Source organism: Mytilus trossulus, chromosome 7 (genome assembly GCF_036588685.1).
Source record: "Mytilus trossulus isolate FHL-02 chromosome 7, PNRI_Mtr1.1.1.hap1, whole genome shotgun sequence".
In the NCBI taxonomy this organism is placed as follows: domain Eukaryota; kingdom Metazoa; phylum Mollusca; class Bivalvia; order Mytilida; family Mytilidae; genus Mytilus; species Mytilus trossulus.
The window spans coordinates 52,593,177-52,880,981 of NC_086379.1; the positions used below are offsets into that span (position 1 = coordinate 52,593,177).

The window sequence follows — 287,805 nt, forward strand, 5'->3', positions numbered from 1 at the left end:
AGTCAAAATTAACAAATTTGTAGTGATGGTGAGTGATTTCTTTATTCAAAAGTCTTATCAATATTTACATAGATCATGAAAAACGTTGCAAAATGTAGATTTCGTATCAACTATCATCTCAACAAGTTTAGAGTCCGCCATCTTGGGCTGTGGGTAACTTAAGTTATCCACGGCCGTTTAAGCACAGTGATATTATCGTATATTTGTTGAACGTCTATAATATTAACTTCAATTAAGGGTTTTCCTAGAAGTGTCAAATGCGCTTAAGATTGTCAATGGTTTATAAAAAGAGTTCAAGTTTAGATGAACCATGTCATACAGATCTCTACAAATATCCCGTACACCAAATTAATGTGTTCCGATCCTTACAGTGCGTTAAAAACTGACAAATGTAAAAGTTATGGTTGGCCAATTAATCCGGAACATAAGGTCAAAAGTATATGAACCCTGACCGACAGCCAGACATAGACATCTTACTATCATTCAATATATCAAATACAAATGACGTCATCATGGTCATATAATTAAAATTAAAATTCAAATTCAAATTCAAATATATTTTATTGCTAATCAAAGCGCCCACAAGGAGCAGAACAATCAACATTAATTACATACAAATGATTACAAGTGATTCAATAGGATTAAGAAACAATGTTATAAAAAAAATATATATCAAGACAAGCAGAAGAATACAACAAGCACAGTGTTTAATAATATAACTAGGTTAAAAAGGGGGGTCACTGGGCATTACTATATCTATATATCATTTAAAGAAACTTTCCTATATGAGAAATTGTGATTTCATATCTAAACCACTAAAATTTTTAAACAGTTGTTTTATTTCATTTAAAAAGTTAAAACGAATATTTGAAAGTTTGTGGCACTGGAGAAAAAAATGAATTTCATCCTCAACCTCAGTACCACACAATTTACAGATACCTTCTGACACCGTCACATTTTTGTACCTTCACCTCTAAATCTTTAAATCGTGAGCACTGATACGGAATTTCGTTAAGTAATGTCTATATCTAAAATTTTCCTGCAAAAAGGTAATATTCTAAGCAAAATCTGCTTTTAAAAAAATCTATAAGTTCTAAGCTTGTTACCATATAGTGTATTGCCTCTGAAATCATTATTAAGCTCAGTTTGCCATATTAAATCATATTTTTATTGCATCTTTTTGCATAAATATTTTTTTAACTTCGTCTTTGAATTAAGTGAATAATTTTCATTGATGCTAAAGTATTTAAATGAAGTTTTGAATACTGGTATACCAGCTCTTTTTCTGCTCATCATGTAGAGATTTGAGAGGTTGAAAGCCTCTTTTAATAATAAATCATCGGATTTTTTTAAACGTATATAGTATTTAAACATATTTAATAAAACCTCCAAAAAATAGAGGATATCTGCCCAGTTCACCCATGACCGCAATTTTTGTTGCTTTTTTACTTACTCCAAGTATAAATTTACAAAAGCTTAAATGAGCCTTCTCTACTGCCAGATCTCCACATAATGTTTTGAAATAGTTATCCCCTTAAGTGTTTAGTTTGTGAAAGTTAATGTCACCCCATATTTCACTGCCATACATTAAGACTGATTTAACTGTATGGTCAAACACATGAAGTAGAGTTTTTTTATTTTTGGTTTATAACCTGAGAAACATTTTTTAGTTTTTAAAGGCCTTTAGCCCTTTATTATACATTTCATGTTGGGGATCTGTAATTTTGCCATTAATACTAAATTTGACACCCAAGTAGGGTTATTTTATGTGTTCGTTAGGGGGGTATTATTTAAATGAAATTGAGTAGAAAGAATTCTACCAGAATTTCTAAAAATCATGACTTTGTATTTAGTAATATTAACTTCCAGTCCCCAATTATTGCAATAGATCTGTAGTTTATCAAAACATTCTTGTAGACCCATAGGAGTTTCAGAAAGCAAAATTAGATCATCTGCATACATCAGACAATGAAGTTTTGTATTACTTAGTTTAACTGGAAAGCAATCTCATCAAAAATGGAATATCATTAACAAAAATATTGTACAAGATGGAATTTAAATTATCTCCCTGTCTCACTCCGACAGACATCTACACCATACACGAATTACCGTGGCGCTATAGCATACCGGTATATATCCAAAAGGCTAAACAACATAAAACAAACATTGCCGAATGATGCATGCATGATAATGAGTTCGATGTTATTTAAAACCTTGCAGAAGTCGAAAATCTACACCTAACAATTATAACAACAGACAGTTATCCTTTTTGAATTTTCCTCGGAGTTCAGTATTTTTGTGATTTTACCTATCCTAAAGCTGAACGAATCCGCGATACGGACTTGACCACAACAATGAATCTTAATCCATGAAATGAGGAAAATTCGGGGTCAGGTGAATCCTGTCTGACGGACATGTAGTTTATAGGATCCAAAATACAAAATGTGGGTATCCTATAACTCGTGATAAGTGGGTACTTCACATAACAATAAAAAGCTTCATTTTACAATCATCCAACTATTTTACATTTCATTTTCTGAAAATATTAATACTTTGAAATGCTTGAGGATGTTGACCTATCTAGCTTTTCTCAATACCAATAACAAATATTAATTATGAGATAATTGAAGAATAATTTGAACGTTTTTGTAGCATCAGACCTTTCACGATCCTTTTCACGATCTTCAAAAATGCGGTTTGTGATCTTTCACGATCCGAAAAATATTTTTTTTTGTGTAACTAGTTCTTTATTTACCAAGTTTCAGATTATGTTTATACAAAATAACTATGAGAACTATTTGATTAATTCAAATAGAATGTTCTTATTCGGATAAAAGTAGTTTTTCTAGTCGAATTTGTGAAAAAAATCATGTTTGTTTACATTTTTTATGTCATTGAAATGTCGAGAAGCAATCTGCCTTTTGTTGTTTTGTTATAACTATGTACTTTTAAAACTGGACATTCTCACCTACTGATCATAATGTTGAACCATTTTGACAGACAGGTTTTTTTTGTCGTTAATTTGTCCGTGTAATTAATTTAAATAGACTATTTATTGACCTTTCATATGTCTTCTCGATTAAATGTCTTTCAATTTTTGTATCATTTATTACAGGTTTGATAACAAAATTGTAAATACAAATTTGTTTGACATCACTCGCACGAATAATATTGATGAGGGTGTATATAGCATTTAATAAAACCATCTCACTTAATGTACATAGAAAAAAAAATGCGAGGAAATAAATTTTATAAAATTAACTATGAAAGTTTATATGTATGGAATATTAAGAATGTTCGATAAAAGCTACATAACAAAAAATGTACATATTAGCCTACAAGATCGTCCAAATCTTCCTCTTTAAATCCTTCCTTAACAGCTTCTTGTATTGCTGTCAAATTTTCAAGAGGAGGCATTACAGCTTCCACCTCTCGTTGAATTCTGGAAATTCTCTCCTCTACAGCATTTTCATACTTCTGATGCTCCTCTTTGATTTTTTTCTTTATTGCATGTTGTGCTAATTCGCATTGGTCGTGTAGACGTTGTCTTCCTAAAATTATCTTTTGCATATCATCTCCAGGATCTAATCCTATCAAATCTGCAAGTTGCGTTATCTGATCCATTAAATTTTCTCTCGATATCTCAACGTATGCTCCAGCCATTGTACTAACAACATAACTGACTCGACTTGCATGTAGTGTCTGTTCATACATATTTGCACGAAAAGCATTTGACATCAATTCTCCTTCTCCTTTCAACTCTAGGCTTACAGTAGCAGTTTGAACAAATTTCTTCAAAGATGTATTCATGCAGCATTTGATGATGTTTGATATTTCTTCAAAGAAGATAACAAGTTTTCCCCATTGCGCTCTTACTTGTGCCAATGCTCTAATTCCCTGCTGTAAAGTCTTGCGCACAGTGTCAAAGTCAATTTCTTCTAGATTTAGTGTTTTCATTGTTTTCAAGGCTTCACAGAGTCGTTCGTTTGCTTCTTCTAGTTGCTTATCAGCTGCCTCCTGCCGATCTTTGGTGTCTCTTAGGGTTTCTTTTGCAAGTTCTGTCTTAAATCGTCCGTTTTCCATAACTGAATTAACGATATTGGAATTTTCACTTTGAACAGGATTTATTCCCAGACATGGAGATTTTTCATCAAGTGGATTTCTTCCCAATCTTTTATTTGCTTTTGCAACAAGTGACATACTTTCAGTTTTTATCTCAAAAACCTTTTTTTGGAGGTCTGCTACCGTTCTGTCGGAATAAATGGCACAAGCAATGTTCTGTGCTTCAGTGCAGATTTCTGTAGCTTTCTTGCAAAGTTCAGAAATCCGGACCCCAAGTTTCCCGGAATGCTTTTCTGCCGACACGGTTGCTTGATGCCGTGATAGGGATGCTTGCAATGCTCCAATGTTCTCTTTTATTTTATTCAGATCAGGTATGTGTCCAGGTATACCAATCATGAGTGCAAGGTTTTGAATGTTTACATCTATCATAGGTACTGTTGTTAGAACGTTATACTCAGCTAGTTGTACATCATAAGGCTTTGTGATTGTTTGAATGTTTATATGTGACTGTTCATTAGTGCATCTTAAGAAATCATGTGCAATGTTAAAGGATCCTTTTCCTAGACCCCTAACCATATCCGCAGGTAGTCCAACTATGGACTTAACAGAGTCAACCATGCCCTCTGCAAAAGACAATCCCAAAAGTTGTCCGCTTCCCGGCATATCTTTAATTGCCTCGGTATATTCATCCTGAGCCTTGTTAACCTGTTTTACCATATTTTCATATCTTTTCTGTCTTTCCTTTTTGGCCTCTTCAGCACGAGTTTGCTCCAGTTCAGCTACTTGTATCAACGTTGCAGTATTATTTGCCTTTCGATCGTACACGCTTTTTGTATTCGTCGAGGCTTCTAAAAGTTCTTCTGTAAGATGCATCACAAAAAGAAACTTTTTCTCAATGTTCTCAGCCAGTTGCAAACTATCATCGGCAATTTGTTCCACATTTTTTAAGGATAATGGAAGCATTTTTTCTACTTCTTTAGGAGAACCTGCCATGAGTAGCCTTACAGAATCCTTTATATGACTATCAACGTTTCCTGACATCAAGCGTATTTGATCCATACTTGTGTGGGCTTCATTAAATGCATTCCATCCACTATTACTGACCTGTACTAAACAAGCACGGAAAGAATCAGGATATTTGATATACTGAAATCCTTCAGCTGGCATATGCTCTGTCAGTGTAAAATCTGTTTTTGTCGAAATAAGTAAAAGTTCACCAAGTATGGCTATGGCTGATGGTGCTGGGGTGAGAAACCTATCCCAGTTGGCAAACGGTGCCATCATCAGTAAACAGTCTTCCTTTTTGTCTTTTCCTTTAGATATGTTTTTTATTGCCTTTTCAGTCTTCTCAATTGCTCCTACAGATGTCATTGTCTGTAAATATAAATATATTTACGATATTTACAGTTTCATTTTTTTTCTCAAATAACATAACTTTTCCTGATATGTTCTTATTATCAAGGGTAATCAGCTTTAGTTTTGCTATACATTGACTACCAAATAAGGAAAGCATTCATTTGCATCGCAAACTATCTGGAATATGTTACAATTGTCATTTAAGATAAAGGGGTTACTCGAGATTTTTCATCCCAAATGAACAGAAATAAATCGAAGAATGATATAGAACCAATTATTGTGGTTTTATGTTCATCATTCAGTCATTTGTTTTTCATTTCCTTGTGTTATTAGTTGAAAAGGGCTTTGATGACACCAGTTTATTCGTCTGCGCCTGGATTCTAATCGTCTTTACGCTAATGGATTACTTTGACAACCCACACAAACAATATTATAATGAAAGCAACATTTAGATTTACTGTCATGGTATTTTGTGACTATGCATTTCTAAAGATATGCCTTATAACATGATTTTTCCATGAATAAGTTACTCTTTTCAACAAAAACAAAAGGGAAAGCCAATCGAAAACTATACAAACCCCCTAAAATTTGCCCATTGCATTGAAACCAAGAGTATAACAACCAAATGCAAGCAGTACAATTATATTTACGGTATATGTATGACTTCGACGACACTTTTTTTAACAATAAGATTTGTTTTACCACAGGAATATATTACCTTCAATGATTTCGTACTGTAATGTTTATTGGGTGTTAAGGTGACAAACAAGAAGAATCTTGTTTTATATATGCATATTTCATGTACAAGGAAGCGTTGTGTAGATTTAGACGTTTGGGGGGAGAGTCAGTGGTTGGGTTCATTGTTATGGGGGTGTTTGAGAGGTACTCTTGTGTTCTGTATCGGGAACATTTAGAGAACATCACTATTCATTAAATAGTGAATTCGCCCTAGAGTATATATAATAATAAAAATAAAAATAACGGTACCAATTTTAAGTGGTGAGGAATACAATTCGGGACATGTCGATGTTCTTACAGAAGGAGACTGGCTTACAATAGTGAGTACGATACATAGCTGTAAGTTTTATAGGAGGACAACTTGTACTGGGTACATGTTGGTCTAACATTGAAAGTTGGTAGAGCAGACTGTCTCACTCGGAGGACAGACTGCAATAGTCCACATTAGTTGTTAGTGACAGACTTTCCCACTCGGAGGAGAAGTTGTTCCAGCTCACACTGTCTGGTAGCGACAGACTGTTCACTAGGAGGACAAGTTGTACCAGTCCGCATTGTCTGGTAGTAACATACTGTACCCGCCCGTACTGTCGTATAGGACAGATTGTTCTATTATGAGGACAGGCTGTGTTATACTTATATGTGTGTATATATAATTGTTTTTATTGTTCGTTGTTACTTTGTATCAACAAGGAGCTACTGTATATATTGTGGTTCATTGTGAATAATATAGATAGTTATTGTTTTTGGTATTGACGTATTGTTTGTGGACAACTTGGATCCAAATATTTACTGGAACGTTCGTTTAAGATATAAACGCCTGGTTACACGTTACAGTACTCATTTAAGTACTCACTTATAAATCTTTTGCAGATGGTCCAGGAACACAGTTATCGTCCTGTGATTTTCGTTGTCCACGAATATAGCCCCAAGTGTAGACAGTGTGTTACTACGATTTGTTTGTATACCCTTTCAAATTTTTTCTGCATGTTTTATGCCTCAAAAAGAAATTACACTGTAAACAAAATCTGGATCATGAATTTTAAAGATTTGGTCCTGCTGAAAAAGGTTAAAGATTAGCATTTCGGAAGATTTGTTACGTTCAGAGGACGTGTTTTTCAACAGACTGTCTGCATTCCAATGGGAACAAACAGTGCCCCTTAACTTGCCGACTTGTTTCTTTATTATTATGAGGCTGAATTCATGCAGGAACTTCTTAGGAAGAAAGATAAGAAGTTAGTAATATCCTTTTACTCTACTTTCCGCTATATAGATGATGTTCTTTCACTAAATAAGTCAACATTTGGTGACTATGTGGAACGCATCTATCCAATTGAACTAGAGATAAAGGATACTACAGATATAGTTAAGTCGGCCTCAATTCTCTTGACTTACATCTAGAAATTAACAATTAGGGTCGGTTGAAAACAAAACGTTACTTCAAAAGGGTTGATTTCAGCTTTCCAATTGTGAACTTCCATTTCTAGGTAGCAACATTCCAGCAGCACCTGCATACGTGGTATATATTTCCCAATTGGTACGATCTTCCCGTGCTTGCATTTCCTATCATGATTTTCTTGATAGAAGTTTGCTGTGCTGCTCACAAGGAAGCTATTAAACCAAGAGTTCCAAATGGTAAAGTTGAGATCATCCCGTCGTTAATTTTACGGACCCCATCCCTAGTTGTTTGACCGTTATGGAATTACCGTTTCACAAATGATATCGGATATGTTCCTTACGTCGTAACTACAATCCCATTCCCTTTCATGAATGTGACCTACCGAATTAGACTATTTACATGATTTGTTATCACATAAGCACACGACGGGTGCCACATGTGGAGCAGGATCTGCTTACAAGAACTTGTTGATAAATATTCCGTATCAACATCACAAATAACACAAGATGGTATTGAAGTGTAATTTTGCGTACTGACGCTGGTTATCATCTTAATAACGTGTTATAATATTTTTTTTATTTGTCTTTATTAATTTTACTTTTACTGTTAAATCATTTTTTTGAGATATTCATTAGACGTGACTCTGTGCTTATGTAAACCATCATACTTTGAACGATAAAATTATGTTATTTATTATATTACTTTTACTTATGTATCTTGTCATCCTTTGAATGAAAAAATATTTTATTGATTAATACTACTTTTTCTGTTAAGTCTGTTTTTATGATATACAAATAACGTCACTCTGTACTTATGTATCCCATCATACTTTGAACCACACAATTCATTTATTTTATTATTATTACTTTTACTGTTAAGTCTGTTTTTTGTTAGATCTACTTTACGTGACTCGGCATTTATGTATGCCGTCATACTTTGAACGACAAAATTGTTTTATGTCTACATGTGCGAATTTCAAACGCGCAATTTTACACCAGTACTGAAAACCTTCCATCCTTCATGGGTAGATTTTATGTAGATAAATAAATTCGTATACGATAAGCAAAATGAGGATATTAAATTTGATGTATGCCTTTTTGTGCTTCTTCGTTACATTTGTTGTTTTTATAGTGATTAAGATGATAACACAATGTTGACTGCTGTACCCCTTTTTTTGACATTTTTACTGATTGAGTGCGTTTGTTTTGTTCACGCATCGTTGACAATGTAAAGGAATTTGATCCGACTGTCATACAAGTGAGAGGTTTATTAGCTAGCTATAAAACCAGGTCCAATCCACCATTTTCTACATAAGAAAATGCCTGTCCAAGTTAGGAATATGACAGTTGTTATCCATTCGTTTGATGTGTTTTACTTTTGTTTTTGCCATTTGATTTAGGACTTTCCTTTTTGAATTTTCCTTGGAGTTCAGTATTTTTGTGTTTTTACTTTTTACCCTTCCGGAGCACCTGAGATCACCCCTAGTTTTTGGTGGGGTTTGTGTTGTTTATTCTTTCTATGTTGTGTCATGTGTACTATTGTTTGTCTGTTTGTCTTTTTTATTTTTATCTATGACGTTGTCAGTTTGTTTTAGATTTATGAGTTTGGCTGTCCCTTTGGTATCATTCGTCCCTCTTTTTCAACACCCCCTTAACATGAAATTGTCCATATTTTGAGGTAGAGCTGATGACTTGTTCTATAATTATAATACAGTTTGTCCCAAAAGTAGTATAACACACTGTAATGATATTATTGAGAAAGCGCAGATGGGATTTTTTAATTAGTTAAAAAATTAATACACTATGAAATATATGAAATATGGTCTTGGACCCGATGAAACGCTCGGCTGGCGTTCACAATTTAAATCCTGGTGACTATGATTGTTTTGAGTTTTTTGAGAATTTTGAGTTCAGGATTTTCTACCCTAGGAAAAGATTACCTGATCTAAATTCGGCATAACTGCCTGAATTTGGGGTACCCAAAAACGTACCTATTTGCCCCTTTTTCCTTTTTTTCTTCCGAGTCGTTTGTTGACGCAAAACAATTTCAATTGTTTATTTTGCTGGTTTGAATGTTTTTAGTCAGTTGTGTTGTATGTCAGTGATGTTTTGTTGTTGATTATTTACTAATAACTTTATTGCAATTTTATGAATCAAAGTATGGTGTACGAACACAGTGATTTTACGGGATTTTTAGGTCGAATACTTCCCGGATTTAATGAAAATAAATGTTCAAGCTTCATTTTGGCACCAATGATATTTTTTGCTGTAGCAAGTGATAGATAAACTTAGTTTGAATATTTATTAGATTATTTAAGAAATAGGAGTGTAAACTGCTCCCGATAATTATATCTTCCTTATTGCTTAGAACTGCAGGTTTTAAACATTCCGAAAGATTAGTTATAAGAAAATTATCAATGATTAATTTATTTAGCCCAGGATGGGTAAAAGTTATCTACATGGCTGCTTGTAGATCTTTTTATGACAGACTTGATAAGCATATTTTCCATTATTTCACAATACTGATAACATATAAATCATGCTAAATCATTCATAAATTTGTTATTTTTTAAATCTGAATTGAGAAGACACTCCCAATGAAATAGCCACGTTTAATTCTGACCTCTAGTTATCCAGGAGGAGAGTTTTGTAGTAGATACATCTCTCTTTTAATTTTTCATCAGTCAGATTCAGACTCATCCTGTTTGAACGCTAGGGAGGTTTAATTTTTAGCAGATTCTGTTCATATTAAACATATTAGTGCACTCTTTGTATATTTCCTTAACATACTAATTTTTTGTCTGACCTTAGATTTGGCTTGCTTATTCTTAAATATGTTTTTTTTTAGTTATTAAAGACCTATTGTGTTGTGTAAATACATTTTATTAGCATAATAAATGTTTATATTATATTAGTTGTTTATTCTTTTTGAAAGTGGATTGGAAATATCTATTTGTTATTAATAAGGAAATCTCCATTCTTGTTCAGTATGAGCCAAGGTTTCGGCTTGAAGGCCGTACTTTGACCTTTAATGGTTTTCTTTTTACAAATTGAGAATTGATAGTTTTCTCATTGGCATTCATACCATATCTTCTTATAGCTATTAACCTTTTGGTGATTCATTATTGGTTTTTATCTTCTCTTACAAGGGCATTGGCTGTCAATTTCATGTTCACCGATTTGACTTATATTCTCATATTTGAAAAAAGTATAAAATATACAATTTACAAGGCATGGGGTCGATAATATGTATTATTGTTTCGTGTGTATTTTAGTCAAGATGCCATCTAATTGACTATAGAATAGACCTCCGATGATTGCCGACGGTCATAATAGCTATGTAAACATAAATATAGATACGAATAGATAGCGAAATCGTGCCATTGAAGTTTCTAGGTCTGTTTAATTTCAGAATTATTATAGGTTTAAAATATATCTTAACCATCATTTTTAACACCTGTATAAGATGAATTTGAACCAGTCAATCGAATGATGTACTTTTGCTTCTCTTTCAAAGTAAAGTGTGAACATCTACATGCATAACGTATCAATTGATGGAGCAGAGGGTATGCTATTGCTGAGAAATGGGAAATTGATATATGGGTAGTTGAAACCATCCCCTTCGACATAAATCTTAGTGTGAAGTCGTCCATCGGTGTCGATATTGAGGAAAAGATCAAGGTATGAATAAACTCATCATATATACCAGGACTGAATTTTATATACACTACAAAAGACTCATCAGTAACGATCGAATCCAAATTTTTTTTAAAAAGACAAATAAAGTACAAAGTTGAGGAGCATTGAGATCAATAATTCCTAAAAGTGTTGCCAAATACAGCTAAGGTAATTTATGCCTGAGGTAGAAAATCCTTAGTATTTCAATACATTCTAAGTTTTGTAAACAGTTAACTTATAAATATAACTCTATCAATGACAATTCATGTCAGCACACAAAAGTGCTTGTGATTCCCTCGGGGAAATAAATCTCCACCAGCAGTGCATAACATTATATGTAGTGCTCACTTCATTATATGAAGTACTCACAACATTATACACAGTGGTCCAAACATTATATGCAGTGGTCACAACATTGTATGAAGTGCTCACAACATTATATGAAGTGCTCCGACATTATATGAAGTACTCACAACATTATACGTTTTTGTTGATAAAGGTGATGATCAGTGATTGTGATGATGATGTTTGATTTATGATGAGATTGATGTTTAATGAGATGATTCCGTAAACTTAGAGTTTTTCAATCGGAAATTACCGAATACAGTCATAATTGATAGTGCCCCGCAAACAAATTGAAACAGTTATTGAAGTCGTGTTATCAAGGCAATTCAATTGAAAATTAACTACATCAGAGAAAAAAAAATAACGACGGCTAGTGTCTGCAATTGGACAGATATAATTTTATTAATTTATTGGAAGTTCATTCTGAGGAAAATATGAAACTAAGTGGTGAATGAATGAAAAAGTCAGAATGTGAATATATATGTTCAAACTCTTTTAGGTAATTTTTTAGTAGCAATAAACCAAAAAACTATGTCAATTGGACATGCTTTGATACTATATTTGCCCTTGAATTTTTACTAGATAACATTTTTGTTCGCTTTGGGGATTTCGTTTATCGTCAGGTTATCGGAATTCCAATGGGGACTAACTGTGCACCACTTATTGCGGACCTGTTTTTGTATTGCTATGAGTTACAATTTATGACAAAAATAAGCAAAGATCCATCGAAACAACATCTGATAAACAAATTTAATAATACTTTTAGATATTTGGATGATATGTTGGCTCTCAATAATGACGACTTCAGTATGTATATTAAAGAAATTTATCCCGTTGAACTTACTTTAAATAAAGCTAATGCTAACAATGACCACCGCCCTTTCGTCGATCGTAATATCTATATCACTAACAGAAAACTGAATACTAAAATTTATGATAAAAGAGATGATTTTTCATTTCCTATCGGTAATTATCCATTTTTAGATGGTGACGTTCCCTTCGCTCGTGTATGTAACAATATTTTAGATTTTAACGAGAGAAATTTATGTATTACTGAAAAATTATTACACCAGAGTTTTCGATATCACAAACTAGTCAAATCATTTACTAAATTTTATCATCGCTATAAGGACCTCATTCGTAAATATAGCTCAACATGCAGACTTTTATATACGTTCAGGTATTTCACATCCAATTTTTTATGGAAATATTCTTTATAAAGCACAAAGGTGTCAGAATTCACCTCCGAAACTAACAAACCTTTGAATAGACTTATTAAGAAGGGATATAGTTACGATACTGTTGTCAGGTCATTCAAGATTGCATATTTTGGCGTTAATATTGATTCACTTATAGGGTCTTTGCATCGGAACTCAACCCATTTATTCAAAAACAGTTATTGCCATGACACGGATTATGTTCTTCTCATATATGTTATGATGGTATGATACTAAACCCCTAACGGGAAGGAATGTGTCTGATGTTCATATGATGAAATCATAATCTTTCAGTCAGTTTAATTGAAGTCTGGAGCTGGCATGTCAGTTAACTGCTAGTAGCCTGTTGTTATTTATGTATTATTGTCATTTTGTTTATTTTCTTTGGTTACATCTTCTGACATCAGACTTGGACTTCTCTTGAACTGAATTTTAATTTGCGTATTGTTATGCGTTTACTTTTCTACATTGGCTAGGGGTATAGGGGGAGGGTTGAGATCTCACAAACATGTTTAACCCCGCCGCTTTTTTGCTTCTGTCCCAAGTCAGGAACCTCTGGCCTTTGTTAGCCTTGTATTATTTTAATTTTAGTTTCTTGTGTACAATTTGGAAATTAGTATGTCGTTCATTATCACTGAACTCACCGTGTAGAACGCCACATGTGGGGTGTCGGCAATGTTTGACACGGGGTGGCAATTTCGAAGCGAAGAAAAACTATCAAAGTAAGTTCAAGTATCAAACTTTCTTTATTTAGAATTCTTAGTACCATATAATGTACTGCACGGAAGGAACTGAAACAGAATCTATTTCCTGCAAGCAAAATCAGTCGTTTCCAGTGCTCTGTTTTCTCAAACACCTCTCCCTAGTTTTCCGAGTTGCAAATTTTGAGGTTTCATATGCAAATTTCTGAATAAACAACTACTTTAGACGACTTCCCTCTGCAACATTTATATAGAATTGAATTCCTATTATGTAATTTAACCAAATACCAGCTTCATACTTAAAATTGATTGGTTATAAAACTATTTTTTCATCAAAATATAAAGTGTCGCTCGGGGTGTCAGATTTTGCATCTCAAGGGGTAGAAGCTTTCAATAAAAAATGAATAGATTTGCATATGAATCATGTAAATCGGTCTTTTCTTGATACTTTTCAATTCAAACACATCTACTATATGACGATAACATATTAAAAACTAAAAGCATTTCATTTTGTCTGGTTTTTTTTAGACATATAAGACATGTGCTTTTGATTTCATAAATAGTAAAAAATAACTCAAAATATATTTTTTTACCGCTGGAAAATGATTTCATTTCCTTTTAAGTTACTAGCATGGTCAGAAAAAAGTCACGACTGTGGTTCAATGCATCGAATCATGGAGGGAAATCAAAGCGCAGACCTCTATATAAGATTTTGCCGAAGCCACTAACAGTCAAACTCCATCAAAGTTCATCATCATGCTCCTCCCGAAAGCGCTCGTGCAAACCGCAAAAAGTACTCACTCAAAACGAATTCTGTTACTCTCGTCAATGAAACACGCATGAAGACAACACCACTACTATTCTTAACTATTTCAAAACAGCGATTCAAAATCTTGAAAAGAATAATTTAGCTCCTCATTTCCTAACTTTTATCGAAATAGTAAATTTAATAGGTGAATCAAAGAGTAATGAACATATTACAGAAAGCTTATGTGAGCGCAGAATGGCAGACCCCCAAGACGCAGAAATAAGTTTTGCAGTTTCATGTCAAAAGATACTATTACACTTCATCGCCATGGACTTTGATACTTAGTATTCCAAAGTCTGACCTCTGTTTAAGATATATTGGTTCTAACATTGAAACATTTCATAGGGTTCCATGAGACTGACATGGTTTCTTTAATACAAGATGTCTACTGTGCTTTTATAAACATAATGTGATTGTGTTCCAAATATACTGGCACTAGAAAGAACCGAGTTGATACAAGAACGCCAATTTCCTACAAGTTCCGTTATATGAAACAATGACGCCCGTAATCCAATGATCACGAACTCAAATATCGATTGATGCCAATTGTCACCCGCCATTCCTTCAAACTTTTAAAGACCAAAATTTTGGCGGATGGCAAGCTCTTTACGGCCATTCATTGGTAGACCTAAATCTTTAAGAGCCTCATGTGCTCTTTTACACAGAAAAAGTTTCAAAAACTTGTCTATACCCAATAATTGTTTGCTTTGTATTTATTTGGTCTTCTAGTAGGATGTAAAAAAGTTTGTAGCAAGTTTTTCAAAACCTTTTAGTTGATTCCCGATACCATATTTCCGATGTTATTCTTTTTGTCATGAACCTGACCCTTTCAAAGAAAAGACGAAAAGAAATATTGTCGAACGGATATTTTTTTGCTTTTACTATTCGGATAAAAGATAGTAAATCAACAGCCATAGAAAGTTTTTTAAGATTTTGAATCGCTTTTTGAAATTGTTGAGAATAGTACTGTCACCGTCTTCAGGTCTCCTTGAAACTGTATTGTCAATCGATGATAAAGATGCCGGTGAGTGTTTCATTTGAGAGAGTTATCGATTTCGTTTCGGAGTGATTGGTTTTTATTTTGCAGCGTGCACAAGCGCTTTTGTGAGTAACCTGATGAAGAACTTTGATGCCAATGACAGAGTTTGACTGTTGGTGGCTTTGGCAAAATCTTATATGGAGATCTACTCTTATGATTTTGGTCCATGTTCCGGTGCATTGAGCCACATCAGTGACTTTTAATCTGACCATGATAGTGACTGGAAAGGAAAAGAAATTATTTTGAAGCTTCACACAAAATATTTTGAGTTATTTTTGATTATTTATGAAATCAAAAGCACAAGTCTTATATGACGTTAAAAACAGGCAAAATGAAGTACTTTCAATTTTGTATTTCTTATCATAATAAAGTAGATGTGTTTGAATTTAAAAAAGTATCAGATAAAGACCGATTTACATGATTCATATGCAAAGCTATTCATTTTTTATTAGAAGCCTCTACCCCTTGAGATGCAAAATCTGACACCCCGACACTCTATATTTTGATGAAAAACTAGTTTTATAACCAATCAATTTTAAGTATGAAGCTGGTATTTGGTTAAATTCCATAATAGGAATTCAATTCTAAATAAATGTTCCAAAGGGAAGTCGTCTAAAGTAGTTGTTTATTCAGAAATTTGCATACGAAGCCTCAAAATCTGCAACACGGAAAACTAGGGAGAGGTGTTTGAGAAAACAGAGCACTGAAAACGACTGATTTTGCTTGAAGGAAATAGATTGTGTTTCAGTTCATTCCGTGCAGTTCATTATATGGTACTAATAATTTTAAATAAAGAAAGTTTGATACTTGAACTTACTTTGATAGTTTTTCTTCGCCTTGAAATTGCCACCCCGTGTCAAACATAGCCGACACCCCGCATGTGGCGTTCTACACGGTGGAACTAGTATATATTTGTTTAGGGGCCAACTGAAGGACGCCTCCGGGTGCGGGAATTTCTCGCTACATTGAAGACCTGTTGGTGACCTTATGCTGTTGTTTTTTTTCATGGTCGGGTTGTTGTCTTTTTAACACATTCCCCATTTCCGTTTTTAATTTTTAGTTATATATTTTCATTGTAAGAAATACGCATTGCATAATGTAAGTTAATTAATGAATTAAAGTTTTAGTAAATGAAATATCGAAGGAAAATTTGTATGATATATGCCTCGAGTTTATTTTCTACTGAAGAACTTTAGCAAGGTGCCGCTTTATAGTCAGTACTCAGTTTTAAAAATCTTAATTACCTTTAAATAAAATAGTCAGCTTTCAAAAACAACTAAGTGCCATATTACCCTAGCTTATATATGTCATGATAGAGGAATTTTTTTGGCATCGATTTTCAGAATTTGGCTTATTTACATTTTTACATTTGTGAATAAGTTTCTAACAGATATGGAAAATGCAGTTTAAAGCATTTTATTTAGTTTAAACATATTTATTTATAGTGGATTGGGAAACAAGTTTTGCAACTTATTTAAATCCCTTTCCACTTTGCGGGCATTTCATTGTAGGTGTTTAACATATCTTTACATCAATTATTCCAATTGTATTACAAGTTTTTTAGCACGCCAAGCATTTTTTCTTCTAAATATGACCAGCAATGTTATATAGAGATATAAACTTTTATATGAAAAATTTACCCTTTCAAGACCCAGTTTAACATTTTCATTTATAGTTATCATCTCTTATGAAAACTGAGTTTGTGGGGGTGAATGAAACGTTTACTACGTTTGTTTGTTAGCCTGCACGGTTAATATATACAAAAAAAGATGGTAATGAAACAACTTTCCACCAGAAACCAAATGACACAGAAATTAACAACTATAGGCCACAGTACGACCTTGAACAATGAGAAAAGCCATTCCGAAAAGTCAGCTATACTATAGAAGGCCCCAAAATGATAAACGTAAAACATTCCAAACGAGAAAACTAACGGCCTAATTTATGTACAAACAAACGAACGAAAAACTAACATGTAACACATTAACAAACGACAACCACTGAAATATAGGCTACTCCTGACTTGGGACAGACTCATATATACAGAATGTGGCGGGCTTTAACATGTAAGCGGGATCCCAACCCTCCCTCTAACCTGGGACAGTGGTGTAACAGAACAAGATAAGAACGAACTATGAAAATCGGTTGAAAAAGGCTTAGCTAATCAGATGGATACAAATATAAATACATCTAACAAAAAACAGAGTGAACGTGGCCGGGTACTTGTATATCCTAACAACAAAAAGACACTATGTACTGATATGAGAGTACTTGCAGTAACTGACAGTTAGTGCAAGCCAGTAACAACTAAATAAATCATGTATCTAAGTTTTGCATTTAGGTTAAGATTGAAACAAACTGTGAGTAAAAAAGAATGATTTACTATTATTGGTTAGTAACGATTGTCCATGAAAAAAGAGCCATCTCGACCTAAATTAATTCTAGTTAAGATACATTAAGATACAAAATCTAATCAACTACAGGGTCATAGAAGAATGATATCTTTTAGATCGCACTTCTTTGATAACAATGGACCTTGAAAAAAGATTCAAATTTGTGTTAAGGTCCAGATGATAGCAACAACACAGACTCAATAGTTTACAAATACTCGTTATTATCTCAATATATAATTGTAATATACTAGTATTACTGTGAATTTTTCTCGCTGTTGTTATTGACGTTCTAATTCTTCTTACATACAAGCTTGTCTTTAGTCTGGGGATTTCTGTTATTTTTGCTAACATTTTTTTCCCCATATCCCATGTAAGGATCAATGTAAGAGGTTTAAAATTTTATATTTGGATATTTTTCGTTATCTGGAAATTTACTTTTGACGATGGGTCTTGATTGTTTCTGTGGGGAAGGAAGTGTTCGTTAATCTAAAATATGAGGGGAGTGATATTTAATATTTCTTCAACTCTGAGATAGTTTCTTAATTGCTGAAACTTCCGAAACGTACCACCGCGGAAGATTGCATCAGCACCATTTAACTTTTGGCATTATTTTGAAAATCAACAAAGGAACTAATTTCCTTGGATAAAAAGCAGGATTTATTGTCAACGAAGAAAAAATTTCTTTTGAACCAGTTCAGTGTTTAGAATAGTAAGGATTGACTTGGGATTCAAAACGTTTTACTTTAGGATGTCAGGGCGCAGAATAAATGACATTAAAGATTCTCTTAATATAATACTAAAATCGTTTTTTAAATTTGAACGCACGTATGCTGGCTCAATTTGCCCGAATAACTTTATCAATGTCACAAGTTAGGGGTAATGTCACATCATTTTCGCGATAGAAAAGAGAAACCACATGGAATACAAAATTATATATAGTGTATGAATTGTAGCTGAATTGGCGCCTAATGAGAAGCGATTATTAAATGTTTCTTTACCGATAATCATAATATATATTCAGATGCTAGTAATGTAGCTTTAGCACATACTTACAACTGTTCGTCCAATCAAATTGCTTAAATTTGTCTCCTAACTTTCATAGTACATACTTTTTCGTGTACTAAGTAACTACGCGGCATGAATGACCAAAAGGGTAAGATTTCATTGTATCGTAATCAAGATATTGAAATACAAATTGCTACTGGCTATTTTGAGAAAATGTTGTGTTCCAAATTAAACTAAATAGTTTGACAATTAATAGTTTATTAAATAAACATTGTAGTTCATAATAACTTGATTAGAGTACAATGTCATCTAAAATTGTAATCATTTATATTATCTTCCATGTTATTAATTTGTACACAAAAAAAGAGTGAACCATGAAACCTTGTGAAGGGAAATAAAAGCAACTTGATATATTTCGTCATGAATGGATTGATTATTGGTTGCTTAATGTCCAGTGACAGATATTTCATGCATGTAAAATATTCACTACACTACCTATGGGTACATACCAGGGGCAGATCCATCCATTTTTAAAGGGGTTCCAACCTAAAATAAAGGGGAGGGGGTTTAACTGTTTGTTCTTATTCAAAGCTTTAATCATCCCCCCAAAAAAAGCGTTATACACCACCCTCTTTTGGGACCTGCCACTGCAAACTATCTATATGTTTTGAAATTTATCATGCATAGTAAAACACAGCTTTATACAAATATACCAATAAACATACTTACATCAGAAACTGCAACCTTTTCATTTTGTAGTCAATATCTTACAATGATAATGTAAATGAGCTACAGCTAGTCAGTCAAAACATATCAATAGACTAATTACAGGATTACTCAAGTTTTAAATATGTGCTAAATTGAATAGTGTATAGAAAGGTATATACTATGAAAATAAGAGCTTGGGGCACAGCCCCGCGCTCTTATTTTCCTTCATAGTATATATCTTTCTATACACTAACCGACACATATTGTTGATTCGAATGGGAATACTGTTTATTGTATGTGGAATAAAAATGAGAATGCAATGAGTTCTACTATGAGTGAACTCATGTTTATTCAGTTATCGCTAATTTCGTATGAACCTGATCTGAAATGTAAAATAGTTGAATGACATACAGACAACCAAAACTGTGTAAAAATAATCAATAAAGGCAGAATAAAGTGACATTTGCAAAAAATAGTTTATGATATCTTAAGAATCTGTACAATGTCGGGATTCACGTTGTTTCCTACTTGTATACCTTGGTGTGAAAAAATAAAGCTCGTTTTATATCTTAAATGGGGTATATTGATGATTGGCAAACTTCTTTACAGTTTTTTTACTTTCATGAAGGAAATTTTGGATCTTTACACAAAAGAATTGCTTTTAATAATACAAAATTGAAAAGGTTCAACTCCAAACTTTAGAAATCAGGAAGCAGTGCTATCGACGCTTTCACTAAAAATTGGACATTGGGAAAAATGATAATCTGATTGTTCCTCCGATAAGTTTAGTTGCTAAAAGCATTGAACACCTTTATCTCTGTAGTAGAGCTGAGGGGAAATTGATCGTTATTAAAGGACAATCATGAGAGTTTTGGTCTTTGAATTATAAGTAATGATTGAAATTTGAACCTTATGTTATTGGAGTTACGCTGTACATGAGATCTATTCATTCATTATAATAAAAAAAAGTTGTATAATGTTATTATTTGTTTATTTAATTTATACATTTGCATATGATTTTAGTACATGTCGTTTGTCTCAGGAAATTATGCAACTGGATGAAGTTCTATATAATCTTGCAAAATGTCTTCCAGATTATTCTAGAGCTAATTATAGCTAAAATACAGGAATGTATCCGTTCTAATTATACTCATTGTTTCCTTTAATATTGCGCAAAGTGTTGTTTATCAAAACATGTGCGCTATCGGATATAGCTTAAATGTGTGTCGTCTAAATATTATTATTACCCACAGAATATTACATAAAATGATATTTGGTAAGTATTCAAACTTTATTGATTTATCTACTGATTTTTTTCTTATCTCGAAATGTATATGTAATGCACAATTAAGTAAAGTTTAACATGTTAAAGTTAAAACCCTCTTCCGAGAACAGACATTATTTTTCCACAATTAGTAATAAACGCACGGATACATTAATACAGTATCGATTCTTTTTATCTTTTGTACATATATTTTAAAATCTAAAAAATACAGTATAACTCACATGTGGTAACCCATGCATGCATGGTTGAACATGCTTACAAACATATATTGTGATTCTTGGACATGTATCATGGTTGAACACGGTCATAAATATTAACATATTTGGCCTGTGTACAAGAAACAATTGTGTACCCAATGGTATGTACACAGATAAGTCCTGATTATTATGATTCTCTGCAATGAATCTATTTTTTTTTTTTTGAATTGTTTTATATTTTTCTTGGTTATTTAAAAAATCGTTTATTTCAATAATTTCTGAAAATTCTTTCTGATTTTTTTTATATGTTATTTTATTTGTCTTCTATTCTGAGACAAAATGTGCTTTGTATATTGAGAAGGACATTATAGTTAAAATGTAATTAATATCAAAGTATGATGTATTTTCAATTTTGTATCCTGAAATCAGAATCAAGGCTTATAATGTCTTTTTCAATACCTAGGGATTTCACTAATTTTATTGATATTTGTGTTCATAGTCCTCCTAATTTTTTACAATGCTTACAGAAGTTGTTCTCAGTAATTTTCTACTTTTTTTAAAAGTTCATTTCTTGGCAGTATGTAGTGAATGATTTTCCGTCTAAATATTTTCAATCTATTATCAGCGAGATATTGAAATATAAAACAAAAATTTAAATGTTTCTCAAATATATTTTTCCCACATAAGAAAACCATTTGGTTTATCACAACTTTCTTTCAGTCTGAATATTTTATAGAGTTCTTTTGTGCTCATCAAGAGAGTATTTGTCCAAGGCATAATTATTATGTCATATATAACCTTATCTTTAGTTAGTTGAATCTGCAATACGAAGAATTATTTTTTTTCAAATGGTATTGCTTTTTTTTTAACATATATATTCGCCTTATCAAATTTTGTTTATATTTAAGTTTATGTAAGATGATAGTTTCAGATATATTACCCTGTTCATCAATTATATCATTAATATCAATAATGTCACTTTTTATCCAATCTACTATTTTACACATTTTTCATTAAACCGGGATATTATCGTTTCCCCACAAAACTTATTTTCTTATTTCAAGAACATTTTTTGGGATACTTTGTATTACCTCCTTCTACACTTATCCAATCTTTAATTAGTTGTTTATAAAAGTCAGGTCAATATTGTAACTTACTTTTATCAATGTCGTTTATATTTAAAAAAAACCAACATGTTCAATACAAGAAGATTTTTTCATTATTTGTTGAAATATAAGTTGGGATTAATTGTTCTGTTATCATTTCTATTCTCACTTAATTTGATAATCCAGTTGATATGCAGTAATTCTATTTAAGCATCAATGTCTGTCATCTTAAGTCCACCTTCCAAAATATCAATCGAAAGTGTCGATCTTTTTATTTTATCACTTTTGCCTTTCCAAATTCCTATGACAGTAAGGTTTCTTTTACTCCAATCAGATATATATTTTTTCACTTTTTTCCATTTGTTTTTCAAAGGTTTTTTTTTCGACACTCTTGTTAATTGTAACCAAAGTACATTTCAAGGATTTTGATAGGTGCAGTACACCAATTTATATCTTCAAAATTTTCCCGATCGTGTTTTTATTGACCAAGCCATATCTCTTCAGTTTTTGTCTCAGACCTGAGAGATTACCAAATACTTCTATTAAATTAATTGCTAGAGATTTCTTTTCCTATAGAATTCATATTTAGATCATTTGTATAACGTGAAAGGAGTAACAAGTACGTAATAAGGGATCATAAGCCTTTATCGTATACAAGAGCAAGAGCAGTACTGTTAGAGGCATTATGATAGATAAGATTAGACAAATCAAAATTTGGTTTGCATATATAATTTAAGAGCAGGTCGAGCATCTGCAGCTGCTGCTTATATTCACGATAAAATATTTAAGAAACAAGGTAGACTCTTCAGATACAACAAAAGACGGATATATACTTGAAAACATACTCGTCTCTGAGAATCTTACCTTGTAATTAGATAACGGGGTTTCTTATCTACTTTTTCGAAAGTGTACTACTCACAATGAGAACTCATTACCATAGTAATCATGTGTTGAGTTTTATTGGCTAAATAATGTATGTTCGGTTTTGCTTGGATAATAAGAACATATATACACAGTGTAGATACTATTCTGTACGCTATCCGGAAGTCGCGATTTTCGAAGCGGTAAGTTGTTCATCTGTACATTGCTTAATGATTAATTCAGATGACATCGATATTCTCAAATGGCTAAGAATTAAATTCAGTTCATTCATTATTCGTTTCTTTGCCTTAATCAAGAGATTTTCAAGTGCATCACTAAGGAATATCAGTCGGTGAACCTAAAAACAATCTTTTTACGCTCTTAGTGTACAAATTAACGTAAAAACCACACTTAATTAACTAAATGAAGTATATTTCAAGAGGTGGTAAAAGTTTCAACCAGATCTTTGAAGCCAGAAATAAGAAAACTACACTTGTCTGAATTTCTCACTGTACAATCAGTCTCGCTTGTATATTTTGAAACTGTATGATCAGTCTTTATTTCACTGTATTCTAGTGGTGATTTATAAGTTATTTACGTGTTGCTTAGATAAGAGGAAGGTTTGTTGTATATATTTAGTTTCAGAAATGTCCTCCGTTATACTTAATAGTTATCAAAAGTACCAGGATTATAATTTTAAACGCCAGACGCGCGTTTCGTCTTCATGAGACTCATCAGTGACGCTCAGATGAAAATAGTTAAAAAGCCAAACAAATACAAAGTTGAAGAGCATTGAGGACCCAAAATTCCAAAAAGATGTGCCAAATACGGCTAAGGTAATCTACTCCTGGGGTAAGAAAATCCTTAGTTTTTCGAAAAATTTTAAGTTTTGTAAACAGAAAATTTATAAAAATGACCATATAATTGATATTCATGTCAACATCAAAGTGCTGACTACTGGACTGGTGATACCCTCGGGGACGAAACGTCCACCAGCAGTGGCATTAAAATTGTACAAACACACAGATTTAATTGTTAATGCATGTATTTACACACATTCGAGGCAATACTGTAGCCTATAATTGATCACAGTTTCACTTTGTTTTGGATGTAGATGTGTCTCTTTTACACTCAGTTGTACACCACTTTGTAAAGCGGGGGTTTATAGTGATAATGAAGTCCGTCTTTCCGTTCGTCCGTTGGACCGGTACAATATGTTTCGTAAGCGCATCTCCTCATCACCCACCTGATATACATTGGGTGTTCCAGCCATTTTTAAATGGAGAGGGGGTCCAAGTCAGGGGAAAGGGGGATTCCAAATATATGTTTTCATACAAATGCATTGATAGTTTAAAAAGGTTTTCAAACCGCCGGATCCCCTTTTTTTGGATCCGTCACTGATATAACTATTAATCAATTAATCTTTCTCGGATTCCTTATCATAAATGGTAATGACTGTAATGTGCACCGTCTATGTCGAATTTTAGTAAACATATTTTATTGGGATTCTTTGATTTCTGTAAACTTACCCAAATTATATCACAAGAATTATCCCCTACGCGAAGCTTTCTTTATCCATTTTTTTGGTAATTTTAAAAGACACAAGCTTGACTTATGTTATCATCAATTGGTCAACGGCGGACCTCCGGATAGCGTACAGAATAGTATCTACACTGTGATATATATTTATTAATAGTATCGAAAGTCCTGATTGTTTTTATGTTCAACACGTGTTGGGGAGCACATGGTTTCATACCTGATTTGTTAATGAATGATTTGATTGGCTATTGTATGTCGATGCTCTTCAACTTCGTACTTTATTTGGCATTTTTAACTTTTTGGGATTCGAGCGTCACTGATGAGTCTTTTGTAGACGAAACGCGCGTCTGGAGTATATACAAAATATAAACCAGGTATCTTTGATGAGTTTATTTATTCGCAATGCAGGTACTCTGCACGTATACTTGAGGGAAAGATCGTGATTCTCGTGCAGAATCTTATTATAAATAATAGCTATTTTGATAACAAGTTATTTGATATTCTGCCTTTCTGAGTAGCATATGAATAAACTCATCATAGACAGCAGGATAAGAATACTATATTTGGACCAAACGCGCATTCCGTCTACAAAATATTCATCATTGACGCTCAAATAAAAAAAAATAAAGGCCAATTAAAGTACGAAGGTAAAGAGGTTTGGGGACCAAAAAATCTTAAACATTTGCAAAATACTGCTCAGGTATCTATTCATGAACTATAAAAGCCTAAGTATTTAACAAATTCAAGCCTTTTAAACAGCCAATCTATAATAATGATGATCATATCAATGATAATTAATGTCAACTTTAGTCGATTTACTAACTATAGGATAAAATTGTCAATTATGGTCTAACATTTTGAAAGCATGGAATGTGACATAACAGACATTAGTAAGACACATTTATCAGGTCAAGATGAAATCAATGTAACACAGGGTAAACGTGGTTTGGTTTAAACAGATCAAACATCTACCGTAATGCGCCAAAAGCGTCAGGTGGGGGTTGGTATATTGCTTAATAATTGGCTGTTGAAATACTTTAACGTATCTGTGATCGATAAAACGTTTGAGTGAATTCTTGTTGTCAAATTCGAGAACTCGTCTAAGATTCGGAATTCATATCGTATTCATGTTACTTGCCACTAGAAGATTCCTCAAGAGCGCGCGATGGTCAGAGTTTCTTAGCGCATCTTTTAACTCAAATCTCTATGCAGTTTGACTGTGAAAATATTCTAAGAGACAGGGATATTAAAGCGAGGATCGGTTCCTTATCAGAAACCTTAATAATATCCCGGAAAGAATTGCAATAGATAATAGTATTAATCAGCATGGACATGATTTCATAGATTTTCAAAACGAAGCAAAGTTTTGTGTTTTTAATGGTAGATTCGCCTAAAAGGATAATAGTTACCAAAGACCAGGATTAAAATTTAATACGCCAGACACGAGTTTCATCTACATATGATTGATCAGTGACGCTCTGATCAAAATAGTATAAAGCCAAACAAATAAAAAAAAACTCAGCTTCTATTTCACGCAAGGGAAAAGCTGTGGTTGGCTGCTTTTGTGTTCCGCATGATTCTAAGTATTTATGAGAACCTTAATGTTCTCCTAATACAGAGTATGGTTGACATTCATTATCTTCAAACGAAAGGTCACAACTACCGGACTGTTCAGTAATTACATGTGATATCATACTTATGTTTACCGATTTTGCAACCGATTGATCCTTTACTTAATCGTACTCGCTATAGACTAGAGAGGAAACCAGTCGAATTTGTCAAGTGAACTGAGACAGCCATTGTCAATATTATTGATAAATAAAACAAAAAATATTGATCAGATAGAGAGAATTAGGGCGACCAAAGAAAATAGTGATGTGATACATAGGGACTTGTGTAATGTAATTGTGACTAGAATGGACGTAAGAATACGGAAAGCAATTTCATGTGCATCGCAAAAACGCGTTAGACATACTAAACCGTACTAGAACGATCCATTAGCTGTTGACAACGGAAATTCTGTACGACAATAAGCTGATAATCTAGAAAAGTGGCGAACGAATTTTTCGACTTGTATCATAGTGGAAATAGTGAACAGTTTGACAGCGATCATTATAATCGATCAAAATGCATAAAATCATTAGAACAAAATATGAATTACACTTTTTATGAACCAAATGAATTCATTAACGGTAATATTACACGTGAAGACACCAGTGACATTGTGATATACGCTAAGAACAAATCTACCTGTGGTCATGATCACACAATGTTTTGAAGAATCCCGTGCCTCGTAACATCTTTTACAGTGGATTTTCGATACTAGTACTATTCCGTTGATCAGGCGAATGTCGATTATTTGTCATATTTTGAAAGACGCTAGATAACCTATGAATTATCAAGGTGTTAGTCTTTTTTCATGTATCAGTAAATTTTACAGCGCTTTAGTTAATAAGGGGACCCAAAACAACGACACATTAGTTGACGAACAAAATGGCTTTAGGCGAAACTGTTCGTGCGGGTACAGAGCCACGTCATATGATTCAAAGAAACACAAAACAAATCATATGGACAAAGCACACTAGCAAAAATGAAAGATAATACAAACAACACATTGACGGGATACATAAATACCGAGCCACATCATATAGATATCACCAAAAACAGTAAAAGTAATATTAATAAAGACAAATAAAAGACAATGTAACACGTTATGAAGATGATAAACCAAATCTGTACGCGGAATCTATACACCAAGACCATTATGTATTATTTGTGAGGTTAATACGGAATATTTATCAACTATCTCTCCACCCTTTTGATGTCAAATTTCTGCAGCTCCCCGAAAGGAAAATCTCAGGACGTGTACAAATATGTTGATTAATTGCTGAGATCGCAGATGGAATGCGTAAAACAAAGTGTTTCAGTGTAAGGTCAAACCGCATCTGATTTCAACTATTTTGGTATTCAGAATCACCGCAATATATATGAGCGGGCTGAAAATTTTATGCATTAATATATGAATGGGAGGTCACATTCTAGCCACACTTTTGTACGGCCCTTTTTTAACCGTAAACCGTCAAGTAATCCCTCACCCTTTAGGGTATACTTTTTGAGGAGCAGACCATAATACATCAAACAAAGCGGAAATAATAACGGCACGTACATTTTTGATAATTTACCCATAAATATTTTGTAACATTCTCCGCTCAGCAGAACAATATTTTTAGCGCCCCCTAACATTAAATCCTGGATCCGCACCTGATTTCTGGTGTTATCGTGCTTAAAACCACCCCCGTACATGAGTGGACTGAAATTGTTTTGCCTTAGTATATGAATGGGGTGAATCACATTTCAGCCGCACTTTCGTATCCATCTTTAACCGAAAGAAGTAATCTCACAACCCTTCTCGTGTTGAATTGATGTGGTTCCCCGGAAGAAAACGCTATTGACGTGTAAATATATGTTGTTCAATTGCCGAGAGCGTCAAGGGAATGTGTATCACAAAGTGTTTCAGAGTAAGGTTTCTGCTACGAAATAAAATATAATTTTGCAGGGCAGACGTGCAATGACGGAAATGATGACGGCACGAAAATTTCCGACTCGGATGTTGAAGTCGATTGTCAATGGAGCATGGGGAATAGTAATGTAAAGCATAGAACATATTAAAGGTCTTGATGTTTCTGCGAAATTGCATGCATAGAGACTGTGATCTGATATTTAGCAGTAGACCTTTAGAACATTTGAGATATGATTGACACCACTTGTTAAATATAACGGATCACAATATTTCTAAAAGGCCATTTACTGTAGAAAGAATAGAAATCAACACTTTGGAAAAATGTTGAGTCGAAAATCTTGATGATCAAGCAAAAAGTAAAATCACAAAAATACTGACCTCCGAGGAAAATTAAAAAAGGAAAGTCTCCAATCAAATGGCAAAATTATAAAGTACAAACACATCAAACGAATGTATAACAACTGTCATATTTCCGACTTGGTACAGGCATTTTTTCTTATGTATAAAATGGTGGATTGAACCTGGTTTTATAGCTAGCTAAACCTCTCACTTGTATGACAGTCGCATCAAATTCCATTATATTATCAACGATGCGTGAACAAAACAAACAGACACACTCGGTAAAATTGTCAAATATAACGGTACAGCAGTCTACATTGTGTTATCATCTTAATCACTATAAAAACAAATGTAACGAAGAAGCACAAAAAGGCATACATCAAATTTAACATCCTCATTTTGCTTATATTATACGATTTTATTTATGTAAGTAAAATCCACCCATAAAGGATGGAAGGTTTTAAGTGCTGGTGTAAAATTGCGTGTTTGAAATTCGCACAGGTAGACATAAATAATTTTGTCGTTCAAATTATGACGGGATACATAAATGGTCCGAGACCACAATTAATTCGTAGTGCATTTCTTTTAGAACATAAATGAAAATTAAAAAAATCCACCTGCGCTTTCTCAATGAAATGTTTACAGTGTAAATCGTAGACATACTAAACTGATAGATAAAAGTACTTTTGTGACAAATTATATCAAATTTATAGAAAACTTCATCGGCTCCAGCTCAAAATATGGTCAATTTTATGTTTAGGACGTCTTGAAATCTTTTGACAGCTTCCAAAGTGCTAATTGTTCAGCTAGAGCAAATCTCTACTTTCTTTTTAAATTCTGGACCCAAATTTGTTTACAGTGTAATTTCAACCCCTACTTCAAATTTGAGGCATACAACATGGAGAAATAAATTTGGAAGGGGTATGAAAAATATTGGCAAGTAACCCACTGTCAACACTAGGGACTATATTCGACGAAAATCAAGGGACGACAATTGTGGTCTCGGACCAAATACAGAGTCACGTAAAGTAGATATAACAAAAACAGACTTAATAGTAAAGAATAATAATAATAAATAAACTAAATGTGTGGTTCAAAATATGAAGGGATACATAAGTACAGAGTCACGTCAAATGTATATAACAAAAAAACAAGAATTAACAGTTAAGATTATATTAATAAATAAAATAATGTTGTCATTGAAAGCATGACAAGATACATTAGTACAGAGTCACGTAATAACATAATTTTGTCGCTCAAAGTATGATTGGATACATAAGCACAGAGTCACGTCAAATGGATATTTCAAAACACATACTTAACAGTAAAAGTCATATTAATAAAGACAAATAAAAGAATAATATAACACGTTATTAAGATGAAAAACAACGTCAGTACGCAAAATCTATACTTCAAGACCATCGTGTATTATTTGTGAAGTTGATACGGAATATGTATCAACAAGTTCTTGGTACCTTCCAATGATCATTTTAAGAAACAGGAAGAGACGTTCTTTGACATACCCCTGGTTCATCAACTTTCTGCTCAGACACTGGTGAAGTTTTACAAAGTAGGAGCTTTAAGCTCTTGAATATCGAATAAGTTGAGAAATGTATATTCCATGTGCAGTGAAGTTGGTATATTGCTTTTAAGGTGGGTGAAATTGATAATTTAAAAATTAAAATCGTCTCGTTTGTCATAGATTCTGATACTAAGATGACTGTGTATGTCAAATTCGACGCATAAGTCTAAAAATGAGGCGAAGGAAGCCGTGTCTGTTGTTTCTTTAATTTCTAGTTCTGGTGGATATATTAATGGAACCCAATCAGAAAAGTTCGGATTGTTAATGGAAAGAACATCATCAATTCATCTGAAAGTAAAATTAAATAACCTGGCTTCTTTAATCTTCTTGTTTTTGACAAGTGTCTGAAGAATCTCCGATTCAGATGAAAATAAGAAGAGGTCAGCAAAGAGAGGCGCACAGTTAGTTCCGACAATTTGTTGAAAAAGTCTACCTCCAAATTCAACAAATATGTTGTCAATAAAAAAAACTCCAGCATACTGATCACTTGTTCCTTGGGGAAGCATGTTTTACCCTTTTGTTCTCTATTAAAAAATATGCCTTATGGTATCCCAAAGTAATAAATTTATAGCGTATGCTACCATTTTTTATGATGTAAAGCATTGTGGATTATTTCTTTTAGACGGTTTTTCAATTTCACATAGGGAATGGTGTAAACAAGGTTGAAAATCAAAAGTTTTGATAGAACTAATTTCAGAAAAAAGATCGAGATTTAAAACTATCCAGGAGTTCTTTAGAGTTTTGAGAATCAACATATGGTAAATACCACTACGCGAGTAAACTGTTTCACAGTATTTCTGAAGACCCTCTTTCACTGCGGACAGAATTTTAGTCAATATAATGGACAATTCTTTAGTGGAACATGCAGATGATCCGGCAATGTACCGTTGTTTGTACGGAATTTTGTGAAGTTTAGGTATCCAATACAAACAAGGTAAGTTCTCCGATTTGTTGTTCAATGCAATGTTCATTGAAGCCATGCAGGACTAATGATTCGCCAAAATATCATCCTTATCAAATGATATGTATTTGTATGTGGGATTACCTGAGTGCTCGTTTATTCCTAATTCTTTTATCAGACACTCGTAGTAATACGATTTACATATAAAGACAATATTATTTGAAGCTTTGTCCGCAGGAGCAACAACATACTTATCTTGAAGAACTGATAGACAATTCATGTCCTCTTTTTCTCTGAAAACGGACTTTGGTCGATCATTCACATAGTTTTTCAACTTATGAATGCGACGTTTCATCAGAGACCTGATTGTTTTGATCCATTCTGACAAAGTGTCCAGTTGAACTTCTTCTCGTTTAGCCCATGCTCTGGCGTAGTCCTCAATGGAATCCATAATTATTTTGAAGTTATGGTTCCAATTGATGTGTTTTGGTTGAATAAACTTAGGACCATGAACAATCTCCTTTCGAAGATTTTCATGTTGAACTTTGTTTAGATCCCCAGTAATAACATGGCCAGAGGGGCTGTAATTGTAAGGCGAGTGGGAACATTCACATGTCAGAGGGTTTTTCATGTATTGTTCTAAATTAATGTCCTGTAATGCTTGTTTATAGTTAAATATTTTGGGTGCAATGGTTTTGGTTTAACTATATGATACAATAGGAACAAACTGATTTTGAAAATAAATAGGAATTTAAGATGTTACCTCATTGTGATGTAGAACGTTGCATGTTTCGTTCTTTATACAGATTTTTTTTTATAAGTTTTGGTATCCAGTTTAGTGACGGTTGATTTTTTTCGTTTTCTCTGATGTTAATATCAAATAAAAGAAGGACAGATTTATGATTTTGAAAATTTTATCCTTTATATGATGTCATGCAAAGAGGATCAAGCATCCACAATCTCTGGGTTCTTGTCTCTTTGACACATTCTCCATTTCCATTCTCAATTTTAGTCTTGAATGAGTAAGCAACCCTTTTTTCATAGTACACTGTAGTTTCGGAATGTGTTGATCCATACAGAAAAAGTGTCCGGCTTTGGTTCGTCTGGTTCGCGCTTTATCTATTTTATAGCATAGTCATCAAATGCATTCTTGAAAAAAATGTAGTTCGTTTTCCATTTGGTTGGCTGTGGAATTCTGTATTTGGTCCCTTGGCTATCCACTTTCATAGTGTATTGGTAACGATGCCAAGGTTGCCAATAACAGCATGACCAGCTGGACCATTATACCATTATCGTATTTTGACGATGCTCATTAGCGATCTGGAGGTTTGGATCTTACTCTCCGGATTAAAGGTCTATAAAAAACCCTTATGATTGAAAAACGATTACACAATAATTTCGTATTGTATTTCTTTTAGACAATAAATTCAAAAAAAAAATCGCATCTGTTCTCTCTCAAAAAGATTTTTACAGTGTAATGTACTACAATTTCGACAAATAATATCAAAATTATTGAAATTTCTATAAGCCCTTACTCAAAATATTGACAATTCTGTGTTGAGGGGGTGTAAATTTCAGTTTGACAGCTTGAGATGTACTAATTTTTTAATTTTTTTTTAACTGGATCAATTCACTACTTAACGTAAAGATTCAGCATCCAATTTATTTAAACATGTAATATCATCTCCTTACACAATATTCCATGCATTAAATATCAAGAAATAAATTAGGAAAGTGTATCAACAATTACAAATGTAATTCATACACTGTTCACACCAGGGACTATATTCGTAGACAATGAAAACCAAATGACGATAACTGGTCTTTGGACCAATAGACTTGTTGTAAGGGTATGAAATTACAGTTGTATCTTTATTTTGAAATAATCAGGTACAGATTTCAGGTGGTAAATGTTGCTAAAATTGAAATCATCTTAACCTTTATAAACTATTTTTTTAAATTCGTTTTTCCTCGTTTTTGGAAGTACTAGTAGTTATTACGGGTTTGAATAGTTTATGGTTAGCAATGTCCATGATTATCGAAAGAAATCTATACAAAACAGAATCAATGACAGAAGTATTTTTGGCCTCTTGAAATAGTAAAAAAAGCTTAGATAATGGAATGGAGTATAAAAAAAAGTAAAATCACAAAAATACTGAAAATCAATTCGGTAAGTCCATAATCACATGGCAAAATCAAATAACAAAACGCATAAAAAACGAATGGGCAAGAACTGTCATATTCCTGATTTTCAAATGTAGAATGTAGAAAATGGTGGTAATTTAGGTCTGATAGGGTGAATTCCTGAAGGTGTTCGAACAGACGAGAACATACTTTCACTTGTCACTTGGTGAACAGCAGGTGGTGTATAATTTTTGTAACCATGACTTCTATTTCGTGGAGCCGAATAGTTAAATAACTGTAATTTATTGACACTATTACATCTTGGACTAGGCAAAATGTCTACACCGTCAATTTTGTCCTTGCATCCATAGGGAATGGCTGTGCCTAACCCTCATATCATAAAGTCTTCTCTTTGAAGACGACATGGTGTACTAAATATGGGGTAATTGTTGAAAGATATATTTTCTCTATAATACGGACTCTCATTGAAACGATAGAATGGTTAGGCTGATTTGTTTATAGAGAAATGTGTTGTTAGTTGGATCATTAACATTAGACCAATGGTCATTTATTCTTAAATTGAGTCTATGCATCTATGTCAAGTTTCCCTGACGCAGATCACTTTACTGTTTATTTTCGATTTATAAGTTTGACTGTTCCTCTAGTATCTTTCGTCCCTCTTTTACAAAGAGCATATTAATAGTTATTAAAGGTATCAGGATTATAATTTAGTAAGCCAGACGCGCGTTTCGTCTACATAAGACTCATCAGTGACGCACATGTCAAAATATTTATATAGCCAAACAATTAAATGCCATGCACCATATTCGAAACAGTGCAATGTTAGACCTCGTGACTTTGTGTATTGTAACTTATTGTGGCAAAGTTATTCTGATAGTAGGTATCAGATATTGCTTTATTATAGGTTTTGACATTCTTTTCCTCTTAAGGTTCATCATAACAAATGGACAAATATGGCCGTATTTTTACCTCAAAAACTACTCTGTGTACAGACTTACCTGTGCTGTTTGTAAAGTTTTAATGCCTAGCATCCACTAGATATATAAAAGTTAAATGCATTTTGTGTTTAAGAAAGATAAAATCTTTCTTGGTTTTTGCTGGGCATTTTTTTTCCTTTCTTCAGAAGGTGCAAAAATAAACAAACACCTGCATTACTTTGATACTGTCCACTCACTGACTCAGATAAACTCTTTAACTCACCTATAGTTGTGAAGATACCTGGTGTCCATGTAAATTAAGGACAATGAAAACAAAACAAACCGGTTTTTTACCTGAGGGAGCATCTCATAGTTGTTCCACAACTTAGTCAATTTTCACACCTTTTGCATGAAGGAAAAAAAATGCCTATCAAAATCCAAAAGAGATTTTATCTTTCTGAAACACAAAATGGATTTAACTTTTTTATATCTAGTGGATGCTAGGCATTAAAACTTTTCATACTTTACAGGTAAGTCTGTACTCAGAGTAATTTTTGGCATGTAAATACAGCCATATTTGTCCGTTTGTTATGATGAACCTTAAATTGCTGAACACGCATATTTCATGTGTAATCAATCTCTAGCTCAGGCGTTAAATTGAAGGTCATATGAATACAAATGAAAATGCGATAGAATTATACACCTGGAAGTGAATAATTTTCATCATTGATGTTACTTTAAGCTTATTTGCACAAAATTGAACCAGACTAGCTACTAAAAGCGAAATAGTATAATATACTTTTTCACTTTTATTAATGTTTGAACAACAACAATCATATTTTAAATTTTTCATACATCTAATTCTCTTTAATTAATTTAATTTGTTTAATTGCTTATTAGTATTCGTCATCCTAAGTTTCTCATAACTTTCTTATTTAATTATAAGCTGAGTTATACTCACATTTATCTTTTCCATTACGTATCTTTTTTCTTCACTCCAAGGTTTGTTTTCATACGGTAATAACTTAGTTTTTTTTTAAATTTATTATGAATTGAAGCGTCGGTCAATATTTACGAACATTTTTGAAATTTCTATATTGGTTATACTAAGATAAATGCATTTATTGTTATCGAACTATTGTGCAACGTAAAGCCATTCCATAAGCCCAATAAATGTTTGGGTGTAAAAGCAGGGGTTTCCAGAAAGGCACTCTGTGGTTAAAAATAATTGTTATTCTAAACAATAGATCTATTCAATTTACACATGTTTCAGAAATAGAAACTATGAAGTATAACACTTGGTTCTGTAGAACAGATGAGCTCAAACGGATAATAAAATTTAGGATCAAATTCCTTCTGAAATATATTAATGACTAAAAAACAGACTTGCAAATCATTCAATCATATACAGTCATGTTTGTTACCATCCGTGTAAATCACTTTGTCAGAATTGTTTTCAACAGTTTACATGTTTATCAAATTGTCTAATTGTTTTATGTGACTTGAATGAAAACTCTATGAGAAAGGTTGCCTTAAGGTTTGTGTACCCTTCTGTAGCCATTTTTGTACGAATTTTTCAAACATCAATTTTATCAAAACTACAGATATAATGAATAATAGAGACAGGCCATTTTGAACATATACAAGGGGGAAACTTGATGCAAAGCATTATTATTTATCGTGGCATTGCATTTAATAGAAAAAGAGTAATATGAGGCGAATAAATCAAGATTTTTAAAGAAAATCCACAGCCTTTAATACAGAGATTTTTTATATAAAATTTGAAACATAGATTACTCACTTGCTTTTCTATGATGTGCTAGTGTTTATTTTTTGCAAAAAGTTCTAAACAACCTCCTGCTGAGTCATTAAAGTCGAGTCTAAAAGGTGTACTTGATTTGGTCCATATTTTTATTTGTTTTTAACCAATAACCATATTAATAAACTTGTTTTAAGGAAAACAATGCTAGCACTGCATACAATAATCCTATAGTTAGCGGTCATCAAATTGCCAAATATGATAGAACAAGGATAAAGGCTGTGGATTTTCTATAAAATTTCCATATGATTAGCATTGAAGCAACACAAGGGTACATAATCCTTAACTATGTTAAAGTAAAAACGAAAATGTACTGAGAAATAGATATGGTCGAAAACATAACAATTTTGTTTATTTACTGGAGAGCAATAATTTTTGGAAATTATAATTATTATGTCATTTTGTTGTCAACCCATATTTATTTTAGAATTAACATGTTAATTTGGATTGTTGACAAATATTTATAGAGTTATCTAAATCGATTAGATTAATTATGAGATACTCAATGAATCATACAAAAATATACATTTCAAACTGTGAGTATTATGATATCACTTATTATTCTGACAAAAATAATCAATTACAATAACATTTGCAACTGCTGAAGTATTCCAGATACTAAACTCAAACTTTATTCAATAAAATCGATAAAAAAAAATCTCTCTTTGAGGATCGTCACAAAAATGGATTAGTACATGAAACTAAATTTGAGAATAGAAAAGTGGTGCCTTATTTGCATGACTCAACAAAATTACTTCACATTCAGGGAAGAGGTTATATTTTGTGGTAAGAAAACAAATTCAAAAGTATTGGAAAAGAAATTCATAAAAAATTTAAAAACAATTTCCTCAATTTACAAAGGGATGAACAACCCGAATCCAGAATTAAATCAAAACAGATGTTGGAAAACACAGAAGGTCTCTTATCAGATACAATAACAATTGATGTTATGTACACAAGTGCTTTTGAAATAGTCTGTAGTTAAGGAAATCCCAAATTTATGTCTACACAACAAACAAATCGGTCAACATGTATGGATTGTGTCATCATGATAACAGTGAATAAATCCAAAGTCTAATTACACGAATACATGACCTCACTGAACAATGTGACAATCTAGCAGATAAAGTGACAAATTTATCTGCATTAAGTACACAGAAATCAAATTTATCTGCATTAAGTACACAGAAAATCAAATCCACAAACACCATGGAAACACAAACAATGCTAGATATAAATGTTTCAAATATAAACATCAAAATGACACAACCCATAGGGACACAAACGGAACCTGAAAATACTAGTCAGCCGATTAGAATGATTAAAGAAAGTGTGTTAAGTGTAGATAATCACACTAAGACTGAAACTTATAGTTACAGTTTTCTCTTAATCATTAAAAAACTCTTAACACACAAAAAAATAATAATTCAAAACTGATGGGACATGAACAACCTACACATGCTAGAGAAAAGTTAAGAGAAAAAAAAAACCACCAGTCAAATTAGGTAACACAAAAGAAACCCTTATAATTGGTAGTTCAATCCTACAAAGGATACGAACTCGAGGACTCACGAATAACATCGTGATAAAGGCAATTAGTGGAACTAATACAGCATACATTAGACACGAACTAGAAAATATGGATTTAAAATATTTTAAAACTTTTTCAATACAAGTAGCAAAAATACGGTGTTGGTCCTGCTCAAAATTTGGTAATAAAATGAATTAATGCTATTATTCATCTAATAAGGGCACTTTCAATGCATGTTATGCCGAACTTTTCTTTTGCAAACAATTGAACACATTTGACTGTTTACATAAATATAATGTGATAATATTGAATGTAAATGTAAAGGAATTGAAAACGATCTATACTTTTCTTCCATAAGTGCAGAAAAAAGCTTAAACTTACAAAACACTATTTTAAAGACCAAAGATATTTAAATAATAGAAGAAAAGAATAAATAAAAGAAACAAAAATTCCAAATAGTGGAAATAAAACTACAAAATGTTTTGAAGAAACATATTTTGACGTTCAGAAAAATAGCTTAAGAATTTCACATTTTAACATTAAAGGGGTCCTGTCTAAATTTGATGAGATGAAATTATTAATAAATAAAAAAATAACACACATATTATAGGAATATGGGAATTATTTCTTACATGTAACACGGAACACATTTATGTTACTATAAAGGATTTGAACTTAAACGCAACAAGTGAGAAAAGGGATGGCGTGTAATAGACCACTTTCGAGTTCATCCGTCACCGGAAAAAACTCGTCAATTATACGCGCCTTTATCATCGTCATTTGTGCGTTTAGGGGCGTCGTCACTTCCTTCCAATGTTGAGCGAGTGGTTGGAAAACTATAATTCTATATTGTACGAATTATTCGGCAAATTGAATTCTCAAAATTGACAATCAACACTGCTGTCATTAGGGAAATGTCAGTAAGTACCTACAGAGCAACCATTATTTCTAGTTTATCCTGCACAAAGACGATCACTAAGACGCTTGATGAACGTAAATAGTGCAGGGATACAGGCGAGCCCCTCTATCTGGTAAATGACGTCATAAAGGCGTGTATAATTGACGAGTTTTTGCCGGTGACGGATGAACTCGAAAGTGGTCTATTGTTCATGTGTGTAACCTTTAAAAAACAAAAGAAGAACTTACTTAGAAATAAGTTCATTGGAAAGTATATGTCTTCAGATATATTTCAAAAACTCCAAATCCCTTTTAACATGATTTATCTACAGGTCTCCTGATATGCCACAATCGTTGATTGATGAATTTGAAAAGGAAATCGAGAAGCGGATCAGGTGGTTCCGGGGGTTGGAACCCCCCTAATTTTTGGACGATCGATGCATTTGAATGGGACCATGTAGTTTACACTAACCACCCTGAAATGATAGTTGAAAAAACCGTTCCAAAAATAGCCCTTAGTGATCACTATCTAGTATGCATTACGAGGAAAATAAACCAAAAAGAGATACCAAGCTTACAACATAAGAAATTCTGTATCGATTTTTCAAAAACTTTAATGTAAACAAATTTAGGATAAGACAAATTTTGTCTAGATAGAACAAATAAGTGACATTCAATCTGCCACTGACATTTAGTATAAACTATTTCTGTCCGTTTTTAACAGACACGCACTTGTCAAGGTTAAAAGAATTTTAAAACATAAACGCCAACCGGATTGGCTTACAGATAAGGTGAAAGACGCTCAAAGAAAAGAAACTACACAAAGCAAGGTGGGTGAAGAAAATTTCCGTTATTAGCGCAATAAATGTACCAAATTAATAGAAAAATCTGTACCAAATTAATAGAAAAATCTCAACAGTTCCTTTAAAAATGTCCTATACCAAGTCAGGAATATGGCCATTGTTATATTATAGTTCGTTTCTGTGTGTGTTACTTTTTAACGTTGCGTCGTTTGTTTTCTCTTATTTTTTAGTGTAAATTCACATTGCGATAAGACGTGCTACGGTACTTGTCTATCCCAAATTCATGTATTTGGTTTTGATGTTATATTTTTTATTCTAGTGGGATTTTGTCTGATGCTCGGTCCGTTTCTGTGTGTGTTACATTTTAGTGTTATGTCGTTGTTCTCCTCTTTTATTTAATGCATTTCCCTCGGTTTTAGTTTGTTACCCCGATTTTGTTTTTTGTCCATGGATTTTTGAGTTTTGAACAGCGGTATACTGCTGTTGCCTTTATCTATTTCAAGCAAGCAATAGAAAATAGCAAAAAAAATATAAAGAAATTTGAACTTTACTCAAAGATTTAAAACCCAAAGCACAAAATTAATTCCATTTACTTTGATTTTTGACAATAAAAAATATGATAATATGCAAGATATAGTAAATCATTATAACACTCACTGTACAGCAATAGGTGATAAATATGTTACAAAAACACGCGCAACTTCAAGCAAATAAATTAAATGATTATGTTCAAGATAAAATACCCGCTGGTATTAAATTTAAGATTCAGTTTATTAAACTAGATGAAACTAAGAAATTACTTTTTAAACTAGAAACAATACCAAAAGCGACTCGACTTGTGGAAGTTGGCCCGTATTTTATCAAATTGTCATCGGAAGCTTCAGTCCCAAGTATAACGTATTTAATAAACTTAAGTATACTAGGAGGTTTTTCCCCAGAAAATCTTAAGGGACCGTTCAATATTTAACAGATGGATGCATTCTTAATATTGTTTCATTAAAAAGGTTAATGCCCATCCTTTTAAATTCTGCAAAAAAGTCCTTGCCCATCTAAAAAATTCTATAAAAAAAAGTGTTTGCCCCTCTAAAACTTAAAGACAATCAAAAAAGATTTAAGTTCTTTTTTTATATTAATGTGTGACCTTCTGCTGTTGTTTTTTATTTGGTCGGGTTGTTGTTTCTTTAACACATTCCCCATTTCCATTCTCAATTTTATATTTATGTCTGGAAATCAAAGAATAGACTTTGGTGTACAAATAAAAAAAGATAGAAATGCGCTAGTTAATACCCTATATATAGTTTGTGTGTGTATCAGAAACATACATTTGTTTTGAAAACCAGTATGAAAAAAAAAACTATAAACAAACATGTAAAGATTAAATTTTTCATGTGCAGCCTCAGATACAATATCACAATTAAATCTAAAGACTTAAGTAAAAGCATACTATATCAGCCAACCATTCCTAGAGGCTTAAGACGTCAGGCATGGGGTAATCGTAATCAGTAATCGTAATCAGCTGTAATCGATTACATTTTGCAGTGTAATCCTATGTAATCAGTAATCATGCCATTTCTGATTACAAGTAATCGTAATGTAATCGATTACATTGCCAAAAACAGGTGTAATCATGATTACTTTTAGATTTCTTTAAGATTACATTTATATGATTACTTGCTGATTACAAATTTATATATATATATATATGAAAATAGTTTTTGATAGACAAGATGAAAATAAGAAAATGTAAAGCTTGAATGAAAAATCATGAAACTAGTATTCACTATGATGGGACCTTGTTTTATGTGATGAATTGTATCATCTACATAACAAATTCGTATAACCGAGTGTTTTATTTTGTTAACAGTTTACTAAAGAAAATTGCCTATCCAATATTTAGTTGTGAGATTGTGCTCTTATGATACAAGAATATACCTTGAAAGCATTATTTTCCTTGATGGAAAACTTCTGATATTAACTCTAATTTCATATACGTTCACCAAGTATTTTATCATAAATACATTTCAAATTCAAATGCAGAAAACATTTAGTTCCAATTTGACATTGATGGTCAACATAAATATATGAGCCCACTTAATTCAAAATGGAAGTTAAAACCAGATTTCATTTATTGACAAATTGAATAAATTTTGGTCTATAAATTCATGTAAACCAATGTGCATTCTAAATTTCATTCTTTATTAACTTTGATCCTTACGGTCCATCAGTATAAACAAGTTCCTGTATAGTGTATAAATATGGCATAATATTACAAACAATATGCATAGTAAACAATTGGTGACGTCAGAAGTATTTTAAATACAAAATATCTTTTATTGCAATAAAATGGTTTTTTTTAATTAAAAGAGAAATGTATGTACTTTCCTAAGTTACAAAGCTCTTTTGTGTTTTCACCTGACTAATTCTATTAATCATTAATTAGATCAAGTATTAAAATTTTCAAACAAATAATGACAATCAACCACTTTTAACTTTATTGATATTGTTATAAAGACAATAAAATTTTAATCATGATTACTTTCAAGAAAAGTAATCTAATGTAATCGATTACTTATGAAATAGGGTGTAATTGTAATGTAATCGATTACATTTTATTAGCAAAGTAATTGTAATGTAATCGATTACATTTTAAAGTAATCGACCCCATCCCTGTTTAAAGACGTGCTAACAAAAGAGGGACCAAAGATACCAAAGGGACAGTCAAACTCGTAAATCTAAAACAAACTGACAACGCCATGGCTAAAAATGAAAAAGACAAACAGAAAAAAATAGTACACATGACACAACATAGAAAACTAAAGAATAAACAACACGAACCCCACCAAAAACTAGGGGTGATAATATTTAATAATATTCATGCAAGTCATAAAACATATGAAGAAACATTACCCATACTATCAAATGTACTTAATTTTTTATTCTCTGAAATCTGCGGCTGTTTAAAATTTGAAACAATTAAATGTATCTATTTTTATGTCTTAAATTGTTTATTAAATAGTTTAGGGTCACCACGTTTCTCCCTTTAGTGACCATAGTACATGAAGATTTGTTCAAACTGTTGTTAACAAAAATCTATTAACTAAATATCCAATTGCATACACTTCATAAAATACCCTATTAATTTAAATTAAGGGACAATAACTCTTAGATTAGTAAACATATTATCTTATGCTTAATAACCAATTATTGTCTTAATAACAGAGCATGTTTATATTTCAAGTAAACAATGTCCCTTTATCTATTCTAATTTTCAAGAAAGAAATTTTATTCTTTTTAAAGCAATTTAGGAAGACATGTTTTTGACTTTGATGCAGCTTTTTAACATATGAATTAAATCCAAAAAAAAGACAGCAGTACACCAAACAACCAAACAACCTGGCATTATGTAAGATTTGGAAATGCTCAAATTGTAGCCTTTTTTTTTTACCTATTAACTAAATCCATTAAAATGACAGCTATGAACCAAAGTACCAAACAACCTGGCATTTTGTAAGATTAATATAAAAATGAGAAAGCTTTTTTTTAAAGTGACTATTTGAAATTAGTCCAAAAAGAAAATTCAATCTTTTTAATCTTTGATTGCATCCTTAAAATTGACAGAAATCTACCGCAAAAGAAATTTCCTACACACCGATAAAATTTATAGCAAAATTTTTTAGTCCTATGAAATAAGTTCTTGTCCATCCACTATACATGTTAAAAAAAATTCTCGCCAATATTTCATAAAAAAAAGTGATTACCCCGACCCATTTTGCACCGGTCCAGCCATCTGATAAATATTGAACGGTTTCTTAATTAGCTAAAGTAAATCCAATATTTATAAATGGTGATAAACACATGCCAGAAAACTGCAGACCTATATTAATACTTCCAAAAGTATCCAAAATATTTGAAAAACTTGTCGCAAACATTTTTATCAATCTGTGTCAAAATATAAAGTATTGCATGAGGCACAATCTGGATTCTGATCTAACCACTCATGTCAGACAGCCCTTACCAAATTGATTGACACCTGCCTCAAATGTATTGATAATGGCTATGTTGTAGAAACAATCTTTCTAGAGTTAAAAAAAGGCATTTGATCTGGTTATTCAATAAAATGGTTAAATAATCGAAAACAAAAAATGTGCTCTGGTAATACAGCCTCAGAATCTAAATGCATCAAATATTGGTTTCCCCAAGGATCCATTATATGTACCCTCATGTTTGTTTTATTCATAAATGACATGACTTTAGAAGCCACTCATACAGCCATTGATTTGTTTGCTGATGATACAACACTTCATACATATAGAACAAATAAGGAAGAGATAGAAAGAAAATTAAATTACGATGCCAACACCATAAATAATGTGTGTTTGAACAATAGGATGGTTATAAATTCTTTAAAAACTACTTGTTGGTTGGAACAAATAAGAAACAGACTTTGCTAGGAAATGATATGAATATATCTATACAAGATTGCCCAATCACATCCGTTGAAACACAGAAACTTTTGGGTGTACGTTTTGACAAAACAATTGACTGGAAATTCCAACTTGATTATTTATGTAAAAACTTAAGTTTTCGTATCACACTGCTATCTAAAATTATGAAAATTTTGGATATTAGTAATAGAAAGCTGTTTTTATAAAGCTTATATTCTGCCAATATTTGAACTTTGTTGCTCAAAATGGAGAAATTGCTTTGAAGATGGATATAAAAAAAATCTTTAAAATGCTGTAAGGATTATACTTGATGCACCAATACTAACACCTAGTATAAATTTATTCAAATAATTTGCTAAAATGGTAGAATTTCAAGTCTATAATTTCATTTCATAAACTTATTCTTGTTCATAATATTCCCAACGATAAAGCACCTGATTACTTGTCCAATTGTTAACCTGCATAAAGAAATCTAAGGTCATCTGCAAATAATAATTTACCTGTTGTACGACCGAACACAAATTTAATGAAAAATCTTTCTCATTTAGCTAATCAATACTTTGGAAAAAACTACCAAAAGAAATAATATTTCGTGAAAACTTGGACACTCTTAAACTTGACTGTAAATGATTTATAACAACAGATATCTTATGATTTTGTATTTTATGTGTATATATTTGAATTAATTTTTCTCTTGTTCTACTGATAATCTAAAGATAGCATGAATATTGCTTCTACTATATAATAGGTTCAAAATTGTGGGCTATGTAATATTTTTACTGTTTGTTTTAGTGAGGGCCTCAAGGAAGATTAGTGAATGCTAATTTAGTCACTCTCTTTAAATAAAGTTATTACTTACTTTATTTACTTACTTACTTAATGAACAATGGCATGTAAGTGTGCAATATGATCGGATTAATTTTTTGCATATACCGCAAATGAATAAATTAAAAAAAAAGGTTATATGCACAGATTTAGCTGTTGGAGCTTAAATATTGTCACATATATTATGTCCTTATATTTGTTATCAAATTTTATCAAAATAATTAAAGAATTCATTATATATACATACAAACTTGGTTGAACCAACCATTTGCTTCGAAAAATTCCCGTATGAAGTCAAGAATATAACTGTTCTTTTAACTTTCTCCGTTTGTAGATAACGTTTGTTTTGTCAGTTTAAATGGACAACCCTTTTGAATTTATTTTTTTACAACATGCCAAACAACTAACAAAAGCCCATATATTTTTTTGCACCGATGTTCAACAGTGAATAATTGTTCGTTAGTTGGGGGTTCAGTGGACCTGCGTATTATGATCTCAACAAAACATTACACAGTACCCATTATAGTACAGATATTGCTTGATTGAAAATTGTCGCTATTTTTTTTAGAATTAAGGAAACTTTGTTCATTCCCGCTTGCAAAGTTCTGATCGCTTTTGCGGATTTGGCTGAACTGCAGGGACTTTTCCGATAAATCTATTCTTCAACGTTCTTTTATCAGTTGGATTTTAAAATATCTTGGTATTGATCTTCACTGAAAATACCTTGATTGTCGAAATGTGATATCTGGTGCTATAAAACCAGTATCGTAAAGTAATAACTACCACTGGGAAGATATTTTTGTTTTACACATATATTTTACAAGGCGAATGTCTCACAAGCCCATTAGCCTTTATTGCTGTACTTACATAAAAATGCGGTCATCATTTGATTGAAATTTACTTTAAAGGAGTAGGTCCGGTAAGGACCGATTTTGGTCTCAAATTTCAGTTTCATCTGACGAAAGATTTTGACAACTTTTTAAACACTTAAGTGTCTATTTCATTTGATTCAATTATTGTTTGTGAAAGATTTTAACTCTTTTAGTCATTAAAAACGATCCGATTTAAGCTAAAATAAGAAAAATCTACCAAATATGCGAAAAAATGTAACTTTTCAGATAGTTTTTGTCAAAAATGAAAGTGGCCGCATCCGTGTTTATCCTAAATCTTTATATATGTTATGTATTATCATCAAATACAACTGCCATTTCAATATTTTGGATGAACACGAATGCGGCCACTTTCGTTTTACACGGAAACCGTCTAAAATTTAACTAAAATGCTGGAATTGTGAAGATTTCATTAATTTAGCATGACTTAATGGTGCTAGTACTCAACATATGTGCATTGTATTGTCAAAAACAGCCAATATTTATGTAGCAGTACCATTTTACTATCCAATAAAACTAAAAGTTTACATTTTAACAATTTTGTAAAACTGTTATATTTTGGGGCCAAAAAGGGCTCTTACTCCTTTGTGACTTCGGAAATCATTTTAAATTAAGAAATATCTCCCTCTCTCATCCAAATATGAAATTTCCTGTCCAAAATTATCTCTACTTTGGGTGTCTTTCTAAGTTTTGTTAGTTTTTAAACATTTCTCAAAGGTAATTTTTTTATTAATATTTTGGTCTCGAACATCACAGACCATGCATCACTTGTCAAAACGCGCATATGGTGATGTAAAATGATACCGTAATTACTTCGTCTGAAACGATGTCTCCGAGGGTGAACAGTTAGTCCTCAATGGTTTGAACTAGAGTGAAAGGATACAACAGATACAGTTAAGTCGGCCTCATATCTTGACTTAAATCTAGAAATTGACAATGAGGGTCGATTGAGAACAAAACGTTCCGACAAAAGAGATGATTTCAGCTTTCCAATTGTGAACTTTCCATTTCTCAGTAGCAACATTCCAGCAGCACCTGCATACGGTGTATATATCTCCCAATTGAAACGATATTCCCGAGCTTGCATTTCCTATCATGATTTTCTTGATAGAGGACTGTTGCTCACAAGGAAGATATTAAATCAAGAGTTCCAAATGGTGAAGTTGAAATCATCTCTTGGTAAATTTTACGGACGCCATCATGAGTTGGTTGACCGTTATGTAATAACCGTTTCACAAATGATATGGGATATGTTCCTTACGTCGTAACTACAATCCCCTTCCCTTTTATGAATGTGACCTACCGAATTATACTATTTACCGGATTTGTTTTAACATAAGCAACACGACGGGTGCCACATTTCGAGCAGGATCTGCTCACCCTTCCAGAGCACCTGAAATCAATTCTAGTTTTTAGTGGGTTTCATGTTGTTTATTTTTTAGTTTTCTATGTTGTGTCATATGTACTATTGTTTGTCTGTTTGTCTTTTTCATTTTAAGCCATGGCGTTGTCAGTTTATTTTCGATTTATGAGATTGACTGTCCCTCTGGTATCTTTCGTCCCCCCTTTGACAAGACATACACTTCAAGACATGTATGTTCATGTGATATTTAGTCGTTCCCGTCAATACATTAAGATAGTAAAATCTGTTGATTTCTTTTTATTGCATAATATTGTCCACGGCCAGTTTTAAGTAAATCATGATCACTTTACATTCATGCATATAGTTTAACCATTATACTTAAAGACATTCCCCTGCGTCTTGCTGCAATATTAAAAAATTTAATAATATGAATAGTAAAGTTATGTCGATCTTGTAACTTTAAACGGAATCTATTATGCATTTTATGCTCTATAAACTAATTTTGCTTCAAATTTTTTTTCTTTCGAATTCGTTGAATTTTGTTTTGCATTTTAGAATATTGGAATACAATTTACAAAGTTTAGGAATGTGACAGTTGTTATCCACTGATTCCATAAATCAGTACAACAGATGAATTACATTAAAATAAATACACCGAACTCCAATGAAAATTAAAATCAGAAAGTCCCTCAGTCGAAGACAATTAAAAAGCTTCAAACACTCCAAACAACGTACGTAAAACGACTTATTCCTGACATGGTACAGGCAGTGTCGTATGCAGTTCATGGTTATTAGTTTATAATCAAATTAACATTCAAATCTGACTTTAACGCTGTATGAATTTAATATATTTTTTAGTTTAAACTGTCTATTGCATGTAGTTAATGAGAGATCAGAAACTTATACCAATACAGAAAATCTAAGCACCAACAAAACAAAATGATTTGTTATTGTTTGTTTTATTTATAATTGGCCCTTCTTTACCTATTTATCCGTTGAAAGTTTTCCTGACGTATTATTTGAGCACGCGGAATTTTATCCTGTAACGAAGATTATTGTAAAGACAGGTATAGCATCTCATTATTCATTGGTATTAAAGAGATAATCGTAACTGCAATTACGATTATCCCAATATGGCGACGGTAAATATAGGTAAAATCTTTACACTCGTTTTTCTTAAATGTAGCATGTTTTTGTCAATAGTTACTCAGCTGCAAGGTTTATCTATACCATAACATCATATTTGAATCATAACGGTGCACTGGAATTGTCTAAGCGCTGTGAAAATAGCCGTTGAAAAATTCGGAATGATAATCGTAACTCTATGGTATTTTTCTTCTTTGATAATCGTAATTTTCTTTATCGGATAATAGTAACAGAAACATAATAAATGTGTCTTTCAGCATTTCAATAGTATTTTATGTGTTAAAAATGTAAATGCCCAGTTTAACGATGACATTAACGCATATAAAAATAAATGAAGAAAATTACAGGTTAATATCTAGGATAAATTTACCTATATATCTCTATTTGATGAGAAAAAGGATGGATTAGCTATATCCCATATTCCAAAAGTGCAATCCTTTCAATTCATTGCTGAAAATGAAAGTCACGTATACCACAGTTTCATATGTCATATGTTTTGCCTCTTATATCACGTTTATACTAAAATTCTGTGCGAAATGAACAAAAGTTTTCGTCAATAACTTTATAACTGCATTATCGGATTTAGTGTTCATATCTCCCTTTTCCTTATAATTCAATAAATTCAGCCGTCCATATTTTTCCCTTGGACTCACTTTTTTCTATTTTATACAGATATAATATATGATTTTTGAAAATCAAATTCAAATGTTTTGATCAAATACCCATGTATTTTAGGACGTTTCTTTAAACAGTGTGGATGGTATAGGATCTAGAATAGTTACCAGGTTATTGTTACTATTGTTTATTGTCACTTTGTTTATTGTTACTTTTGTTTATTGTTACTTTTGTTTATTGTTACTTTGTTTATTGTTACTTTTGTTTATTGTTACTTTTGTTTTTTGTTTTTATTAGCCTTACCTATAGTTTTACGAAGCATTTGACAGACGAAAAAAACACACAAATATGTATATTGATAAATTGCATCAAAGGGCATAATATGTAGATCATCACAGTCGGAACTGGTTTAATTACAAAGATTTTTATAGATTTTAAAACAAATATTTTGTGCTTCAGAAAAAGGCATGAAAATTAGGTAAGGCTAATTTTTGTTTTCATTTAATAGAAAAGTACTTATTATATGGCAAGTATGCAAATACAAAAATGTTCCTTGTTTAGTACCTTCAATATTTTTCTCTACAATATCTTCCATGCATATGTATGCAGCATACTTTTTATATACCGAGTATTTATGAATTTTTAATAAGTTTGTTTCTAATTTTGCGGAATATGCGTTATTTTATTCTCAACTTTGCAGTCATTCTTTGAATAAGTATTTCTTGTAAGAAAATTTAAAGCTACATCAATTTTATTTCTTGATTTTCGGGCTTATGGCCAAACTATAAAAGAACACAAATCCATGTTTGTCAATGAACTTCTCTAGTCTTATATAGCATTAAATGTTTTAAGGATGTCAAATTATCATAATTCAAAATTAAATTTGTGTTGTTTATAGTTTATATCTGAGATACTGAAATTTCAGCGACAGTCATGAAGTAGCTAATATAAATAAGAAGATGTGGTATGTTTGCTAATGAGACAACTTTCCACAAGTGACCAACATGACTCAGAAATTAACAAATATAGGTCACCGTACGGTCTTCAACAATGAACAAAGCCCATACCGCATAGTCAGCTATAAAAGACTCATAAATGACACTGTAAAACACTTTTAAAGTTATCCCTTGTTCATCATAACTTTTAAGTTTTGATATCATCCATGAAAAATGACCGAAGTGACATGAAAACTGTAGCCACTAATTTCTCGTCAAACGGTTTTTTACGAATACTAAATGTCTTTCCTACTTCGTTATGGTATAATAGGGTATGTTCTAGAATTAAATCAGCAGTGGCTTCCCGGGGGCAGAAATAGCACATATAACCACCTGTAATAAATGAATTTTATCAATATTAACTATATTTACTATTTACTTCAGGATAAATTATTTTTTTTTTACTGTCTTAATCAGAAATCTGATGTAAGGTGACACATGCGTGTCGCCTGACAATTATTGTCATGTATCATAATTTCCATCGCTCATTCATATATTTTGTGGCATACTTAGTTCTTGGAAATTTCTGTATATTAACAAATGTCGTGTTTTCCCATTTCCAAATTTCTTGAAGCTTGTTCACCCTTCCAATTTTATGATATACTAGTATGTACATGTAGCTGTTTTCATAGGAACTATTAATTATATATGCATAAAAAGAAATGTCATAAGATGTTGGGACGTTTCGTAAATAATTCATCGCCATAATTTCATAATATGCTATCAGATATACGTTTTAGTGTCAATATCAATAAAACAGTTTCAAGTTACGATTATCTTTTTTATTTTTAAATACCATAATTACGATTATCTTTTTTCCGAGTTACGATTAATATCCCGAATTTTTCAACGGCTATTTTCACAGCGCTTAGACAATTCTAGTGCACCTTTACGATTCAAATATGATGAAATGGTATAGATAAACCTTGCAGCTGAGTAACTATTGACAAAAACATGCTACATTTAAGAAAAATGAGTGTAAAGATTTTACCTATATTTACCGTCGCCATATTGGGATAATCGTAATTGCAGTTACGATGATCTCTTTAATACCAGTGTTATTAAAGTGAAAGTCATTAGAAACAGTTGTTCAAAATTTTTTTGTTATCGAAACTATCGAATCATAAGCTACGTCCTGAATGCACGTTTTTCTTTATAATAACTATACAACGTATTGTCGACAATTAATAATTCATTTAGTGATTGTCAATCACAAGCTTGTTGATTTTCCAGTTTTTTCTAAAGTTTACAGGATTGTGACATTGTTAAACAATCTGCTTAGGGCAAGAGGAGCAGCAGTCAAATAAGTGAATTATTTGTTTAATGCGTTCCATTTGATAATGCCGGGAGAATTGTTTTATCAATTTCAGTATTATTGCAGTTTGATTCAAACAAAAGCAGACAATAAATGACGTCAAAATATGACCGATCAGCATTTTTATCATAAAAAGATATTTTAATCATTTGAAGGTCGGATATACATATTCCTCATCAGATCTTGTTAAGCAATACACTACTTTAGGGTATGGTTCAAGAGGTCAATGTTCATAAATGAACACTATTGATAAAGAATTTTTAAGGTAAATTGATAACACATTTAATGTTTTGGGCACGAATGATAAAATATTAACATTTGATTATATTCAATATGAACTACCCGTTATGTACGCACGAATTCTACATTTTGTGCGATGCGTTTGTATTTCAGGTTGATAATTTACATTAGTTATTTTATAGATTTATATATACTGTAATAAACATAGAAAAGATTCAGATGTTCCGCGAGTAAACCTTGAGTCGGGTCAAATGGGAAGAGGTGTTCCAAAGGAAGGGTAGGGTACATTTGTGTACAAAGATTTGTTCCGGACCCAGGACAAATTAATAATAGTACAAATGTGAACCAGTTATTTACTAGTATATTTTAAGTAGAATAGTTACAGATTGTTCGTTAGAGAATGCAAAGTTGTACATATTTCATATTTCATTTCATAGTTCATTGATGTCAATTTATGAATAAAATTCACTTGTTATATATTTTGTAAATGGACCATTTTCGATCCATTATCAAATTGGTAACGAACTCATTCTAAAATAGAACATGTGCACACGTTACAAATCTAAGTGATCACTAATGTTTATACAACGATACGTCACTTTTCATTAAGTCAGTATAACAAGTCGTTATATATATATATAGATAAAGGCAACAGTAGTATACTGCTGTTCAAAAGTCATAAATCGTTTGAAAGAACACAAATTCGGGTTACTAACCAAACCCGATGGAAATGCATCATCTCTCAGAGAGAAACGAAACAACGAATCAACAGAACACTGAAGTGCAACAAAAAACAAACGGCAATGCCCTATACATAGACCGAACTATTACTTATCAATATTAACCAAAGCATATGAATTGATTACGACAGTAATAACTTATCTTTAGTAATCACAACAGTTGTATATATGTGGTTGTCAAACAATTTTGATACACAAATCTATTTGTTTATTCTTTAGTCGGTGAAAAATTCTTTAATTTGAAATAGGTCTAGTCTTGCAGAAACGTTTCGAGTTTAAAAATGCATGTTCAAACATTACAATAGCTAACATATTCAATGTAAAAAAATATATATAACATAAAAAAAAAAGTAAATCTACCTGCTTGAAAACAGAATCTTATATTTTGATTTAATTGTAAATATGAAAGTCCTTACCAACTTTGGTATAACTCAGACGACTTGCTTCTGATGCTCGTTGATTCCACCAAGTTCTCAGTATAGTTATTGTGTATTTTCTCCTGTGAAGAAGAAAAAATATAACTAAGATTGAATTGTGTTGGTGTTAGTGGTAAATCTACTTTCAAGGAAATCAAAAACATCTCATTATTTGTTATATTAAAAAGAAAAGACCGGACATTGCGGTGGTTACTTTATCGTGACATTTTAAAAAATTAAAATTTTTATAAATTCCCGGTTTACAAACTTTGTTTATTTCGAAAAACTAAAGATTTTCTTATCTCAGGCATAGGCAACTATTTAAACATATTACAATAAATCAATTGTTGTACGAAAAAACGGAATAAGTTATCAAATTTCTGTTTTTACAAAAAAGATTAAGTTATAGAAAACTCTTTAATTGAGTTAGTACTGACAATTTTGATGTTTAATTTATCCCAATAGTTTTATAAGAAGTCATTACAAAGAGCAATGTCATTTTCCTCAGAGCTACAAAATGAGGATACACTTTTATCATTTTAATAAAAACAGAGGCTATAAAGAGCCTGTGTCGCTCACCTTGTTATATGTGAACAAAGGAAGCAGACAGTTCATGACAAAATTGTGTTTAGGTAATTCATGTGATTGTGATGTGTTTGTACATCTTACTTTACTGAACATTCTTGCTGCTTACAATTATCTCTATCTATGATGAACTTGTACGTGTAGTTTCAGTGGAAAATTTTATGAAATTTGTTAAAAATTGATTATCATGATTATAAAGGACAATAACTTCCTAAGGGGGTCAATTAAGCATTTTGGTCATTTTGACTTATTTTTGAGTCTTAAATTGCTGTACATTATTGCTGTTTACAGTTTATCTCCATCTATAATAATATTCAAGATAATAACCCAAAACAGCAAAATTTCCTTAAAATTACCAATTTAGGGGCAGCAACCTAACAACGAGTTGTCCGATTCATCTACAAATTTCAGGGCAGATAGATCTTGACCAGATAAACAATTTTACCCCTGTCAGATTTGCTCTAAATGCTTTGGTTTTTGAGTTATGAGCCAAAAACTGCATTTTACCCCTATGTTCTTTTTTTAGCCATAGCGGTCATCTTGGTTGGTTTGCCCGGTCACAAAACACCATTTTATAAACTAGATAGCCTAATAGTGATTCTGGCTATGTTTGGTAAAATTTGGCCCAGTAGTTTCATAATAGAAGATTTTTGTAAAAGTTAACTAAAATTTACGAAAAATGTTTAAAAATTGACTATAAAGGGCAATAACTCCTTAAGGGGTCAACTGACCATTTTGGTCATTTTGACTCATTTTTGAGTCTTAAATTGCTGTACATTATTGCTGTTTACAGTTTATCTCCATCTATAATAATATTCAAGATAATAACCCAAAACAGCAAAATTTCCTTAAAATTACCAATTTAGGGGCAGCAACCTAACAACGAGTTGTCCGATTCATCTACAAATTTCAGGGCAGATAGATCTTGACCAGATACTCAATTTTAACCCTGTCAGATTTGCTCTAAATGCTTTGGTTTTTGAGTTATGAGCCAAAAACTGCATTTTACCCCTATGTTCTTTTTTTAGCCATAGCGGTCATCTTGGTTGGTTTGCCCGGTCACAAAACACCATTTTATAAACTAGATAGCCTAATAGTGATTCTGGCTATGTTTGGTAAAATTTGGCCCAGTAGTTTCATAAAAGAAGATTTTTGAAAAAGCTAACTAAAATTTACGAAAAATGGTTAAAAGTTGACTATAAAGGGCAATAACTCCTTAAGGGGTCAACTGACCATTTTGGTCATTTGCCTAATCTTTGAGTCTTAAATTGCTGTACATTATTGCTGTTTACAGTTTATCTCCATCTATAATAATATTCAAGATAATAACCCAAAACAGCACAATTTCCTTAAAATTACCAATTTAGGGGCAGCAACCTAACAACGAGTTGTCCGATTTATCTACAAATTTCAGGGCAGATAGATCTTGACCAGATAAACAATTTTACCCCGTCCGATTTGCTCTAAATGCTTTGGTTTTTGAGTTATGAGCCAAAAACTGCATTTTACCCCTATGTTCTTTTTTTAGCCATAGCGGTCATCTTGGTTAGTTTGCCCGGTCACAAAACACCATTTTATAAACAAGATAGCCTAATAGTGATTCTGGCTATGTTTGGTAAAATTTGGCCCAGTAGTTTCAGAATAGAAGATTTTTGTAAAAGTTAACTAAAATTTACGAAAAATGGTTAAAAATTTACTATAAAGGGCAATAACTCCTTAAGGGGTCAACTGACCATTTTGGTCATGTTAACTTATTTGTAAATCTTACTTTGCTGAACATTATTGCTGTTTACAGTTTATCTCCATCTATAATAATATTCAAGATAAAAACCAAAAACAGTAAAATTTCCTTAAAATTACCAATTTAGGGACAGCGACCATACAATGGGTTGTTTGATTCATCTGAAAATTTCAGGGCAGATAGATCTTGACCTGATAAACAATTTTACTCCTTGTCAGATTTGCTCTAAATGCTTTGGTTTTTGAGTTATAAGCCAAAAACTGCATTTTACCCCTATGTTCTATTTTTAGCTGTAGCGGCCATCTTAGTTGGTTTGCCCGGTCACAAAACACAAATTTTAAACTAGATAGCCTTATAATGATTCTGACTATATTTGGTAAAATTTTGCCCAGTAGTTTCAGAGGAGAAGATTTTTGTAAAAGTAAACTAAGATTTACGTAAAATGATAAAAAAAAAAATGACTATAAAGGGCAATAACTCCTAAAGGGGTCAACTGAACATTTTGGTCATGTTGACTGATTTGTAAATCTTACTTTGCTGAACATTATTGCTGTTTACAGTTTATCTCCATCTATAATAATATTCAAGATAATAACCAAAAACAGTAAAATTTCCTTAAAATTACCAATTTAGGGGCAGCAACCCAACAATGGGTTGTCTGATTCATCTTGACCTGATAAACAATTTCACCCCATGTCAGATTTGCACTAAATGCTTCGGTTTTTGAGTTATAAGCCAAAAACTGCATTTTACCCTTATGTTCTATTTTTAACCATGGCGGCCATCTTGGTTGGTTGGCCGGGTAATAAAGCACAAATTTTAAACTAGATACATCAATGATGAGTGTGGCCAAGTTTGGTTTAATTTGGCCCAGTAGTTTCAGAGGAGAAGATTTTTGTAAAAGTTAACGACGGACGACAAACGCAGGACGACGGACGACGGACGACGGACGACGGACGACGGACGCCAAGTGATGAGAAAAGCTCACTTGGCCCTTTGGTTAAAATGATGTCAACAATGAATGAAGCAATATTTTGTTTTTTGATGGGTCCATAATCATAATTCAAATGGTTGAGGAATAGTTAATAGAGGAACCGGTGAATGTTTTGCAAATTGTTGTGTCCAACAGCATGACACATCTGGAGGTAGCAGTGACAAGGTTTGGTGTGGCATATCTACGCGCAACCGGACTAATCTCGTGATAGTCACTTTAGTCCCATCGCTAATTCTGTCGTTAACTGATTGGGACCTGGAATACATTTTAGCACGACAATGTCTCCCCCCTCCCCCCCCCCCGGCTGCTCGTGTTTCAAATGTCTACTTACAGCAGCAAAACATCGATGTGCTACCATTGCCATCAAAATGAACTTGCAGAGTTCGTTCAAGGCAACACCAGCCTATCACAAGCAATACAACAGGAGTCGAACAAAATGCCTCAAACTAAAATTTCAAAAATTGTCTTATCTATGCGACATAGGCTTCAAGCAGTAGCAGTAGCTGATGCCAATGGTGGACACACGAGATACTACCTTTTCAAACGCTAATCATCTGTTGCTTAGACCTTATTCCAAAACTGTTACTCATATTTTTATGATGGATACTTCATTGCCAGTCTTTTAAACATTTGTAATCTTTAATTTGATTGTAAAACCTATTTTGGAAAATGTGATTGTAAAATCTATTTTGGAAAATTTGATTGTAGAACCTATTTTGGAAAATTTGATAATAGGTATATTTTTATAAGTTACTCAGTCTATTATTTAGATACTTCAGCTTTCTGAACACTTTTTATTATCGTAGACCAAATGTTTATACCGATAATATTTATTGATACAAACTATAAATCCCTTGACGACTCACCATTATAGCAAAAATAACTCGAAAAATAACTGCCAGAAAATATTTTAAATACATGTAGTTAAAATTCCATATATTATATAAAGTGCGTAATTCCTCGTTTTAAGTCGCACTATAAAATCCAACATTATCATTGACTCTATTACATTTTTTTTGTTTTTGTCAAAATGTATCTTGAGACTTGTTTTATCTGAAGTCTCAGACTTTCAGATCTGTACGTAATGTCATTTTGTTGTTGGAATAAACAAGCGCCAGACAACGTCCACGTGTTGTTACCTCACCAGTCCGAAAGGGCCAAGTCAGATTTTCCCATCACTTTGCGTCCGGCGTCGGTCGTCGTCCATCGTCGTCGTCCATCGTCGTCGTCGTTAACTTTTACAAAATTCTTTTCTGAAACTACTTGGCCAAATTAAACCAAACTTGGCCACAATCATCATTAGGGTATCTAGTTAAAAAACTGTGTTCGGTGACCCGTCCAACCAACCAAGATGGCCGACATGGCTAAAATAGAACATAAGGGTAAAATGCAGTTTTTGGCTTATAATCCAAAAACCAAAACATTTAGTGCAAATCTGACAGGGAGTAGAAATGTTTATCAGGTCAAGATCTATCTGCCCTGAAATTTTCAGATCAATCCGACAACCCATTGTTAGGTTGCTGCCCCTGAATTGGTAATTTCAAGGTAATTTTGCTGTTTATAGTTATTATCATGAATATTATTATAGATAGAGATAAACTGTAAACAGCAATAATGTTCAGCAAAGTAAGATTTACAAAAAGGTCAAATGACCGAAATGGTCAGTTGATCCCTTTAGGAGTTATTGCCCTTTATAGTCAATTTTTAACTAGTTTTTGTATTTCTTAGTAATCTTTTACAAAAATTTTCTCATCTGAAACTACTGGGCCAAATTAATCCAAACTTTGCCACACACATTTTTGGGGTATCTAGTTTAAAAAATGTGTCCGGTTATCCGGCTATCCAACCAAGAAGGCCGCCATGGCTAAAAATAGAACATAGGGGTAAAATGCAGTTTTTGGCTTATAACTCAAAAACCAAAGCATTTAGAGCAAATGTGACAGGGGAAAATTGTTTGTCAGGTCATTATCTATCTGCCCAAAAAAATTTCAGATGAATCGAACAACCCGTTGTTAGGTTGCTGCCCCTGAATTGGTAAGTTCCAGGAAATTTTGCTTTTTTTGGTTATTATCTTGAATATTATTATAGATAGAGATAATGTGTAAACAGGAATAATGTTCAGCAAAGTAAGATTTACAAATAAGTCAACAGACCGAAATGGTCAATTTACCCCCTAAGGAATTATTGTCCATTATAGTAAATTTTTAACAATTTTCATAAAATTTGTAAATTTTTACTAACATTTCCACTGAAACTTCTGGGCAATGTTCATTATAGATAGAGATAATTGAAAGCAACAAAAATGTTTAACCACTTAAACACATCACCAAAACACAATTTTGTTATGAATCCATCTGCTTCCTTTATTTAATATTCACATAGACCAAGGTGAGCGACACAGGCTCTTTAGAGCCTCTAGTTGTTAGATGAATTTCTATTTGCATCCATGAGGTTAGATTTCAACTGATTTTTATAGTTCGTTCTTATGATGTACTGTTTCACAACTGTCCCATGTTAGAGGGAGGGTTTGGATCCCACAAACAAGTTAAATTTCGCCACATTCTGTATTTATGTGCCTATCTTAAGTCAAGAGCCTTCAACTCAGTGGATGTTATGTGTTACATATTTGTTTTTCGTTCATTTTTTGTACATAAATAAGGCCGTTACTTAACTCATTTAAATTGTATAACATTTGTCATTTTGTCTGTTATAGCTCATTATGCAGAATGGTCTTTGTTCAATGTTGAAGGCCGTACATGAGCTATATTGGCAATTATACCACGTCTTCATTTTTATATTTGTCTAGTTTTATCCTTGTTGGATGATAAGGAGGCTTTTTAGTTAGCAGATTATGTTGATATTAAATATAAGAGTGAACTTTAGGGTATTTTTGTACTCTTATTTTTGGCTGATATTCGTTTTGGCGGGTTAATTGTATATATTATAACAGTTCTGAATTTCTATCTTATTTATTCTTAAATTTTTTCATTGATTATAATTGAACTAGTGTGTTGTGTGAATCCGTTTCATTAGCATAATGAATGTTTTATTATCTCAGTTATTAAAACTTTTGAAAGTAATTTGGATATTTTATTTTAGAAGAATGGTAAATTACTGAGAAAGAAATTTTCTTTTTTGCTAGAGTTAACAGTTTGGCGGATTTCTTTTTCTTCTTTTTTGATTTTTTTTAAATTGCTACTAAATTTTCGTCATGCTAAGTTTGCCATGACCTTTTTTATTTGAATTTCAGTTGAGTTCTACTCACTTTCATTTACCGGTTAATTACAAAACTTTCTTCACTTCAAATTTTGTTTTCAGACGGTAAACACACATCCCTTTTTTATATATATATATATATACAACATTTTCCAAAAGACCAAAAGCGTGAAAAAGTATATTTAAACAAAACGCATTTGACTAACAGGTCGAACAACTGATGTTCTTTAACCCTGCTGACTGCCATTGACGATTGCCAAATAAAACTGATCACAAGATGTTAATATAAATTTAATACGTCACAGAAAAAAAAAATGTTTGTGGCACAACATCCTGTCCACAAGTTAACAATTTTTTTTTTCTGTGACGTATTAAATTTATATTAACATCTTGTGATCAGTTTTATTTGGCAATCGTCAATGGCAGTCAGCAGGGTTAAAGAACATCAGTTGTTCGACCTGTTAGTCAAATGCGTTTTGTTTAAATATACTTTTTCACGCTTTTTGGTCTTTTGGAAAATGTTGTTTGTGCTGTTTTTAGACCCTTCTACAACGAAATTTGTTTGACATGCACACGTATAAAAATTGCGGTTTTTATCCAACGCAGTCATAGGTTTGAACGTAGTTTTCAATTTAGACTCGTTTATATTTTTTGTTTGGGCATGTATCATATTTTCCCTCCGGTTTATATGATCCGTTCATCCTATATATTGACTCTTAAAATTCAAGAGTTAATCTAAAAATGAGGGTACTTTCTCTAAAAAATGAGGGTACTTTTTATATGGCCTTCCAAATACCGTTTCGATCCCTAACATCACTGAAGAGACATTTATTGTCGAAATCCGGATATGGTGTACTAAAGAAATATTGACACCGTATGTTTGTGGCACAACATCCTGTCCACAAGTTAACAATTTTTTTTTTCTGTGACGTATTAAATTTATATTAACATCTTGTGATCAGTTTTATTTGGCAATCGTCAATGGCAGTCAGCAGGGTTAAAGAACATCAGTTGTTCGACCTGTTAGTCAAATGCGTTTTGTTTAAATATACTTTTTCACGCTTTTGGTCTTTTGGAAAATGTTGTTTGTGCTGTTTTTAGACCCTTCTACAACGAAATTTGTTTGACATGCACACGTATAAAAATTGCGGTTTTTATCCAACGCAGTCATAGGTTTGAACGTAGTTTTCAATTTAGACTCGTTTATATATATATATATATATATATATTTTTAATTTTGAGTTGTAGCGTCGATCAATATTTAAAGTTGAGGGAACTTTTATAATGGATATTTATTAAATATTTATTTTTATCATATAATTATTTTGAATTTTACATTTGTTAGATATGCATACAATACCGGAATCTTATCCCGACCTCGTTTAAGTTAGCATACAACGATGAACGTTAAAGTAAGTACTTGTTAGTTCACACTTTATCAGTCGGAAACCAGGTTGAAATAGAACAAAAGAATAGAAGCTATTTGTTAGAGAAGGCGATAAATGCTTACTGTAATGTTTACTATAGTGACAAAAATTTTAAAAGAAAATAGAAGCAAACAAAATTACAATGTTCTTCTCAATTACGAAGTGTTTTATTTTAAAACACCATTTGCATAAGTTTTCAATTTATCTAGTACATAGTTAAGCAGAACAACTAGATATCAAGTCGACGACATGGGTATTTTTCAAGTTGGATGTAGAAAATGCATAACTTCCGATTTTTAAATTTTTGACGGAAAACATATCAATCTATTAGTTCAGTAATTTTCGTGTCTGCCCTTACATTATGTGATTCAAGAAAAATTCCAAAAATTGGGTAAAAATTGTATCGAAAAAAGAAAATCGAGTACACCTTTTTATATAAGGGCGTGTTTGAGTTGAATATTTTGTCTTGATATCGTACGAAGCAAGAATATTTCTAGCCGCGGAACCGTAGCTCATAGGTCCTTATGTTATTTATGCTTATTCTTATGCTTTTTGCGGACCATAGAAACAAAATTCACAGTACTAAAAGATGAAATATATGGGTCAAGTGAAATACCTATCTAATGAATCACAAAAACAGAGAAGGTGTGTTCTAATAGCTACTTTTTTTACTGAAAGTCCTTAAGATTCATCATAACCTTTTGGCTAAAATGGCCGTATTTACACCCAAAATTTTACTCTGAGTACAGACTAACCTATACACCTGCAACAGTTTTAAGGGATGGCAGGAACTAGATATATAAATTTTAAATGCATTTTATGTTTCAGAAAATTATAAACTTTTCTAGATTTTGCTATCCATTTTTTTTCGTTCCTGCAGAAGGTGCAAAAATTAACTAAGTAGTGAAAACGATTGAGAAGCTCCCCTCATATAATCAATGTTGTGAGTAGTATTGATTTAAATGCACAATAGATGGTCAATAGACACCTGTAAACAATAGGTGATTTAACAGGTTTAAACTGTGTAACTGAGTGGACCGTATCAAATGAAACTCGGGTGTTTGTTTATTTTGCCATCTTCTGCAGACTGGAAAAAAATGCACATCAAAATGCAGGTAAGTTTTTAATTTTCTGAAACGTAGACTTCATATAACTTTTATATATCTAGTTCCTGCCATGCCTTAAAACTTTCCTGGTTGTACCAGTTTGTCTGTACTCATAGTTATTTTTGAGGTGTAAACACGGCCATATTTTTCAATTCCTTATGATGAACCTTAACGAAAGTCTTTCAAGTTGGATGATGAAAATGCATATCTTCGAAAAAATCGATTTTTTTTATATGTGATAACTAGGGTTTATAGTCTTCAACCACTAAACAAATCTAGTCTGCCCTTCCACGAAATATTTAATTAGATTTTTTTTTAAATGTTTATGAATTTTCGAAAATTCTACCTGAAAACCGATCAGACAATCGTTTTAAGTTGAATCAATGCAGACAAGATCATTTATTGATGCTCATTAGCTAGTTGATACATTTGTCTTTTAAAATACAACTGACATATAAGGATCGCAATGGTGTAATGTGGATAAATTCATCGGTTTCCGAGAGCAAAATTGGCAGCGCGTCATCGCTACAATGGCTTCCAATTCTACGATTGTGAAAATTAACTGGCGTAATGGGGAGATAATTTTAACGAAGAAGAATCCTGACTGTTATGTATTAACTCAGCTAATAATAATATGCCAATGAAATTAAAAAGAATATTATGTGATTTATTACAAATCTGTATTCAAGAGGATACATTATTTTTTTTCCAAAGCGGAATAGTTGTTTTCACGTTTGCCTTCTTTGCTTATAAATATTTTATGATCTTTAAGAAATTCCTTTAAAAAATTTCAAACAAAATACCTTGTTTTGTTTTTTTGCTAGGAGATATAATGTTTAGAAAATCATTAATACTATAATAATTTGTCTCGTTTATCTTTTATCCATACACAATTGTTTCAAAAGAGGGACGAAAGATACCAAGGGACAGTCAAACTCATAAATCTAAAACAAACTGACAACGCCATGGCTAAACATGAAAAAGACAAACAGACAAACAATAGTACATATGACACAACATAGAAAACTAAAAAATAAACAACACGAAAAACTAGGGGTAATCTCAGGTGCTCCGGAAGGGTGTGCAGATCCTGCTCAACATGTGGCACCCGTCGTCTTGCTTATGTGATTACAAATACGGTAAATAGTCTAATTCGGTAGGTCACATTCATGAAAGGGAAGGGATTGTAGTTACGACGTAAGGAACATATCCGATATCATTTGTGAAACGGTTATTCCATAACGGTCAACCAACTCGTGATGGCGTCCGTAAAATTTACGAAGGGATGATTTCAACTTCCCCTTTTGGAACTCTTGGTTTAATATCTTCCTTGTGAGTGAGCAGTAATCCTTTATCAAGAAAATCATGATAGGAAATGCAAGCACGGGAATATCGGATCAATTGGGAGATATATACCCCTTTTCAAGTGATAGCATATTATATATCAAATCATCAAAATACATGACGTCTTCAACGACAAAATCTTAGTTTAAACCACCTTTTACTTTCAAATATTATTTTGCTATACAATAAAAGGTTTATTGCATGAATATTGGGGAATGTTGTCCCGAGTAGAATTTTATATTGCACGAGCTTGCGAGTACAATATATGTTCTACGAGGACCAATATTTTTTATAAATACGAGGATAAATACGTCATGTATTTTGATGATTTATTGCACTAGTGCAATACTGGAATTTATTGTACGCCAACGTTTGGTTACTTTATGTTGGAAATATTATATTGATATGCAATAACATATATTATTATAAGTTGCTCGAGAAATAGTTTTGTTTGATCCCACAATGAATTCAGAATTTTGCATGTCAAAAGTTTTCATAATAGTCATTCGCATGCCATCATCACACAATGGAGTTATTTTCGAAGAGAAAAGTAATTGTGTGGTTGGTAAAATGAAGTTTAGGAACTTCAATCTTAAGGGCATACGATACAGTTTTGATCCTGTATTTACAAGTTCATTAAAATTTGCATATAAGCTATTTTTTACCCGATTTAATCAAATATGTAATAAAAAATATACCTTCATGTGCTACTTTTTGAGTAAAATGAGGTCGAAATTTTGTATATTTGCTCAAAATTCAGATTTGTGGCCGTAATTTCTTTCTCGACAGAAGGACATAACTTTTTCGTTATAAAAGATAAACACAAATTGTTTTTTGTTAAATACTCGGTGATTTCTGTATTTTATAAATATCCTAATAAATATGAAATTTTGTATTCAGAAATAACTCATATTTATCAAATGTTCATGAATTGGGGAAAAAACGTCATTTTTTACTGCATGTTAATCCAAATAAAAAAAAATCTTCTATTTACAGTTTTATAAAATTTGGGTCACATAATCTCCCTGCAAAATGAAACAAAATGCCGTTTTGAAAAATAGGGGTCCATGAACTCGTTTTCAAATTAAATCAGTTTGAATGATAAAATTCAGTCGAAAAATGCATCTTTTCCCAATATGTCACAGTTTGACGTCGCGAAAATAACAAATTACGTTAGCAACGTCATCACCTTCCCTGTAACTGTATCGTATGCCCTTAACATTTTCAATTGATTGTCCTGTTTGTAGTTAAAAGTTATACCAGGATTATAATTTAGTTCGCCAGACGCGCGTTACGACTAAATAGAAGTTTCCCGATTTGCTACGGTACCAACCGTAGAACGAACTGGGAGCCGTCATTGAAGTTTTGAAATTAATCTATATATGCCCTTTATCACGATGCATGTTTCATGAATCATTATTAAACGTATTTAGATGATTTTTAGCTACAACTTGGTATAACATTCATATAGATATGTTACCTATTCATATCAAACAATTTGCGTGTACTCGATTATGCTTTCAACAAACCGTTACAAGTAACCGTTGCAACGAACGGTTGTAAATTTAGAATTATTTACCCTGAAATTGCATCAGCAAAAAGAAGCTAAACAAAAAGTACATTCATACTTTATCTTATGTTTGCCTGTAAGATTGATAAAATAGTTTTAAAAAAAAAGTTAGCAATTTTTTAAGGATAGGCTTTTAAAAAATTAATAAAAAAGGGCTATTTTGAAATACAAAATTGACCTTATTGAAAATATATAATGTTAACTGTAAATTAAAAAAAAAACCTTTACGTTACTATTGACGCTCACTAATTACATGGCGTTTTCAAATCTTTCAGTATGATATATGAACATAACAACACGACGAAGGAAGTCTGTATCAAGATGTAAAGATGAGATACGAGACTTAAGAATCAAATCTATAACCCACGAAGGGCATCATTCCACAACAATATGCACAATACCATTGGAAAAAATAAAAACAAGAACCTAAAATATTTCTATCATGATATGGACATGATCAGAGCCTCATGTGTCTGATATAACTATAACAACATATCTCATAATAATCAAATATCATTTATATATTTTGTTTCCTTTTGGATATCATATTTACACACTGAAAAAAATCATTCCTAGGCACTTAAAAGTTGGTAAATGTGAACAGCCAGCTATATGTTTATCCTTGGGTAATTCTTAACAGTTAGTACAAAAACTGTTTACTACATCAAATAATAATGTTCTCTATTCGCTATATAAAGGACAACTTACTGAAAAATGGGTCTCATCTTCAATAGATTTTAATATATGTGATAAGCATGATAGCATATAAAATCGGAGATCAACTTACTTGTTTGTAATAAATAATCAGAAGGACTTTTTTTGCATTCTATGATAGAATTTAGTATTGTAGATTTATTTTAGTTGTTCGAATTCATTATCTATAATCCAAGTCTTATATTTTTCTGAAATTCTTTAAAAATCGTCATTCACACGTATGAAATTTTTACTGACGTTAAAGGTACGAATAAGGGATCAAATAATAGATCGATAATCAGTCCCAAAACAGATCCCTTTGTTAGTCTTGTATTTTTTTTTTAAATTTTAGTTCATTTATGTTTTGGAGTATATATCGTATGACGTTAATTTTCACTGAACTAGTACACATTTTTTCGGGACCAACTGATGTCCACCTCCGAATGAGGGATTGTCTCACTGCATTTAAGACATTTTGGTGACCTTCGGATGCTACCTGCTCTTTGGTCGGGTTGTTGTCTCTTTGACATATTCCCAATTTCCATTTTAATATTTTCTCATAAAATATTCATTGGACACAAATGTCAGTTCAATTATATTTTTGTAAGTCGTTAGTTTAATCATATGAAAATTATTCTAGTCAATTACATTCATTGATTCTAGGAATGATTTTTTTCTTTGGCAACCGAATAGTGAATACTGATTAATCAAATTTTTTTTTCAATTTTACTTTCTAGAATGCATTTCTAGAAAGAAAAAAATATGACGGAAAATTCCAATTTATCGCTCAATGTGAAATCTAAGCTCCCTTGTTCTATCATTAAAAAACCTTCGGCTGCAATGATCGAAATATTATAGATTAATTGAATGATAAAACTAATTTCCAAATCATGCAAGAACTAATTATAATATGAAAACTACGCAAATTGTACACGTTAACAAATATAACCAACACCAGTATTATGTGTTTTAGAAAGTAGTCTTTAGTTATTACTATTCCAAAGTTTCACTCTGTAAGACAACAATCGTTAAGAGAAACGCAAATCTATATTTAGAATCTACAAGTCCGTGTTAACCCAGTACGTTAAAATGTCTGTTTGATTCATGCACTTGTGCATAACTAAGTTATCCCATAAATAATCATAAACAAAGAGTTCTTGAAACGTTGAAATCGTTATCAAATAAATCGTTAAGCTAGTTTTTTGGAGATACGCATTTCAATTATTTTGATTTTGTCATGATGAATAAAATAATTTCATGCTTAAAATAAAACCTTCAAACCAGCACTAACGGTTGCTTTACGTACCAACCGTACATGATAGTAGCAAATCGGGAAACCTCTAATATTAAAACTCATTACCGACTCTCATCCTCTAATATTAAGACTCATTAGCGACGGTCATATCAATAGTTATCAAAGGTACTAGAATTATAATTTAGTACGCCAGACGCGCATTTCGTCTACATAAGACTCATCAGTGACGCTCTTATCAAAATATTTATAAACCCAAACAAGTACAAAGTTGAAATGCATTCAGGATCCAAAATTCCAAAAAGGTGTTCTAAATACGGCTAAGCTAATCTATGCCTGGGAAAAGAAAATCCTTAGGTTTTCGAAAAGTTTAAAGTTTTGTAAACAGGAAATCTTTTAAAAAATGACCACATTATTAATATTCATGTCACCAAAATATTAATAAAAGATAAAGAACATTATTTGTTCTCTTTCACTTGTGCTGTTTTCTAAATTAGGCATTTTGTCCAATTTTTGAAATCCTATTGGTTCCTCGTAATATATATTAAGGAGGTAAAAAGTATAATCACAAAAATACTGAACTTATAGGAAAATCAATTCGGAAAATCCATAATCACATGGCAAAATCAAATAAAAAAAAACGCATCAAAAAAGAATGGACAAGAACTGTCATATTCCTGACTTGTTACAGGCATTTTCAAATGTAGAAAATGGTGGATTAAACCTGGTTCTATAGCGCTAACCCTCTCATTTTAATGACAGTCTTATAAAATTCCGTTATATTTACATTGATGCGTTAAATAAACAACCACAATAAATCAAATAGTCAAAATATGGGTACATAAGTCATCATCGTATAACAATTTTAAAAGGAACAATTTAACAGAACACAAAAACATCTACTTTCTACGAACACATTCATTGATTTGAGTTTCTGACGTCAGAATTTTTTTAACAAATTAGCATGGCAAGAAATTTTATCTAAAATCTAATTTTGATTATATTTTTCTTCATTATCAATTTTGTCAGTTCCGAATAAGATTTTATTGTTTATCCAGTTTTTGAAAATGACATTTTCCATTTAAATTGATACATATATTTCCCCAAATAATTTGCTGTTTAACTTGTCTATATGATAGCTAAAAAAAATTAGAGTTATATTTATCCATGATATGGTTATTTTTCAGTAAAATTATTGGTAATTATTTCTTTAATTCTTTTGATCAATCTAATATTGTTATTAGCTCTTTACTGTTTATATGATCAGCAATAATTTTACATATGAAAAATGTCGCCCCTAATTTGAAGAGATAACGTCGAAATTGTCTGCCAGCGACGTCGTGCACTTTAGCACCAATGTTGAGGTTACAAAGGGGGAACTCAATTTTTAAGGATAAATCGCGTTTATCTTGGAATCCATCACGGTGACATATATTTTTTTATTTAAGATTTGGAGGAAACATGACAAAATGTAGTTAATGCAGAAAAAGGATAAAACCTAAAAAAAAATGGAATTCAAATTTTCAGAAACATTTTATTTCCATTTTATTAAGTTTTAAAAATACTACTTTTGGCCTTGCGGTCATAAAACTTTCGAGCACGATTTTTGTACTCAGACTCACAAATCAACCAATCAAAATACTGGATTTTGTGTTTCAAGCATGGTTTGTGTGCTCCAAGCACTGAGCAAAGTTTTATGACTTCAACCCCTGGTCCACAATGTTTAGTAAGGCCTGAATAATTGTATAGTCATTCGTGTAGAGATTTATATTTTTCCTTATTGTCACTTATCACAGCTTAAGGTTGAACCCGAACTTAACAATTAACGACGAAGAATATCTGCTTCAAAAATTTCATAGCAACTTTTTTTTACAAAATTGCACGGTATTAAACACGGAGACTAGGCTCACACCGAACAGCAAGCTATAAGGGGCTCCAAAAATTACTAGTGTAAAACCTAGACTGGTTCTCTGTCCTTTATCTGTTTGGCTTTGTGATACCCGTATGTTGCAAGGGAGAGGACCAGCCTAGTGTAAAACCATTCAAACGGGAAAAACCAACGGTCTAATCTGTATAAAACGAGAAACACGTATGAACTACATAAACAAACAACAACTTCTCTACATCAGATTCCTGACTTAGACAAGGTGCAAATATTAGCATCGGGATTGAACGTTTACATAGTACCTAACCTTCTCCCTTTTTAAAACAATAGTATAACATCACAACATAAAAAGACACACTATAAAATATCAATTGGAAGGCTTAACTCAATAAAAAAAAAAACGTAAAGATATTCTCTTTTTGACTTTTGCTAGGTTTTCTCTATCAATTTCGGTTACTGTTGCAACATTAGTGGTAATTGGTAAGATTTATTATTTGACGTTTCTATGTATTGGAGCGTTTGCTTTTGTTGCGTTCTCTTGTTGTTCCTTTGTTTTTCTCTTATAGTTTCTTTGTTTCTCTCGTTTTAAGTTTGTAACCTGGATTTATTTTCTCACTCAATCGATATATGACATTTGAACACGGTATACTAGTGTTGCCTTTATTCACCTTACGCGCAAAATTAGTTTTGTATTATTCTAGTCTTTAATTATGTTTTCATATTTTTCGTATTGTCGTAAGTACATTTTTTACACTCGTTTTATTTATTGAGTCAAAATATACTTCCTATACTTTTATCGCTTCTTGTGTCCACTAAATGTTTTGACCTTTTTTGTTACAGGATTTTACATTGCTGAGCCATATCCCCTCTGTTTTATTTCGACGGGAAGGATCCGAAGGATCCGAAAATTTCGATAATTTTAAAACTCAATAAAACTTCCTGTTTTGAATTTCAAAATAGAGTGGTGTCATCTGTATGTTTGCTTAACATTATATCAAGTTGAGAATGGAAATGGGGAATATGTCAAAGATATAACAACCCGACCAAAAAGCAGACAACAGCCGAAGGCCACTTATGTGTCTTCAATACAGTATGGGTTTTATTATCTAGTTTAATTTGGTAACCCTTAAATTAATTATCCTGTCTTATTCTACGTGCTAAAAATTTAACAGAAAAAAACGTCTGTATATCAAGTATGTATCCAACTCAATAAGTATTTCTGAAAGCTTTAAAGAACAATTCATAAATTATCTTTCTAACAAGTTAAATACTTAAAAAGGACAATTATGAATAGTCTATAACATCTTGGATGTTTTTAATATTTAAAAAAGATACCTGTTTTTACATACACGTTTCAATCACTGTGAATAATATTTTGCAATACAATAGAAAAGCTTACTTGGACCTTTGGACAAGATGAGCAAACACGGATAATAAAATTTATGATCAAATTCTTTCTGAAATATCTCAATGACTAAATCGGTCTTGCAAATCTTTCAATGATATAAATGCTTGTTACCATCCGTGTAAAATCACTGTGTCAGAATTATTTTCAACAGCTTACATTTAAATCAAAATGTCTAATTCTTAAACAAACATTTAATTAATTAAGTTGGAGAATAATAGCCTTTAATTGAGTTTCCTCTGAGTTCAGTATTTTTGTGATTTTACTTTTTACTTATATAAAAGCAATGAAAACTCTATCAGAAAGTTTACCTTTACTAGGTTGTTCCTTTGTTTTCCTATCATAATTGATGTGTTTCTCCCAGTTTTAGCTTGTAACCAAGACTTGTTTTCTCTGAATTGATTTATGACTTTTGAACACTGGTATTACTGTTGCCTTTATTTATATTGAAAACGAAAATTTACTGAGATGGATATTATTGAAAATATAACAATTTTTATTTATTTACTGGAGAGAAATATTTTTTGGAAACTGTGATTATTATGTCATTTTGTTGACAACCCCAAATCAATTTTAGAATAAATATGGATAAGTATATTAAGTTTTCATACACCAAAAATACTGACAAAAAATAGTTAATGTTATATATTATATATATATATTTTAACAAATATTTCCAAATATCTTGATTTCAAAATTTTAAAAATAGTTTCTTCTAGGAATTATTTCGATTCTTATAGGACACATACTTTATTTTTTTAAATAGCGAAGCGTACGGCAATACCGTAATCATATTCGGCTGTTCCTGTTTCCACTTAATGAATTATGTACATTTCATTTGCATATTTCATAAGGTTAAAAACTAATCGTCGTGCACGGATACAGCAGATACGTGAATAATGCAAATTATGAGATAACTGTATTGTATTTTAAGCTTGGCCTTCGTAAAACGTAGATTTTGTTGTCGCAAATTGAGTCCGCTCCGCGTCGCTAGGTTAACGGATATTTGCGACAGTAGAATCAAGTTTTTGAAGACCAAGCTTAAAATACAATACAGTTATCTCATAATTTGCATTATTCACGTATGATACTTTTTTCAAACTGTAGGTTCTGATGTTCAATAAAAAAAAAATTGTGTATATATATATGAGTTGATAGTGTACGTATATATGTTTATGTATATTTGCTTGATTGTTGTTTTAATCTTCTTTTGTTTGAAATGATACTTTGGTTTCTAATTCTAATGCCACATATTAAAATAAATGTCATTTAATAAAAATTTTGGCTTAAAAATGACATAAATGAAAAAGTCCGCGAAACTGTTGCATTGTCTTTAGCATCTTAACAATGTGACGTCATGTGTTTACTCTGGATTTCAAACATGAATACTATACGTATGTTTACTTTTCGTACGCTTTAGAGTGGTTTCAATATAGACAAAAAGAAGATTTTGAGGCTCAAAATGTGAATATCTTGTTAATTTTTTGAGAAATTACATATCCCAAAAAAATCGGAATTCAAAATGGTGGCTTTCTTAGTTACGGACTGGTAGAACGTGGAATCTAACCCTCAAAATATTTATCAAAATCGAATGAAAATTATCGTTATAAACTAATTGCATTAGAATGCTCTATTGATTAATAGAAAACGCCTTGAATTTTAATTTGTATACAATTTCACAAACAGGCAGATACAGGTTATCACCATGTCAAAATAACAGTATTTTCAAGAGTATGAAATTTTTTGGAAGTATTAAACAAGTTCTTCCTTTTAACAGTTCAATCTTGGCTTTTAGTACACCCATCAATATACGAAACGCACCCAAGAATATCACAGTACATCTTCAGTAAACAAATTCAATTGACGTTTTTACTTTTGGTTCAGCATTACTATTTGTACAGAAAAGTATTTTCTGTACTAGAATTTTATTACAAAAATACTGAACTCAAAGGTATATAAAAAAAATGGTAATTCCACAAAAACTGCCTAAATCAAACGTTAGAATTCATCAACAAACGAAACAAGTTGTAACCATAGTCATATTCTGAACTTCTGAACAGATATTGAACGTAAACTGTCCAAAATTATTTTTTTAATTGAAACATGAAGATATTTTTTCGACAAACAATTTTACAAACAAAAAATTACCAAAGACATATGTTAACATCCGAATTCAAATAAAAACTTTACGAGCATTTATTTTCTATAAGTTTTCAGCCAAGAATAATTAGGATATAAGAAATATGGTGGTATGAAGATCATAAAATGATGTTTATGATGTAATAAATGAATATCATTTGTTAAAACTAAAAACAAAAATGAAAGCAAAATAAAAAAGCGATTATTATAACAATAAGTTTATTGACAAAATAGAACAATACAAAATACCGTTTTATATGATAAAACAATGGATTTGGCAAGATTCAAGTTTACAAAAGGCATCATACCAAAGTTAATTCAAGTAGCATTACAGTTTCCGTTTTTGTTTGAATGAGAAACGGAAATCACAATTTTGTCAGAAAATTAAACAAAATGCTGTATATGACAACACAAAATAGAGAATTAGAAAGCGATGCCAAAAGTTAATACCAGGGATTGAAATAATGTTAGTGGGAACTAGTAACGTATGAAATTATTTTTTTAAATTGATAAACTCTAGTAAAAATGTGTAATATGTTCATATAAATTTATGTAGATATTTATAAATATGTATATATAATCATATATTTCGAAAAATTTTACTTTTTTTTTTTAATTCTCATCCTTTACGGAAGTAACAAAAATGAAAGATACATACCTGTCAGACTCCTGCAGATTTCTGATTGTTTGCTTTTGCGCCGTCTTCATATATATATATACGCATCACCACGATTAACACAATGTCGCCTACGAGACAATATAGTTCTTTTGAAAATAATCATATGTTGCTTCTATTCTATTATGTTAAGACTGCCATCCGAAGATACACCAGGGAAAATTATGAATTATGGACAATAACTGAATAACTTTGACATATGCATGATAAAGTATTTATTCAAAAACATCACAACAAAGGCATGTTTAAACATGGTTCAAGACTTCCGGCTTATATCTGTGGTTATTTTTGTACTACGGTTTTCAGAAATGCAAATTTTCTAGATAACTTTAACTGGCAAAATTTTTGTTTTCTATAATATTGTATTACATCAATTTTATTGAAATAAAGTATAACTGGAAATTCTAATATGACGAGCTTCTTTCGCTTTGTAAACAACACTGTGATAAAATTCTCGATATATTTATACTAAGCGCACACTCAGAGATATGCATAATAATGGCTGTTACAATATACTTCCCACGTAAAAATCTACATGTATTGAAACCTATTTGCAGACCCTTTGCAGATTGTATTGATTTAAAAAGTGCAATTAAAAAAAATGTTATTCTTATTCGGATGCATAACAAAAAGCAGTAATGCATTAGAGCTCGGAGAAATCAACAAAGTAAAAATAAAATAAAATTCCGCGAAAGTCTATTATTTTTTGTGTGCATTTAAGTCTGATTTCAAAACATGACGTCATACAAATGAAACCGTTAAAGTTGAAAGTTTTCTGTTATGTGAACCATCGAAATTCGTATGATATCTTATTAAAACTGATTTTTTTTAGGTATGTTTTGTTTTGTTTTGTATTCTATTGCATTATTTGCATATTTAGTAATTTCAACAAGTCAACATGGCGGCTCCTTAGTTACGAAATGTCAACTTTGGATTTATCGGAAGCTTTCGATACAATTATGTAAATGAAAAATGGCAAATGTTGGGTTTGAGAATAAAAGAATTAAAGTTTTTTTCTTATAGCGGTTTTTCAAGAAATAACCCATGCAGGCTACGGATTTATTAAGATATTTGAGCTGTATCTAACAGGGAATAAAAAAGATAAACCACACACACACCAAACCAACCTTCGCATCAGTATTTTAATAATCGTATTTGTCCTATTAGAATCGAAATAATTCATGGAAGCCATAGATTGTTGGAAATTTGCATATGACCTTGGCCGTGATATTTGTTAATTTTATCCCTCGATAACGCTCAGATAAAAATTCAAATATAACGACCCAGGCCATGTGTAAATTTCCAACAATCTATGGCTTCCATGAATTATTTCTTAAACAGTAACTATTGAGCAATGTTTTTTTGAAAATATAATTTAAGTTTTTACCCATATGTTGCAACTGTTTCTGCTTATAGCTGTTAACTCATTTTCAACGGAGCATGCTAACATCATAGATACATGTTATTTCCATACATAAACCAGAGTATATGTTACATCTTGAGGTTAATTTGCAAATTAACTGTTTAAACTAATTATTTTCGTAATCAAAATTCTATAACAAAACACACAATTATTGTGAATAAAGCAGATATGATACCACCCTTCCCACAGATAAGCAACAATTAGCATGATTTCAAACAAGTCAGTTTTTTACCTTCCATTTCCATGTGATTTGTGTAAGTAATCAGTTTATTTGATAATTCGATTTGTTTATACATTTTTTATAGAGTTATTTATCCTATCAAACAACTGGTATGTTAGTGTTTGGATTTATTTGAATCAGCACTTGAATTACTACAATACTAACTCAACAAAATATCTTGCAGAAGGAAAGTAGTCGTGCTTTATAAACCAAGTCAGATGGACCAAATTCAGAATGTTTACACTAATTAATTAAACCGGATAGTATTACGGTTCAGAATATCCATCATCACCCGATTTGGTTCTCGGTCTCAGTTTTCAAAAAAATACGTTCTGATTCTTTTATTGTATATTTCTCTCTTATCAATTGAAAGCAGATAATTGAGAGTAAAAATAGAATGAACGCTAATAAAGTGACATTATTTCCATGAATTGAAGATAAGCTGACAACCACATGGGGAAAACAAAAGACGTTGAAAGGACAAACAATTTCACAAAACACTAAAACAAATCTAAATTCAAACAAAAACTGGATGATAATATGGCCTTTTCTGTTTAAATACTACTTTCACGAATTAAATGTTTCAAGACGTCAGTGTCCACATCTAAACTTAAAGCTGTTTGTGTAGAAAACTATAATGGAGTTTTGAAAAATCAAAGGCATCATCATTGCTTTTCAAAATTGACGTGACGATTGGACGCAAAATAGATTAAAGGATTAATATAAACCTCGTTTTTGTGTAAAATTTTCTCTAAAGAAAATTCAACTGGGTTATGTATCAAAGAATAATAGGAGCAAACATGATCGCACTATAATACATTTGGTTGTAGAAGAATCAGCATTTGTTAAATCTTTATAATGACAGATCATTCAACAGCAGCAGTCTTATATAACCATACATTATTTTATCAAAAGTGCAAGTCTGTACGATGCGTTCATTCGTTCGAGTTAAATACCGACAAAATTGAAATACTAGTATCCTGCAATAGGCATGGGATTGGCAAATGCTTATCAGAAGCTGGACGGATATATGTATATATATATATATACGTCTGAGTCAGTGACAACCCTACAACAGATGTATCCATCGGATCGCCATCAATGATGGTGATACATGGCTGTGTACATAATGTATATACAACTCGTCTAAACATCAACCCAACAATGTTAGATCTGTAAATTTGCTTTCGCAAATTTTTGGTTCTTCCCTCGCCGGGATTCGAACCCATGCTACTGTGATATCGTGACACCAAATCGCCTGCACTGCAGCCGTCCCACTAGACCACACGACCACCTGGGCTCTCAAAAAAAGAGCTGTCGGTGGGCATGTGTTACCTTTCCACGTCAGTTTTAATCTAGCGGCGTACTACAGTACATGATATATAAGGCATGCAGATGTTATTGTTACAGATCAGCTCAATTATCTATAGTAAAGGATATATATATATATATATATATACAACTCATCTAAACATCAACCCAATATATATATAACAAAATAAAACAACTAATTTTATAACCCTTTTGAGTGTGTTAAAGTTACATTCTTAGACACTTATATAATTTAATTTAGTAACTGCATCAGTTTATTAACAAACTGATCCAAATCTAGATACTTTCCTCAGTGTTGAAATTGATTAGCACACAAAATAAATCTTTTACTACTGGTATTGGCGATTTAAAGGTTCAATCATACATAAACAAGTAAGCATAATGTTTTCTTCATCAGAAACAATCACATTAAGTATGATACCAGGACTTTTTAAATATGTACTGCGCAGCAAATCATAGAATTAAAGAAAGGTTAGTTTATCTCCTTTTACTGATGATGAATGATTTGCAATCGTTTTTAGTACTGATTTCAGTCTATTTAATTATAATAGCTGGACAATGCTCTTGTTTAGTGAACCACTTAACAAACCTCTATAATACCTTCAGTAATAGTAAGCGGTAAGTGAAATATCTAAGCTATATTTGCGAAACAATTGTTTTGGGGTACACACAGAAGTCATAAAAATTATATTTAGTTATCTATGAAATATTGGGTTTCTTAAATAACGTAAACAGTTTTGCTGATGGTGAGTTCTAAATATTTTAACATCGGCTTACCATTTGCTTTTACACCAAACTGAAGTTGGTTGTTTTTGGTAGTACTGTGTATATATTAAGCGTAGAATAGTTGCCTATACTCTTATTAAATAAGTTGCAACGACTGAGTGGACATCAATACTGTCTGTACATAATTTAGTTAATATGAAATAATAATACTTTTGAAAATTCAAAAAGTTGTGTATAATAAAAATGAAAACAACACTGCATGCGTCCGAAGCGCTTTACTGGATACCTTTATCAGGAATGCTGCTCAAAACCGAATATTTAAAAGCCAATGATGTATAAGGATCTCAAACTTTGTATGGCTATCAATCAAATAGGACAAAAATGATATAACCAAATCCAAATAAGGCCAACTTTGCGTGAGAGAGATGAACCAAAGTTTATGTATAATTTCAAAATTTATAAACAAGCAATTTAAGATTGTTTGTTATAAATTATACAAGTACCGAAATGCTGATTAGCGAGCTGCTGATACCAACGAAAACAGATAGTCAACCAGCAGTGGTATTGACTCCGTGCTGTTCAAAACGAAAACAACATGTTATAAATTTAATGCGTCTGAAGCGCTTTTCTTAAACGTTACATTTTTAGCTTTGGAATGTTTTCCGCTTGGTGGGTAAAGTAAATATATCAGACTTAATTCCGGTATACATTTAAGTTTCGAACAATGCTATAAGCCGAACAGTGACCGATAGTTGCTTACATTTATGTCATTTAGAATCATGTTGACATATGATTCCTATAAACATAATAGGTAAAAATGTCAAAATAGAAGTACAAAAGTCAACAGTGTGTAATAACTTGAATCTTAATCACTACAAAACAAACAAATATGTCACAAAGACATACCAATTGTAATATCGACATAGCACATTAGCAAAAACAAAAGACAAAAATACAAAAATTACCATCGAAACAATTCAACCGAGAAAAACTAACGACATAATGTTTGCACAAAAGAATAAAAGAAAAATAAATATGTTAAACAGCAAACCACTGAATTACTACTGATGCAGCACAGTCACACACAGAATATGGCGGGGTTAAACTCGATTGAAGTTGCAAATCATCCCTTAATCTTGGACAATGGTTAAGTTAAGCATGCTTTAACTCAATACGCTATTTGTGTTTTAGATAGCCTCCTTACTTTTAGCAATATTCAACTACTTGTAAAAGTTCTGAAAGAACATTTATCATTTCTACGTAATAACGAAAACATAAAACTCTTTTCACAGAAATAAACTCATCATAGATACCAGGATTTTTTTTTACGTTTCGTAAAAAAAAAAAGCCTCAGCATTGATTTCAGTGATTAAATTATACCCTAATATTGAATGTAAAAAGTAAAATCACAAAAATACTGAACTCCGAGGAAAAGTCCCTAATCACATGGAAAAATCAAATGACAAAACACATAAAACGAATGGACAACAACTGTCATATTCCTGACTTGGTACAGGCATTTTCAAATGTAGAAAATGGTGGTTTAAACCTGGTTTTATAGCGCTAAACCTCTCACTTGTACGACAGTTGCATCAATTTTCATGATATTGACAATGATGCGTGAAAAAAAATTAACAAATAGGGGTACACGAACCCTTGTATCAAAATTTTTGTTTTATTCAAACATTGATGTCATTAATGGAATACGATTTGACTTCATACAATTGAGAAGTTTAGCTAGGTATAAAAAAATGGTTTAAGAGTAGGTAGTTTCATGATTATCGTAAACTAAGATTTTGAAGGGCGATTAAATACAAATCAGAAATTTGAGGACCACCATGTGATTTTTATTGGGGGGGGGGGGGGGATGAGGGGTATTAGAAATGCTTATTAATTTTTCGTGCGACAATACTGCAAATGTAAATGTATACTCAATCTTGTCCTCCTAGGAAAAATCCTCCTGCCCCTAACCCTTTCGTTATGTAAACATTTCTTATTTGGAATTTCGTTTTGACATGGGAACAGATTTTTACTCATCGTTATCAATACAATTATTTATTTTTTTCAAATTTAACACTATTAGGTATCAGGTAATTTGCATTCAGAATATTTCTTGTTATCAACTGCTTGACCAGAATTCTTTTTTTTCTCTCATCAAATTGGGGATCAGAATATTTTTTGTGAAAACCCATAACCGATACCATGAACTATTTAAAAATAATAAAATTGTCAAGCATATTGTTAACAGAAACTATTAAATCGTAGTTTTCGGCAAATCTTTACTAAAAGTGGGATTAGAAATAAATGCACAAAATATTTGATTTTTGACAAAATATCAACAATATATTCGAGTTTTTGACCATCAACTGTACTTCTGTGAAGGGTTTTTGACTTGTAAATACGACTAGAGACATATGTCCATTTAAAACTTAATGATAATAGTTATCAAAGGTACCATGTTTGTAATGTGATACGCTAGACGCGTATTTCGTCTACATAAGACTCATCAGTGACGCCCAGATCAAAATAATGTGAATGCAAAACAAGTAAAAAATTTAAAAAGCATTGAGGACCAAAAATTCTAAAACGTTCTAACAAATACAGCTAAGGTAATCAATACCTGGGATAAGAAAGTTCGTAGTATTTCGAATGATTAATGCGGTGACATATGGTTTTTAATGTCTGTGTCATTTTGGTCTCTTGCGGACATTTGTCTCATTGGCAATCATACCACATCTTCTTTTTCATATTTTGTAAATAATAAATTTATAAAAACGACCATATAATTGATATTCATGTCCTTTTTGGTCATTTATGTTAAAGTTGAAATTCAATACCATATCAGAGCAAACGTGAATCCTGTTTTTTTGGCCAATGCATTATTTCTTTATCTAACTAAAGTTTCAGTGATTTACAAAGTTTATACATTTTATATAGGAATTGATATGACAAGGAATGTGCATGATTCTTTTTATACATACCTTAATCCCTTAAATCAGTGAAAGGCTGTTCTTAAATAAAACTACTCATGTGTCACTAATTCAAATTTAAATATTGAATATATGGTCTTATACAGTTTTTGAAGAAACAGAAATAGATTAAGGTAGTATAGATTAACTTTAAAGTTATTACGTATGTGTAATTTGAAGCAATTCGTTCAATCGGTTTCATTCCATCGAAAAACGCTTTGTGAAATAATAAGTTAATGGAGTACTCATATTCAAAGCTGTGCAATCTGGTATATAAGTATGATAGAAACACACATCTGAACATATTTTGTCGATGAACTACAAAGCAGAATATCTTCAAATTCTTAAATTCCACGAAACAGTATTGTTGAATTTAAGAAAAGTTATTGTACAAACCAATAAGCGAAAGACAGAAAAAGCATTTCTTCTGAGGTGGTTTATTTGTGTCAAGTTATTCAAATTCTGACGTCAAAGCAGTTCCTGGAGTTAATATGTGTGAATGATTTGTTGTTCTGAAGATTGTTTCTCGAAGTTCACATAAACAGCTTCTAGGCAAACTGTTTCCACTGTCCATATTCAAAATCGAAAATGTCAACCCCTCAAAATTATTTCAATTGTGATTCAAGTCTTACTTTTTTAGTAACATAAGCTCATTCAAGTTATAAGTAAAATCACAAAAATACTGAACTCCGATATAAAATTTAAAAGGAAAAGTCCCTAATCAAATGGGTAAATCATATGATAAAACGCATCAAACGAATGGACAACAACTGTTATATTTCTGATTTGGTACAGGCATTTTTAAATGTAGAAAATGGTGGATTGGACCTGGTTTTATACCGCTAACCCTCTCACTTATGACATTCGGATTAAATTTCTTTATTTTTACGACGATGCGTGAACCAAAGAGACATAATCGGTAAAATAGTCAAAATAAAGTCATAGCAGTCATCACTTTGTTGCAATCTCAAAACAAACAAACATTTTAAAAAACCCACAAGAAGCATCTATAAAAAAAAAAACACATTCATTGCTTCAAACCATAAGGACTGTAGGAAGTAGAAAAGTGGCACGGCCCAAATTATTTGGAAATTTTATTTAAAACTATGTCCGATTATACGATATGTATATACGAAAACATACTATTTGCGTTTTTGTAAGATTTATTAGTTGGTTAACCATTTATGTCTGATTGGGCTTCTCACTCAATCCCCTTAATATAACAGAATTATAAAAAAATGCAAACATAATTTAGATAGATTGGTTGGTTATAGATATAGCTATTCGTCACACAATTACATGATCAAATAGTACAAAACATTGTATACAGGATAACAGTATTCATCTCGGAATAAAAACAGACAGAAAAGAATAGTCATCACCATACATAAAGATGCCTGTACCAAGTCAGTTGTTGTCCATTCGTTTGATGTGTTTACCATTTGATTTTGCCATTAAGTAAGGGACTTCTCGTTTTGAATTTCCTCGGAGTTCAGTATTTTTGTGATTTTACTTTTTACTTGAATGAGCTTATGTTTAGACTATAAACTCAATTGAAAAAATTGGGAGGGAGCTGACACTTTCGATTTTGAATATGGACATTGTAAACAGTTTGCCTAGAAGCTGAATATGTTCGGGGGGGGGGGGGGGGGGGATATGGCAAACCACAAATCATATACAAATGTTAACTACAGTAACTTCTTTGATGTCGTTTGCAGAATTTGAATTACTTGACAAAAATTAACCACCTCAGAGGGAGTGGTTTCTCAGTATTTTGCATGTTGGTTTATACAAGAAGTTTTTATGCATTGTTTTGCCAACATTTCTACAATCCCATTTGTTTGTTTTAATAGAGATTAGTATTAAGCAAAATTTTGACTGATGTACCCCTATTTTTTTTTTACTTACTAGTATTATATTGGGTTGTTTTGTTCACACATTGTTTTCAATATGATGCGACTGTCATACAAGTGAGAGGTTTAGCCAGTAATTTACCAGGTTTATATGTCATGATGTCAGTTTACTGTTATTTTTTACATTGCCATAAAAGCGCTAGTTGTGGCTAGCCACAATGCCAGTTTTAACCCACTATTTTGTCCTAAAATGTCCTGTATCAAGTCAGGAAAATTGCAACTGATATCTTATAGTTAATTTCAGTGTGTGTTGCATTTTCGTTGGGTTTTTTTTGGTGCACTTCAGTGTTTCTGTTGTTGTGTTGTTTTCCTCTTAAAGTTGATGTGTTTCCCTCAGTTTTAGCTTGTAACCTGGATTTGTTTTCTCTCAATCGATTTATGACTTTCGAACAGTGGTATACTACTGTTGCATTTAATCAATCTTCCATTTTCTACATGAAGGAATGTCCCTACCAAGTCAGGAATATGACAATTGTTTGCCATTTGTTTAATGTTTTTTGAGTTTTTGATTTTGCCATTTGATAAGAGACTTTCCGCTATTATTGGCTTTTGAGGATCGTTATTTTTGTCATCTTACTTTTTATTATCCCTTCAATACACTCTACCTGATATTAAAAATATGAAATTAATACAGAATTCTGTAGTCCATGATATCCCTAGTGAAACACGGGTGATATTCATGGATTCTGAGTTTGGACTAATGCAAATTATATATTATGGTTCTCCCTTTTGCAGTGTAGGTAACGCTGCTAGTGATCTCTCAGCATCTGAAGGAATCATCAGTTTAGTAGTCAGTACCTCGGTCCTGACATGAAATAAATTTCGAAATTATTAAGAAACTAAGGTTTTAACTCCCTCAGGCAAAGTCGGCTATTATTTTAATGTTATATTAATCATATTGCTCTTCAACTACTTCTCTTCCTTTACATCCTTGACTTTCAAATAATCGACTTTGATCGTTCCTTATGAAGGTTAATCCAGAAATTTAAGCGCGTTGTACACATGCAGTTTATGGAGTGATGTATTTCTTTATTTTTCATATTGATTAGAAAATGTATATTCCATTAGTAAATTACGGCAACCGTTGTGTGCCGCTGTTCAAAACTCATAATTTGATTCAGAGATAACAAAACTTCATTGTACATAACATTAGTTGTAAGTTTTGTTGTAATAAGTGAGGATCGATATCAGTAAAACATCTCTAAATTTAATAATAATGATAATAATAATAAATATAAAAAAAAAAGAAATAAAATAAAGTAATCAGTTAAGCGTAAAACCATTACGACTTAAGTTGATAGTAATTCATTGAACAATTGAGTATACTGGTAATTACGATCAACTTTAGTTGTAATATATTTGTGAAACTAATCACAGATAACAGCATCAACTTGATAGTAAACATTTATTTCCCCATCCTGAATATTGGAATATAGTTTAGAAAAAAAATGAGCAACATAACTCTGTTCACCTTTCGTACAAAGCGCTTTAACTCTTATCATATCTTATATTTTAAACTGAAGAAATAATACAAGGTGCATTTGTAAACGACAAATATGTATTTGTATTTTAAAACAGTGCATACCTATATTATCCCAGATGCTGGTTTAATTCCGGCAAGACATTGGCATTATTTGGCCGCAACCGTTAATAATATTTGAATCTAAACATATAGTATATAAGTACTCATAATCTCAGTATACATGCATGTATGTGCCATATATCGCTGGCACTGGTAAATCTGAAAATAAAAGGTTACAAGCATATACGTACTATCTAATACTTATAGAAATGATAACAGAATGTGGTAACTGAATAAAGATTAAAACAATTTGGAAACAAAACTAAAACAGTACGTAGAGGACACAGAGGACAAGTCACAAAGTTATTCAAGAAATTTGATGAGACAAAGACGATGTGAAATTAATTTCGGATGCAATTGAACAGAAACAGAGGACGATCGTGGATTTGAATGAAAATATACAAGATTTAACGTCGGAGAAGGAGGATTTAGAAGAGGAAATTCAAGAGTCTGGTGAGTATATGTTTAATTTAGAGACCAAACTTCGGAAAATAAGAAAAATATCACAGTCTGATTCACTTTCTCAAAATGTCGCATCAACGTCTCTAGATCCAAATGCAAACAGTTTTATGCCATCTTACCCCACAAATTCATCGCTTACCAATGCCAATGTTATACGCAGCAATGACACTGAAATTAATGTACAGCCAACCAATTTTGATAACTTTTGCTCCATGCAAAATACCCATGGTGGTCTTCAAATAATTTGTACAACCAAAGTTTTTCTTCGGTATCAAATAGCAGTCAAAACCACAGATTACCTTAACTAGATTTACCGCACTTTGATGGGGAAACTTTACAATGGCAAACCTTTTGGGATTCCTATGAATCAACTATTCATTTCAACAGTACTTTGACCGAGATACAGAAATTTAGTTACTTGAAGGCCCAACTCCATGGTCATGCCGCCCAAACTATTGAAGGTTTCGCACTGACAAATGCCAATTACACCACTGCCGTTAATTTGCTCAAAGAGCCTTTTGCATCGCCTCACAAGATTATGCATGCCTACATGAAAGCTTTAATTGATCTTCCTTCCCCGTCAAATGCTTTAAACAGCCTAAGAAGGTATGGAGACCACCTAGAAAGTACGTAAGAGGTCTTGAATGTTTGGGTCAAACACAAGAAATGTATGGCGCATTAGTAGTACCTATAATTAGAGCATTTGCATTATTCACGTATCAGGATAAATGTACGGTTCGACGTATACGTATCGAACAGATTTGTTCACAATAATGATTTTACCACGATCTCAATTAAAATAAAATGTATTATATAATATTTTCATCGGGACCAACTTGACTTTATTTATGCTTTCCTCATATACGTGTTATACGATACGTCGATACGGATACGCCAGCAAATACTTGATTAATGCAAATGCTCTATTATTAGTAAACTACCAGTAGAAACGATAAAAAGTATTGCCCGTGAATATATAGCGATCATATAATTCTAAACAGCCTCAGAAAAGCCATCACAAAAGAAGCGAGAATTCTTGAAGCGGGACAATTTACATACTACCGCAAAATTTCTTACCGATGCTCGTAATAAAACACAGCGAAATTTCAATACAAACAATTCACTGTTTGTCAAAATCTGTCAGTTTTGAGCATTTGCTGTGGATGGAAAATTCATAACGCACCTGTTTGTGAAAAGACGAAATTTCCTTATTTGTTACCTAGAAGTCATCATTTACGAAATTAGTTGTTCTTGATATACCCATGTACATGAAACATTCGGGAGTTGAGTACATAGCCGTAAATAGTGGAAAACAAGACTGCATAAACATTAGAATAAACACGATCTATACACAACGCATTTTGTCTACTTTACACAACAGGGGGCGGGTTTTTGGTTTTGTATCTTAGTTTTATTGTCTTCTGTCTTCCTCCTTGGATCCAATGAAAAAAGCTCGTACCGTCAGGTTTAAGGTTCACTAACTTATAACCACACAAAATATAAATGGTACAGAGAACCGTAACAGATAAAATTGAAAATCGTCTCGTTTGGCATAGATTCTGATACGGAAATGACCACTAATGTCAAATTCGATGTACAGTCTTAGAGTGAGGCAGAGGAAGCCATGTCTGTTGTTTCTTTAATTTCTAATTCTGGAGGATAAATTTATGGAATATAAAGCATTCGAGAATGACTGCTTTCCACACACGTCAAATTCAACGCTCTTAATTATTTGTAACTTTTGTTGTTCTTTATTATAAAATTAACAAAAAACATCAGGTGGTATTAATTTTTTTCTCATGAAAATTTTTCTTCCATGTCAAATTAGAGAGGATGTGGTATGGTAAGTCGTCATTTTTAACGATGATATCACCGATCATAATCTATTTGTAGTTATTTACTAGTTGTTAATTTGCGTAGTTAAATTAACCATATGTGCAGGATTCCAAAAAAATCTAAAGAACTTCTGGAAGTTTGAAATCTTGACTTTTTTCTTAGATCTATTTAAACGTTTAGTGTTTGAAACCTGTATACCTCCATTCCCCATTTGAAATTTATAAATCATAAAAAAGAAATAATCCACAATGCTTTTCGACATTAAAAAAAAAAGGTTCACAAAAAATACACGATGGTCTGGAAGTAAATAGAGAATAATACATGGCAAAATCCGTATCATATGTCGTATCATCCCGATACATCAATATCAGCCCAAGGGCCTTTAGGCCCCAGGGATGATATTGGTCGAGGGTGATACGGCATATAATTTATGCGCACCCTTTATCATACCCTTTATTATACCCTTTATCACACCCCTAATTTTTTTCATTATTTTTTTACATAAAGTCAGTTTTAATTTATGTAAGCTTCCTGAAAATAGGCCCAAAATGAACGGTCATTCGGGCGTGACACAATTTATTGAATGACGTCATTGTTTGGCATGTGACGTCACGAACGTCAAGTGCTCATATTTTTAGGCTCACTAAATGCAACTATAAAAAATACAAAACACACAAAAACATACAACAAACAAAATGATTTTTAAAACAACAGCACGCAAATTGTAAGATAACCCAGGTAACTCGGATAAGTAATCGAGCAGTTCTTTTAACAGTTGAGGCTTTTAAAACAAGACACAAGTAAAACTGAAAGTAACCCAGTGCTAAGGATTAGAAAACAATTCATATAATATAATACTATATACATGGAGGCATGACAGTGTATTGAAAACCATAGCAGCAAAGTTGGATACCACCAGGAGAAAGAAGAGAAAGATGCAGAAGAACATCACATTTGTAAATTTTGTGAGGGCTGGAGAAAAGAAAGACAACCAGGCAGAAGGTTTAGGGATACTTGGAACAGCATCAGACTTGCAGATGACAGCAGACATACATCAACGCATGAGTTTCCCAGCAGAAATAGCAGCAACATCGCTAAGACCAGATAAAGTCATTTGGTCACAGGGAACTAGGCAGGCGGTCTTGCTGGAACTGACAGTCCCATGGGAAGACAGAATAGAGGAAGCTTATGAAAGAAAGATGGCAAAATACCAGCAGCTAGTAGAGGATTGCAAACAGCAGGGATGGAGGACGTGGTGTTTGGCAATAGAAGATGCAGGGGCTTTGCAGGACAGTCAATGTGGCGGGCACTTAGGACCTTGGGAGTGGTAGGAGCAGAGAGGAAGAAACTGATTACAGAAGTGTGTAGAGAAGCAGAAGTGGCATCACAGTGGATTTGGAGGAAAAGAGACGAAGTGTGGAAAAGTACAAAGTGTTAGAACAATGAACATTTATTGTGTAGATAATGGACAGATTTAGATATGCAGAACAGCATTCAGTTAATGAAGAACAGCAATGACATCAGCTGAGACATCGGAGCCGTGTAGGCCATCCAATTCCAGGTTCAGATTGATCACCTGAGCGGGCGCACCTCTGGAGGTTGTTGTGGAATAGCGCCGAAACAGCCAAGGAAGGAGAACCCCACCTGATGATGGAATTGGATCAGCATTCCTTTGATGTTTACAAGGTAATCTTTCCTGTTGAAATATACGATAAAGCGTATAGTCCCTTGGTCTGATATTGGTGTCTCGGGATGATGCGACATATGATACGGATTTTGCCATGTACTATTCTCTATTTATATTTATTGTTTTTTTTGGTTTTTTTTATCACAATATTGAATGCCGTTCCCCTTTACTTTACATTATTTTCTATTATGTCTGTTTGGTTTCTTTAATCATTGTTGTGAGGTAAAGCTTATTATTTTATCCGACTTTCATACATATCAGAGTTTTAGCTAGCTATAAAAGCAGCTTAAAAGCCTTTTACCCTCTTGCTGCCAGGTGTTTTTCAGGGTCGCATTTCATATGCCATAACATACGACCGCTCGATGTTTGTGACATCACATGCCAAACAATGACGTCATTCGATATACGACGTCATGCCGTAATGACCGTTACATTGAAAAACATTGTAGAAACATATTACACTGGGCATGCAGTTCATCATATGTACGGTAAATGGATTGAAGATTTTACTAGTAATTTGATCACTAGATAGGTGGAGTTTTAAAATTGTTCCCAAATTTCAGTCTATCTATAATTACTGTGAACTTGACATACTAGTATGTTTCTCAACCAATATGCATGACTTCTTATTCAGAACTGAATGAGTCAACTGCAAATTAGGTCATTCTGTCCGTTATACGGATTATAGCCGAAATTGTTGAAAGAGAACATTTCATGACATAAATAATTACTTTTAGAAGTTTACAGAGGTTCCCCAGTATTTTGTGTTTCATGCCGCTTATGATATTCAAAGATTCTTTCTATCTTCTATGATGTTCATTAAGGTATCTCTCATTGTGAAAATATAAAACATTTTGAAATTTAGGACAGCAAACGTTTGCAATGTTTAATGCTCATATGTAGTTTTAAAGCTGTTATACTATTATACTACTGCTAGCAAGTTAAATGTTTGGTTGGCTTGACTGCTTTGTTTCTATAAATCTTTGCTCAAGCATTGTAAATAAATTTGACATCTGCTATCAATAGATAGACGGATCTTCAGCTTGAATACACTATATTTATAATTAATGTTGGAAGTTAATTACGCATTGTATACAAGTTGAAGTCCCACCTTCCCATTGATTTCAGATGTAAATGTTAATTATAATAAATGTGTTTATTTCCTATGCAAAGACCCTATGTCAGAGTGAATCTAAAATAATACCAAAATATGCCATCTTAAATGACCAACAACAGTATCGTAACTATATACCTTCTGAATAAAAAAGTTTAGAGGTTTGGTTGACTTTTGAGGTGAATGCCGACATTTTAGTGCTTTAAAAAGAATATTTCCATAAACGATTGGATGTGAAATACCTCAACAAATAAAATATATGCATGTTGATTTATATGAACGACTGTTGTCATGTACCGATGATAAAATTTGGTAAATGTTTTGACTAGTTTGCGACATCGAAAACCCTAATAATTTAATAGTAATACATAGATTTCTTTGGTTAAAATCAAAGATCCAGGAAAGGATAGTCTTCATTTTTAGTATTAGCTTCATTTAAAGTCAGTTCAGCAGGATAAATCTCTTTAGTGTACATACTGAAGTCGTTATAATTGAGAGCCAATATATCATCTGAATATCTAAAAATGTTAATTTTTTTTATATCAGATGTTGGTTCGATAGATATTTGCTAACTTTTGGATGAAGGATTGTGCTTTATTTGAAGACATTATATTTCAATCAGTTTATTTAATTCCTCGAGCAAGCATGTCAGTAAGTGCAAGTAGTCCTTTGTTAGTTTATGTATAATTGTCATTTTGCTTTTTTGCTTAGTGTCTCTTGTTGTACCTATTCTGACATCGAAATATTGACTTCTTTTAAACTTCAACTTTTACTGTGCGTATTGCTGTGTGTTTCGTTATTTTGCATTGGCTTGAGGTTAGGGGGTATATCACACAAAACACGTTTCACCCCGCCGAATATTTTGATTGCCGCAATTTTGCAACTGTCCCAAGTCAGGAGCCTATGGCCGTTTGCTAGTCTTGTATGATTTTCAATTTAAGTTCATTTATATGTTTTGGAATCTTGTATGACGTCTATTTGAACTAAACTTGTACACATATTTGTTTGGGAACCAGCTGAATTCGCTTCCAGGTACATGATTTTCTCGCTAGGTTGAAGACCCAATGGTGGCCTTGATCTGTTTTCTGCTTTATTGTATCTTTGACACATTCCTTATTTTCATTATCACTGATCCATATAATGAGCTCAAGGTCTAGTCAACCGTATCTAACGAACAACTCGACTTCGATCCAATATATACCAAATATAGTTAAGTGAGCAATAAACATATCAATAAAACTTTTTTTTTTCAATCACTCTCTGGACCATTATTATGACAGATAAAAATTGGGTCACATAAGGCATGTGTATACAAGGTATGAAGCATCCAGATTTACTTTCCTCTGAAATATATATTAAATACAAGCAGTTTATGCGTCAGTGGATTGTAATCCACTTGGCTGGCATTTGGAAACTTTCGACCTCGGCCTGACAAAACCAAACAAGTCTCTAAGTGTGTAAGATAGGTTATCTACATTATTCTTACAGAAGAGAACTGTTCAGTTGGTACTTTTACCGACTTATGATTAAGAATACCATCAATTTACCATTTTGGTTTTTGTTAAATAGACTTGATAACTCAAAACTTTTAAAAACTAAATACAAAAGGCATACCTATACCTGTTTCGCTCACCTGGTGACAAAAATCGCTAGTTTGTTATGTATCACTTTTATATACATATACTTTAAATAACCTTTGTGTTGCTGATTATTTAATCTTCATCTTAAATCTATACACATGGAAAAAAAAGTATTGCAACACCTTGATTTTTCAAAACTTGGAAAATCAGCCTTTAATTTTGGATGGAATATGATAAAATATTTGTAAAATAATATTGAAACATAGTTTATGATTACATTAGCATTTTAACGAACAAAACATGTTTGAAAAACAATGATTTATCAAACCACAATTTTGATAACAAAATGAAGTGGGTTTTTTTGTACAAATAACTGCATTTTACAACTTTTACTGTAGTCGAACTTTTATACCATGTCAGACATTTCAAAATTGATCTTAAGATGATTGTTCACATCATGGTTGATCGTTATACACCAAAGAATTAGTACTTTGTGCGCAGCCTCAATTCAAACGGTTAACCTCCACTTAACGTCTTCTGATTCCTGCCATAAATCCACTACTTTGTTGCTAAGGTAGCAGCAACCATTTCCAATAAAGGGCATTGTTTTTTTCATCGCATGTTTGGACTGGGGTGTCCTTTCGCGCACATTACACACAAAAGTGACCCATATATGCTCGATATGGTTCAAATCCGGGCTACGATCGGCCTAAGGAAGATAAACCAAATTCCATTGGAACAATCGATCTTCCTCCACGATGCTAATTTCCAACTTTGACGAACTCTGCACTACATTGGATAAGGACAACTGTGTGTCTGTTGGTTAGCAAAAGTCCCCGAAATGGTCTTATCGCACGATAACCAGTAGCGATGAGTCGATCTCGAACAATTTTTGGAAAGATTAGAACTTGTTCTAAATCTTTACTTAGGCACCACCCTCCCTAAAAACAGGACAGGTTACCTACTGTTACATAATGTATTCACACTAAAATATAGTTCCCTATGGTTCTAATGTATGTGCACATAATACACAAATAAACTGAAAAAACTGGGTATATTATTGGAGCAGTTGATTCAAGAATGTATGACATTAAGGTGTGTTGATGTGCAGGCTTTTTTAAAAACCTTTTGATTAGGTAAGTGGGTATTAATTCAACTAGTATGATTGACAACTGTCATTATCACTAAACAATCAGAGACAAGGTGGAACTTTAATTACAATGCTCCACCTCCTAAACTGCCAATCAAATTGACCACATTACCTATCAACCTCAGTCTTACATAATTATACACTCCAATATGCATCTTATTCTTAATACACAATTATTTGACTTCATAATTGAATACACAAATGTGTATATTATTTGTTTGATATTTATAAGGATGGTAGATTTATCTATTGCCAATTACTTTTGATCTACATTACATGAAGTGATTCTGTAAATTAAATCTGAAAGATAAATGATTAATGGATTAACAAGATCTTAAAAAAATGAAATATGAATATAAATATGAATATATAAAAGGTAATCAAGTATGGCCTATAATTTACTTGATAAATATCCAACAATCATTTGTAATTAATCAACAATTTAGATTAGTTCACTTTTTTATCAGGAATTGGCTTGAAACAGTTTTAAAATTTATAAACTTTTAATTATAACAAACCATTTTTTATTAGTTAATTTTCCATCAATCATTATGCCTATTTTAGTCATTTGAATTTTTATTAGAAGTAAATATATATTTTTGCAATCAAGAAAGAATCCACATTTCAATAAAATAAGTTTTTTATTTGGTTTACGTTGAAAAATAAAATTGAAAATGCCCTGTGTTGAAAAATGCTGTAAAATTTGATCAAATGGCACTCTAAAACTTTTAATTTTCAATGCCATATAACCTCTGTTTCAACTTACAAAATGCCCCAAAACAACATTTTTAGATTATTTTTGTTGGCACTTTAAAGCTTTTAGCTGTTGGTCTAAATTTATGTCTTACAAGGATAGTTGGTAACATTTACTAGAAGAATTTTTGCATTTTTTTTGTTTTTTTGAAACATGTTCACATTCGGCAACATAATTTTGACTAGATATAAACAGCAGTTTAAATAAAATTGTGCAAATTTAGAGACCCATATTATTTAATTTGAGCTCATTTATCCTCATACTGGAAAAGCAAGTTTGTTTCTAAAGACCAGCTGCTGCTGTAAATGCAATTTTCAGCAATAGTGCTTTATAAATGTTCATTTTCCCCCACCATACCTTAGTATGAAATAATTCTAACTACTGTTCTAATCTTTCCATGAGTGATATCCATCACTTTGATTGTTAAATGGCACATGTATGCCCACCTATCTCATTTTAGGATTGTATTGTATGCAATGGGTTTCTTTCTGACCAAGCTTCATTATGCTTGATTTTCCCTAGCAGATGGCATAGAGGGTCTTTTTGATCTCAGATTGTCTTTTACATCGTTTATTGCTTGATTTTATTCTCAAAACGACTTATAGTGGAATGGTGATGACCAACAATACGTGTGGTTGTCACAGCGACAAACATGCTTCTCTCATGCTGATAATATGTCATCTTGCTGAGGTTAAGAGTTGTGGAGGACCCATACCCATATTTTGACTATTTTATTTATTGTGGTTGTTTATTTAACGCATCAATGTAAATATAACGGAATTTGATAAGAACGTCATTAAAGTGAAAGGGTTAGTGCTTTAGAACCAGGTTTGATCCACCATTTTCTACATTTGAAAATGCCTGTACCAAGTCAGGAATTTGACAGTTCTTGTCCATTCGTTTTTGATGCGTTTTGTTATTTGATTTTGCCATGTGATTATGGATTTTCCGAATTGATTTCCCTCTAAGTTCAGTATTTTGTGATTTCACTTTTTACAATGTGTCAATCACATAACTTTATAAACTTGGTTATTTAAAGTGTTGAAAACAATGAGGATAAAAACACCTGTTTTGCTGTTTACGAGTACAGTAGCTGCATGTGCAGATAAGAACTTATCGAGTCGATAATTATTGATCAAACTCAGGTGATATTTAAAAAAACGTTTAACTAGTTCTATTTTAACAAATTATATATAATAAAAATAAAGAGTGTTTTTTTAATTTTAATTTCAATTTAGTGTTGCAACACTTTTTTCCATGTGTATAGGTCCTATAATTTTTAAAGAAAACAACCAAAACTGTAAAACAGTAGAAAACTCCATTAGTTGTTTTTCAACTTGACAATGTTTGAAATCTCTTATAAGATGTATGTTATTGTTTTTTAAACTTCAGGATGGATGAAAAAAAGAAAAATGATAACTAACAGGTAATTTTTAATTGTCACCTGTTTACAAACAACATAAATTAAAATGACAATCACTTTATTTCTCAATCTTAACTAATGTATACCTGAATGTATAAATCATTTTTTAACCATTTACTACATTCATTAGTCTTAAATTGCTCTGAATTCTGACAGGGGAAATCGGTGCAGAAAAATAACATATTGGTGGATAAAAATTGAATAAGGAAATAAATGGTGTACCATTTATCTGTATAACAAAAAATACTATACAATTCAAAATCAGAAACTTGTGGCCAAAAGTCAGGGTTATCTCAATTTTTAAGTTGTCTACATTGAATGTCTTATGATGTCACATAGTGTATGCAAAACAAAACAAAAAACGTCATATGTATGAGCAATCTAGAACTAATCATACCCATTACCAAAACTACCCTTTTCTTAATAATTATCTGAATATAGTTTTGTGATTGGAACCCCAAACAATTAAATCATTATTAAATACACAGACTATAAATATTAACAACCACATTAACTAATTTATCAATGTTCATTCTAAGTTATCATCAAGTTGTGAGAATTTTTACTATTTTTTACATTATTTGTAAAGATCTCAAAAATAAAAGTCTTCAAATCAATGGATCTTGTCTGTCTCATCTAATCTTTCTGTTCTAAATTGTTTCTTATACCATGTACAAGTTTCATTGCTGCCAAAGTGTTTTGTTCTTTGAAAAAAACAAAATGTTGTTGCCAAAGAGATAAAATATTATGGTTGACAATTTAGACTAAAAAAGTTACATGTATGAGTATTCAAAATACTCAAATAGTACAAATTCCTTTCAAAACATTGTTTTACTAGATGATGTGACTTTCAAACAAGAATGAGACATTCAAAAAAAATATTTCAATACACAATATGTAGGTCACAATGACCTAGTTTTAGTATAATTGTTTTGTACAAAAACATAAGGATTGCAGCAGTAAAATATCATTGTTTTTTCATTATTTTGAAAGATACCAACATAGGCACAATACTTTAACAAAGTCACAAAAATGTGAAATGTCCATTGTGGGGATTTTTTTTTTGCTGATACATTAAAATGGACAATGGATTTCTTTCAAATGGATAATTGAAAAGCTAAATAAGTCACTAAAATAGTAGAAAGGAGTAGGTTCAGTAAGACCCCTTTTAGGCCCCAAAATATAGCAGTTTTACAAAATTGTTTAAATGTTAACTTTGAGTTATTTTTTGGAAGGTATAATGCCTCTGCTACATAAATATGGGCTGTTTTTGGCATAACAATTCACATATATTGGGTATTTGCATCATTAAGTCATGCTAAATTACTGAAATCTTCACAATTTCAGCATTTTAGTTAAATTTTAGACAGTTTCTGTCTTAAATGAAAGTGGCCTCATTCGTGTTCATCCTTAATATTGAAATGTTAATTGTGTTTAATGGTAATACATAACATATATAAGGGTCGAGGATGAACACGGATAAGGCCACTTTCATTGTTGACAAAAACCATACGAAAAGTAAGTTTTTGGCATATTTGATAGATTTTTCATATTTAAGCTAGAATCAGAGCGTTTTTAATGAGTGAATCAGTTAATATCTTGCACAAAAAATAATTGAATCAATTGAAATAAAAATTTAAGTGTTTAAAAAGTGTCCAAAATCTTTCGTCAGGTGAATTTGAAATTTGAGGCCAAAACCAGCCCTTACCAGACCTATTCTTTCTTTCTGAAACATTGTATTTCTAGGTGGTGTATTGATATCCATCATAGTATCACTATTTTTTTCTCCAAAAAAAAACCTGAACAAAACAACAGGTAGTTAGACACACAAACATGGAATTTAATAATTGGGAACTGCAATGTTGTAGTAACTATTAACATATTACTTTCATTGACAAATGAAAATAACATCAATTTACAAGTTTTGGTTTCTTAAAAAGTGTCTTGAACATGCAAAACTTTTCAAAACCTGATAAAAGTGAATCTTCTCTCTGCTGTGAGGGGCATACAATTTTTTTCTTTTACAACAATAAGTCCATTTTTTAAAATTTTGTCAATACCTGCATCAACTATTGAAAGCACAAAGAACATGACACCGGTAAGGTTAAAGATTGCATATCACAGATCTGGTTGTATATCATGATATATTACATAACAAGAAAGTCATCAGTTACTAGGTTTCACAGAGGTTTATAAAAGGAACATAGAGTAATTTTGTTTTCTAAATACATCTTTCTGATAATATAAACAATTGATTCTTAGTGAGAAAAGCTCACATCAGCCAAAAGGGCCATTTTTTGTGAAAACTAAAAAATACAAAATATATATCTTTACCCCTTATTTATACAATAAATAATGATTACTTACAACTATAAAAAAGAAGATGTGGTATGATTGCCAATGAAACAACTCTCCAAAACACCAAAATGACACAGAAATTAACAACTATAGGTTACTGTACGGCATTCACTTATCATCTTCAACTTTAAAATGGTGTATATTCAATGATGGTTTTTAGAGATTAACAGTAAAATAAAATAAACAAATTTTAAGTTTATATAACAAAATATTAAATATAATTGTCTTCTGCATAACTGCACATATAACTCTTGTATATAACTCTTTCTATCATCTTTTGATTCTGTCCTTCTTATCACAATTTATAATAACTATGACTCCCCATTGGCGTCATTGTCGTCTGGTTTGTCACTAATGTCTGGGTCCGTACTATCCATGACATGGGATGTATCTGTGGCATGTGAAACATCTGTCACATGTGATGTATCAACATGGTCTTCAGAAACAGACCTGAAAAAAATCAAACATTCATTACAATCAATTTAAAAAGAAGATAAACAGGATAGGTCGATTTATGAGTTAACATGTAATACACTTCTGTCTCCTAAAAGAATTTAAAGTTTACTATAGAGAGAATAAAGAAGAAGTCAGAAAGATAAATACTACCAGTAGGTAAGTACATGTCCTGTATTTATAAGAGAAAGTACTAAAACAATAGAAAAGTTGGTTTTACACTCGTCATTTATTGTTTTTATAAGATAAACAGGACTATTTGTAGTTGTGTAAAGGATTATTGTGATGTGAAAAAATTATGACAAAATAAATTTGTGCATTCTGAATTTGTTTAAGTGCAAACAATTTGAAACATTTGAATAATTAATCAACTGTTGTTTCTTGGTATTGGATAAATGGTCAGAGCCAAGTTCACAATTTTTTTTTTTAATTTTTGAATTATACTTTCAAAATTAAATGAATTCTGCTTTCAAATGAAAACAATTATGCACTGCAAGCACATTTGACAACTATGATAATCCCTTATATCTTCAACAGTACACATCAGAATGCTTACATAAACTTTAATGACTCAGGTCATGATGAATTCTTTCTTAAGTGCACAGATTCTGAGTTTTTTCCAATGTTTATTCTTATTTTCATGAAAAAAAGAGTTTGAGAGTTAACAAAGGGTATATTTTTTTTCTCTGGGAAATGTCTTAACAAGTTTTTATATTTTCGCTCAAGATCATAAAAAATCTTTTTACATGAACCATACAGAGTAAGCATATACAATTTAGATTAAAGTTCAGATTCAAATAACTACACATGTAAATATAAAAGTATTATAATTGGAAGATTGAGTTAAATCTACAGACAAAGTTTCAGAAATTTATCTGTTTTGACTAACCTAATAATAATTTACCATATTGCAGCTATACAATATGCTGGATATTAAGCTACAGTCTAACATGCAAACAACAACAAAATACAGTACAAACAAGAATGTGTCCTCAGTACACGAATGCCACACTGGCACTATCATTTTCTATGTTCAGTGGACCGTGAAATTGGGGTAAATTCTCTAATTTGGCATTAAAATTAGAAAGATCATATCATAGAAAACATGCGTACCAAGTTTGAAGTCGATTGGACTACAACTTCATCAAAAACTACCTTGACCAAAAACTTTAACCTGAAGCGGGACAGACGGAAGAACGGACGGACGAACGGATGAACGGACGCACAGACCAGAAAACATAATTCCCTTCAACTATAGTAAGTGGGGCATAAAAAAATATATTTTTAATTTATAGTTTATATGGGAGTTATCAATATAGACAGGTTCTGATTTTTTATTTTATTTTTTGTAATCAATTATGGTGGGAAGCAACTAGTCTGCTTAACCCCTTACCATGCAATGATTGTTAAACTACTGCCTCTCCCTAAATTTAAAATTAGGTTCTCCATACTTTTTAAGGTTAACTGTTTGATATTGATTTAAAAATGCAAGTATGACCCTCCTTACTAAGGATGTTTTTTGTTCATCAAATTTACAGTGTAGTTTAAGTACAAATTTGAACTCTAAAAATTGAAATCTGAGCAAAATTGCAATCATGAAGGGGTGAGTTTCCCTTCTTTATCTGGCCCAAGCTGAAGAGGTATGCAACTTCCAAAAACAGTGAAAACTTGCAAGAAAATGACTTTAATACCTACCATGTTTGTATAAACTTAAATACACTTTTGGAAGGACTATTTTAGGTTGCTGATCCAAATGAATCAAATCTAGAAAGACTGAATATTTGGTCAAATGTCTATCTTCAAACAGGGATGTGTTCTTACAATGGTTAAGGTTGGAGAATTCAACTTGTTCAGAAGCTTTATCTGTGCAACTGACAATAGGCTGACCTACAAATCTGTAAATGTATTATTCGAGCAAAAGATGTGTACACTACATGTATCATAATGTAAATTACCCCACAAAACATCTAATACCACTGAAAAGTATATTAAACTAACTTTAACAATATAGTTATCTAAGCTTGAATATTAGTATACAATCTAAATTCTTTTACTATTAAACTGTACAACAATCTACATGTTAACAGCCAAACTTTATTATCTACTCTTCATTTAGTTATAGAAATCTTTTTCTATCCAGTAATTAAGAAAACTTTGTGATTTTTTTTATATTGGGAAAAATACTACACAGAAGTAAGATTTTATCTACTTTCAGAAAGATGCAGGTTTTCATTTGTTCAGAACACATCGAATATCAATTATTCAACAAGATGAAGAATAGCAACTTAGAGAGAAACTTCTATGTTTTTTTCCTAAGTGTGTAGGGATTTTGTGTCAGGAATGAATACACTGTACTTTTTTCTTTTCCCTTTAAAATTCAAAATATGGTCCGGAATTTATACAAATTATCAAATACACAATGTATATAAGAAATAGTAACTAGAGGCTCTAAAGAGCCTGTGTCGCTCACCTTGGTATATGTGAATTAAACAAAGGAAGCAGACAGTTCATGACAAAATTGTGTTTAGGTGATTGTGATGCGTTTGTACATCTTACTTTACTGAAAATTCTTGCTGCTTACAATTATCTCTATCTATAATGAACTTGTCCATGTAGTTTCAGTGGAAATTGTTAGTAAAAATTTACAAATTTTATGAAAATTGTTAAAAATTGATTATAAAGGACAATAACTTCTTAGGGGGTCAATTGACCATTTTGGTCATTTTGACTTATTTTTGAGTCTTAAATTGCTGTACATTATTGCTGTTTACAGTTTATCTCTATCTATAATAACATTCAAGATAATAACCCAAAACAGCAAAATTTCCTTAAAATTGCCAATTTAGGGGCAGCACTCTAACAACGAGTTGTCCCATTCATCTTAAAATTTCAGGGCAGATAGATCTTGACCAGATAAACATATTTACCCCTTGTCAAATTTGCTCTAAATGCTTTGGTTTTTGAGTAATAACCAAAAACTGCATTTAACCTCCATGTTCTATTTTTAGCCGTGGCGGCCATCTTGGATGGTTGGCCGGGTCAAAAAACACAATTTTAAACAAGATACATCAATGAGGATTGTGGCCAAGTTTGGATTAATTTGGCCCAGTAGTTTCAGACGAGAAGATTTTTGTAAAAGATCATGGATATTTACGAAAAAATGGTTAAAAATTGACTATAAAGGGCAATAACTCCTAAAGGGGTCAACTGACCATTTTGGACATGTTGACTTATTTGTAAATCTTACTTTGCTGAACATTATTGCTGTTTACAGTTGATCTCCATCTATAATAATATTCAAGATAATAACCAAAAACAGTAAAATTTCCTTAAAATTACCAATTTAGGGGCAGCAACCCAACAATGGGTTGTCTGATTCATCTGAAAATTTCAGGGCAGATAGATTTTGACCTGATAAACAATTTTACCCAGTCAGATTTGCTCTAAATGCTTTGGTTTTTGAGTTATAAGCCAAAAATTGCATTTGACCCCTATGTTCTATTTTTAGCCATGGCGGCCATCTTGGATGGTTGGCCGGGTCAAAAAACACAAACTTTAAACTAGATACATCAATGATGATTTTGGCCAAGTTTGGATTAATTTGGCCCAGTAGTTTCAGAGGAGAAGATTTTTGTAAAAGATCATGGATATTTACAAAAAATGGTTAATAATTGACTATAAAGGGCAATAACTCCTAAAGGGGTCAACTGACCATTTTGGACATGTTGACTTATTTGTAAATCTTACTTTGCTGAACATTATTGCTGTTTACAGTTGATCTCCATCTATAATAATATTCAAGATAATAACCAAAAACAGTAAAATTTCCTTAAATTACAAATTTAGGGGCAGCAACCCAACAATGGGTTGTCTGATTCATCTGAAAATTTCAGGGCAGATAGATTTTGACCTGATAAACAATTTTACCCAAGTCAGATTTGCTCTAAATGCTTTGGTTTTTGAGTTATAAGCCAAAAATTGCATTTGACCCCTATGTTCTATTTTTAGCCATGGCGGCCATCTTGGATGGTTGGCCGGGTCAAAAAACACAAACTTTAAACTAGATACACCAATGATGATTGTGGCCAAGTTTGGTTAAATTTGGCCCAGTAGTTTCAGAGGAGAAGATTTTTGTAAAAGTTAACACCGGACGACGACAGACGACGACGGACGACGGACGCCAAGTGATGAGAAAAGCTCACTTGGCCCTTCGGGCCCGGTGAGCTAAAAATGAATAAAAGTCAGTCAAATCATAATTAAGATTTACTGTAGATCTACTCATACATGTTTCCATAAAGCACTAACATACCATTACAACTAGTATACAAAACCAAAATCACAAGGTTTGATGAAAAATAAATTTCATTCATGAAGGAGTACTTTACATTAATAGCTTAAACTCTGTTTGCAGTTTTTTTAGCATGAGCAAACATGTACGACCTTTATCTTTTTAATTCAAATCTCTATAAAACTGTCAATTATTTTTTTTCAAATATATATTATATTCAGTGTTCCTCATAATATTGCTAATTAATTTGGCATTTAGTAGAATTGTTTCTCTCTCATTCAATATAATATGCACTTCTATTATACGTTCCACTGACTAAACAAGCTAAGGTTTGTCCAGTGTTCCATGAAGTATACTATTCATCTAGGCTAGCATAAAATTGATTCCGCTTTAAAAGAGAGCTGCATTGGAAATGTTCATACATAACTTTACAACTTCAATTTTTATTTGCTATCAAAGTTTCAATATGGAACTACATGTATTTACAGGTTTTATCAAGTAAATATGCTTTTGAAATAATTTCATGTTTGTTAACCCTCATTTAGACCAAATTAGATATACTGTAAACCAACTCTTTTTCAATGATACTTAATTTCGCGTTTTACCCTTCCTAGACCACTTTGCGGCTATATAATTCGCGATTTTCTGTATTTTAATAAGGAATGATCCAAGTTTTACATATTGGCGATTAATATTCACGTTATTTTTCTACTAATGAGAAAATAAATCGCTCGCGAAAATCAGCTGGTTTACAGTATCCAATTAATATCACACATCCAGATCACCAGTCCAATTGTTTTTATATTTTGATTTGTACACTTTTAAGTTGAGTGAAGTAAGCAATATCACATCGATCTTTTCTTTACCATTTCAAATCTTTTTTTACATTTATCACTTCAATGTCACACATAACTTTTTTTTAAATCTGTCTTTTATTCATACTGTTCTCACAAGTTGGTTTAAATATATATTGTTTTATTTCTTTAACTGTTCCACTTTTGATTTCTAATAAAAATTAAGCTCATTTTGCTTTTATTCAAAACAAGTTGTATCTTCAATCCCTTTGTTTGACTTTGAAATGTTTGTTACGTGACACATAAAGGCACAAATTGTTTATCTTATATCACCCAAGAAAACCACTCAGTTTTCCTCCTTTAATAAACACTGAAATGTTAACTTCCATGTGATACAGGGTGGTTCTGATACAAGTACACATGCACTCAGTTTAAATGTAATGATATCTTATTAGTTCTTTCTGCTAGGTCATGCCATAAATTCTGGACAAAACTTTTTCTTTAAAACATTTCTGTGTCCATTTTCCATGCAATTCTTGTTGTGAATTTTCCCCATGAAATCAAATTTCCAGAATTTATGACACCTTTTGCCATATATATGTATCCATGAAGGTCATATGTCAGTCCTAAATTTTGTCAAGGCATGATACCACAAAAATTTATAAGTATGCTTGCACTTCCAATAGAAAATAAAAATAATTTAAAAGTGAAAAACTTGGAATTCAAAAGATATTACAAATTTAAGATGTGACGACAATGATCTTTTTTCACATGCATAAATAAAACAAAATCAATTGCTTCAAAAAATTTCTACAAAAATATTATACGACTATTAACTTTTGATATATTTCACAGAAGGTTCAACAATTTTTTACAACAACAAAACATAGGGAACAAAACTTCAGTGAATAAATACTGGCTATAAACAACAAAAGCAAACATGAAAATCTAGCTGCCAACTTTTATCTCAGCATGTGTTAAAATATATGTTTTTTTCCAACTTATTAAAAAAAAAGTTTGTTGATATAAAACAGATACCTTTACAAAAAGATATATGGGAGATCTTCTTACTATCAATTACTAATACTAAATACTGTGGATACATTATTACTTATGGAAACCTTTGTGGGTAAATTTATATGTCCAACAGAGCCAAATATCTATAGATGTTTATAGATATTTTGGCAAAACCTAAAGATCAAATACCCATAAATGTTAAACTTTTTCCCCATTCAACGAAAGTTTGAATCAAAGAAAAAACGTGAATCCACAGTATAAGAAACTTCAACAGAGGGAAAACTTTTTGTACACAAGTTTTAAAAATTCAAAATAATAAACATGTTTTTTCACCATCATTTTATTGACTTGTAATTTAAGTGCAAATATATCATTAAAACATTTCAATACTAACCAGTAGCTATCATAAAAAGAAGAGAATGTGCGAAGCAAAAGAAGAAGGTGCACAAGGCAAAAGTTGACATATAGATTTCCATTAAATGAAGGGTATTCTAGCCAGAAAAAAAAATATTAGTAAAAACATTGTTAGTTTCTCCGACCAGTGCTACTCACATGGATAATATAAGTAAAGTAATCTTCTGAGATTTGGCTTTTTACTATCAGCATGAGTAGTGTGGTTGTGGTGGTATTGAGTATGTTTTTGAGATAGTGGGTTATCTCCCCTTGGTCTCTGACATGAGTTATTGTTCCTGATAGTGTGTTATCTACCCCTTGGTCTCTGACATGAGTTATTGATCCTGAGTAGCTGCCTTTGAGTATGTTACTGAGTAGTAGTTTATCATGTGGGTGAGTTCATACTCCTTGGAGCAGCGCTAAATGTTGATAGACCAGTTATAACACACATGTCACAATATACTAAGTACTAAAAATGTCTAGGTTAAAAATATTTTTTTATTTCATAATCGTTCGTTTTTTTCCCTCCAAACATTAATAATCTTAAAATAAACCTGATTGACTTAAAAATACTCTATAAACAAACAATTTTATGTATAGAAATGATTTATGCATATTCGCTACTAACTCAATTGATGAATAATTTTCAAATAAGGGGAAAACTTCAAAATATGTGTGTTGACATCAAACTCCATTTTTTACAGCAAAAATGCTCATTTCAATATCATCCTAAAACTCCCATTTTTTTCTGTGCCCATCAAATATTTCACACTTTTTTATTTATTTATTAAAAATAAAATTTTTGCCATTAAAAATGAAAAATTCATTAAATCAGTAGGTCTGATAAAGTAAAAAAAGTTAAAATTTTACATCAATAATTTGTCAAGTAAAGTTTCAAAATTTAAATAAAAGGGATACTGTTTTAACATATAGCTCTAATTTTATTTATAAGATTCTCTCAAGTAAATTATAAAATGTAGTGATTTCCCCTTAATTTAATAAAAACTATGTCAAACAGATGATACCTACCCTTGATTGTCCATACTTTCATCTGGTTTCGTATCACTGAAAATAAAAAAAGTTTTATTTAATTGGGAAAATCATAATTCAGATCATTATTTATATTTTTATAATTCTATATGCTTATTTAACAGCTGAATGTATAAAAGGCAAATTAATAGTTTGCTTCCTATATGCAGTAAACAAATTCAGAAAACCAAACATTGAGCAATATTAACACCACCAAAATCAGGGTTGAACTACAGTGCTCAGGAAAGGCAAGAAGTTCCTGCTCCATGAGCTGCTCTATAACAAGTAAAAATCTGGTGATGTCACAAATTATGATATGAGTTATCCCTTATTACAAATAACAATTGTAAAGGGATTGATTTGGTGATCTACAAACCAAATTACCTTGCAGCAGACTGGTCATTTTTATCAGATTTGATTGGTGATGGTGAACTATCGTTAGAAAATGTTGAGACATTGTTGTGCTCTGGTGATTTACTCTGAAGTTCTGGTGATTTACTCTGTGTTTCTGGTGATTTACTCCTTCTCTCTGGTGATTTACTCCTACTGTCTGGAGATTTACTTCTTCTGTCTGGAGATTTACTTTTTCTATCAGGCGATTTACTTTTTCTTTCTAATGATTCGTTATTTCTCTCTGGTGATTTACTTTTCTTGTCTTGTGATTTGCTCTTCTTATCTGGTGATTTGGATTCATGCTTTGATATTGATCTGCTTCGCCTGGAGGATTTCCTTTTTGGAGATTTACTTCTGGAGCGGGATTTTGATTTACGTCTGAAAAGGCAAAGAAATTTATAATTTGAAATAGATAAAGTCCACTTTGATAAATCCTGTAACCAGAACTACTTTTGTGACCTATGTTAACACTGTGTTGATTCACTCCACTATAATATTCACAATGTGTTCCTTGCAACTGCAAGTATACTATTAAACATGTTTTAATTAATTGTATTGACTTTGCTGATATTCGTAAGAAGCATTTCAATGTCAATAATATGTATGATTTATTTAATGATGTTCCATTTACAAATATTGTTGCTTTTTTAAAAGAAATTGGAATTTATTATAAAATATAAAAATGTTATTATATTTCAATCGATTTTAATTTTTATCACGTTATTTTACTGTTGAATTTTATTTGTATATACTCAATTTGCTTTAGTCAATAATTTTAGTATATTGAAGGACTTTTTGTCTTATTTTAAAATATGCTTTAAATTGTAAAAATATTCGAATTAGCTCTCGCCGCGATATAGCCTTTTTGTGCTAATGCGGCGTAAAGCAACCAACAATCAATCAATCAATCTCAAGAGTGCAAACGATGAAATGTCTCGCCTTCTTTACTAATCATTGATATTATGTTGATAGTCCTAAATATAAAGCTTTATTACAACTGTCACATAAACTTAACCAAGAAAACTAAACATTGACCAATGAACCATGAAAATGAGGTCAAGGTCAGATGAACCATGTCAGACAGGCATGTACAGCTAACAATTCTTCCATACAACAAATATAGTTGACCTATTACTTATAATAGGAGAGAATTTAACTATAAAAAAAAAATTAACTTTTTTTTCAAGTAGTCACTGAATCATGAAAACGAGGTCAAGGACATTGGACATGTAACTGACGGAAACTTCGTAACATGAGGCATCCATATATAAAATATGAAGCATCCTGGTCTTTCACCTTCCTAAATACAAAGCTTTTAAGAAGTTAGCTAAAACCGCCGCTGCTGGATCACTATCCCTATGTTGAGCTTTCTGCAACAAAGGTTGCAGGCTCGACAATAAACAGGATGCTAATGTCCCGAATAGAAGTCATGATCTAAGAGTAAAACAAATCTTTGCAGAATTAAAATACAGGTAAGAGTGTTCTTTTAATCAGTATTTTCAGGCTTATTGTAACTTACTCTGATTTACTGCTTCTTTCTTTTGATCTTTTTCTGTCTCTTGACCTAGATCTGGAGGATGACCTAAATCAAGTAATATCATTTCAGTATGATAGTTTGTCCATTATACAAACATTGATTCAGTCTTTATCAGTTTCAACAGGTACGCTTCAATACACATATAGAGTTTGATATTCTTTGTTTACAGGGTTCACTTCACACTTTGTATATTTTAGTAAGCAAAAATAGAAAAAGACAAGGCTTACTTATGATACCCAGCCCTCTAAAAGTATAAGGTTAACAGGGAGTTGTTGAGTGATAAAGGAGTAGGGGCAATAAGGCCCTTATTTGGCCCAAAATTTACTGAAAATTTAAAAGTTATTATACATATTCTTAAATTACTAAAAACTTGACTTAAGTATAAGGTACAAAGAAAAACAAAACAAATTTGACATCAAACAAGTTACCATGGCAACAAATCATAACCTAATTTGCATATTTTGTTAAATGTCGTTATTTTTTCTTGTTTTTTCATCAAATTTTAAGTATATTTTAGATTGAACAAGTATTTGCGCACCCAAGAAACAACTTTATATTTGGTCAGAATATGCCTATAGTTATAATAAAGCTTCTGTTAAAATATTTTGTTGTTTCTCAGCTGTGCAGGATGTTTTCACAACGGAAATAAAGATAGAAAACTGCTTAAAATTCTGTATTTTTCATTGTTATTGTGAAAACAGCACATATAATGACGTAATTGTGACGTCATCATATAAAAATCTTTTATGTTTTTCATTTATATTTCTTGATCCTATGCATTTCTTAACATTATTCTAACATTTTATTTTCTTGGGCCAAAATTAGGCCTTAATGCCCCTACTCCTTTGAAAAAGCATCAAATGGTATATATAGCTGACTATTATTAACCCTCAAACCAAATTTTAAAAATCCTTGTATTGCATTTCCTGAGAAAAATGTGACGAAAGTTTTCAACTTGGCTATCATGTGTAAAATGATAGAAGTGTTCAGTAAACAGGAAGTTATTGAGTGATGAATTTAAAAACGCATCACATGGCTGACTAATATAAACTCTTGAACCAAATTTAAAAAATCCTTGTATTGTATTTCCCGAGAAAAATGTGAGAAAAGTTTTCAACTTGGCTATCATATGTGAAATGATAGAAGTGTTCAGTTAACAGGAAGTTGTAGAGTGCTGAATCTGAAAAACCATCACAGTATAGCTGACTTATATAAACCCTGAAACCAAATTTCAGAAATCTTTATGATGTATTTTATGAGAAAGATGCTGCTAAAAATATTCATTCATCGACGGACAGACAGCGGTAAAACAGTACCCCTCTTTTTTTAAGCAGTGGTATAATAATAAGTATGAAATTCAATTTTGTCCGACTTTGGTTTAATATCTTTAATCAGTACTATTTTGATTGTCAATGTTTCAGTGAATGTTACTTAATTACCTCTTTCGTTTACTCGTACTGGTACTTGATTTTGATTTTCTTCTGTCTCTGGATCCACTCCTTGACCTGTAAATAAACCATCCATTTCAATCATAAACTAACAAAGCTAATTCTGAAATTACCAATTCTTTAAAAAAAAAAAAAAAAAAAAAAAATGCGCACAAACAATTATTTGTAATAACTACTAGTGATAGGAATATATTATTTTTAGATTGCCAATTTGAACCAAAATTTGTTATGGTATGAGAAACCTGCAATATTAAAGAAATTTAATTAGAAAAGCAGGTGAACATGGTGAACAACTTCATGTCTGTAAAAGTATATGTACACATTTGGTGAAATCCTATCAGGATGTTTTGTTAGGAAATGCAGATTGACAAAGTGAAATCAACAGATTTTGTAATTGAAAATCCCAAAGATCATTCAGATAAACGATTGAGGTATCAGGTCAAACAAGAATGTGTCCACAGTACATGGATGCCCCACTCGCACTATCCTTTTCTATGTTTACTGGACCGTGAAATTGGAATAAATTCTCTAATTTGGCATTAAAATTAGAATGATCTTATCAAAGGGAACATGTATACTAAGTTTCAAGTTGATTGGACTTCAACTTCACCAAAAACTTTAACCTGAAGTGTAACAGACGGACAAACGAACGGACTATTGTAGGTGGGGCATAAAAAGTTTCTGCAATTTTGGTTATATTCTGTTGACGTGTTTTCAAAAAGTCACTGATATACAAAGTGTGATGCAGATGATAAAAAACAACAGAAATGATCCAAAAGTTTGCTTCACTTTTAGATGACACAAGATTGTTTTAGTTAATCTAAAGAAGTCAACTATACTGAAATTTATTTATGATCTGCAAATTCCTACTTTCCTTATATACCAAAATCATCTAGCATCTTACAGGAAGAGGGAAAACAAGGGAGCCATGATTTTTTTTTATTCCAATTGTCATAATTAGGTCAAAAGTGTATCTACATGATCGCAACTGATATGTGATGATCACATACAAGTTTTTTTAATCCTATTGTGGTCTCTAAGATAGCATTACATTTTTGCTACATAAAGAAACAACTAAATGTCCTTGTACAAATATACCTTCAAGATTGCAGTTGAAGTATGAACCACATAGAAATTGTTCAGCAAAATCCTCGAAGTCCAAATAACTCTCATTCTGTAACTATTTAATCAAAATCAGAAAAGATATTTTGATTAAGAGCACATATAAAAAAAAATCACAAAGGAGTAGGTCCGGTAAGACCCCTTTTTGGCCCCAAAAAATAACAGTTTTACAAAATTGTTAAAATGTAAACTTTTAGTTATTTATTGGGCAGTTAAATGGTTCTGCTACATAAATATGGGCAGTTTTTGACAAGACAATACACATATATCGGGTTGTAGCACTGTTAAGTCATGCTAAATAACGGAAAACTTCAAAATTCTATCATTTTAGTTAAATTTTAGACGGTTTCCGTGTAAAACGAAAGTGGCCGCATTCGTGTTCATCCTTAATATTGAAATGTAAGTTGTATTTCATGATAATACATAACATATATAAAGGTTGTGGATGAACACGGATGCGGCCACTTTCGTTTTTGACAAAGACTATCTAAAAAGTGTCGTTTTTTGGCAGATTTGAGAGATTTTTCATATTTGAGCTTGAATCGGACCGTTTTTAATGACTAAATCAGTTAAAATCTTTCACATAAATTAATTGAATCAAGTGAAATAGACACTTAAGTGTTTAAAAAGTGGTCAAAATCTTTCGTCAGATGAAACTGAAATTTGAGGCCAAAATGAGTCCTTACCGGACCTACTCCTTTACCAAAGGAGTAGGGGCAATAAGGCCCTTATTTGACCCAAAAATTACTGCAAATTAAAAAGTTATCATACATATTTTCAAATTACTGAAAACTTGACTAAGGTATAAGGTACTAAGGAAAACAAAACAAATTTGACATCGAACAAGTGACCATGGCAAAGAATCATGACCTAATTTTCGACATTTTGTTAAATTTCGTGATTTTCCTTGTTTTTTCATCAAATTTTAAGTATATCTAGATTGAAAAAGTATGTGCGCACCCAAGAAACAACTTTATATTTGGTGAGATTATGCCAATAGTTAAAATAAAGCTTCTGTTAAATTATTTCGTTGTTTCTCGGCTGCGCAGGATGTTTCCTCAAAGGAAATAATGATAGAAAACTGCATAAATTCTATATTTTTCATCGTTTTTGTGAAAACAATACATATTATGACGTAATTGTGACGTCAGCAGATAAAAATCTTTCTGTTTTTAATTTATATTTCTTGACCCTATGCATTTCTAAACATTATGTGCCAATTTGAAATGGTTATCAAACATTTTATTTTCTTGGGCCAAAACTAGGCCTTAATGCCCCTACTCCTTTCATCTAACTCCTTGAAATAGTTAAGAAATCACACTGATGTGAATGAAGAAAGTGGTTCATTATTCATAAATGTTGATTTCCCTATGGAACCCATGAGAGCTATCTAATCTAGGACAATGTCATGAAATCAACAACCACTAAACCTTACCTTTTATGTGACTTTGACCTTGATCTCCTATTCGATCTTTGTCTTGACCTTGATCTTGATCTGCTGAGTGATCTGGAATTCGGTCTGTAAATATATACATCCAAATCTAATTACTTTTTTTCTTTCATGCATTTAATGAAAACTTTGAAAAAACAGTTATTGATATATTTCTAAAAGTGATAGCAGGCCAGGTGAGCTATAATTTATTCTGTTGAAGGACTTTTTTAACATCAAAAATTAAGGTAGCCACAAAGCATCAACTTCAACAATATTATTTATGAATAAAAAATTCCCTTCTGAAATAGATAGTTCAAAAGGATAACACATCAAACCAATTCAAATTTATTATATTTATCAAAGTTGTACATATATCGATGCAAGTTTGTTTTGTTTGGTAAGGTACACGTGTGTATGCTATTTATAGATAGGTCTGTTTGATTGGTTATATAAGGAATGCGGGTAGCATTTCATGCATGGGTGGTTTTAAGGTAGTTCAAGTCATTCGAGTCATTGCAGTCAAGTGTTCTAGAGTCTTTTTTCTAAATTAATAATTATGAAAAATTATTTATTTACAGGTTGATAGTCCAGGATGGGTCACAAAACATTGATGTGCTAGTCAGAGACAGACAATTAAATTATCACAATACTCATTGGTATTAAATGAATTACGTGTATATTATTATCTGAATAAAATGCACTTGACTTTTGCAAGTGGCTACTCCCAATTGAGAGTTTTGTATTAAATTGATAAATGCTTTATGTTCGGTTGAGGTTACGAATTAGAACATAACTTTTATTTGTGACATATGAATAATAAAATAATATGCTTTCACTTTGATTAATCACTTTAATGTTTTACCTATATACTGGTCTTTTCCCTTTGACTGATTTATCTCTCCGATGTTCGTCATACGGTACTGCATGTTCTACTCTAACTCTTCTCCCACATATAACTCTGTAACATCAATTCAAATAAATCACAATTAGAAAGTTGTATTTATTTCCACACAATCAGTTGAGATGGAACTCTAAATCTTTGGTTGGAGCAAACTTGAAGGTATGCATAATAACCTTTCTTCATCTGGAGGTTTACTGGAATATGTTTGCTAAATGACAAGGTGATGAGATCATATCTTACAGCATAAACAAGACAGAAGTATTTGGGTTTGTGTTTCTCAATAATACCATTTATGTGTAGAGTTGTTTTGTGTTATTTTGTTATTTGAATGTCTTCTTTATGACAAAGGTTATGATTCTTTGTTTAGTGTTCTCTTTTTCATACCAGAGAACTTCAACAGAGCAGAAGACAGTCCACAACCACCGATGGATCTTCAGTACAGTGAGAACCAGAGGAGAACTTCAGAAGAACAGAAAACAGTCCACAACCACCAATGGATCTTCAACACAGTAAGAACCAGAGAGAGAACTTCAACAGAGCAGAAAACAGTCCACAACCACCAACGGATCATTAACACAGTGAGAACCAGAGAGAGAACTTCAACAGAGCAGAAAACAGACCACAACCACCAACAGATCTTCAACACAGTGAGAACCAGAGAGAGAACTTCAACAGAGCAGAAAACAGTCCACAACCACAAATGGACTTTCAACACAGTGAGAACCAGAGAGAGAACTTCAACAGAGCAGAAAACAGTCCACAACCACCAATGGATCTTCAACACAGTGAGAACCAGAGAAAGAACTTCAACAGAGCAGAAAACAGTCCACAACCACCAACAGATCTTCAACACAGTGAGAACCAGAGGAGAACTTCAACAGAGCAGAAAACAGTCCACAACCACAAACGGATCTTCAACACAGTGAGAACCAGAGAGAGAACTTCAACAGAGCAGAAAACAGTCCACAACCACAAACGGACTTTCAACACAGTGAGAACCAGAGAGAGAACTTCAACAGAGCAGAAAACAGTCCACAACCACCAATGGATCTTCAGTACAGTGAGAACCAGAGGAGAACTTCAGAAGAACAGAAAACAGTCCACAACCACCAATGGATCTTCAACACAGTAAGAACCAGAGAGAGAACTTCAACAGAGCAGAAAACAGTCCACAACCACAAACGGACTTTCAACACAGTGAGAACCAGAGAGAGAACTTCAACAGAGCAGAAAACAGTCCACAACCACCGATGGATCTTCAGTACAGTGAGAACCAGAGGAGAACTTCAGAAGAACAGAAAACAGTCCACAACCACCAATGGATCTTCAACACAGTAAGAACCAGAGAGAGAACTTCAACAGAGCAGAAAACAGTCCACAACCACCAAAGGATCATTAACACAGTGAGAACCAGAGAGAGAACTTCAACAGAGCAGAAAACAGACCACAACCACCAACAGATCTTCAACACAGTGAGAACCAGAGAGAGAACTTCAACAGAGCAGAAAACAGTCCACAACCACAAATGGACTTTCAACACAGTGAGAACCAGAGAGAGAACTTCAACAGAGCAGAAAACAGTCCACAACCACCAATGGATCTTCAACACAGTGAGAACCAGAGAAAGAACTTCAACAGAGCAGAAAACAGTCCACAACCACCAAAGGATCTTCAACACAGTGAGAACCAGAGGAGAACTTCAACAGAGCAGAAAACAGTCCACAACCACAAACGGATCTTCAACACAGTGAGAACCAGAGAGAGAACTTCAACAGAGCAGAAAACAGTCAACAACCACAAACGGACTTTCAACACAGTGAGAACCAGAGAGAGAACTTCAACAGAGCAGAAAACAGTCCACAACCACCAATGGATCTTCAACACAGTGAGAACCAGAGAGAAAACTTCAACCGAGCAGAAAACAGTCCATAACCACAAACGGATCTTCAACACAGTGAGAATCAGAGAGAGAACTTCAACAGAGCAGAAAACAGTCCACAATCACAAATGGACTTTCAACACAGTGAGAACCAGAGAGAGAACTTCAACAGAGCAAAAAACAGTCCACAACCAGCAATGGATCTTCAAAAGAGTGAGAACCAGAGGAGAACTTCAACAGAGCAGAAAACAGTCCACAACCACAAACGAATCTTCAACACAGTGAGAACCAGAGAGAGAACTTCAACAGAGCAGAAAACAGTCCACAACCACAAACGGATCTTCAACACAGTGAGAACCAGAGGAGAACTTCAACAGAGCAGAAAACAGTCCACAACCACCAAGGGATCTTCAACACAGTGAGAACCAGAGAGAGAACTTCAACAGAGCAGAAAACAGTCCACAACCACAAACGGATCTTCAACACAGTGAGAACCAGAGAGAGAACTTCAACAGAGCAGAAAACAGTCCACAACCACAAATGGACTTTCAACACAGTGATAACCAGACAGAGAACTTCAACAGAGCAGAAAACAGTCCACAACCACCAATGGATCTTCAACACAGTGAGAACCAGAGAGAGAACTTCAACAGATCAGAAAACAGTCCACAACCACAAACGTATCTTCAACAAAGTGAGAACCAGAGAGAGAACTTCAACAGAGCAGAAAACAGTCCACAACCACAAATGGACTTTTAACACAGTGAGAACCAGAGAGAGAACTTCAACAGAGCAGAAAACAGTCCACAACCACAAACGGACTTTCAACACAGTGAGAACCAGAGAGAGAACTTCAACAGAGCAGAAAACAGTCCACAACCACCAATGGATCTTCAACACAGTGAGAACCAGAGAGAAAACTTCAACCGAGCAGAAAACAGTCCATAACCACAAACGGATCTTCAACACAGTGAGAATCAGAGAGAGAACTTCAACAGAGCAGAAAACAGTCCACAACCACCAAAGGATCTTCAACACAGTGAGAACCAGAGAGAGAACATCAACAGAGCAGCTGGACCCTAAATAACAATGTATACTCATTTAGTGAAATGGACGACACACTGAAATCCAAATTTACAAATGAAACAAAATTTTAAAAAAATTTTGGTTGGTTTGGCGGGTCATGCCACACATTTTTTAAACTAGATACCCCAAAGATGATTGTGGCCAAGTTTGGATTAAATTGGCCCAGCAGTTTCAGAGGAGAAGATTTTTGTAAAAGATTACAAAAATTTACGAAAAATGGTTAAAATTTGACTTTAAAGGGCAATAACTCCTAATGGGGTCAACTGACCATTTTGGTCATGTTGACTTATTTGTAAATCTTACTTTGCTGAACATTATTGCTGTTGACAGTTTATCTCTATCTATAAAAGTATTTAAGATAATAACCAAAAACTGCAAAATTTCCTTAAAATTACCAATTTTAGGGCAGCAACCCAATAACGAGTTGTTGGATTCATCTAAAACTTTGTGAGGGGATAGATCTTATTCTGATATACATTTAAATCATAAAAGATTTGCCCTTAATTTCTTAGTTTCAAAAGATATAAATCAAAAACTGCATTTAACCACTATGTTCTAATTTTAGTCATGTGGGCCTTTTTGTTTGGAAGGCAGGGTCATCAGACACATTTTTTAAACTATATACCACAATGATAATTATGGCCATGTTTGGTTAAATTTGGCCTTGTAGTTTCAGAGAAGAAGATTTTTGTACAAGTTACAAAATATAACGAAAAGTTGTTATAAATTGACTATAAAGGGCAATAACTCCTTAAGGGTTGACTGACAATTTTGGTCATGTTGACTTATTTGTAGGTCATACTTTGCTGAACATTATTGCTGTTTACAGTTTATCTCTATCTTTAATAATATTCAAGATAATAACCAAAAAACTGCAAAATTTCCTTATATAACCAATTCAGGGGCAGCAACCCAACAACAGGTTGTCCAATTCGTCTGAAAATTTCAGGGCAGATAGATCTTGACCTGATCAACAGTTTTACCCCCATGTCAGATTTGCTCTTAATGTTTTGGTTTCAAAGATATAAGCGAAAATATACATTTTACCCCTATGTTCTATTTTTAGCTATGGCGGCCATCTTGGTTGGATGGCCAGGTCACCAGACACATTTTTCAAACAAGTTACCACAAGGATGATTGTGGCCAAGTTTGTTTAAATTTGGCCCAGTAGTTTCAGGAGAAGATTTTTGTAAAAGTTTACGGACGATGGTCGACGGACGCCAAGTGGTGAGAAAAGCTCACTTGACCTCTCAGGTCAGGTGAGCTAATAATATTCAAGATAATAACCAAAAACAGCAAAATTTCCTTAAAATTACCAATTCAGGGGCAGCAACCCAACAATGGGTTGTCGGATTCATCTGAAAATTTCAGGGCAGATAGATCTTGACCTAATTAACAATTATACCTCATGTCAGATTTGCTCTAAATGCTTTGGTTTTTGAGTTATAAGCCAAAAACTGCATTTTACCCCTATGTTCTATTTTTAGCCATGGCGGCCATCTTGGTTTGTTTGGCGGGTCACGCCACACATTTTTGAAACTAGATACCCCAATGTTGATTGTGGCTAAGTTTGGTTTAATTTGGCCCAGTAGTTTCAGGAGAAGATTTTTGTAAAAGTTAACGACGCCGGACGCCGGATGCAGGACACTGGACGCCAAGTCATGAGAAAAGCTCACCTGGCCAGGTGAGCTAAAAAGTCCCATAAAATCTAACTTGAGGAAATCTCAAAATCAGCATTTTTAATTTCCTATGGAAATTAACATTGGAAGGGGAGACAACTTTGCCAAAATCAGTCTTTTTTAAGTCTTTTTTGCTTGATTTTCTTGAAATTTATGTAAAGTATCATACTTTGACAGGGTTATAGGATTGTATTAGACTAAATTATATAATCTTCTGCTCATGAAATGTACAAAACCGAGGTGTTATGGGTAGTTTTTATTTTTTTGTGTGCATTTTTCAATTAAAAAAATCACTAATTTGAAGCTTTGCGACCATTTTGAAAAAATAATGTGAAAATTTGGTATTGTTTATATCTGTATATTATATTTTTTCAGCATCTTGCTTGTCTAAAGAAACTTTAAACCACTCAAAGAAGAATACATGCTTAATTGTTTTTTTTATTAAATTTGAGATTCTTTACCTTGACGTGTTGAAAAATTCAATAATTGGTCAACTAATGAATCAGGAAATCTAGATAATAGCTTGATAAAAGATATGCAAGCACCTTCAGAGATGTTTGTTATACTCTAAAGACCGCTAAAAAATCAAAAATCAATACATCCTGATGAAAAGAAGCGGTAAAGTTATAATTTTGAATTAATTTTTATTGATATTTCTGTCTTTTTTTAATGAGTTATCTCCCTTTTCAATGCAAATCTGCATAGGAATTTTAAATGGTTACTTTTTTAGTCTTCAACAAGTAAGATTTTAGGGGACTTTTTTCTGTGTATATTTGGGGTATAATGCTTAAGATTAAAACTTAAAAATATTCTGTTGCAATTACCTCCAGGTTAGAGTCAAATTTATGCTAGATTGACGGGACTTATTTGTTAGCATACAATAGTAATGTATAGAAGTTGATGACAACCATGTTAAACCATTCACCAGAAAAGTAACCACCAAATATGCATTGTGCAACTTTAAAAGTAGACATGAAAATAAAATCATAAAATTTACTTTTTTTAACTTCTACTTGCATTTTATTTGCAGTCAAGTATATCATGAAGCTTTTTAATAAATCATATATATATAAGGCATTATTATACAATATTTGTTTTTCTTATCCAAAGAATGTATGTACTTAGGATGAAAGATATCTCCATGTTCATGTACATTTCTTATCAATAGTACCAGCTGTAGAATTTTAAGATAACTTTTCAAACACCTTTCAGGTGACAACTTTCTCATGAACCATAAGACTAGTTCATAAATGAAATAGAATTCGTTTTTTGTTTGAGTACTGTAAATTGTTCCAGGCATTTATTAAAAAAATGATTTGTGAAGAATTGACAATAATACTAGATTAATTATTACAATTTAAGAAAAATCTGTGTATATATACTTGTATACATCAGATATCTGGATGCAACTTCTTATTTTTGTGATTCTCAATCAGTCTCATTATTCGCATTAATAAAAACTTCATAATTATTTCTGAATTTACTGCATAATATAATGTAATCCCAAACAAAGTCCTTATACTTTTCAGAGACTTCATTTGTATTTGGAGATTGAAATATTTTCTTATTGAATTTAATTTTTAATGAAATATAAACTGTCTGGATTACACCGACTTTCATATCTTACTTTTTCAAAATTGTCATTGTTTTAACTATATAAAAATTGGTTTTTCAGAAATCTTGAATTGGCAAAACAAATTTGGTTTTAAATTATAATCTTGAAAAAAATTAATTACAAAGTAGACTGTACTAAGGAGTATTATACAAATCCTTGACTGTAATGTAATGATTTTTACTAGGTAACACTATATACATGATAGATATAGATTGACTAAAAATCTCAGTAAACCATAGCATTCATTAAAAAAATCCTATACATTAATATTTAAACATTCAATGGATTATTTTTTATTGACAGAAACATGTAATAAACTAAGAAAATCAATAAAATGAACAATTTTATAAACAATACAATAGATGGGACAAGATGTTTCTGTCTACTTTATTATAAGGACAATGCTGGTTACAGACAAGCTGTTACGCCAATTATCTTTTCTACTCAATACCATAAGATAAACTTTTCACGTCAATTATATGTCATATCTAATATTCTAAAACTCATTCTGTCAAGGAGGTGCTGGAAAAGGGGGGTCTTGATATGTTGGGTTACGAGTTTTTGCATTTTCTAGAAGTGTGTAAATAGATATATAAGATTATGTGGTATGAGTGCCTATGTCAATGAGACAACTCTCCATCTAAGTAACAATTTATAAAAGTAAACCATTATAGGTCAAAGTACAAAGTTGGTTAATGATATTAAAGAATGAAAGAAAAAATTATAATTTCTGTCTTCTCTCAAAAGTGCAACATTGCAAAAAAGACTAAACAATTATAATCCCTCTTTTTCCGTGGCTAATAATTTATCAAGGAAACTAACTAAACAAACTGATATGGCCTTTTCTTTTCATATTGGTACACTCGAAAAGTCTGCCCAAAATTGTATGTGCAATAATTTATACTTTAACATCAACATCACATGGAAATCTTGTTAAAATATCATAGATATGGAAGAAACCTTAACTGGATAACTAAAATCAAAACCAGGTCACTGAATGTAAATAATTAATCACAATAAATTCATGAACATACCCTGAAGAAATCTTTTCTTTATATTTCAATCAATTTTACCAGACTAGTATAAAGGTTATCAGTTCTATAAATCATATATCTTTAGAACGTCTATGTTTACCTGTTTACTTTCTATTACAGAAATGAACAAAGCAGACAGTAAATACTAATATTTTGAAATAAACATTAAAATGAAATGTATTTTTGTATTCATCACATAATCTACATTCCCATTTACGTGTATACACTGTACTAAAATAATATTTACCATAAGACACAATTCTGTGCTTATTGTATGGCCTTTCTATTTTATATTTACCTTCCATGGAGTCTTTGTACACATTTTTCTGCATCATCTGAATATTTATATACCATGAAAGCAAACCCTGGAGGATTTCTGAAGGAAATAAAAAACAATAAATACCATTATTCTGCTAATACTAATGCAGTTATTCCTATTTTAACAAACCCGAAAATGAAATTTGTTTACATCTACACGGTACAACTCATCATGATAGTAGTCCATGTAAATATAAATTCAAAAGCTTAGAAATATTGATACTAAAATTTTATGCTAAGTAAGAATCATTAAATTCAAAGTATAAATAATCAGGAAGTACCTGCCAAGCTTATCTGGAAATAGCTAATACAGTAAAGCAAATTATAACATAATTCCAGACTAAATGTCAAAATATTTCCTTTTACAGAAATTGAAACACGGTGATGAAAAATCAATGCATAGTGGGCTTTTATATGGATTAAATTAAAGTATTTTCTAACAGAAGGTGACTACCAGGCAGATATGAAAATTGCTTTTTTTATATATATATACATGTAGTTACAAATTCCTTCACCATGTTTTGGACAGAAGAATGGACGAACAGACAAACAGATAAATGGAAACAGCTTTATATGCAGTTTAATCTTCATTTCTCAAGCGGGGGTGTAAATAAATAGTTCTTGTCAGCTTCAATATCTCAAATGTTTTTTTCCAGAATCCCTTTGTTCTTAAGATGCATGAAATATTTTCCACTGGACATTAAGAAACCAAAAATTAATCAATCGTGATACTGTTAAATTTTTTGGTAATACTAAAGTGCATAGATGTGAATGGCAGACTCAGTTATATCCTCTGGGAATCACAGTCCAACAGCAAAAATATCACATCCAAATCGACATGATTTCTATATTAGAGGTAATAAGGTTCAATTTTCATTACAAGGGTTTGTGAATTCCATTCTTTTCTTTAATTTCTAATCTTAATTTAATTCTCAGCATGCACAATCAACAGGCATGTAATTAAGCTATGTGAGCTTTGAAATTGGCAACATGACTTTAACATAAAAATGTTTAGTCGCTCACATGCATTATTCTCCTTTAAACAATATTCATCAATATTAGTGCAATAACCTTATAATATATTGTAATATGTTTCAATTCAAACATTATTAGAACATGTTGTATTACATACAGTATATAATAATCCTTTTTTAAAACCTTTCTTACAACATTTTCTGATCTTTGGTACAGCAGGTCTTTTTTAACCTTTGATACAGTGAACAAATTGATTTCCAATAAAACATTTTATTCTCAGTACATGTACTACATGCAGATCATGATCTACTCAAATTTCTTTTATATTTTAAACAGAACAGTTAAGTCATAAACAAAAAAAAGACAGAAACTTAATATCTGATTTGGGTGTTTTGATTTTAACTTTGATGCTCAAAGAATGTGTCAAATAAAACAGTCAGAAAGAGGACTTGTACATAAAAATTATAGCGTACAAGTAAATTTCACCATATATACTGCTATGGGTATTTAAAAAAAAGTCAAGTCCTTTCATCTACTTTAATTAATTTTTAGGCCCCACCTAAGATAGTAAAGGGGCATTATGTTTTCTGGTCTGTGCCTCTGTTAGTCCGTTTGTTCATCCACTGGTCTGTTCGTCCGTGGGCCTGCTCATTCTGCTTCAGGTTAAAGTTTTTGGTCAAGGTAGTTTTTGATGAAGTTGAAATCCAATCAATTTGAAACTTAGTAAACAAGTTCCCTATAACATGGTCTGTCTAATTTTAATGCCAAATTAAAGTATTGACCCCAATTTCACAGTCCACTGAACATATAAAATGATAGTGCGAGTGGTGCATCCGTGTACTATGGACACATTCCCGTTTTATAAGCATTAGATAATTAGTATTTTAATTGTCCATCTGTAATAGTTGTCTGAATTAATATTCAGAAAATTTCAATTTCATGAACAATAAAATCTGTCTTATTACTTTCCAAATACTACCCATTTACAAGCCTCCACAGAACAATTCTTAAAAGCCTTAATTACTCCTTTATTTGACTTACCTATTATCTTAGAACAGAAGTGGTATTTGTAAAGTTTTTGAAAAAAAAAGATAAAAATTACAACTCTTAATAAGAACATAAAAACCAAGAGAATATTTCTGATGAATGTTTGAGTGGGAACATTATCCTGAATTCCTGAAAACATATTCTGTATCATCTCTAAAACATAAGCATTCTTTTTTTCATCCTGTTTCCCAAACAATCATAATTTTTTCCAGACTTATTTTGTTATAATCCTGAATTCTTTGACAGGGGTCGTAAAAAAAATGTCTAATTAATTAAATTTTTAGAGAATCATATGGACAGTAAAACAGACTGTTTGAACATTAAAGAATAGAAATGTTATGACAATTTAATTTTTAATGTAAATTATTACAAATTCATACAAAAAAATCTGTCATCTTAGAGTATATACACAATAATTGTATTGATCAGTGGAACCCCATGCTGATTAGGCAAAGGAGTTAGCTTATGTCACAGCCTGCAAATACTTTTTTTTTTTTTTTTTTTTCATAACTTTTAGTTTCTCATCCTGAAGAAACTGAGATTTCTGCTTTAAACAGTTAAAATGCAAATAAATTTCCATTGAAGATAACTATCATAGAAAAATAGACCCATGAGTGTATTTCTATAAATCTCAGTGGTGTTTCAGTAGTGCTGCAGTTTTGCAAAAATTAGCCAATGAAAAATAAACATGTAATACCAATACTTTTCCTGAAGCAGGAAGAAAAAAACGTATAGTTTAATTACTCAATTTGAAACTATCCTATCTAGATTTTCTTGACTTCAATATTTAAAAAAATGTCTTATCACCAGACAAACTAAAATGTGGCATTTATCTATATACTCATTTTACATAGGCTTACCTTGCAACCCAAACATCCAAAATTGGTCCAAACTTTTCTAGCTCTCGCTCTAGTTCGTACTTGCCGACACGACTCCCAAGATCACCAACAAATACCCTGTACCCTCCTCGGCTTGAATCAAAAATTGCCATGTTGTTGCTTTATCAAATTGTAGATCTATAATCTAATAGCTTGTAGACCTGTGGGCCGGTGGGTTTGTTCATTGATAACAGACTGGTACCTACTTTAATCTGTCACATAAGAGGACAAAGAGGTGATCACGCTTTAAACAGGGAACCCCATTATTATTGGGCATGCCTATTTCAGTCTTCCGGGTGGATAAATCAAATTGAAAATTTGTTATTGCCTCATCGAGTAAATATTAATTTATATAAACGAAATGACATAATTTGTATAAATCTTGTCAAGCCGTTGTGGAATTTATTCTCTATTTTCCTAACATTTTCAAAAATCATTTATTAATATATCATATCATGGATAAATTATATAGATCCCGAAATTCTGTTACAAAGTTCCATCAAAACGTTGCTCAGGGAATGCTTAATCGGCCGCCAGTATCATTTGATCGAGACTGTAAAATGATAGTTGGTAATAAAAAGAGTCTCTAACATGGATTATTTTGTATTTCATACACATTATCTTTGTTTTATATATCTAAAAATCTGCATGCCATAATTTCTCAGACTACAGACTCAGTAGATATTGGAATTATTATGCTATGCATTTTATTTGTATAAATTAGGATTTAGATTTCTACTTGGCTGATGCACAGATATTGGAATTCCAATTTGTACTAGCATGGAGCAAGCCAAGAAATCATCGCTCAAAACTGTGGAGGACCTCCTACTGCACCCTTTAAATTCACCTTTCAAATGTAGAGCTCATAAGATGAAAATATTCCGTGGAGACCCGCACCCCCTGCTTTTTTTTTTTTATATATACGTTTTCAACCCTCGGATTAAGCTTTCCAATCTAATTAAAATTAAAACCTTGATTTCTAACCGGCCTATTCATGAACCGACCCGGTATCGCTCTTTATTCGAAAAGAAATCTACACGTTAAACACATACATGTTTTGCTGCTTGGGTGTATTTTGCATATTATTGTCTATACTTTATTTCTAACGCCCTATTATTTTCATTCTTTCTTTTTTTGAGCCTATTTTTTTTTAATTGTTGTTTCTGCATGTCATCTGAAATTTACCCATTATTATAAATTCTGAGACCCTATGCCATGCAACCCTCACGAAAAAACCAATAGATATAAACACGAACTTTCTATACTGATCTAAATCAACTTAAAGACCATTACGTATATATAGTAATGATAGAAAATATAAACAATCACTGGTAAAGGCAGATATATACATAAAGCTTTTCACTTGATATATAATAGATATATAGGAAGATGTGGTGTGAGTTCCAGTAAGACAACTCTCCATTCAAATAACATTTTTTCAAAGTAAACCATTATAGGTTAATGTACGTCCTTCAACACGGAGCCTTGACTCATCAAACCGAACAACAAGCTATAAAGAGCCCCAAAATTACTAGTGTAAAACCATTCAAACGGAGAAACCAACGGTCTAAAGCACATATATAGAAAGAAAATAAGAAAATGCTTATTTATAAGTGCAATCTATCATCATCCAGATAAAACAGACGACATTTATTTAAATAAAAGGAGGGGGAAAAGTCATCAGATCGAAACATCAAAAATGTGTATTCTTAATTGTTTGCGAACTCAACCTACCAGTCTTTCAATGTTCAGGAGGGGAAAAAACATCACTGATAGACAATATCCTACCAGGATCAACCAATCTTTGAGATTGTAACCGAAAATGGACTAGAAACCAAAATGTATTTACCAAACACGTAAAGTTAATGCTATCCTATCACCTATAGCATTTAAACTACGATACAAATATTCCGAAGCCAGGAGCCTCTGGCCTTTGTTAGGGTTGTATAGTTATTAATTTTAGTTTCTTGTGTACAATTTGGAGTTTAGTATCGCGTTCATTATCACTGAACTATAGTATACATAATTATATTTATTAAGGGGCCAGCTGAAGGACGCCTCCGGGTGCGGGAATTTCTCGCTGTATTGAAAACCTATTGGTGACCTTTTGCTGTCGTCTGTTCTATGGTCGGGTTGTTGTCTCTTTAACACATTCCCCATTTCCGTTCTCAATTTTATCATAAATACGAAACAGAACCATGACATCGTCTTGCATGCCAGATATTAGTCATTAACACAGTCTCAATCAAAATATTTTTTTTACTAACAAAACTGTGAAGTGGTCCTGATGCTGAGCATAGTATTTCAGCGGAACTACTTAAATTCAATTTGAGTTCTGTTTCTTACCTTGAAGATAAACAATCAGCCTTTTTAACAGTAAGCATATCAGCTGAAAGTTACACAGACTGATACATATATATATATATTATAAAATGTCCAGGTGGTCGTGTGGTCTAGCGGGATGGCTACAGTGCAGGCGATTTCAGTAGCATGGGTTCAAATACCGGCGAGGGAAGAAAACAAATTTGCGAAAGCAAATTTACAGATCTAACATTGTTGGGTTGATGTTGGTTGATGTTTAGACGAGTTGTTTAAAATGTATATATATAACGATATTTCTGAGATGGCACAAACATATAAGCGATACCATCCTGATTAGCTACACATATACCTGTTGTGAAGAGAGACTCAGTATTGTTCATTGAAGTACAGTAGCCATCCTAATAGTGGCGGAGTTCTGCTTGGTATATCACTTAAGTAAGACCATCGCAGAAAACAAAACATCTGCAGAATCCTGCTAGACTTAGTTATCATTTTAAACTAGGCACCAAAGCATACCCATGTGAATTGAGCCATCAAGAAACATATTGAAGACCTCAGAGTAAACCATTAAAATTTCACTTTTGCCACCAGGACAGGAGGTAGAAATTCAGGTAATAACCGAACCCAAAGGAGCTAGAGAATAAATAACAGGAATAAAATTACTCTTTCTACTGTTCGATACGTTAAAAAAACATCCAGGCTTATATTTTTTTTTCAAACGACTCACCAGTTGCGCTTGAATTACCAGTTGGGAGGCCAAATTAATTACATTCATGCAGATAAGGAGCACTTAAGGAAGTTCGCTATACTCAGTTTCAAAATAAATAGCTTTCCATAACTGTAGTATATATTGAAAGAGAATTAATTAAGAAAACACTTCAAATTTATGACATAATTTACTGGATATGTGTTTCAAAATTTCCCCCCCCCCAAAAAAAAATGATATGTAACTGTAAAAGACATCGGGCTAATTTTTTAATCATTTTAGCGGTAAAGAAATGTTTCGCTGGAAGACCTTTCTGAAACAATTAAATCCTACGCTGGAAGGGCCCAGACACTTTTCGGCAGTAATTAAATCTTATACTTGAAGTCTTGTGCCGTTTTATTGAATTATATGCGCATTTCAACAATTAGTATAAAAAAGAAGATGTGGTATGATTACCAATGAGACAACTGTCCACAAGAGATCAAATGACACAGACATTAACAACTATAGGTCACCATACGGCCTTCAACAATTAGCAAAACCCATACCGCATAGTCAGCTCATAAAAGGCCCCGATAAGACAATGTAAAACAATGTAAAACGAAAAAACTAGTGTGTCTTCAGTGGTGTTCGATGCCAAACTCAATTTAACCCTATTCAAATGTTGATCCAACAACACAAAAAGGCCTTTAAAGATCTTAAAAGAGAGGAGACAGAGAAACTAAAGGCATATTCAAATTCATGAGTCGAAAACAAACTGGCAAATAATGCCATGGCAAATACCGAGAACGACGTAAGTACTAATAGTACATAAAAGTAACATAAAAAAATGCTGAACTCCAAGGAAAATTCAAAACGGAGACCCTAATCAAATGGCAAAATCAAAAGCTTCTCACTGAAACACATCAAACGAATGGACAACAAGTGTCATATTTCCGACTTGGTACAGGCACTTTCTTAAGTAGAACATGGAACCTGGTTTTATAGCACTAAACCTTTCACTTGCACGACAGTCGCATCAAATTCCATTATATTGACAAAGAAACGTGAACAAAACAAACAGACACAATAGGTAAAAATGTCACAAAACACTTCATAGAAAACGTCAAACCGAGCAGCACAAACACCAAACAAATACGGTTGATTTCGGGTGCGCCAGAAGAATGTAGCAAATCTCAGAGCTTTGCACGAGGGAGACATGTTCCTCAATTAAAATGATTTGTTTTTGTTTATAGCACTACATCACTTCAATCAAACAGTACTATAGTGTCCTTATTCGCTTTTTATAACAGTCTTCTGGAGAAACGACAGAGCTCGACTTTGTTGTGGTCTATGGTAAACGGGAGATAACTCAAATGTAAAACGTGGAATATTACAGCTTTTCCCGTTCGTTAGATGTGTCAGGCTTTTGGTTTTGCCATTTGATCAGTGACCTAGGAGTTCGGTATTTTTTTATGTTACTTTTTCTCCATCGCCTTTTGTAAATGGTCCGAGGACACAGAAGAAAAAGGTATAAAACATTTAATTCATCCCAAACTTGGCACTGTAATTCTTTTTAAATAGAGCAGAATGCATTTAAAATTTAGGAGACATATAAACAAGAAGTATTATAATTATATACTTATCAATATAAAAGATTTGTTTCGCCTTTTTATCATTAGATTATTTACTTCAGTATTTACCCTGACTGTAGAAGATATGAGTAAATTGAGAATGGGTGTAAGCGTTAGTGACATCTTGGGCACAAAACAAAGCAAGGCCTTTGTCATGAGATAGAGTTTTATACGATATTTTAAGACCTTAATCGTCCCGAGCTTAAATAGAGTTCAAAATAATATATATTTATAAAAGAGACATATATTGTCGAAATCTAGATCTGGTGTACAAACAAAAATATTGACACCTTGTGTTTGTGGCATAACATCTTGGCCACAAGTTCATTGTTTTCTGTTTAGTATTAAATTTATATCAAGATCCATTTTGTTACATCTCGTGATCAATTTTATTTGACAAAAATTTGTAAGGGTTCCGCGGAACCCAGTGTCTCGCCTACTTTTGCTGTAAATCGCAGGCTCAACAAAATTTGAGGAAAAAAATCAATAAAAATATTCCTCTTGATTCTATCTTTTGATTGTAAGAAGCTTCTGTCCAAGTTTGGTAAAAATCTAGGATAGTTAATGAATCTAATAAATGTTTTGAAAACTTTAACTGCAGACTGAATGTAAATTTAACTGGAAGAAAAACTAAGTCCATTTAAAAGTAAAAAACAGAAAAAATGGATTTATTTTTTTTACAAAATTTACTTCTGGATACTATCTTATGATCATAAATAAGCTTCTGTCCAAGTTTGGTACAAACCCAGGATAGTTAAAGAAAGTTATTAAAATTTTAAAAACTTTAACCACAGGGTGAATGTAATGTTTCCCAGCAGAAAAACTAAGTCCATTTAAAAATAAAATACGGAAAAAATGGATTTATTTTTTCACAAAATTTACTTCTGGATACTATCTTATGATCACAAATAAGCTTCTGTCCAAGTTTGGTACAAACCCAGGATAGTTTAAGAAAGTTATTAAAATTTTAAAAACTTTAACCACAGAGTGAATGTAATGTTTCCCTAAAGAAAAAACTAAGTCCATTTATAAGTAAAAAACGGAAAAATGGAATTTTATTTTCACAAAATTAACTTCTGGATACTATCTAATGATCATAAACAAGCTTCTGTCCAAGTTTGGTAGAAATCCAGTAAAGTTTAAGAAAGTTATTAAAATTTCAAAAACTTAAACCACAGGGTGAATATTTGTGGACGCCGCCGACGACGACACCGACGACGATGGAAAGTAGGATCGCTTAGTCTCGCTTTTTCGACTAAAGTCGAAGGCTCGACAATAACCAATAACAGTCAGCAGGGTTAAAGAACATCAGTTGATCGACCTATTAGTCAAATGCATTTTGTTCCAATATACTTTTTTCACGTTTTTGGTCTTTTGGAAAATGTTGTTTGTGCTGTAATTAGAACCTTCTACAACGAACTTTGTTTTACATGCACACGTATAACAATTGCGGTTTTTATCCAACGCAATCATAGGTTTGAACGTAGTTTTCAATTTAGACTTGTATACAGAAACAAAAACAAATTAGTAAAGAGAGGGTTTAAATGCTTTTGGTGTGGGATGAGGCATAAACAAGTTGAATCTGGGAAAAGAAAGGAAATAATGGGAAGTGGGAACAAATACAAAACAAAAACACGGTATTTGCGAAATAAGTAACACCTTATAAAATGCCAATTCTTCAAACTGCGAGAAAAAAAGAGATGTGGTACTTTGTATGTTTTCTTCTACTTCTGTATAGTATAAGTATCGGACATAGCACTTGTTATCATGGAGATATAATCATACTAATCTGTTTGGTGAGAAAAGTTATCACAATAAGTCAGATATAAAACAAAGCTTCCAAAGGAAACGATTGATTTGTTTAGATAACCTCCTTGTTCAGATTTAAGCTTGGGATAAAATCGAGGTCAGATCTTTATCTTTCGTTTGAACATTTAAGTTTTATGACACTGTCTCTAACGGCGATAAACATTGATACAAAGTATATCATCAAAATCACTTATACACTTGAAGAAATCTGTTAATTCGGAACAAGGTTTACCTAGATGCATTTCCGAGGCTTATCACGGTACTGTATTTGAAAAAAAAATGTGCTTGATTTTCAAGTCTCAGATTGTCAAAAGCGATCAGTTATATTTAAAGACTCCTTTCGTGTTAGATAATTCCTTCTTTTAGACCTCTTGTATGTATTCAGTATAATATATTTTTTGTTCAGAATGAGACACACATGTGTAAAATAACAAATTTTGGTATCCTTTTACATTGGTTGCACCATCGTTATACCGACTTCGTGCATTTCAGAGAATACCCCATGTATGTAGAAAATAACCTTTATCTGGCACAAGTAGTTCCTGTCAGTCATTTTGATTTATTCTTACTACCTCTGACCTGAACCTTTGACATATTTATTTCATAATTGATTGGACTTTTCCTCTCATCATATGTGACTGCATTTAAAGTTTGATTGTTACTTAAAAGTATTAAAAATAGGTCCTCAATGTATGGGCCTGAAACACTTTTTCTACACTAGTATATGTGAGTTTCATTTTTTATAACTGTAAATTAAACCTTCAACGAGGTGACCTAAAATCCATAGGAATCTTCGATTCATTATATGCGACGATATGTAAAAAATATAATTCTGCAGCATCAGGAAACCAACTTAGTTATAACCTTGGGGATTATCTTAATTTTTCATATGGATTAGACCGTTGGTTTTCCCGTTTGATTGGTTTTACACTATTAATGTTGTTGGTCTCTTTATAGCTGGCTGTTCGGTGTGAGCCTAGGCTCCGTGTGGAAGACCGTACCTTGACCTAGAATGGTTTAATTTTTGTCGAGCCTCAGTGCATTGAGTGACTTTTGTTGCAGAAAGTTCGACAAAGGGATATTGATCCGGCGGCGGCGTTAGCTAACTTCTTAAAAGCTTTAACGTTATAGGCTTAGGTGGGAGACCTTGATGTTTCATACTAAGTACGTTGTATATAGATGCCTCATGTTACGAATTTTCCGTCAGTCACATGTCAAATGTCTTTGACCTCAGTTTCATGGTTCAGTGACTGCTTGAATAAAAGTTAAGATTTTTTGTAATGTTAAATTCTCTCTGGTTATATAAAGTAATAGGATAACTATATTTGGTATGTGCCTTCCTTGCAAGGTCTTTATGTCCGTTAGACAGTTTTCACTTGACCTCCACCTCATTTCATGGACAAGTGAACAAGGTTAAGTTTTGGTGGTCAAGTCCAACTGGCTGGTGTCATCTGACCTTGATCTCATTTTCATGGTTCATTGATAAATGTCTAGTTTTCGTGGTTCATGTCGAGTTCATGTGACAGTTGTAATACAGATATATATCTAGGACTATCAACACAATATCAATCATTAGTAAAGAAGGCGATACATTTCAGCGTGTGCAGTGTACTCTTGTTCTTGTATAAATTGGGACTTGGATGGAGAGTTGTCTCATTGGCACTCATATCACATCTTCCTATATCTATATACATCATGGCCAAAAACATCAGACAACTTTTTTTGGAGTTAATGCCATTAAATGACGATTTTGTTCTATTGATTTCGTTTTTGCCCAATATCTTAAAATTTGTATCAAAAATAGATACATTAGAAATTAAAATATTAGTAAGCAAACGTGATTAGCAAGATTAGATCTACAAATAAATTTCAATCATGAAATCAACTGACAACCTTTTATTGGAGTTATAGCCCTTAGATACTCATATCACTATTCTTTTACGTTTTTTCCTAGTATCTGAAAAACTGTAATAGACAGATAGAAACTTGAATGAATAAAATTATCAACAAGACTTGATCTACAATTCATTTGAATTGCCGAAATCAGTCAACTCTTTGTAGTACTTGCTCTTTAATGAAGCGGTGATCTATAGTTGTTTTAAAATATCTGTGTCATTTTGGTCTCTTGTGGACAGTTGTCTCATTATCAATCATACCACATTTTTTTTTTATATTTACCAATATTTCTGTTTTTTACTTCTATTTTGAAAACAATAAAAGATATATAGAAAGTTTAAACAGCAAAAATGATCAGCAAGATAAGATCTACAAAGAAGAAAAATTTTGCAAAAATTAGGAGTGATTGCTTTGGAAGGTCCATGGATGAAGATGCACTTAGACCCAAGTCAACAACACAAGCTCTTAAGAGCCTCTAGTTGATGATAAAGAGATGAAACATTTTTTTTTCTCTGTTTACTCTGTATCTGCATGTAATAACTCATGTAAGGTGTTGCAACAATTTCGACAATGTTGCTCATTTTTTGCATACATAGTTTCTGTCCATCTATCATACAGTCTTCAAAATAATTGACAAAACATTTGTATAATTGCTTTTGACTAGCTTTTAGGAACTAGAAGATCTCTCAGATCAGTGCTTTGTGTTAAAGATCCCCCTCCCCCCCCCAATTCTTGCTAATAAATGGTTAGACCATTTCCAATTGGTTTTTGCAGTTTGTTCTTATAATTTGTTGTAACACCAATGTCCCATGTCAGAAGGAGGGTTAGGCACTTTGAAACATGGTTACCCCTGCCACATTCTATGAGCCTGTTTCAAGTCATGACCTTGTATTCAGAGGTTTTCTTTGGTTGCTGTCATTCTTTTTTGTTTTGTTTATTAATTTGTCAAGTCAAACTATTGGATAGATATCTCATTGGCAATTATAATACATCTTCCTGTATCAAAACAAACATTCAACAGCTTATTTTTCAAGAATATACAGGATAGAAACATGTTGATGTGTAACAAGCAATATATTAACCCCCTGAATATATGACTAATCATTCTCAAAACCTCACAACTCCCTATAAATATTTGCTCTTACTCCTAAATGCTGCAAGATTAGTGAGCAAATATATCAGTTCCAAAGTCTTTTATTTGGTCCTAGACCAAATCTGACATCTTGTAATCTAATTCAGTGTATTTTCAAATATTAGAGTGGACTGGTCCTCAAACCAAAATTCATAACATTTCAATCAAAGACCAATTTAAGACATACATAAACAATGTACAATCTAAAACCTTGTAGAACAGAACTGTGCCATATAAAGATATCTGTGTCTGTGAAATATCGCTCAATTCTATATTTAGAAAATCAACCAGATCATTTGGGATTTATTCATATAGCCAAGCTTCATTGCTGTTGGGGAATAAAAAATAACATCATAGAATTTCAAATAAATTTTTTCTTTCACTTTTTCATGCTTATATTTGAGTGCATGTTCATATACATTTATAAATATTGCTAATTATCTCCCTTATCACAATGACAACATTAATTTACACAACACCAACAATTTGATAATCAGATGAAGGAGATGGCTCCTTGTAGAATTCATTATTTAGCACTATTTTTTCTTTCTGGAAATCTTTAAGATTGTTCAGTTCATGGTGGTCATAACTTAAGTTTTTGTATAATGGCACTTTCACTTTTTTATGTTTACCAAGTTCAATTTCTGACACTCTAGGAGAGTAAAATCCACTATCACCCAGAGTCAAATTTTCTGTTTCTTTAGATACATCTTGCACTCTTTTATTATAAATTACTGTGTCATAACTCTGTTCACTACTGTCCATTAATCCTATATCATCGCTTCTATTTGAAAAAGGCTGATTCTCCTTTGTGTCTTCATTTACTTCTGATGGCACACTTCTTGCCATTTCTATACTGTTAATTTCAACATAATCACTATGCTCAGGAACACATGCATTGATTTCAGCGATACAGACAATTTCATTTTTCTTTAATTCATGGTTGTGTTGAGTATTTACTTGCATCTCCCAACTTTTGTGTAAGTTGTTTGATTTAACATTTTCATAGTCCATCAACTGATTATAGCAAAATACATTGTTATTTTCTGACGGATTTGACAAACCAACACAGTTGACGCCACTATCTCGAGACATGGCTATATTGCTGTGTTTACGGGGTAATGCCCCATGATGCTCATAGTTAATATCATTCTCAATTCTCTTGTAATGTTTAGATCTCCTTCTATGAGATCTATGGTCTGTTCTATTAACTTCACGTAGAACAGGACTAGAACACATATCTACATATTCTCCACTTGGTTGTATAAAACGCTTGTCAACATCTCGCGGTGTAGAGCTATACATGGGAGACATTCCCATTACTCTTGATTGCTCACCCATAACTCTTGATTGCTCCCCCATAACTCTTGATTGCTCGCCCATAACTCTTGATTGCTCGTTTTGAATGTCTTGTTGAAGCTCTCGGTGAGCATGTTGTCTTCGTAGTAATCCAACATCAACTGAATGTCTGTTAGACTTACGATTATGAGATTTTGATCTTCGGACCCTGATATCAGGATTTTTCTCTCGAGACTCCTGAATAGGAAGAAATCTTGCTTCTGGTGACATTTCTTGAACACAATGTGGCCGCTGCATTTTTTTGGCTTTATTGCACATTTTACCTGTAAATGATTCAATTTCATGGTAAGTATGTGCTTTCTCAGATGGAGATACTTTATGAGTTTGTTTATGAGATTTATGATGCTTACTACTGGACACTGCTGTAAGGAGAGTAACAGGAGATATACTGTTACACTGATGAAGGTTTTTCATCTCAAATGTTGGTCGATGTATTTTATTATGAGATATCGGCCCATGAGACATCTGAACCATTCCTGTTTGCTGTGTCACCCACTTATTTGTCCTTTCATGTTTTTTACATTGATCTTGGTACCACATCCATTCAGGGGGAGGAAACTGACCAGAAAATGTGGCATACTTTTTGGTATCTTTAGTTTCTGGTTCTTTACACTTGTGTTTAACCTCTTCTGTTTTCTTGTGTTTAACCTCATCTGTCTTTTTTTTCTTTCCAAACAACTTGGATAATAATGATTTCTTTTCACCTGAAAAAAGAAATAAAAAGGTTTAACAAAAATGCACACATAACATTTACAAAATATCAAATAGATGGTGTTTTTTTTACAAACTCAGTCCTTCTGTGATTATGAACTATTGAATGTTAATTTCATAATTTAAGTTTCCTTATTTTATTAACAGTTTTAAAATACATGTATGTATTTCATGACAACCAGCTGCAAACTTTCATTGATAATTTCCAACCACAGCACTAACATTCATACACATGTTTCTAGATGTATACTTACTTTAATTCCCTTTGAAACAAGTATATAACATGTAGGAGAACTTAACAGAAACATTACAGTTTAAATTATCTCATTACTTTTTGTAATGAATTTCTTTTATGAAAAGGCATTGCAAGTTATTTAAAGAATGTTATCCGCTGTTGCATAATTTTTCCTGAAAATAATATGAACCTTTCAAGAAAAGCTGAAGTAATTTGAAAGAATCTTAGATAAAATGTATCAAGCCTGCATTCCAAACTGCTCTTTTGAGTTTGTATACTAGGTCTACAGAAATAAAGGCTTATGATAACCTGTATCACATGTAGTTCAAATAGCTAAATTGAATGCTAGAGACCTGAATATATTATTTGTTTCACTTTATATCAAATGATTATGTTCATGATATAAAATCTCAATTTGGCATTGAAAAAAGAGCATTCATTTTTTCCTTCTTTAATCCTTTGCAATTTAATTAAAATAAGTTATTTTGTGGGTGTTTTTTAACTGTACATTGTGAATTTAGGCTGACTTGAATGTTCATTATATATTCAGTTTACATCACGCTTTCCCCACAATATCACAGTTCTATTGTTTTGGATAAAAAAATATTTTGGAACTTGAAGATTTTTGTGTACCCAAATTTTATACTGCATATAGTTTTCCAACTTAAATTTTCAATAAAAATTGATTTACTATTTAACACCATCACATATACCATGTATACATAGATCTCAGTTTATCCAGTTTACTAGCACTTAATCTATTAATCTGAGCTTGCATTAATGTTGCAGTCATCTTATCTAAGGATGATTACTTCCGATTTTGATACATACTGAAAACCCCTATGACAAAAACTCTAAATGAAAAAAAAACCCAACTTAATCCTACCTCCATTACTATCAGTCTTATTCCTAATACCAATAACTATACTCCCACATGTAATCTCTCTCTTGTTCATATCTTTTTTTTATATTTTACATGAGGTCAATTGCAATCCTAACATGTAGTTTAAAAGTATTATCTTTTTTATTTCAAATTTTGTGCAAAAAGACTGTAAAAGACTTGTGATACAAATAACCTGATCTCATTGGCTAAGACTTTTACTTTCAACCAATACAATAGTGTTTTATATAATGTGATGTAAGCAGATGTGACAGGTGTTTTTAAGAATCAGTAAGAATGCATGCATGAATAAAATATCAAGCATGTTAATCCATCAAAATATGTCACAAACAAGTGTTTTAAAATAAAAGACAAATTCATTATATTTTTTTACCGAGTATTTAAAATGTATTATATTTCATTTAATTTACATTATACATGTACTTGAATTCAATTTGTGCTGATCGAATTTTCATAATTTTTTTTACCTTATTTTCAAATCAATTCAATTAATACATGTTACGAAAATTATTTGAAGCACAAGAATAATTAAACATGTATGCAGGATGTGTAAAAAGAAAAATACAGAGCTCCTAGGAAAATTCGAAACAGAAAATCTATAATCAAATAGCAGAATCACGAGCTCAAACAAATCAAAGGAATAGATAAAAGATTCCCTTTTTTAATAGAATGGAACATAACTGGAAGCCTGTCGTATAGATGTCAACCAGAAAGTTGATTCTAAAACAAAAGTGTTTTCCTATTTTCTTTGTTTCTTTGTGCAAGACCCAGTTTTTTACTCCCCCCCCCTTTTCCAAACAAGGAAGAAAATAACCCTTCTTTCAAGAATGTGTGGATATCAGACTGAGATTAAACCCTCATTCATCAAACCATGACACCCTTAATATCTTCACACTTTACTTAAATGACTGACTCGAACTAATAAACTTTAAAGGTTTTCCATTAACAAAGAAATCACAAATTTTATTAGAAATTTTATGGGTTGGAAGTAGAATTTTTATTTTTATCAAACAGAATACCGATTCATTAGTTATAGCTTTTATACATTTGACTCATAAAATTCCCTACAGCTAAGATGGTATGTGTTAGGACATGCAATACATAATCAGTTGGAATTATAAGGTTAATTTAAACCAAATGTCAGAATGAAACTATATGAATAATGGAAAAAATTAAAAAAATAAAAAAAAAAATATCCCTTAGGTTGCTTACATTTTTTTCCCCAAAATGATTGTCTTTAACGAAAATTACAAATAACATGTGAGCTGTGTTGGATTGACTTTATTCAAGTGTACATTTTCATGCACATGTATACAACTATGATTGGTTTTAGGAACATTAAACATGTTTATTCAACAAACAAAAGATAAATTTTGATTGTTTTATAACATGTTGAAGGTCAATTTCTAGCTGCAAGAGCCCATATATACAATTTTTGAATGCCCTTAATAATTTCAAAAAGTTTCTGTATTCAGATTTTTCAACAGAAACTTTCAACCTCAGTATATTGACCAGTTTTACAGCTTATAATCTAATCCTATCATTATCCCTGACAAGAGTTTCTACATCTGTAAAACATCTTTTATATTTGCTTATTGAAGCCTAGTTTGTCATAAACACCAAGTTTACTGCTACGACAACTTCAAATTCTAATTAATTCTTTTATTAAAAAGATTAGCATGGTGATGAATAAGTTGTTCAAGTCCTTTTTCTTTTAAAATGGTGTTAACAAGTTGTCTTGCTGGGAAAACTTTTTCAATCCAGGATAAGAGGGAATAGTATCTCTTTCAATCTAAATTCTTTCAAGTGAGAAACGAGTCAATTCTCATCATTGAATAATTGAATATTTTAAACATGCATTGAGAGTATGTAAACCACAATAGATTAAACCACCAAACCCTTTTACTTTCTTATGTAAATGCTAATCTTCAAATAAAAGATTAAATATGCATAAACCCTATGACATAATGAGGTATATAAAGAGCCTTGATTTAATATATAAATCACTGAGACATAAGTGACTCCTCGCTGACTTCAAAACTTTTGCCAGTCATATTGAAAAATCGTCAGAAAATGATGTATGATATATGAATGGAGTTGTCACTTTATACCTCCTTGTAAGGTACAAAGGAAAAATGAACAATTTGGTGTCTAATGTTTCCTAACAAATATAATCTAAATTGAATGTTTGATCAGTGTACTTGAAATAAAAATAAAATATATTTGTTTTAAAGGTATCTGCATTTCATCCTAAGGCAGCATGATATGCACTTTGATAACACAGTCAAATGGTGCAACCTAAGATAAAATTTACATTTTCTTTAATCCTTTTTACAGAAGTTTAATAACCAATCTTATTGCATGGTATACATATTTTCTATCAAAAAATGAATTAACTGGAGCTGCACAAGCCCAAAAGTATACCATCTTCTTTTCTATTTAAGTTCTATCTAATTTTTTTAAAGAACAAATGAATGTTGCTTTCACTGCACTAGTTGATTGTCAGTCAATCATATCATTTTGTACGTACCCTTTTCCTTGACTTTGTTTAGATTACTCTTCATAACATTGACATCTTTATTAGTTAGACAGTCATCTTGGGCTCTTACAGAAACATTCTTTTTCAAGGATTCTGCATCATTATGATTCTTATCCTTGTGTCTTCTAGCACTATGGCTACGATGTAATCTTGACTTTTCTGTCTCTTCTATCTTTAATTCTGGTGTGCTGGTTCTTTTTTGATTGGCTATGCTTACTTGGCAAGATATAGACCTAACCGGTGGTAAAGTCTGTGTCATAGCAACTGTTGTCATGGGAACTGCGAAAGGTGACATTTTTCGCTCACACATTGTTTGACTTCTAGAAAATGGTAGATACATAGGATTGTGTTGAGGTGGCAAACTTGGCGAAGGTAGGTCGACTGGGAGTCGGAGGGTATCAGGCGTAACCACAAAGTATCCACTACCTGAAAAAAGATGACATCGTTATGGTCATTCTGTATGTGAAATTACAAAGCACACAGATAATGCATACAATATTCACAAAATTGGGATTTATAATATAGTAAAGTATGCTGGTCTTAAAAACAATCTTCCAAATTAATAAAGAAATGTTTGAGGCAGTTCTGAGATAATTCAATCAGAAACTCAACAAAAACTTTCTGAATGTACCAAATTTGCCTAATCCCCAAATGCTTAGAACATTTCCAAAAGGACTCTTATAATGGATGAAATACAATGCACAAATAAAGGCAACCTAGATCTGAATATATTTTTTTCTCTCAGCTTTTTCATTTTTATTTTAAGTGTTATATTGAGGATATTTGCTTGACAATTCAAATGTACAGTAGTTATGAGTGCTTATAAATTATTATGAAATTGGATTCTTCAAAACCTTTTCCTGCATAAAGATTATGTATGATCAAAATAAATTAAAGTAAAGATTTTTTTATAAGAGGCCTAATCTTCTTTCAAGCTAAATTTTACCTGCGACTAGTGCAAAAGTTAACAATTGGTGAAAAGTAATCATACAATCATCCATTCATACATTTCCTCTGAGTTCAGTATTTTTGTGATTTTACTTTTGACAATATAGCCCAAAATTTTACTAAGCAACTGTTGCTAATGACAGAATTACTATTCACTGATATTTTAAATTTCCTTTACAATAGCAATAGGAGATATGAATGAAAGAATTTGAAAAGATGCCTTATAATAACCAACTATGAATTACATTGGACTTTCATGTCTTGCTTGATATTTCATTTCTTTTTTTCACATTTGATTTTTGTGTCGGAAAAAGCAGTGTTGAGCTTAAACTTTGTATCACAAAAGACAAGCTTGTTTGTTTGAAAGATGCCTTCTGTACAATGGCAAATATTACAGAAACACATGTTAAAGGCGTAAGCATGTTATGTCATACATGTCATACATTCATACATGTATATGAATGCAACTTGCTTTGTTCTATATAGAAGTCAACATGCAAATCAGAGTTGACATGCCAGTTACCATGATAACCTTCTGTAGGAAAACTTGTTACCCTAGTCGTAGACATATATTTCTGACTACCAGTCTGATAAGCTTTCTTCATACATTGAACTGCAACTTACAAATATATATATTTAATATAAGAAGCAGAAAAATTGAAACCATGACCTCATCCACTCAAGGTCAGCCTGCTACACCAAGACCACAATGGAAGTTACTGCACGAAAGCAGCAAATGATTAATTTTTAAGTCTTTGTTTTAACTCAGTTAAAAAAATGAAACCATGACCTCCTTTGCTCAAAGCAAGCTTGCTAAGCTAAGACCACCATGGAAGTTAATATAATATTTTCTATACTGAGGTAAAAGTTTCATTGATATTCGGATGAACCAAAAAAGCCACATAATTACCATTTATCCACAATATTTGCAAAAAGAAAGTAATGTTTTTATGCAAATCACTTAAATATTGATTCTGTATAAACAAATATAACAAGTTAATAAAAAAAGATATGTATCAAAACAATCTATTTTTAAGAAATAAATGAGCTATAAAAACCGCAGGGACCATTAACTCATAATAAAATCCATATTCACAAGCAGTCAATTTATATTTTTACTACAAAACACAGAAAACAAATTGGAGAGTTGGTAATCAAAATATCTAATACATCAGCAAGTGCCTTTTTCTAAAGTTTATAGACCATGGATGGGTATCCAATTGTAAAAACATCAAGTTAATAAACATCAGTTATAAATTTATGTCTGTAATTGTAAATAAAAAACAAGGCCATTTATTTCAGTATGCTTTAACAAAGGTCAAAAGGACAAGAACAGAGGAAAATCTATGTACAAAACAGAATACAAATGGCATAAAATCCAACCAACTGGATCACATTCTCAGATGATAATGTATTATATCTTGGTTCGTTTTTTTTAAACCTTCTTTAACAGTTGTTTATTTATTGTTTAATTTACTTTTGAACCAAATTTTCAAATGCTTAATCAGTGTGATTTCTTCATATCCTTTTTTGTCAATTCAGAAATACATGGTTGATACTTTGTATCTTTCGTAGTTTTTGTTTGATACTTTATTGCCTCAGGGAGATAAAGAGATTTTAAGTTTTGCTCTTATAAAATTAACAACTTTGTTATTGAGAATATGTTTTATAAATTATCACAACTGGTTTTTGATTTTGATTTATTGTGATCAGTTTTTATTTACAAGATGCATATATCATGATGCAACCTTCATCAATGCATGTTCATAGTGAAAGTATCACAATGATGGCATTCTTCATAAAAAAATATGTTCAAACTTTGAGTGGACTGTTTCCACATTGACTTGGATGGAGAGTTGTCTCATTGGCACTCATACTACACTTCTTATTTCTATGTTACTCACTGCATTCTGATTTTCAGCAATTGAAAAATAGCCTAATCATGGTTAACATATAAATGCTTATAAACATTGCAATAGATCAACATCATGCTGATAAAAAAAGTCAAACACCTTTTTCTCTTAAAGGTCTTTCTTAGGCATTTGTTTGTCCTATGTAAGGCAGAGAAACATCAAAGTTTACAGAGATGTTGAAAATAAAACAACAAACTATAAACTTTACAATAACATAGACATTGACATTTTCTGTGTTTGCAATTTGTAAATTTAAAAATTCTTGAGTAACTAAAACATCCAGTCGATTTAAGACTCAATTACCTAGTAGTTTAAACCATCATTAGTTTGCCATTGATCTATGTATTTTTTGTATTCAATATGTAATTGCTTTCAAAATTTTATTTACTCTGGAAAAGAATCCTTTAAGTAAATTTGAATTTTGAGAATGGGACCTTTATTGAATTCATAAACTTGCATCAATTATGTGAGAAAATATTGTTGTAACTGATTATTTAAATAATAGTAATCTATTTGTCACTGCCATGTAAGGAATTTTCACTAGACTTTATTACAGCGAGAACTTTAAACCCGAACTCTGACCCCTTTTTTTAATTGAAACATATGGTCTCTGATCCTGAATTGGAAATCCACTAAATCGACATCCTAATGACAAAGGACACTTTCTCACCTGCAAACATCTCAGGTGTATTCTATATTCATTCAGGGCTTTTGTTGTCAAAATTTTCACAATATTTTTCTACTTTATCCTTGAGTTGGAAATTTTAGAAGTAAAATAATTAAGGAATTCTATATAGCAATTAAATTATTTATTACAAATCAGATCTACTCAATTTAAATAAGAAATTTGAGTTTCTTATCTCCCAAAATTGTGGTGTTACAACCTTAGTTATCACACAATAAGGACTAAATGAACACGAATAAAAGACTTAAATTTCAGAATTTTCATTATTTAAACGAGTGTTAGATCTTTTCGTTCTACTCTGTTCAAAACAGCATTTTTTATTATCTTTGATAGATGAATTCAATTCATATTAGTTAATTTTCTCTTACAAACCAACCTTTTATCATGTCTAATATATATGTAACGGTAAAAAGAACTTTTAAATAGTTACTTATGATAAAATATACCCTTAAGATATCAATATACTGGAGTTAATTTTATTTCCTTACATTTTCATACAAGAAAGCTTGCTGTTTCTTTTAAAATTGACTAGGATTGCCAGATTTCCTGCAGAAGGTCATTGGGTCTCAAAACTGACAGACTCTCCTTCTTTTTCAGCAAACTATATTTTACAGAGGTATAATTTTATTTGCTTAAATGTAGACCAATGAAATCTGAAGAACAGTTGGTTTGAGACTTTGAGTGTGATACTGGTAGCTGATCACAAGTAATTATATAATGGGATATAATAGAGTATAACAAGTGTTCCAGCTAGGCCGTTTTCAGAGGGCATAGCGCCGATTTTATTAACAGTTGAGTAACAATACCTTCCATCATTTTATTTAGTACTATCAATAGCTGGTATGCAATAAAATTGAGAATGGAAATGGGGAATGTGTCAAAGACTATTACCAGACAAAAAAGCAGATAACAGCCGAAAGCACACCAATGAGTCTTCAATGCAGCGAGAAAATCCTGAAGTATTTATTATATACCTAAAATTAATCAAAAATAATACCCTGTACATACCAGTATGAAAAAGTTTTCTTTCTTGAATCAGGTTGTGCAGAGTTTCATAAACAAGCTGGTTGCTTGGTAACTGTGTTCCTTGGTAACATTTTTTAAGCTGTGCCTGTATAATATCAACTGTTGCTAGGATCTGTTTGTTGTTGAGGTCAAGGATAATGAGACAGAGTATTTCTGGGAGGGGAATAAAATGATTCTGTGGTACCTCCTGCATGGTTATATTACCAATATCTCCTGAAATGACAATAAAAGAAATTAGTATAATGTTGGCACTGATTATATGACACTAATAGAACTGAATGTATGGCACTGTTAGTACCAATTGTATGGCACTGTTAGTACCAATAGCATGACAATATTAGTACTAATAGTATGGTGTTGTTAGCACTAATTGTACAAATGTATTTCATTTTTAGTATACTAATTATATGGCACTTTTAGTACTGATGGTATGGCTTACACTCTTACTGTGTCTGCAGACAATTATAACATATTCAATTTTCAGATTTTGACGTTGTGCATTTAAAATATAAAATCGAATCAAATTTTATGTTGTCATTATAATTGTACTTGCTTTAAGATTTACATAAATGGTGTTAGGTTATGGTATTGTAATCTTTCTAACATTTTTAATATTAAAACAAGGAGACATGGTGAGATTACTAATAAGCCAAATATCCACAAAAGACGGTGTACAAATGTATTTCATTTTTAGTATACTAATTATATGGCACTTTTAGTACTGATGGTATGGCTTACACTCTTACTGTGTCTGCAGACAATTATAACATATTCAATTTTCAGATTTTGACGTTGTGCATTTAAAATATAAAATCGAATCAAATTTTATGTTGTCATTATAATTGTACTTGCTTTAAGATTTACATAAATGGTGTTAGGTTATGGTATTGTAATCTTTCTAACATTTTTAATATTAAAACAAGGAGACATGGTGAGATTACTAATAAGCCAAATATCCACAAAAGACGGTTGGGCCAAAAGATATTAGTTGGCCTTCATTGTGTATTTAAACTGTATATTGACAAAATTGTTATTTTGAAAGAAAAAAATCTGAATATTGTTTCACCATTTTTATAGGAATAATCATAATGTTTGACCTTCTACAGCTATTTGTATTACTGAATTTGTGGATAAAATAAAAATATTTAACATAAAAAAAAGATTTTTATTTCCATTGCAGTATTTGAAAATGGAGAACTCCTTTGATTGTCAATACATGTAGATGCCATCTTTATAACATGTATATACATCTTTAATAAAATTTATAGCATTAAAATCAACATGTAGCAACTGTTGTAATTAATATGCAGAAATAATATCTCAGATAACCTTCACCTTATCGAATAAACCAATGAACTAGACCAATAACAGTCAACTCTGTACATATAAAAGTAATAGCTGTCTTGTCACTTGGACTTCAATTGTTGTTATAGAGTACAACCTCTAATTAATGTCCCCCCCCCCCCCCCCCTACATATCACCATATAAATCTAATTACATTAAGTTGTTAGATGATAAAGGAGATTGATGATAAAAGAAATTTCAGCAAGAGTTTTAGATGTATCTTGCCAGGATCTTGGCACTTTCTGACATCTTAATTGGTATTGAATGTCTAAATGAAATTGTATGCACAACTTAACTTATTCATTATCATTTGATAACAAGAGTTCAAATTCTTTAAGGGTTTACAAGTTAAACCGAAAATATGGAACTGTTTTCAACTTTTGTATTTAGAGGTTCATGTTCTCATGCCAGGTCTTTTAATTAGTGGTTCGTCTGCACTGAAGGATCTGACTAAACAATTTCAAAAGAAGCAAATTTAATGTGTGATGGAAAAATGAATGGTACATGGTGAATAAATAAACAGATAGCAACTTATCTACAGTAGCAATAAAACAGATGAGGATTGGCGAAAAATATGCATCTATACCTAAAAATACTTCAGAATATTTATTGCAGTAATTGAAAATTCAGGAGTACAAAAAAGCCATTTTCATCACCTAATATTTCACAGATTTTTTTTGTTTCTTTTGATATATAGGCAAAGAAATCACAAAATATTTTGGCATCTTTACAAAAAAGAAAATGGATTTTGAGTGCCCACACCTAAAGCAAACAAGCACCTACATGTAATATATGCATTTACATGAAAGCTTCAAAGATCAGGGAAGGATAGCAGTCTTTTGTAATGGAGGTATAACCCAAAGATAACCATAATGTCAATGTAAATGGGTTAGGATTAATGTACAAACGCTATCTTGATGACTTTACAAATACATATATCGTAGGTCTTATCCATAATATTTGACAAGGATAAGTACAAGATATTAGAACTATACCAATAAATTTGACAGTAAATCTGCATGTGATTTAACATGTATTGATCGTCATTCTGACCATGTCTTACTCAATAAAAAGTCATAATCCAAGCTTATTTCAATAAAATACATGTTAAAACATCAGATATTGGCAATGTAAATGTTAAGAGACAGATTATTATTGGAATTCTTATACAATGCATTAGATCATAAATACATCTGGGTAAACTTGATTTAAGGACCCATTACAATGAAATATTTTTACACATGTCTCTTATTTAGGTGTTGGCAAACAATGACTTAGCATTATAAAGATTGGTAGAGGTTTCCATTTAAAAATCTAGGTACCCTACAAAATTTTTGGATAACCCATCCAAAATAGTTTCTCTTGTGCTTCCTCATTAAATTTGGCTTGCCATTTTAAAACACTATGATTTTTAGTAGTTTTCTTCAATGCCATATCAATGGTATTGAAAATTTTAGGGGAGAAATAATGGAAAATTGCTGAAAATACATTCAATGGCAAATCGAGAAGAAATTGCTATCACATTATAATCATAACAAATGGTTGGCATTGTTACATTAGTTTTTTCTCTTACAAACTTCTTATTTTTTTCTGCGGTAACATCTGTTTTAGATATCAAACTGTTCATTAAAAGTGTGGAATTCTATTATCAGTGTATAAGTACAAAGTAATATTTCTAATTGGAACCAACATCTAATAAATCCTGTTATTTCACTTCATTACATATTTTATCAACAACTATCCTTCAAAATGTGGTAAACTTGGAAAACTTTCAAATACTAAGCCAGCTTTCGTAGAAAGCAATACTTTTGTATCAAATGTAACTAACTATCTTTATTTCCATCTGCAGTAGGGGAAATGATATTGCTTGTAGCAATACATCAATCCAACAATTGATGTCATTTGTATTTAAAAGCATTCATATACATGTGTTATCCTAAATAAATTATTGATTGTATAAGAAAGCTGTGAAAATATTCTGCATAAATGTAAATTCTTTGTCATCATACATTGCTTTTATGCCTTTCAAGTGCATCTTTTTCTGAAGCAGATAGAACATTTATATTTAATATTGCATGGCCATCTGCCTTAGATTTAAAAGGAACACAAACCATATGTATTAATTGCATAAATTAACATGAAATTAAATAAACATGGCAAATTATCTAAACATGTTAATATCAATTAGCTAAATGACTGTCACAACATAATTGAAAGTGATTTTGATTTGTCAATAACTTTTAACCTGTAGATGACATACATGTGAAATAGCTCACATTTTCTACCCAACTAAGTGATGAAGGTTTATTTAGCAATTAAACAGAGACAGTAGGTGATAATACCTTGAAGTGACAGGTGACAAAACTGACAGGTGTAAACTGTCTAATCCATTAACTGGATAATACCTTAAGTACATTATGGGATATATGGTAGATGTCTATTTCATGCTGTGTGATTTACTTTATATTTTGCATACTCCTTTTGTTCATACCCTGCATGCAAAAGACATATGACTATCAAAAATCATGATAATTTAACATCAAAGGTATTGAGTTTGGGTTGAAATTTTACTTCCAACTCCATATGAACTTATTTTACAACTGAAAATATGCAAAGTTATATAAACAAAAATAAAATAAAGTTTTCCATCAATCATGAATAAAAATTCACCTTAAAATTTAAGAAAACAGAATAAATTTGTTCTATAAACAGACACCATAAAAAATAAACTTTCAAACAAATTCTCTACCTGAATATTACCTTTTAGCTGTGTTTATAGCTTCCTGCAGGTAAACAATTGAATTATCATTATTTCAATGCTTTTCCTAGTATTATTTAGATTTATACAAAGAGCAGACGCAGGTGTGTCTTTAAATTATACAAATATGATTATATTGGACCAAAGATATTGATAACATACCTGCTCTGTCATAAATTAAAATAACTGGTATATATATAAATAACAGAACTTGATGTACTAGTCTAATAGTAATCTATACCTGGCCTCTGGGCAGTCAGATACAGCCAATCTTTGATGATTGAACAGATACTTGTTATCTTACAGTGTAAACAAATAATCTAATTTGGACAATTATGGGGAAATGAAACATCCTGACCTTCTGGCTATTATTTTAACAAGGTGTTAATACCATAATCTAATTTATGTTCTAATGAACCTCTTTTGTTTGATTTGTTTATAATTTTTATGGCTTTTACAAATATAAACATCAAAGTGATTTTATACATATGGTTCTTAATAAAAATTAAAACTTGTTTTTAATTGTAACAAAAACATATACACATTGACAATTATTTTTTTATTGGAACCTATTTAGTTAAGAATCTAGATTTCCTACTCTTATTTTTACAATTATATTTGCATGTAGATTTATGAATACTTTACATTAATGTTTTCACTATTGGTAATTTTTTACCAGAAATTCTTCTGAATATGTTTTTTTAATGCCAGGAAAAGACATTGATACACTTGTTGCTTTTGACTCGTTGATTCCAAATATTCTGTAAAAACTTCATTTCAAAGAAGAGACAAATTGTGTTCACATAAAAATGTAAAAACTTTTGTTAAACTCACAAATTGTTTATTCTTAAAAAATTCATGTTAAAATCTGTTTTTTTTAATATTTCATTTGATTTAAAAAAAAAAAAAATATTATTCGTTGGATACCAACTTTTGTTAATTTCGTGGGTAAAGGTAAACCACAAAATTAAATGTTCAACGAATGACAATTTCTGTATAGGCCTGTATGCAGACTTTCACAAAACCACAAAATCAATTGTCCACGAACATGCAAGTTTCCAGTTATCCCCGAAAATTGGTACCCACGAACATAAATGAATCCACAGTAGCTTGATTCAAATGTAACTGATGATTTCTTGTGTACGTAGCGAAACACATCTGGCATACAGAATTATAAGCCTGGTGATTTTTTCATAATGTAACAAAAAATTTAACATCATTTTAATATATCAAATATTAATATATAATGCATATTGAAAAAGTGCATCACAATGTCTTCAGTTTAACTTTATGTAATGCCCCATGAGACTTGAGTCATACAAGTATTGTTTCTGATAAATGAGTGACGCATAAAGATTAATTTTATGCACTTACACATGCTTATTGATTAAAAAAAGTACAATTTATGAATTTTTAAATTAACAAGATATATATGATCACCTTTTATCTTCTTTTTATAATTAATTTTGACCAAATTCAAGTGAAAATGTATACATAGATATTTTATTAGATTTAAAAGTCAACTTAATTATTTGTAATTTGTATATATTCTATGACCATTTTTGAAACTTACCAATTTTTTCAATCCTGCAGTTGTGAGGATCATTTAGAACTCTCCTACCCCATGCCATTCTCAGATTTTCTAAACATACATCAGTTCCACCAAGTAATATCGTATTTGGTTCTAAAAATCCTAAATATTGAAGATTTTTAATGCTGTCTGATAATGCAGAATTCCAATAACAAGTGCTATTCCGAAGTTGAAAATCGTCGAATATTTCTTTGCCATTTACAGCTTTATCCTCAACAACAAGCGACACAACCATAGCTAAACATTTCGAAGTAACAGGAGATACCTGTTGAAAAATCTGTTTATTTTCTTTCCGTCCTGCTGATTTCCCAGTCATTCTGACAGTAAGTTTATATTACCTACCCGCCAATACATTTAAATAAGATAACAACATAAATATACGATATATTTGTGTATACTGGTTATTAGTAACGCTTCAGTGACCGATCCTAGCGGCATTATCGGCAAGGTGCCCGTTTAAGGGGAGATAACTATATTTGAAAACAAGTAAAAATGCCGGGAATTTTTAAACTGAATTATTCTTTAAACACACAAACCTTTTATCGTATTTTTTATATTAATTCCTCTTATATCGGGAAACTACTTGTTGTAACATATAATGTCTATTATTGTGTGTTTAATCACCATAGAAAATATAAAATACCATTTGTTTTTATGTTGTTTAACTTTGCCTGTGGTTTAAACTTAAAAACCTCATAAAATTAAAATGATGAAATTGTTATATCCTTGAATAAGTTAACATTCTGTAAGAAAAGTTCCCTTAGGGTATCATCTATCCAGAATGCTGCTGAAAACTACATAAGTTTCACCATCTGGTAAACTGCAAACCGAGCTGCAAACAAATATTCGGAGATGACGCGGAAAAAACGAGGGAAACACATGCATTATTGTTCATATAAAAGTGAATATTGGAGAAAGTTTCAAGCAATGGAATGAAACTGTAGTACTAGTATCGATTTTTGACTCTAAAGACTCTAAATGACGTGAACTTCCATATCCTGAAAGCAGCTTATTGTAATTTGCCAAAAAAAATCCGTCTAAATGTATATAAATATTCACACAAAATTTTATGAACCGAACATCTCCAATGAATATGTATACAATTAAACACTCTAGAAAGTTTGACGGCTCTGCCTGGCTTAACAATTCAAGTTAGGCTTCCAATGAAACTATAAATTATCTATACATTATTCGACTTCTGTTCAATGCACGCATACAAACCATTTAGAATACTACAAGTTTATAATTTGCATTCCATGTAGCCTTACTGCAACATATTATTTAATGTACTTGGGGCATGCTGAACATGTGGTAAGAGACAGGAATGGAAATGTATTAAAAGGCGTTTTCTGGCCTCAATTTGTCCCATTCTGAATGCTAAGTAGAAGACGAAGTAGGAATTCATGTAACCCGGGGGAAAAAAATACTTCTAAATGGACAGCGGGGTTGGAATATTTAATACTAGTTTATTAGGTAACATGAATGACAATGACACATGTTACTAAATGATTCTGTAAGCAACCCTTCGAATACAATAGTAAGACGTGCGTTTCGCTTTTAAAAGACTCACCAATGACACCCAAATCTAATATTTTAAAAGGCCAAATTAAACACGAAGATGAAGAGCACGGATGACCTCAATCTCCTAATAGTTTTGACTAATAGTAGAGCAAAGTTAGTATTGAATAGAGTTATCAATTAGGCTGAATGTGGAATACCAAAATCATTAACCGGTTAATCGGACCTTTTTCAATTTTAATAGTTTTTTTTTTATATAAATGCATATACTAGAATAATAACAATAACTAATACTAATATTTGAATATGATCACCGTCAATTATCTAGTATATTAATATTTTAGTACTCAATTAACTTGGCAATCGCGATATTTTCCAGCTTATCCTTAATTAAGCACGAAGACTCGTTGTCTAGTCTTAGCTTGGGACAAACTGTATTAGGTAAACATAATTTGCAAAGATGTAGAAAAACATACATTTAACACGTGTAAGCTGCTTAAATTTTCGATTTAGTTGTTTTTTTCCATTTTAAGTTTTTTTAACTAAATATTGAAAGAACGTAAATATAAAAGTGCAAATCATTTACATCCAAGGCTTGATCATATTTAAAACAATTTTGACCAAAGCCGGGCTTCAAAGTTATTGTTAAACTGCCTATTCTAGAGGTGGCGTGAATCAGATGTGGATACTAAATAAAATCCAAAGATCTTTTAGAGTACATACGATCTAAGACTATTTCATCTTCCAATAGTATTAAAATATTTAACTTTTCTACACTTTACACAAGTATTCTCCATTCCAATCTAAAAGACAAATTGAAAGAGTTGGTATTGCAATGTTTCATTAAAAAGAATGGCCAACGTAGATACAAATATCTCGTCTTAGGGAGGGATAAATCCTACTTTGTAAAGGATCACACCGATTCGAACAAAATATTCTCTGGAACTGACATAATCAAGATGCTTGATGTCTTGATTGATAACATGTTTTTTTTACGTTTGGAGGACGTGTTTTCAACAGACTGTCGGCATTCGAATGGGAATCAATTGTGCCCCTCTTAAAATTTTCTTGCCAACTTCTTTCTTTATTATTATGAGGCTGAATTCATACAGGAATCTCTTAGGAAGAAAGATCAGAAGTTAGCAATATTCTTTAACTTTACTTTCCGCTATATAGATGATGTTCTCTCACTAAATAATCCAAAATTTGGTGACTATGTTGAACGAATTTATCCCATCGAACTAGAGATAAAGGATACAACAGATACAATTAAGTCGGCCTCATATCTTAACTTACATCTAGAAATTGGAAATGAAGGCCGGTTGAAAAAAAACTCTCCGACAAAAGAGATGATTTCAGCTTCCCAATTGTGAACTTCACATTTCTAAGTAGCAACATTACAGCAGAGTCTGCATACGACGTATATATCTCCCAATTGATACAGTATTCCCGTGCTTGCATTTCCTATATCTTGATTTCCTTGATAGAAGGTTGCTGCTCACAAAGAAGCTATTAAACCAAGCGTTCCAAAAATGTTAAATTTTACGGACGCCATTACAAGTTGGTTGACCGTTATGGAATAACCGTTTCACAGATGATATCGGATATGTTCCTTACGTCGTAGCTACAATCCATTTTCCTTTTCATGAATGTGACCTACCGAATTAGACTTTTTACCGGGTTTGAAATAAAATGAGTAACACGACGGATGCCACATATGAAGCAGGATCTGCTTACCCTTTTAAGGCACAGGAGATCCCCCCACTTTTTGGTGGGGTTCGTGTTGCTTAGTCTTTAGTGTTCCATGGTTTTCTGTGTACTATTATTTGTCTGTTTGACGTTTTTATTTTTAGCCATGACTATGCGGTATGGGCTTTGCTCATTGTTGAAGGCCGTACGATGACCTACTAGTTGCTAATTTGTGTCATTTTTGGCTCTTGTGGAGAGTTGTTTCATTGGCAATCCTACCACATCTTCTTTTTTTATATGATGTTGTCAGTTTATTTTCGATTTATTTATGACTTTGACTGTTCCTCTGGAATCTTTCTAATGACCCCTAACAATAACCACTCATTTAAATACATCATAAAATATTAAAATGTAAAAAAGTGCTTGTTATCACTGAATGGTAAATATTGTTTTAGTGAAAGTGAATATACATTGTACCTGAGACTACTATAACACAGAGATTGGTCACTTCCTGTACTGACCAGTCAAATCGTGATTATTTTTGTGTCATCGATAACATCTGAGTCACGTGACATGATGGGTTCGAGAAGATGGGAAAATCCGCCATCTTTGACTGCTGAAGAAAAATAATTATTTAGCGAATTTGTATGTTTAAAGAGGTTTATATTTCGGTAAGTGTGAATATAACATTGAGATAATCATTATTGTTATAGTAGTCTCAGATTGTACATTGTATAAAACAAGGATTTAAGTTGATTCAACTACTATTCTGGACAAAGAAAGATAACTCAAATTTTCAAAGAATATTGAAAATGTCTTGCTATTGCACAATATTGAGCAATTAGATATTTCTTGCCATGCACAATACTGTGCAATTGCCCCATGCTGTGCAATTGAAGATTTCTTGCCATTCCGCAATACTGTGCAATTGAAAATTTCTTGCTTTTGCACAATACTGTGCAATTGAAGATTTCTTGCTATTGCTGAATACTATGCTAATTTTAGATCCTGATTTGGACCAACTTGAAAACTGGGCCCATAATAAAAAAAACTATGTACATGTTTAGATTCAGCATATCAAAGAAGCCCAAGAATTCATTTTTTGTTAAAATCAAACTTAATTTAATTTTGGACCCTCTGGTCTTTAATGTAAACCAATTTGAAAACGGGACCAAAAATTAAGAATCTACATACTCAGTAAGATAAGGCATATCAAAGAACCCCAATTATTCAATTTTAGATGAAATCAAACAAAGTTTAATTTTGGACCCCGATTTGGGCCAACTGGAAAACTGGGCCAATAATCAAAAATCTATGTACATTTTTAGATTCAGCATATCAAAGAACCCTAAGTTTTCAATTTTTGATGAAATCAAACAAAGTTTAACTTTGGAGCCTTTGGGCCCCTTTTTCCTAAACTGTTGGGACCAAAACTCTTTAAATCAATCCCAACCTTCCTATTATGGTCATTAACTTTGTATTAAAATTTAATAGATTTCTATTAACTTAAACTAAAGTTATACTGCGAAAACCAAGAATAATGTTTATTTGGGCCTATTTTGGCCCCTAATTTTCTTAACTGTTGGAACCAAAACTTCTAAAATCAATCCCAACCTTTCTTTTGTGGTCATAAACCTTATGTCAAAATTTTATAGATTTCCATTTACTGAAACTAAAGTTATACTGCGAAAACCAAGAAAATGCTGATTTTGGCCCTTTTTGGCCCCTAATTCCTAAAATGTTGGGACCAAAACTCCCAAAACCAATTCCAAACTTCCTTTTGTGGTCATAAACCTTGTGTTAAAATTTCATAGATTTCTATTCACTTTTACTTAATTTAGAGAGCGAAAACTAAAAGTATTCGGACGCCACAGACGACGACGACGCAAACGTGATACCAATATATATACGACGAAAAACATTTCAATTGTTGCGGTCGTATAAAAAGGTAACAAACCATCCTTGTTGAACAGGCTCTGCAATCACTCCTAAAAAGTTTGACAGCCTACTATTTATATTATTGAAATGGGACTTGTTAGAAGATCTTGCCTTGATGATTTCTTTTTGGTATTTAAAGTGCCTAATAATAATTTTTACCATGTAAGCCCCCCCTCCCCACAAAAAAAAATTAAATAAATAAAAAAATAATTATAAATATCGTTATTAAAGGGCAATAAATCCTAGGAGACGAGACATCGGACAATTTCCTCTACCGTGATTGTCTTAATTAAAGATCTTGTCTTGTTGATCCTTTGTTGCTTATTTAAGTTTCTATCTATCTTTTATAACTTTTAAGATATAAGACAAAAATGCAAAACATTGTTAAAACTCACAATCAAAAGTTAACTCTAATAAGGAGTCGGCTGACGATTTTAACAATAGAACTTGCCTTGCTGAACATTTTTGCAATTTAATGTTTCTCTATAATAGTTTTCAAGATAAGAGGCAAAAATGAAGAAAACAGGTCAAATTTGTCATATAAGGGCAATAATTTCTATAACAAGTCATTTGACAATTTTGACGTATATGAACAACTGTTGGAGCCCACCATCCTGACAATTTTTACTTTCGTCAGATTTGCTCTATTAATAACAGTTTTCAAAATTATGGACAGACTTGCATATTTACACCATGTTCTATTTTAAACCTTGACGCCCATATTGGTTGACAAATTTCTTCAACTAGATACCCTAAATTTAGCCAAGTAGTTACAGAGAAGATTTATGTCAAAAGTTAACAGACGCCGATTACAAGGACGACAGACGCCAAGTGACGAGAAACTCTTTTACGTTTCTCGCATGTTTTCTTCTAGTTTTTTTTCTATGTAGTTAAAAGTACTTGGGTTTGGTAGCTGTTCGCTATAGGTCTTGATTGTTGGATCTTATGTTGACTTCTAAGTTTTTTGTTGGTTGCTTTTCAATCTGAACATATAAAGCAGCCCAACATAAGACATTCAACAGGATGTGAATACTGTACATGTATGATGATTTTAAAACAAGATGTCTAATGCACAGTTTCACAATGGGATCGTTTATGGCAATGACATATCTTGGAAATCTGCACGAAAAATAATTTGTGTGTCCATCTTTACTGTATCTAGAAATTTGGAGGTCCTGCACAGATGAATACCTCTGGGACTACATATAACATTTTACATTAGGTCCAACAAATAAGAAATGTTAAAAATGCACGGTGAGATGTCCATATTTTTCGTTTTTGGAATTCGATAGATATCTATTATCCCCGGCTTAGTATATATCTAGGATTTTGATTGGTTAACGCACGTCGTTACAAAACCCATAGCCCCTGGGTGTTGCTAACCCATATCCTAAGCTGGTTCTCGGCTGACTACTACACTTTGTTCATAGACAGCCGGTGTGAGCCGATCTACTGTAGAATCTGATTAGTCGACCAATCAAATTACGTGTATTACACAACTCTTCATTTTGTACACATGCAGTTTTTATTTTACAACAATCCAAGAAATGTTATCGCAAATGAAAAGGAATCATTTATTTTCCTTCCAATAATCCAATGGAACATTTTTTTCACAGGTTAAAATGTATTGTCGAAACCACAGCCTTCAATTCAAAAGTTTCCATTTTGTATGACGTCACGTTGACTTGCGAAAATCGTTCATGAAGTTTCGCGGAATTTTATTTTCATGTCAAATTTAATATACCTTTTTCGATATTTTTTCTTTATTCAATGCAAAAGATTATTTAAATTTAGAATAGGGATGTATTTGACGCATTAATTAATGCTTTTCTATGCATAAGAAAACATATTGTTCTGTTTGTTTTATATATACATGTTCTGATATTGAACGTTGCTATCAATCGGAACAACTCGGCCTTTCTGGTTGCACGAAGAAGCTATTGTACTGCGTAGCGAGAATGGCCGAGTAGTTACGATTGCGTTGCTATGTAACAAAGTATCTTCCAATCTCGTTAAAATCTCCAGGGCAAAATTTTGCCCTAAAAATCTTTACTAATCATTGATATTATGTTGATAGCTCTAAATATAAAGCTTTATTACAACTGTCACATTACCTCAACATTAACAAAAGAAAACGAAACATTAATCCATGAACGATGAAAATGAGGTCAAGGTCAGATGAACCATGCCAGGCAGACATGTACAGCTAACAATTCTTCAATACAACAAATATAGTTGACTTATTTCTTATAAATTAAGAAAAAAAGACCAAAACACAAACACTTAATACTTAGCAATTGAGTGTGAAAATGAGATCAAGGTCAAATAAAACCTGCGTAACAGACATATAGATCATAAAATATTTCCATACACCAAATATAGTTGACCAATGCATAAAGTGTTAAAAAAATTAGACCAAAACTGAACCAGATGCTCCGCAGGGCGTAGCTTTATACGACCGCAGAGGTTGAACCCTGAACGGTTGGGGCAAGTATGGACACAACATTCAAGCTGGATTCCGCTCTAAATTTGGATTGTGATTAAATAGTTGACACAGCATAGGTTTCTGACACAGAATGAATGTATTCAAATGAACTTAAAATTTTTGTTTTCTCTTAGAGCAATTCACTATGCTGTTGAATATTAATCCTCTCAAAAAAATGTTTGAAGAAATTTTCTTTTTATTTATGAAATTTCAAATGAGAAAAATTGAACCCAATTTTTTAATCACATCCCCCTTTCCCTTATTCCAAAACTAATTTCAATTAAAATATTCTAATGGAGTTTGCAACAATTACTACTCATTTAAATACATCATAAAATATTAAGATGTAAAAAAACTGCTTGTTATCACTGAATGGTAAAGATTATTTAAATTTATCAGTTGGTAGTAAAAAGTGAATATACATTGTATATTGTATATAACAAAGATTTAAGTTGATTCTGGACAAAGAAAGATAACTCCAATTAAAAAAAATTCTTGCAGATATTTCTTGCTTACTATACTGGACAAAGAAAGATAACTCTTAATTAAAAAAAAAATTGCTATTTCACAATATTGTGAAATTAGATATTTCTTGCCATTGCACAATACTGTGCAATTGAAAAGACTTGCTATTGCACAATACTTAATATAATAATTTTAGATCCTGATTTAGACCAACTTGAAAACTGGGCCCATAATCAAAAATCTAAGTACATGTTTAGATTCAGCATATCAAAGAGGCCCAGGAATTTTATTTTTTTTAAAATCAAACTAAGTTTAATTTTGGACCCTTTGCACTTTAATTTAGACCAATTTTAAAACTGGACCAAAAATTAAGAATCTACATACACAGTTAGATTTGGCATATCAAAGAACCCCAATTATTCAATTTTTGATGAAATCAAACAATGTTTAATTTTGGACCTCGATTTGGGCCAACTTGAAAACTGGGCCAATAATCAAAAATCTAAGTAAATTTTTAGATTCAGCATATCAAAGAACCCAAAGGTTTCAATTTTTGTTAAAATCAAACTAAGTTTAATTTTGGACCCTTTGGACCTTAATGTAGACCAATTTGAAAACGGGACCGAAAATTAAGAATCTACATACACAGTTAGATTCGGCATATCAAAGAACCCCAATTATTCAATTTTGATGAAATCAAACAAAATTTAATTTTGGACCCTTTGGGCCCCTTTTTCCTTAACTGTTGGGACCAAAACTCCCAAAATCAATACCAACCTTCCTTTAATAGTCATAAACCTTGTGTTTAAATTTCATAGATTTCTATTTACTTATACTAACGCTATGGTGCGAAAACCAAGAAAAATGCTTATTTGGGTCCCTTTTTGGCCCCCAATTCCTAAACTGTTGGGACCGAAACTCCCAAAATCAATACCAACCTTCCTTTTGTGGTCATAAACATTGTGTTTAAATTTCATTGATTTCTATTTACTTTAAAGTTATTGTGCGAAAACCAAGAATAATGCTTATTTGGGCCCTTTTTTGGCCCCTAATTCCTAAACTATTGAAACCAAAACTCCCAAAATCAATCCCAACCTTTCTTTTGTGGTCATAAACCTTGTGTCAAAATTTCATAGATTTCTATTAACTTAAACTAAAGTTATAGTGCGAAAACCAAGAAAATGCTTATTTGGGCCCTTTTTGGCCCCTAATTCCTAAAATGTTGGGACCAAAACTCCCAAAATCAATACCAGCCTTCCTTTTATGGTCATAAACCTTGTGTTAAAATTTCATAGATTTCTATTCACTTTTACTAAAGTTAGAGTGCGAAAACTAAAAGTATTCGGACGACGACGACGACGACGCCAACGTGATAGCAATATACGACGAAAATTTTTTCAAAATTTGCGGTCGTATAAAAACTTAACTTTGACCACTGAACCATGAAAATGAGGTCAAGGTCAGATGACACCTGTCAGCTAGACATGTACACCTTACAATCATTCCATACACTAAATATAGTAGACCTATTGCATATAGTATAAGAAAAACAAACCGAAACACAAAAACTTAACTATAACCACTGAACCATGAAAATGAGGTCAAGGTCAGATGAAACCTGCCAGTTGGACATGTACACCTTACAGTCCTTCCATACACCGAATATACTAGACCTGTTGCTTTTAGTATCTGAGATATGGACTTGACCACCAAAACTTTACCATCTTTAGGGGTCAGTTTTCATTCTTCATAAACATTTTAAAGTCTTTGAAACAACTTGACCAAATGCTACTTAACATTTAATGACTATTTTTCAGATATTCTCAACATGATGAAAATGTATATTTTTCTATAAGCAAGGATTTGTTGCATATGTTTTAACTTTTAGTATTGAAAAACATTCTTTGAAGAAAATATTTTTCTATAATTCCATTTCAGTCAAACTTGTTAATTTGTGGTCGTGGCATGTTGCAATCTGCCTTTGTTTTTCTTTTACTGTTTCCAGAATTTTGGAAGTTTTTGTGCAATAGAGAAAATTTGAATTCCATCCCTACCTTTCCCAGCATCGATTTGACAGGTGAAAGAGCAAACGTATAGCCAACTGCTGCTGCACCATGGTAACTGTACCATGCTATCTTTCAATACAGCCTTACTGGACGCAAACTTTTATCAGGTATTTATGTAACTTTGTCATGTTTAATGATCTTTCAATACTCTCATTCTGGATGCAAACTTTAATGCTTTATCTGGTATTTCTGTAACTTTGTCATGTTTAATGATCTTTCAATACTGCCTTTCTGGACGCAAACTTTAATGCTTTTATCAAGTATTTCTGTAACTTTGTCATGTTTAATGGTATTTAGGGATTAATTTCTGGATTTCAACAGTATCACCATAGAAAGTTAACTAAATTGGCTTGCATTTTTCACCAACTGTTCAGCTCCTATTATGGTATGGTTAAAATTATCAAATGAACCTGAATAAGAACTTGAATTCATTCTCATAAATTTCATGTCTCTTGCAGTGACAATTTGACCCATTTGTGAATACAGTTGGGATGCTTGATTTAAGTGAACAAGTTTTTATCCTCTTACACTATTTTTCTTTGCATATTAAGCTGACTGTGCAATGAAATAAGTATAATAATGAAGTATCCAGTAAAATTTGATGAATTTATTATTTACAATTGACCATTCATTATTTACAACTTTCATACAATACTATAACAAACACACCTTGAAGTATCAAAGACACACTAACCATACTTGATTTGTTGTTAGCAGAGTTTGTGAATAAAGTCACAAAATTAATGTTAGTCTATAAAGCATCTGAAATTGCCAAATTAATCTTTTACCTCCAATATGTAGGGAGAACTGTACTCTTTTTCTATCAAACCTTTAAAAAAAATTATGCTTTTTAAAGCAATTTTTTGTGCCACTGGCACGGATGATATTCCTTGGAGGTTTGTTATAATAATATAAGTGATGATAATAAATATATGTATATGAACATTCACAAATAATGTTGTATGATTTTAAATGGTACTAAAATGTTTTTGGCATTTTACTTAGTATATTAACCATTCATTCTTCAGTACCATTTTATTGTTAACATTAAATAAAAGACAAACTATTGTTAGATAAACAAATGGTAAGACATTTCCATTCCTTTCAAATTTTAAAATCTTTTTAAAATCTTGCCTGCTTCTGCTACTGTTAGTGGAGAACTGCTATGTTAACAAACAAAACAACTATTTTTGTAAAAGTAAATCAGAACTACAATTAAATTTTGTTTTTAATTTTGTTCAGGTTGCTTTATCATGTAGAAGCTACCATCAATGTTTCATAAAATCCCATGATGTTGCCCAAAAATTATTAATCTTTAACCCCTCACTATATAAAACCATAATTGCCCCAAAAAAATTAATGTCCATCTGTTCATAAAATGTCATTTAAATCAAAATGGATTGAATTTTCTTGAAAAGAATCCTTAGATCTTGCAAACTAGATACAAATATGAATGCTCAAATACACTAACTGGTTCCGTTTTGAATTCATTTGAACCAGTAAAACTTATAATGTTAAAATGAAAAAAAAATTGGATGAAATGTATGATAATTACGAAACAGTAAAGATTTAAACCTGAGAACTCAACTGGAATTGTTAATGAGTGATGATTTAAACACAGATGTGATATATTAAATGACTAACAACATCTTTACAAGATTAAATAATGAGACAATTTTGTATCCTATAAAAAGAAGATTTCTTACAATCAGACAGAAGCATTCACCGAGCTGAAAAGAATTCAAGTATGCTGCAAAAAGCACAGAAATTTGAGAGCAAATTTTGAAAAAAAAGTTTGAACATCAAGACAATTTGATTATTCAATAAAACAGCCATGTTAGTCTTGCACAATAGTGAAGTTTTGTAACATTTATCAACTTGTTTTCAATCAGACAAAACTTATGGACAGTTAGCTTTTTGATTTAGATTACAATAGCAAAACACTTGTAATATCAATTGTTCTAAAGACAGTTATAAACAGAACAATATATAGTATTATGACCTTCAACAATGAAGACTCTCAAATCACATCTTACTGTGCAACAGCATTACACATCTCAAGTTAATATAAAGAATATTATTTAACCATGACAACACCAATACAGCATTTCATATTTCAAGATAGCTCTGGGATTGATAGTTATTATTATTATCCGAAAGAGCTTGATAAGAACAGCTTTGCACATTTTAATTCTGGCTACGAGAAAAAAAATTACTTTAAAAAGACATTTTCACAAGTTGACAGTTGAAGGTAACAATTTTGAAAACCATTATCAATTAAATGTTTTTTTTGTTTAACTGTACCTTATAGTAGTGTTTTTGCATATTTTAAAAATAACTGACAGTATTCTTGCACACAAATCATTAAAATTTGATAAATGTTAATCACTAACAACATATTCACATTTTAGTAAAATATTTTATACATCTCACTTTAAAAATATGTGATCCACACTTTTCATTCATAAAAACCCTTTTCAAACATCTACACAAGGTGGGGTTAATATTCTAAATGGTTTCAGTCTATGTATGGTTAACTTAAAATAATATTAAGTAAAATATTTATTTCAAAATTGCCTCCTTTATAAAATTAAAAAATAACAGGAAGTCCCAACATCTCCTTAAAATATATTGTACTCCTTTACACAAAATTAATATTATGTTCAAACAGATATCGAGTCAGAAATTTTAGGATGCAAATTTGTATCTTAATTGAGAGAGAAATTGATGAAGAAAGAAAAACCCATTGTATGTATGCAAGTAATGAAATTACATTTTTCATAAATGACATTCTTGTGGTTTATTGGAGACTCATATTCAGTTTATGATACATATAACTGATGTGTACAGTTTTCATACAAACTCAACTTTTTTATCATTTGTTTTGAACTGTTTAAAAAAACAAGGACCTACATAAAATACATTTATAAAAGAATCAATCATTAACATTTATACAACCACATTAACACACACATGTAAATCATGTAGATGTTGACACATTTATATCACATTTCGCATAAAAATTGGCACCATCTTCCTCCAACAATTTGATTACAGCACTATCATTTTCGATTATGTCGAGACGAGCCTGTCCTTACAGGTATATCACCATCTTTTGAAGCACTACCTCTCCTCATTGCTGAATTGACACCAGTTAAACCAGCCTGCATTGGAGCTGTAGAAATTCGTGTGGCATCACGTTGTAGTTGTTCAGCACCTGTAGGTATCCCTCGGTGAAGACGGGTGCTTGTTCTTCTTTCCCTTTCTCTAGAATAGGGTCTAGGTGATTCATCTGCCAATAATGTAACCAATTAATTATATTTCTTAAAGAACATTTGACAACAGATTTCTATTAATTCAAACGTACATGATTTATATAAAAACATCTGAAATATCTTCAAAATGATCATTGTTCATTTTTATTTCCTTATTTTAGTATCTGTTTATTTATTGATGTTTATTTGAGCATCAAGGAAAAGAACATTTATCTTTGCATGTATAAATTTTATACCTCTTGCAAATAAACTTACCTGTGCTGTGTGGAGCCAGAAAAACAGGGGAGAGAACTTGTTTATTTGTATTTATTATTAGTTTTTTCCAACCACTGTGGACTTATTCTAATTGATACCAATTTTCGCAGTGAGGAAAAATTTAATTTTAGTCCATATATGATTTTGTAGATTTGTTTGCTCACTTGCCTATAGAAAAATTTGCAAATCATTGGAAACTTGAATTTTGAATTTTATCTAAACCAGTACCCACCAAAAATTAGAACTCCACAAATAGGGATGTCTCATTGGCAATCATACCAAATCTTCTTTTTTATATGAACTAAAAGCATATATTTTTCTGTTGCGTTATAATTGAAAAAAAATGGTTGTCTGATTCGCAGAAGAGATACATGTTTTCCTCACAAAAATGATTGGGCCTAAAATAAAATTTCATTTGTTTGGCATTGCCGCCCGACCCACTGAAAATCTTGCCGCCTGAATAATTTTATTGGTGTTTCAAAATTTGTATTTTTTTAATTTAAAAAAATCGGAAAATTACCGGAATTTTGATCATATCCGCGGAGTTTGTTTCCAGGCTTTACTTATTTTAATTCATGATCTTTAAAGTGCTTCATTTGTGCTTGTTGTACACTGTACTCAGAGCAAGCGCTTGAATGACATAGATTAAAAAAAGTCGGCCAAAAATGTCAAAAAGACAGGCAGTGGATAGCATCTCCTAATGCTCCATTCAAGGGAGATGAGTGTTTTATTAAAACATAAGATTTCCACCTAATCTTTACATGGAACATGGATTGATGTTCTGAATTTTAATTTGAAAGGCCTTGTAGAGAACTCAAATGTCGTCTTTGGTAAAGCAGACAGTGACACTATTGTTGGTGTCTGCTTTGCATCTTCACTTCATGGGATAGAAGCTTTTCATTGCATCTTCATTTCATGGGATAGAAGCTTTTCACCAAGACATGACAGAACAAACATCTATAGCTTTAACCTTGGATGGAGAGTATAATAAATAATATTAAAAAAATACTACCAAAAATATTCTATTTCCCCCATTTTTTGCTCTAATTATGAAATCTTCAGGTGACTGTGCTGCATGAAAGCACCAAAGCTAAAATTCCATTACATGTATGGTCCCAGATTTACAGGTTTATAGTAGTTGTGTACCTGTAGAGGTTAGCCTGGTACAAAACATACATATTTTAAAGACTAGCCTCTTGTGTGTATCACAAACTTTAAACCCAACCCCTCTTTTCTTAACTTGAATATGATAATTCTTAAAACAGAAAAGATATCTGACAGCAACATATTTATAAATATTGTCTGGCATTCATGTCTGTTCTTGTGCCAACCTTCTAAATTTGTAATATTTTGCTATCTTCAAAAGTTGATCAGGGGCTGCAGTGGCTTTGATTGTTTTCTAGTTCGACAAAACTTACATGTATCAATGCTAGTCTATCACCTCTACATATAGGTATAAGTTTGAAACCACAAAATTAAGGTTAGATTGTTAAGAAATTTATGATAAGGTTCCTCTGCACTATGCTTTCATCCACTAATAAAATGATTGTCATGAACTTGCCCATATGGTGTAGAAAGTTAATTTTAAATCCCATCAAACAAGCAAACAATGAATCAAAGCTTAAATTATCTATTTGTACAGGGAGCTGTAGTGGTTGAACTGATTAAAATATGACTAAAGTTTACCAAACTGAAGGCAAATTCAAGATGTGACATTAAGCCTCTGTTCAATAGACAGTCCCACAATTAAGATTCAATTTTCATGTCTAACATGTTTTATGGTTAATGTCAGTTCCCTACCACAGATCTGTTTGCTGGGTACTTTGGTTTACTCCTCCAAAACACTGAACGTCTGACATGAAATTACCCATATGCTGTAGAATGTGACATTAACCCCTATCAAAGAAACTATCAGTTTGTACACACAACTGCAAAATGCTGCACTGCTTTTGGCTGTGATCTAGAGTCTAAATGATTATGCTTGCAATATATAGTTTTTAAATGTAATAAAAAAAAAAACCCTACCTACCTACCCAACTGCTGATGGTGTGAGTCGGCAATGCCAAACAAACAATTTTTTAAGGGTGGCCTTGTTATGACTTAAAATGGCCATTCAGAATCAGTTATTATAATGATAAAGTCCCCATATGTTCAATAAACCTATTTCTTTCAAAAATCCATCAATTACATTAATGTTTCACTGATAACTACTTGTAACATGATAGCAGAAACACAACTTGGGAAGCCATTTTTACTTGAACAGACAGGGAACACAAGTACTCCACCAGCCGGTTTAAACTTTATCCAACCCAACCAAATCAGCAAGGACTTGCTTTCTCAAATGTTATTAAAAAGACATTTTTACACTTCCTCAAATACTTGACATTGCTTTCACTTTGCTCTTAAATTTTCTATTTTCTTGGTTTCCTCTTACAAATACATTTCATATTCAACATTTCTGAATACTTGATTCCCTTACAGCGAGTGTGTAGGTAAAGGTAATATCTTGGTAAGCTTGCTTGCTAGCTGAAGCGTGAAGTCATTAATAGGTTAAGTAAACTACACTCCTTTAAGAGTAGACTAGTCCGACAGATAGCCAATGTTTCTGTCTGTGGACTAGGCTACCTTGAAAGGAGTGTGGTTTACCGTACTTAATAATGACTTCACTGTTTAGCTAGCATGCAAGCTAACCGAAGATATTACCTTAAACTACACACTTCATGCAATCGACTTAAAAATCAACCAAGTTTCAATTTAAATAACAAACTAAAACTTAATTTCTTTAATTATAAGTTTTTAACTGACTAGCAAATAATCATCAGAATAAAATATTGCACAGAATTAAATACCACTAATATTCACTATTCTTTCTCACTTTGCACACAATATCATGTTACACTCCCCACTCATTCATTTTAGCAATAAGAATTTTCTTCTGAACATTATTAAACAAAACAACTAACTTCTCCATATATGATATAATGTTACATTACAATGACTTTGGAATAACTCAATGAATGAATAATTTAACATATTTACCACTGCTCACAATGGAATGAACAATGAATTATATATAATTATATATTCTCACTTACCATTCACTCATATTTAATTTATGATTGAAAAGCAGAAAACAAAATAAGCCTCACAAAAAACTGTTACTAAGCAAAGAAACAATTTGAAACAAATTATGTACAGAAGCATGGAAACTCTTACAAAAACCAATAATCCTCTGCAATGAAGTATTGATTTCAAACCTGACCACTGGTCACTTCTTGAACGAACACATTTAAATTTGATCGTCTCAGAATCATTATCTCACTAGTACTGTTATCTACATTCCTGTTTGAAACTTCTCAAATAAACTAAATGAGTTAATGAAAGACTCTTTTAAGCTACTATTTCTACTGACCACAAGGGAAACTGCATTACTTGACCATTTTATAAACATAAGATGATCTAAAATCCTACTTTCTTTTAACTGCAAAATTTACATAAATTTAACTATGAAAGTTTCATTGTAAAATGTAATTGACTGAATTTACAGATATGAAAATTGTGCATGAGGGTTTCATGGAACCTTTGTCTCACATGCTCTTGTTGTTAAAGGTAATATTTAAAATGTACACTATATTGGAAATAATCTTTGGCATGTTTAGTTATATCAGGTTTTTTACATTGAACACATTTTTCATGAAATTTCTAAACTTCGTTTGTATAAAAAAAACTGAAAAAATAAAAGGGTTAACATAAATTATTACCCCTAAATATGATTGTGGTTTCAACTTTGCAAATTTCTTAGCAGGTGAGACAAAAACATCAGATATATTGCACCCATTCTTATAACTGTACACTAATTTACAACAGAAATCTAGCTTTCCATTATTAATTTAAAATGTCCATAACAATGATAACAATCTCATGATGGTTTTTGTTTTAACTGCTGTGGTCTATTTGAGTCCTGAATGATCCGCCTTAACTTAGCACTGTCATTTCCCACTGGAATAGGCAATCCTGATGCCTTAAAGCTTATCCTTCCACCAGAAGATGGTGTAGCAAGTCTAGTTTCACCATCAGTAGCCTCAGCTCGACTTGTTGACAAAGACAACCTTGTAGGCATTCTGTCCCTTGTCCTAGGGGTCGCTGAACCTCGGGCATCTAAGATAGAGGAAAAGATAGAACTAGTCCTGACGTGTCAACCCAGAATTTGAAGAAGACAGGATGATACATGCAAAAACCAAAAAGCCATAACGAAAAACTCGTGCAGGAAAATGATATAACTTAACAAAATTAAGACATGCAAATGATACCAAAAAAATATCCAAACTCCAAAATAAATGAAGTGGCTTAGCCATGCTCAGACCAAACCCTATCTGACCAACTCCAGTGGGAAATGTTCTACTCTACTCCACAATTGTACACATGCAAAAGCTATTTCCATCAAACTCAAAATAAAAATGTTTCAGACTAACTCTACTCAAAAACATTTATATCTAGTAATTTTTTTTGAAAAGATGATTGATAATACAATGTTTTAGTAATATTTTGTCAAACCATTACAATCATTCAATATTTTTCATATAAATAGTATGCTTAAGAATGTCTTAAGTTAAGGTCTATTTGTTATACATCTGACATATTCAGTTACATGTTTTGAATTCCTGTATAAAAATTTAACTTCTCTAGCATTGATCCTCACTTAATTCTACCATCTTCTTGTGAAATATCATCATTGAAGGACAATTTGTAATCCCTTACAGTTACAAAGAGTTTAAACAGATAACTACTACTCATTACAAGCTAGATCAAATGCTCATCAGACACATCACACTTGTTGGCACTTATACATGTATGATAGAAACAGCTACCAAATAGGTTTGTTTCCCTTTGTTTCCAACTGAGATATGCCAATGCTGCTAATACAACTTCCTGCCAAATACTATTGAATTTTTGTTTACTACCATTAATTTAACATTTTTACTACCATTAATTTAACATTATAAGATTATAAGTTTCAAAAGTGTAATTGTCACAAATTTTACCTATCTAGAGAGAGGTGAAACAAAACCCTTATATAGAGCAGAAAGACAGACTATCTGTAATGACAAAACAAAGCAGTCAAAAGGATTTCACCAAAACCCATATGGAAGGTTATCTTTAAAGAAAAGCATAGGCCAAGATAGGGAACAATTATGTAAAGATCCACTACACCAAAATCAAGATATAATGAGACATATTCCAAATTATCAAATTCTTAACTGTTTAGGTTTAAGACTCAAATTTTATTTTGTGATTGTTTCATACATTCTACACAAAAGTTAAAATTAGTCATGGAAATAGTTTCCTATGTCATTTCAGAGGTAGATATGTGTTGCCTGCAGACTATAAGAATTATAATCAGAAATGTACATTTTAGGCATCTTAATCCCCAACAATAATATGCATCAAGAATTATTACTGCCGGTGCACAACTTTGTATACTGTAGAAGAATCTGTACCAGCTTCACTAGATTCCATCCAGCTTTTTAATGAAGTTTCAAATACATGATGACGACAATGCAAAACAACAGTTATGACTCCATTGACATAAGAACTACCAAAGTTGTCTGAGGACACAATAATGACCTTGTATCTAAATACATAAATTTTGTTAGGACAATCCATCTATGGTTGTGTATCATTTTAAATTGTCTCATTACAGCTTTAATAGAGAATAGAGAATATGAGAACTAGAAGAACCATTTTCCAGATTGTATATTAACATGCATGTGTGTATTATGATGAAAGAAGGGTATCATAGCCATAAACATTAGTTACAAGGAATGTATGAATGAATGAAGTTACATGATAAACCTACTTTACTGATGAAATTAATTGAATTCAGAACGTATCACATGCTACTTTCATTCCAGACCAAGATTTAAAATTACAAGAATCTAGTTTTAACTGTTATTTACAAAAATATCTAAAAAAATATCACAATTTATTCAAGTCTTAATCAAATAGAAAACTCAAATTTTATTTACTGTAGACAAGTGTACTTCCTTTTAAATTGTGTTGTTTGGTGAAAAGTCTGGTGTTTTATTTAAGAGTTAATTGCTTTTATACAATATTCAAATACTATTTTATGTTGACAGTGTTAAACTTCAATATACAAAACAAATTTTGGGAATACACACTCAACTTACTGTGAAATTATCGACATCAGACTAGCTTTTAAAAATAAACTGATTCGGTTAAATTTGAACAAAGCCAACAGTCAAGACTTCATATTCTCAAACTTTTAAATAGAGTGACCTTCATCCATAGTAGACAATACATGTAGCTTATACAACTCCTGACCGAACTGGATAAAGAAATCCAGACAAAGAGTAGAGAAAAACTTCTTTTGTCTTTCAGATAAAAGTACTCTTTCTCCACTTACTATCGTAATCACCTGGTGGTGTGGCTGCAGTGACGGGCATTTGATCATTTTTCATCCGACTACCACCAGCTGTGCCATGCACTGGACGGGCAGAGGATCCAATTTTACCTCTGTCTGAATCATCATTATTACGTCCTCCCTAAAAATCAAATGTACATAGACTAAGAACTTTTTATACATTGTGACAACAAAACAATTACGCATAGACTTCATGGTATAATATATGTAAAATTGCATGCTAACCCTATATTAATGTTATGGTTGTATTTTGTTTTACCTGCAAAGTATCAACATTATGATGACAAGTGCAAGACAAAGACATGTTGATGCCTAATGAAAATTTTACTTTTAAAATCCCTACACTAGAGACAAGTGTTCAATAAGCAAGTTAAGATAGTGTTTCCTTTATATGATTTTTTAAAAGATTATCTTAAAATAACTTTTTAATTGTGTGTATTTTTGAGCCCTCTTTTTTTACTGCTATTTGTGTAGTAATGGACTTGTAAGTCAAAGGAAACACATTTCTATTATTTTGAATAACCACTTACAAATTTTAACATGTTCCAGTCAAATACATAATCGTAGGTAAATCCTTGGCGATGGAACAAATTCCTGAACAACTGTCGTAGATAAGAATAATCTGGTTTGTCATCAAACCGTAGAGATCGACAAAAATTTAGGTAGGTGGCAAATTCAGCTGAAATAAAATTTGTACAATTGTAAAGTTAGTAATTTAAGTAAATTATTCATTGACTGGTCCCATTTAAACAAGGAAAATTGTGTTTACTATAATCATAGTTACAGGTACATGAATTCCAATGGTCATTTATACTATTATTTTTTACTGTTACCATGAAAGGAAACTGCTACAAGACACATGTCCCCTACATTCAAAGGGACTCTATTAATTTGATTGATCAATTGTTGTTTGTTTAAAATTACATAAGCAAATATTTCTTACACAAACAGCATTTTAATTTTATAACCACAACATTTTTTAAATATCAATTTCCTTGTTGATGTGTTGTTGAACTTACAAGGAAATCCTTTACATAATTCTTCAATAGGAGTTGACATTTTCTTTTCACTAATACGTTCATACTTCTGTCTTTTTGTAGCTGCCTTCAGACCCTGCCAAGGTAAACTTCCCCGCAAGAAGTACATAAACACATAGCCTAATGACTCCATATCATCCCTCCTACTTTGTTCTAAACAAAAATAAGTCTCACATTACTGATTTGATTCATATAAAGATAATTATATAAAATGAAATAAAAGAATATTGCATTACTTAAAGATATTGATTTATATGTACTAAGATTTCAAAACAACAAGAAGTTACTTCCCATTTCAAAGTACATACCCACTGGTTATTTGACATTGATGGAAAGTTCAATGAAAATTATATAATTAAATGCCAAGTAACACCAAGCAGCAGATTAATTGTAGCCTACATGAACACTTGATTAAAACATTTTGTTTCTTGATTCTTTTTAAATTTAGTAACTATTACTCACACAAATGTCTACACATTTACATCCAGAGCTAAAAACTTCTTTGTAAAAGAGTATATCGGAAGCAGCTTCAAATATTTCTTAATTAAATCAATTGATTATACATGAACATACAAATGTAGCTTTTTTTATAGCCGACTATCAGTTTGGGCTTTGCACATTGTTGAAGGCCGTACGGTGCCCTATAGTTGGGCAAAGTCAAAATAAATGGTTCCTTGCATATAAAGCAATATTTATCAACCATACTGATAATTTTATTGGATAATTTGATTTCAAATGATGTGGCTTGATATGCAGAATATTCCTGCAAAATTTCTTTGGAAAATCTCAAGTATTGAAAAAATTATGTTAAAAAAAGATGCCAAAATTGTCAGGAGTGCAACGCTTTTTTGTGACATTTTGAAAAAATACTTTTTTTTCAAGACACAGCAAATTGTTTTAAGGAGTGATATGCCATAAATTCTTATTTCTTTGAAAACTGTAATATCTTAGTAATGAATTTAGCTCAAAATTAAGCTTTTCCATTGAACCGTTTTGATACAGATGTGTTTTGAAAAAATGTTGTGCCATGTCAGGAGTGCAACACAAAAATTAGTACTACTGAGGAATATAATGAATTTTGCTCAAATGACAAACAACTAAACATAAACAAAAGTCAATACTGTTAAAACAATATGTCCTTTCTAGAATAAATAGTTTATTTACCTGATTATTGATATAAATAATGTGTGAGAGTCAAGTAAATAAGGCCTCCCTATGAGTGTCAGGAGTGCAACTTTGAAGTTTAAAGACTCACACTTAAAAAATGCAAAAGCAAATATATGGTTCTCTTTTATTTTTCAAAAGATACTATACTAGATACAAGATTGCAACCAAAGAGGAGTCTGATAGACAAGGAACTTTTCTTTTAGAACCAAATCTTTGATGTCAGGAGTGCAACACTTTTTAAATGACATTTTCTTGGACTTACATTTTAAGATAATCTGACCTCCTAGTGACTTATTTGCATCTTAACTTGTTTTCTAACTATTATAATTACATGTATGAGGTATAATAAATTCTTAAAGGTAGGTTTCAAAGCAGGACTTAGATCCAAGAACTGTTTTTTGTCACAGGCAAACATATTTTAATGCTAAATATTCAAATTATTTTCAAATTATGGAAGGTAATTGTCTTAAACTTTGTCATTTGACTAGGAAATAACCATATTTCATTTTACAAGTTTCAGAAAGGTTTCATGTAACTCTTATTAAATTATTATAATTGTTATAACAAACTAATAATTGTGTTGCACTCCTGACATGGATTTACCATAACAAACCATTTATCACATTTTGAGTTCAATTTTAAGACCCAATCTGTCAATGAATGAAAGATGGTAAAGATGGTTGTGAAACTAAGCTTTAGAGTAATATCAGACAGGCTAAGTGCATACAAATTCAACAACAACTTCAACTTTGAGGAGTAGAAAATTGATAAAAACATTGAAATAAGATCCTAATTTGAAGGACAATCTGGACAAATATAAACAAAGAAAGAATAAAGAAAACAAAACAATGTAACACTTAATTCAAAAGACTTTCACCAGAATTAAAACACATATGAGAAAAGGAAAACAAAACAGAGAAAGTGGCAACAACAGAGAAGAAGAAAATTGGCACAAACTGAAAAAGTTGCAAACCAGCAGAAAATTGTCCAGTCATGTAGCAAAAGTACAGATGCACTAACAAACCTAGAGAAATCAGAAAGGGAAGTCAACGAAAAAGACAGTATCTGCCTGACCATTCTAAATCTTGTGCTAAAACAATTGAGCACATCATATCCACAGCTATACCAAAGTGGTTGTTAGAGTTAATGAGAACTGATGGCAGCTATGTACAAGAAATTGATGAGTCTTAAATATGTTGAAGTATAAACAAAGATGAGGAACCCCTTAAATATCTGAAAACTGTTGAAAAGAAAATGACATTTTCAAAGAGTTCCTTAGTTCTAAGTCTTTTTAGGTAGCATCTATTCTTTTTGAAAATGCCAGTTTCTTTTCAAGTTTCCAGATCTATTAAGGGTCTCTCAACTTTGTTTTCATGTCAGCACCATTCAATTTCTAGCACACTTCCATCAGTACTGATAAGTTCTTACAACTACCTTGGCGTAGCTGTGGCTATGATGTATTCAATTGTTTAAGGGGAAGATTTGGGTTAGTCAGGACAAATTTTGCCTTTGCTTAGTCTTCTTTCTGATTTCTCTAGATGATGTTTCTGTACCTGTACTTTTACTTATCGACTGGATATTTTTCTGTGGGTTAAGATTTTTTTTGGCTTGTGTAAATTTATTTTTCTCTTCTGTTGCCCAATCTCTTTTGGTTTTTTTCTCTCCATTTTTTATATCTATGTTTTTGTTTTTATGTTAAGGTCTTTGTTATAAAGTTTAACATTTCTTGTTCTTTCTTTGGTTATATAATGTCTCGTGTGTCTTAAAGGTGGATCTTCTTTCATTTTTTTTCTCAATTTTCTGCTCATCAAAGTTATAGTTAATGTTGACTTTAATGGTGTGTTTTGATCCCTTAGTCTGTCTGATTTTATTCTCAAATAACATTAATAAGTTAAGTAAGTTTAGTTTCATTAACTATCGTTTCCATCTTTTATTTATTTTAAGGTTGGATAAGCAAGATGAACTCCAAATTTGCGAAACTTTTTAAGATAAAAAATATTGAATATGTGCAAAAACTTTTTGTTGTGGTAAATTCATGTCAGGAGTTCAACAAAATTAACTGTTTGTACAGTTATAATGAATTAATTAGTATTTCATGAAACCATTATAAAACTTTTGAAACTGAAATACCGTTATTTCTCATTAAAATGCACAGTTTATGAGAATCAGCTTCCTAAATTCTAAAATTATTTAAATCATCATTCAAGAATTTTTTATTGGGACAAATATATTTAAATAAATAAATTTATAAGTCCTGCTTTGAAATTCTAAAAGAACATGTTTGTTATACAGGATTGACTTTTGTTTATTTTAAGGTGTGAGCTATTTAAGCAAAAAATCATTCTATTACTCAGTAATATTATTTTTTGTGTTGCACTCCTGACATGGCACAACTTTTTTTCAAAACGCATCTGTATCAAAATGGTTCAATCCATAAGCTTGATTCTGAGCTGAAATCAGCCCTAAGACATACTAGTTATAATATACATAAGAATATATGGCACATATCATCATATTACAAGTTTCTGTGTCTTTCAAATAAAACTCCTTATCAAGAAAAAGTGTTGCACTCCTGACAATTTTGGCATCTTTTTTAACATAATTTTTCTACTGCTTGAAATTTTCCAAAGATATTTAGCAGGATTATTCTACACATCAAGCCACAACATTCAGCCCATTTTACAATTGCAATCACTGACATTTAAAAAATATAGTAGCGAAATGTGATGAGGTGTGAATTTATGTATACAATAAGTGATATGTATGATATAGCTAAAAAAAATATTGTTTATATGAAAATAAAATGTCAAATCTGAAAGGCATAAATGTATATAAACACTTAATCTAGAAATCATGGTATGTTTTGATGATGTAGAAACTATTTTGTTATGATATATATTGAATGTCAGGAGTGCAACAAGATAGGGGAAATAAAGTACCTTATATAGGTTATAATTTTTAAAAAAAATATGAGTTCAGAAAAATTTTGAAGATTGCAGATCTCTTTTTAAGCTGTCAAACAACAATTCTGATGAATATTTAATGGAATTTAGTTCATGGTTTGGTAACTTACTCTCAGTTGTATAAGAATGTGTCAGAAAAATCAATTTAAATATGGTCTGAAGTGCATAAGGTGCATTAGGTAAAACAGAAATTACATTCAAATGACAGATTTAGGTCTTTATAAACCAGCAATGATGAAAAAATTTAAAAAATCATGAGCATTTTGTTCTTGTTTCTGTATTTTAGTTCCATGTATAAAATGTCAGGAGTGCAACAGAAACAGGGAAAATTGGATGTATTTTCTGTTTGATACATCTTTTTTATTAAAAGATTTATCTATCATTTTTTTTCGTCAGTGAATTTAAAAAAGGGTTAATTTTGATAAGGAGAAGGCTTTTTATCAACTTATTGATGAATTATTTTTTAATTAAAACTTTTTCAATCAACTTTAATTGAATTGATACAAAAATAAGCCAAAATCATTAAAAAAAATTAGAATCAAAGATGAGATTATTAAATTTTGCATTAAAAGTCATGTTTGGATTTCTGCAATCAAATGGGGCTAAAAAAATATTAATATTTGATAGTATTTGTTTGAAATCATATTCCCAAAAGGTATACTTAATTTATTTTTTTTCAATTGTTTTATGTCAATAAAGTTTCAGAACTTTTTTGTTTCTTTATACTTTTTTATATCCTTTTGGATTTATTAACTTAAAAGTATATATATCAAGATACTGTAAAAGAAAATGGTCTAAAACAATGTTGAAATTTGACCAAAAAAAATAAATCTGGACCATTTTTTTTGACTTTGCCCAGTTGTTAATTTCTGTGTCATTTTGGTCTCTTGTGGACAGTTGTCTCATTGGCAATCATACTAAATCTCCTTTTATATATTAAATATTTAATAATAATTGTGCACATTACCTATTCCTAAATGTGTGTTAATACTGGCGTATCTGGCTGTTCCAGTGAGATTCTTGTTTTCCCGATATGGAATATGTTGATGTGTCCTGGCATCCCTATATTTTTTAGCAAGTCCAAAGTCTATAATATACACAAGATTTCCTTTCTTTCCAAGTCCCATTAGAAAATTATCAGGTTTCACATCTCTGTGTATAAAGTTTTTGGAATGAATATATTCAATCCTACTAATCTGAAAGAAAATGATATAAAATAAAATTAAAACACATTAATAACAAGACAATTGATATAGATTTTATAGCTTAATTATATTCACACATGTTGAGTTCTTTCAGTGTTCTAAAATCTCTTTTCAGTCATTCAGACTATTTTCAATTTATAGAAGATATACCCTTTTCATAATAAATACATCAGAATTAACACATCAATTTGTTTTGCTTATTCTTGGTGTTTAACAGATGTTCAGTAGTTGTTGTTTGTTGTGATGGCTCATAAGTGTTTCTTTTTTTTATATAGATTAAACCGTTGGTTGTCCAGTTTGAATGGTTTTACACATGTCAATTTTTTGGGCCTTTCATAGCTTGCTGTTCGGTGTAAGCCAAGGCTCCAGGTTGAAGACTGTTTTTTAATTTGACCTATATATGTATTCTTTTACATATTGTGACTTTGATGAGAGAGTTGTCTCATTGGCAATCACACCTCATTTTATTGTGACTTTGATGAGAGAGTGGTCTCATTGGCACTCACACCTCATTTTATTGTGACTTTGATGAGAGAGTTGTCTCATTGGCACTCACACCTCATTTTCTTAGGTCTATAATCTATTAGACTCTTTTTCCTTGTATAAAACATATAAAGACTTAAAATTAGAACAATACAAAATTAGTTCACAAAATTTCAATAAGTAATACTTTACCAACTGATCAGCTAGTAACAATACAGTTTTTAAACTGAATTTGCGTGAGCAAAAATTAAACAGATCCTCAAGACTAGGGCCTAATAACTCCATCACCATCACATTGTAGTCTCCTTCTGCACCACACCATTTTATTGTAGGTATACCAACTAAAAATAATGTGATATTTGTTTAAGGTTCATCATAACAAATGGACAAATATGGCCTTATTTTCACCTAGAGCTAAAACTACTCAGTGTACAGACTTACCTTACTTTGATACTGTCCACTCAGATAAACTCTTTAACTCACCTATAAATGTGTAGATATCTATTGTCCATGCCAATCAAGGACAATCAATACAAGACAAACCAGTTCTTACCTGAGAGGGAGCATCTCAAAGGTATATCCCAACTTAGTTTATTTTAACACCTTCTACAGGAAGGGAAAAAAATGCCCAATAAAATCCAAAAAAAGATTTCATCTTTCTGATATGCAAAACACATTTAACTTTTATATATCTAGTGGATGCTAGGCCTTAAAACTCTCCAAACTGCAAAGGTAAGTCTGCACACAGAGTAATTTTTAAGTTAAAAATTCTGCCATATTTGTCCATTTGTTATAATGAACCTTAAAACAAATCAACAAACATTGATTCAAATTGGTTTTTTAGCCTCTGTTGGAAGCACTGTCAGATAGCACTCTCAAAATGAGTTAAACAACATTCACACAATAATCCTGTTATCTTTTGTCTTCTGATCAGTTAATTCATGCACCCACCATGCATCCAAAAATATATGATACACCAGCCAATCATAGGATGTATATCATAAAATCTCTTCTCAACATTTTAAAGATTAATGTATCTATGCCTATTCATCAAAGAAATGGGACTTAATCAGTAATGTAAGTTTACAAATAAAGTTGTTTATGTTTTTTAATTGATCATGTATCAAACTTTTTTTTCAGACTTTAAAAATAGTCGAGATAACTTTTCCCTGGGTAAGTGTCTATTCAAAAACTTATGAAGCCCTACACAATCATCTATGATCATGTTTAAAAATCAAAAATACTATTTTCAGGTTGAAATTTCAATGCTTAAACATTGCAGTCTTCCCCTTTTTGTTAAAACGATTGACCTAATTTAAGCTTTAAAAGTTAAAATGTATATATGTTAATTGAAAGTCTTCACATATAAGATAAGCATTTGTGTACCTCACAATTTTTTTAATTATCGGTAAAAATGCTTACCACCACCTTGCATCATACGATATATTTTGCTTTCTATATGCAGTTGTGGATGTTTTGTTTTGACACATTCTAATTTGATAGCAACTTCTTCACCATTAGAAATATCAGTACCTGAAATTAAAATTCAAAAAAATTCAAATAACATGTTTAATCAAACAAAATCATGTTTCATAGATATAGGAAGATGTGGTGTGAGTGCCAATGAGACAACTCTCCATCCAAACAACAATTCAAAAATTAAATCATTATAGGTTAAAGTACGGCCTTCAACACGGAGCCTTGGCTCACACCGAACAACAAGCTATAAAGGGCCCCAAAATAACTAGTGTAAAACCATTCAAACGGGAAAACCAACGGTCTAATCTATATAAACAAAACGAGAAACGAGAAACACGTATATATTACATAAACAAACGACAACTACTGTACATCAGATTCCTGACTTAGGACAGGTGCAAACATTTGCAGCGGGATTAAACGTTTTAATGCATACATGCATTATCTTTGAATTTCAACTCTTTGGTACCTCACATCCTAATTCATGGTTACATTTTGTAATTTCTTTGTCAATTGTTCTGTTCAGTTATATACCTCCATTTTATCGGAGCACTCCACTTGTCGAATGAGCATTAAAATCTTAAATACTTAACCGAAAAAGCAGATATTTTTATATTTACGATATGAAAAATATAATTTAAAAATAAAATTAGTTAGTTAAAGAGAATTAAATAAGGGTTTAAAGTCATAAGAAACGAGTGACCGGTGAAAAATAATGTTCTTCCAATTCTTGAACCAATGCATACAAACATCATAAACTTAGTCTTCTGTGCTCGAATTTATAATTTTTTCATGTAAATTTCGTATAATTGTAAATTTTTTTTTCAATCGGTCAGTGTTGTTGTGAAAATATGGCAGGTAATTAAAGTTCGTGTTTTGAAGCCGAAGTTTAACGATTGTCACCTGTTTGTCAACAATTGACGAAAAATAAACAAAAAAGCATGGAAATTGAGCACGTGTTTAACATGTAAATTCAGATAATAGTTTGTTTTAAGGACATCCATGCGTATTGTGGTCACCGGATTTTTACGAGATGGGTCACACTGAGGTCACCTTGCATACGGAAAATATCTCGGGGGGGAATTGCTTGCTGGAAGGAAGCTATTCAAATAAAGTAAACTTCTTCTAAATATGAATAAATTTAAGAATTTTCTTCAGAAAAAAGTATATGTACATAAGTTTTATAATGAAAACTATCCATTGAGTTATTAAAATCATATGCATTATTTTTTTTTGATTTGAGGTTTCTTATGACTTTAAAATGTCTTTGATAATATATTAAAAGATATTAATAAAATTTTACAACCTAGTAATTTCTAGTCAATAGGTGCCCTGCCAAGGCAAATGTTAAATAAATCATATTATTTTGTTTATTGATATTCATAGACTGAACTAGTTAGCTTGGCATCCCATGCAGACTGTTTAGACTATAATTAATATTACTGTTATATTTTTATGTCACTTAATTTATCTCATAAAAGTTGTGTACGCTTCATGTGTAAATGGTAGCATAGGTCTTGTGTTTTCCTTTCTAAATGTATATCTAGCAATTTGTCTATTTGCTGATTACTCATTATGTCTAGTGCTGAGCAGTCTAATATAATTTGTGAGTAATAGTTGATTATTAATATCATTTGTTGTACTTCCCCTTTCTATCTCTCTTAGTATTTTGAATAATTTATCCATAGTTTGCTGCCTAATATAACATCACTTAGCCTTAAACAATGTATTAGGACATGTTCCAATGTTTCTTCAGCTTCATTGCATAGCTTGCAATTTGGATGAATAGTATTATTACTAAATTTTGCCCTAGTTCTTTGGAGCATGTAGGTACCAGTTACTAGCTTACATTTCAATTCTGCCTTTTTTATGTCCTATTTTTTTTTACAGTTCAACAGTAATGATGTATGTGTAAACTTTGATTTAAATTGAATACAGAATATATACATTAAGTCTTAGAGGCATGATTTTTTTTATTAGTTGTTAGTGGCTTTGAACTAGCTGTCAGATAACTGCCAGTACTCTCAGATCTGTTCATTGTGTCTTTTTGTGTCGGGATGTATAAGTACCCGGCTACGTCCATTTGTATTTTTTTGTCTACATTGTATCTGATGAGTTAATAGATATAGGAAGAAGCCTTTTTCAACTGATTTTTATAGTTATTTCTTATGTTGTACTGTTATACCACTGTCCCAGGTTAGGGAGGGTTGGGATCCTGCTAACATGTTTAACCCTGCCACATTATTTATGTAAAATGTATGTGCCTGTCCCAAGTCAGGAGCCTGTAATTCAGTGGTTGCCGTTTGTGTATGTGTTACATATTTGTTTTTTCGTTCATTGTTTTACATAAATAAGGCTGTTAGTTTTCTCGTTTTAATTGTTTTACATTGTCTTATCGGGGCCTTTTATAGCTGACTATGCGGTATGGGCTTTGCTCATTGTTGAAGGCTGTACGGTGACATATAGTTGTTTATGTTTGTGTCATTTTGGTCTTTTGTGGATAGCAGTTTCATGAGTTTCATCGGCAATCATACCACATCTTCTTTTCTATATTGTCAACATGACATGCATGAGGCGACAGGAAAGGAAGTTTCACGAACTGCCACGAACTCATGGTATGGCTATGCAATGTAAAAAAAAATCCATCTTACAATGAACTTAAAAATGTTAACTTTCTTTGCACATTTCCCTGTTATAAATGTACTATTTATGTTGTCAGACACCACACTAAAGACCCACAGCCAAATTCAGTTAAAGTCAGTTGGTTTACAATTCTATAAATGCTCAAATTTGTATACATGTATCTGCATACCAAAAATAATAATGAAAATAAAATGTGTAATAAGGATCTCGTCCTCTTTCTCAGGTTCTAATTTGGGTTATGTCTTATGATCATGTGAACCTTTCAAGAGAAGGCCTGCCAAACAATACATTTTTGCTTGCAGTTACTTTAGAAGACCCAAGTGTTTTCGAGTAAGAGGAATACATGTACAGCTTGTTTCAGAATTAGACAGAAGTTAGGTCAAAGGGTCAGTGTATCCCGAAGGCGATATGAACTGGGTCCTGTGAAGTGTGCGGAGGCCAAATATGTAATATCTGAAACCACATTAATTTGAACAAGTCAACATATATGATATAAAATTAAAGTCTTTGTTCATAGTTTTTGTGACTCACCAAGGTAAATATCACCAAAAGATCCACTACCAATTTTTCTCCCCAGTCTGTACTTATTTCCTACTCTAAGCTCCATGCTAAAATATAGATAAGACACGGATTAAAAACAATATTTCTAAAATTTGACAGATGAAAACAAAAGGTTTACGTAGCTACAATATAGACCGAATTCCTGAGTAGTTTCATTACTTACTCTGAATCGTAATCGACTTAAAATTGGGTTCAAAATGTAGATTAATGTCTCTTCTGAAAGAAAATTGAAGAAACGAATGCCATTTCAATATAAATTTTGGCAGATGGTCTCGATTGCTGTTGATACTACTATATTATTCGTCCATTATTTACTAGGATATCGGTTGCCCGACATCAGTGCGCATGACATAACTTTATTTTCCGGGACAAAAAATATGTGAAACTCCCTTCCGGTTCTAAAATGAAAGTGAAAGTACATAGATTTACATACAAAAATTGAAACCGTTTTATCAGAAATATTTTTCACTCTATTCGGTCATGACTTGTAGTTTTTCCGACTTTTTTTTACATGAATTGTCATCCTCCGTTTCTGCGTGTCTCATCATTGACATAACTTTAGTGTGACATCATCCAACATGGCAGCATTCTTTTTTCGCTGCAAAAATTTGAGTTAATTTTTTTCAGATTCTTTGGCAATCCTTAAATGATACATCCAAAATTTGATACACATCATCACTGGTATATAAGCTTCCAGTGTTGAAAACCTTGATGCAATAAAAACACACCAGGACAGGAATTTTCGATCGAAAACATTTGACAGATCATAGTTTACATCACGTGATCATCGTTAGATACAACTTCACTATTTATTTCAACCAACAAAATAAATATGACACTATCCATTGAACAGGGAATCAAGAGCAAGATTTAAATAATTAACAGATTGTATTTCAATAAATAAATACTGAACTTTGATAAATGTGAGTTCAACGAGAGTTCGGACATAAACTTCCGGTTTGTCAAAAGGTAAACATCAAACAGCGAACAAATCAGGAGCAGAACCAACTTGTCTAGTGGGGACGCCCCGCTGGACAAACGTGAGTACAACATAATTTTAAGATACTTCAACGGAGTCAATAAACATGAAATCCTTAGGTGCAAAACTCTTTTTGACGCTTTCAGCTATTATTCTTGTCACATATGCCTCTGTCATCTTGTGCATACCAAGACAAAAACACCATGAAAAACTGTCAACAGATGAGTTCAAAACAACTTTCTATATTAAAGCTATGTCATGGAACGACATCACCCCAAGCCTTTGTCTTCAAGCACAAAGACTAAATATTCCAATTAATAAGAACAAACTGCCAAGAATCTTGAAAACATTTTTGCTACTTACACTTATATTATCAAATGACATTCATCAAAATCCAGGACCCATAAAATATCCATGCGCAATCTGTGATAAATCAGTCAACAGCAACCATAGAGCTGTATCATGTGACAATTGTCAACTATGGGTTCACATCAAATGTGGTAACATTAGTCCAGAAGATTATAACAAACTGAGTAAATGTGAGAACATAACATGGTCATGTCCAAAATGTAAAATAATTTTAACTGGTACAACAATCGAACAAAATAAGCATACAGAACCAATAGTAAACAGCAAAAACAACAGCTTAAACACCTCCAGTACATCAACCGGAAGTGATAGATCAGAGATGAATAATGAAAATGATAAAGGATTACTAACCATACTTACAATGAATTGTCGTAGTTTGCGAAGTGAAGCTAAACGAAACATGCTCCAGACAATAATTGAAACACATGAACCACACATAGTTCATCTGCAAGAAACACATCTTGACAAAACCATATCAACAGCAGAAATATTAGACCCAGAACAATATGAGATAGTCCGTAAAGACCGAATAACTGAAAAAGGTCATGAAGGCGGCGGCATAATTAATGCTGTACGTAAGAACATTGTATGCAATGGAGAAGACACACTAGACACTAACTGTGAAATAGGATGGACAAAGATACAACTGAAAGGCTGTAAAGCCCTCTACACTGGCTGTTATTATCGTAAACCAGATAATGACCCTACACCATTACAGAACTTGAATACTTCAATTAGTAGATTAACGCATAATAATACTCTGCCTAACATAATACTTACTGGAGACTTCAATTTACCAGATATTGATTGGGATGAAGAAGACTCAAATGGAGGATACACCATCAAATCAAGCCATAACTATTCCAACGAAATAAATAAACTAGCTTTAGACATTGTTGAGGAACACTGCTTGCAACAATGTGTCACAGAACCAACCAGGGAAAAGAACATTCTAGATCTTGTTCTCACAACTAATGAAAATCTAGTACAGAAAATGAGCATTACTGATGGAATGAGTGATCACCAGATGATAATTACAACTGTCAATGCAAGACCAAAGGTAATTAAGAACAAGCCCAGAAAAGTCTATCAATATAAGAAGGGAAATATGGAAAAAGTTCAAGAATATTTGAACAGCAAATATGAAAATTTCAAGGAGAAGATAACTGAAATGAACATCGAAGAGTACTGGACTCTATTTAAAACTCACCTTTTTCAAGCAATGGACCTACATATACCATCCAAAAATCTGACATCGAGATTTAACTTACCTTGGGTGAATCAACACATCAAGAAGATGATACGTAAAAAAGAACGACTATATAAAGTTGCAAAGAAATACCAAACTAAAGAGCACTGGGATAAATTCAAGCAATATAGAAAAGCAGTAAAGACAGAACTTGATATATCACATAAGAAGTATATATTTGATATGTTAGAAGTAAGTCCATCAACATCAGAAGCTTCAACAAACACACAAGACCAATACAGAATAGGGAAAAAGTACTGGAAATACATCAAATCTCAAAAGAGGGAAACAGTGGGAGTACCAACACTCAAAGTTAATGGAGAAATATTAGACAACAGCAAAGGAAAAGCAGAAGCACTTAATGCACAATTTCAATCAGTATTCACGATTGAAGACTTTCAAAGCTTCCCTAAGATAACTGAAAATGAAACATCAAAAATACCAAGCCTACACATTAGTACAGAAGGGTTAATCAAACTACTAAAGGGAGTGAACCCAAGCAAGGCAAATGGTCCAGACAATATATCGTGTAGAATATTGAAAGAGTGTGCAGAGTCAATATCACCATATTTACAGTTAATCTTCACCAAAACACTAAAAGATCAAAGTGTACCACAAGACTGGCTTATTGCAAATGTCATCGCACTATTCAAGAAAGGGGATAAGAGTCAACCGGTCAACTATCGACCAGTATCCTTGACATCAGTTCCATGTAAAATAATGGAACATATTATATTTAAACACATAATGAACCATCTTGAGAAGTATAATATACTTGTGGACTTCCAGCATGGCTTCAGAAGCAAAAGATCGTGTGAGTCACAACTAGTCATAACAGCAGAGGATATAACTAGAAATCTGGACAATAACCAACAGGTAGATATGCTCATATTAGACTTTAGTAAAGCATTCGACACAGTACCACACCAGCGATTGTTGAAGAAACTAGCATCATATGGTATCGATGGAAACATACTTGCATGGTTAGAAGCTTGGCTGACAAAAAGAGAACAACAAGTCACACTGGAAGGAGAAAGATCAAGTACTGCTAAAGTAAATCTGGCGTACCACAGGGAACAGTTTTAGGACCATTGCTGTTTCTCCTATACATAAACGACATCGGGAATGACATAACATCAAAAATTCGCCTGTTTGCAGATGATAGCCTACTCTACCTAGCAATCTCGTCAAAGGATGACTGCAAACATCTACAAGAAGATCTCGACAAAATGGTAAAATGGACAAAAATTTGGCAAATGATATTCAATCCTTCAAAATGCTATGTCCTTACAATAACCAAAAAAAGGAAAACCATCAACTTCAACTACAACATCAATGGTCATATCCTGGAATCAGTTGCATCAAACCCATACCTAGGAGCTGAACTCACCAACACCATGTCATGGGACAAACAAGTTAACAAAGTTGTCACCAAAGGAAATAAAGCACTAGGCTTCATTCGAAGAAATGTTGGATCATGTCCAGAGGAAGTTAAAAAACAAGCCTATCTTGCCCTTGTCCGACCGCACCTTGAATACGCTTGCAGCGCATGGGACCCTCACCTACAAAAACATATTTATCAGATTGAGATGGTCCAACGCCGTGCAGCACGCTTTATCAAAAGCAATTACTCAAGAGAGCCTGGAACAGTAACAACTCTTCTAGAAGAATTAAATTTAACACCACTAGAAATAAGACGAAAAGTAGCACGTATAACACTCTTTCATAAAGCCATCCATGAAAGAGTTGCTATACCTATTCCAACGCACATTATAAAACCAAGAAGAACGTCGAGACTCCATCAACCGAACACTAAAAGATATGTACAAATAAGGCCAAATAAAGATATCTACAAATACAGCTTTTTCCCTAGGACCATCAGAGACTGGAATAAACTACCAGATGAACTATTAGAGATCGAGAGCAGTGAGGAATTCAAGACCAAACTCACCAAGCTCCTCTGTAGTGGCTAGCAACACAGACAGTCGATACTGGTAGAAAATGTTTTTAACCTGCACCTGTATATAAATTTCTAGCACAATTTTGGAACCATTTGTAAATATAGAAAGTTTATTGTCATGTTGGAGGACGTCAAAAGTTAAACCATACTTGAGTGATGGGTCGAAGTACCCTTTTCAAGTGACGACATAGCTCCGCTATGTCGTAGATGTAGATGTAGATGTAGATTGAAAGTGTCTCCTGTCCTGCCCTTTTCAAATTCCATCCTACCACCTCCCCCCCCCCCCTTTTCACTCGTAAAATCAAATGATATTCCTGAAGGAACAAATACTAACCTAACAGAATCTTACAGGCGGATCCAGGGGGAGGGTTCCAGTGGTTGGAACCTCCCTTTTTGTGGATGAACAATGCAATTGAATGGGAACATATGGTTGGAACGCCCCCTTTTTCCTATCTCAGTCTAGTATAATCGGTGTATATAATGATTGTAAGGTGTACATTTCCAATCTGACCTTGACCTCATTTTCATGGACCATTAGTTCTGTGGAAATAGTTGAGTTTTTTTCTGAGTCTGTTTTTCTTTTACTGTATGCGCTAGGTTTACTATATACATGTATTTGCCATTGGTGTATGGAATGATTGCAAGGTGTATACATGTCTTTCTGGCAGATGTCATCTGACCTTGACCTCATTTTCATGGTCCAGAGATCAAAGTGAAGTTTTTGAGATTTGGTCTTTTTTTCTAACGCTATGCAATAGGTCAACATTATTTGGTGCAGGCACAGGCCCCTCAGACAGAAATTTCATGGAAAAAAATTGGTTTATATAGGAAATCACTGAAGCATGATTGGAGCAGGGTCATCCTTATGAAAAATTCAGGATCCTCCACTGGTATTGAATGATTGTAAGGTGTACATATATTTCTTGTTTGGTTTATATGACCTTGACCTCTTTTTCTTCGTGGCATGTAAAGTTTATGTGATAGTTATAGTAAAGCTTTTACTTAGGACTTTCAACATAATATCAATGATCAGTAAAGAAGGCGAGACAAACATGTGCACTCTTGTTTTGTATCTTGTTTTTTCGACTATATATATTTTTTTATTTTTTCTCATATTCTCATGTTGATTGCTTTTATAACTGACTGTATAAAATGATTATGCTTTAACCCATTTAATATATAAAAGACTCTGTTGTATAATTGTCACATTTTCTCTGTGGGTGACCACAACAAATCTGACAGAATGGTTGTCTAAGGATTTATTTTGGTGTTACCAGTATATAAAATTTCATATTTAATTTTTTGTCATGATCTAAAGTTCAATATTGAATGCCCTTCAGAAATTATATATGATTTCAAAATAATTGACTGCCAAACCAGGACTAAACTCAAATCTGTCACCAAAGCAATATTTTAATGCACCTTTCTTAAGCTGAGAACAGGATATCTATATACAATGTATACATGTACAATCATGTCCATATAATTGTTTAGTGGTTGTTGTTTGTTGGTGTGGTTCATAGTTGGTTCTTGTTTCTTGTTACTTTTTTTTTTTTTTATAGATTAGACTGTTGTTTTGCCTGTTTGAACTGTTTTACACAAGTTACTTTGGGCCCTTTATAGCTTGCTTTTTGGTGTGAGCCAAAGCTCTGTGTTGAAGTCCATATATTGACCTATAATTTTAACTTTTTATACATTATAACTTGGGTAGAAAGTTGTCTTCTTATCTATATGATATATACTAAATATAAAAATAAATATCCAAACGCCAACACAAACTGAATTGCATATCTTTAAATTGATTAACACACTTTCTAAATAATTTACTGACTCTGGATTAAAAACGTTAATTACAAATAAAGAGTACTGGTACCCTTCTTTCCTTGCCTGCTTTGCCTCTAGCCTAATTGGCCTTCCACTCACTTTACTATATTCATTTGTAACAATGTTACCACGACTCTTTAGGTAACCAGGCAAAAAACATTGAATATCCTTTTCTTTGAAATACAAAATGTAGTTGTAAAGACAAGTTTCAGGTTGATGTGTTGACAACTTCATGGTAAAATACTTAGACCAAAACTTACAGCTGACAAGGGACAGACTCACAGACAGGAAAACATCTATCACATATGGGGTACAAAAAGACTGTTTCAACAATCCAATACACTATATATATATATATGACTGTATTTTTGCAGTTGTATAAAACTTCAATTTTATTTGTAAATCATTACACTACACTTCTTCGCACAAAATAAACAAATTTCTCTTTTCACATTAGATTTTATTATATCGTTAATATCTGCAAGCCTTGTTAAATCTTTCTGCTTCCAAATAACATATGTATATTTTAATCTGCTTTTGAGCCCTTATCTTGGGCTAGATCCATATTTCATGTTCATAGCTCAATCGCTATAATTGATCATTCCACATAGCAGAAATATTCATGTGTTGAGCATGCTATCAAAGTCTGGTGTACAAACTAGTCTATGTTTTATGTGTCCTAATACACTCAAATTGCCACTGTCTTCTGTTGTGTGGATGGAAACAACATCCTAGAAACAAATGTAAGATACAATAAGTTGAATAACAGTGCAAATAGTAAATGATCTGAGAAATTTCACCTCATTGTTCTATGTTATGTATACTCACAAAAACATTCAGAGAAGATGACTGAAATATAGATAACCAGTCAGTGACTATAAGAATTCATTTGCATAACCCAACAAGAGGCACTGCAAAATAACAGTAAAAAATCAATATTTCAGGGGCAATCACTCCAAAAAGAGTTGTGAAAATTAAAAGATCAAGTTATATCCTGTCGTGCTGATCATTTTTGCAGTCTAGATTATTTCTTAATAGTTTGAATGTGCATTCATGTTTTTTAGTTTAAATGTACTTTAATCACTCTAATCGTTCTGATCACTTTCTGTGCTTTATTTTGTAATTCATTTGATTGTATAGCTCAAATTTTGGGCACCATGATTGGTTAATAAAAAGATCTTATCTTATGATATTAAGTTAACCAGCAAAAACTGCGAAAATTGAATATTTCAGTGGCAATAACTTGAACACATAGAATGCAAAAAAATTGGGGGTAAAATCTGTATTTCAGGGGCAATTACTGAAAATCAGAAAGTAAGATTTTCCTCCAATTTTCAGAGTGCATTTTCATGCTGATCATTTTTGCAATTTACAGTTTTAAGCTAGCTTCTGTATTTTTTGAAACAATAAATAAGAAAATGCCAAATAAAATAGAACTTTAACCATTTCAGGGGCAATTACTCCAAAATAGGTGAATATAAATATAAGAAAATGTGGTAGGAGTGCAAATGAGACAACTCTCCATCCAAGACACAATTTTTAAAAGTAAACCGTTATAGAGAAGACTTTTCCCAAATGTTCAGGATAAATAGAACTTATGTGCTGAAAAAATAATACAGACTTCTGAACAATGAAAATGAGGTCAAGTTCAGACCAACCTGCCATATAGTTAACTGTTTGGAATTTGCTAATAGAATCTATGTATACGCTTCATCAAAAGCTAACAAAAAATGTATAAACTCAAAAAAGATCTATGATGTTTATTAGAAGTATTCTCCATTATGACAGTCCATAATATTCTCATGAATTTACTTCAATTAAATGAAACAATTTCATTATTATTGTAAAATTGTTACACAGAGTTTGTTTGATTATGAAAAATCAAAACTTTTTGGTATATTTACCTGTAAAAAGCCACATTTGGTTCCCATGGAGACATCCATTGTTATATTTCCTATCACCAGTTGTGTCTTGCCAGATTTTCTAATGACCAACTTGCCAACAGCTCCTTCAGAGAAGTCAGATAACCTCTGTGTCTGTGTTTGTGATTGTGTTTGTGATTGCGTTTGTGTTTCTTCTTTCTGAAACAAAAACCAAGCTTTTAGTATGGCATCATTTTTTTAATAACCGAAGTTTAGAATCTTAAAAAAATAATCAACGCTCAAATTTCCCTTTAACCAAGTTTGATCAGAAAGGAAAAGCTATCGATGTCCATTCAAAAGGTTGTAGGTTAAAGGTAAAAAAATAAGCAGCTGCATCCTTAAAAGGGTCTATATTGTTATACTGTTGTCACTGTCATCAGAGTTCACGAAATCTTTTTATCCTTGGTGGTCCTTGAAGAAAATCTGCTGGTCCTCACTATTAATTCTATTGCAAAATACTAAATTGTGTCAGTCCTATGCAAAATTTTGGTGGTAAAATCCTGAGGACCGCCATTTCTCACGAACTCTGTGTCTTTACAGAATGCACTTTGATGAACCAATTAAAGTTTATAAGCCAAATCACATTTACAAATCTATTGGAACACAATCTACAAACATATTTGTGGTTTCATTTATTTTCATTGGTAGCAATTTTCATAGATTGAGGAAAACCTGTATTTCCATAAATATTGAAATTCATGATTTTGCAGAAATCTGTATATAAGCATTAAAGAGCTTGTGTAATAGACCACTTTCGAGTTCATCCGTCACCGGCAAAAACTCGTCAATTATGCACACCTTTATGACGTCATTTACCAGATAGAGGGGGTTGCCTGTATCCCTGCACTATTTATGTTCATCAAGCGTCTTAGTGATTGTCTTTGTGCAGGATAAACTAGAAATAATGGTTGCTCTGTAGGTACTTACTGACAATTCCCTAATGACAGCAGTGTTGATTGTCAATTTTGAGAATTCAATTTGCCGAATAATTCGTATAATATAGAATTATAGTTTTCCAACCACTCGCTCAACATTGGAAGGGAAGTGACGACGCCCCTTAACGCACAAATGACGGTGATAAAAGCGTGTGTAATTGACGAGTTTTTTCCGGTGATGGATGAACTTGAAAGTGGTCTATTGATTAACCATTTAAGTTTATGGTTGAACTTTACTTAGAAATTGGTGAAATTGGAATCCCACGACCAATAATTAATGCAAAGTACTGTTGATTTATTGTAATTCTTGGTTTTCCAACTGAAATGAGGGTTGTAAAGGGGGTACTGAACATGGAAACAAGTGAAATAAAAATCGTAAAAACGTAGCATGAAAAACAAAAATCTGAAAAAACGAAGCACAAGAAATAAAATCGTAAATATTAAGGAAAAAAGTTCCAGATGTTTTTACTCAGGCGTTCTAAGAGATCATGTAGCCATTATTAATGGACATGAAGACCTTCTGGTCACCTTTTAGCGTCTGCTACTTTCATCTGATTTGATTTTTTTATTATTCATAATAATTTAATGGAATTTATTACATAACATACATATGCAATAGAAAGTAGAATGGTAACACTCTACATCAGTTTCTATTAGATTGCACAAGTTTTTAAAGTATTATAACACACTGACTTTGAATTAGTTCCAATTTACTTTTAAATCCAATGTGGAACAATGTAAGCAAGAGAAATTAATAGCACCAACATGAAACACAGAAAATAAATTAGAGGAAACACGAAGCACGTACACCGAACCAAACACGAGCAAACAAGAAATAAAACATCAAAACACAAAAATATGTGAATTAAAAAGGGCTAAAATGTTACATAAATAACCTTTTACCACCCCCTGTAATGTATTTCATGTGTTTATGCTTATATGCATACTTTGGAAAAATACTAGAAATGAAATATTCATGATTTTATAATTTTCCTCAATCCAGGAAAGGTAAGTACCCATGAATATTCATTAATCAATAGTAAAATAATCATATAAAGGTAAAACAATTATCATTACTTTTTCTTCTTCATCTGCTTGGGCTCTATTTACTGGGTTACCTGGCATACAATCAGGAAACTGGAAAAATAACATCTCTCCTGAATCTATAACAGACAAGTATGGAATTATCATTTATGTGTACAGTCTGGAAAATGTGAAACAGATTGTCTAAGTCTATTACAAAACTAGAGGCTCTAAAGAGCCTGTGTCGCTCACCTTGGTATATGTGAATTAAATGTTAAACAAAGGAAGCAGACAGTTCATGACAAAATTGTGTTTAGGTGATTGTGATGTGTTTGTACATCTTACTTTACTGAACATTCTTGCTGCTTACAATTATCTCTATCTATAATGAACTTGTCCATGTAGTTTCAATGGAAAATGTTGGTAAAAATTTACAAATTTTATGAAAATTGTTAAAAATTGATTATAAAGGACAATAACTTCTTATGGGGTCAATTGACCACTTTGGTCATGTTCACTTATTTGTAAATCTTACTTTGCTGAACATTATTGCTGTTTACAGTTTATCTCTATCTATAATAATATTCAAGATAATAACCAAAAACAGTAAAATTTCCTTAAAATTACCAATTAAGGGGCAGCAACCCAACAATGGGTTGTCCGATTCATCTGAAAATTTCAGGGCAGATAGATCTTGACCTGATAAACAATTTTACCCCGTGTCAGATTTGCTCTAAATGAATTGTTTTTGAGTATTAAGCCAAAAACTGCATTTTACCCCTTATTCCATTTTTAGCCATGGCAGCCATCTTGGATGGTTGGCCGGGTCAAAAAACACAAATTTTAAACTAGATACATCAATGATGATTGTGGCCAAGTTTGGATTAATTTGGCCCGGTAGTTTCAGAGGAGAAGATTTTTGTAAAAGATCATGGATATTTACAAAAAATGGTTAAAAATTGACTATAAAGGGCAATAACTCCTAAAGGGGTCAACTGACCATTTTGGTCATGTTCACTTATTTGTAAATCTTACTTTGCTGAACATTATTGCTGTTTACAGTTTATCTCCATCTATAATAATATTCAAGATAATAACCAAAAACAGTAAAATTTCCTTAAAATTACCAATTTAAGGGCAGCAACCCAACAATGGGTTGTCTGATTCATCTGAAAGTTTCAGGGCAGATAGATCTTGACGTGATAAACAATTTTACCCCAGTCAGATTTGCTATAAATGCTTTGGTTTTTGAGTTATAAGCCAAAAACTGCATGTTACCCCTATGTTTTATTTTTAGCCATGGCGGCCATCTTGGTTGGTTGGCCGGGTCAAAAAACACAAATTTTAAACTAGATACATCAATGATGATTGTGGCCAAGTATGGTTAAATTTGGCCCAGTAGTTTCAGAGGAGAAGATTTTTGTAAAAGTTAATGCCGGATGCCAAGTGATGACATGTTTACCATTATTTTATGAATCTTCCAACTGAATAACTTGTGCTAATGACAAACTTCCATCAGGAAACATAGTACTTATCAAACTTATTATAATTATGGTCAAAAATAAAATATTGTTTTTTCCCCAATTCCGGCCGACCCTGCATTAATGGTCCGACTCACAAAATTTTATTGTCAAAACTAAGTCAAATATAATTTTATTCATTTCTGATTTTCAGGCTTGCCAGATCGACCGATATTGTTCCAGCTTTTTGGGAAAAATAAAATTATTTCCCTACCTACCTACCCACACCTGGCTTGGCAGGGTTGGGATTGGGTAAACCAATAATATATATTAATTTAGGCCTAACAAACCTGTTTTTGTAAGAGCTTCTAACACACCATCTGCTGGTTTAGATTTTGGACTTTGCTGTACATCAATCATTTCTTCATCGGCATCTGGATCATCTAAATATTATAAACCAGTACAAAATTAATTACTGGATCATCTAAATATTATAAACCAGTATAAAATTATTATAAACCAGTACAAAATTATTATAAACCAGTACAAAATTAATTAAGTACACAATTCAATACTGTTAATTCAGAAATCAGTGCATGCTTTTGTAAATCCCAGAATATTGGCACAAAATCACATAGATGCGAAATATAATTTATTTATGTGATTGCAAAAAATAATGAAAGAAAATCACTTTGGAATTTTGCACCAGAGTTTTTATTACTATTAACTTGATACTGTCACAGTTTTCCCATTTTTATTTATTGGATAAGATTCGTTATTCATAAAATAATGCTTAAATTTCATTATTAACATTATTTTTGTCATTCTCAGTTGATGATAGAAACGGTTTGTAATTATAAAACATGCATGTAATTATTCACTGATGCTTTATTGTATATGCAAATTCTATAATCTTTATTGCTTTTGAATAAAAGACTATGATTACTATTAAAAACATCAGTTTCATAAATGTACTGTCATTGTAGTTCACTTTAACCCTGACAGATAGACATTTGCATCTTTCAATGAATCTGATAGTTATTAAAGAAAAAGATTATTGATGGATGCTAATTGTAAAGTTGCAAATATCACAGACACACCATGTGCATGTAATATACAGATTTGTGCTAGGTTGACACATTTCTAGATTAAAACATGATAGGCTAGCTCATAAGATAAGAGTCTGGAGGAAGAAAAATCACAATTGTGGCTAAAAACTACAAATGGATTTGGATTAGCAAACTATTTGAATATAAACAATATATACTGACCTTTAACCTCGACAGGTTTATCTTCAAGTTTCAGGTTTAATTTAGATAGTGGTAAATGGACAGGTTCCATATATTTATCTCTTTTCTCCTTGGAATCTATAAACTACAACATTCATAAAATTAAAATATATTCAATATCTTTTTATCATACACAATGTTTTCTGAAAGTCTAGTGAAAGAAAAAAAATACACTAATAAAACAAAATTTTGTCGTTATATTAAATGTTATTAAAGTTTATCCGGTTTCTGGTTTATCCAATTTCATATACTTTTATAAATAAGAGTGATTGAAGTTGATTTTAATATGCGAGACTAATCACTTTCTATTTTAATATCTATGTCTGAATTATTAATTTACTGTGAACACTTTACTATTTGTTGGGTACATATTTTAAACCACAAAATCAAGTATCCACCATTATACAATTTTTACTCAATTCACGAAATTTTTAAAATCAATAGTAAAATATTTATATGAAATTCTTACTATATAAATGGGTTATACATAGTCATCCTGTAGAATTTTGATGAGATTTATTGTGAATAAGAAATATCTTTAACACAGGATTCCAGGTACAGCTATGGAATAAATTTCAGAAATACATGTACCTATAATGAACCAACAGTACTCTTTGAAGTTTTCTTAAAATCCCAGGCAATGATTTAGGAGGAGTGCTGACAAAGAAAATAGGATAGAAAAATGTAGGCAATCATGGAAACACAAAAATAAAACATTTACTGCCATTTTAGTATGCAGGGTTAAAACAATGGATTGTGTCAGTCAGTTACTGACTTCAATGTTAACAATTGTGTGTGCCATATGGTATTACTGATTACTACTTACATCATCCCTGAGTAAGAAATCTAGAACTTGTTTAGTATCTTCTTGTACCTCTGTCTTTGATATAGTCTGACCACTAGAAGACTTTGAATTGAATCTACCTCCAACTGATCCTTCACCTCTGTTTGCAACTGATGTTAAATAGAAAAATATCATCTTCAAATTTCAAAAATAGTGAACTTTTATTCACTATGATCTAATTTTGTGGACTCATTTGCATGTAAGTAATCAATTTTGGTGAACTTTCATTTTTTTTTCATTTTAAAGTCATATGAAACGAGTGATTGGTGAAAATAATGTTTATTCAATTCTTGAAGCAATGCATGTATTTATCTTAAACTTAGTTTTCTGTGCACGATTTTATCATTTTTTACACAAACATAACGTGTAATCGTGGTTTTTTTTCTCTCTGTCTGTTGTGATGTGAAAATATGGCAGCTATCTATTTGTCGTGTTCTGGAGTCGAAGTTTACGATTGTCACCTTATAGTTATATAACTAACAAACAACAAAGAAGCATGGATATTGAGGATGTGGATAACATGCACAATCAGATAATAGTTTATTTCAATGAGAGATCTGTTTGTATTGCCATCACTGGATTTTTACGAGACAGGTCATGCTAAGGTCACTTTAGATAAGGAAAATATGTCGGCCAATTGCTTCCTTGAAGCCTGAATTACTGTCATTATCCCATCACCTTTGAGGTATTAAAATACCTGTTGCCTGACCAGAATAAAAAATTGTCAACACAATTTGTCCATTTAAATTGTACAATAGGTATTGTGAGAGCCCATCAATAGGTGGTCATTTAACTACCCAGTAAAAAAATCTTCACTATTTCTAAAAGGTAAAATTTATATGACCGATAGCTAGCTTGCTTTCCTCATGCATCATGACCAATGTCCTGAATAGACTATTCTATTTAGATATGGGACATTTTAAGCCATTTCTTTTTGTGTCTCTAAATAGTCAAGATGGAAATTTCAATCAGTGGATTTAGTTTATAAAAAAGGAGATATATGTTTGCTTCATGGTGTTTTTAATGTGGGATGTATTTTAAGTTTTTGATTCCTGAATGGAATTAAAGTGTTTGTGAAATGGATTTTTTTGGATATAAGCCTTTCTATTTGTGAATAATTCTACAAGATGAATTATGTGTGGCATAGTGTTTTCTAATGGGATATATTTTCATTTTATATAAGATTCCTGAAATGGAATAGTAGTGATGCTGAGTTTCATTTAATATTCAGGATCTACTTCAATTGGAATTACTGTTGAAAAATTTATTTTCAATATATCAAAAAAAGTACAAATGGCTTAGTGAATAGAAATTTCAATGCTTTATTCTTCATTATGAAAGTGGGATATACCAGCAATGATTTATTTGTGATTGTAAGCAAAATGAATAATACAATAAATATCTTTATTAAAAAGAACAAATATTGTATTTAATGTAAAATGTCCCATACCTAAATAGAATAGTTCATTCAGGACATTAAACATGAGGAAAGCAAGCTAGCTACATGTATCATTCATTTAAATTAGCTCTGTCAAAAACAAACCAGGTAAATAAATCTACAGGTAGTTAAATGACCACCTGTTGATAATAGCTCTAACAATACCTATTGTACAATTTAAATGGACAAATTGTATTGACAATTTTTTAAACTGGTCAGGCAATAGGTAATTCACTACCACAAAACTTATTGTATAGGCACAGTAAAACAAAGTAAACTTTATCTAAATGTGGACAAATCAAAGAATTCTCTTTAGAAAAAAGTATATGTACATAGGTTTTATAATGAAAACTATCCATTTACTTATAAAACACATATGCATCATTTTTTTTTAAATTTGAGGTTTCATATGACTTTAATCAATTTGCATAAATTTATTTTTGGATCAGATCTTACCTGAAAAAAAATGAGTGATATCTCTGTTTGTTTTATGTAATTGAAATAACAATGGTGACAGAAGAAAACCAAAAGTCTGATATTCATTAACCTTCATTTGTTTTTTTAATAAAAAGATTGGTCCATATTTTGTATTAGATCTTACCTTTGGACACATTTTTAGTAGAGGGTCCTTGTTCCTCAAATATAGAGTGTGTATGTATAATATTTTGACCTTTATACTTCCTTTGAGAATTGTCAAAACTCTTCTCTTTGCCAGATCTCCCCCTTTTCTCTTTTTCAACTTTTAGTTTAACATCACCTTGGTCTTGCCTAAAACATTAAAAAAATCAACTTTTAAAACAAATGTTACAGCAGCTTTTCATACAATAGAAAGTTTCCCCAATTCTTACACAATTTATCATTTTCCTGACCTGTTGATTATTTTGATCTAATCAACATGTGGTTTGCTTTATCTCAGTTTGTCATTGGTTAAAACTAGGAATAGGATTTTTAATTTTCTTGCTTTCCTCTGAAATTCTCATTTTGATGGCATGAAAAAAGGTGACCATGCCTCATGACATCACATAGAAAGAACACATAATTTTACAGATCATTCTAAAAGCAGGATTATGATTGTTTGCGTATTGTCTATAAATCATTGGAGAACTAGATTGAATGATTGTTTAATCCTGAGGTTAAAATTAATGTAATTCTTTCCAACAATAATAATTATAAATGAATGCAAACATTTTAGAACATATAGCAGCTTCTATGAATATACAAATGAACAGTTTAACTGCTAATATTTACTTGGATTGATCTGTTTTCTTATCCTTTTGCTCAGCTGGTTTCCGTACTGGGATCGTGGGTGCAAATACTTTCTTAGGAATTCCTCCAAGAGTTAAGTCTCTAGGTCCTTTTAAAGAGGGTAACCTGCAATAGGAGCAAAACGAATATTGTGGAACCTCAAACAGTTATCAATGACATCAACATAGTTTTATACATTTAAAAAAAAAGCTGGCAAAGGTTATTATACAAATTTTTGTTGTTAAATAAAATTGGAGATTCATTTTTATGCAGAATTTTTTTAAAGTGTGAAAACCACTTAACCCATAACTACTGTGTCAAGAAACTTATATCTTACACATAGGCTAAAAGAAAATCTAGTCAGATTGTCTTTGTTTAAGTTTCATTAACAAAGCAATTTGTGAAAAATAACAGATATTAAGTGGAACTATAGACAGATTGGTACTTCCAGTGTCAAATTATCAATCTGCGGGTGTAATTCAAAATATGGGTGCTAAGGTCAAAGTTACTTACTGTAGGTTATGTGTAATCTACCCATAAACAAATGGCATTTTTACTGGACACTGCATTCTATGGTATCTAAAGCTCACATTTAAATTGGTCATATGGTGTTTTTTTTATGCGCAGTTGAGTTTAATTTTAAGTCATATGAAAACTTATGAAAAATGCACATAATAATATTTTTTTAAAATAAAGTATGGTACCTACTTTGTGGAAATCTTCTGTATACAATAAAAGAATTATGATGATAATATTATAAAACTCACTACAAATCTGTTAAATAATAATACCTTGCTCCTTTTCCCAATGGAGTTCCTCTTCTATCAATTAACCCTCTAGGAAGATCTGGTGTATCTCTGCCTTCAGCCATAACTCAACTCTGAAAAAGAAAAGGAAATTAGTTTTATAGAACTGTGTGGCTAGTACAGCCATATGATAGGCTTGGCCAATGGGATTCATCTTTTAAAAAGAAAAACAATTTCCAAGAAAGGTATCTTTATTTCGGTAGAAAAAATTGTTCAGCATGCTTCATACAAAAAATTTTGAGAAATGTAAAACTGTCAATTGTCCCTAACATGCCTAATGGGCCAAGAATTTATTATGAACAAAGATGAAGGCTGTACTTTAACCTATAATGGTTTACTTTTTAAATTGTTACTTGGATGGAGAGTTGTCTCATTGGCACTCACACCACATCTTCCTATATCTAAAGATGTTCAGGTGTGTGTGCAACTATTGACACTGTTAGTATGCAAAGTATTTGCCAACTTGTCATAGGTCAGAGCTTGATTGTTGAGTTGATTTTGTCACATATTTCAAAAAACTCTAAAGGAAGCCTTTAATACTTATTATCCCTTTTTATTTATAACAATACACTAACTGAAACATGAATACAAAATAACTCCACAAAAAGCCTTTGAGAGGCCAGAGAAAACAGAGGTACACTACAGTGTAAAGGTGTGGGATACAAATACGAAAGGGGTGAACATGAGTTGGAGTGAATATCATTCTGATTTTTGAGAGAACAGACCCAGATTTGGGGGCTAGAGAGAGCCACCTTCTGACCTAAGGTCTCTTAATTGCAAAAAATAAAATATGACCATTAAAAATAGTTCTTACTGTCTTGCTTAAAACTTACCAGGCAACACATGCATAGAGCAATATTTTTAGGCTGTGGCTATTTTGCCGGCACCAGTAAAATAGTAAAGGGACACCTTACACTACAGGAGTAGACTGCAGTGTGACAATTTGATTCATTAAATTATTTTACTATCTAGAGTAGTTAATGTTAGTTTCAAATAATTAAATACAAGTTGAGAATTTCAAATGTTTTCAATAATAGAGTTGGAAAAAAGCCATAACTTCATAAGATTAAGAACCATAACCATAAAATAAACAATGCCAGGGCAAGACTAAAAACATTTATCATTGAAATATGTCAATTAATTACCAATATCAAATTTTTCATTGATCATAACGAATATTGTTCATAATTAGATGTATAATTTACCTGAAACTTTCAAATGGTACCAAATAGATATAATGTAGGCAAAAATATCGAATCCAGGTGCAATCCTTAAAGAGTATTTTTTGGACAGGGGAAAGAAACGACGGTTTGTACTTGTGTTTACTATTCTCTGTTATGTATCTCCTATTTAAGGAGCACTTCCAAAGGATACTTTTATAAGTTATTGAACGTATATGAATATTTGCAAAGACTTAGTTTAACATTAGTTTGTTAATAATTTTGTGGCATTTAGAGTAATCCATTTACAGTCACTCAAAGACCAGATGACGACTTTTAATATAGTGTGTACAAAGATCAAAATTAAAGATATATTTTTATCTTTTTATTGTCAAATTATATATTAATTGTACATGAAGGTGGCAGAACAGAAGAGGTCTTTTTATTGATATTTTATTGTGTATTAGATTAAACATTATTTGTGTATAATATTATGTGATGAAGGATGATATTTTTATGACTCCATTGGAGATGTGCCTACATTGGCAGAAACTATTTTAATACAGATAGGCCATTGATTGCACGTGATATTCTAATACTCTTACATATGTGACATTGATAAGCATAGAACTATAATGTAGATGCTTGTGTGCCATGTGAATAGACTAACTGGTTTTCTACACATTAATATCGTATTAAAAATAGCAGTCACTTTCAACAATGAGAATCTCTATAACTTGTGTGCACAGCAAAGTAAACAAAAGTTTTACATTGTGTCAAGCAGTAACCATTTACTCACAATGAATTCATAAAAATGCAAACTTATGCTCAACGGAACAAAATACTATAGTTATGGTTTATAAAGGGATCCTTCCAATTCCATTTTTTTCCCCAGGTAAAATATTTTCTTGCATGTATTTCCTACTCAGCTTTTGCTTAAAGCACCTTGGTCTTTTTTAAATGTAATGGTGCAAATTCAAAAAGAAAAAAAGTTTACTTCAGGCGTAACTACTGAGAAAGTATTGATTTTGAAATTCAAAAATGTGGAAAAAAGATACAAGATTTCTTTGACTCTTTATTGTCGGATGACTTTCAAAATGTCACTCTGCTGTTGTTATATATGCTTATCTGTGTTGAAAAGCTGTCTCATTGATATATGTGGAAACTTTGGAGGTCCAATGGACAGTGTTGAGATTTCATGTTCTCTTAGCATCATAATGAATATAAATGAACTATTTGTTACCAGGTGAATAGCTATTGAGGTCTATTGACCAAAAGTAGACATAAAATCTCATTCAAATTGACCTTTTTTGCTATGTCAGTAAGTTGTGAAAACCGTAGTTGTTGTTTCATGACATTTATAACCGGAAGGAACCACAAATTGTCTAGAAAACTAACAATCGCAAAATGGGTTTTCCATCGATAAATAATTTCTTGCTTTTCTTGTCAGTATTTTATGTAGAACTACTGAGGATCTAATGATTAAACTTGATGTTAAATATGTGTGTTGAAAGTTTCAGAAATTAATCAAAACCTATTGACATTTACATGTATCTGTTTTCATGGAAAAATGGTTAGAGTTTCTTATAACTGAGCTCCAATTGTATCACTAATCTGGCCATGCTGTATTAAGGTAAACAAATTTTTACAAATGTGCTTTATTTTAAAAACACTCTGTCACATTCACATGTGAAACAAGAGGTAAAAACATACAAAACACAATCACATACAATCATAGAAATAAATAAAACAATTTTGAAATGGAATGTATTAATAAATATTATAGTTAATAATATTTTCATTAACTTTGAAACAAATAAAGATACATTTTTAGTACCTTTATATTAACCAATGATAGTAATCCTTTCATTTTTGCTCCACTGGGATATTTTACATTGTATCCAACAGGTTAAAAAAATACAGAAAGCCCCAAAACATCAAGTCTTCCTCCCTTAAGTAGTAGTCAAATTTAACTGCCAATGATATGATTTGTAGATCTTAATTTGCTTCTATATCAATTAAAGTGTTTATCTTTTCTTTCATTTTACAATTTACAATTTTTCTTTCATTTTACAATTTACAAAGGGACATAACCCAAGAACAGCATAAGTGCACTTCTCAAATTCAAACTCTATCTGTGTTTGTTGGTAATAAGGTTTGTTAATATAAAAGAACAGAAGAAAAACTATGCATTAAAAATAAGTTATAAAACCTAAATGTACCTAATGTAAACAGAATGATATTTCTGAACCGTACTAATGTTGGTTTTAAAGACTGATGAATGACTGAAAAAAACTTATTTGGTTTTTCTGAATTGTTGAAGGCCCTACGGTTGCCTATAATTGCTAATAACTACTTCATTAGAAGTTTGGTGAATAGTCATCTCATTGAAAAATCATACCACATCTCCTTATTCTTATATCTTTGAAGGCATATCAACATCGTAGATAACTTGGCCAAAAAAGTTAATTTTATATTTGATGATGCATGGGGAATATAACAGGAGAATATTCAATTTAATCATTTAATATATAAATCTTTTTGTTCACAACATCCTCTAAATCCTTTGTCAACTTGGAAACAACCATTCTATAATGTAATGATTCTTTTTACCTGAAAATAAAAATGAAACATAAATACTTGATACAAAAATAAATTCGTTTTTATCATCAAAGTGGAAAATCATGACACAATTTTAGCATGCAACAATGGCATTTACCTCACTTTATAAAATTACCTTTTGACAATACAAAAGCATTTCCATGAAAAACAAATTTAACTTTCCCTTTCAGAGCACCTATTTGCCAGTTTGGTGGCAGTATTGACTAATTTCTCTTTTTTGCAAGAAAACTCCCAAAATTTGTTTGCAGAAAATCGTCCCACTACTACACATGTACAAATACATTTATCTGTAATTTGTTGTTCAAAAACTTTTCAGAGTTAAAATATTGAAAAATTTCTTACTGAAAACATCAATTCATAATGTGCATTGCAAGTTGATTGATTGATTGATTGTTAGTATGTTCAGGATGAGAACAAATTAACAATAAATACAATATATATGTAGATCCTGCAATAGGTTGTTTGTGAAGAAGGGAAATGACTGCCACTGGAAAATTAAGGTATTTTTTGATAGACACAAAAACAGGCCACCTTCAGATCCCTCAAATAGTTACTGTAAGTTTCGTTTTCAAGTGCAAAGAGCATGGAACTCTCCATAGCAAGTTGAATATTTTTTGATATTTCAATTCTTTGATTTGTTATTTTTTTATATTACCAAGTCAAATTTTAGGATTTCATATTTCTAATGACAACAAGGTTATTTTCTACCTACCTATTCTCAACAAAGTAATATTATTGGCTAGGATATGAGTCCCTGGTAAAAGAACTGTGTCAGGATTTGAGACACGTCCATGGTTGACATATACACCTCCATCTGTTATAATCCTATTAGCATCAACTATAAAAATAATTTAAATCTTCTGATTTATGATTATAAATATTTTATATTATGTTTCGTTACTTTCACTACAAATGCATGCAAAATACAACCTAGTGGTTAACACAGAATTGTGTATGACATTGTTTAAAATAAGGCAAAGTAAAAATATGTTGTGTTTCAAGTTTCAAACCTGAGAACAGATAGAGTTCACTAATAAGATATCACTTTCTTTGGGGAAAAGAATATAATCAAATTGCAATAAAATCCATTTAACCTTTGCCCTTTCATAATGTATTTCTATTGTATATAAGCACCTATGTATATTTATTCATCTGCTTTAAGAACTAAGACAGAACACAATTTGTTAGTTAATTCTTTTAGAAAGTGTGGACTTTTGAAGCAGAAAGTTGGCAGCAATCATAAATATTATTTTCAAAGGTCTATATCAGGTAGGAATCATTATTTTTTGTGATTAGGAATTATAAAGGAGATAAATCCAACAACACACAAAGACCAAAGATATATAGAGGTCAATATTTAGAACTATATTTGAACTATGTGACCTTTCTATAAAGAACTTACCTTCCCTTGAAAAGCATTGACATCTCATGCATGCCTCCAGTAAAGTAATCCCTGCTTCTGGTATCATTTTAGTACAGGGTACATTACTGAATAATGACTTCATCTCTTTAGCAGACAAAGTACTCAAAGAACTTCCACTCTTATCAAATAATGCTTCTGTCCACCGCTTGGCTTCTTTTAAACCAGATTCTACAAAGTTTAATTGCAAAGTAAAATATAAAATAGCCATATTACCAGTTTCTTAAGGAACAATTAACTGACGATTTTCTTAATAAACATATCACTTAAAATCAAAAATCTCTAATGAGAAGCAGAAGTATGTCATTATCAGAAAGGCCAAAGTTTATTTGTTTTGAAATTGTGTTCACTTGGTGGTACGTTTTCTCAACCGTTTTTTAACATATAAAAAATGTTTTTTCTTGAATTCCTGTGGTGAAAAAAGGTTGTGAAGGACATTTACAAATACAGATTATACACAATCGATTACAGTAACCAATAAATGTAAATCAAACCAAATTCAAATCACCCCAATTAAGCTAAAAATTATATGCATAAATAGCCATGTATGATTATAAGCAAACTTTGATGGCTACTATCAAACTACATTTTTTGTTTGTTCAGTATAAAAATAGTCTGAAAAACAATCTACCCCTTCTTTTGTTTGTAAATAAATTCCATGTAACAAATATATATGATCAACTGATAGCAAAAGATATAAGAAGATATGGTATGAGTGTCAATAAGACATCTCTAAATCCAATTTATAATTTGTAAAAGTAAACCACTATAGTCTATAGGTCAAAGTACTGTCTTCAACACAGGGCCTGGTATATATGTTTACATGTTTCAAAGGAAATATTACCTCCATGAACTAGAAGTGTGACTTGGTCTGCAAGTTTTCTATGAGGAATCCTCTGATGTTCATTATTCTTAAATAAAAGAAAAAAAAATTATAACTCTTTATAAGAAGAGCTCATACATGATACTCCTGCTATAAGTATAAGGTAAAACAGGAAGTTGAAGAGCCATGAATTTGAAAAGTGTCACAAGTACATCCTTTTTGAATTTTATAAGATTACATAGAATGATTAACAATATTGAATACCATAAACTGAGTCCAAAATAAAAGAGAAAACAATCCTATAATCCCTTTTTTAGTGAAAATGATGACCAGACTACATTACAAGCCAATTCTATAATTTCTGTCACTGGTCAAGACCTAAATTGCTATAGAAAACATACAATCAGTTTTCTCCTTTGAATTGATTACTTTTGTAATTTTAGGCATTTTATAGTGACTATGTGGTATGGACTTCAATCATTGTTGAAGGCCATACAGTTACATATGTTGTTTATTTCTATGTCATTTAGTCTCTTTTGAAGAGTTGTCTTGTCGTAATTTCTGATTCTAGCTATGTTTTGATATAGTTATAAAGCCAGCAAATACGAATATCTCATAAAACTAGTAAATATACGGGGTAATAAATAAATACGGACGTCAAATCTGTTGTCTGTTCTCTCTCATCATTGTTAGCATGAATAATTAATGATCAATAGTAAAAATGATACTTTTATTATACAGCCGAAATGTTTCCATTCAAGTACAATATTCCAACAATAATACATAATAAACATACGGGACGAAACTACTAAAATAATAATCTTTATCATGTATTTTCTTACGGGTCAACTGGGATTATCTTTTAAATATTACAATGATAAATACGGTAAATAAATGCAAGGCATACAGCTAATGCGCTGCTTCTTACCTCTAGAACAATACGTGACAAAGTTGCGCCATATACGACGTAATCGATACAGCTAAATAACATAAAGTAAAACGTACGTTAATTACTCATTCAATATACTAAACACTAGAAATAACTTCTGACAACTTATATAAACTCTCTTAATATTACAATAAATAACAATATTCCTTTACTTGGAAATAACCAAAACACACATTTACAACACTGCCCCTCCACCAGAATACATTTCGTCCTCGAAATATGGGCATGGCAATTCTGACAATACGTCTAAAAATTCTTTTCACAATATTTTTATGTACATATTACTCTATCATACAAATAAAACAATTTTTACTCATCTCCAATTTGTCAAAAACAAACAAATATTTAAGTTATCTTTAAACTTAAACATACATCAACAAACTACTGCGCCTGTTAATGTCCTAACAAAAACAATATCTGCGATAACAAACTAATGCGCCTGTTAATACTTAAAGGCAAAACAAGTTAACTAAAATTTTCTTCCACATATAAATATCTTCTCTTATACTTATATAACAGTAAAGTGTCACGAAAACACCTAGTTCTATTTTTTAAACAGTTACAGCACTAATATACAGTTACTACATTAAAAGTTCATTCCAAAATTCTCCATTCTATCAGACGCTGGAATTAAAAACATCATGAAGCTCAACTCCATATAAACACCTGACTAACCATAAGCCGACAGATGTCCTACCAAGTACTATACCGCCGTCAAGGGTACCACCGTGTATAAATATATACACAACCACGATACTGATGCACCATACAAACATAAGTAGAAGAATAAGTACAAGGTACAACGAATAAAAAAAAATGGTCATCAGTATTCCCCGAGAAATATCTAAAATGGTGTAGACTATAGCTCAGCATACCCATGGTGTCACCTAAATGTATATTGCAATCTAGACTAATCATTAGCCTTAACTTATTCTCGCACCAAAACAAACGTGGCACCTAAAGTATCCCAACTGCCAATATACACCCACCGAAAGCAGCTTCCCACCAAAATAGTATTAAACTGCCCCTCCACCAGAATACATTTCGTCCTCGAAATATGGGCATGGCAATTCTGACAATACGTCTAAAAATTCTTTTCACAATATTTTTATGTACATATTACTCTATCATACAAATATAGACCAATTGAACCTACTACTCAATAACCTAAACTGTGTCCAGAAGGCCTTGAAATCTCCCTTACCATTAAATAATGGGCTTCTAGGTTTTAGTTCTTCCCTTTGTAGTTGCTGAACATGACTACTTTCTCTTACATGATTTGCACTAACTGGACGTGGTGTATAAGTGTTGTCAGTACTTGGACCAGCTGCTAATTGTTGGGTCACTGATACCTGGTTATTTTGTTCAGTTGTGGTGCTGTTAAAGGATATGCTATTTTGACTGAAATCCTGCGTAATGGTGTTATTTTTAGCAACCTGGATATCCCTTATAATTACTAACTGAGCTATATTTTCCTGATTTAGCTTAACTTGCGTTCTTATCTCAGAAATTTTTGTATTGAGCTCAGAAAATCTATCATTATGATTTTTTAATTGTCTTTGAATGTCCATTGAATTATCATTTTGATTTTTCAATTGTCTTTGAATGTCCATAAGAATCGCCGCAACATCAATGCCTGACAAGCTAGTACTTGGTTCAATATGTTCCTGATACACACTGGTATTCTGCATAGGCGAGTTCATCGGACTTACTGTGGGGCTGGAGGTAGATAAATTACCACCATCTTCTATACCCAAATCTGCCAAATTACAGGGCTCAACAGGTCCTCTCTGTGAAATAATCATATTTTTCATACTTTCCCCCCTACTAAAATTTGGAGCTGGGATTTTTCTATTCCTAAGATCCATGTTTAAAACAAACAATAATATGTCAAAAGAAGCTAACTGCACCTCTATTTCTCTAATAAATAATTATTTGGAAGCTAAATGCACCTCCGTTATATTTTTTCTTTTTTCTTTCTAGGAAGCTAAATGCACCTCCTTAATATATTTTTTTTATTATTTCTAGGAAGCTAAATGCACCTCCTTAATATATATATATATTTTTATTATAGGAAGCTAAATGCACCTCCTTAATATATATATATTTTTTTCTTTATAGGAAGCTAAATGCACCTCCTTAATATATATTGGTTTTTTTTTTTTTAAGGAAGCTAAATGCACCTCCTTAATATATTTTTTTTTCTTTATAGGAAGCTAAATGCACCTCCTTAATATATTGCTTTTTTTTTCTTTATAGGAAGCTAAATGCACCTCCTTAATATATTGTTTTTTTTTTCTTTATAGGAAGCTAAATGCACCTCCTTGATATATTTTTAAAAAAAAATCAGAAGCTAAATGCGCTTCTGTATTTTCCAAAATAAGCCACTTATCACAATATAATGTATAGAGCTAAATGCACTCCATACACAATATGTGTTACTTAGTGTGTTCCATACAAATTAATATTTCTAAAAATAGACGTGATAAATTCCTTGAAAACGTGAGAACAAAACCGCTGCCACCATTGTCGTAATTTCTGCTTCTAGCTATGTTTTGATATAGTTATAAAGCCAGCAAATACGAATATCTCATAAAACTAGTAAATATACGGGGTAATAAATAAATACGGACGTCAAATCTGTTGTCTGTTCTCTCTCATCATTGTTAGCGTGAATAATTAATGATCAATAGTAAAAATGATACTTTTATTATACAGCCGAAATGTTTCCATTCAAGTACAATATTCCAACAATAATACATAATAAACATACGGGACGAAACTACTAAAATAATAATCTTTATCATGTATTTTCTTACGGGTCAACTGGGATTATCTTTTAAATATTACAATGATAAATACGGTAAATAAATGCAAGGCATACAGCTAATGCGCTGCTTCTTACCTCTAGGACCCCCCCGGATGAGCCTTGCTTGCAAGCCAAACGTAAACACAGCAAAGACTAACGAACGTGACGTTGCACTCGTATTTATTTCAAAATACCGGAAGTAAATATTCTAAGCAGGAAGAAAAACATAACGTAAAACGCTTACATAAAATATAGGAGTCCTCGACTCAAAATGCTTATAATAATACAATCTTATGAATGATCAAATCTAGACATATTAATTCTTCCAGTTAAGAGCTCGCAAATGAACACTTTTGGGTTCACGCTTAAAATATTGACCCAACGGTAACGTTCTGAACAATACGTGACAAAGTTGCGCCATATACGACGTAATCGATACAGCTAAATAACATAAAGTAAAACGTACGTTAATTACTCATTCAATATACTAAACACTAGAAATAACTTCTGACAACTTATATAAACTCTCTTAATATTACAATAAATAACAATATTCCTTTACTTGGAAATAACCAAAACACACATTTACATGTTGAAGGCCATACAGTTACATATGTTGTTTATTTCTATGTCATTTAGTCTCTTTTGAAGAGTTGTCTCATTGACAACCATACCACATCTTCTGTTTTATAATCAGCTAATATTGTTAAATTCAGTGCCAATAAAAGAATAATGGATGTACTATACCTTATGTGCTCTCATAATTTCTCTGATTTCTTCATCACTTATAAATGTAAATAACTTCAGGTACATCTCTACGTCTGTATCTTTTAAGTTGACAAAATACTATAAAAATAAAGTTAATGTAAATTTTATATTTCGTTACACAAGCATTTCTTCTCTAGACAATAGAAGAATAGTGTGAATTTGACTGTATGTGTATTGTGATGTTTAAGCACATCCTTATGAGTGGTAAAATTTAATATTCTTCACAAGGAAATATGTGTCTACAAAATAGATTTACAAGAAAAAAGATCAAAGGTAAAGGTACTTGTGAAGAAGGTGTGAGCCATCAATAATACCACATTATTTTTGCTATCCTTTTGCTAAGATGTAAGCAATTATGACTATCAACATTTTCTTGTATTCCTTAGGGTGAATAAAGTTCCTTTCAAATTATTCAACTGTTCTACAAGTAGCTCTTATTGGTAAACCATGAACAATTTCAATAAAAATCCATTTGTAATCTTATTCTTTAAAAGGATAAAATACAAATTGATACACTATTTCATTTAATATAAAAGATGTGTAGTTTACACAGGTAAGATTTCATACCTGATATAAATCAAAGGGGTAAGTTTTATTATAATCCAACCATACTGCATTACCAGCTGTTTTACCTAGCTTGTCTCCAGAAGTTGATGTCACTAAGGGAACAGTCAGTCCTAGAATATAACAAGATATTTAATATGTTTGTTTTATATCAGTGACCATTATGAAGAACCCCTTTTGATATTCCAGGAACTTCAATTATTTTAAGTCCCTGCACTATCATATATTTTACTATTATTTTATCTGGTTGGTTTTTTCCCTCCTTTTCCTTTCAAATTCCCGGGTACAAATATTTATATAAAAGATTCATTTAGTCTCCCTAATTATACGCACATTCAAACAAAGAATTGTCATATCAAGTGCTAAATTCATAATACAGATCAAGATAAAAATTCATGAAGGGAACATGAAGTACTGCAAGACCAATTTATCCTGCAACTTTCTGTATGTGCTTGTCCAAAACTAGGAGACTGTGGTTCAGTGTCATCATAGGTTTTAATATGTCTTTTAGTTGGTTTTTGTAAATAGTTTTGATAAATTAGGTTGTTAATTTTCCCAATTGAATAGTTCAATATTTTTTCATGGATGGGTCATTGCAAGCTACAGTATGAGTTTTTCTCGTTGTTACAGGCTGTATGGGTGCCTTTAAGGTCAAGGAACAGTAAATGGGCTATGTCGCAGATTTTGCTAAAAAATTGCATACAACCTTGGCTCGTTGAACTACAACTGAAAATCGAAAAATTTATACATTTATCTCTATTATTATCTGAAAAATTGCAGATTGATTTCTTTTAATATGGGTGAATATTTGTATAGAAAGCACATAAAATCGGCGAAAAACCTTCTAAAATTTGTCTTAAAATCGCCACATCTCTTATTCCACTCCATAGATTTTTCTTAAAAAACTATATATTGTTGACACATAAATTTCTGTTTTAATGATATAAAATAATCATAGCGTCACCGACTTCGTTTTTTGTCTAATAATCAATTTGATACCTTGTTGGTAGTGAAAAACGTCAAAAATCAACGTTTTACGGCCTGCAACGCGATAACGTTACGATTATTTCGACGTTTTGTTGGATTTTTTCACAAAGAATGCAACTTTAAATGAAGTATTCCGTAAAAACAAAGTCGGTGACCCTATCTTTATTTTGCATCATTATAACGGAAATGTATGTATCAACAACATATAGTTTTTTAAGAAAAATCTATGGAGTAGAATTAGAGATTTGGCGATTTTAAGACAAATTTTAGAAGGGTTTTTGCCGATTTTATGTGCTTTCTATATAAATGTTCACCCATTTTGTAAGAATTCAATCAGTAATATTTCAAATGATAAATGAGAAAAATGCAATATTTTTTTGATTTTCAGTTGAAGTTCATTGAGCCAGAGTTGTATGCCAAATTTTACTGAAATCTGTGACATAGCCCATTTACTGTAACTTGACCTTAATTGCTTTTATCCACTTCATGATATGATGTCTTCATTTGTGTTATGGTACTATTCATATTTCATAGAAAATGTAATATATAAGTTAAACTAAAATTAATAGTATAAATACTATATTCACTATGTGATGAGAAGCTGTTTTACTAAGACATACCAAAGACTCTTTTTCCAAGACATTTCTGTATAAGTTCATATCCACTGACCATATTACCTAGCTGATCATTCCCACCAATCTGTAGTGATAATATATAGCATGGAACTAGAGCATACTGTGGATTCATTTATTTTCGTGGTTTGAGAAAAACTTACATATTCCTTGATATTCAATTTCGTGGTTTTGGCAAGTCTACTCTAATTCCTTTACGAAATTTGTATTTCGTTGAACATTTGAATTCGTGGTTCTCCTGTATCCATGAAATCCACAAAAATTGTTATCCAACGAATATTAATGAATCCACAGTATTCTAAACATATACATGTAGTAAAATATAACCCCTACTTAGTCATTTGGAGAGTGTATAATATTTATCTGTCTAATCTTATGTCTGTTCCTTCGCTTCAAAATATAAACTTTTAAAACGTTAAACATGTTAGGTTATTGATCATCTATTTTTTATTCATATCTGAATGTTTTAGAGGATTCAATAGTTAATAAAGCCATCTTAACATATGGTATGAGAAAGGGTAAAAAAGTATGAACAGACTTTTATTTTAAAGTTTGTAGAAATTCTAACTACTATAAAGGAGGCATAATTTTAAACTAGCTTTTGGAACAACATGTATGGCCAAACTCACCAAAAAGTCTGTATATCTGTTATTTTTCAAGTCCAAAACCCATAAACTTGATCTGTAGGTAGGTATGATACATACTAAAATTTGTCTCAATATGTGAAGGTGTTTTGGAAAAAAAGTCTGTATAACTGTTTGTTAATGACAGAATGACCTAGCAGGGTAAAACTTTATTGCCCATTACATTTAGTGGTGGGGCCATAAAATACAATTTAATCATTTATACTATTCATCTATATACCTGTACTATACAATTATATCTTTGGTAAAGTTGTAACCAATCATATGACTGAAACATCTGGTAGGTAAACTCTGTAAAATTCATCCCTTCTTCACTTCTTAATCTACTTTTCACACTAAAATGACAAACAGCAAACTTTGGTGGCAGGGGAATAACTACCAATCTCAATAGAAATTCATTTGAATATATATAATGAGAAGTGCAATGACTTCATATTAATATTTTAATATTTTTATTTCTATACATGAATGCTTTCTCTGTAAAATTTATAAAAATGTGATATTTAATGTACTACTAGTATATAATGTTATTTATAAATTCTGTCACCAAGAATGTGTCTTTTCACTTTCATATAAATTGTGTGGGTGATTTGCTGTATTTTATTCTATTTAATATTACTTAGTGCTAAGCATTTCCACTTTTCATTAATTTTTCATTAAGTGAGGAATTAGGTATCACATATCTGGAAGATAGCAGAAAGTATATTTTGGGCTTATTTGGTCCTCTTAATTATAAAAAAAATTTGGTAGCCCCAAATACCTCAAAATTCCCTTCTTTTTTAACCCTCACCTTTCTCTACTCAGCATGTCTGACATTCTAAATGAGCGACCAACCCTTGATAAGAAATCTAAAACATTCTCATTCTTGTACCATTCAGCATTGTTTATAACTCTGAAAAAATAATAATTTTTAATTTGGTTTTAACATGTTTTGTTCATTTTTACCAAGCAGTATTAAAATCAGACAATTAAAAGACAATCCTTTAGTCGAATAATGAAAGTTATATGCAAATAAGAAGTAAGGGATATTGTAAGGATTTGCCTGTGCTGCTGATATGCATTTTATTAAGAAAATTAAAAAAAACATTTAAAAAAATGTGAACTATTTATACTACTAGATATTTTCTAGACTATTAGTACTTTGTAAATATTTTCTACACAATTAGTACATTGTAAATATTTTCTACACAATTAGTACATTGTAAATATTTTCTACACAATAAGTACATTGTAAATATTTTCTACACAATTAGTACATATATTTCCTTTTATAATTAGTACATTGTAAATATATGCCATTGGAAACAAAGTCTTATATAAACTGTTGACTATTTCATACAGAGGATATTTCTTTAATATTTTGTATATACTGATTTAGATGTTTCCAAGAAGATTTTAGCTTAAATCAATACATTTCTGTACCTCTCCCAGGGGTATCAGTGGCAGATCCAGAAATTTTCATAAGTGGGGGCCCACTGACTGCCTAAGAGGGGCCCCGCTCCAGTCACGCTTCAGTGATTCCCTATATAAGCAACCATAATTTTTTCCCAAATAGGCTCCCCCCCCTAAATCCGCCTCTGGGTATCTCTGTTGACAAGCAAATTGGTTGCAGATATGTACAAGTGTAAAACTTAATAGACATACGTTGTTGATTTTGCCCCAGTTGAACAAATATTATGGTAGGAAAGGAGTATTAATGATACATTTTATGTTAGAAATAAATTTAAACATCAATATATAAGACAAAATTTAATGCTAATTGGTGTCTCCTATAATTGTCTGTGTTTATAATAACTTAAGATATATTGATGGTATACCGCCATCTTGCATTGTGCAATTACTGTACAAAATCGGTCTAGTTATTTGCCTCAATCTGCAATTTTGAAGACAGATTTGCAATTCAATGTTTAGACTGTTTTTCTATTTTAAGAAAACTTGTTTATTAATTGTATTATACAAAATATTTTAACAAATATCAATTTTTTCATTATAAAATCATTTTTTTTCAAATGAGCCATTTAAGGGGAGATAACTCTTTTAGTACAAAATTTATACTGGGCTATTATAGGGAATTTTTTTATTTTCACTTGTAGCAAGAAAACAAGTTTGGTGACACCATGTTTTCTTTTTATTTTCTTTAAACATGTTATGAAACCTTTCTTCTCACAATTTATTTCAAAATTCTATCTCATAGAATTTTTTTATGCACGCTAATGTGTTTTTTCATGAACAAACTAACCAAATTTTGGCAATTTTCAACAACTCATAGCTTGAAAAATAGCACCCATACTTTTTATTAAATTTTTTAAAAGAGCAAAGTAAAATCTTCATTTTGGCAAATTTTGAAAAATTCTGTCTCAAAAAAGATCTACCTTAAGGGAGTATTTTAACATGACTAATGATACATTCTATCATAAATACTAGACATAAACTGTTAGACATGTTAAATGTAAAATTATTTTTCTCTTTTTTTCTGTCTTTACAATTATACATATGTTAGATGAATCTGAATTGTAGCAACTTACTTGACAGGTTTTAGTTTTTTATGTTGATGTTTCCATATGTATTCTTCATGATTGGCAAAAATATGATTTAACTGGTTCGTCAAAGCTACTGTATTGTTTTCTATGTCGAAAGGGGACATTGGTTGTCTATCTGTTGTTTTCCCACTTGGATCTCCTATCAATGCTGTGGCACCACCTACCTAAAAAAGTAATTTGTATAGCTTTTTGGACAAAAGTAATACTTTTTCTAGCATTAGACTCAGTAAATATTATCTAGCAAGTTTATTTCTGATAAATAATTAAAATAAATAATAAATTAAGGTAGTTTGAATATTACATCTAAATTAGATATATATATAGGGAAATATTTAACATATTTAACCACTTTATGGATATCCAACAAAACAGCTTTAATTTCAAATAAGACTTTATGAGAACAGCAAACATATATTTTCTGTGGTGACTTTTTTATCAACTTAAAAATCAGAATATCTTCCACTGAAATTTTCAGCACTTATGATATTAGAACTTAATTTCATCAAAATGTTACTCCCCCATAACCAAAACCATAAGTCAGAAATTTTCAAACATTATTTCATTGTAACAAAAAATTGTTATACACTAGTATTTTCACATCACATTTTAAGAAAGCTAACTGATGTGCACTATTGATGCAGAAGGATAACATGCTTATTTGTGATATGATTTTCAGCTGTTTTGATGGAATAGAGTCAGACACTCACTAGTGAAGTCTTATCTTAACATTTAATACATTTTATGACAACAAAACACTGTAAAGTCATTTGATTATAAAAGTTTAGAAGTTTACAAAAATGTATACCCTGTTTGACAAATATTACATCTTCACAATTTTGCGTTTTGGGCATACTTGAGGTTTCCAAGTAAAATCCAACCAATCACTTCAGAAACTTTTGAAAATATTTTAAATGATTAGTTCCAAACAGTTCAAAAATTATATAGAACAAGAATGTGTCCATAGTACACGGATGCCCCACTTGCACTTTCATTTTCTATGTTCATTGGACTGTGAAATTGGGGTCAAAACTTTAATTTGGAATTATAATTAGAAAGATCATATCATAGGGAACATGTGTACTAAGTTTCAAGTTGATGTAACTTTAACTTCATCAAAAACTACCTTGACCAAAAACTTTAACCTGAACTTCACACTATCATTTTCTATAATCAGTGGACCATGAAATTGGGGTCAAAACTAAAATTTGACATTAAAATTAGAAAGATCATATCATTGGGAACATGTGTACTAAGTTTCAAGTTAATTGGACTGCAACTTCTTCAAAAACTACCTTGACCAAAAACTTTAACCTGTATGGACAAACGAATGAAAGGATGCACGGACGGAGGAATGAAGCCACAGACCAGAAAACATAATGCCCCTCTACTATCGTAGGGACAAACAAACGAACGGACGATCAGACGGACGAACGAAGCCACAGACCAGAAAACATAATGCCCCTCTACTATCGTAGGTTGGGCATAAAAAGTGTTAGCTTCTAATGATAGTAAATGTTTCAGTGTGCTACCATAAAGTTACAAAGAGTACATCATCAGTTTTGAGGGCAGATTAAGCTAGTTACTATGTGCCTATGGATACTGAGATTTAATGGTATAATTACCACACATAACGGTTGATGGCCACCTCTTTGACAATGTAAAAGTCCTACAATTGCCAATAGGTTACCAATATGTAGGCTGTCAGCTGTTGGGTCAAATCCACAGTATATACTAATCGACTGAGATAATTGCCGTACTAAATCTGATGTACTGAAAACATATATGAAACTTTATTACTTAACTTTACATACAAGTAATATGTTTTGACAATTAAGGATAAAAAGTTTTATTCTTATTTCAAAACAATAGAAAACAAAACAATTATGCTGTCTGATGCCATGCATCACATTATAAACTATTTCAAAGAAATAATTTAATTCTTTTCAGCTGAATTAGGGAAGTCATATCTGAAATAAATTTTGATTATAAGCGCTTCAAGTCAGCCAATTTTTTATTGTACAGGAAATGTACTGTACAAAATTTTCTTTCATAAATTATAAATATCATTCTTCATCATTTCCAACCTAAATATAATGCACTGGTCTTAACCTCTGAACTGCCACTACATTGGCTAGAGGTTTACTTGAGGTTTGAGATCTCACAAAACATGTTTAATCCCGGCACATTTTTGCGCCTGTCCCAAGTCAAGAGCATCTGTCCTTTGTTAGTCTTGTACATGAATGTTACAATATTAAAATTTTAGTTCATTTATATGTTTTGGAGTTTAGTATGATGTCTATTTTCACTGAAATAGTACACAATTTTATTTTTAAGGGCCAGCTTAGGCCCAACACACGGTGTGGGATTTTCTCATTGTGTTGAAAACCCATTGGTGGCTGTTATCTGCTCTTTGGTCAGGTTGTTAACTTTTCTCTGTGACATCTTTCCCATTTCCATACTTTTTTTGTATAAATATAAATAATAAGAATACCAATACAATTGTAAGTCATGTAAGTGTATTGTAAGTGTATAACTAGCAAGACTAAAGTCATAATGTGTTTTTTACAAAACTGATCTAATATGTGACTAAATGCAAATGGGCAGCTTCCTTAAAAACAAAAGGTAACACATGTATTGTAGTGATGACTGACTGAAAAACACATTATGACTCTTCTTATTTGTGACTTTACTTGAGGAAACACAGACTGGATGCTCCTTCTATTATGTAATATGCATTTTCTTATACTCACTATACTTCAGGAAAGACAGATTGAAATACTCCTCGCTCATGTAATGCCAGTATGTCCCTAGGTGGATTTGTACTGTAATGTCTGCAGATACTGCTTTGTAAAAGACGTCTTACAACTCTTGAGTTCATCATCTACAACATCACATTACTATTATAAATAGTTTACATTTTAAAATTGATATAGATTGAAGTATTTTCTAGATGTCTTGTGAGGCCTCAATTCATGCCATTTTAAAGATATACCTACTCAATTCTGATTTCTTTTTTCAAAATGTTGCACCTTTTTGAAAAAAATGATTAAAAATCCCAAACTAATTACCCTTTTTGACAAAGAGTTTTAGTAGATATACACTTGGGTGTCAAATACAACCAAAACCAGCAAAACCATTACCACATTTTTCTGAAAACTCCCAAGAACCATTTAAATATTGCTTTTATATACTTGATTTTGCTCATTAAAAATAGTTCTTAAACACAAAATGCACTTGAATTTTATATATCTAGGTGATTCAGGAATTCACACCTGTAAACTACTGGACAACTATCAAAGAGGGGGCATTGAAATTGTCAAACAAATTAATCGAAAATAAATTGACAACCCCATGGCTGAAAAAGAAAGACAAACATTATAATTATTGAGTGAGAAAATATACATGTATCTCTGTGAACATGGTAAAGTTGTCTTTTCAATTTTTTAATTTTGTATTTTTTTGTAAAAGTCAGGTGAATGATACCACAAGGGCATTCAAACTCATTAATCATATATTAACTGACAATGTCATGGCTAAAATTGAAATTCCATCAGACAAACAACACAAAACACAACATAGAACACTAGACTAAGCAACACTAACCCATCAAAAAATGGGGGTGATATCAGGTACTCTGGAAGGGTAAGCAGATCCCCCTCCAATGTGGTACCTGTCATATTGCTAATGTAATATGGGGACGAAGTCCCCAATTACGGTAGAAAAATCAATGAAAAAAAAAAAAAAAAAAATCTGGGAAAATTTCCCGAATTTTTCATTGTACTAATGAACTCAAAATCGTTAACTTTTTTTTTCAGATCTAGTTCCTGTTCCGGTTTTCCTGCATTTGCGCAGAAATCTGTCTTGTTTGCATGAGACTTTGATTTTTTTTTATATTTATCAGTCTAGTAAAACATAAGATTGGATCTCAATACAAATTCAATTTTAATAATTGTTTGATATGAAAAAAACCGTTACGTTACCTGATGAAAGCGTTTCTTTTGTTTACATCGAATATGACGTCATAACTTAAAGAACGTCACACAGAACCAAAATCGGGAACGTTACGTACGGTATTTCGGTTTCTTTTATCAACATGATTGAATTAAGAAAATAATACATACAGACTTCGTCCCCATTCACAGGTTGTGCCTGCCTCATATTAAGTACAAACCCGGTATAAACAAGTCATATTTTGGTAGGTCACAAGTAGTTTTGGAGGCGCAAAAACATGTACAGCCATTATTGTCTATTTGTTAAAGATGAACCTTAACTAAATTTCTTAATACTGATTTCGTCTATAAATAAACCTTTTGAACTTTGGAGGTGTTTCAACTGTTCAATCTGATAATTTCTATGGATTTTATGAAATTATGCTCTTTTATTATATATTTTGGGTCATTCAACTGCAGATTTTAAATGTCTGATCAAACCAAATTATGAGAGAAATCTGCACAAAACAGGAAAGATGTCAAAGCTGCTTATTTCATAAGTTTACCTTTTTTATAATACTTCAAAATTTTTCTTTTGATTACTTCATGGGCGCTGACATGACACTTTTTATAAAACTCGGGTCGGCTTCGGATTTTTATCCGGAATATCATTAATTAGGCACTGGCTACAATGACACGCAAAATGTAACAATATTATAATAAGACATATTTATTTTAACTAATTTGCAAAATTCATTACCGGATAGTGATATAATCTTGAAACCTGAAATTACAGGTAGGCTACACGTCTAGAAACTCAAGTTTTCTTCAAAGGGGGACGATTCAATTAATTTCTCTTTTTTTTCGTACCCTATGTCCACGTCTGTTGTGACGTTTTGGATTTAGTTTATAGTAATCTCTTGATAATATAGTATGAATAATACCTCCATGAATTGTTGATTTAAAAAACCCGGCTGTCTCATATAATCTCACCAATGTGTATTTAAGATATGTATACATACGTTTTTGGTAAAAAGAGTGTTTTTTTTAAATCTCAAAAAATGCAACAATTTGTTTTTCTTCGTCTCAAATCAATGCTAACGCGTGTCTGGCGTATATACAAAATCTAGTCCTGGTATCATATGATGAGTTTCTTTATATATGGAAACAAACAGATTGTAAATTTGGAACCTTTCGGATAAGATTTAAGATTGTTACCGGGTTTTTTTAAAATTCACTTTACACATACTGTCTTTGCTTTACAAATAAACGAAGAAACGGTATGATTTTTGGAAAAGAATTGATGGCAAACATTGTGTTTATCTTTAAATGAGAGATTGGCATCATTAGTTGGAACTTCTGTTTTTAAAATTGTCGTCAAAGTTTATGTAAATTTAGTCAAAAAAGTTAAATTTCGGCAAATGACGTCATGAAAGCAAAAAAAAATTTTAAACGGATTTATATTTCCATGGTCATTAAGTATTACCACCTTCAATATTGGTCCTATAAACGGAAATGTCATCTTTAATTTGAAAAAAAAGTCGTGTATCGTTTCTTTTGTTGACTAGTATATATCTTTAAATTGACTTATTGTACGAAAAGAACTCATTATATATTTATAACGATTTTAATTTTGTTCGCCAGGCTCGTTATTCGTCTGTAAATAAAGACAACAATAGTATATATACCCAGTACAGGATTCATCAAAATAGTGAAAAGGCCTGATAAAGTACGAGGTTGAGGAACATTCAGAACAGTTAGCCAAGTACAACTAAAGTAATCTATTTCTTGGGTAGAAAGTTTTTAGCAAAGTTTTGTAAACAATAAATTCATAATAATAACCATATTAATGAGAATTCCTGTCAACAAAGAAGTGCAATTACAGGGCTGATGATAATTTTGAACATCAGTTAACTAATGTTGCTTCACATTGCATGTTACCGTTAACTCCCGTTTTTAATCTTAGCTGTTTTCACTAATTGAGATCTTCCTGGCTAAATTTGGCTAAACTTTTCAATTCTTTAAGTGTTGTCATATGGCTCATCAAATTTTAGACATTATATACATCATTGGCTTACATTGTTTTGGATTGAATTTTCCTGGAAAAGGAAAATCAAGAAAAGAGCTTCAGATCAATCCAAATCATAAATAGTTTCATCGGAGAGTGTGTGTTCATTCCTTACCTTAACCTTAATTCTCTCCGCGCCAGAAGTCGCATAAGGCCTCCACGCTGCTTTTCCACCCTTTTCTATCTTTTGCCGCTGTTCATTAATTATTGATAATTGTACTATTCACGCCATTACTTTTATCATTGCTTACTAGTATCTTCTTATGTTAAACTTTACCAAAATGTGTTTGTAGTCAAAATGCATGTATATATATAACTATGGAATTCATCAATGCCTGTGTCTGGCATTTTCATCTTAGAAGCAAAAGTGTTGCGAAAAAAAAAACATCAGCTAAAACGATCGCCTATAGTTGCCTTTCGTATATTTCGTTTTATGTAGTTTTGAATCTTTTCAACTTATATTCACATATGATACACGATGGTTTTGATTGAAGTATAGATTCTTGGTACAGACGTTGTATATCATCTTAAAAGACTATTTACCGGGTTTGTAATAAAATAAGCAACACAATGGGTGCCACATGTGGAGCAGGATCTGCTTACCCTTCCGGAGCACCTGAGATCACCCCAAGTAATTGACGAGGTTCGTGTTGCTTATTCTTTCGTTTTCTATGTTGTTTCTTCTGTACTATTATATGTCTGTGTGTCTTTTTATTTTTAGCCATGGCGTTGTCAGTTTATTTCGACAATGTATAACTCATCTTGTTCTTTTCTATTTCGAGCTTTCAATTTAGCTCATCGATTCAAACGACCATGATGACAATTTACTCTGACTTTGGTCCGTCGTCATTATAATATTTTTCAAAAGTTCCCTATAACTCCATTGTCAATTCAAATATAAATTACCCTAGTTGACTCTCACAGCGTATAGAGCCACGGGGCTTAACATAAAACACAGTGGTTAATGCCATAATAAATTTAAATGATCTGACGAGGTGAAAATGACCTAAATTTCAATATCTTCCTACTTGCTATTGGTACCAAAATTTACCATCAAATTATTTTGAATGAGGAGTTTATTGTCCTCAACTTATGCATGGCTAACTTCCTCGGGGAATGTTGACTTTAGACGGATTTGGCTATTATTTATGTCCTTTTTGATCAATCAGCTCTTCAACTGTTTCTATCCTAATACATTCCTGGTTTTCAGATATTCGGCATTGGGCGTTTCTGCTGAAGGAAAATCCAAAAGCCAAATATTTGTATTTTGGTGTTAGTTCCAATACAGGAGTGATACCGGCTGACATTAGCATCGAACTTGAGATTATGATACAACAGATACAGGTTATGTCTGCATCATATCTGGACTTTCGCCAATGACGATTAGTGTCGGTTGGAAACAAAACTTTACTACAGAAGAGATTATCAAAGCTTCTCAATTGTAAGCTTTCCATTCCTATGTAGCAACATGCCATAAGTGCCTGACGTGCATTCATTGTAAATATCTCCCAGCAGTTGAAACGATATTCGAAGGCTTGTATTTCCTATCATGATTTCCTTGTTGGAGGATTGCTGCTGACAAGGAATCTATTAGACCAACAGTTCCAAATAACCTGTTTGTAAATTTTACGGACGACATCACGAGTTTGTTCACCATTATGGAATATCTGTTTCACAGATGACGACGGATATGTTCCAATTCCAACTACAATTCCGTTTCCTATTTCCCGAATGTGACCTACCAATTTAATATACTTATCACTGGATTTGTACTGACATGAGGCTAGAAACTTTTTTAGACTTTAAAATCCACTAGGGAGTGCATATACAGCCAAACTAGGATAAGAAATATGTATACCAGTTTAAGTGCATCTGAAAACGTTTTCGAGTTAAAAGTTTTTCAGATACTAGCACATTCTTTTCTGTAATTTTACTGATTGTGTCAAATTCTTCATTGTGAATGACTGTGTGTGAATTCGTATGGCGAGTGATGCTTGAATAGAATAACCCTTAGTTATTGTTTATTGTCGTGATTTGATATTTTCATTCTTCAATTGGAATTTTCAATTTGATAAACATCTGTCGACGCAATTCAAGACTCTTGTAACAAGACTAAAATTTCGATTTTTTTAAATGCTATTTTCCCAATCACGTAATATCAAAAAGAAATTAATGTTTCAAGGTTATACAATTAAAGTAGCGATTTTATTGTGCCACATATATAAAAATGTTATTTTCACATTTTATTGTGTTTATTTTACCGTTTGTTTGATAATATTATTGTATAAATCGCAATTATGTAAACCAGTTTTATAACCTTTTCATGTTTTATTGCCTGATTCTTTAAACACTGTATTGAAGTATTTTAAGTTAGTTGTCATCATGATGAACAATTTTTCGTGTCAGATCTATTCTTTTTATGTATTTTTTAGTATGGTGTGTAAATTAAACGATTCAGAACAAATGGTTTTGAGTTGACAGCATTGTGTTTTGTTATTTAAATATTCACCCTGTTTGACTTTGATTATAGATCTAGTATTCCTTTAGCTTATAACTCCTTTCATATACATCTTCATTTGAAAATGTCTGTACCAAGTCAGGAATATGACAGTTCTTGTCCATTCGTTTTTGATGCGTTTTGTTATTTGATTTTGCCATTTGATTATGGACTTTCCGAATTAATTTTCCTCTAAGTTCAGTATTTTTGTGATTTTACATTTAACATATGTGAAATTGAGAAAAAATTGTGTGAAAACTGAATTTTGTAATTGGACGGACCTCTGAATTATTGTTAGAAATAGTTTTTACTCGCAAAAAACTGATTTCCACAAAAATATAATGTTGCAAAGAAGATGAATAGTATAATATGCTTTTATTTTTATTAACTTATAAAAGTACAAAAGTCATGAAAAGAAAACATAATTATAGCACTTTCAATGCATAGAATAAACGAATAATACTGGCAACAGGACCCCAAATACAACTGTCACGAGTAACATAAAAAAATATCTATTATTCTTAAATAGCGTATGTAGGGTGCAATATTATATACATATTGTATACAAGTTGGTTGATTTTTTTAAAAATAAATCTGTAGTAAGTCTTTGTCATAAAAAAGTTCAATTTAAGTTGTAAATATAAAATAAAGCATGGCATAACTTCTATTCTATCTCAGAATTTTCAATATGGCCTAAAATATCATGTCTACGGATCTTTTTCAGCGCATCCACTAAGTCAGCCTTTTTAGCTCGTGTGTGATGTCTTCTCCAACGTTTTAGCGCTGCTACTGCTTTGTTCTCCAGAGGACCACGAGCACCATCAGTGTTGATGTCACTAATGTCTTTTTCTATAGTATGAGAACCTCGTTTTGGATAAAAAGGTAATTGCCTATAAAGCAACATCCAATCTTGATCTATGTATTCACTAATAGTTTCACAAGCCTTTGCGAGTTTATCTGGAAAAAAAGATGAATTCAAATTATTAAATACATGGTTTCAATTTTTGGCGCTCTTCTTCCTGGTACTTTTGAACAAGTTTCAATTGTCCATTATTAATTTATAAAATTCTAATTAGATCTTCATATTCCCTCGATCGAACATCTGTATATCAACCAGAAACCTTTCCAATAATACCGTTCGAACGACTAACAAGAATATAAATTATTTATAAATATTGTATTTTATTTTAAAATTTTACTTATATTTCTAAACGCAATATTTTATAGCAGTCAACATAGTATTATAATCTTCTTCACTATAAAAATAACATTGACCAGATTAATATTTGATATTGTGTATATTATTTGTTCATATATAACCCAAAATTACAATAAACATCCAGTAATTCATTCTGGGCGACGAAAATGTGGAACTCAATGTAATCAAGTTCGTTCCCCAAAATATTGAAAAAAGAGAATAAATTTGGAAAAAGCTGTTCAAAGGTTATTAGCTGCCAAACATTAAAAAAAGAGTAAAACAATTTCTTTGTGATTTCGCTCATTAAGGTTTTGGGCAATATGCGTCTTTTATTCAAATTTTAGTGACTGGCGGCTTGTTGCTGAATTTTAAATAGAAACATGTCATGCATGTTCATGGCAATATCTTACTCTGGAAGAAATTTGAGTAGAAACGAGGGCATACTCTTGCAACAATAGAAAAAAACTAATGACAGATGCCCTTTCTGACTGGTAAAAAATAAAGAGAACAGTAGTATAATGGTGTTTAAAAGTGATTAATCGATTGAGATAAAACAATTCCGGTAAGGTTTAAAACCAAAATCGAGGGAAACACATCAACTGTAACAAACGAACAACAGGACCACTGTCGTGCAACAAAAACAAACACCAACATACATAGAAACGAAATACAAGTATTTGCTAACAACTGCCATATTCCTGACTTGGATATTGCAATAAATAATGGTGGGTATAAATACTCATCACAGAGAAACGCACAAACAAATACTATATTATATAAAAAGAAAAAGATGTGGTATGATTGCCAATGAAACAACTATCCACAAAAGATCAAAACGACACAAAAATTAACAACTATAGGACACTATATAGTCGACACAACAAACTAAACGCAGAACAACAACGACAAATCATAGCATGTGGAAGAATGAGTCCTGTTCCATGTAGAAGTAAGAGACACATTGGGTAGCAATTTTAACAAATTCTGATGTAAGCAGCAGAATAAAAATATTTTACAACACATTCTGTTTCATACTAATTGTATTTGCCATTTCAGAGACGAGAAAATTACCTGAACCATGAAGCATATTGATTGTCAATATTTGTTATTAACATACAGTTAGTAAATTATATTTAGAAATAACTATATATAGTAATATTTACAACTTCATTAGTAATGAAAAAAAACCAAGGAAACACACACATTTAAATTACACGAGCAGGTACTTGTTATTTTGTTATGCCGGGACAAAACTATAAGGAGTTCCAGATTATTATAATATATAAGTAACTTGAACACATGGTACCATCACTGGGGATAATTTTTCATTTTGAACATGAGTTTATTCTTCTTGGGATATTGGATCGATGTTTACATGTATACTCACATTTCAGTTCTTTAATGTGAACAAAAAAATTCAATTATCATTAAATATTATAATTTTCAAAGATGTTTTGGAAAACTAGCAGACTTCTTGAAAGAAAAATCCTAAACAATATTCTGTATGTTCTTCTAAAACCAAATAACTTACAACAAAACAGTCAAAATGGACTGAAGGTGCAAAAACTATATGAAATTCTTCTTAATTAGCAACAAAACCCTTTTAACACATATTATCTTATAATGAAATATTTTTTGGCTTTTTATAACTTTTTTGGATTCGAGCGTCACTCTTTTGTAGACGAAAAGCGTGTCTGGCGTATTTATAAAATTTAGTCCTGGTATCTATGATGAGTTTATTTACAACCACTGTGTCCATGCCGCTGCTGGTGGAGATTTATTTCCCCGAGGGTATCACAAGCCCAGTAGTCAGCACAGCTCTTTGTGCTGACATGAATTATCAATTTATCATTGATTTTGTTATATTTATAAATTAACTGTTTACAAAATTTAGAATTTTTTGAAATACTAAGGTTTTTCTACCCCAGGCATAGATTACTTGAGGTGTATTTGGCAACACTTTTAGGAATTTTGGATCTCAATGCTCTTCAACTTTGTACTTTATTTGGCTTTTTATAACTTTTTTGGATTCGAGCGTCACTGATGAGTCTTTTGTAGACGAAACGTGCGTCTGGCGTTTTTATAAAATTTAGTCCTGGTATCTATGATGCGTTTATTTATAATATAACCGAGATTAATTCTAAACAATGACTATATATGTTCGGTAGATCTAACTCAATTTCAAATGTTTTGTACAGAATACGCTTTTACAAAAAAAAATTGCACAATTTAATTGATTTTCGTGGTATCATTGTGTATAACCATAATTATGTTTTACATGAACTGATACTGTTGGCTGAACACATTAAAAATTGAAAAGAAAAATCTACTTTTTCCTTATTGATGAATTTTTTTAACTTCTCACGCCATTTAAACGTGCCCTACTTAATACAACGGGTTCCACTGAGGTAGCAAAAACTGTGAACGATTTTGGACTACCTGCATTCAAACTTAGTTTTTTTGTGGTTTTGTGTTAATTTGTAGTTTTTTATCTACTGGTTTGTATACTACAGTGTGTCTGTTCATCGCTATAGGGTACAATTGCAAACACAGTATAGACCTATTTTTTCTTATAAAAAAAAATCGGGAATATAAATAAGGCATTAGTAGTATACCACTGTTCAATGCTCATAAATCGATTGAACTAAAAATGCGATTCTATCTATAGTCGGCTGGAGAGAAAAAATGATAAAACACGTATTATATTACTTAACTATTATATCGACGTAAATCGGGTTTTCGTACCATTTGTAGAATTCCGAAAAAAACTTCAGAATATCTTACATAGTTGATCTGTGATAATTTCTACTATTGGAAATTGCATAAACTGTTCACGCGTACATAGGATTAAAGCGCATAAAAATGAAAAAAAATATTTCAATTATATACTAAATTTATACTGCAACTATCCACTATCACTGTAGTTTTTGTTATTTTGAAAAGAAATGTAGATATGTTCGATTGATTTATTGGTTTATATTGTGATGAGGCATGATTCTTTTTTTTTTAGTTTTTTTTTCAGAAATGTATGTGTATAAAGCAAATTTATAAATTTCCCATTCACAATAATCATGATGATATGCACATTTACGATTATTGACTCATAATGATCATCATACATGAGTCTATTTATTAAGCATTCGCCAGAACCCACATTCTAAATCTCTCGATGGAAATGATTAAATTGAATTTATTGTTTAAAAGAGATATATAATCAGGTTTCTTTACAATCCTTACGTCAACAAAATTTCAGAATGTGTAACAAGGTTGATCTTTTATTCATGTTTACTGATGAATTCGATAAAGCATTGATGTGTTGACACAAGTATACCTCATAACGTGATATGATTCTTTTAATTACGGTACATTTGTTGAGATCTTAACTAGCTCTAAAACACTGTACTTATTTCAACTGCAAATAAGTGTTATCATGCTCAATCGACTGACGAGATTTGTTAATTAGTCTAAAGTAGTTTTATACTGTCTATGTTTTTAAACCTTACATTCTGCTTTGATACCTTGTCAAAATAGATGAATAAATTGAACTTATTTGCATTATTTAAAACCTTGCATAAAGAACATTATAACATGTGTTGAATTTTGCATTTCTCGTTTATGTTCATGTATGCAAACCCTGGTTGGATCTTCGATTTTATCTATCACTCTATACGATTTTCAGGAAATCTTTTGAGAAACCGAAAATCTTTATAAGGAAGTAGAAAGTTATGTTCGAGATATGAAGTTGAATTATTTTTCGTTTACCTTTTCCTTTCTTTTGTCCAATTGGAAGGCTGAAAAAGATTTTTTCAGTGACGTCAGTGCTCGTTTTGTATCGATGTATTCGTCTGGCTAAATCTAGAGCCTTGTCTAGATGCTCAAATTCTTCCTCTCTCCTTTCCCTGTCCACTCTGATGTCTACCAATTCCTTTTTCATATCTTTGATGTCTTTACCCATCCTTTTTACCTGATTTTCTTTCTGTGTCATCCATTCGAGCTTATATTGAACTGCCGCTAATTGTCTTTTTAATGGTGGCATTTTTTCCTTGGCATAATGAATTTCATCAGTCAACATTTCATATGTTTCAATATAAGTTTCCTGCGAATATTCGCTTTCTCGTTTCCTTAATTCTTTCTTCCTATACTCTTTAAATTCAAGTTCTGTCTGAAGTTCAATCGAGAGAGTTCGAAGATTATCTGCTTCGTCTTTCATCGACTCTTGTTTGTTTTTCCATGTTTCCATTTCCGTCAATGCTTTGTCATACTCTATTTCTGATTGGCTTAATTTATAGGTCAGCGTGTGATATTTTGTTTTCGCGTCTCTCAGTAAACGAACCTTTTCTTCTCGCTGACGATCTAAATCGTCTATGTCATTGCGTAGAAATACGGGATAGTTCTGATCAGCCTGAATCCAATTATTGGCAACAGACATCACAGCTTTTATATTTGTACAGCCGTCTGCAAAAAGCAAAACTACTGGAACATTTTCGCACTCATTCTTTTGACAAAATGTCAATACTGGTGAAGTGAACTGAGTATGGTGAATCATAATATCCTGATAGTTCTTCTGAAGCTTTTTAATGTTTGTAATACTCTTACTGATTGTTTCAATCCATATTTCAATCTGTTGTTGGTAATGAGCTGCCGTTTCCAAGTAATGATCTGTTTCGGGATCATAGAAACTTACACAATACTTTTCAAGCAGTGTTTTGATATTTGTGCACGTTTCTATCAAGTCAGTAAATTTGCTTGGCATAAAGGTTTGTATTTTGCCATATAATTCTTTTATCAAAGAAATATTGTTAGGATCGCCTTTATATTTTTCTGCATCAGAACCATCTTTGATTGCTTTTTCTAGAGACGCCTTTGAGGAAAATTCGCTGATGTTTAACATGCGCAAAACTCCTTTTAATCGAAGTATACTTTTTTCTACTTCATTTTGCAGGCTTTTACCGACGCCATAATAGTTTCTCTCCAAACGTGAAAGTTTTTTCGAAAGTCCTTTTATTTCAGAAGATATGGAATGTCGTAGCTTTGCAAGACTTCGTGGTGGATTTGTCTCAAGCTGTTGTACTGCCATAGACCTTCTGTGAAGTTTGGACATGTCATCGAGAGCCGGTAATAGAAAGGCAGTCTTTGTCGCCAGTGTCGGCATCCGACAATCCAAAATTGGTCGAAGCTGAAACATTCATAAATTTGATAATAAAGATACTTAAAACTCTATATTATTTAAGACCTAATGATTTCTTGACGTTTCAAATACTTAATGCATGCAACTATTAATGTAAGTTTATTGCAGTCTTTGCTGAAAAAAATGTAAAGGTGTATTCGTTGAAGAGAGAAGGGTTGCGAATTAAAAAAAAAAATCGAAATTAAAAACTCTATAGAAAATAATTCTTAAATAATTGAATAACATATGTATTATACATTTAAGTACGATTTTTTTAATAGATATTTCTGACATGACATGAAAGAAATGTTTGTAACATATTCAAGTAATAAAAAAAGTAATTTGATTAAAAAAAATCAATTGTCGATACAGTGCCTAAAATGCTATCAAATGAAATAAAAATATACGTAGAACTCACACAAGAATGAGCAAATGAACTCTCCAAACTCAGTTATTTCATGAGAAATTAGTGTACCTTGAACCTATGAGTACTGTAATCATTACTTATAGCGAAAGATAATATAATACAGGTTTTGGTCGGAAAGGTTTCTGAGGTCTCTTTCCAATTTTGAGAATAATCTGATTAAAACGTTAAGTTCATACAAAAAGATGCCAAATGCTTTTCAATGGAACAAATAAAACAGGAGAAAATCAATTGATTAAATATTTTAATTTATTATCCACAAAATAAACATAGCTTAAACATTGCTACCGTTAACCAACATATCAATCATATTATAAAAGTTGATAATGTCACCGTTTATCTCAAATTATTTCTCACTGTTAAGCAATGGAGATTAAAGGCTAGAATGTTTGACTTTTGATTGGGAGATAGGAAGCTTAGATCTAAACCAATTAAGTCAATTTGATTTAAAATACCAAACTTGCAGATATTTCAAAGGCAGGTGCAGGTCGGTTCAAATATTGATAAAAAAATGTCGAACAAAATTGTCCCTTATCAACCGTTGACCTTTACATTACATTAATAAATATGTTTTGTAAGTAGCATCTGTTTTTCTGACGTGCAGTTAAAAGTTATGTAAAATGACATTTCATTTACCAGCATATCGATTTAAAATTCTGCTGGTCAAACGACAGAATATAGACATTGGCAATAAGATAATAATCCACCAAATTTCAAATGAATTGATGCAAGCAATTTTAGGTAACCGTACAGTCTTCAACAATGACAAAAATCCATGTCGTATATATATATAGTCGGCTAAGACATTCACATTAAAGCCCTCAACCTCAAGAAAAATTAAAGATTGAAATTTCTTTTTTCATCTGAGATATTTATTCATTTCAATTTATGAAGTCTCTGGTAAACACTTTTATATTGTAAATAGAATTCGGCTTAGTTGACAGAGATACAATGTAAAGCATTAACTTAATGGAGACGTATTTGAACTTGATGTGGTCGTGGTCGTTGACATAGACATTCTCCAATGAAAGTTGGAATTCAGTAGCTACTTATGTCGTTTGTTGTTTTTATGGTTATCAACGCCATATAGAATTATATAAGTAAATATTTAATATCAACAATGATACTCAAATCGTTATTATTAAAGTCTATAGCAACATGCGAGACTATTTGCACGAAAGATTGGACTATTAAATTAAATTTTAAATGCGGTAACAAAACCTGAATCATTATTATTTCGTTTTACTGTACTGTATGAATCCATCTCATTTTCTTTAAACTGAGTAGGTAAGAATAAGTTGTCAACTGAGATATAAGTCAGGATGATGAGGTTTTGATACTTGGCATCAATTTGACTACTTTTTCCTGTGTGCACTGCCGCGTATTCCAAACTGTCAATAGCATTAGGCTTTTTTTTTTTTTATCATTTCTTTATCGAATTAGACATACTAAATTCTAGTAATAGATATGGTTTTTTTTCGGGTATTTTATTATAATGAAACTATATACAGGTCGCCTGTTCTGTATGTTGCAAGTTGGTAATTGGTAGCAGTTCATATTAAATTTTGGAAACAGCCACCCTTAAAAATAATCTTTACCATAAGTTGAAAAACGATTTCTGCTATAGTTTAAAAGCTGATGTTGTATCCCATGAAATAGAGTTTATAGCTGGTTATATAATATCTACGCCTTGTCTTAAATAAAAGATTTGTTTACAATTGTGTAATAATTTTCACTATACATTGTGTCAACTTAAAAAGCAAACATTCTGCATTTCACAATGCTTTCGTCAGAATTTCATTTAAATTCTTCCTTTTTTTTTTAAACTAAGCCAATAAAATGCTTTAGAAAAGGGACAATAAAACACTTACAGCCATTGATTAAACAAAGTATCAGTTACGACGTTGTCAAGTTTTTAACGATTTTTTGCAGTTTCATTCCAAAGAGTTGCAGATGATAATGGTTGCTACGATTGATACCGGAAGTAAATACTTATAATCAAAGAATCAGCTGCTGTTTTCGCACCTTAAAAAGTCTAATCAGCTGGCTTACAGCTATGTCTTAGACAAACATGAGTAGAAACATGGCAAAAATTTTTCACTAACTTCATTTATTTAACGATATGAAATTCATAAGAAACTTCACTTATCATTGATTTTTATATGTAATTGGTCATAAAAATGAAAGCTTTTAAATAAAAAAAATTGAACATAAAATTTAAACAATAAATAAAAAATATGATATAAATCGACTCCCGCAAAGTGGTTTAGTTTTATTCAAACAACCAAGCATATTATACATCTGAATAACATTGCAACATTCAACTGCTAATTAATCATACGAACTCTAAGTAATAATTGACTACAAAATAGCATCGGTCAAATGAATTTTAACTTTAATTCCTTTCTATTCTATCTTTAATTAATGAGAGCGTGATCATTGTTATAGAGGGAGACCAGAGAACCCCATTTGTTTAGTTTATGCTAGGAACATACATATATAATAGCTATTATATATGGTACAAGTAATTGTAGGTTCTATATAACCTCATTGATCCAGCATCTTTGGTAAAAGCGACCGTTTCTGAAAAGAAAAAAAAAGGGGAAACACACCTTAGTTTTTTCAATAGTATATAAAGATAGGACGTCAAATTGAACTCACGATAAACGACTTACATTTACATAACATTAAGACATTTATTAAAGAATTTATATATTTTAATTGATACTGTTGTTAATGAAGCTGCAGTTGATAAATAGATTGAGTTATTGTATTTACCAACGAGAGGAAGCCTGAAATGACGATGGATAGAATCAGAGACATATATATATCTCTGACAGAATGAAACTGAAAACAACATTAAAAATATATCGCGTGTTTATATTTTATAAAATCGTAGTGAGCGCTTGAATACGGAATTTAAAACAATATCTTATCAAAACAGATCATCAAAACATGGAAACATACATAATGGCTCGAGTTTATTTCTACAACCTTACCTTCAGATTCATCTTTAATATAATTAGTTAAGTATCTTTCGTATCATCAATCCGTGTTAATTACACCGAGAATTTCACAAATGTTTTTATCACAGTGAATTAAATCCAACATGATATCGACACTTTATAAAAGACAGGCCAATAACTAGCATGTCATCATCTAAATGTCTTTTATACCAAATATCTAAAATCAATTACAGCGTACTACTGTAATTTTAATTCGTGTGGTCGAATTCACTGTCTTTTAAGTAATGATTGATTTAACCGTATAAAGTGTCATAGAGAGCGTCTTGCTACGAAAACGTTTCAGAAAATTAAATATTTACACCACTGAGAATTACAGTATTTATTTAATGTTAGTTAAAGGATAGATTATACGATAACATAGCATTTTTGTGTTTACAGTACAAAAAAAAACATAACACGAAGGACACATAAATACATGCTCGTTATTTTACCAAACTAGCTTTGCAGGAGAAATTATATGAGTCTGTTTAATTGGTATGGGCTAATGCTTAAAAGTAAAAAGAAAACACAAATCTTATCTGTGAATCTTTCGGTATCGATGTTATCTTAATACAGAGCACACAAAATAAAAAAAAATGATCGTTGTTTATCTTTTCAGAAAAGACAAATGAATGCAAAATGTTTGGTAAACAGTTGTATTTTACATTAGAATTTTTATTTATTCTGGGTTTTTTGTTTTGTTTTGTTTTGTTTTGTTTCGTTTTATATTATGTTTAAATAGAATCTTAATAATATCAAACATTTTTAAAATAAAGATGCTCCTCTATAATTTATTGAAAACTTCTGTATTTCTAATTTATTCGGTTCCTTTGATGTAATGGTATATTATTATCTTAGACAAATAGATAGACACATTGTTTATAAATATGCCTCGTTATCAAAGGTACCAGGATTATAATTTAGTACGCCAGACGCGCGTTTCGTCTTCATAAGACTCATCAGTTACGCTCAGATCAAAATAGTGATAAAGTCAAGTTCAAAGTTGAGAAGCATAAAGGACAAGAAACACATCAGGTAAAAGAGGAAAACAACAGAACAACAGAAACACGTAAGTGCAACAAAAGTAAAACTATGTTGTTCAATGATCTTTTACTTTTTTGGATCGGCACCAAACAGGTTTGATGAACCCAAATTACATTCGATGTTACCCTGGACAGAGCTGAATGCTTTGCCAAATTTTATTTCTGTCTCCATTATATATGATTTGGGCATGCAAAACAAAGCTGTTCAGAAAAGTCACCAATTTCAGAATTCCAGACCTTGTCACACGGATATGACTATCCATAGGATCTGATTAAAGGTCATATCACACTCATAATGGAGTCATTGGAAACCATTGGATGGAGAAGACTTGGATTCAGGTAGCATCATAATGATATTGCCCTGAAATATGTTCGATGAAATATCAGCGGTGACAAAAACCCTTATGAGATCTTATGAATTAATTTTACAGTCGTGAAACAACCTTCGGTCAATTGAGAAAAGATATGCGACTTGGATTCAAGTAGGCTTCACAACGACATTACTCTTACAGTTTTATAAAAATGTCGTAAGATCTTCTTAACTGTAACCCTGATCTTGGTCAAGGTTATAACATTTCTCTATCTTGTGTCTATGTTACGTTTGAAATGGGTCGGGCACTATGTTAATGCATGCATCTGATGTGATCTTGTTCTTCAAGATGAAACTATATAATCATGGGGCAACATAGGTGTACAGTAGTAGGCACTAGGATCACAGTATTGGAGCGTCGGGTATTTTCATACTACTTGGCAAAGCATTGTATGCTTTCATACTTCCTTCAAAAGTAATAGGTCATTTGTAGTAAATTATATAGATTTTAGGGGAAAATACTATTTCATATTTCACCATAATAGTATTTTAATGTATTGTATGCTCAATTAATTGACACTGAGTCTTATCTAAGACTACTGTGTTATTGTAGTTCTACAAGCTGAAAATCACTAAGTGTTATATATATCGAAAAGGAACGATTCTTATGGGTATCATTCTAGTTTAAAACCCTATATCTTTCCCCTCCTAGTATATAACTGTATACCAGTATTATATTTGCCTATCAGTTTGATGTTTATCTCTATAACTTGTCAACACCCTTAGTCTACATTTTTTGTTGTTGATATATCATTTAAATCATACATTGCTATCAGTAGCGCAACTAATTGAATTGTGTTACCATTTCAAAGTTGACAGTTTTATAATTTAAATGACGATTTTGATTTCCATCTAAAATGATATAGGTACACATAGCATTTAAGTTTGAACACCTATCATTACTTTAAATGCTTGCGAACGAACAAATAATAAGTGGTTTATTAAAGTTTGAATAAACTCATCATAGATACCAGGATTGCAATTTTATATTTGCGCTTTGAATAGAACATTTCTTTTATTAGCATCCCTGTTAAAAGGTGGTATATATTATTTGATTATTTACTTATGGCAGGTCATCTGTTTCGTGTTATGTAAACGCGGACATTTTTTTGTTATGGGAACAAAGTAAAAGATTGCCGTTTATGTGAATTTTTATCTGTTAACGCATCATATATAATTTAAGGTAGACACAAACTGATAAAATACAGGGATACATAGATGTACAAAGGGAGCTAGAGCTTAAATTGCTGTTTTTTTTTATGTTCAGAGATGTTGAACGGTCTATGGCGACTCGAGAGGGGACCTAACTATGTAAAAAATGGTAGGGATGAGCCGCTGGAATAGGTCACTATCCTACCGTTGATATAAACGGTATCGTTTCATTATGACCATATCGTGTAATCAGAAAAGACATTTTTACGGTCTTACAGTATATGATTCCATTTTTACTTTATCATGATACCAGAAAAAGACGACTTAAAAGATATTGTTCCATTATAATTCATTTTGATATATATATATAAACAGCAAAATTAAACAAAAAATGAATTGTACGTCTGAAAAACTTAATTGAAATATATGCCAAATAAAGGAAAGAGATAATTATAGTTCATGTCTATTACGATAATGATGCACATGACGTTTGACCAATACCCAGCCGTCGAGTCAAATCAAGTAAATAGTAAATGACATTTTTTGTTTCTCCACAAAGCTTTCTAGTTGTAGGGGGTAAAGCGAAAACTTATCGGATCGGAATCAGAATAATGGTTTACGTTAGTAACATGTTTCCTGTGGAAGATAAGGATAGACAGGGACTTATTGTTTTTCTAATACTGTTAAATCGCATTGAAAAGACTTTGAACACCGCAAATAAGTAAAACTAAGTTAATATGAGTTGAAATATGAAAAAATAAAGGCAACAGTAGTATACCAATGTTCGAAATTCGTAAATCGGTTGAGAAAAAAACAACAAATCCGGGTTACAAAAAGTAAAATCACAAAAATACTGAAGTCAGAGGAAAATCTAATCGGAAAGTCCATAATCAAATGTCAAACTCAAATGACAAAACACATCAAAAACGAATGGACAAGAACTGGTCATATTCCTGACTTGGTACAAACTAAAACTGAAAGAAACGCATCAAATATAAAAAGATAACTACGACACAACAGAAACATAACATGTAAATGTAACACACACAGAAAAGAACTATAATATAATAATGGCCATTTTCCTGACTTGGTACAGGACATTTTAAGAAAAAATAGTGGGTTGAACCTAGTAGTGCGGCATGCCAAACCTCCCGCTTGTATGACAATGTGAAATATAACATTGAAATAATAACATTAAAATAATAAATGGGAGAACATATAGGACAGAGAAACACACGAACAAAAGGTACCAAGTTTAAAATTTAATACGCCAGACGTGAGTTTCGTCAACCAAAGACCAACCAGCGACGCCCAGATGAAAAAAATCCGAAAGCCAAAACAAGAACAAAGTTGAAGAGCATTAAGGACCAAAAGTTCAAAAAGTTGTGACCAATACGGCTAGGGTTATCTGCCTGGGATAAGAACATCCTCTTTATTTAGAATAATTCATACTTTTGCAAACAGCAAATTCTATAAAATATTTTCCAATAAAAAAATTAATCACACAAACAAAACTAGAGGCTCTAAAGAGCTTGAGTCGCTCACCTTGGTCAATGTGAATATTAAACAAAGGACACATATGGACTCATGACAAAATTGTGTTTTGGTGATGGTGATATGTTTGTACATCTTACTTTACTGAACATTCTGCTGCTTACAATTATCACTATCTATAATGAACTTGGCCCAGTAGTTTCTGTGTAAAAGGTTACCGGTATTAAACATTTACAAATTTTATGAAAATTGTTTAAAATTGACTATAAAGGAAAATAACTCCTTAGGGGGTCAATTGACCATTTTGGTCATGTTGACTTATTTGTAAATCTTACTTCGCTGAACATTATTCCTATATCAATTATTGCTGTTTACAGTTTATCTCTATCTATAATAATATTCAAGATAATAACCAAAAACAGCAAAATGTCCTTAAAATTACCAATTCAGGAACAGCAATCCAACAACGGGTTCTCTGATTCATCTGAAAATTTCAGGGCAGATAGATCTTGACCTGATAAACAAGTTTTCCCCGTGTCAGATTTGCTCTAAATGCTTTGGTTTTTGAGTTATATGCCAAAAACTGCGTTTAACCTCTATGTTCTATTTTTAGCCATTGCGGCCATCTTGGTTGGTCAGGGGGGTCACGCCACACATTTTTTAAACTAGATACCCCAAAGATGATTGTAGCTAAGTTTGGATTAATTTGGCACAGCAGTTTCAGAGAAGAAGAATTTTGTAAAAGATATATAAAATTTACGAAAAATGGTTAAAAATTGACTTAAAAGGGCAATAACTCCTAAAGGGGTCAACTGACCATTTTGGTCATGTTGACTTATTTGTAAATCTAACTTTGCTTAACATTATTGCTGTTGACAATTTATCTCTATCTATAATAATATTCAAGATAATAACCAAAAACAGCAAAATGTCCTTAAAATTACCAATTCAGGAACAGCAACCCAACAACAGGTTGTCCGATTCATCTGAAAATTTCAGGGCAGATAGATCTTGACCTTATAAACAATTTTTACCTATTGTCAGATTTGCTCTAAATGCTTTGGTTTTTGAGTTATATGCCAAAAACTGCGTTTAACATCTATGTTCTATTTTTAGCCATGGCGGCCATCTTGGTTTGTTTGGCGGGTCACGCCACACATTTTATAAACTAGATACCCCAATGATGATTGTGACTAAGTGTGGTATAATTTGGCCCAGCAGTTTCAGAGGAGAAGATTTTTGTAAAAGATATATAAAATTTACGAAAAATGGTTAAAAATTGACTTAAAAGGGCAATAACTCCTAAAGGGGTCAACTGACAATTTTGGTCATGTTGACTTATTTGTAAATCTTACTTTGCTGTACATTATTGCTGTTTACAGTTTATCTCTATCTATAATAATATTCAAGATAATAGCCAAAAACAGCAAAATTTCCCTAAAATTACCAATTCAGTGGCAGCAACCCAACAACGGGTTGTCCGATTCATCTGAAAATTTCAGGGCAGATAGATCTTGACCTGATTAACAATTTTACCTCATGTCAGATTTGCTCTAAATGCTTTGGTTTTTGAGTTATAAGCCAAAAACTGCATTTTACCCCTATGTTCTATTTTTAGCCTTGGCGGCCATCTTGGTTTGTTTGGCGGGTCACGCCACACATTTTTTAAACTAGATACCCCAATGATGATTGTGGCCAAGTTTGGTTTAATTTGGCCCAGTAGTTTCAGAGGAGAAGACTTTTGTAAAAGTTAACGACGACGGCCGACGACGACGACGGACGACGGACGACGGACGACGGACGCCAAGTGATGAGAAAAGCTCACTTGGCTCTTCGGGCCAGGTGAGCTAAAAAAGAGGTTCTTACAAGTGACAAACACTGAATTCTAGGTAATTGGTCCAAGTCAATTTCAATATTTCACTAAATAAATGCAACGGCTTCAGTCAATGAACGTGGCAATTATTCAAAGTTGCAAGAAATAAGAATGATACAACAACGCTAAAAAAAAGTCTGATTCATATCAGTAATCAACCACTGAAAGGAGAATTTATAGCTGGAATTTTAAACTGTCATTTTACGCTTCAAAAACTTGTAAATTATAAATTGATTACTTATTATGTTACTCAATGAAATATTGACAACCCAATAACCCTGGTACTTCAAATACACAAAAAAAAATCTACTAGAAAAAATGTCGATAATTAGAATTTTGATAAAGTCCTTTCGTGTCAAATATGATTTGCTTTATACAATTTACATTCAATTAAATGCACTTGGAAAAATATTTGAAATGAAGTTTATTGTGATCTGAAGAAACCAAAAAAAAAAATTCAATAAAATGCACTGTAAGTGTGTACTCGAATCAATTCAGTTCTCCATTGTAAATATATGTAATGAAATAGAGGCAATGCAATGCGATTTTCAACGATTTAGGTTTATGTACGGTGTCAAGATTTGATTGTCGAAGAGTCGTTTCCTTTACACTAAACTTAAAACTGATCAATACGTGTATTCCAGAGTGTATTCGTTTATCCACAAAATCAGAAATTCATTCAATGATCAAACAAAAGCTGTTAAAACTTTAGGAAGTCAGCCTTATATATTCGGGAAAATTTTGTTTCCCTAGCAACTAAATTACAAACGAAAGTTGGATTCGTAGAACCGTTCTAACCGATTATCAGGTTTCTGTATAAGTACTTATATTGCAAAACTTGTGTATACGTACTTATATTGTAAAACTTGTGTATAAGTACTTATATTGTCACGTGAAACTTGAGCATTAAACTTTTTGACCAGCAAACTCCGTGGTCAAGATGATATTACAACATACATGCATGAAAAGAAGTGACGAGACAGCAACTATACTATACAATAAAAACAAGATGACACATTGAGTTCTACAGCCGGTTTTTGTTAGTATAGTATGATTTTTAATTTAAGTTTCTTGTGTATATTTCGGAGTAAAGTTTGACATTCATTATCACTGAACTATAGTATATATTTTTGTTTAAGGGCCAACTTAGCACGCCACCGGGTGCGGGAGTTTAAACAGTCTCGCTGCATTGAAGACCTATTGGTGTCCTTCTGCTGTTGTCTATTCTATGGTCGGGTTGTTGTCTCTTTGACATATTCCCTATTTCCATTTTTAATTTTATTTAACAAAAGACAGGTGTCCCTACACCAAAATCGGCAAGAGTTTAAAAAGTTAGATAAATTTAACAGTGGCTATCATGGCAGATCTTCGAACTGAACCAAATTAGCAAAACCGCAACACTTACAGTTGTATCACTATGTTAGTATGTTTTATAAAACAAAATATTTTCAATTATTTAAATTGCTCATCAGAATAAGACTTGCTACATTTTGATATTGAAATAAACTTGACAGATAGAAGTGATCAGGCAAAAAAACGGACATCAAAATCAAATTCTCAAAAGACCAAACGCATGCATACTTGATTTATTTGAGCTATTATCGTTTCATTTCAGTTATTTTCTGGACAATTCATTTAGATTTTTCATGTACAATCCATACACATTGAACAAATGAAGTGAAATTTACATGTAAACAATCCGGTTTCATAAAAATACATGACCAATCTTCAATGTACTAGATGTAGTCATTTTGCATGGAAAGCGATAACATCGGACAATGAGTCTCGATGAATAAAATCGAACTGTTACAAAATTTATCACTTTAAGAATTGAATGCTTCTTTTTGTAAATTTATTGGGTGGTAAAAGCGTTGACCGAAGTACATTTTGTATGAAGCGCGGAAGCGCTTCATTCTAAAAATGTACGCACGGTCAACGCTTTTACAACCCTATAAAGTTTCAAAAAGAAGCATTCAATACTTATAATTACATTTTTTTTAGCTAAAATCATGAAAACACGATTTTTATCCAGTTTTATTTAATTCACCTGTGCACTTTTTTGTGGGACCTCGTGTCATCATGCATGATAAATGTTATTGTCTGATGCAATTGTTTACGGAATAACATGTTAGCCAATCAAAATAACGTATTTTAATGAAACTTACATCTTATGTAATTATTAGTATATAAAAAATAAATAATGACTCACTCTTGCGGACCTAAATTCCAGATTACTATGTTCCCTGTTTCTTTTATCTCCATCCTCATCATCTGTTAGACTTCCGCTGATAGTGGGGTCTAAGTTCTGAAAAATAACATTTTTTTAACATACAATATTCGTACATAGACGGAAAATGCTTTTTTTTTTTTAGCCTTGAAATCTATTGAAAACAGGATGGAAAACGAGGCCTTTCGAGATTTACTCCTGTTTTCGTGGTAATTGTAAACTGATTTTAGATTTTCAATACAATGCATCTCTTCAACGAATAGTGTTAAAGAGTTCGTTCGAGCGTTCATGTACCCTGTGTGTCTCTTTCGATGTATAATTTCCTACACTCAACGAATATCATTATAAAGGTATTTATAATTTTAGCAAATGTATTGAAATACATGTACATTAAATTAAAGTACCTCATACTACTTTTACCGTGAATTTAAAAAAAAAATGAAGAAATTTTGGAAAATGTTCTGCTGTCAATTAGTTCATAAGAAATTGGCCCTACCTCTTGACTGTTTCAAGTGAATTTGACATTTACAATTATACCAGTTTATCTTATAAAGATAAAAAAACACTTTAAGATAAAAAAAAAAAAAAACACTTTAATTTTGTCTATTTGAGTAAACATCTTGTATTCCAAGGATACTCAGGCCTTAAACAGTATAAACCTGGGTGTCCCAATGTCCATCTCTAGACTTTCTTATGGTAGACATTTGAATTCCGATTTTAACTAGATTTCAATTAGTACAGTAACATATATAAGTATACATGTATATAGCTTTGACCGGAGAAAATGTGTAGTTTCGGTTTTTTTTAAGCACTCGATCTACATTAAGATTAGTATCGATGCAAATAATCGTGTTATATCTAAGATCTGCTGAAAACTGAGATAAGTTCCGTGGCTGCAATTTGTTAAAAAGGTCAACTATAACAAACAATTTAGTGAAAGGTGATTTCTCATTACATAAGTATATACGAGTATAACCTCGTTATCTTCACGAAACTTTCTTAGTGGAGATGATGACTGAAACTTTCATTAGTTTTATGTTTGAGGATCATAATTAGGCCAAAAGTAGGTTACCAGGAACATCATCCATAGGTGAGATGTATAGCATCTCGGTTTGTAATAAAAACGGAGAACCAATTTCCATTTTCATGGAATTTTGAGTAAAAGGACCAACATTTCAGTCATTCAGAACGAAACTCTTTAGCTGATTTGTAATTAATCATTAGATAATTTGATAATCAAATATCAGCTCAATATCTTCACAGAAAACAGAAAATGGAAAGAAAGGTTTGATTTCAAAGCAATTCTCTAAGTTGAACAAACGCTAGTTAATAAGCACACAACTCGTATGAAATTTGACACTCATTGAAAGGTTATATAACAAATGCCATGCTGAAAAACAGATCAGAACACTGTGCTTTAAAAGAAACTGTTTTGATTCAGTTGGCCCTATAAAAGACAAGATAATGTCAAGTGAAACTCGTTTATAATCTGTATCTAATGATTTTATAATTGTATACCAAAATTCAACATCTTAAAAAAAAAGACTTAAATCAAAGAAGACAGCGTGTTTTTCATGACTGAATTTATTAGCCAGCGGAACATTATTAGGTCATAAGTAGGCCAACCAGATGATCTGTAAATTACTGTTTACAGTTTTAAAAATATACAAGTAGTATATAATAGGTACTGTGATTAATTTAGTTGCAATTATTTACCAAAATACTGCTAAAAATCCATAACGAAGTCATATATAGATATAGGAAGATGTGGTATGAGTGCCAATGAGACAACTCTCCATCTAAGTAACAATTTATAAAAGTAAACCATTATAGGTAAAGGTCCGGCATTCAACACGGAGCTTTGGCTCACACCGAACAGCAAGCTAGATATAAAGGGTCCCAAAATTACTATTCTGAAACCATTCAAACGGGAAAAACCAATGGTCTAATCTATATAACTTGAAACGAAAAACGAGAACTTGAACACTTATGAACCACATAAGCAAACGACAACCACTGAACCTCAGTTTCCTGACAGGTGCAAATAGTATGCATTATTATATATTGCGGTTGTCCTAAATGTCACGTGTAGCGGCTGCTTAGCGTGTACACTATTTTTATTGGGTTTTGTTTTGTTTTGTTTTGTTTTGTTTTGTTGTGTTTGTTGTGTTTGTTTTTGTTTTTTTAGGTGATTATAGATCATCTTGAACTTCCCTTAGCCTATTTGGAACAACTTTTTGTAATTTTCGGTCCTCAATGCTCTTCAACTTTGCACTTCTTTCACTTTATAACTATTATGATTTGAGCGTAACTGATGAGTCTTGAAAACACCGAAAAGCGCGTCTAGCGTATAAAAGTATAATCCTGGTACCTTTGATAACTTATTTTAGCAAGGTGAATATTATTTCATTGATGGGGACATAATAACATAAGCAACACGACGGATGCCACATTTAGAGCGGGATCTGATTACCGGAGCACCTGCCATCACCCCCAGTTTTTGGTGAGGTTCGTTTTGCTTAGTCTTTAGTTGTATGTATTGTGTCGTGTGTATCATTGTTTGTCTGTTTGTCTTTTCGTTTTCAGCCATGCCGTTTTTTATAAAAAAAAAAAAAAAAAAAAGAAGATGTGGTATGATTGCCAATGAGACAACTGTCCACAAGATACCAACATGACACAGACGTTAACAACTATAGGTCACCGTACGGCCTTCAAACATGAGCAAAACCCATACCGCATAGTCAGCTATAAAAGGCCCCGATAAGACCATGTAAAACAATTCAAACGAGAAAACTGACGGCCTTATTTATATAAAAAAAAACTGAACAAAATACAAACATGTAACACATAAACGAACGACATCCATTGAATTTTAGTTTATTTTCGACCTATGGGTTTGAAGTTCCCTCTCGTATCTTTTGCCCCTCTTTTTACTGTTTCATTAGAGATCAATTTAAGTAAAGTTTAGTCAGATGTCCTTTTTTTTTGGAGGGGAGCACAAGTTAAGAAAGCCATTCGTGAAACTGAATTCATTTGAAACGTTTGCAATTATTTAAATGATTTGGCAATTTACAAGGTTTATGTATAGAAGATATAAGAATATTACCTGCAATGCCATTGAAAAATCCTTCACCTCTTTTAACTTCATTTTCTTCTTCTTAATATGTTCCGATAGTATGTCCCAATATCACATTTACTTCAATTAAGTATTTGGACAAGTTCATATATACCTAGGTCATTTCAGTGAATTATCATTTATAATGTTTAAGGCTTTAGTCATAATTCTAAAATCCAATTCGCCCTATTCAAGCAGATTTACACAGACTTAATGAGGGATAATATATACATGCATACTATTTTCAGAGTATATATGAAAATATGAGATTAATGCAGGTCATTGAAGCGAAATTTCAATACTTTTAAGTAGGTGTCAAAGAGTTTTTGGCAGTTTCGATTTTAGTTTTTTTCTACCGTGGTTCCTTCCTTTTATCTACAGATTGACGTTACGGTTTCCTTTTATGGAACCATGCTGTGAATTAATGGTCTACAAGTCATATTTTGATTACAGCGACATGTTACACATAACGGGAGTGATCCATGTTAATCATATAGACGTAGGATTAAAACAGATTATGGTTAGAAATCACAAGTACATAAATTGTTATTCAACAATATTTTGATAACATCATAATATTGGTATTTGTAAACAAATTAAATTGAAAAAAAAAAAAATCTTTGTATGTACCAATAAAGCATGAATAAAGGACAACAATTCGCACTGTAATCTACCACTGTGCCTAGGAAGTGTTAAAATTGTTGTGGCATTAGCCATGTGTTCAACCATGGCACGGGGTTAATGTTCTCAAGTGTACTGATATTCGGCTTCATTGCACTTGTTGCCATTGATGAGAGGGATTAAACGTTATACCGTCGGCTTCTTATACCATATGAAATGCGCCGGCTCGACAGTTGGATTACTAGGCAATATTTTAGTTTAAACATATTTATTTAGAGTGGATTGGGAAACAAGTTTTTTTAACTTATAGTAATCCCTTTCCTCTTTGCGGGTGCGAGTGCTGCCTTGTAGCGGCATTAGCCTGCTCACAAGGGTGTCTTTAACGTGCAAGAGATATAGATATAGAAAGATGTGGTGTGATGTGGTATGACTCTCTCTTAATACGGGTCGGCCATTTATCGTAGCCTTCCGATGGACTATCATCACTTCCTCAAGACCATACTCGCAAATGGTGTCAAGGAAGAGCCGAAAATTCAGTCCCTATCAATATTTTAGTTACTATTCTAGTGATAATGACGTAAAAACGGTATAAACTGTTTGAATTTAGTTGTATGTTGTATTACGTTCAACAGCTATCAGGGGAAATGCTTTAAAAGCCTTTCATGGAATTTTTATATGTTTTGCTGTATTTTGATCAGAATATTCGCAAGATATTCCTGATCTACAGAAAGAAGATTTTCAGAGTCATTCATAAATTAATAGTCCTAAGCCTTTCCCAGAAATCTACCCTTTTCACTGCCGGAGTTGTGAGCACATCCGACTCAGTATACTCCTTGACATCGGTGCTCTCAGTATACTCCTTGTCATAGGAACTTTCGTCAGTCCTTGTCCTTATGTTATGTTGTTACACCACTGTCCATATTAGGGAAGAGTTGAGCGCTCACAAACATGCTTAACCACGCCACATTATGTATGTACCTATCCGAAGTGACGGGCCTGTAGAACAGTGGTTGCCGTTGGTTCACGTCCGTCATATTGGTTTTCGTAAATTGTTTTGTTATAAATTAGGCAGTTAAATTTCTCGATGAATTTTTTCATTCTTTTTTAAGTCAGGGCCTTAAATAGCCAACTTTACAGTATGGGTTTTCTCATTGCTGAAGGTCGTACAGCTGCCTTTAATTGCAACAGTCATTTGCAAAACATAAAAGTAGGGTATAACTATGATGGGAAAGAGGTAGTAGAACCAATTTTATGAATTTATTTTATACCAGCGTGTTTTTTTATTTAAGTTATTCAATATTTTAGTATCACTGTATGGTTGTAATTTCGACGACGGTGACCGCCAACGACGCCGGCGAAATTACAACCATACAGTTGTGATACTAAAATATCACAACTGTATCGACGACACCGCCAACGACGCCGGTGTTATATAGTCATTCTTCCCCCATGCCAGTTTTTCCCCCGGGGGAAAGACTGGCATGAGCCAATCTTTCCCCCGGGGAAATTTTGGATCGTTGTGATTCTTCCCCTGCGGAAAGTTGACAATACGTATGTATACATATAGTAACTTTTCCCCCATGCCAATCTTTCCCCCATCATAGATTTCACTATGTTTATATAGAGTCTGGAAATAAAACCGAACAGTGTTAGAATTAGATTTATTTATAAATATACAAATTTGTTGTTCATTTACATTTACACAAATCTTTCTACAGCCAATGAATCAACTATCCACAAAAGACAAAAATGACATAAACATTAACAACTATAGGTCACAGTACGGCCTGTCTATGAGTCAACAAGTCTGTCTCTCTATTCAATAGTCTTTATATGTGACCTCTAGTCTTTTTACATTTTTAAATGACTGTCTATATGTCCACATGCAAGGAAAAAACTACTGACTTGTCAGAAGTGGTCAAAGTACTAGTAATTGTATTTATTTGGTCAATGATACCAAGGGTCCACTAAAGAGAATGGATGTGATCAAAATGTGCTTCGTGTGAATAAATATATATATATGTATATAGAAATACGAAAATGTGATATGAGTGACAATGAGACAACTCTCCATCCAAATAACAATTTATAAAAGTAAACCACAATAGGCCTTCAATACGGAGCCCTGGCTCACACCGAACAAAAAGCTATAAAGGGCCCCAAAATTACTAGTGTAAAACCATTCAAACGGGAAAAACAACTGTCTATTAAAGTTATATAAAAAAAAAGAAACGAGAAACACGTATTTTAAAATTACATAAACAAACGACAACTACTGTTCATAAGATTCGTGACTTAGAACAGGTGCATACATTTGCAGAGGGCCGTTAAAAGTTTTAATGGTGCCAAACCTTCTCCCTTTTTCTGAAACAATGTTATACATCACAACATAGAAAAACACATATAAATACATATCAAATGTATATTCACAGGATGAAGCTTTGGTAACTATAAACTGAGAAAAAAGTTACTATCATTTAAAAAATATTATCGTGACGTCGCCGACGTTATATTACAAGGCGGAAAATTTAGCTTATCATGCTACTCACGGGGGAAAAATTGGCATGATCCTAGTTTTCCCCTTACAACGCTGAAGGGGAAAAGTTGGATCATGCCAATTTTTCCGGGGGAAATATTGGATCGATCCAGTATTTCCCTCCGGAAATTTTGGCATGGGGGAAGAATGGCTATAGGACACCGGCTCACCGCGATAAAGCCTTTCTGTGCTAATGCGGCGTAAAGCAAAAAACAATCAATCAAATCAAACCAACGACGCCGGGATGTTAGATCGCCATGTCTCTTTTCTGGTATTTAAATTACACAAAACACAAATGAGTATGTCGAACACTGAATGATAAACCAAATCACACCTACATGGTGAATAAAATTCAACATCGAGAGTGCATATGATGCAGTTTATGCAGTAACTATCTATGCCAGTGTGTCCTCGTAAAGAAAACTGGCTTTATTTGGCTATTCGATCAGACTTTTAATCCAAACTTACACTGCAACATTGATCGTCAAGACTTTTCGTATTTTCCAAAATTTCATTTAATGAACAATAAAATAAACATTGAAAATTTACAAAAAGGGCATGATAATTTAACAGTTACATTTGAACATCAATTATACAGTCAAATACAATTCGTGTGCACATTTAATGCATTTATACATTTCAAGCTTCCGTCTCAAGTTAAATCAATTTTTCAAAATCGAAGTTATCATTAAAATATGCGAAGTGAATTAAAACCTCGGGTTAAAATATTCGCTCCTTTTGTTAATAAACCATAAAACTTGTTATCAAAACTGGTTAAAAGTCATAATCTATTTACTATTAGATAAAATCCACTCTGACTTTAATATACAATCTACAGTCGGTCTTTTACATGCATGAGGTTCTATCATCTGTGATATAAGTCTTTTACAATCAGAATGAATCCTGCTTTCCACTCGCGGAGGGAATTTTATTTCCCCACAGACTTGCTTATTAACCATCTTTCTCACATTACTATCATCAAAAGGCATGGCTGAGGTAACCATTACATACAAAAGAACACCAAGACTCCAAACATCATTCATTTTTGGATCATATGGAACCCCACGCAAAACTTCTGGTGAACAGTATGAAGGACTTCCACAAAATGTCTTACTAAGGTCTTTCCCTTTTAGCGGATCATTTTGATCCAAAGGTCTGGCAAATCCAAAGTCACTGAGAACAACAGATCTGTCTCTCATTATCAGAATGTTTTCACACTTAAGATCTCGGTGAGCAATATTCATGTCACCGTGTAAATATAGCACTGCCTCAACTATTTGCGTGAACATTCTTTTTGCATCGTCGTCAGGAATTGGTCCATGATCTCGGATATGACATAAAAGATCCCCACGTTCAGCATAATCAGTTATCATGAACAACAAATCGTCGTTGCGAATAACTTCATGCGTATTTATTATATTCTTATGATTCATCCTCTGTAATACGCTGAGCTCTCTAGGCAAGAATTTGTTTATGTAATCTGGAGATGCTATCTTTAAGTTGACAATCTTTACCGCCATTATTTTACCATCTGTACTTCTTTCACAAACACGAACTTTTGCATATGTTCCTTCTCCGATTTTCGGTCCAAGACGATATCCTTTGTCAACCAAGGTATCTGCCAATCTTAGGAATTCACGGGGAGTGGCAGAATCCCTCACTGACATATTTTTTTTTATCCCATAAGTTCCTCTCAAGTGACTTGATTCATTCTATGAAATCAAGAACAATGAAAAGCAAGACGTTCCTTCATATTTCTGCAACTACGCATCTGATGTAACGTCATAATGGTCTATTTTTACGACTATTAACGTTGCCAAGAAGTTTTTGCAATTCGATCGTCCTTGAGACTATCCTTATACAGACGATACAGTCTAACAAAACACAAATACAGAAATAAGGGATCGAAATGTTTAATTTATTGTCAAGTTATTGTATACATATTCCGACGTAATCATAGAACACCATGTGGTCAAGAGAAAAGAAAAAAATAGAACAAAAGCCAAATTCGCATCAAATAGAAGTTCTGTCAATTTTAAAATGTGTTTTCATATTAAATATGATGTAACAGATCAATGTGCTATACATTCATTTATTGATATTAATTAGTTTGAAAGTCCACATTAATTAAAGTAATTAAAACTCTTAGAAGTTATATTGATTTAAATAATTGATGAAGGTAGTAAAATTTTCTTCCTAGAATTAACTGAAAATCACGACATGTGGTACTGCACGAGAGGATTTTCTTCCTTATATTTATTTATGACCGGAAATAGAAAAGAAAAAATATAAAAGGTCACATATATCCCATGTCTGTTTTACATAATGTGTATTTGTTCTACGGAGTTTCTAGTCCTGATCATGCATGAGAAATTTGCCACTGGACGTTAAGCAAGCAACACTCAATCAATCAATCAATCTACGGAGTTTCAAATTAATCCTTAGAAATTAATATCTAATGCAAAGTACACTTGATGACAAATAAGTTAAGATACTTCATGTTTATGTGTTGAACTTTATTCTAATATATACCACGATATAAATGTTAGCAATTGAATTACACAGTTCGGTTCAAAACGTGTTTATTTTTCTATTTTGTTTTTTTCTGATTTTTTTTCAAATCATCTTTGGATTTTTAACTCATCAAATTAAACCCTATGCACCTTATCAAAGCCATTTACAGAATAACTAAAATTCATCCACGAGTAAATAGTTACTGGCAAAGATTAAGATAGTTATAACATGTTTTCATCTTACATCTTGTAAACACAAACAATAAAACAACAACAAAGTAATGTAACAACACGCTATCATAGAAAACAAATTAAACATTAACTAGGCATAAAAATAACGGAAAAAGAAAAAGAATTAGACAAATTAAAAGGAACGACACAACATCAAAACAGAAGCAACCAAACCACAAATGAAAAATACATCACAACTATACAAGAAACAAAAAAAGAAACCGTAAGTACAAGCTAGCAGATGACAGAATATATTTAAAGCACTAAAAAAACGATTACAGCAACATATCACAGAAACAACACAACAGCAGATACAACTCTAGAGAAGATCCAAAACCTAGCATATAAGTAATATGACAACAAACAGAAACAACGCAGCAGCAAAACAGAAGAAACACAACGAAAAAACAAAGAATCAGCCGCTAAACAAAGAAACGGTAACATAACAAAGAAAGAAGCAACCAAGAAATAGACACAACAATTAAAAGTAAGAAACAATAACACGTAGACAAACAGCAACATACCACAGATTAATCCTACACAGAAACAAACAAAGCTAAAACAAAGCAACAAAATCAAAAATAAAGCTAATCAACCGAATAAAGATACAACACAACAACAGAATTAAGATACAACACATCAATAAAAATACAGCACAGTAACTGAAAAAGATACAACACAGCAATTTTAAATATTTTTTTTTATTTACAAAACAACAACTCTATTAAGATACAAACACAGCAACTTAATGACGTTTCGACACAGTGTTTAAATGAAGATTCAACACATCGTACAAATAAAATTACAACACAGCAACCAAATAAGCATACAACACAGCATCCAAATAAAGATACAACACAGTAACTGAATAAAGATACACCAAAACAACCAGATAAAGATACAACTCAACGACCAAATAAAGATACAACACAACCAAATTAAGATACAACTCAACGACCAAATAAAGATACAACACAACAACCAAATAAAGATACAACACAACAACCAAATAAATATACAACACAACAACCAAATAAAGATACAACTTAACAACCACATAAAGATACAACTCAACAACCAAATAAAGATACAACACAACGACCAAATAAAGATACAACTCAACGACCAAATAAAGATACAACACAACAACCAAATAAAGATACAACTCAACGACTAAATAAAGATACAACTCAACGACCAAATAAAGATACAACTCAACGACCAAATAAAGATACAACTCAACGACCAAATAAAGATACAACTCAACGACCAAATAAAGATACAACACAACGACCAAATAAAGATACAACTCAACGACCAAATAAAGATACAACTCAACGACCAAATAAAGATACAACTCAACGACCAAATAAAGATACAACTCAACGACCAAATACAGATACAACTCAACGACCAAATACAGATACAACTCAACGACCAAATACAGATATAACTCAACGACCAAATAAAGATACAACTCAACAACCAAATAAAGATACAACACAACGACCAAATAAAGATACAACACAACGACCAAATAAAGATACAACTCAACGACCAAATAAAGATACAACTCAACGACCAAATAAAGATACAACACAACGACCAAATAAAGATACAATACAACGACCAAATAAAGATACAACACAACGACCAAATAAAGATACAACTCAACAACCAAATAAAGATACAACACAACAACCAAATAAAGATACAACTTAACAACCACATAAAGATACAACACAACAACCAAATAAAGATACAACACAACAACCAAATAAAGATACAACACAACAACCACATAAAGATACAACACAACAACCAAATAAATATACAACTCAACAACCAAATAGAGATACAACACAACAACCAAATAAAGATACAACTCAACAACAAAATAAAGATACAACTCAACAACCAAATAAAGATAAAACTCAAAAACCAAATAAAGTTACAACACAACAACCAAATAAAGATACAACACAACAACCAAATAAAGATACAACACAACAACCAAATAAAGATACACCTCAACAACCAAATAAAGATACAACACAACAACCAAATAAAGATACAACACAACAACCACATAAAGATACAACACAACAACCAAATAAAGATACAACTCAACAACCAAATAAAGATACAACACAACAACCAAATAAAGATACAACACAACAACCAAATAAAGATACAACACAACAACCAAATAAAGATACAACACAACAACCAAATAAAGATACAACACAATAACCACATAAAGATACAACACAACAACCAAATAAAGATACAACTCAACAACCAAATAAAGATACAACACAACAACCAAATAAAGATACAACACAACAACCAAATAAAGATACAACACAACAACCACATAAAGATACAACACAACAACCAAATAAAGATACAACTCAACAACCAAATAAAGATACAACACAACAACCAAATAAAGATACAACACAACAACCAAATAAAGATACAACACAACAACCACATAAAGATACAACACAACAACCAAATAAAGATACAACTCAACAACCAAATAAAGATACAACACAACAACCAAATAAAGTTACAACTCAACGACCAAATAAAGATACAACACAACAACCAAATAAAGATACAACACAACAACCAAATAAAGATACAACACAACAACCACATAAAGATACAACACAACAACCAAATAAAGATACAACTCAACAACCAAATAAAGATACAACACAACAACCAAATAAAGATACAACACAACAACCAAATAAAGATACAACACAACAACCAAATAAAGATACAACACAACAACCAAATAAAGATACAACACAACAACCAAATAAAGATACAACACAACAACCAAATAAAGATACAACACAACAACCAAATAAAGATACAAATCAACAACCAAATAAAGATACAACACAACAACCAAATAAAGATACAACACAACAACCAAATAAAGATACAACACAACAACCAAATAAAGATACAACACAACAACCAAATAAAGATACAAATCAACAACCAAATAAAGATACAACACAACAACCAAATAAAGATACAACACAACAACCAAATAAAGATACAACACAACCAAATTAAGATACAACTCAACGACCAAATAAAGATACAACTCAACGACCAAATAAAGATACAACTCAACGACCAAATAAAGATACAACTTAACGACCAAATAAAGATACAACTCAACGACCAAATAAAGATACAACTCAACAACCAAATAAAGATACAACTCAACGACCAAATAAAGATACAACACAACAACCAAATAAAGATACAACACAACAACCAAATAAAGATACAACACAACAACCACATAAAGATACAACACAACAACCAAATAAATATACAACTCAACAACCAAATAAAGATACAACACAACAACCAAATAAAGATACAACTCAACAACCAAATAAAGATAAAACTCAACAACCAAATAAAGTTACAACACAACAACCAAATAAAGATACAACACAACCAAATTAAGATACAACTCAACAACCAAATTAAGATACAACTCAACGACCAAATAAAGATACAACACAACAACCAAATAAAGATACAACACAACGACCAAATAAAGATACAACTCAACGACCAAATAAAGATACAACACAACAACCAAATAAAGATACAACTCAACAACCAAATAAAGATACAACTCAACAACCAAATAAAGATACACCTCAACAACCAAATAAAGATACAACTCAACGACCAAATAAAGATACAACTCGACCAAATAAAGATACAACACAACAACCAAATAAAGATACAACTCAACAACCAAATAAAGATACAACTCAACAACCAAATAAAGATACACCTCAACAACCAAATAAAGATACAACTCAACAACCAAATAAAGATACAACTCAACAACCAAATAAAGATACAACACAACAACCAAATAAAGATACAACACAACAACCAAATAAAGATACAACTCAACAACCAAATAAAGATAAAACTCAACAACCAAATAAAGTTACAACACAACAACCACATAAAGATACAACTCAACGACCAAATAAAGATACAACACAACAACCAAATAAAGATACAACACAACAACCAAATAAAGATACAACACAACAACCACATAAAGATACAACACAACAACCAAATAAAGATACAACTCAACAACCAAATAAAGATACAACACAACAACCAAATAAAGATACAACACAACAACCAAATAAAGATACAACACAACAACCAAATAAAGATACAACACAACAACCAAATAAAGATACAACACAACAACCAAATAAAGATACAACTCAACGACCAAATAAAGATACAACTTAACGACCAAATAAAGATACAACTCAACGACCAAATAAAGATACAACTTAACGACCAAATAAAGATACAACTCAACGACCAAATAAAGATACAACTCAACAACCAAATAAAGATACAACTTAACAACCACATAAAGATACAACACAACAACCAAATAAAGATACAACTCAACGACCAAATAAAGATACAACACAACAACCAAATAAAGATACAACTCAACAACCAAATAAAGATACAACTTAACAACCACATAAAGATACAACACAACAACCAAATAAAGATACAACTTAACAACCACATAAAGATACAACACAACAACCACATAAAGATACAACTCAACGACCAAATAAAGATACAACACAACAACCACATAAAGATACAACTCAACGACCAAATAAAGATACAACTCAACGACCAAATAAAGATACAACTCAACGACCAAATAAAGATACAACACAACAACCAAATAAAGATACAACTCAACGACCAAATAAAGATACAACTCAACGACCAAATAAAGATACAACTCAACGACCAAATAAAGATACAACTCAACGACCAAATAAAGATACAACTCAACAACCAAATAAAGATACAACACAACGACCAAATAAAGATACAACTCAACAACCAAATAAAGATACAACACAACGACCAAATAAAGATACAACTCAACGACCAAATAAAGATACAACACAACGACCAAATAAAGATACAACACAACAACCAAATAAAGATACAACTCAACAACCAAATAAAGATACAACTCAACGACCAAATAAAGATACAACTCAACAACCAAATAAAGATACAACTCAACAACCAAATAAAGATACAACTCAACGACCAAATAAAGATACAACACAACAACCAAATAAAGATACAACACAACAACCAAATAAAGATACAACTCAACGACCAAATAAAGATACAACTCAACAACCAAATAAAGATACAACTCAACGACCAAATAAAGATACAACTCAACGACCAAATAAAGATACAACTCAACGACCAAATAAAGATACAACTCAACAACCAAATAAAGATACAACACAACAACCAAATAAAGATACAACACAACGACCAAATAAAGATACACCTCAACAACCAAATAAAGATACAACTCAACAACCAAATAAGGATACAACTCAACAACCAAATAAAGATACAACACAACAACCAAATAAAGATACAACACAACAACCAAATAAAGATACAACTCAACGACCAAATAAAGATACAACTCAACAACCAAATAAAGATACAACTCAACGACCAAATAAAGATACAACTCAACGACCAAATAAAGATACAACACAACGACCAAATAAAGATACAACTCAACAACCAAATAAAGATACAACACAACAACCAAATAAAGATACAACACAACGACCAAATAAAGATACACCTCAACAACCAAATAAAGATACAACTCAACAACCAAATAAAGATACAACTCAACAACCAAATAAAGATACAACTCAACAACCAAATAAAGATACAACTCAACGACCAAATAAAGATACAACACAACAACCAAATAAAGATACAACACAACAACCAAATAAAGATACAACACAACAACCAAATAAAGATACAACACAACCAAATTAAGATACAACTCAACAACCAAATAAAGATACAACACAACAACCAAATAAAGATACAACTCAACAACCAAATAAAGATACAACTCAACAACCAAATAAAGATACAACTCAACGACCAAATAAAGATACAACTCAACGACCAAATAAAGATACAACTCAACGACCAAATAAAGATACAACACAACAACCAAATAAAGATACAACTCAACGACCAAATAAAGATACAACTCAACAACCAAATAAAGATACAACTCAACAACCAAATAAGGATACAACTCAACAACCAAATAAAGATACAACACAACAACCAAATAAAGATACAACACAACAACCAAATAAAGATACAACTCAACGACCAAATAAAGATACAACTCAACAACCAAATAAAGATACAACTCAACGACCAAATAAAGATACAACTCAACGACCAAATAAAGATACAACACAACGACCAAATAAAGATACAACTCAACAACCAAATAAAGATACAACACAACAACCAAATAAAGATACAACACAACGACCAAATAAAGATACACCTCAACAACCAAATAAAGATACAACTCAACAACCAAATAAAGATACAACACAACGACCAAATAAAGATACAACTCAACAACCAAATAAAGATACAACTCAACAACCAAATAAAGATACAACTCAACGACCAAATAAAGATACAACACAACAACCAAATAAAGATACAACTCAACAACCAAATAAAGATACAACTCAACAACCAAATAAAGATACAACTCAACAACCAAATAAAGATACAACACAACAACCAAATAAAGATACAACACAACAACCAAATAAAGATACAACACAACCAAATTAAGATACAACTCAACGACCAAATAAAGATACAACACAACAACCAAATAAAGATACAACTCAACGACCAAATAAAGATACAACACAACGACCAAATAAAGATACAACACAACAACCAAATAAAGATACAACTCAACGACCAAATAAAGATACAACACAACAACCAAATAAAGATACAACTCAACGACCAAATAAAGATACAACACAACAACCAAATAAAGATACAACTCAACAACCAAATAAAGATACAACACAACGACCAAATAAAGATACAACTCAACAACCAAATAAAGATACAACTCAACGACCAAATAAAGTTACAACACAACAACCAAATAAAGATACAACACAACAACCAAATAAAGATACAACACAACAACCAAATAAAGATACAACACAACCAAATTAAGATACAACTCAACAACCAAATAAAGATACAACACAACAACCAAATAAAGATACAACTCAACAACCAAATAAAGATACAACTCAACAACCAAATAAAGATACAACTCAACGACCAAATAAAGATACAACTCAACGACCAAATAAAGATACAACTCAACGACCAAATAAAGATACAACACAACAACCAAATAAAGATACAACTCAACGACCAAATAAAGATACAACTCAACAAAACAGATACAATAATGCAAAAAAATAGAGATTAAGCACAGTAAATGAATAAAGAAACAACACATCAACTGAGTATTGATACAAGACAGCAAATTAATAAATATTAAAGGCAGCAACAAAACAAATATGAATCATAGCAACTGAATATTAATACAACACAGCAAAAATCAAAAATAAAGCACAGCAACTGAATAAAGATCCAGCACAGCAACTAAATAAAGGGGCAACACAGAAACAAATCAAAGAAACAACAACTCTGGTGAAAAAAACCAAAGATAAAGCACACTTACTGAATAAAAATACAACACACAAAGCAACAAAACAAATAAAAACAAAGAAATAATACAATAACAAATCAAAGATACAACAACTCTGGTGGAATGTTGTTTCATAGGCAATCATACCACATTTAATTATCATTATATAAAACACAGTAACAAATCTAAAAACTATTAAAAACACAACAAAGAAACATAACAGCAACAAAACAAAGAAATAACACAGCAACAAAGAAGAACAATATAACAATGATGCATGATTTTGTTAATGCACATACCATATGTATTAAATGTTGTCAAGTGAAGAACATTTGTATAGGACCTCATCATTCCTGTCAAGTTCGATAAAACTGGTCAAGTGGTTACAAAGAAGTAGATAAACACAGGAAAAGTTTGAAGACAACGACATAGGATGCAAAGTTATGACAATATCTCACCTTGCTTTCAGGCCAGGTGAGCAAATCAAGGTCAAGTTATTGTAAAAGTGACTGATACCAAAGTTTTGTTCAATATGTGACTGTATTAAAAATCAGAATTAATGGCAAAAGCTAATGCTATTGTATGTCACTAAAACTACAAAAGCAATAACTCCTCTTGCCTTGACGTTGTTGCAAGAAAGATAAGTCACCTCTGGCATCCAAAATTGACTATGGGATAACTGACAACTGCACAATAACAGTCTTCAGAAATTGAAAAAAACAGATAAACTAGGCCATGGTGTTGTATAACCAGAACAAATGTGATTGTGATTATATAAAAAAAACAACACTATAAGCTAGGCAACATTTTGAAATCCACATTTATAAGAACAGAAATAATGGAATCTACTTCTAGAAGATAATTAAGGAATTAGGTTTCATTCAGATTAGAAAAGTTGGCCTAACTCCATACTTTTAAAATGTCCTTCACCCCCCGAAAGAAGCAATGCATCATTTTGGCAAAGCCACATTTATTGACAGTCATCTTAATTTTTTTTCTCCCAAAACATAATTTATATGAAGAGAGTAAAATATCTATTTTTTTTAATAGTATTTCAGATTTTGCTATTCAAGGCCTTTTATATTTGACTATTTTGTATGGGGTTTACTCTTTATTCAAGGTAGTACAATGAGGTGTAAGTGTTACAATTTTGTCTTTTGTTCTTTTGGTGAATAGTTGTTTTCTGTAGGTTATTATACCACATCTCCATATTTTTTATAGCACTGATGTACTGACCAAATAAAACAGATGTGTAACTAATACATAACAAACACACCAGATATGCAACGTAAGAGAAACAGAAATGTACAGCACAGAACGGCTGTCGTACGTACATCCAATGGATGAGTACCACATAAAACAACACCTAATGGAAGCGTACAGGATAAAACGAATGAACAAGATGTAAGGAAAAATTAAAGATGACAATAATAATACTTGTAATCACATAAATATTTAAAATGTTTCTGTGTAACTGGTTTTGGTTTGTTCTTCAAAATGCCGCCAAACGGCAGTGTCTGGCCTGAATAAGAGCTGCTTGATTGTAAAGACGTGCCCTTACTCTAAGATCAATTATAAATAATAAGAATTAATGAACCTTAAGAAATCTGACATATCAATAATAGGCATTTCCGACGCGAAATTTTCAATTGGCATTTATCCATTTCAGATCTGTTCATCATCTGTTTTATCCGTTAAACTTCCAGTAGAAGTCCGTTTTTTGGTCGTTCAACTTCCGTTTTATCCGTTAAACGTCTGGTAGAAGTCTGTTGGTGAATTTATCTTCCATACCTTCAAAGGATGTATAATGGACACATAACGGATACAAAACAGAAACGAAACGGACGAGTACCATAAAAAACGGACACCCACTGATGTTCAACAGACATTTCATCTGTTGGAGGTCCGTTCAAAGTTTTGAACATGCTAAAAAAATTCAACCGGACAGAACAGACGATGACGGATAAAATGTACGCGAAACAGACATGCAACGATATGGAAGGATGTCTAACAGATAAGAACAGACATGAAGGGATTGAAAAAAAAATTATAAGTTAGGCATCTGTTCGAGGTATCCGTTAAGGTGTGACCAAGGCTTTACCATACACAGCTACACTACCCATCCTTCAAAGTGGAGAGTTATTTTTAAAATTTCAAAAAGTTTCAACTGTGAATAGGATTTTAGTTTTTGGTTTCATACAATAGTTTCCTCTTGGGCACTTGCCAACCTGCAACAATATGCCAGAGTTGGTGTGAAGATTGATAGACAGGAGTGTACCTTGTGACATATTCAAGGATGATGTGCTGTATACACTATAATAAGTTTATAGTATTCATATAGTATATTCAACTACTGTAAATTCAGAAATTATTGAGTGCATTTATTATTGCGATTTAGTCAATCTAAACTAGAATGTTATTTTAATTTTTGCCATATTGAGGAAATCAAATTTCAAAATGTGAGTTTAAATTATTGCAACTATAAACCTGTCGCAATAATAAAAACATCACAATAATTTCTGAATATACAGTATTCAGCAAACTAAAAATACACTTTATATTGGTTTAAAAACAGTAGTTCATAAGACCTTGTGAAGTTTTTTCTCCTGTTACAATTTTCTCATATCTTTACCAATAAACACACCATTTACTGCGTGGAGTTGTTATTTCAAATATCACACAGTAACATTGTTTGTAATTTATTGCACATTCATAATTCACATCACATACAATTTGAATAAATTAGTTGTCATAATTCATTACCATTCACATTAGTTAGTCCAGGAAGAAAATACTGTTAAAATGACTGGCACATAGTCTCTTTACTTCCTCTGAAAAAAATACACTTATTTCTTTATATCTGTTCTCATCTAGTTGTATAAATAAAATATTGCTAGTTTTGTTTTAGAGGTGCCACAAGAAAACTTATATATTTTTTTTTATATCTTTTTTTACTTCAAAAGGGAATTTAAAACCTCTTAAAAGATGTACTCATATTTCAAAAGTGTTAAATAATATTTTGATACATTCACTTACAAACAGTTTTTTTATTAATACTTTTATAGCAAGCAATATTATATAATCTTCATTGATATATTATATTATTTGTTTAAGTATACACCTGATAAAAAGAATAGCTGTAAAACTGTAGAAAACTTACCATTAATTTCTATTAAGTTAGCATTTTTCTGGTTAATAACAACATAGAATTCTCTTTGGTCTGACCGTTTACCAACAACCCAGTTATCTGAAGCAGTCTTTACTATAGTCTCACCATCTTCTCCATTTCTGAAAAAGAAAAAAATATTTCTGTAAATCTAAAACTAATAGACTTGTTCCTTTTTAGCTCACCTGGCCCGAAGGGCCAAGTGAGCTTTTCCCATCACTTTGCGTCCGGCGTCCGTCGTCCGTCGTCGTTGTTAACTTTTACAAAAATCTTCTCCTCTGAAACTACTGGGCCAAATCAAACCAAACTTGGCCACAATCATCATTGGGGTATCTAGTTAAAAAAATGTGTGGCGTGACCCGGTCAACCAACCAAGATGGCCGCCAGGGCTAAAAATAGAACATAGGGGTAAAATGCAGTTTTTGGCTTATAACTCAAAAACCAAAGCATTTAGAGCAAATCTGACATGGGGTAAATATGTTTATCAGGTCAAGATCTATCTGCCCTGAAATTTTCAGATGAATCGGTCAATCGGTTGTTGGGTTGCTGCCCCTGAATTGGTAATTTTAAGAAAATTTTGCTGTTTTTGGTTTTTATCTTGAATATTATTATAGATAGAGATAAACGGTAAACAGCAATAATGTTCAGCAAAGTAAGATCTACAAATAAGTCAACATGACCAAAATGGTCAGTTGACCCGTTTAGGAGTTATTGCCCTTTATAGTAAATTTTTAACCATTTTTCGTAAATTAAAGTAATCTTTTACAAAAATCTTCTCCTCTGAAACTACTGGGCCAAGTTAATCCAAACTTGGCCACAATCATCTTTGGGGTATCTAGTTTTAAAAATGTGTGGCGTGACCTGGTCAACCAACCAAGATGGCCGCCACGGCTAAAAATAGAACATAGGGGTAAAATGCAGTTTTTGGCTTATAACTCAAAAACCAAAACCTTTTGAGGAAATTTGACATGAGATAAAAATGTTTATCAGGTCAAGATCTATCTGCCCTGAAATTTTCAGATGAATCAGTCAATTGGTTGTTGGGTTGCTGCTCCTGAATTGGTAATTTTAAGGAAATTTTGCTGTTTTTGGTTTTTATCTTGAATATTATTATAGATAGAGATAAACTGTAAACAGCAATAATGTTCAACAAAGTATTATCAACAAATAAGTCAACACGACCGAAATGGTCAGTTGACCTGTTTAGGAGTTATTGCCCTTTATAGTCAATTTTTAACCATTTTTTCGTAAATCTTAGTTATCTTTACAAAAATCTTCTCCTCTGAAACTACTGGGCCAAATTAATCCAAACTTGGCAACAATCATCTTTGGGGTATCTAGTTTAAAAAATGTGTGGCGTGACCAGGTCAACCAACCAAGATGGCCACAAAGGCTAAAAATAGAACATAGGGGTAAAATGCAGTTTTTGGCTTATAACTCAAAACCAAAGCATTTAGAGCAATCTGACTTGGGGTGAATTTGTTTATCAGATCAATATCTATCTGCCCTGTAATTGGAAGATGAATCTGACAACCTGTTGTTGGGTTGCTGCCCGTGAATCGGTAATTTTAAGGAAATTTGGCTGTTTTTGGTTATTATCTTGAATATTATTATAGATAAAGATAAACTGTAAACAGCAATAATGTTCAGCAAAGTAGGATCTATAAATAAGTCAACATGACCGAAATGGTCAATTGACCCCCTAAGGAGTTATTGTCCTTTATAGTCATTTTTTAACAATTTTCATAAAATTTGTAAATTTTTAATTAACATTTCCACTGATACTACTGGGCCAATTTCATTATAGATAGAGATAATTGTAAGCAGCAAGACTGTTTAGTAAAGTAAGATTTAAAAACACATCACCATCAACAAAACACAATTTTGTCATGAATTCATCTGCTTCCTTTGTTTAATATTCACATATACCAAGGTGAGCGACACAGGCTCTTTAGAGCCTCTAGTTTCTATTGCACAAAAGTATTGAGGTTTTACGCCACAAAAAACAGCATATAAACTGCTTATCCTAAAATCCTATTTTATGGACAAATAAAGGGTTATTAAAGTGAGTTAACAGCGTAGATATCCAATGTTATTCTTAAGTTATTAAAATTTTAAAAGTTGTTGTATCCTTGTTTCTAAGAACACTTGACTTGTTTTAATTTCTGTCAAGAATGCTTCACTTTTGTATTATCTCCTTCTGGTTTTTGGCTTGAGTAAACAACTGGGTAATTCTGACAAAGGAACCAAGATTTGTCCTTTGGTGATTTTTGTAAGATTACAGATGCTTTAACTTTCAATCTAAATGATTTTTGTTAAATTCAACAAGACCAAGTAGATATGATTAAAAAAAAAAAAAAACCTTTATACTTTCTTTTATTGCCATTTTGTGCGATTTTCCTTTGATCTTTTTTTGTGATAATTTTTCATATCATGCTAATTGCTTGAGATGGAAAATTATCGCTAGAAAATAAGCAGGCATGTGGCGTTGCTAATGAAATTAACAACGTAGTCATAGGTAAAGTAGCGATAAACAGATAATCATTGGTCATATAAACTCGATTACCTTTCTCACTTCACCGTCCCGGCTCAAGCAAGAAAATCAATCTCGTTGAAATGATCAACGATAATCTATAAGTATATATCTTAAATAACATCAAGACTGAATTAGAATTGTAGATATATGTATAGAATGAAATGTTTATGTCCTCCCTTTTTACAACCCAAATATCAGACGTATTATTTTCTACAGATAAGTTTTATTTCATTTTCCTTCTGTACCTTAAGGTTCTATCAAATGGATGACATACCTGGACATATCAGAACTGATGTCACTAATGAGACGTAGTGTATCTTGAGGTATATTGACACCTGGAACTTTTTTATTGTCTGTATGAACTGTTGTTTTCTGAGCTAGGTTCATATGGTTGAAATATATATATCTGTAAGGTGGGTCACTACTGAAAAACAAAAAAGGTCATGTGATAATATGTTAAAATTTGAAAATATGGCATGATTGAAGATGAGATAACTATCCACCAGAGACAAAATTTTGTAGATGTGAGCAGCTATAGGTCAGAACTGACTTCAATAATGAGTAAAACATGTACCTTGTAAAAACCCATGCAAACATGATAAAATGTAAAAACAGAAAACAAGAAAACTAATGTCCTGGTTTACATACAAATCAATAAATGAAAAACATATACAAACAATGTTATTTTTTTTTCTCTTTTGAAAAAATGTAATGAGTTGGTATAAAAACATTTTGTTACTAGTTCATCAAATTTTGATGCTGATTGCATTTTATTTCTATGAAGCTATTGACAAATACATGTAGCTTATACATTTATACTACTGTCGGCACTTTTTCTGAACCGTTGTTTGCTTAGATGCAAGAATATGTAAATAAACAACAATGGAAAGAAAACATGGCAAATTTAGCAGAAAATGAGGTGAAAAGATGAAGTTTTGATAGGGAATACCAGAGTAAATTGATTGCATAAAAGTTAAGGTGCTGACTTCTGATACAAACTTGGATACAGAAAACTTAACCTTGTGACATAATGGGTGCATTTAAGTTCATTTTAAGTTTGACCAGTTTGGTAGAATGACCTTTTAAACCTGATCCGCAACTACTTCTCAGCAATCAAGGAAGCAACTACCTTAAAAATCTTTTTTTTTAAATATTAATAACTAGAATACACAAAATAAACAGATCAAAGAAGTTTACCATGATATTAGATAATAGACAAGCTATTAAGTTAGGGGTCATTCCATTTAAAAACACATTAAGTCTCAGTAATCCTAATCTTGTTTTTAAAACTAACACTTAAGGTAATTACCCACTAGAAAAAGACTATTGTTAATTTTGAAAATCTATTTAATGTATTAAAGGTCTTCAAAATATTTAACTATTTAAAGATAAGTTTAATACACATGGGAATTTTTCTTCAGTCAGAAATCAAAATTTGAATGAACTTGACAGTTTGTACATAAACAGTTTCAATACCAGGGGTTAGGAAAAAGTGAGCCTCAACAACAAGCTAAGTCGAAACTTACATATCACTAAAAATATGTTTCAAAGAGTGCAATTAGTACACAAAACAAAAGAGACCAACCCATCTAAATTTCCTGCAATGACAAATAAGTTTACCTTTGATATGAATTTCAATTGAATCCAACTAGAAATGTTGATGTGGAAGCATCTACAATGAAACTTGTAAAAAAAAATATTTCTAAGGGACATAACTCACTTAAAAATAATTGAATGATGCTCACTTTTAAATTTGTCCTAGACAATATAAGATATAAACCTTTTTTTACATTAAAAAAAAAAAATGTTGACTAATGATTCATACACTTAAACAAGTTATTGTTTGAAAACTACAAAAATGCTTATTTTGGGTCCCCTTTCTGGCCCCTAATTCCAAAACTATTGGGACCATAACCATCAAAATCAACCTTCCTTTAGTGGTATTGAACCTTCTGGTAAAAAATTATAAAGATCCATTCGCTTAAACTAAAGTTATTGTACGGAAACTAAATGTGTCTTCGGAGGAGGTGGAGGACAACGACATGATACGTTATATGATGCAAATTTTTTTTGCGATAGAATAAAAATGTGTGTCCTTTTGTTACAGAATAACTACCAATAGCAATAAATAAAACTGCAGAGTGTATTCTTAAACACACATTTTTCTTTCATGCATCAATAATAATGGACTTCAATAATAATGGACTCCCATTAAAATAATAGCCCATCTTAGTCCGATATGTTTTCTAATTTACAGACATTTTACATGATGCATACACATTTATCATCCAGACAATACCTAAAATATATCTCTCTCCTTCCATCATTAAAATTAAAAATCATGAATTTTCCGTTGTTTCACTGTAACTTGTAAACAAAACTATACCTGACAGATAGTCGCTTAGAGTATTGTTCACCAATGTCTGATGCCAAGTTTGTTAACTGTGGTCCCAAGAAAACATCTAACTTCTGACAGAGGTCAAAATTCAATGCTGTTGAAACTATAATAATAAAAATATACAATATAAATGTTCATGACACAATGTTACTGAAAATAAACTTCATCATATTTGTGTTACATGTTTTTGTTTGACTTAGTTTCTAAACTCTATACACTGATAACATTTGTATGTTTACAAATACATGACCTACCGTATCCCAGTCTAGTCCCAACGGAATTGATATGAAACATAAAATGAAATACCTGTAATCCAGAATAGATTTTTTCTCTTATGTAAAATGATTTATGACAAGCATTGTGTTTATTCTATTACACAAAAAACTCAAACCAAACTTTTCTGAATATGCATTTTGATGAGATAATTCTACTTTTGTTTCCTTTTTTTAAATTAGAGGTCATCTTGTTGGTAGCTGAACAGCAGGTGGTCCGATAAAATAGTTATTTTGTAGTGCATTTCTTTAACACAATAAATTCAAATTAAAAACATCGCACCTGCTCTATCTCAAAAAGATTTTTACAGTGTAGTGTACTACTAGTGGGACCAAATAATATCCAAATTATAGAAACTTCTACCAGCTCTAACTAAAAATATTGACAATTCTGTGTTAAGGGGGTGTAAAATTCAGTTTGACAGCTTTAAATGTAATAAAATTTGACCTTTTTTAACTGGACCAAATCATTACTTAACATAAAGATTCAGTACCTACATTTTTTTAAACATGTAATATCATCCCCCTTTTTAATATTTCATGCATTAAATATCAAGAAATAAATTGGGAGAGTGTGTATCAAATAAAAAATGCAAGTAATGCACTGTTCACACTAGGGACTATATTCCTAGACAAAGAAAACCAAAGGACCAGGTTTTAAATTGATTTTTAATTTTACAACATCCAGTCAAAGCTAGAGGTAAAAACACAGAAAAACTAGTATTAACTCCATCACATATACTGTCTGCACCAAGTCAAGCAATCTGGACAATATGATGTCTGCCGCTCTTTGAATACCCTTTTTTCAGAATAATTAGGCCACATTGCTTGATGTTGTCTTCTGAACTGGCCAATAAATTTTGTATTTCCAGTTAACTTTTTTCAATGTAATATTTAAATATATTAAATGCTAACAATTTACTTTTTTCAATTTATAAAATTGAGAATGGAAATGGGGAATGTGTCAAAGAGACAACAACCTGACCATAGAGCAGACAACAGCAGAAGGTCCCCAACAGGTCTTCAATGCAGCGAAAAATTCCTGAACCCGGCTGCGTCCTTCAGCTGGCCCCTAAACAAATATGTATACTAGTTCAGTGATAATGAATGCCATACTAAACTCCAAATTGTACACAAGAAACGAAAATTAAAAATAATACAAGACTAACAAAGGCCAGAGGCTCCTGACTTTTGCGGCGGGGTTAAATGTGTTTATGAGATCTCAACCTTCCCCCTATACCTCTAGCCAATGCAGAAAAGTAAATGCATAACAATATGCACATTAAAATTCAGTTCATAAATGTTTCAATATATTCACTTATAACAAGCTTACCATTTATTAACATACAAACACTGGCATTATGTGCTCTGTACACTAATAAGTAACATTCTTCATTCTCCTCTGAGGTATTTAAGTATACTCGAGGTATTTTACCAATATTTTGATCATCCTTTATATCTGGAGGACCTGTTATAAACCTGGAAATTTCAATAAAAAAATGTCATCACATTAATACACTCATTTATTTCAAATACATACTGTTGTTTTAGTGTTATGTGGAATTAAAATAAGTACAATGGAACAACACTGAGGACTTTTAACAATTCTGACTATTCACAATAAAGGTCCATCATGTTTGGTTGACTTTGCTATTAACGCCATAAATCCATCCGTTCTTACAAAATAATGTAATTATTCATGTCCATTAGTCTTGTTTCACATTGCACACAGTCTCAATTCATCCCATTACAAGCAAAACAATATCAGTTTTGTGAGTTCATTCAAATATAAGTTTGATCACAATAGCAAACAGCTTAAATCAAAGAGCTGAAAGCTCTGAAGAAAAATGACGCCACTGTCTCTAATATTGGGATAGTTTTTATGCAAGTCTTGATTTTCACATACCGTAATTAGTTTAACAATGCAACATGTATCGTGAGCATATAATTGATATTCGTATATGTGTGTGTGTGTGTGAAGTGAAGGTGACAACTGGCTGGTTTTTTAAGACAAATGAATAGGTCAAGACTAGCTGAATTGTACAAATAAATACTGTAGAAAGGCTTGTATATTTCTCACTGGTACATAGTCTGAATCCGGGTCTGTTCGCTTCCATTCATGTTTGCGCCCACTCATTTTCACCCCCTTTCACTTTCACACCCTACATGTTCGCACCCAATCTTAATTGGTTTTGTGTTTAATAACTCTGTAAGCAAGTGTTTTCTTATAAGTATAATTGTTGTCATTGTCTCAAAATAAAGTGAGACAGCAATTTTGTTTTTGTGTTGAATAAATCTTAATCATGTTTTGGATAGGGTATTGCTAAAAATAATAATAATCCTTTCTAAATAAAGTGGTATTTTGTCAACGTTTTATTTTGTGTTGAATAACTCTTAATCATGTTTTGGTTAGTTATTGCTATAACTTGTTTCATTGACTTGTTTCAAAATGAAGTGAGATTCTGACTTTGTTTGTTTCTGTGTGTTGAATAAATTTTATCATGTTTTGGTTATATTAGTGGATTGCTATATTTTGGTTTCTATGTTTTATTGTTTCGTTGTTTCAGATCAAATGGACCAAGCTGTTAAAAACAATTATCTTTTGTGTTTTTTCCTTTAAAATCTTCAATGTTTTACTCATACCAAGCTATAAATACATTCAGTATTTACACCAAAGCAATTTAAAACAACAACCATGATTTTCCAATTATTCAACTTGAATTTGAATTAAATTGTCAAAGACTTCTAGTCAAACCGGCACCTAGTTAAATTGGCACATGGACAAATCAGCACCTGGTTAAAATCGACACCTGATATAGTCAATTTGTCACCCATGTTAAATATATATTTTTAACAGTATTTTAAGCAATAGGGTAAAAATAAGAAAGGGGTTGCCAGAATTTTTTTCAGTATTTAAGCAAAAAGAGTTAAATACTAACTTTCACATTTTTGGGTGTTCATGTACATTTTGTATATATTTTTTTTTCTCAACTAAATTACTTTTTTGGTGTATTTTTAATGATATATATATATGAGTAGTCCAAATAATTATTACGTCTGGCAAGGCTTTTTTAATTTTATTCTGGAACACCTTCCTATGACCGCAAGGCTATGTTAATTTTTTTCTAGGACGCCTTCCTACGAACGTCGTAGGAAGGCGTCCCAGAAAAATAATAAAATAGCCTTGACAGACGTCATAATTATTTGGACTAATACATGAGATATTGGGTATTTTTCTGCATTATTTTAACCAGTTGAGCATTTTACAGGACTGTTGGTTTAATGCTGTTTAAACTTTACTGAAAAAAACACCTTAAATTTGCTAATTATTTGGCATGAAAGTTTGACTTATTGAAAGGGACTCAGAGTTTTCCATTTTATTTTAATAATTGACTTGTTTTTACAATTAGACAAATTGTCTTATTGTTAAAACAACAGCTTTGGTAAGGGTTTCGTTGTTTACCTTTATACACTTAACATATTCACTTTCGTTTCGTTGTTTACCAAAATACACAACAACATATTCACTCTGTACTTGGTAACAGTAATTAATTAATTGAATAGAAAATATTATAACAAATATTATTGGATGCCGAATTGACGTCGAATAGGTGCCGATTTGACTAGATGCCAATTTAACCAGGTGCCGACTTGACTTGTACGTTTCAATTCCTCTGCGATCGTTTGCGGTATTTTCTTGAGAAAACCTATTTTCCATCATCAAAGAGAAGAAGAAACTGCTTTAAAATGATTCTGGAACGCTTCATGATTGTTAAAATAAGTTTAATTCACTCAAAAACAATTTTAAAACTTGCGATGTTTAAACAGGAAGTTTCAAAAGCACGTGTAAAAGAAGAAATTAACCGGTGAGAGTGGAAATCCGTATATGACAGATATCCCTATAGTACGACTTTGAAAGTAAAACAGTTCAATCCTTTTGTAAAACAGTCTTTAATATACCTATCACATTAATGTTTGAAGGGTCTTAAGCTTATTCAAACTATATAAGTCGGTATGAAACACCAAAACGGAATGACAATAACCGATTACGTTTTGTAGTTCACAAATTCTAAAACTGGTTCCCGTCAAACTACAACACTTTGTTCGAGTGTAGTGGAATACAAGCAGAAACCAGTGTAAACTGGGTCCTGGCTGATTTAATACTACACAATGATGCATAATGATAACACAAGCAGATTCCAGTTTGTATGGCAAATAGTAAATACGAAACCAAGCGCGGTAGGCAGAGAAATGGAATGAAGTTCAGGTCGGCAGTTATGGAACAATGACTGCGTCATTTTCCAAAAACTGTCTATGGTCTATAAGATAGATATTTTTTATCATGAAAATTCTGTAAGAAATTTCAACACTATTTAGCTTTTATGATAATTCATTAAGTTGTTAAAAGTATGACTTGTTGATGCTCCCGAATTTATCTTTTTTATATTTGGTTTCACAAAATTGTAGCTTTAAGGTGGAACCTAACACTATACGGAAAATTAGTGTTTGTCAAACTGATATATAACCAGTGTAATTTTTCTGATAAATTGGTTGGTTTAAATTTTTTGAAATTTTTCTATTTTTTCAAAGGGTCAAAGTAAATACTTTGTCAAAATTTTATAAAAATCAAACAAACCAAATTTATTTTAGTGAAGGTGCTGGGTACCACCTTAAGCCAACCTATGAAGACTACTCAAAATTTAACTCCTAAACTGAAATTAATATGTTCATTTAAGAAATTTTCCTGTCGTTTTGACTGGTGATATTTTACTTACTTGCCATAATGGACACTTCCTTGAACTCTGGCTGGAGAAGTTGTTGTACTACCTAAGAGTTCTTGTTCTAAATGAGTTGGAAACAGACTTGTAGTAAGATATTTATACATGATCCTCATATCTTCTTGCTCTAACCCACTCCTGCAATGCAACAATTATGAATTTTTTATGAAACAAAAGATGAAATCTTTACAAAACTGACCCTGTTGTTTCCAGAGATAGGATTTGCAACAACAAAAAAACTTGCAATCTATAATTAAAACATGTAGAACTGAAAGCATTTAAAGTTTTGATGCACAAGAAATTATAATTTTACTGATATATGAGGGGGGATAGGACCTTTATCGGGACTCCGGGATCGGGTGTTTTTAAGCTCAGGATTTCGGGATTGACTCTTTCGGGATACGGGAATTCTTTTTTTTGGATTTCAGGACCTCAGGATTTCGTTTTTAAGCCCAGGATTTCGGGATTTCGTGTTTTTAAACCCGGGACTTCGGGACCAGGACCCCTCCTATATCTTTATTCATCCCAAATATTGCTCCTCTAAGTCATAAAAGAGGATGTAGGCATATGACATATCCTCAACTGGAATGTATGTATGCACAGGAATTCCATACATTCATTTAAGGTTTATATAAATGAAATGGAAAAGACTGGAAGTCAAAGCAAGCAGTAGAAAAACCTGACTTGTAATATATTATTAATTGTAAATATAATAATTTTTAACAGATTTTTTTTCTGGAATTGGTCAGAATGTTTGCATTGATTTTTTAAACCTATGAACTTTGAATGAAATGTACATTTCTTTTATCTGTTGAACTTACCAGACTAACTGATCGTTATATAGAAAAGCTGTATATTTAACAGCTGAGAACTTGGCTTCTAACAAGTTGATGAAACACTGGACTCTGAGGAATGTGTTCTTGTCTAATGGCATAAAGTGGATTCCACAAAATATATCTAGTATATCACAGAACTGAGGTTTTAATGTTTGTAGATACTGAAACAGAGAAGAGATACAAATAACAATTTTGTAGATTGAAGAAAACATTATAACAAATATACCAAACTTTATGGCAAATTCAAAACTAGAGGCTCCAAAGAGCCTGTGTCGCTCACCTTGGTCTATGTGAATATTAAACAAAGGACGCATTTGAATTCATGACAAAATTGTGTTTTGGTGATGGTGATGTGTTTGTATATCTTACTTTACTGAACATTATTGCTGCTTACAATCATTCTATCTATATTGAACTTGGCCTAAGAGCTTCAGTGGAAAATGTTAATTAAAATTTACAAATTTTATGAAAATTGTTAAAAATTGACTATAAAGGGCAATAACTCCTTATGGGGTCAATTGACCATTTAGGTCATGTTGACTTATTTTTAGGTGTTACTTTGCTGTACATTGTTTCCCTTTACAGTTTATCTCTATCTATAATAATATTCAAGATAATAACAAAAAACCGCAAAATTTCCTTAAAATGACTAATTCAGGGGCAGCAACCTAACAGCAGTTTGTCCAATCCATCTGAAAATTTCATGGCAAATAGTTCTTGACCTGATTAACAATTTTACTCCCTGTTAGATTTGCTCTAAATGCTTTGGTTTTTGAGTTATAAGCAAAAAACTGCATTTTACCCCTATGTTCTATTTTTAGCCATGGCGGCCATCTTTGTTGGTTGGCCGGGTCACGCCACACAATTTTTAAACAAGATACCCCAATGATGATTGCGGCCAAGTTTGTTTAAATTTGGCCTGGTAGTTTCAGAGGAGAAGATTTTTGTAAAAGATTACCAAGATTTACGAAAAATGGTTAAAAATTGACTATAAAGGACAATAACTCCTAAAGTGGTCAACTGACCATTTTGGTTATGTTGACTTATTTTTAGGTGTTACTTTGCTGTACATTGTTTCCCTTTACAGTTTATCTCTATCTATAATAATATTCAAGATAATAACAAAAAACGGCAAAATTTCCTTAAAATGACTAATTTAGGGGCAGCAACCTAACAGCAGTTTGTCCGATTCATCTGAAAATTTCAGGGCAGTTAGATCTTGACCTGATGAACATTTTTACCACTGTCAGATTTGCTCTAAATGCTTTGGTTTTTGAGTTATAAGCCAAAAACTGCATTTTACCCCTATGTTCTATTTTTAGCCGTGGCGGCCATCTTGGTTGTTTGGCGGGGTCACCGGACACAATTTTTAAACTAGATACCCCAATGATGATTATGGCCAAGTTTGGATTAATTTGGCCCAGCAGTTTCAGAGGAGAAGATTTTTGTAAAAGTTAACGACGACGGACGCAGGACGACGGACGACGACGGACGACGCCGGACGCCGGACGCCAAGTGATGAGAAAAGCTCACTTGGCCCTTCGGGCCAGGTGAGCTAAAAAGGTAGACCATATAAACTGACAAAATCTAATGCAATCAATCTACTATTTTAATGGTTTTTGATTCCATGGTTTTGCCAAAGTCTTCATTCAATAGATCTAAGAAGATGTGATATGAGTCCCAATAAGACAACTCTCCATCCAAGTCGCAACTTGTAAAAGTAAACTATCGTAGGTCAAAACATTTTTAAGCCTATATAAAATTTATACTTTGTTAAACAATAAAATTCAGGGTTTACTTTAACCTAGAAAGTTCTTTGAAAAAAGATGTTTCTAACCCTTAAATTTCATTTCACTAAGGAATTTCTATTACACATGTAAAAATTATCTATCCTGATGGCATTACTTACCCTACTGTAGAAATGTTCTAATCTCTGTTTAAGGCATTGTACATCATTGCTGTTTTTTGATAAAATGTGTGTAAATGTTCCATTAAAAAGCTGAAATAATAACAAAGACATATGCATATTAGGCATTTTTTCAATTAGCAATGGTTTTATCTGCAATTTTCAATGACAAAGGAATCTATTCATTTTTAGTCAAATTAACTTTAAAACTAATTATTTTTCTGTAATCCATATTAATAGGCATACAAGATCCAACATAAATAAGTTTTGCTAGCATGAGTTTTTGTCACTTATTTCCTTTAGGCCATTGGCATATCATATAAATTAAGAATTCTCATAAAGGATTTTTTAAGGCAAGTCCAAACAGTCAGAAGACGAAATGTCATTGATCTGTGTTTTTTGTGGTAATTAGTATTGTGTATCAGTTTCATAACATTTGGTCAAAGCAAACTTAAGTTAAAGAATGGAATCCAATTTAAAGATGCACAGTAGTAATGACATATAGACAAAACAAAAATAAACCTTCATGCCCCTCTCCGCTAAGAAAAACAACCCTTCCAAAATATGGGAATTATCAAGCTTTACTTTTGATTGAATACTCAACTGACAGTGACCCCACCAAAAAAACTACACCAACAACAAACAAGAAGCTGTCACAACAACAGCAAACCAGATTTATTAACATTTATTTGTATCCTGCCAATATCACAAGAACCATAACTGATGAACGGTAAAAGTCAAAATCGTCAATATCAAATTTGACCTCCATTTTGTCATCAGTAAAAACATATTAAAATTTGGGAAGCTTTGGTTGGTCCAAGGACACATTTATTGTCCTTTGGTTTTCGTTGTCTACAAATATAGTCCCTAGTGTAAACAGTGTATAACTTGCATGTTTTATTTGATGCACACTTTCCCAATTTATTTCTTGATATTAAATACATAAAATATTAAGTAGGGGGATGTAATTACATGTTTAAAAAATTTGGGTGCTGAATCTTTATGTTAAGTAGTGATTTGGTCCAGTTCAAAAAGGTCAAATTTTATCACGTCTGAAGCTGTCAAACTGAATTTTACACCCCCTTAACACAGAATTGTCAATATTTTGAGTTAGAGCTGGTAGAAGTTTCTATAATTTTGATATTATTTGTCTCACTGGTAGTACACTATACTGTAAAATCTTTTTGAGAAAGAGCAGGTGTGATTTTTTTAATTTGAATTTAATGTCTAAAAGAAATGCACTAACTGTGTTATCGGGCCGTTTGAACAGTTCATGCGTAAATGCACGGACACGGCTGGAAATGGCATTTTTCAATCTTTCAAGAACCATAACTCCTGAACGGTAAAAGTCAAAATCGTCATTATTGAACTTGACCTCCATTTTGTCATCAGTAACAACATATTAAAATTTGAAAAGCTTTGGTTGAACAGTTCATGTGTGAATGTACAGACACGACTGGAAATGCCATTTTTCAATCTTTCAAGAACCATTACTCCTGAACAGTAAAAGTCAAAATCGTCATTATTGAACTTGACCTTCATTTTGTTGTCTGTAACAACATATTAGAATTTGAAAAGCTTTGAACGGTTCATGAGTAAATGCACAGACAACATTTGGTTGCCACACTGCCGCCCGCCGTACATCCCTAAATCAATAACCGACATTTTTGTCACAAAATCCAGTTAAAAACAAATAAACACAAAACAAAACAGGGTCAACTTATAAGGTAACCATTCAAAGAGACAAATTAGACTAAAAATTATTTGAAAATTTGTTAAAATCCAGATTATTTACGATCTTTAACTGAAACATACATGGAACATTCTGTAAGCTTGTTTAAGTAAAGCTTCATATACACAATCTTGTACATCTTCTTCTCTGTATTCTACTATAGGCTGTCCATCCTTGGTCTTTTCTGTAAAGGGTACACTAACTGTCTGCAATAAAATCACAGGTATATATTTATCTAATATGGTACACTTATATCATGTAGATATTAGTTACAAATGTGACCTACCAAATAAGACTTATTGCTGGGTTTATACAAACATGTGCAACATGATGGGTGCCTCATGTGGAGCAGGATCTGATTACTTTTGCAGATCACCAGAGATTTTGTGTTATGTGTACTTTTGTTTGTCTGTTGGTCTTTTTTTTTTATAGCCATAGCATTGTCAGTTTATTTTCGACCTTAAATGTCACTCTGATATATTTCGCCTCTCATTTATTATTTATTGATATTGATATGGCAAAAAATCACTAGAATTTTGAAAAGGGGAGATAACATCTACAATGTATCAGCTTTCTACTCAGGTTAAACATGAGAAATAGTAATCTGCAGAAAAAATGATTTTGAGATATCTCTTAAATATAAACAGTACATTTCTTTATTTTACCATGATTATCCAGAAATCTTTCTCTGGTTCTAAATATGTCTGTCTTGTCTTTTGTGTATGTAAACTTTGACATGGTTTATCAGAAAATGTTCTACAAATATAGTAACAATACATGTTATTTATATAAGATTTATCTGACATGGTTTATCAGAAAATGTTCTACAAATATAGAAACAATACATGTTATTTATATAAGATTTATTTGTTTGCATTTACATGTATTTCCCTTATTGTTGATGAAATGTTATAGTTTCCTTTTCAGACTATCAATTCAGTTGTATACACTGTGTCTGACCTATCAATTGACATTTTTTTTGTAGGACAGTCACTTCCCTAGAAACCTTTGCCAAAATTGTCAGTTTATTTGTAGGTATTCTGACCATGACCTTGATCTGAAACCCCAAAACAAGAGGTCTTATTTCTTCACAAGGTTATTTTCAAATACATGTACATTAATGAAGTTTGGACATCATTCTATCACTTTAATATCCTTTGGCCTTGTTATACCAAAATTAATAGAGAATTTCTTCATCCTTTTGGGTTGTAATTAAAAAGTTTGTTCAAGTTTGTTAAAGGTATTGAATAAGGGTAAAAAATATCTGGAAATCAAAATATATATGTCTGGTCAAGATTCTTGAAATTTCAACCTATAAGTAATTAAACTTTTTGTCCTGCAATTGGGTGTACTACTATACAGATATTGCTTTAAAGCTCCGCTCGCTGCTGGACTGAGTATTGTATGAACCTGCATGAACTAAGAATGTGTATTGCAGTCGCATTCCAATGACGTATAAATTGTGGGTTAACGATTACTTTTATATATTCTTTTTGTTTTAAAAACATTTCTTTAGAGCAATAAGAATCACACCAATTTTCAGAGTTCCAATACAAGTATCATTGCAAGTAGACATTCTTATTTCTAAGCCTTAATTTGTGTCCGATACAACCACTCTACGATATTGGTACCGAGACCAGGATGAATCTGAAGCTACGTTCGATACGAGCTGGACCTAGAAGTGCAGTTTCCAGACTAATTAAGAAATTTGAAAACGTTCAACAGGAAGAAGATGGAACCGTGGAACCAGAGGATTTGTCAAACATATTAGATAGTCTGAAACGGAAGCAAGAAACATTACGCAAGTTAGATGAGGACATAGTACAGGAACTGGATGACGGAGATATTGAAACAGAGATTGTTGAAGCAGATGAGTATGCATTTAACTTAAAAGGTAAAATTCGTCAAGTCAACAAATTTATCTAAGTCAAAACTACATCGTTGAATACACACGCAGAAAGTTTTACTCCACGCATAGAAACTGCTCAACCCGTTCATATTATAAAAATCTTCACATACAGAACACCAGAACAACTCAAATTACCGTTTGTCAGATTTTCGCCCATCCTTTAGCTCAACCAGTGAATACAACAAACTACCCAAGTTGAATTCCCTACTTTCGATGGAGATATACATGTACTTCAATGGCAGTCATTTTGGGACTCATTTGAGACAGCCGTGCATACGAACCCAACCTTAAGCAACGTCCAAAAATTCAATTATTTGAAATTGTTACTTCACGATGAAGCTCTAAAATCAGTGACAGGTTTTGTACTCACTAATGCAAACTATGAAAAGGGCAATTTCCCTATTACAAGAAAGATATGGTCAGCAACATAAAATCACACAGAGGTATATGCAGGAACTTATTGATATTACATCGCCTAGGTACACACTTTTCAACCTCCGACATTTTTATGACAACATTGAAATTTACATAAGAGGTTTAGAATCACTAGGACAAACTGATGATTCATATGGAGCGCTGGTAGTGCCAATAATATTAAACAAACTACCAGGGGAAATTCGAAAAAACCTTGCAAGAGAATTTGGGTCCACAAACATAAGCTTGGCAGACTTACGCAAAGGCATATTTAATGAAATAAATATCATGGAAGCCGGTAACTCAACAGACAGTCATGAAAATCCTACCGCTACTGCAGCATTTTTGACGAACACAAAACCGCGAAATAGACAGTCAAGTCACAGCCACCAAAATAAGAATCACCAAAACACTAACTTAAATGCTAAACAGTGCGATTATTGTCAAGAATCACATGCCTCAGTAAATTGTACCAAAGTAACTGAGTATAAAGATCGTATGTCAATAGTAAAAAGAGACCGCCTATGCTTCAACTGTTTAGGACATCATAACTTGGTTGATTGTAAGTCAAATAAAACATGCAGAAAATGCCATAAGCGTCACCACACGAGTTTATGTAAGGATAATGCACAAATAGATAAAGAAGATAGTGTGAACGTAGGTACCATTCAACACAACGCGAAGGAAACCGACACAATTTTACATTCACAGGCAACCACGAATGTCATGCTCAAAACCGCAATAAGTCCTGTAAGACTACAATCTTTAGATGCCAACATTCTTTTTGATGAGGGCGCACAGAGGTCGTTCATCACAGAAGACTTAGCCGCTAAATTGCAGTTATCAATAACTGGCACAGAAAGTTTAAATTTATCCGGGTTCGGGGACAGCGCAGAAAGTACGAAAATTAGACACTTAAAAACCGCAACTATTTATTTGCTCACAGATGAAGGAAAATTGCCGATCAGAGTATTGATCGTACCGGAAATCTCCGCACCACTCAAAACTTACATCCGCAAAGCTGCTAAATTATTGTATTTATCTGGGATAAAACTCGCACATCCAGTTACCGCGAACGACAATTTCCAAGTCTCAGTACTTGTAGGAGCCGACTACTATTGGTCAATTATAGAAAACCATATCATAAGAGGTGAGGGACCTACTGCCGTGAAATCAGAAATAGGTTATTTACTGTCAGGACCACTTCACGGTATGCCAAGTTACAATGACCAGCCAACTTCTATGATGAATGTAATGACATCAAGAAAGACAGAAGAATGCGACCTGGAGAAGTTTTGGAAGTTAGAAACACTTCTTAATGATTATCCGTTGGATCCGATGATAGGTACGTCAACGGACGATCATTAAGAATAGTTTCCACTTCTGTGACGATAGTTTCAAGTACAGGTAAACTCACAAATGCCTTTCCTAAAACTTTTTTATTACAGGCATTTGTGAGTTTACGTGTACTTGAAACTATCGTCACAGAAGTGGAAGCTATTCTTAATGATCGTCCGTTGACGTACCTATCATCGGATCCAACGGATAATGAACCATTGACACCCTCACATTTACTCTACGGAAGAAGAATCATGACTTTGCCGTACACCGGAACTTTAGATAGAAACATTGAAAATTCAAAAAACTTAACACACGCATCAGCTAATAAATTGTTACAGATTCAAAATCATATCATTGACAATTTCTGGACATGGTGGAAGCGTGAATACCTTACATCACTTAGAGAACAACATCGAACTAAAGGAGTGGTCAAACAGAACATTAATATTGGAGAGGTTGTTCTAATACATGATGAAACTTCAAGAACAATTTGGAATGTACATGATGTAGGGATCATCGACAAATTGATTCAAGGACGAGATGGGTTAAGCAGATCAGCTATTTTACAGACTAAAAATGGTCAAACGTCTAGACCTATTAGCAAGTTATATCCTCTAGAACTGACATCTAATGAATACACAGGACTGTGTGATGAAATACTACCTGCCAGACGAGCGAAGACTGATGCAAAGGAAAAGATAAAAATGTGGACCAAATGAGACTATCCAATAATTTTATGAACTGTTAACTGTTCGTGCTTAATTACAGAAAATAATTTTATTTTATTCGTGTTCATTATCAAAGACAGTTAAAGATATTCAAAGTTTTATATTTATCAGAGACAGTAATTCAAAGTGAAATTTTCATAATTTATTTTCATTTTATTGTAATTAAATTCATTTGCGGGCCCCCAGAATGTTAAGAATTGCACTTGAGGTGTTCCCGCTACCGCTCTCTATTGTACATGATGTCACCGTTGTTGTGACGTTATCTATTCAGAGTTCCAATACAAGTATCATTGCAAGTAGACGTTCTTATTTCTAAGCCTTAATTTGTGTCCGATACAATCCCTCTACGATAATAACTGTTTAGTGTCTTTAAATATCAGCTGTATTTGTACTCGGATTGAAACAGGAGTTGTAGCTTGCTAAAAGCTCGCATACACCTTGTTTCCTAGACTCATACAAATACAGCTGATATTTAAAGACACTAAACAGTTATTGTCTACATGTATATAAGTAGAATTAACATGTAAAAATGTAAGCCTACATGTACATGCTCATTTACTTCAGATACTTAAAAGGATAACAATTTAAAATGTACTTACTCAGTAAACTTGCAGATAGCTTCACACAGCCCTATTTGTTTTATCTTAGTATCTATGTGGTCATTCTTTGGATAGTAGTACATGATCTTTTTCTCTTCCTGGTGAAAGAAACATTTTTATTTTAGTATGTTCTAACTTTCTGTCCGAGTGGCAACTGAGAAATTATGGCATCTCAGCTTAGAATATATATGAAATAAAAAGGTGTGTATTTAATAAAAAATTCTTGGGAATCTGAATTAATACTGTTTTACCATGAGCGACAGCAAGGGGTAAAATATTGGCGTATAGGCCAAATCCGTGGTAAAATCAGTATAAATTCAAGCCCCATGAGAAATTTCTAAACTAATAGGACAAATACTTTTGGAACAAAACAGTCTAAAATGTAGGTGAAGGCAAGTATTTGATGTTCCAATAAAGAAACACAATATCGAATTGACGTAAAAGAATGTTGATAGGTTTGGATGAATTTAAAGATAATTTTACTTACTTTTATGTCTTTTGTACATATAAAAAATGGCTTATATTACATTTAAGCATTGTTTCTTAACGTTTCCTTGTTGAGATGATTTTTCGGTTTCACAGAGTGTATTTTCCCGTAAAAGGCTTATATTCTTACGTCATCTTTCTATAACATCTGGAAGCTTATTCATAAAAAAGCATATGCTCTGGGAGTGCAACCCAAAATAGCCCAAACAATATATTCATATTTTACCAGGGTGTGTACTCAAAGCATTTGAAGAACGTCATTTTAGAATGTAAAATAACCAAGGAATTATACCTCATATTTGGTATAAACTTACGTCACCCTCTCTTGGTCCATATTCTGAATTGAAGACAAAGAAATTAATCAGACTAATTCCTCCTTTCACAGCCATGCTTTTATTATGATTTGGTGTGCTGTGATGATTAATTTCTTGGTCGGTAGATTGTCTACTAGTTGGCCTTTGACTATGCTTAGTAAAAATATTTGACAACTTATCACTGTTGCAACAACATGAAGTGGAGATTTCTTGTTTCTCGTTAAAATATTCATGCATTAATACATGCAAGTGGGTGATTCAGTAAAGCAATTGTCAAACTCATTATTGTTTCCCATTAAAGCCATTTTCTGGCCTAGCAGACTTCAAAGTTTACTCCTACTTCCAGACAACTCTACTTTCGATTGAACAGGAAGTCCTCTTCTAGACTATTTCCGGCTACTTTCACTTTGTACTTTGTATGGTTCGATATTGAGGACGATAGGGTGATTATTTTGTAAAATGTAATGTATTTACACTGTCAAATACACATGTTCATATCATGAAATATGTAATATTCAAGTTTCTTATATTTATAAAATCATTATATTTTGAGACGTCCTAAATAACATGATAATTTGGAATGCAAACATTTTTTAAAAAGTGCATTGTTAGATCAAGGATTTGTATATATCCTTGATTAGATCATCATAACAAATATTGACAAAGATGGCTGTGGCTGTACCTACAAAATTACTCTGTGCTGCACAGTGCAGTTGGAAAATCTTAAGCTTTCACTAGTTTGTAGCGGGGTTGCTTCCCCTTAGTACATGTTCAAAATGTAGAACATATATAGCCAGTCTTAATCAACTGAGCTAGGGAATAGATTCTTTGGCTCAGTGGGTTAACACACTGACTGTAAGGCAGACGACCGGGGTTCAAATCCTGATGGTGACGATATGAAATTGTAGAGTAAATACGTGCTCTCCGGTTACATTTGGCGCCCGACTGAAAAAAATCCACGATGGTTATCTGGAGTATAGCCAGGGTTTGTGTTGTTAAGAGCCATATATGAAGATATGATGACTCTTGTGGTGGGGGAATAGTGTAGCGGGGTTGCTTCCCCTTAGTACAGGTAGAACATATAAAGCCATGGAGTCTTATTCAATTGAGCTAGGGAATCGAATCTTTGGCTCAGTGGGTTAACACACTGACTGTCACGCAGACTGTACATGCTCTCCTGTTACAAGTTATTTAAAAATTGAAATACTTTTTTGACTTTTGTGTGTTACTTGTTGTTCTGTTGGTTTAAAAAGCTCTTCAGAGCTTATGTTTATACTTTTAATGCTTATACATTTACATGATAATAAAAACTAATTCTGAGATATGTCAAATATTTAAATCGTTTCTTTTCAGAGAGCAGTTACTGCAAACTATCAGAATGGACAGCATAAGAAGTTATCTAGGAATGGGAATCAAGAAGTTCATAGGATTCCAAGCATTTGAACTGACTTATCTTGGAGTGTTGGCAGTGCTTCCATTCATTGTAGTCCAACCATTCATTGCCAAAACTATACTGTTCACAGCTATTGTCATTATACTAAATGTAGTTTATCAGAAGCTTACCTTCAGACGAATAAACACAGAGGAGAAATATGTCTTCATAACTGGTTGTGATACAGGTAATAATGTTATTGGAAAACAAAGGATATGTGGTATCAATACATGATCAGCAAAAAAAAAAAAAAAAAAAGAAGGGAAAAGTGTATTTATTACTGTTCTTCAACTCAAAGTCACAGTGAGTTCTTCAATGTGGGGCAAAAAACTCTCATCTCACTGCAAACTTAGCAATGTTTTGAGCAGAATAAAAAAGAAGCTAGCTACAAAACCAGGTTTGATCAACCATTTCCTACAAAAGACAAGTAAGGTGACAAACCTTTATTTCTTTTAATGAAATGAAATTAAGATCACTTTGTAAGGTAACATTTATTTTTTACAGAGTTGACAATGCTTGTTAATATGGTTAAAAAATGTTAAAAAAAATATGCAAGGATTTAAAAAAATGTGGGTAAATAAAAACACATGTAATGCCATTATAAAGAAGTTTATGATCTTTTTAATTTGAAGTAAACCATGAGATAGATTTTGACCATATTTAATGAGAACCATTTTTTGATAATGATCAATGGTTTTAACATTGTGCACAATCAACATGTCAACTAAAACTGAAAAGAAATACAATTGAAACCAAACTTTCGATTTTTTTTTTTTTTTAACAAAATCTGTGTTTTTTGTGTGCGGCATTGTTCATGAAATTGGAGCCGAAATTAATGAATATGAATAAAACTGCCATTATTTGTGTTTTATTTACATTTTTAATAATAATTTTTGTAATAAATGAAGAACAAACCTTTTAAAATACTTTCAAAAGGTTGAAAAAAATCCAGGTTTTTAACAGCAGGTATGTATTTATGCATACCCGTAATGTACCAACTTCGGTGGCCGTTACCATGGAAACGAGTCTGGTGACATACTATTTTTAACTCAAATTTTTATAGAGGCCATTGCATAGTATATGTATGCAAGTTTTAAAAAAAAATCAATGGGGAAAAAATTGCTATATCTGTAGGGTGCCACCTTAAAGGATACTTACTGTATGTATTTGTCCTCTTCATGTTAGTAAAATAAGGCTAACTCAAAAGTGATGTCATAAAGTTAACCAAAACTTTCAGTATTTGGTTGTTAAGCATTGAGAAATGTGAATTTAACTTGTTTTTTTTGTAAACATTGTACTATACTTTTTAAGGATTTGGAAATGCAGTGGCTCGTCGTTTATCAGGAGAAGGACTGTCTGTGTTTGCTGGCTGTTATAATCCAGATGGAAAAGGAGCCAGTCAACTTAGATCAGAGTACAGTAGTATACAGATTATAAAACTAGATATAACAGATGATAATTCTGTTGACCAGGCTTTTGCAGAGATAGAGAAAAAGGTCAAAGATAAAGGTATATACATATCACAAATTAATATCAGCATCATAGGCAGAAGCAGAAAGACAAAATGCCACAAAAAATGTGAACAAAATTTCAATGCTGAAGAAAATGTTAGAACTGTTTTGGTCTGTCAAACTTTAATAACATGTTGCAAATTGATGTTCATTCCTTAAAATTTTATATGAAATGATGATTAATATTCATTCAGTCTTTTAAGCCATAAGCAATAATTAATAGACAGTTCCTGATTTAAAAAATGCATAAATAATAGAAAATGAAAATGATGGGTGGGAAATGTTGTGTTTTGTTAAATTCCTGTAAGTGAATTAATTTTTCTTTAATAAATTACTTTACGTTTGTATTTGTGATTAAATGAGGTAATTTTTTTTACTAATTTATGACACCTATTGGCTATATCCCTGTTGTATAATATTTTCTTGTTACTAATGAAACTAATACTTTAATTTTTTCTTAGATGTCATTGTAAATTTGCATATTGAACTATAAACTTTCAACCATAAATTTTTACTACGAGATTGTATATATATTTTTGAACTTTTTGTTGTATGTTATAGTGCAATCTTTTGTATTAAAACAGATTGATGTTTTGTGGATTCTTTGTTTTAACAGGGTTATGGGCCTTGATAAACAATGCTGCAGTCTATGGTGTTGGAGATATTGAATTCTCTCCCCTGGATGAATATAGACGCCTTGCAGAAGTCAATTTATTTGGTCTAGTCAGAGTTACAAAGAAATTTATTCCATTGGTTAGAAAATCAAAAGGTAATTTATAACAATGATGAGGTTTTCTTTATATGAGGGTATAAATACACACAATGAGACATCAACTTAAGATAGCAACCTAATAGACCACTTTCGAGTTCATCCGTCACCGGCAAAAACTCGTCAATTATACACGCCTTTTTGACGTCATTTACCAGATAGAGGGGCTCGCCTGTATCCCTGCACTATTTACGTTCATCAAGCGTCTTAGTGATCGTCTTTGTGCAGGATAAACTAGAAATAATGGTTGCTCTGTAGGTACTTACTGACATTTCCCTAATGACAGCAGTGTTGATTGTCAATTTTGAGAATTCAATTTGCCGAATAATTCGTACAATATAGAATTATAGTTTTCCAACCAATCGCTCAGCATTGGAAGGAAGTGACAACGCCCCTAAACGCACAAATGACGATGATAAAGGCGCATATAATTGACGAGTTTTTTCCGGTGACGGATGAACTCGAAAGTGGTCTATTAAATTCGATCAGTATAGAATGACAGGTCAGATTTCATATCTAATATTTATATACAACAGAAATAAGAAAAATCTTCTGACTCACTGATATATATGCAAGAAATAAGAAAGTACATACCCATTGGGTGATTCTAACCTAATGTCATGGATACTCGTAGCACTACTTGGTCAATAAAAAAAACTAATGATACCAAATTATTCCAAAGGAGAATTTGAATATAATACCTTTTCAACCTCATTGTGTTCTTTAGTTTAAAAAAAGGCAAAATGATACTTGCTTTCACAAAAGAAATACCATACAAAAGGACTGGTCTAAATTGAAATGAGGTACAGGTATATAAGCTTGTCTATAGAGACTCATGAAATTAAGTATAAAATGGATATATAAATTATTTATACATTTATGCATATGCATGTTTTTAAAGGTAGAATAGTAAACATAACCAGTAATAAAGGAAGAATAGGTATACCCAGTAATGCAGCATTCTGTATGACCAAATATGGACAAGAAGGATTTACAGATGCACTCAGAATAGAAATGAAGAAATTTGGTGTAAAAGTAATAACTATAGAACCTGGTAATTTTACTGGGTCCACTGCCATGCTTAATAAGAATAAGGTTTGTAGTTAGGATTGTACATTCATCTACAAAGGCAAACTTTGTTATAAAATCTACAAGAAAAATTTTGTGTGAAATGCTAAATAACATTTTTAACCAAGATTTCACAGAAAACTTTACATTTTAAAGTTAAAATTTTTGGATAATATGATTTACCATGAAGTTGTTGTTACATCAACTTAAAACTTAGGACACATGTGTATTATGAAAAGAATTTATAGAGTTGTATGTCAAAATTACTGTTATGACCCTGATTTCACAGTTAACTACTGCTGACATGTCATAGTGCAAGCTAAGCATCATAATCTTGTTTTACTTTACTTTAAGTAAAGCAAATTTCTTGCAAGTAGTCTCAATATTGCCTGAAATAATGTTTTAACAGTAGTTTAAATTAAGGTTCATTAAGATTTTTGAAATAGTTTGAAAAATAATAATCTTACAGTTACCAACATACGAGACTGAGTTAGAAAAGATGTGGGAGAGTAGTCCACAAGAGGTAAAACAGACGTATGGTAAAAGTTATGTTGGTGGAATGATCAAATCCATAGCAGACTATTCATCCAAGTCCTGTAACTCTATAGCACCAGTTGTCGATACTATAGAAATGTCGGTTATATCTCAAAACCCAAAACAGCGATACCTTGTGGATGGAAGTAGTAGCCTGGTAGATCAAGACAATGTAAGTCAGATATATAAAAAAGAAGATATGGTATGATTGCCAATGAGGCAACTCACCACAAGAGACTAAATAAAACAGAAATAAACAGCTATAGGTCACCTTACAGCCTTCAACAATGAGAAAATCCCATAAGTTCATTTATCAAAAATATAAGTTTAAAGCTCAAGACAACATACAATAAAATCAATGCCAGTTTATTTGCAAAAGAAATTGAATACATATAGCAGCACTAAGTTAATAGGAATCCGCAATGTTCATCTGTTCATATGTGATGCCACAAACCTTAATAGATATTGTATAATGATTAGAATTTTTTCTTTTTAAAGTTTGTGTTTTCGGGTTAGTATGAGATAAAATGATCATAATAAGATTTTGATATTAGAACAGTAAAGAATTTAGATATGATAGATTTAAGAAGATGTGGTATGAGAGTCAATGAGACTCTCCATCCAAGTCACAATTTATAAAAGTAAAACCATTATAGGTCAAGGTACGGTCTTCACAAGCACAGTTTTAGTACATTGAAAAATGTAAACAGCCGTTGAATGTTTGACATTGGTTTTTTTATAAACAAAAATGATTGCCATGATTTTTTTGTTAAGGTGTGTTAATGTATTTTTTATGACTTTCTAATAATCTATTTTTGTAAATAAACTTTCAGCTTTTGATTCGACTTGGAAATGTTTTACCAGAACGTGTCATAGATTTCATGGTGGATAGAGCCTACAGTTCTGATAAGCTTCTTCCAAAGGAGAAATCTGCCTAGTAACAGTCATTAGTTCAAAGGACAATATGTCTCATTAGAGAAATGCCATGGATTTTTTTTTACTTGCCATAATGATAAAAACCAATTTGCCACTAAGATCAAACTTGTCAATAGTCATATTTTAAAAAAAATCAATAATTATATTTTAAATTTTTTCTTAATTTGTGTTTCATAGTGATTTGTACATTTTGTAATTGTATTTATTTATTAAATGTTTTCTACTACTGTCTGAATGTCTTCTTCTTGTTATAGTTTTTAAAGTTTTCTACAATTTTGTGAAGGTTTGGACAAATAAACTTGTAAACTTTTAAAATTGAAAACACTTTACTATGATTCCATACACTGTGTAAGATGACAGTACAGTACATCTCGTTTATCTTTAGTTTCAATGTATTCACCTACACAAATAGCAGACACAAAAACTAAAGGTTTGGACATTCTCCAATCACAATTGGGAGAGATATCCGGTGCTATGAAATGGAAACTTATATTGCTTTTGAAAGTTATTCCCTCCATATTTGCTAGTTATGAATTTCAGAAAGTTAGTGAAGGTTAACGCAGTAAAAGAACACTTGCCTTTTTTAGGGCCCTTTATATCTTGCTGTTTGGTGTGAGTCATGGATTTTTGTTGAAGGCTGTACTTGATCTATAATGGTTTACTTTTACAAATTGTTAATTGGATGGAGAGTTGTCTCAACGGCACTCTTACCGCATCTATATGTCTGTTACTTATAACTACACACATTGCTGATGGCTATGAATTAAATAATGATGATTATGTACAAGAAAATTCTGTAATGAAATCTTTGCTGAGCAGTTTTTGACAGTGCTGGTGTTCTTTCTAAGTTGTCTCTGTCGTGGACACAAGCTTGAGATAGGCAAAATAACTGCCATATGTCTATGGATTTTGGAAAATTAAGTCTGTGCAGACTATTCATTCCAAGTATTTCTTTATTTGAAAACTAAACTAAATTCTGCACAATTTTTAGAAATGACAATACATTTTACAAAGTAATATAAGAAAAGAATGGTGATATTACCCCTATAAACAGTGTGCAATTGATGTTATTTGAGTTGAGAGTTATTTCTTTTTGCAATAAACATGCAAAAATTCATTCATATAAAAAAAACTAATTTCAACTTGTTTTTACATTTAAAAAAAATAAAATTTGGTGAACGTTCTACCCTTTGTTTATTTCATCACTTAGATCTAGTAAGAATTGTGTGTACTTAATATTGAGATTTGGTTAGACAATCAATAAGCTATCAAGTATGCCCTCAAATAAAATTGAGAATGGAAATGGGGAATGTGTCAAAGAGACAACAACCCGACTGTAGAAAAAAAAACACCCAAAAAACAACAGCAGAAGGTCATCAACAGGTCTTCAATGTAGCAAGAATTCCCACACCCGTAGGCGTCCTTCAGCTGGCCCCATAACAAATATATACTAGTTCAGTGATAATGAACGCCATACTAATTTCCAAATTGTACACAAGAAACTAAAATTAAAATAATACAAGACTAAAAAAGGCCAGAGGCTCCTGACTTGGGACAGGCGCAAAAATGCGGCGGGGTTAAACATGTTTGTGAGATCTCAACCCTTCCCCTATACCTCTAGCCAATGTAAACTCAAAACATGGCAACCAAGGGAAATTACATCACTTTTATCCAATGATATAAACTATGACAGGAAGATAAAACATTGTCCTAAGTCAGGAGCCTCTGGCCTTTGTTCGTCTTGTATGTTTTTAAATTTTAGTTCATTTATATGTTTTGGAGTTAAGTATGACATCAATTTTCACTTTACACTATTTTGTTTAGGGCTAGCATAAGCACATGAGCTGCAGGATTTTCTTGGTGTTGAAGACTCATTGGTGGCCTTAAGACTGTTTTCTGCTCTTTGGTGAGGTTGTTGTCTCTTTGACACATACCCCATTTCCATTCTCAGTTTTATTGTTCACATATGAAATTATAAAACTCATACCAAGTGAAAGATCACATAATTTATAAAGTTGAATGGTAAACAATTTTGGCATACCAAAAGATGTGGTTTCTCAGCCAGTTCATGAAATCTTTAAACTAAATCTGTTGGATGTCCACTGATTGCTACTTTAGATTGAGAGAAAATTATTTATTTATTAGTTGTAATGCTTTGAACTAGGTTTAAATATGAGTTCTCTTATTTTGTTGGTTGTTGTCTATCTTTAAAAGGCTTGTATAGTCCACGATTTTTATTCTCTGAAATTGGACCCTCCAGAAGGGGTGCGGATTATAGAGTACAATAAGCAAGAAGTAACTTGGCGGTACACAAATGTATATGTGCCTTTTACCAATATTATGAGTTCAGCCATTTGTAATTGATTTACTTGCTTACTTTGTTTGATTGGATTTACTTGTGATAGATCAATGATATTTTCTATAAAGTTGATACTCTAAAGATAGGCGAGACATATCTCTGTGTCAACAATATATTAGTTTGTTTTTATGTTCTCCTGTTACACCACTGGTTAGGAGAAGTTTGAGCAATCACTAACATGTATAAACCTGACAAATTCTTTGTGTCTGTCTAAAGTCAGATAATGTTTCCATATAAATGAGGCTGTTAGTTTGTCTGTCTGAAGTCAGAAGCCTGAAGAACAGTGGTTAAAGTCGGTTTATGTCGTTCATATTTGTTTTTGATAACTGTTTGCATATAAATGAGGCCATTAGTTTTCTAGTTAGAATAGTTTCATGTTTTTCTTGTCAAGTTGACTTAATAGTATGGTTTTTCTGATTGTTGAAAGCAAAATTGTGGCCTATAATTGCTAACTACTACTTCATTTTGACTCTGGTGGTAAATTGCCTCATTGAGAATCATACCTTATTTGTATATTAGGTACATTGTCTAATCAACAGCAAGTTATCCACCATTATTTAATGAAAGTATAATATGACACGTCTAAAAAAATCAGAAAACAATTTAAATACTCAATTCAATGAGATAAAAGAGGAATGTGTTCATGCTTGCATGTTATGTAAAGGACATAACTGATTTATCCATTTGTAAAGGGGTATAACTCTAGAACTTTTTAAATAAGCCATGTGTGTAAGTTTCATAATATTTGGTTGAGGCAAACTAAAGTTAGAGAACAGAAACCAACTTTTTTTTTAAAGATGTATGGACAAGGGTAAAATTTAATGCCCCCTCTGCTCAGCAGGGGCATACAAATTATTTCTCAATGGTAAACTATTGCACTTCCTAGTTGTTCGGTAAGAAAGCTATTCGGATCTAGCTGATGCAGTCTGGGAAATATTCAAAAGATCATAGCAATGGATAAATAAAATGAAGACTACAGTTCAACATCAAAGCTGTTTTATTTGGATCTAAGTAATGACATGGTGAAATGCATTTACAAAGAGCCAGGTAATGTACACCTATGTGGGTCTTTTCAAGACTGATATATGTACAAAATAACAAATGTAACAAAATTCTGTAACAATTCACTTAACCATGTGACAACATAAAGGCCAATTATATTTTCTATAATTCTGCAAAAAAAATTTCAGTCCTTAGCATGCTATAGCATTCTTAAAATTACTAAATCATTTTACAATTAAGAATTTCTATAAATACAAAATCTAAACTGTTTTTGACCCTAATAATACACTAAACCCTAATGAAGGCTGTACAAAAAATTCACCGAATTCAAAATTTAAACTGTCACATGGTAAAGTGTTCATTCAATACTGACTAAGGTACATGCCAACGGGATGAATAATTCGACTAAAAACTCTTTAAATATTTCATTAATCAAATTCTTCTACTAAAAATGTGTTCAGTAAGTTTTTCATGATTTTTTGTCTTCAACTTGCATGAGAGCCTATATGAGGAACAATTGTGTGTGCCATTTGTTACATTATGGATAAATATATATTTTAGTGGAATGCAAAACTGAAAAAAAACACTAATTATATATCTACATTCTAATAGAGTGCATAATTAAAAAAAAAATGTTTTGTTTTTATATGTATACATGATTTTATTTTGTTCAGTAAGTATACTCCTTTAACATTACTCTACAATTTGACAGATAAATGTATCAAAAACATATTAGTATTATGATTAATATGCAAGTTTGACTAATAAATTGATTCCTAGTAAAAGTTCTTGTGAGCTTTATGAAAATTGTGAAAGAATTAATAGCTGTCATGTTAAGATGATTTAATTTGAAAAATCTACCAGGTATGTAAAATGTAGCAAATAAAAGTGTATTTTGCTGATTATGATATGCCAATTTATAAGTTTATAGATTTGTAATTACAGGCATATGACTTTTACTATCAACTATTTGATAGATTAAATTTATGTTTAAATAGCAGTAATGCATTAAATTAAACTTAATTCATGTTACATGTATTTTTAATTTTATCTGGCAATCCATTTTGAAAAAGTTTAAACAAATTCCTAGAAACTTTGTGACATGAAATAGAGCAATGAAAAATAGTTCTAAAAAACTCAAATTAATTGCAAAGCTGACTCTTTAGTAAAGACACAAAATCACTCATCTGAAATAATTTCATGAAAAGTACAATTTCAACTTCATAGTATTTAATTTACACATTCTGTTAACAACATACTGCAACCATGATCACTAGCAAACACAACAGAACTAACAATATAAATTAATTAAATCATTATTTAACATGGGTTAGGATAACACAATCTTATATCAATTCATAAATCCATCACACAATACTGTTAATAACTTCTCCCCTAGAAACCACTGTTTATCACAAAGTATAAAAAATTTGATCTTTGTATTTGTTAGTTGAATAGGGCAGA

At 31.9% G+C, this 287,805-nt stretch overlaps 11 protein-coding genes across 18 annotated transcripts; 2 read left to right on the forward strand and 9 right to left on the reverse strand.

Annotated features, from left to right (window-relative positions):
• Positions 1-539: 539 nt before the first annotated feature.
• LOC134725275 (uncharacterized) lies at positions 540-71,990 on the reverse strand. Its single transcript, XM_063588952.1, has 3 exons — positions 71,893-71,990; positions 51,878-51,960; positions 540-5,436 (listed from the first exon to the last, which is right to left on the reverse strand). Exon 3 carries the CDS (start codon positions 5,431-5,433, stop codon positions 3,331-3,333), a length of 2,103 nt encoding a protein of 700 aa, XP_063445022.1. The 5' UTR covers positions 5,434-5,436; positions 51,878-51,960; positions 71,893-71,990; the 3' UTR covers positions 540-3,330.
• A 22,199-nt stretch (positions 71,991-94,189) lies between these two features.
• LOC134725276 (serine/arginine-rich splicing factor 7-like) lies at positions 94,190-119,975 on the reverse strand. Of its 2 annotated transcripts, XR_010108537.1 has the most exons (10): positions 119,740-119,975; positions 116,838-116,915; positions 109,208-109,303; positions 108,349-108,432; positions 105,783-105,848; positions 104,326-104,388; positions 102,798-103,184; positions 102,414-102,449; positions 101,544-101,803; positions 94,190-94,889 (listed from the first exon to the last, which is right to left on the reverse strand). XR_010108537.1 is itself a non-coding variant. In XM_063588953.1 (9 exons), the coding sequence occupies exons 1-9, from the start codon at positions 119,868-119,870 to the stop codon at positions 94,751-94,753; spliced, it is 1,080 nt and encodes a 359-aa protein (XP_063445023.1). In that variant the 5' UTR covers positions 119,871-119,975; the 3' UTR covers positions 94,190-94,750. The 2 variants fall into 2 exon arrangements, 1 of the variants encoding a protein (XP_063445023.1); XM_063588953.1 differs by lacking the exon at positions 101,544-101,803.
• A 9,616-nt stretch (positions 119,976-129,591) lies between these two features.
• LOC134725277 (storkhead-box protein 2-like) lies at positions 129,592-145,683 on the reverse strand. Of its 3 annotated transcripts, none has more exons than XM_063588954.1 (4): positions 145,228-145,683; positions 139,535-139,765; positions 134,972-135,406; positions 129,592-131,298 (listed from the first exon to the last, which is right to left on the reverse strand). In XM_063588954.1, the coding sequence occupies exons 1-4, from the start codon at positions 145,559-145,561 to the stop codon at positions 129,704-129,706; spliced, it is 2,595 nt and encodes an 864-aa protein (XP_063445024.1). In that variant the 5' UTR covers positions 145,562-145,683; the 3' UTR covers positions 129,592-129,703. The 3 variants fall into 3 exon arrangements, with proteins under 3 accessions (XP_063445024.1, XP_063445025.1, XP_063445026.1); XM_063588955.1 differs by lacking the exon at positions 145,228-145,683 and adding an exon at positions 143,817-144,004; XM_063588956.1 differs by lacking the exon at positions 145,228-145,683 and adding an exon at positions 143,657-143,764.
• A 10,315-nt stretch (positions 145,684-155,998) lies between these two features.
• Positions 155,999-177,300, reverse strand: LOC134725278 (casein kinase I-like). 4 transcript variants are annotated; one of them, XM_063588961.1, is made up of 9 exons: positions 177,080-177,300; positions 176,887-176,963; positions 173,656-173,766; positions 172,426-172,574; positions 171,513-171,741; positions 166,398-166,568; positions 165,909-166,057; positions 165,373-165,499; positions 155,999-158,698 (listed from the first exon to the last, which is right to left on the reverse strand). In XM_063588961.1, exons 2-9 carry the CDS (start codon positions 176,960-176,962, stop codon positions 158,469-158,471), a joined length of 1,242 nt encoding a protein of 413 aa, XP_063445031.1. In that variant the 5' UTR covers position 176,963; positions 177,080-177,300; the 3' UTR covers positions 155,999-158,468. The 4 variants fall into 4 exon arrangements, with proteins under 4 accessions (XP_063445031.1, XP_063445029.1, XP_063445030.1 ...); XM_063588959.1 differs by having other exon boundaries at positions 165,361-165,499; XM_063588960.1 differs by lacking the exon at positions 155,999-158,698 and adding an exon at positions 161,704-163,094.
• A 701-nt stretch (positions 177,301-178,001) lies between these two features.
• LOC134726513 (uncharacterized) lies at positions 178,002-180,599 on the forward strand. Its single transcript, XM_063590919.1, has one exon. It carries the CDS (start codon positions 178,002-178,004, stop codon positions 180,597-180,599), a length of 2,598 nt encoding a protein of 865 aa, XP_063446989.1.
• Positions 180,600-183,674: 3,075 nt separating this feature from the next.
• Positions 183,675-195,570, reverse strand: LOC134725279 (DNA-directed RNA polymerase III subunit RPC4-like). The gene is made up of 10 exons (XM_063588962.1): positions 195,465-195,570; positions 194,245-194,333; positions 193,457-193,579; positions 192,810-192,976; positions 190,753-190,880; positions 189,909-190,011; positions 188,988-189,080; positions 187,232-187,317; positions 185,202-185,378; positions 183,675-184,028 (listed from the first exon to the last, which is right to left on the reverse strand). Exons 2-10 carry the CDS (start codon positions 194,322-194,324, stop codon positions 183,918-183,920), a joined length of 1,068 nt encoding a protein of 355 aa, XP_063445032.1. The 5' UTR covers positions 194,325-194,333; positions 195,465-195,570; the 3' UTR covers positions 183,675-183,917.
• A 2,359-nt stretch (positions 195,571-197,929) lies between these two features.
• Positions 197,930-214,743, reverse strand: LOC134725280 (tyrosine--tRNA ligase, mitochondrial-like). The gene is made up of 13 exons (XM_063588963.1): positions 214,673-214,743; positions 212,928-213,058; positions 211,800-211,947; positions 210,163-210,341; positions 208,428-208,529; positions 207,858-207,972; positions 206,982-207,060; positions 205,378-205,487; positions 204,790-204,888; positions 200,306-200,372; positions 199,444-199,632; positions 198,754-198,879; positions 197,930-198,032 (listed from the first exon to the last, which is right to left on the reverse strand). Exons 2-13 carry the CDS (start codon positions 213,056-213,058, stop codon positions 197,989-197,991), a joined length of 1,389 nt encoding a protein of 462 aa, XP_063445033.1. The 5' UTR covers positions 214,673-214,743; the 3' UTR covers positions 197,930-197,988.
• Positions 214,744-219,031: 4,288 nt separating this feature from the next.
• LOC134725281 (uncharacterized) lies at positions 219,032-239,973 on the reverse strand. Of its 2 annotated transcripts, XM_063588964.1 has the most exons (4): positions 239,731-239,973; positions 236,607-236,702; positions 223,632-225,045; positions 219,032-219,628 (listed from the first exon to the last, which is right to left on the reverse strand). In XM_063588964.1, the coding sequence occupies exons 1-4, from the start codon at positions 239,770-239,772 to the stop codon at positions 219,336-219,338; spliced, it is 1,845 nt and encodes a 614-aa protein (XP_063445034.1). In that variant the 5' UTR covers positions 239,773-239,973; the 3' UTR covers positions 219,032-219,335. The 2 variants fall into 2 exon arrangements, with proteins under 2 accessions (XP_063445034.1, XP_063445035.1); XM_063588965.1 differs by lacking the exons at positions 236,607-236,702; positions 239,731-239,973 and adding an exon at positions 228,460-228,766.
• A 3,485-nt stretch (positions 239,974-243,458) lies between these two features.
• On the reverse strand, positions 243,459-244,691 carry LOC134725282 (testis-specific serine/threonine-protein kinase 3-like). The gene has a single exon (XM_063588967.1). The coding sequence runs from the start codon at positions 244,561-244,563 to the stop codon at positions 243,685-243,687; it is 879 nt and encodes a 292-aa protein (XP_063445037.1). The 5' UTR covers positions 244,564-244,691; the 3' UTR covers positions 243,459-243,684.
• An 11,315-nt stretch (positions 244,692-256,006) lies between these two features.
• LOC134725283 (vacuolar fusion protein CCZ1 homolog) lies at positions 256,007-277,098 on the reverse strand. The gene is made up of 12 exons (XM_063588968.1): positions 276,731-277,098; positions 275,931-276,028; positions 271,605-271,695; positions 271,023-271,145; positions 269,211-269,300; positions 267,287-267,462; positions 266,463-266,603; positions 263,021-263,166; positions 261,404-261,518; positions 259,292-259,441; positions 256,476-256,603; positions 256,007-256,146 (listed from the first exon to the last, which is right to left on the reverse strand). Exons 1-12 carry the CDS (start codon positions 276,965-276,967, stop codon positions 256,091-256,093), a joined length of 1,551 nt encoding a protein of 516 aa, XP_063445038.1. The 5' UTR covers positions 276,968-277,098; the 3' UTR covers positions 256,007-256,090.
• Positions 277,099-277,147: 49 nt separating this feature from the next.
• Positions 277,148-283,211, forward strand: LOC134725284 (short-chain dehydrogenase/reductase family 9C member 7-like). Its single transcript, XM_063588969.1, has 7 exons — positions 277,148-277,173; positions 278,084-278,349; positions 279,474-279,671; positions 280,290-280,442; positions 281,344-281,537; positions 281,980-282,216; positions 282,878-283,211. Exons 2-7 carry the CDS (start codon positions 278,109-278,111, stop codon positions 282,980-282,982), a joined length of 1,128 nt encoding a protein of 375 aa, XP_063445039.1. The 5' UTR covers positions 277,148-277,173; positions 278,084-278,108; the 3' UTR covers positions 282,983-283,211.
• Positions 283,212-287,805: the final 4,594 nt, after the last annotated feature.

What these genes read in the sequence shown, in the direction of transcription:
- LOC134725278 (XM_063588958.1), bottom strand. Translation starts at nt 176,962, where the DNA reads ATGGAGCTTAGAGTAGGAAATAAGTACAGACTGGGGAGAAAAATTGGT. An exon ending in TTTTGGTGATATTTACCTTG is followed by an intron (nt 173,767 to 176,886) that starts GTGAGTCACAAA and finishes TTTTAATTTCAG; the next exon opens with GTACTGATATTTCTAATGGT. An exon ending in ACCACCAGGTGATTACGATA is followed by an intron (nt 163,095 to 165,360) that starts GTAAGTGGAGAA and finishes CCTCTATCTTAG; the next exon opens with ATGCCCGAGGTTCAGCGACC.
- LOC134725276 (XM_063588953.1), bottom strand. Translation starts at nt 119,870, where the DNA reads ATGGCAATTTTTGATTCAAGCCGAGGAGGGTACAGGGTATTTGTTGGT. An exon ending in AATGACCAGTCTGCTGCAAG is followed by an intron (nt 102,450 to 102,797) that starts GTAATTTGGTTT and finishes TTTTATTTTCAG; the next exon opens with TGATACGAAACCAGATGAAA. An exon ending in GAAAGTATGGACAATCAAGG is followed by an intron (nt 94,890 to 102,413) that starts GTAGGTATCATC and finishes GATTTTTTTCAG; the next exon opens with GTCTGTTTCTGAAGACCATG.
- LOC134725279 (XM_063588962.1), bottom strand. Translation starts at nt 194,324, where the DNA reads ATGGCTGAAGGCAGAGATACACCAGATCTTCCTAGAGGGTTAATTGAT. An exon ending in TACTAAAAATGTGTCCAAAG is followed by an intron (nt 190,881 to 192,809) that starts GTAAGATCTAAT and finishes ATTTAACATCAG; the next exon opens with TTGCAAACAGAGGTGAAGGA. An exon ending in ATTTCTTACTCAGGGATGAT is followed by an intron (nt 190,012 to 190,752) that starts GTAAGTAGTAAT and finishes TGAATGTTGTAG; the next exon opens with TTTATAGATTCCAAGGAGAA.
- LOC134725280 (XM_063588963.1), bottom strand. Translation starts at nt 213,058, where the DNA reads ATGATGAACTCAAGAGTTGTAAGACGTCTTTTACAAAGCAGTATCTGC. An exon ending in GATATAATTGTATAGTACAG is followed by an intron (nt 207,061 to 207,857) that starts GTATATAGATGA and finishes TTATCACTACAG; the next exon opens with ATTGGTGGGAATGATCAGCT. An exon ending in TCTTGGAAAAAGAGTCTTTG is followed by an intron (nt 205,488 to 206,981) that starts GTATGTCTTAGT and finishes GTTATATTCTAG; the next exon opens with GACTGACTGTTCCCTTAGTG.
- LOC134725277 (XM_063588954.1), bottom strand. Translation starts at nt 145,561, where the DNA reads ATGACTGGGAAATCAGCAGGACGGAAAGAAAATAAACAGATTTTTCAA. An exon ending in CTGCAGGATTGAAAAAATTG is followed by an intron (nt 139,766 to 145,227) that starts GTAAGTTTCAAA and finishes TTGTCATTTCAG; the next exon opens with GAGATATTGGTAATATAACC. An exon ending in AAACAAAGTCAAGGAAAAGG is followed by an intron (nt 131,299 to 134,971) that starts GTACGTACAAAA and finishes TTCTTTTTTCAG; the next exon opens with GTGAAAAGAAATCATTATTA.
- LOC134725284 (XM_063588969.1), top strand. Translation starts at nt 278,109, where the DNA reads ATGGACAGCATAAGAAGTTATCTAGGAATGGGAATCAAGAAGTTCATA. An exon ending in CATAACTGGTTGTGATACAG is followed by an intron (nt 278,350 to 279,473) that starts GTAATAATGTTA and finishes ATACTTTTTAAG; the next exon opens with GATTTGGAAATGCAGTGGCT. An exon ending in CCATGCTTAATAAGAATAAG is followed by an intron (nt 281,538 to 281,979) that starts GTTTGTAGTTAG and finishes ATAATCTTACAG; the next exon opens with TTACCAACATACGAGACTGA.
- LOC134725283 (XM_063588968.1), bottom strand. Translation starts at nt 276,967, where the DNA reads ATGCATGAATATTTTAACGAGAAACAAGAAATCTCCACTTCATGTTGT. An exon ending in AAGCTTACAGAATGTTCCAT is followed by an intron (nt 269,301 to 271,022) that starts GTATGTTTCAGT and finishes TTATTATTTCAG; the next exon opens with CTTTTTAATGGAACATTTAC. An exon ending in GGAAGTGTCCATTATGGCAA is followed by an intron (nt 263,167 to 266,462) that starts GTAAGTAAAATA and finishes TGAAATTTCCAG; the next exon opens with GTTTATAACAGGTCCTCCAG.
- LOC134725282 (XM_063588967.1), bottom strand. Translation starts at nt 244,563, where the DNA reads ATGTCAGTGAGGGATTCTGCCACTCCCCGTGAATTCCTAAGATTGGCA.
- LOC134725275 (XM_063588952.1), bottom strand. Translation starts at nt 5,433, where the DNA reads ATGACATCTGTAGGAGCAATTGAGAAGACTGAAAAGGCAATAAAAAAC.
- LOC134725281 (XM_063588964.1), bottom strand. Translation starts at nt 239,772, where the DNA reads ATGAAGTTAAAAGAGGTGAAGGATTTTTCAATGGCATTGCAG. An exon ending in ATTTTTCAATGGCATTGCAG is followed by an intron (nt 236,703 to 239,730) that starts GTAATATTCTTA and finishes GTTATTTTTCAG; the next exon opens with AACTTAGACCCCACTATCAG. An exon ending in TGGACAAAAGAAAGGAAAAG is followed by an intron (nt 219,629 to 223,631) that starts GTAAACGAAAAA and finishes CTTTTTTTCCAG; the next exon opens with ATAAACTCGCAAAGGCTTGT.
- LOC134726513 (XM_063590919.1), top strand. Translation starts at nt 178,002, where the DNA reads ATGAAATCCTTAGGTGCAAAACTCTTTTTGACGCTTTCAGCTATTATT.